Source organism: Sphaerodactylus townsendi, linkage group LG07 (assembly GCF_021028975.2).
Source record: "Sphaerodactylus townsendi isolate TG3544 linkage group LG07, MPM_Stown_v2.3, whole genome shotgun sequence".
Lineage (NCBI taxonomy): Eukaryota > Metazoa > Chordata > Lepidosauria > Squamata > Sphaerodactylidae > Sphaerodactylus > Sphaerodactylus townsendi.
The window spans coordinates 21666223-21938153 of NC_059431.1; the positions used below are offsets into that span (position 1 = coordinate 21666223).

A 271931-nucleotide genomic window follows, 5' to 3' on the forward strand; every position below is an offset into this window, starting at 1 on the left:
GTGCTGACCTTTAAAGCTGTATATGGTTTGGGACCAATGTGCCTGAAGAACTGCCTGGCCCCTTACAGAACTACCTGATCACTAAGGTCCTCTTCTGAGACCCTGCTTTGGGTGTTCTCACCTATTGAGATCAGTTGTGGAGGGGGAGGGAACAACCCAGAAGAGAGCCTCCTCAGTTGTAGCTCCAAACTCTGGAATTCTTTCCCCAGGGAGACAAAACTGTCCCTTTCTGCTGCCATCTTCTGCTAGTGCATTGGTTTCATACTCGCAGCCCTCCAGATGTTATGGACTACAGCTCCCATCATCCCCTGCCAGCGTGATGCTGGCTGGGGATGGTGGGAACTGTAGTCCATAACATCTGGAGGGCCGTGAATTTGACACTTGTGTGCTAGTGGGTGAAGACTTGTTTTTGTTTGGTGTTACCTCCATGATTCCTTTTTTTGCTCAGTTTTTCGTTGCTGCTTTTATGTTTTGTGTGTGCATTTTAGCTTGGGTTTTCATTATTTTAATGGTGTGACTTTTGAGGTTTAATTGTTTTTAAGATGTGGTTTTGTTATGTACGGTTGTTACTTTGTTCGCTTTTGAGGGCCGAAAAGACAGGGTACAAATTTTGTAAAATAACAATAAATAACAGTTGAATTATTATTGTAGTGCAGTAATAGTTGCACTACTACAATACTATACTACTATAGTAATTCATAACTGATTTTTCCTGTGTAGACTAGCCAAATTGATTCCAAATGACGGCTGTAATGTAGCAATAGCAGAATATCCAATTATGTGAGGGTACAACCCCTTTCAAAATCCGAGGTCAATTTAGCTATAGGTATTTTACAGTTAAACCTTGCTAACTGTACTGTCTCTGTACTCCCTCCGTCTCCTAATGGGGTCTTCAGTTTGAGAAGCCATAATTGTTCCCATAATTTGCATTTGTCAACCACCCACGAGTGCCGACCTGACGCTGTGTTAATTTAACGATGCTAACTACAGTAATAAATAAATAACAATGTTAAAGTCAATATTATTCAACTGAAATGTTCACAGTGACAGTCGTTGTTTTAGCATGAGCCATTTGTCCTTTTTAATTTGGGGGAGGAAGATATATGACGGTATGTAATATTGATTATCCTTCCTCCTGTGAAAACCTGCGAATAGCCTACCAAGATTAAAATTTTATTAAAACACAGTTTATGAGCTGTTTTTTAAGTTAACCGTTACTTTACTGTGAATTAAATGTTTGGAATTATAATTAAATGTTAATGAAATGTTTGGAATTATTATTTTGGCCACATGTGACATGATTTGCTTAGGATCCTGCTTCAGTTACTGCATCAAGAGCGTCTCTTGCCAAACTGACCTAGATAATAAGGTACCTTTGAATTGCCTCTTAGAATATTTCATACAGCAACAGAAACTGCATTGCTGTGCCTTACATTGTAATCCTGTACTATATGAACCAGAGAACCAGTGTGGTGTAGTGGTTATAGTGTCTGACTAGGACCTGGGAAACACAGGTTCAAATCCCCATTTGTACCAAGGAGCTTGCTGGGTGACCTTGAGCCAATCACACACTCTCAGCCCCCCAACCCTAGCTAGCATTTGGATGAGAGACCTCTAAGGAATACCAGGGTTGTGACACAGAGGAAGGCAATGGCAAACCACCTGCAAAGGTGCCTTGGAAATCCTAAGAGGTTGCCATGTCAGCTGTGATTTGATAGCAAAAAAAAAAGGATTGTAACTGCCCAAAAAGCTCTTCTTTGTGGAGAGTGAACTGACCAATTGGCTCTGAAGAAAATGGCTGCTTTGCAGGGCAGACTCTATGGCAGGGGTCTGCAACCTGTGGCTCTCCAGGTGTTCATGGACTACAACTCCCACCAATTGGCCATGCTGGCAGGGGATGATGGGAATTGTAGTCCATGATCATCTGGAGAGCCACAGGTTGCAGACCCCTGCTCTATGGCGTCACAGCTCTCCCGTCTAATCCCTCCCCCCTCCTCAACCTCCAAGAACCCAGTCTCCATCCCAGATAGTGAGAAAACTCACGTACCTGTTAGTCTAGAACAGGAGGCTGAATTCTACCAGGTAAGGTCTCTGTAATCCTGGTCACAAATTACAATCAATGCATGTGCAATCAGCGTACACTGTATCCCTGATTTTTCATTATGAGTGCACTGAATAATTCTCATGTTACCATCAACGCATGTACAACTGCACGCGTGATTGAAATACCACATGTATTCAGCAACTGTGGGCTCTTGGTTATAAACAAATGCATGCCTGCACAGGTAGGAAGTACATATGTTCACAGCAACATGCGAATGAGGCTACTGCATACTTGTGGTGGGAAAAGCTGGTGAAGTTGTCCTGTGTGCGCAATTCTTAAATGTATAGATGCCTTTTCAGAGTTGGTAATGCACAAATTAAAGGAGTTTTTTTAGTTTTTATTATTATCAGTGCCATCCTAAGCAAAGTAATACCCTTCTTTTTTTAAAACATATTTTTATTGTATTTTGTAAATGACATATAATCATGTACATATTATGAAATTCTATATCTTTCCCGCCCTTTGTAACTGATCATAACCCTCGAATATAAGCATTATAATTATAAACAATGTATACAATAAGTATATACAATAATACTATTGGAAGAGTTCAACATACTGCTATTCAAAAATAAAAAATATATTAATAACATATAAACATTGACATACAGAAGAAAGTCGTATCTTTTTTGAGAAGACTGATTATGACGTTAGGAAAAATAAGAACTAACTAATTTATAATAAGCTGTATAAATTATATGCATGGCTATTTGTTACGTTGAAAATATCTATTTTAAACATGTTAATGTGTTCAATGTCAATAAACACACACACACACATATATACATATACATACATACACACACAAATTGGTGTATGGGTGGGATAATATTTGTGCCATATGATTCAATTCAACAATACAGGGTTACAAAACAAATAAAAGAATTCCAAATATAACTATGCACTAATAAATATAGGCTATGTAGCTAGTATAAGAGATCTGTTCTGGGGATCAGAGTTTTCCAAGTATTTTAGTAAAGGATCCCAAACTTTGTCATAAGAATCAAGACATTTTTTAATGAATAAGTGTTGTCAGCTTGTCTGCCGTTCTCAAGTCCTGGACTTTTTGTAGCCATTCATCTGCTGTTGGCAGACCTTGTGCTTTCCAATATCTGGCTGCCACCACTCTTGCTGCTGTTGTTAAGTAATAAAGCAGTGTTTTGTGTTTTTGTAGAATGGTGTCACTAGGATCCCAGAGTGATAGAAGATATCACTCTGGTTGCTTCTCAAATCTGTAATTTATTATGTCTTCTATAACGCTATGTACTGTGTTCCAATACTGTCCAATTTCCCTACAAGTCCACCAACAGTGGAAGAAGGCGCCATCCCTGTCTGCACCCTTCTAAGCCTATTGCCTTCTTGACGTCGCTGCAGATTTTTTGTTTAAACTTTTTTTGTGTGTTTGTGATGAAATTTAGAATGTATTACTTTTAAACCTGCGTCCCCACTGGCATACTTATTTATTTTTAAAAAAAAACGTAATTTACAATCTGTTGGAATTTCCAGCCTTGCTTTGCATGCAGCAGCAGCAAGAGCAGCAGAGAATTCTGGGAAAGCTGCACGAACATTCTAAAAGTGACAGTTAAAATCCGTTGGTGTGTTCTGTTCCCTCACCACACTAGAGAGACTCCCTGACTAACTAAAAGAAAGATGCTCTATATACTGCTCTGTAAACCAAATGATATAGAAATGTGCTCTGACTATAACTAATAAGATATTGTAACGCAACCAAAACTGTAACAAACCAAGAGCTGTGCATGTAACCATTATTAGGTGATACTGTGTATATAATGTAAATATCTCTCTCAGGTTAAGTAAAGTTCTGCTTACGTTTTAATGAACTTCTGAGGTAAACCGGCTGGTCTTTTGACAGATAACTATTCTAATTTGACGTGCCGCACGATCCACATTTCCGCCTGCAATTTTGCTTGACAGGATTATATATACCAAATATACCTGTTGCCCTTCACAATCAACCTTTCTTGCTGAGACTCAAGGCAAATTATACAATTAAAAACAATGGAATAAAGCAGTATAAAACTTATAAAATCAGTGCAAAAAACTATGTTTCCCAAAGAAACCCTGGATTACAGAATTAGAGAATGCTTAAAAAAATATGTAACATATAAAATAAAGTAGGATAATAAATGCAAGTGGCGAACAATGCAAGAATAATGCATGCAATTAACTGTACATGCATTAGTTTGGCCACCAGTATGCTTTTGATCTGAGTGGTTTCTCTCCCTTGTTCCTGAAGAAGAAACTTATGCTCCCAACATATTAGGAACTTCTATTACTGACTTGTACCATCTTTTTAGTAGCTGAACAAAGGCCCCTTTATGGCTCACCACAATGTTCTCTATCACTATGAGTCAGAGCTACAGAGAAATGCAGGGCTTAAACAATTTTTAAAACTTTGTATAATAAAACACACCCTGAAAATCAAAGATACCTGGAAACATGGAAGAGTTTCTAAATGCCACAGACTACAAAAAGGGCAGTAAAGTTATAATCCCAGGTATCCAATTTTATTTCCTTATCTCCATTTTATCCCTTAGAATGTCGACTGTAACTTGCTTGGCACTTCTGCTAGGCTTCCATCTGAGAACTGGCCAGGTCTATCATCTTGGTTTCAGCCTTTTGTTATCATCAGATGCACCTTTACTATTAGTTGAAGCAGTTCCAAACTCAAACTATTCATTGTGGGATCCAAAAATTTTAGTAACAGGTTCCCACATGAGTGAAGATGGGATTCAAACTTGTAAGGCGTAAGCGCCAGTATTGGGACTGGGCGGAAGAGAGACACGACAGAGGCATTATTTGTGGCGGGCATTCGAGGCGGGGCATTCGAGGCGGAGGCTGTGGCGAAAGGATGCAGCCAGCTGCCCGATCGCTTGGTGGGGAAGCGAATGCACACAGCGCGGCAGGCTGCCACCTGCGCCTTGAGGTGCACCTCCTGCTAGACTGCTTCAAGTTCTGCGCGCTACTGCTGAGAGGAGGGGCGTAACTAAGGCAAAAATCATGTGGCAAAATCACCAATTAGTAACCCCCTCTCAGCACACACAAATAATTAGTAACCTACTCTCGGGAACCTGTGAGAACCTGCTGGATCCCACCTCTGAGTTGCACATTGGTAACAAACATTAAGGTCCATGCATATTAGATAGTTTCCACTGTGCATGGTGCACCATGCTTTCTCTTGACCTAACATTTCCACAAGATCAGTGGTTTTCAATTACCCCTATAAAACAGAAGGTTGTAGTGAAAGAAATAGTGCACTTCACAGCAGAAACTAGCACCCAGGGGGCAGGGCTGATGAGCCATTATGATGGGATGATGACCTCCTGCCCAATGTGAGCTAAGCCAGTTCAGTGGAAGGAATGACTTGGGACCAACCTCCATCCACCCAGCATCATGCTGCAAAGGGGAGACTAAGCCCAGCTGGCCTGATTCCTGAACAGTCCATGTGAGGCTGGTCCCATCCCTGAGCCTCGTCTGGAGAGAAGCATCCAGCTTGCCTACCATGTGAACAGAGGTGCAGGTGTAACCCCCATGCTCAGAATGGGTTGACCCAGAAAGGGGTGGAGACTCAAAGCAGCAGGAGGCTGCAGAGCTCATGTAGTTTGGAGGAGACAAGGCTACCAGACTCGGACCTTGATTTGTATAAGCCCTTAACACCCTTGTATAAAGAGTAACTGCAATGTTGTTGGGAACTAGTGGGAAGGTAGTTGTTTATTTTTGCTATGTTGTAGATGTTGGAGTTTATTGTTTCAGGAGTTTTTTTGTGTTTGAAATGGGTGAGAGTTCTCCTGGAAACCTTCATCATGTTGAATCCTGTTCACCAAGCCCTTGGAGTCTTCAGGAGCCAACCCACTTGCAGGAAGAATTGGACTTGGCAATATCAGTAGACTGTAACTAGAATGACTTGAAATGAAACCTGAACAGGACCTTGAAGTGTGATGTTAAATGTTGATGTTTGATGTTACATGTTGAGAAAGTAAACCATTTTGTTTTAAAAATTTGTTGTTGCAAACTCATTCCAAGTTCTGCCCCACAGAACCCACAGATAGAGCCTACACAGGCATGATGGGCAGGTAGGTTGCCTCTTCCTCTCTCCCTCCTTTGATGGAATGAGGCTGGGGCAGGGTGAGATCCTATGGGGCAGACAGGCTCTCCTTCTATGGTTGCAAGGCTAGCAGGAGACCAGGTGATGGGGACATGGAGGTCACTGACCATCGGTGAGAGTATGACATAACTTGTATATTTCCCCCTAAAGTAACTTCATTCCTGTTGAGAAATTGCCAGTAATTCCATAGCAAAACATCAATTTATGGCAGTTGCTACAGGTGACTGATGTCACATCTGTGGGAAACCTGGAAAAGATGCCCAGCAGCCAAAATTTCTCCTGGCAGCACAAAATGAGAGGCAGGAGCTCCCCTGCTAGAAGATTGGTGATCCTATTTCCTCTCTCTGGTGGTGGTGGGGGCACTGCTCTTTTTTAGAGCAATTTTTCCCAGTGGACGCTGTTAGAACGCATGGAACATGTGTATAGGATGGTAGCCAAACAAAAAACAAACAAAAGCCACAACAACACTACATTCACTGTCTTGAATTATTCCATCAGTGTGCAACTTTTATAAAAAGGAAGAATTTGGATTTGTACTCTGCCTTTCTCTCCTGTAAGGAGATTCAAAGCAACTGACAAACTCTTTGCCCCTTTCCTCTCCCCACAGCAGACACCTTGTGAGGCAGGAGGGGCTGAGAGAATTCTGAGAATTCCCAAGGTCACCCAGAAGGCTTCATGTGGAGGAGCAGGACAAGAAATCCAGATAAGAGTCTGCCACTCATATGGAGAAGTGCAGGATCAAACCTGGTACTCCAGATTAGAGTCCACACTTAATCACTATATCACACTGGCTTTCTTATGAATGATAAGCAACTCTACACGATACATGTGGCGTTTCCCCTAGTTGCCCGGGCCCCGCAAGTGGCTGTACCGACCCACCTTTCCTGAACTGGGGGTTGGACTACCCAGACGATGTTATCTTAGCCTGGCCCTGAGGGCCAAGGAACAGTCTTGCCCACAGGGCGCCTTGCGTTAGGCCACGCCTTGTACCCTCCTCCTGTACCCTGGCCTGGGGTCCCAGCGCTGTTTGCCAGAATACGCGACTTGCCCTGACCCCTCTCCCTCTCGCTCTCTCTGTTGCCTCACAGAAGAGAGCCCTCTGATTGCTTCTCCCCTTTCCCAGCTTCCTTGCCCCACCCTGTTATGCTTCACAGGAGTGGGGTGGGTGAGCAGCCGGTGTGAAGCCCGGGGCTCACCAGCCTGTTTCCCCACAGCGCTGGGCAGCCACCCCTTCTAAGCTCCTTGTCCCTCTACCACTCCTTTCCCCTGCCAGTACCGCACCCTCCCCAGTCCCTGCTGCAGCGGCAGCTCCAGAGGCCCATTTCCCTTCTCCTTTTATCTACTCCTCCTCTTGGCCCAGCTGCAGCTCATCACTCTCTCTCACAGCCGGTTCAGCTGTGAGAGGCCCCTCCCTGCCAACGCTCACTCTGCTGGCTTTTACTCTGTCTGCTGTTATCCTGCTGTCTCTCCCTTTGCCAGTCCTTGCCCTGCCTTATTAGCTGTTGCTGGAGTCGAGGGCGCGCTGAGGGACAGGGACGCCAGAACAATACATTTGCAGCAAAGGAACCCTTTTCTCCCTCATGCCACCTGCGCATGTCTCTTGCCTCGCAGTGCTGCCAGCCATTTGTGGAGGAATATAACATTATTATAGGGTAAGTCCATGGAAATCTCATCCTTTCCAGCATGGTGTAGTGGTTAAGAGCACTCTAATCTGGAGAACTGAGTCTGATTCCCCACTCTGCCACTTGAGCTGTGGAGGCTTCTCTGGTGAATCAGATTAGCTTGTGCACTCCAACACATGCCAACTGGGTGACCTTGGGCTAGTCACAGTTCTTCGGAGCTCTCTCAGCCCCACCCACCTCACAGGGTGTTTGTTATGGAAGTGGGGGAGGGAAAGGAGATTGTAAATTCCTTTGAGTCTCCTTACAAGAGAGAAAGGGGGGATATAAATCCAAACTCTTCTTTTTCAGAGAAACTGAAGTGCAAACTTAGGGCCTTTCCCCACTTACCTTAAGCCCCGCGCTACTCTCCTCAAGTAGCGCAAGGTCCCCTGGCACTCCCCACGACAGGGGCAGCTGTCGCGCCCCCTCAGTCCACGGCATCCCTGGCGCTGGAGAAAACAGTGCCTTTTGATGACTCCAGAGTGGGGAAACGCCCTTAGCCTATGTGCACTGAATGGATTTTGTTTAAAAATTTACTATTCTACCTTCCTATGAACATCCAGTGGTGCAGGTGTGTCAGATGGACAGAGAAGTGAGGCACACTCGCACCCTCTTCCCCACTGTCCACCATCTACAGTTAAGATTACCAATTCTGTGTTGGCAATTAGCTGAGGATTTTAGGAGCGGCGTGTGAGGAGGGGGAGGCTTGGGGAAAGGAGACTCCTCAGATGCTGTACTAGAGTCCGTTCTCCAAACCAGCCTTTTTCTCCAGGGGAACTGAGCTTGGACATCTGGAGAACATTTGCAATAGCAGGAGATCCCCAGGTTCTACCTGGAGGGTGGCAATGACAATTTACAGACTTGTGTATAATGCAGCTCAGTCGATTTCTGAAAAAAAATATGTTCATGGCCACCCACGTATCTTAATGTCTCTGTTGAGAAACAGTTTTACAGTCTATCTGCCCTAATCTAAAGTAGTGTTTGCTAGGAGAATAATAATGACGGCTGTTTATGAATACTTTTACAAGGCTTTTAAAAAGAGCCCTTGGTATTGCACATGCCTTATTTTTTACAGAGCTGTTTCTGAATAAATAAAAATTACTGGTAAAGGAAATCACTACAGGGCTATTACCGTTGAAGGTTCTATTGTTGACACTTTATTAGCTTCTTGCGACAGACATCCCTGATCCTTAGAAGAATAAGAAGTATAATCAAGAACTGCTATTAATCACAATGTCCTTGTTATAAAGAAAGATCAGTCATTCAAAACAATAAATGTACTGCTGGCTTACTACTTGAATTCCACAGTATAGAGAGAGGATAATTTTAAAAGCATGATAGAACTCTGCTGCTTTTCAGTGCTGAAACGTTTAATCTGATTCATAGAGGATCAGATTCTAAATTACCTGGCAATGGGGCAGGGATAATATGAATTCTCCAAACATTAAGGAAATAGTATCTGCTATCGTTCAGTGGATCTGCTAAATGCACTGCAGCTTTCTAGTGGTTTCCCTTTGTGGCATTCAGTGTTGTGTATGTAGATTCACGTTCATTGTGCAGACTTCTGGTGACCCCTTTTGGAGAACATGATATTCACAACTTTTAAGAAGTGAACATATCAGTTTCCCCAGCAGCCCCCCAGACCATTTTAGATCAGGAAGATGATGAGGGGGAAGGGGGGGGCTGAAGCCCCTTCTTCACACATGCCACACGGTGACAATATGAATTGGGTACCACGTGCACAGGAATATATGAATTGGGTACCACGTGCACATGTGAATATAACAAATGCTATAGGGCGACAGCCCAACCTGAGTACTCTGTAATGTGTAAAGAGCAGCAAACCTGGGTCTTACAAGGGTCTTCTGAAAATGAAATGGGATAAACCCAGGTAGATTTCCCAGAGCTACAAATAAAATTGTGCAAATCCCATGGAATGAATTATGCTTCTTGAAGAGAATTATAAATTGTATGACATGGGCCCTTTCCGCACACGCAAAATAATGCATTTTCAAACTACTTTCACAACTGTTTGCAAGTGGATTTTGCCATTCTGCACAGCCTCAAAGAGCACTGAAAGCAGTTTGAAAGTGCATTATTCTGCATGTGCGGAATGAGCTATGATGTCTTTTTAGGGACTGCTTTTACCTGTTACAACATCAGCCCAAGGAAGAACTCAGAGAAACTCTAAAGTTTCGTCACTGTTTTGTGATTCTAACACACTGGTGTAATCTTGCATTTGTGTTCCTGTTAAAGGTGATTCCATCCTCAATAGAGAAGAAGTCACATTGACTTAAAATAATACACTGTGTTAAAAGTGACATTTCCAGATACATGGTTCACTAATCAGAGTGTAAGGCTAGATGACGCATGCAAGAGAATGAGGTACCAGGGTTCTGAGGTGGTAGAATACATCACACCATTTCAGACAGAGACTGGAGGATCATATTTTAGAGGACCCCCATGTGTTTAAAAAATGGCTGCTGGAGAACCTTTACTCTGGTGGCTTTTCATCTAAGGGGGCTTTTTACACAAAGGGATAGTGTGGAAATCTGTACCCACAGTCTGAGGTTGATATTCTACCCCCTCATAGGCCCATGCAAAGCTGGTAATAGATGGGAAACGTAGGCCCCATTTCAAACTGCTCACAAAGTCCCACAAAACTGATCTGGGGAAAAAAGCTGGTTTCACTGATCTGCACTTATTTATCTGTATTTTATCTGTGTTAATATTTTATGTGTTTGAATATTCATTAAAATATTAAAATTTTGTGCTAAAGGATCCCTTTTGACTCTTTTTTTCTATATCAGTATTTTTTACCAAACAGTCCCTTTTGCCTCTTCCTGAGGGAGTAGGCCCCCTCAACATTGTAGGCCGATGCCAACCCCCCCTCCCCCGCCCCGTTCCACCTCTTTAATGGCCTGTAACTATCAGCTGCCCATCTTGCTTTGGAGTGAGCTCCCGTTAAACTCAATGAGACTTCTCCTCAACATGTGGAGGATCTGAATGTAAGTCTTGAAATGAATGGTTTGCTTAACAGATTTTTAAAACTCTGTTTTCATAATTTTCCCTTATAGGAACTGAATCTTGGTTAATGGAAGATAAATACTTTTTCATAAGGAAAATGGGTCCCGGTGGTGATATTACATTAAAAGCATGAAAAATGCTTTTGGAGAAACAAGAGTGCATAAAGCATTAATGATAATTAATTTTGAAAGTGTATAAATTATGTGAAAAAAAAGTTTATATGCTTGTAAGCTGTAAAATACCTTTCATCTAATATTCCTAGGCCTCATCAAGAAGGGTAACTAAAGGTATTTCATCATCATGTGCAAGGTAAAAATAAATCCTTCCCCCCCTCCTCAGTCTCTGAGTGTTCTGTACTGGAATGCATTATATGTAAATTTCAGCACCCTACCCTGTATCACAACCCAAACTCAATGGGGGATCTGGGCCTGGTCATTCTCTCTCAGCCTAACCTACCTCGTGGTGTTGTGAGGATAAAATGGGATGAGGAGACCCTTGTATGCCTCTTAGAGCTCCTTGGAGGAAGGATAGAATAACACACACTAGATAGAAAAGGAGACAGACAACATATAAAAATGTAGTCAGAATACATCCTTCAAGAGAACAAACCAAGGCACAAACTATGCATCAATCGTATGCGTTTTACAGTCATGGATTTAAGCATGTAAACTATCTAACCATTTTACAGCTCAGAAACCCTAAGACTGAGGCTAATTCCACTAGTGAATCTATGCTAAAGAACAAAAACACAAGCACCAATTTTTTAACTGTGAGTCCCCTTTTAGAGAAAAGAAGCATTCATACCCACATACACAAATAAAACCAAATTGTCATGCACAAAGGCAGACACATATATACCATTAGACATGATGGTGTAGATAAATTACAGAGTTTATAAACATAGACACCCACTCCTCAAGTACATAGACAGAATGTGTATATAGGCACGCACTGCATCAGTGGTAGACACACAATAAACTTCACATCCATGCTGCTGTCCACATAAATGCAGACAGCCAGGGATGGATAAGAATTGGCCCAAACAATCCACCCATATCCTCCAATTTTGAGTTTCGTAGTCCACTTATCAGCTACTTCCACCAGCACTCCCTATATAGCCTAAGTATGGATGTGAATTCCACACTGGCGTAATGCCCATTGGGCAAGGTGGGCAGCTGCCCAGGGCATCACCTTGTGGGGGGCATCAAAATGCTGGGTTCGTTTTTGGGTATTTTTGTGGTTTTCCATTTTTGGCCTGCAGAGGGTGCAGTTTTGGGGCTAGCGGCACCACAATTTCAAACGATATGCATCAGCCCAGACTGTCTCATTATAGCTACCCCCCAAGTTTGGTGAGGTTTGGTTCAGGGAGTCCAAAGTTATGGACTCCCAAAGGGGGTGCCCCTATCCCCCATTGTTTCCAATGGGAGCTAATAGGAGATGGGGCTACAGTTTTGAGGGTCCATAACTTTGGCCCCCCTGAACCAAACTGCACCAAACTTGGGGGTATCATTAGGGCACTCCCCTGAAAGTTTTGAGACTGTACCTTCAGAAATGTGCCCCCCACAGCCTGCAACCCCCATTGACAGCAATGCAGAAAACTCAATGCAGAACAAAGATTCTTGGGCAAATTTCTAGGATGTTCCTGCAGGGGGTGCATTTTTTGATGTATCGGCACCAAAATTTCAGGGTATCATCTGGAGATGATGGCACCCACCAAGTTTGGTTCAGTGGGGCCAAAGTTATGGACCCTCAAAACTGTAGCCCCCATCTCCTATTAGCTCTCATTGGAAACAATGGGGGATGGGGCACCCCCTTTGGGAGTCCATAACTTTGGACTCCTTGAACCAAACCTCACCAAACTTGGGGAGTAGCATAAGGACAGTCTCCTGAAGATATGCTGAGATTTTGGTGCTGATATGTCTACAAATGCACCCCTTGCAGGCACCAATGTCCAGGTGCAAAAAAAATTTGGGTCATGGTGGAGTGGCCGCCCATGGGGGGGGGGGGCATCCAACTCAGGTTTTGCCCAGGGCTACAGTTTGCCCAGGGCTGCCTCGTTACGCCCCTGGAATTCCACCATGGCTCCCTGCTCAGATGAAAAGTCATGGAAACTGCCAGTGTGAAGACCAGTCAGGAGGGAGAGGACTTGAAAGGAGTATAAAATCATAGAGCTGGAAGAGACCACAAGGGCCATCAAATCCAATCCCCTGCCATGCAGGAATACACAATCAAAGCACTCCTGACAGATGGCCACCCAGCCTCTCTTTAAAAACATCCAAAGAAGGAGACTCCACCACACTCTGAGGCAGAGTATTCCACCCTTACCGTCAGGAAATTCTTCTTTTAAGTGAAATGTTTAAGTGGAATCTCTTTTCCTCTACCTTGAATCCATTACTCCTTGCCCTAGTAGTCCCTGAATCAGCAGAAAACAAGCTTGTTCCCACCAATAGGAAGTTTGTCATTGCGACATTCCATTTCTTTAGCCACTTATTGTTTAGGATTTGTTTTGCTTCGTTAAGAGTTCAAGTTTATCTTGTTTATTTCCCATGCTCTGTGCATTATGGTAGCCCATGGTTCATTCCCCCGGGGTGATTATTTAAGAGTTTTTTTGCCTCCCACTGTTGGGTTCTTGAAGTATTCGCTTAGTTCTGTCTGTAACCTTTGGACTATTATCTCTAGCACTTGATAAAACTCCTGCCTGATTGAATACTGTCTCCCTCCCCCACATAACTCAGTTAAAACCCTCCTGATTAGGTTTGTGACCCTCCTAGCAAAAATGTTCCTCCCTACAACAGTGAAGTGCAACCCATCCCTTGCCAGAAGTCTATCTTCATGAAACCGCAGACCGTGGTCCAAGAAGTCAACACCTTCCTGGTGGCACCACCTGTAAAGCCAATTGTTTACCTCCACTATTCTACTTTCCCTCCCTGGGCCATTTCCTCCAGCCAGGTGTAGAGATGAAATGACAACCTGTGCATCCAGGTAGATCCTTCAGCTTCCTTCGAGCCCACAGCAAAATCCCTTGTGATGTTTCAAAAGCTATGTCTTGCAGTGACATTTGTTCCCATGAGGGTAACAATAGAAAGGGATAATGGTCAGTGGGCTTGACCAGTCTTGTCAGTCTCTCTGTGACATCATGGATTTTTGCCTCAGGGAGACAGCCCTCCTCTCCAGACATCTCGTCAGGCCTGCAAATCAGAGCTTCTGTTCCCCTCAGCAGGGAGACCCCTGCCACCACCACACGTCTCCTCTGAGGTTTTGCAGGGGCCATTCCATAGGCAGAACCTTCTGTTACATACACATTCTCAAGTGCTGACTGTTGCCTCTGCGCCTGTTCCTTACCTTCGTTGACAAGGGAGAGAATTTAAAATCGATTCTGTAGATTCAAACACACAAAATGCTCCCTGTTCCCTCTACGTTTCACATTCCACCAATTGCCCAGTTCCTGTGTTTGAGAGCTGCCATTTTCTTCAGAGAAATCCCCGCTCTGTTCCCTACCCAGTACCACCTGCTCCACTCTGTCCAGGAGTGCTCTCTGCTCCCTTCCAGAGATTATGACATGTGCCACTACCTCTCAGAGAGTGCTCAAAAGAGCTGGGTGGCAGCTAAATGCAGCTTACCCTGTCCACATTCCTGGTGCTTATTTAGGGAGGGGTCCTGCCCCTGGTGGTTCAGGCTAGTTCAGGGGTCTGCAACCTATGGCTCTCCAGATGTTCATGGACTACAATTCCCATCAGCCCCTGCCACCATGGTCAATTGGCCATTGTGGCAGGGGCTGATGGGAATTGTAGTCCATGAACGTCTGGAGAGCCGCAGGTTGCAGACCTCTGGGCTAGTTGATCTCATCAGAACTTAGAAGCTAAGCAGGGTCAGTCCTGGCTATACTTTGATGTGAGTCCACCAAGGTCACTATGAAGAGGAAGGCAATTGCAAACCTCTGAGTCCCTTGCCTTGAAAACTCAGCTGGATTGTAATAAATAGGCTGCAACTTGATGGCTCTTTACGCAAAGAAGTTCTGGGAAAGAAAAGTAGCAAAGGCATTGTTCCTCCCATTCCACCTATGGGCTGCTGGTTCCAAAAAGAATTGCAAGCCTTTTCCCTCCTTGCTCCCTTTAATCCTTTATAGGCAGCACTGAGTGGCCACTCAAAGCGCAGCTTATGTCAGGGAGCACCGGCATTCATCCCCAAAATCTGGTGTGTGAGCAGTCAGCCACAAGTTGTCCTCCCTCCAGAGGAGCGCAGCAGTAAATCCTTGCTCCAGAACTCCAGCTTCTTCCCATATTGGAGAGCCAGCCTTCTTACTCAGATTTAAAACTATGCAAACACTGGTAAATAGAGCTAACCGCTTTTTGTTTTAGACCAAGGGAAATACAATTTTACATTGCTACAAAATAACTCCATAAATTGAGGAAGTTCTTCCTTCTGCTACCTCTGAGGAAAATGTAAATGGAACAGTAAGTGTCTCTTTGGGACTTCATATCCCCCCCTCCCCTCATATCTCTCGCCAGTTGTATTTGCACAGCAAAATCCCAACATGGAAAAAACACATCTCAGCTAATAAACATCTTAATGTTTCAAAGATGTTTATGCATTTGTATCCTTAAAGCCAATAATTAAAAAATAATCTCCAATTAAGTGTGGCTTTATTGTCTGTCTAAAACAGTAGCTCCCTGTGCAGTGTTACAACAGAAGAAACAAGGAATCACTTAGCTCAGTGCTACTGAAACATTACTAGACTGTTCCACTAGCCAAGCAGAACAGGAGAGCACTTCTTGCTATCAATTGATTTGCATGTTTTAACAACATTGCAAATTAATTCACTGTAGCCTTGAAAACATAATAAGGGATACATCTATGAAAGAAAAGAAGTAAAACTTTTCAGGACAAATGTGTATTCTTCCTTGTCAGAAGGAGTTTAGTGCACAAGTCAGCGTAGTGCAGTGGCTAGGCAGTCAGAAATCTGAGAATCACCTGTTCAAACCCCTGCTCTGTTCTGCCGTTCACTGAGTCAGTCACTGTTTCTCAGCCTAGCCTACCTCACCGAAAAAAAGGTGAGTGTATTTATTAAAACATATCTTGCCTTTCCTCTTGGATTATGTTATGCTGCTCTAAAGTCTTTGGAAGGAAGGTGAGAACAAGAGAGAGAGAAAGAGAGGCACACAACACAAGCCTTTATTGGCATAAAAAAACGGGACAAAGTTTTAAAACAAAACACGGTTAAGAAATACAGTGAAAATTGCTAAAATTACTAATTTCCAGTATAAAATTTGCAACAGTTTCACAAAACAGCACATCAGAGCTGTTCAGGAGATTGGGTATCTTATAACACTCATGCCACTGAGAACATTTCAAGAAAATGGAATTCATGTATTTCATGCGTATCTTATTGTATTTAGGGCATAGAAACAAAGAATGGTCAAGTGTTTCAACTGTAGTCCTATCACATGAACAAACTCTTTTAGAACGTTCCATATTCTTAAATCTTTCCTCCAGCAGAGCTGATGGCAGCACATTACATCTTGCAGTAGCCAAGGCTCTCCTCTGGGTGGGATTTATCAGCAGACGAAGATATGCTGCGAGAGAGAGAGGCCGTTTCCGCACGGGCAATGAATGGCGACCTGGAGACGGTAAAAACGCCGTCTCCAGGTCGCCATTCACACGGGGGGCGCAGCTGCAACGCAGCCGCGCCGCCCACCCGGCCTGAAGCCGGCGTTTCCCCAGAGCGCTTCCCAGCGCTCTTTTTGGGGAAACGCCGCCGTGAAGCCGCTGCCGGTAGCCAATAACGGCGAAAGCAGCTTTCACGCCGCCCCCCACCCGGCACTCCACCTTGTCCCCGGGCCTCTGAAGCGCATCGCCCGCAGGAGCCTCCTGGGGACATCGCCCTGCCTCCTGCTTGAGCGGCGCAGGAGCCAGAGGCGTTATCCCCAGTTCCTCGCGTAGCGCGAAGGCCCGGGACATGGCAACTGGCAGCCCGGGAGCTGTTCTTGTGACCATGTCCATGCGGATGATCGTCTCGTTGCCGCGTCGGGTCGGCGTAATAAACGCCGACCCGGCCATTTCCGCCTTCGTGCAGAAACGGCCAGAGAGAGTTCTGGAACCTGCATGATCAGTAGGGAGTTTTTAAAATCCAGGATCAAATTGGCAGTTGCCCAGGACATGATAACTAGCTTCACTTGGTATTAAGCATCTTACATACTAGGAATATTTTAATATCTGTTGGGGCCCCTTTTGACATAGCTATCACTATTTTATACACATCATAACAACTGTTTTCAGAAGAAACTTCCTTCTGCATGACAACAAAATTAATAAGTGACACATCTGACAGCTTTTTATTTATTACATATAATTAATGATTTTGGATATTTAAAATGAAAGATTATGCATTAACATGACATAATACCGCAGTTATCAGTGGATACACTATGCTTTTGAGCAAGGAGTGTTGGGAAAGAGAGACGCTTTTAAAAATATACCAAAGAAATACATACAGTTGCTTGAGCAAAGCTTTTTCTACAAAGACACCTTGATACTCAAGTGCTACGGAGCTGTGCAGTGCATTCCTAAAATAATGTTTTCAAAAGTGAACCTAGGCAGTCCACACTGTGCAAACGCTGTGTTATTACTGACCCATGGAGTGATATCACATCACAACATTTACTAGCAGACTTAGTTTACAGGTGGTCTGCCATTGCTTTCCCCAGTCATCTACACTTTTCCTACAGCAAGCTGCGTACTCATTTTACCAACCTCAGAAGGATGGAAGGCTGAGTCAGCCTTGAGCCAGATATCTGAAACCAACTTCCGTTGGGATTGAACTCCAGTCAAGAACAGAGCTTTGACTGTATTATTGCAGTTTACCACTCTGTGCCACAGGGCTCTTTAAGCAGAGCTACACCCTTCTAAATCCAGTGCTGGATTAACCTATAGGCTTGAAGCCTAGGGCCTCAAAATCTAGGGGGCCTCTGGCCAAGGTGTATAATAGTTTTGACACTGACACAGATCTTTCAAGTGCATGCTCTAAACTCATTATGCATTTTTCCCCAGTCACTATGGTATTTAACAATAACACCTTATGTCTTTAATGGAGGCATTGTGAATTGCAGGATTTTGAACACCAGTCAACACCTGGTTGTGGTGGTTTTTCTGGGCTGTAGATCTTGTTCCTAGTGTTTTGCCTGCATCTGTGGCTGGCATCTTCAGAGGTGTATCACAAAGAAAAGTCTGTTTCCCACTGTGTCTAGTGAGAAGGGAAAGTTTAGTGGGGTACATTGTCCATGTCCCAGAGGGTGGGAACCAATCAATAAGTTTGGGTGGAACTTGCTATGCAAAGGTGTGGTTGAGTGCATTGTATTGTGGGTGGGGTTATCAGTCCATTTTTTAAGTACTGGTAGCCAAGCTTTGCTAATTTTCTACACAGGAACCACAAAACGCAGCATTCAGACTCGCATTAAGGAGCACGAAAGACACTGTCAGCTTAACCATCCTGAAAAATCTGCATTTGGAGAACATGTGTTAAACAAAACTGGACATACCATTTTATTTGGAGAAACACTCAGCCTCTAATACTCAGGGAAGGAGTTGAAGTATCTTAGACTGGGTAATAGGAGGCCATTGAAATTCACAAACACTAAGACAACTTCAATAAGAAAGAAGAGACTCTGAAAATTAGCAAAGCTTGGCTACCAATACTTAAAAAATGGACTGATAACCCCACCCACAATACAATGCACTCAACCACACCTTTGCATAGCAAGTTCCACCCACACACTTACTGATTTGTTCTCCACCCTGAGACATGGACAATATGCCCCACTAAACTTTCCCTTCTCACTAGACACACTAGACACACATGCAACCAGACTTTTCTTTGTGATACACCTCTGAAGATGCCAGCCACAGATGCGGGCGAAACATTAGGAACAAGATCTACCAAACCATGGCCATACAGCCTGGAAAACCCACCAGAACCAGTTGAAACTGGTCGTGAAAGCCTTTGATAATACATTTTCCTTATCTTTCCTCAATTTTATTTAAAACAATCTTCCATCTTCCTCTAGTTGTGAGGGTGGGGGATCAGGAGGGGCCTCACAAGTGGAATAGCCTAGGGCCTCTTCATCTTAATTCGGCACTGTCTAACTCTAAATCCATTAAGATTAATGCACTAGATGGGTGTAACTGTTTAGGATTGCATTGTAAATCCTCTGAAATTAAAAAGCTCTGTTCTTACTCTGAGGAGAAACGCATCTTGATATGTGATTCCCACCAACTGCTCAGAGAGGCAGGACCAGCTTTAACAACTTCCTGTCTCCTGAGTGGGAGTCACTGCATGATCTTAGTGAAAGAAGTGGTCAAAACTGAGACTGGCCAGCTGATATCTCTCACACACCTTCAGGGCTAATTATCACCAGCATATGGATAGTTCTGTGGGCCCGCTTTCACGCCAGACCACTTCAGTGCTTTCTCCAGCTATATCAAACTTGCAAAAAGCAACAAATCTCTAATGCTGTACCTGAGCAGAGCATGGTCTGATGGACTAACCCCAACCAACTCAGACAGGGTCAATCCTAGCTCCCCAATTACACCATGCATTTCTTTATGGTCTACCTTTGATCTTCTCTAGTTTTCTAGGCACCTTAAGGGTTGTGGCTGGGTAATTCATATGGTTTGACCACTGATGTGCCTTCACTATGTGCTTCTGGAAAAATCAAGCTGAGCCACTTCTCTTCTGATTAATTATATCAATGCATTCATCATTCATCAATAGACTGCAATCTGGTTTTAATGTGGTTAACAACAACTAAAAACTATGGCTGATTCCGCATGGGCCAAAAACAGCAGTGTGAAAACAGTATAAACCCTTTTACACCGTTTTAAACCCTTTTACACCATTTTCACACTGCTGTTTTTGGCCCATGCGGAATTAGCCTATGGGATTTAACACTCTTGAACAACCCATCTCTATATGGGCCAAATTAGTGCCAGCGTCATTCTAACTTTTTTTTGTCTCTAGATAAAATTGCTAGCTTTCCTGTTTTTGAGCAAAACCAGTTACCTTTGTTCAGGAGCCATTAGTCTCATCAGCAGACAGTAAACAGAGAATCACATTTTGTCTAAAGATTCTCTTATGGAAAAAAGGCTAGATGTGCTAAAGCTTCTCTCTGACATTTTATACATTCTACTTTGGCCAGGAAGGAGCCGTAAAAACAGCAATTCCCAGCTGCAGTCCATTGACCTGCCATGAGTCCTGCGGGGATAGGGCGGGATGCAAATAAAATAATAAATAAATAAATGAACAAACAAACAAATCTGACTACTTCAAGATTTTATTTCATTTTGCTGTATGCCAGACCTTAGAAAATCAACAGAACTGAAAAATCATAATAGGCAAAATTTTCAGCTGTTATTCAGGCCAACTACAGAGAACACATCTTGCTGAACCAGAAACAGCAGAGGTATGCTTTTGGACAAGGAAGTCTTTTATCAACTTTAAAAAGACTCAACAAATAAAACCCTATTCAGCAATCACCTATTTACTTGGACTGTAAATCAAGTCCTTTCCTTTAAAGAGGAAACCATAGTTTAAAAGTCTGGCAAAAATAAAATTTGCACTGTATCTATGGGATCTTGGGCGCTTTGTAAATAACAACTCGGAAATATGATTGGAATTGCAATAAGAATTTTAGACCAGGATTCTAATAGCATGAGCAAATAAATAAGAATGGGCAAACATTTACTTTTCTTTTACTATTACTGGGCAACTTCTGCAATCTTTTCATATACTTCTTGTGAAAGCTGATTGGGCATGTGACTCCCAGGAAGTTCCAGGTTATGGTGGTTCAGCTAGTAATACTTTCATTTACTTTATAGCCCATTTTGTCTCACCAATGAGGACCCAAAGGGATTTACATTACTCTGTCCCATTTTATCTTCACAACAAGCCTGTGAGGTAGATTAGGTTGAATGTGTGTGATTGACTCAAGTCACACAGCAATCTTCATGGAAGACTGGGGATTCAAGCCTGGATCTTCTAGATCAGTGGTGGCGAATCTATGGCACAGGTGCCAGAGGTGGCACTCAGAGCCCTCTCTGTGGGCACATGCAGAGTTGCCCCCCCACACAAACACATCTAGGCTGGTCTGGGCTGCTGGGCTCAATTATTAGCATTAAACCTAAGACCTAGTTTTGGGGAAGCAGTGTAGGTAACCCTATTAAGTGCTGTTAAACCTCACTGATTTTCAAGTGAAGAACTAAAGCTGGGAAGAACTTAACTGGGAGTAAGCTTGGTTGATAGCAATGGGGCTTGTTCTGAGTAAACGCTCCTAGGGTTGTGATTCACCCATTGGAAGAGTAGCACGGTTGCTTCAAAGCAAAGCCACCGACTACCACCAAGCTTACTCCCGAGTAACACATGTCTCGGAGCCAACCGTTTTTTCTAAACTAAAACCTCAGTATTCAGGTTAAATTGCCATGTTGGCACTTTGCGATAAATAAGTGAGTTTTGGGTTGCAATTTGGGCACTCGGTCTTGAAAAGATTCGCCATCACTGTTCTAGATCCTAGTCTAAGCTTCATGTTTCATAAGTAGCTACTCCCACTGGCCAAATAGCTCATCAGTTGTGAGCATATTTACTTGGAAATAACTTCCAAGACCCCTAATTGTATTTACTGTACTTACTTCCACACCAACATGCTCAGAATTGGGCCGCTTGTTCCAACAGGCATAAAATGGAAGTCTTAAGTTCTTGTAAAGCTATGTTTTTAATCTTCAAAAAGTATTAATGAATCTTCCTTGTTATTTTTCAACTACAACATGTAAACATTACAAAGTAAGAAAAAGAAAACCAATTTTATAAATTGCATGAATACTGGTTTTGTTGTATCCACCTAAAGTATTAGGATAACGAAAACACATTTACTGAGGGCAATAATGGACTGCCCTTAGTTTATACAAATGCAAATTAATCACCTTCAGCTCTAAAATGTAGAATTCATTCCACTCTGAAAGGTAGTCACTTGCCTATGCGTGAGGCAAGTAAAGCAAGTCTGTGATGACTGCATTTCCATTCCAAAACCCTGATTATCAGATACACAATTGTGCATAGATTAGTCAGCCCCAATTTGCCACAGTTGGTGCTTAAGAAAAACCTAAATGTGTTTTACTTGTTACAATTGTATTCAAGGAGCTGAGTGCAGCCTGAGAATAACTTTGTGAGGGTTGGTTTGGCTGTGATAACTTACCCAAGGGCTGCCTCCATTTGCAGTCTTTTTTTTTGTATTGTAGTATACTTTTCACATCTTAGGGCAACAGTAATTTAAATGGTAAACATTTTATAATGCAATGCATTATATAAAAATTATAAAATGAGTAATACATTGTAGTGCAACAAGCATACCAGCAGTTATTCTACATTATTCACGGACACAGTATGAACAAAACAGACAACTTTGTAAATGAGCTGCGCTATGACAGTCATTGATCTGACGCCCAGAATTAGTTAAGGTGTCTATCTATGGTGCGAGTGGTGATTTCTGTATTCTCTGCATTTCATCATGTTAACAAAAAGATACTTCTGCATTTGAATATGATGCAGATTGGGTAAAATGAGGAAATTACATTCATTTCCCTACTCCGAAGTAGCTCAAATTGAAATAAGAGTTTTCTGGACTTTTTGTGTTTTTCCACAGGAGGGCACAATTTGGCTCTTTACATTTATACTTGCCTTGAACAATTTACACACGCACACAAATTCCCGACTATACAAAATATATCTAAGCAACTTTTAGATTGGTCAAAGATACCAGAGGAAATTTTAGTTAGTAGATTGCAGTCTCATAAAACATGAAGCCGTTTAAATAAAAAATACTTTATTTCACATCCTTCTTATGTGTTTTGATAGTTCTGTTTGAATTGCAGAAGAGCATGCTGGGTGGTGTCAAGTGTCCTAGAACGTGATCTAAAAGTCTTTGGAATACTAAAACGATCAAAGTCAATACACTGACATTTTATATATTAAATTTATATATAATCAACAAATCAAAGTGAACATTAATTCAAGCTTTTTGCAACAATTTTAAACTATCAGTAATCATGCTGCTATTTGCCCAGTTTTTCTCAAAATACATTTTATAGCAATTTTACATATGACAAACATGCTGCTTTAAAAAACCAGGATGCAAACATGGAGTCAGAAATATAGAACAGTTGACTACACTTAGGCAATGGAGTAAATATAGTCTCTCTAAGTTTCCATTCAAATGCCAACAGCTTGCAAATAGTGTCATTGACTTGGTGTCAAATATTTGACCTTAGAAAGTCTATCTATTTGACCTTAGAAAGTCTTTTAAAAAGTGAGAATAACCTACATATTAAACAAAGTGTTTGTCACTCTTTTATTAACAGGGTCATCTTCAAGATGAAGGTGACAAGTATATTTTGACCCCACAGGAATTATGCTAGTCATGACTATGTCCCAGCCAAACCAGCTCCAGCCAGATTACTTTCTTTAGAGTGCTCAAAACAATCTAATGCATATTGCTGTGAAAACAAGTTAATCTAGCTTCAAAAGGGCATTCTCAGATAAATCCACAGGTTTGCAACCTTAGCCTTGTGGCTGGATTGAGTGAAGCGCTTTATGCAGGAATACCTTCTGAGATTAAAAGAGTTGCCATTAGCACTGAATTCTGCAATTTGATTAAAATCAGTTCCATCCAGTGACTGATGTAAATAACAACAATTCTGCTGTACACATGGTAAATCTAACCACACACACTCTTTGTGGAATCAAATTATCAATGGTTAGCTACTTTTGGTCCAGGCTAGTAGATTTTAGTGGAAAAGTCTGTTAGACTATTTGAGGAAACCTGCCAACCACCACATCAGTTTCTCAGTTAACCAGCCTTTACCTCAACATCCGATCCCTTCCCTGTCTACTACTTCGAAAGATATCCAATTTTAAAAAGGCACCACTCTCTGAAAACTGCTCAGCCCAGAATTTTCAGCACCAATCTCTTCGGATTCAACACCATCCTTAGGAGCACCACCTTATAAGAAAAATACACAAACAAGCAGCCACACGGTGTTTAACAATAACACAACACCAAGTGTCAGCAGGATCAAGCTTAAAGTATCCCTCCAGGTAGAAAAATGGGCTTGATTTCTTAAGAAGACTTAATTTCTCCTCCTTGGAACCTCTCACTGTCTTCAATATGCAATTCTGGAATATGCAATTCTATCTTCGATATGAAATTCTGGAACATGCAATTCTATTTTCAATATGCAATTCTGAAACATGCAATTCTATCTTCAATATGCAATTCTGGAACATGCAATTCTGCCTTCAAAATGCCATTCTGTTGGGAGAGAGAGAAGAGTACAAGTATTTTGAAAAGAGAAAAGCTTCTGAGAAGGTCATTGCGCGTCTTGACAGTCGGCGGGCTTTTCCTCCCTTAATCCTTACAACGCTCCGCTCTTCAAAACTCCAGGTTATCTAAAATCCGAAGGAACGAGGAACAAACATGACAAACTGTGGGACCGAAACTGGACGACCCAGCGAAGCGGCGACTGGAAGGGAAGCGTCGCTCCCAGGCTGAGGCAGCCGGCCGCCAGGCAAGAAGGGGAGGAAAGGAAGGCTCGCTAGCGAAAGGCTGAGGCAGCCGCCCCAGCAGGCGCAGGCAGAGAAAGGAGAGGCTGTTGGCGTTTGGCGCCGGTGGAGGGAGTCGTTCCCACAGCTGCACTTCCGGTCGGCATTTTGTTCTGTGAGGGAGCGAGAGCGACACTCCACATTCACGCAGGCTTCGCCCCCCCTCCCTCCCCGCCCGGTCCCTCTCCGCTCTTTTTCGTCGTCGTCGTCGTCGCCGCCGCCGCCGCCTTCCTCCCCTCCCCTCCTCCGTCCCTCCGTCGCCCGAGCTATCCCCGCCCCGCCCGGGCCGCGTCCACAGAGGAGGCGGAGAAGGAGGCGGTGACGGGCCGAGAAGGAACAAGCCGCCGTCGAGGAGACCCCCCTCCCTCCCCTCGCAGCCCCGCCAGCACCGCCGCCGTCCTCCTCCTCCTCCTCCTCCTCCGCTCCCTTTCCTCCCTCCCCTCGTTGGCCGCTCGCTCGCTCGCTCGCTCGCTCGGTGCGTGAGGTGTTTATCGGATCCGGTTCGGCCCGGCCTGCGCGTGGATGTGGCTGCGAATCAGGCGAGAAGGGCGACGACGGCGGCCAGGCGGAGGAGAGAAGCAGCGGCCGCTGACTAGAGGGAATCGTTCTCTCGCTCTCCGCCCCCCCTCTACATGTCCGCTGCACTGAGGAGGAGGCGGAAGAGGAGCCAGCCCCCCTCCCGGCCCGGATTATTGTTGTTATATTACCTCCCCTCCTCCTCTCGCTCCGCGGCGGCCCAGCGGCGGATCCTCTGAGGAGGGAGGGGGGCGGATTTTTTTCCCCCTCCCGCTCCGATCCCCCCCCCGACTGCCCCCCCCCCGGCTCTCCTCGCTCGGATTCAGACGGCGTTTGGGATCAGGTAAAATAAAATCGTACCCCCCACCCGGTCGTCCTCCCCCCTTCCTGGCGAGGAAAAGCGAGCGAGGCTTCGCGCTGGGCCTGCTCTGAGGCGAGGCGGCCCAGTCAGGGATTAGCCTTTTCGACGGGCTCGTGCGAGGGGGGGGGGAGGAATAATGAGGGAGGAGGGAGGGACGGGCGGCGCGCGCGGGGGGGGGTGTTTGTTTCTCGTCCCTCTCCCCCCCTCTCGGGGTTTGGCGGAGGAGGGGGGAGAGAGGATGGTTCCTCCCGAGCTCGCCGGAGACGCTCAGGCCCGGAGGAGGGCGCAGGCCCAGCGGCCGGCGCTTCCACTCCAGCTCGGGGATTAGAGAGGCGGAGCGGCTTCTCGGTGACAGGCCTCGGCGCCCGCGAGCGAGCGAGTCGGAGCGGGAGGAGGGAACAATACAGTTCAAGCAGCGGCTGGGCCTCGAACCTGGGCCGTATTTACAACTTCGCCGTGGGGAGAGAGGCTGGGAAGAGGAGGGGGAGGTCCCAGCCTCCCAGATCTGGCGGGGGATGAGAGAGAAAGAGTTGGGTTGTATAGAAGTACATTATAGGTACACTTTGGTGTGTATAATCAGCAGGCTGCATCTTTTAAAATCTTTCCTTGCACAACCTCAGCTTCCAGATGAGCGAATGTATATATTGCTGGGAAGGCTCGCTTTTGGGGGAATAGAGATCTCTTTGAATCGGGTCCATTGGTTAGAAGAAAAGCACTGGTTCTTACTGATTGACAGGGACTTGGAACACCTGCACAACTAGTAAACATGTCTAAAGGTTGGCTGTGTACCACCATTATCTTCCCGTAGAGGAGAAAGATACATATGAAGCAATTATGTCACACGATGGCCCAGAATGTTTATACTTACTAACAATTTACTGAGGAACAGGAAGGGGTAGTGTCAGCAGTTTGACATTTGAAAGGAGAAAATGAAAGCTGGGATTTCTTTTCTGAAATTGTGGTGTTTAAAGTTGCAATCTTGGATCCGGTGCAGGAGTAAGACCTAGTAAAATCGAAGGTTCAAGTAGGAAACGTGGTTAGGGTCAGACTGAGAATCGGTAAAAATTGAACGGAATTTGACTTTCATATCCATATTTCCTGTAGAAGTGGATGAGTTTAAAATCTAGGAAGCATTGGTGGTCCGTGCTATTTGTGTACTTGTGTGATATTTTTACAAATCAAATGAAATTCATTAATCTTTAAGAATTGTTAATGGAACTTAATTTTTTTAAAGCATGTATCGGGTCTTAGAGTTAGTAAATGTTTCATTCTCTAATAAACCAGTAACTGTGAAAAGCAATGCTATTCAGACGAGTCCATATAACTAGTTACCAGCCATGTCTCCCATAGAAATATTTCATCATGCATAGCCATCTTTATGATGATGTAGTTCAGGAAGGAAGCTGCTCCTGTTTCGCAGATCTCACCAGCAAAGTAACTTTTTGTTGTTGTTCCAGTTCTTATTGCTATTCAGAAAGTACTATTCTGCCTTTGTGGCCCCTGATATGTGTTTTAAAGGGTCAAGTTAATATAGCTGTCATGTAGAAGGCGTGTTTTAATGCTGTAAATCCGTGTAGTAGTCAGTAGCGTGTCCGTGATTTGTATTGGTCAGGCAGCAGTTTGAATTTTAAAAAGCCTGAAGATCCTGCTGAGCCCCAAACCCGGCCTCTCTCCCTCCCACTAATCTGCCATTCCTGTCTTTGTGCTGCCTGGGCCTGTTAGACACTGTTTGCACCAGGGCCTCAGGCCTATGTGCAAGGGAGAGGAACCATTTTCAGTTTGAAAAAGCAGCTTTTATTTTTTGTTGTTGAACTTTGTGAAATACAGCTTGAACCAGGAGTAGTTCTAATTGGGCCTCGGTGTACATAACTAAATTTTCGTATCCCTTTAAAGCTGTGGTGTTAAAGCCAGTTGTAGCTCTGGTTTACAGGAAAGAAAGGACTGTGCCGAAAATAGTTGTACTTGAGTGTTTTTCATTGTCAGAAAACGACACAAGAGCTGATGATTCTTTTGTTGTTGAATTTATGCAAGCATGGGTTGCTTAAACACCAGTGAGGTTGTTCATGGTCATATTCTGTGTACATTTTCAGTACGTTATTTATTTTAATCCCAGATTTGATTAAGAACTAATTTCCTGGTTTGTATTCTCTTTAGTGCTCTTATCTACATTTTTAATGTTGGCCATTTTATACATATGTTATACATACATGGAAAATTCTGCACCTTAAATCCTACTTTTTCCTAATTGTACATTGTGATCTTGTTTAGTAATTTTTTTAAATACCTGTTAAGATAGTTGTATCAGTGTCATTTTTAATATCAACCTGTGTGTTTGTGTGTGTGTGTGTGTGGGGGGGTTGTTGTTAAGGAGTTACTGGTAGATCTCAATATACTGCTTAAGGCCAATACACAATGATTTTGTTTTCCTTCTGTTGTTTTACATATATTTGGGCTTTAAGTTTAGTGACTCTTGAACATCAACATCCTATAGAAAAAGGAAGCTGAATGTAAGAGGGTATGTTAACGAAGTACAATAAAACTTTTCTAATATTGCAGTTCTGGTTATTATTAGATTGAAACTGATTCCCTCATATTGAGATTAATGGGAATAATATGGTCTGAAGTATTTAGGTTGTAGATTGGATTTGGTAAGCACTGTGTTTTTTATTTGAAAGGGAGAGCCCCCCCCCCCCCCGATTTCTGTAGGCATTTGGGAATAGTGAATGAGTGGTGCTTTTACAAATAGTTAAGTGTAGGAAAATATTTTAAATGGACAAATCATGGTTTTCCCTACATTTGATGTAAAACCTAAAACAGTTTAAAAAGTAATGGAGTTTAAGGTATCTGTTTAGCCAGCATGTTGAACTACCATTTAATTATTTTAATTTAAGAAAATGAAAGTTCACAAAGTGGGCTAAAAGTGGTAGTGCTTAACCACAATCACACACATTCTGTAGCACTTCATTTATTTTAGTGAGGTAGGCCATGGTATACATTAATGGTATAAAGTAAGTGTGGAGTTGGGGTCCCTACATGCAATCAATCTAGGTCAAGGACAATGCCCCTTTCATGTATCTGGTACCTAGGACAAAACTTCTCTAAATAGGACCACTAGCACTGCTGCTTCATAAACATTGACAGTACTAGTTATTGCAGAGGATGATAGAATTAACTTCGAATGGGATAAACAATTTAAGCCCTTTAACGTACTGTAGTGTTTTGATATTCATCAGTTAACACCATACTTGATAATGCAGAATTCTTGGTGTTTATTATTTATATTGCAGTTTGTTTAATGAAACCCATGAAAGGTGAACAAAATTAGTGAAAGTGATCAGTATGTTCTTTAAAAGAGTGAATTAAAGATTTTTAGCTGGATAAGTCTTTTGCAGATTAGTGAATGTCCAGAAAGCGCGGGGCGTGGTCTGTAATCCTAAACATGTTATTTACAAATAAGTTCAATTGGAATTCAAATGACTTCTCTGTGTTTAGGTAAAGATTGGAATTCTCCATTGCATGATACTTCTTACATATACATGTAGTAGCATTGGGCAAGGCTGAAAAAATCCCATGTGGCTTGTGCCTAGGAATTTGAAGTATTTGTTCACCCTAGCAGAACTCTGGTGCTTAAAATTTTTATGTTGGCTGCTGAACATTTACTGTTCAGAATAATAGTAATTCTGCTGTGACTTTTCACTGTTATTTGTTTGAGTGTACTACTACAAAATACTAGGTTTTTAATCAACTCTGAAAAATAACTAATTTAAAAAATTACTAGCCCACATGCCTATGAAGTATTTATGGCAAACTGATGCCTTAAGAGCAGATTTTTGTGTTATAGAAGGAGAAGAGTTTGGATTTATACCCTGATTTTTTCAACCATAAGATGTCACAAGGTGGCTTACAAATGCTTTTTCCCTTCCTCTCCCCACAACAGACACCCTGTGAGGTGAGGTAGGTGGGGCTCAGAGAATTCTGAGATAACTGTGACTGGCCCAAGGTCACCCAGCAGGTTTCTTGTGGAGGAACAGGGAAAACAAGCCCAGGTTCACCAGATAAGACTCTGCCACTTATGTGGAAGAGCGAAAATTAAACCCAGTTCTCCAGGTTAGAGTCTACTTGGTCTTAACCACTATACCACACTGGCCATAAAGCTTCCCTTCCTGATCACGGAATCTTTGTGTTTTATTTATTTTATCTGTGTGTTTTATTTATATATGTGTATGTATATACATTTAAAATTCCTTAGTCAACCTAAATTCTAAAGGATCAGGTTCCTTTCTGCATTAAATTATCGTGAAAGTTCAGTTCACTTTTTAATGTTGTCTCTTATAAATGCTACTAATTTTCTTGTTCAGACCAAATCAGAATTTAACCTGGCGATATGATCAGCTGTGTGTGTATGAAGTGCTGTTCAAATCATTTATGACTCATGGCGATCCTATGAATCATGTCCTGTCGTAAACTGCCTTGTTCAGGTCTTGCCAACTGAAGGCTGTGGCTTCCTTTATACAGTCAATTCGTCTCATGTTGCCTTCAACTTTTCCCAGCATTATTGTCTTTTCCAGTGACCCTGGTCTTTTCATAATGGGACCAAAGTATGATAGCCTCAGTTCAGTAATTTTATGACCAGCTTCCAAAGAGTAATTGCCTCTATATTTTCTGTCTTGTAACACAAAGAGCCAGTATGACATTAAATACTTCAGAAAGAGGAAGCATCCTGTAGATGCAATCTCTGTTGTATGGCTCTGTGTTTAACACAAGGCTAGGCATCTTTTTCTTCCTTCTAGTAATAAGGAATCTAACTATTGAGATTGGCTACAGAAGATGCGGTCATTGGCCTTTTATGGCAGAGTTTGCCCCCAGGTGTTTCCTTGAGCAACACTTGGCATCAGGTTAGTTGATAATTGCATGACTGCCATAAATACTTGTGAGAATTGTGGTACAGTTTTAGGTGATGGATGTGTGAGTAAATAGTAGACTGGACTTACAAATGGCTACTTACTTGTGGTTAGTAGTTGCCCTGACCTGAATGGCATACTAACCGAGCGCATTGTGGAAGCCCAATGCTCTTTCTTTGCATTCTGGACCAAGAAGGTACAGAAAACTTCACTGCAGTGACCTGGTTTTGTTGGGTTGAAACCCACAGTAGTTGCTGATCTGTAAGACCGCAGGAGGTGAAGTTGCTGAAAACTTTTCCATAGCAAATACTGATGTATGGAAAAATGAACCCCAACTTCTGTGTCTGTGCTGATTTTGTGGCGTGAAAGTAAAAACTGCTGCTAGGTAGGAAGTAGTTGATGTCAATTTGTACGTGTTTTGCTGTGGCATGCTGAGTTCCTCTGAGGAAAAATGCAGCCTTAAAATAAAAGCCCAAATGAATAAATAAAATCCATCCTAGTAGATCATTTGGCCAGCCACTGTGAAACATTTTGTAGGTTCTTTGCTGATAAAATCTCTCTTATCTGGACTGATCACTAAATTCAATACAGAACTTATGCTAGTGGTATCAGGAGCATCCTCTTTATCAGAATTATGGGCATAGCAATAGATTTGGATTTCTCTTCCTGACCGAAGTGGACAGGGTTTTTGGAATTATTAATGTCACCACCTGCAATAAAGATTCGTGTCCTTTTGGGCTACTTAATTTCTTTCTGAGAAATGTAGGATGATTCCTGCATTATTGATAGAGGGAAATTTGCTTAAATGTTTTCAGGGAGGCCACTGTTAAAGAAGGTCCTCCCCTGACCAAGTAGTAGACTAATTTTAAGCCACCTATTTTTGGGGTAAGATGACCAAGTGGTTTCCAGAATGTCTCTAGGTATACTGGAATTGTACCTCTGCTCTTGACTGTGTTAATTTTGGTGGAAGGCATGCTTATGGAACAAGAAAGTTTGGTCATGCTCCTGAGTAATTATGGGCAAAAGGAGAAGTGTTTTTCTCATTGCCTAGCTGTGAGGTCTATCTGCATTTTTTGGTATGCTACATATCAACTGGAAAAGCATTTGAGTTTCAGTACTGTTGTTAGTTTCGGGTCTCTTCTTCACTCTCCCTTATTTTTTTTAACACACACATGATGCTGGTCATTCGACATTCAGAGTTAATGGGTCAGTGTGCATTTGACAGACACCCAGCTTGGGTTTTTGTTAATGAAGCCTCAAGATGTGATTGTTTCTGTCGTAAACTACATAAATTCTCTACTCAGATGAATTGGAGAGTACAAGCTTTAGTCAGACACAGTTGCGATGATGCTGATTGGTAGAATTGATATGTTCATGGGATGAGGGATGATTTGTTTACTCTTGATAGTTAGCTATCATTATCTAATCATATAAAAATGGTTGTTTTAGAACTTGCCCCGTTTCTTGAAAACAAGTTGGAGTTGTAGCAAAGAATGATTTCTTCTGGTTATATATTATTCAGAAGTTATCATGTCTTTCAACATGGGTGGTCCAGGCTAGATCATCAGATCTTGGAAACTGAGTGTTGGTCCTAATTAGTACTTGAATGTGTGACTACTCAGATACGAGGGTTGCCATGTAGAGACAGGCAAAGGCAAACCTCCTCTGTTGGTTTCTTACCTTGAAAACTGTCTGAGGTCACCATAAGTGAACTGCACCACCATTGTGTCTTCTAGATTCAGCAAGGCAACCTGTGCAGGTTCATGCTAAAGTCCTGTGCCAGATTAAACCTTCTTATACTGTTTTTTACCTAAAAATGACAGAGGTTTGTAAATTAATTTCCTGGACTGTCTTTGCTTTAAAATTCTCCATTTGGGTCCTAGTGCGTGTCCTGTCCCCAAGGTACTAGGACCCAAGCAGAGCAGTCTAGAACAAAGAAGGTCCAGGAAATGCAGATTAATCCTCAAATCTCCTGTCATCTTTTGGTGAGAAAGAGTGTAGCAAGTTCTTTTGTTTGCCTTTTCAATCAGGGGGTAGTACTTTTGGCAACAAGAAGGAATCAAGGTTTTTCTGTTGCCACTTGTCTTTTATGGAACCGTCTTTCGAAGGAGATTCATAAAGCCTTGAAGGTAATAGGGAAGGCCTGCAAAACAAGACTTTTTGCTAATGGTTAATTTTTTACTTCATCAAGCGGATGGACATTTCTTTGCCTTCTATTTGATTTGGACAAAGTTAGTGTTTTTGGACACATCTTTTGTAATTTGTTACTAAAGTGTTGCAGTTTTTAATATATTGACTATTTTAGTAGATGAGTACTGTAACCTACCTTGGGAACAAATTGAAAATGTGTGGTATACCATTTTTCAAAATAAATCACCATACAGCTGTCTTTCGAGAATGCTGCTATTCATTGCTGTTTACTACATGATAGCTGTTTCATAACCACCAGAACGGTTTCTTGTGGTAGTGCTGGTAATGTAAGTGTTGTGTGAAAGCTCTCAACACAGTAGTGGAGATTATTGACTGTGGTAAGGAAGCTTGGGTATTGGAGTAGGATGTAGACGACCCAGGTTTGAATTCAACATTGCCATGGAACCTTACTGTGAGACCATAGTCTGCGAGCGACTGAGCCAAGCTACCTCACATGGTGGTTGTTACATGAATATCTTAAGACAATTCAGATATTTTTTAAAAAATCTAACAAAAAATTAGTTTAGTTGCTGTTTACTTAGATACATAGTTGCCATTTGGATTTTGTTCAATCCTAAGACTAAAGAATCACACTAAAGAATTTCCTAGTAAGTTGTTTCTACAACTTTGAACCACTTCAGATACACAATAGAATATCAATTTTGAACTGTTTGTTGGCCCAAAAGCTGTTCCTCTAAGAAATTTTTAGATGGGGGGGGGGATGTTCTGGATAAGCATCTAATTCATTCAGTGGGGGGCTACAGTTGGACAGGAAGGCTGAAATACTTGTCTGTGTCTATGCCAATAAAGGCTTGCTTGCTTACTTGTCTGTGAATAAAATTGTCTAGGTGTATAAAGATAACCTTTGGATCCGGTGTATCCCACAGAGTTCTATCAGTCATACTTAATTGTCTGAGATGACAACATGAATTTATGTTGTGAAGATGCTCTTTCTGTGATTATTTGCACATGAGGAGTAGCAGCACACTTTTAGGTATTAGGTACATTTCAGGTCTCCTTTTTTCCCTCTTCTGTGTCCTAATGTTTTCACTTAATTTTTTTAAAAAAACTAAGTTTATTAAGATAACTGAGACTGGCTTTACTTTGACCAAGCATTACTTGCTTTATGGACTTCACTGTCTTTAAAATGATTATATATAATAATGGGATATTGGTTAAAAATTGGTCCGGTCAACTAATTACTTTCAAATTAGCTAATATACTAGTTTCATGCTAACTTTGTCCTTGTCTGTGAGAAGCAGTTTGTATGTGAGATTACGGTAAATGAAATACATCTGCTACCCATCTTGGAGCCTTCTCTTCCTTTCTTCTTTGATAGCTTTTCTTCCTTTGGTAAAAACAGTTTGACTTTATTGGGAGAAAAGGTAGTAAACTGGTGGTGGGTTTAATGTGGCTTCCTGGTTCTAGCACATCACAGTCACTGCGTGGAGCAGCTGCCATATGAGAGTCTGCCTAAAAGCACTCTGTGACGGCTGTAGCATAAGAATTAACTGTGAATAGCAAAGCCTTGATTGATTGACATGCAGCCTGATCCTGCGCATGCTTATTTTGAAGCAGCTCCCATGAAGTTCACTCTGTGTAGACCTGGAGCTTGAGTCTGGGATGATGAGTGCGCTCACACAGAACAATGCCAACCTACTACCTAGCAACACTTCTTGTTTCCTTTCAACCTGCATCTTTATTGCAGTTCCATCAGATTGCAGAGGAGCTGAATAACTTGGGAACCTTTCAAGCGGCTTTGTCTGGGGGGGAGGGGGGAATCTGTTGGGCCACAAATAATTTATATGGTAGTTGGAGTTGTCCAAAGAACATATGTACGCTCCTTATAATAGCACAATACTATGGTAATCAGAATTTATATCCCAGTTTTGAAGACCAAGTTGAGCTTTGAGAATGAGAGAATGAATGGCTTTTCTGAGACAATCTGATACGTTCACAGTTAAAAACCAAAGGGTTGAGCAAAGCTGAGGAGGTGGCCAATGCAGTATGCCAGAGGAAATGGGAATACTGGCTTGCAGTAAAACAGTTTGTAAAATTATTATTTTTAATGATTTAAAAATAATTTTTGCAAGAAATCAAGAATTTTTCTGTTCCCTGACGTTTTACAGGTTTACAGTCTGTTGATTATTTAGCTTTGGATTTGAGCAGGGTTAGATCATAATGATAGACTTAAATATTCTTGTGTTGTCTTATCCCCAAATATGGTAGGAGAAATATAAACTATAAGGGCTATTAGAATCTTATCCAGAAATGAGCACTGCCAGACTGAAAATGAGCCTGCATCTAATTGAATGTGTTTATTTGTACGACTTGTGCTTAATTTTGCATTTCATTTTAGTAAACAATGTGAATGTGACAAGGGACATGCTGTTGTGGGTTTTCCAGGCTGTGGTCTGACAGTTTTTGCAATCATGGCCACATAGTCCAGGAGACCCACAACTGCCACTTGATTCTGGTCATGAAAGCCTTTAACAATACATTGACAAGGGACTGTACTTTATTTGGATTTTTTTAATGAAACGTTTCAGAACCTGGGCTATAAATCTTACAATCTGAGAAAAGCTGATACTTACATGCCGCTTCTCTATTTTTCTTTGATAATGTTATAGGGCTATGGGAGAAAATGTTTGAGTATATTGCTGGAGGTCACCTAACAAGTAAGTCCCTGTGGCAAGTCAGAATGGAGTCAGGGAGACCAAAATGTCTTTCACTATTTCCTGTATCAAGTTTTGAGTTTACCTCTTCAACTGTTGGGCTCTGACACACTTAAATACTTTTTTTCAAAAGTGACCTAGATAGTGCAGTTGAATTCTGATTGGATGAGGTAGACTGAAAATGTTGACTTTGTGATATTGTTTATGAAAACTAATGTTTCCAGATTGATTTTTCTGTGTACTGCTTGTGCTACAATTTGGATACACTGAAATGTGGGTGCTTGAGAGCTCTTCTTTTGCAAGAATTGCTCGTTGTAAATATGTGTCGCACTAGTCATGTTCAGAAGATACAAATTTAATATTGCTGGAAAAGCCTTTATTATATGCAGTGGCGTAGTGGCTAAGAGCAATGGCTAAGAGCAGGTGCACTCTAATCTGGAGGAACCGGGTTTGATTCCCAGCTCTGCCACTTGAGTTGTGGAGGCTTATCTGGGGAATTCAGATTAGCCTGTACACTCCCACACATGCCTGCTGGGTGACCTTGGGCTAGTCACAGCTTTTCGGAGCTCTCTCAGCCTCACCCACCTCACAGGGTGTTTGTTGTGAGGGGGGAAGGGAAAGGACATTGTAAGCCCCTTTGAGTCTCCTATAGGAGAGAAAGGGGGGATATAAATCCAAACTCTTCTTCTTCTTCCTTTCGTATTATTTTGTTAAGCTGGATTTGCTTTCATTATACTAAAAAAAATTACTGGTGGAACTTGGTATAAATAATTATTCAGCAATGTCTGTTATTGAATGTAAATAAAGTTTGAGGTGACTTCCTACACAATTAAACAGATGTGGCTCAAGGTCAGATGCAAATCTTGTTCTATCCCATCTTGCAAAATATACAGGTATATCAGATCATAACTGTAAGATATAAAGGATGGGCAACTGAGGATGAAGGGCTTTATTGGAGGAGGAGGAGGAGGGGGGATATAAATCCTCCCCCTTTCTCTCCTGCAGGAGACTCAAAAGGGCTTACAATCTCCTTGCCCTTCTCCCCTCACAACAAACACCCTGTGAGGTGGGTGGGGCTGAGAGAGCTCCGAGAAGCTGTGACTAGCCCAAGGTCACCCAGCTGGCGTGTGTGGGAGTGTACAGGCTAATCTGAATTCCCCAGATAAGCCTCCACAACTCAGGCGGCAGAGCTGGGAATCAAACCCGGTTCCTCCACATTAGATACACGAGCTCTTAACCTCCTACTCCACTGCTGCTCACAATAATTGCTAATCTGAAGAATAATTGCTTTGTTTTAATTGTATATACATAACTGTATGTGTAAATGTAGGGTATGTGGTATAATATGTTAAATCCCCATCGAGTTTAGATTGAGGATCTTCCTTTACTTCCATATTGCAGCATGAGACCCACTTCAATTGGTTACTGTATTTGCTGGACTCCATTCTTTAGAATGGCTGAATGCTAAGAAGGGCAGGGTTTCCATATTTTTAAAGTTGGTACAAGTGGTAATTTTTGCACATGCAGTTTATGATGCAGGGGTTGAAAAGCACCCAACTCCCAAAATAACCCATCTACACAGATATTAAAGACAAAGGAGTTCTTCTCTTGGAGGCGAAAGGCATTTTGATGGGTGCTTTCCACCCCAGCTCAGGGAGGCAGGAAAAGGAATTTCGTCACTTCCTGTCGAGGCTTGGACCCCGCCTTTTGCCAGTATTCTTTCCTGCCTTGCCAGGGAGTGCACGAAATTCTTGGTCTCTGCACCAGAATCCTGCTTGAGTGTCTTTTCTCCTAACTACCCGTCCTCCTGTCTGTAACTTTTGTCTGGTGTTTGTCTTCTGTTGGTGGATGCGTGAGTAGAGGGTTTCATTTGGTGGATTTGGGTGGATTGGTTAGAACTAGTGTAGGCCTCAGGCTTAGGCCCTATCATTCCCCCCTCCACCTTCCCTCACACTCCTTCCCGCCCAAACTACGTGCCATCTGCAATGGCCGATCAGCGTTTTTCGCCCCCCAGGGGCTACTTCCATCAATCGGCTGCGGAGGCAACCTGGTCCTCCCGAAAACGCCCTGCCCCTGCTTTTACAGAAGAGCCTCTTGGCTCAACATCGAAAGCGGCCGTTTCGACTCACAGCCATCCTGAGGGGATTGCGGGCCAGCGAAGCTGACTTCCAAGAAGCGCCCCGCCACCTCCGCCTCTTCAGGAAAATGGGGAAAAACAAGCAGAGCGAGCTGCCAAACACCCCCTCCAGGGGACAGATGGATGAAGCTCCCCCCTCCCCTCAGCCTGACCGATCGCTTCTACACTCCCTAGACGGGAGCGTAGCCTCTCTAAGCGGCAGCATTGCTTCCCCTACAGTTCCTTCTCCTAGCAGACAGCATGAGGATGGCGAAGGAAGGGCAGACGTGGATTTAGAGGAGGGGGTCAACTTGGTTGATGCTGAAGCCCCATTTGACTGGCAATCTCTCACTCCCTCTGATTTTGCCAGCTTTCTAAACAAGGCAATTGAGGAAAAGTTGCAGCAGTTCCACCGGGCTGGGGGTCTTCCTCTTCCATCCAAACTGCTATAGGGGCAACACAAGCATCCGCGTATGGGTCTAGGGGATACCCTTGCTCCCCACCGCTGGGTCCAGCAGAATCATCTCAAAGATCTAACAAGAAACATCATAGATCTTCCCAACGGGACCCTCCCCCTCCTCACGGGAATGTAAGAGTCTGCCCTAGATCTCCCTCGCCAGCACCTGATTTCTCCAGGGAGCATACTAGGAGCTCATCCACAAATCCATTGCATTTTCCTGGGGATGATGAAGAGAGTACCGATGAGGATGACCCTGATGCTGGCAGGGGATGATGGGAAATGTAGTCCATAACATCTGGAGGGCCGCGAGTTTGACACCTATGCTTCAGGGGAACGTTTTTCCGACTCTGAAGAAATTCCTTCTGTACCCAATAACTCCCACAAGTGTTTCAAGGACAAGGAATTAGCTTTCCTCATCACCAAAACTGTATCTGCTCAGCTCCCCTTATCAGATTCCAGTTACCCCGGATCTTCTCCATCAGGGCCCTCTACTCCATCCCAATCCAGAGTGGCTCAAGCTGACCGTCTGGCTGTTAAGTGGAGAAAATTGACCACTAAGGGCTACTCGAAGAAGGTGACTGCTACCCTTATGGCTTCCAGACGCTCCTCCACTCTCAGAATCTAAAACTACACATGGAAGAAATTTGTTAGCTGGGCCTGGGCCAGACGCAAGACGAATATCCGGAGAGAATCCTCTTCTATCATTTGTTTTAGAATTCCTCTCCAAGAAGGATTATTAGAATCTGGTCTCTGTAGTAACACACTGAGGAGACAAGTTGCCCTGTCTACCATATGGCATCATTTTCAAGGTTTCCCGGCTACACAACATCACCAAAACTGTATCTGCTCAGCTCCCCTTATCAGATTCCAGTTACCCCGGATCTTCTCCATCAGGGCCCTCTACTCCATCCCAATCCAGAGTGGCTAGAGGCCCCTGATTCGGACCCCGAAGGGGACGGCCTGGATGACGACTACGATGAGAACGGAGAAGAAGGTGAGGAGGAGGATGAGGAGGACGAGGAGGAACTGGATGAAGATGTCGTAGATGATGAAGAGGACTATGGTAGAACCTGGACGGAGAAGAGGAAGCATGGGGTAGAAGACAGAGGAGGAAGAAGAAGATGAGGGAGGGAGAAGACCTAAGATGACGGCGACAGATTTAGATGAAACCTGGCAGGGGCTGGTAGAAACGGAAACGAGAGCTTGAAGACGCAGGGAGAAGAGATCCGGGAGTACGAGGATCTGGTGGAAGACGCCTGGACTCCTCCTCCCCTCCCTCGCAGTTTCACCAGTTTTGAGGACTGTGACTTTTCTCACCCTGGCCTCCACTGTTGTGTGTCCCACGTGAGACTGTAACGCACTCCTCCCCTCGTCATCTCCGCAGAACGGCATCTCTGCCCCCCCTCTCCCCCCCCACACCCCTCTTTGTATGTGGCTGCAACTGCACAGTATATATTTTTAAAACGTAGAAGAAGCAACAGTGCCGTGCGTATTTTGGAAAAGTGTTCCTCCCCTCCACACAGTGAATGCCTACTTCTTGTGCGTAGGACACCCCCCCCCCCCGCCACCACTTCCTGTTTATATTTCAGACTAAAGGCATTACTTCCCCTTGTGTGATTTGTAGGGCAACTCCCCGCTTCCCCTCCCACCGGCAATATATATTTCTTTTCCTCCTTATCCCCAGTTTTCTTGGGTTTGGCCTTGTCGACTCAAACCCGCCTCTTGTTTCCTTTGGGTAACGGGCCAATCCACATTGCTTCTGGCTTCTGCTACGACGTGATCCCACCTCGCCGCTGCCCCCTTTCCTCAGACAGGGCATTCTGGGAGTGTCATGGGATTTCCTGCCAAACCCAAACTCCGGGCTGGCGCGGGCGCTTTGGATGTTTCTTAGCCTGTTGAAAGGGTTGCTGGATGTGAGCACGCGAGGGGGCTACGGGTTCACCCAAGCCGTTGGCTTTGCCTCTACCGAACCCGTGGCCCACGGAAGAGGAGATCCTCAACAAAGTTCACCTTTAAACTGGATTATTGCTCCTCCACTCTCAGAATCTAAAACTACACATGGAAGAAATTTGTTAGCTGGGCCTGGGCCAGACGCATCGATCCGGAGAATCCTCTTCTATCATCTGTTTTAGAATTCCTCCAAGAAGGATTAGAATCTGGTCTCTGTAGTAACACACTGAGGAGACAAGTTGCCCTGTCTACCATATGGCATCATTTTCAAGGTTTCCCGGCTACACAACATCCGGATGTACTGAGGTTCCTTAAAGGGGTTCAACAATCTCAACCTTCAGTTTGCCATCGTTTCCCATCCTGGAGACAACACACCGTGCTCTCGGCCCTCACCAAGTCTCCTTTTGAGCCAATTCAGACTATCAACCTACGGTGGCTCAGGATGAAAACCCTGTTCCTGACAGCTATCACCTCAGCAAGAAGGGTATCGGAACTCAGAGCCCTCTCCATCAATCCTAATCTGTGTGTGTTCCATGATGACAGAGTGGTCCTTCGCATGGATCCCACTTTCAGACCCAAAGCTGCATCCGCCTTTCATTTGCAACAGGAGATTGTATTACCTTCCTCCCATCCTAAAGAAAGTTCTTGGCACACCCTAGACGTTAGGAGGGCAATTAAAGCATTTATTATTAGAACGGAATCAATCAGGTAGTCACAAACCCTATTCATTAGGAGGAGGAGGAGTAGTTTGGATTTGGTGACCCTTTCTCTCCTGCAGTATTCTCTGTGCTGTAATCTCCTTGCCCTTCCCCCCTCACAACAAACACCCTGTGAGGTAGGTGGGACTGAGAGAGTCTGCCGGTGAAGCTTTTCGTAGATCAGCCCACCCAAAGTCACCCAGCTGGTGCGTGTGTTATGCGGCCAAGGCTAACCTGAATTCTTCAGATAAGCCTCCACAGCTCTCAGGGCGGCAGAGCTGGGAATCAAACCCGGTTCCTCCAGACAGATATTGGATGAGCTCTTTAACCCCCCCACGCCACCAAATAAGCTGCTCCTGACCCTTTCAATCCCACTCCAGGGGCCTCCTCTATGTCGACATAGCCTTCCATCAGTTCCGCAACCTTAGGGGATCTGTGGCTGTGGAGGCTTGCGAGCTCCTCAAGCTTGGCCAGTGCCAGAAGGCATTACTGCTCACTCCACCGTGATCAGCTTCTACCAATGCTGCTCTTCCCAACATAACGCATTCGTAGAACAGATTTGTAGGGAAGTTATCTGGTCAACCCCCTCAACCTTTTGTTAAGCTATTATAGGCTACTCAGGGGGGGGGCTGCCGGCTACCGCGGTTTTGGTCAGAGAGTCTTGGAACACATTTGTAGCAGCTGCAATAAATGCGCCTGGTTTTGGGATAATAATACCGTTGTGTCGCATCAAGATGCCTTTCGTCTTCAAGAGAATCGTCTATTAGGTCATTCTCCTCTCCCCTTTCAGCACCCCGTCTTTCGCGGCAGCAGCGACGCATCTTGGCCCTTTCTGTGCATCGTTCGCTATACCACGCGTAAGGTCTCCAACAAATCCTCCTATCAACCCTCTTTTAATATTCAAGGCATATGTGTTGCAGTTGGCCATCACTTGCTAGAGTTTACAGGCTGTTTGCTTAGGCCTTTCTGTCTGTTCTACTGTAAAGGCCTGTGTCACACTTGTTCTTGTGTATATGTTCTTTCTCCTTTTGTGAGATGTGGTTCCTAAGTTACTTTTCGAATGGCTCGGTCAGTTGAATACTGGCAAAAGGCAGGGTCCAACCCTCAACAGGAAGTGACGAAATTCATTTTCCTTCCTCCCTGAGCTGAGCTGGGGTGGAAAGCACCCATCAAGATGCCTTTCTGCCGTCCAAGAGAAGGCCCCTTCACGGTAAGTGACCCAATGAACCGTTCCTTCCTTTGCATCTGGTTGCCTTTCTTGCTTTGCCTCTCTCCATTTTTAAAGTAACTGAAACAAAGGAAATAGTGGTAGTTTCAGTGTGTAATCTACCATGGGAAGAGATATAACTCATAAATGAATCCTCACCAACCATTAATACATCAGGTGGATTGCTGGAATAGCTGGATTCAAGGTCTCCTCAACCATGAAGTTCTCCTGGAGGTGGGGGCCATCTTGCTGGGTGGTTTCCCAACCCCTTCCTCAGGGAGGCAGAAACTCAGATTCTGTCACTTCCTGTGGTAGGCTTGGGTAGCCATTTTGTCCTCCAGTATTTTTCTTGCTTCAGCAGGGAGAGCAGATACAAAGATCCAAAGGACAAATGTTCAGACGCACTCCTGAAGAGAACGCACAAGGGTCTGGCTTACACAATGAAAGCATTGGCCCCTTCTTCCACAGTGGCCAGAGCTCATGATCCCACCTGAGGAGCAGGGCATTAAGGAAGGGGTAGAGAGAGTTATGCTTGCAGTTTCCTTTTTAGCAGACTCAACTTTTGATGCACTCATGATGGCTGCAAGGTCTATGGCCTCTGTGGCAGTGGTCAGAAGAATGCCTGGCTATGTCTGTGGCCTGCAGATTTCCACTCCAAACAAGTGGTGGCAGGTTACAACTTTCATGGCCATATGCTTTTTGGAAAGGAATTAGAGCAGGTCCTAATAGAATCAAAAGATAAGAAAAAAGCCATGCCAAAATTCATTAGGTCTGACACTTCACATTCCCAGTTCAGACCACAGTCCACCTTCAGATCACACCGCACTCTTCCATGGGCTTCCAGAAAGGGCAGGCGCTGGCAAGCTCAATAATCCTTTTGCTGCCTCAACAACAACAGTAACAATTCCTTTCATCCCCCCGGAAAACCAGGGAAGAGTTTCCAGACAGACCCAACCGCTCCTGACTCTCCATCCATCCTAGTTGGTGGCCACCTGCAACATTATCAACACTTCTGGCAGGGCAGCCATATCAACCAATGGACAAAAGAGGTCATCGTGTCTGGTTACCTCATAGAATTCTTCAGAATGCCAAAGCCACACTTCCTGTCATTTCCCAGACACCCTTGGCTGGACAAGGCACAAAGAACAGATGCGGCCATCAATCATCTCCTCAACATCCATGCAGTAGAGCCGGTCCCTGCATGGGAGAGGTCCTTCGGGGTGTACTCGCACTTCTTTACCGTTCCCAAGCAGAACGGAGATTGGCGTGCGATCCTGAACCTACGTTACATCAACAGCACATCAGCTACAAAGATTCAGGATGGAAATCCTTCAGTCCATCGTGGAGGGTCTACACCTTGGGGCTCCTTGGCATAATTGGACCAGTCATAAACATACCTGCATGTCCCAATCAACCTGCTTCACAAGAGATTTCTACAGTTTGCGATAGAAACCGACCATTATCAATTCAGGGCACTACCTTTCGGCCTGGCGACAGCATCCAGGGTATTTTCCAAGGTCCTGATACCCCCCATCACCCTGCTGTGGGAACAGGGGATCGGTCCCACCCATAACTCTCATGAGAGGGAAAAAGCATATGTTGTGTTACATATACATGCATTCTGGCAAAATGTACATATTATAGGAGGATGAGAGCGCTAAGATAACCACACACCTGGTAAACGTTACACAGATTTCATTAGATGGGTTGTTTGGACTGGTGAAGGATATGTAGTGCTCTGCATTGTATCAAGGCCTTTCCCCAAGGTCTTGCCATGTGCACTAAGGGAGTCTAGGAGACTGTGGCACCTAACAGTTCCTTGATTTTGCTTGAGCTTGCTTTGGTTAGAGCAGCGGTTCTCAACCTGTGGGTTGCGACCCCTTTGGGGGTCGAACGACCCTTTCACAGGGGTCGCCTAAGACCATTGGAAAACAGTAGCAAAATTACAGTTATGAAGTAGCAGCAAAAATAATTTTTGGTTGGGGGTCAGTACAACATGAGGAACTGTATTAAAGGGTCACGGCATTAGGAAGGTTGAGAATTATTGGTTTAGAGATTATTAGTAACTTTCCTCTCTCTAGCTAGCCAAACAGTACCTGGACCCTTATAAGAGTTCTGATCTTGGAAAAGCTGCACAGCATGAGAACACTTTCACTTTTAGGAAAACCATTAGAGGGAGAGGGTGCATAGTGGGGTTAGAGGGAGAGGGAGTATACCTGTTTGCTTACACTGGTGCAATAAATCGATTTCAGTGAACCTGAGTCTGGTTTTTGGGAGGAGGAGGATGGGCACGACATATTGCTGGATCTAACATTGTTTGAGATCATTCTTACGTGGCTATCATGGCTGATGAAAGGGACACTAATAGAGGAAACCCTGAGAAAAGAAGCAGGGAACAGAGTACCTCAGCAAGTGAACCTGTCCCTCGCCAGTAGGATGAGCCACCTCGGAGGATCCGGTGGATGGGACTAGGAGTGATGTCTTCTTTCATGGCCTCCCCCGTGTTGTTCAGGAAAAAGAAGAATTGAATGTTGGTGACTGTGCACTCATGCTAATTCCATGACAAATACCTGCCTGCTACTGCTAATCATGAGCATATTGGCTTGTTTAAAGGAAAGATTTTTTACGAAACTGGATCTGAAAGAAGCCTATTATCGAGTGAGAATCAAAGAGTGTCTAGTGTAAGAAGGGAGGGAGGACCATAGAGCATGTAAGTCTGATTTACAGCTAGTTATGATAGCAGACTGTGGTTTATTGTTAAATCTGATGTATGTTCTGTTCATCTGTGCAGACTGCTGTGATAACAGGATAATTGTGCATCTGTGCCATAAAATTATTAATTATCTTTATTCTCAAGCAAAGAAACCCCCAAACACTGTAGTTTTTTCTTTGACAATTAAAATCAGATTTTATCTTGGTAAATAATATTGAGAATGATACAGGTGAAAAGTGCACCATGTACTTTAACAATAATATAGAACTTCTTAAATAATATACCATATATACTCAAGTATAAGCCAACCCAAATATAAGCTGAGGCACCTAATTTTACCACAAAAAACTGGGAGACTTATTGACTTGAGTATAAGCCTTCGAACTTTACTTGGTAGCAGCTAAAAACAGAAGATTTGGGAGCAAGATGAGATAGAGTTGCTTAACAGAGTTTGCATTAGGGATGAGCAGCTTTCCAGCACTCTAGGAACACAAATGAACCACTGTTTTCCTCCAAATGTAGAATAATTCTGGGATTCATAGCCATGCCAGCCTAAACTTTGCTCCAAAGAAAGTCTTTGTCTTCAGCAACATCAGTATTTGCCAGTAAAGTACTGTATGAAGAATTGTATTCATCTAGAATGCAACGCCCCAATAACCCTTAGGAGAGAAATGCCTGTTTTCTTTTAACACACATACACAACCTAGTTGTACTGCTATGCAGGTTGTCCTTACAGCTTGTTTTTACGGCTCTCTGGTGAGTTGGAAAAAAAAGCAGCAACGTGCTTACCGGATCCCCCAGCAGCCCCAGCTCCAGCTGCCATCTTGGAATTACCATATTTACTTGAGTGTAAGCCGAGCGGGGGCTTTTTCAGCATAAAAATGTGCTGAAAAAGTCATCTTATACTCAAGTATATATGGTAGGTGGCCAGTATCAAATTCTGCATTTATTAGTGATCTGAAAATGTAAAAATAAGAGTTTATATATGTTGCAAGTGTGGCACAAAGAACGTTGATAGAGTTTTAGGACCTCTCTTCCATAGTAGTCTATGTTTAGGTATGTATGTATATCTTATGACTAAAGTGAATGGGACCTCTGAGTTTTTGAGCACTTTAATACAATAGATATGCTAATTTCAGTGAAACATTGAACCTTCTTTTATGACAATTCTTTGCAATTTTGTACAAGGTCAGAATGATGTGATGATATAGTTTGTAGCAAAACCAATGATTACCATTATGACATTTTAACGAGTAACAGTCTTTTTGGGGTGTACTCTTTCATTTGTTAGAGCCCATTTCATAAGATGTATTCAGTGACTTCTCAGTAGTATATTTATGCATAGTGAATAGTGTGATTAAAGGGTAAAGGACTACCAGGGGTGTATTGCGGAGGCAGGCAATGAAAGGCAAACCACCTCTAAATGTCTCTTGTCTTTTAACCCCTACAGGATCGCCATAAGTCAGTGGTGACTTGCTGCCCCCTCCCGCCCCCCAAAAAGGTGATGTAGGAGCTTCCTATACAGAGCCAGCACAAATATGTATGACAGACACAGGCAGTGAATCCACTGACTAAAAAAAATGTGTGGGGTTTTATAATCTCACTACCACCTATTTTGTTCTCTTTTGGGAAGTGTCAGACAGATAAAATAGGTATTTAAACATGAAATAAAAAGAACGTCTGATTACTGTTGTACGATCTACTGCTCTCATTTTCTTCAAGTGTTGCATTTAACAGCCGTAGTGGATTTGTTATGTTACTACGTCACAGACCCCATCCATGTCTATTTGTCATCTTTTAATGAAAGGAATCAAATCAAATCAAAATTTCTTCAAGGCTGTAATCCCATGCAGTTACCTTGAATTGGCTTCATTGAGCAAGGTGAACCTTTCTTCAAAGTATAGTGCCAAACTACATGATTAATCTTTGCACCAGCCACTTCATTTCCAGAGACAGAAATAATATTACAGTATATTAACTGTGGATTGGAGTTTATAGAATCATGTGGGAAACATTTATTGCTTCCCCCTTCCTGCTGCTGTCTTTTCATCCCCCCCCCCCTTCGATCCTGAGGATTGGGACACCCCTGAGAATGGTGTAGGATGCTTTTAAAAGACAGCTTACCCGAAATCTACTTTCATGACTTAGAATAGTTACTTCAGTCTTGGTTTCTTTTGATCCAAGGTCCTCAACATCCGTCCAGGTGAGTTGAGCTGATATTGTTTATATCAGGGAAGCAAGTGTATGCGAGTTTACAAATAATTTCAAGTTAGTCAAAAGATGCAGCTGCCTGTCAAATTCCGTTGTGTTAGAAATAGGGTCTCACTTTGCGTACTTGGAATCAATTAATGGGTATCTTTGAAATTTGGTAGGCCGACTGCCAATAGCTGGATCTTGACAGTTGTGAATATTTATTGGTGTTAAAGGGGGCACAAGAGATAGGGCTAACGGTGAAACAGTTGTTGCTAACCTAAGTTTCCAATCTCTTCCACATAGATTAAAGTTGTTTTAAATTAATGGATTTGTAATATTTCCCAGACAATGTAATACATGTAGGCAGTAGTTGGTTCATTCTGTGGCAGCTTCTGTATCAAAGCCCTTCTTGTAATGTATGACACAATTCAGGTTGAAATGCCTCAATATGGTGAAATTGTGACTATAGATGGTTTAGCCTCCATTCTTGCCATTTTTATATTGAATGCTGTCACTGGGACAGTGCTGAACTCTTCTTTCCTTCTGTTTAATATGACTGAAGAAAGAATAACTTGTAGAGCTTGGAAGTACACTGCCTGTGCTTGTCCACTGACTGATCTCCTTTCTGATGGATGTCACTAGAGATTTATAACCATGCAAGCAGTAAGGGAGCATATTCTTGTATCTGTTTAAAATATGGGAACACATTTTCCCTCCTTCCCTCCCTCCTACTTAGGGGTTCCTTTATTAGAGATAACGCAACTTGATGAGGTGAATAATATATCTTCCGGAGAATTCTAAAATGGGATTTTTTAAACATTTTTGTTGCAAGTTTCTCTCTCAAATAGAACCAGCTGAAAGTGAAGTGTGAACTTAATGCAAACACGTGACCTGGTATTATATAATCTTGTTTATGACAAAATTAAGGGCACTTGTGTCTTGTGGGGGCGTCATTTCTTCTTGTTCCTTCTACTGCCGGTCCCATTTTACCTGTTGTACTGTTAGGGTTAGAAGGTTGTGATTTAGTCACATTTCTTTTTATCCTTGCTCATTCTGTTATTAAACTTTTCAATATTTTCAGTGTGGTTAGTCTGATCTTTGGGACCCACGTTAAATCACCTGTACATGCCATATTTACCAAGCACAGAAAGCCGGGAGTGGGGGGGGGGGAGGTAATCCTACTGTTCTGAAGGGCACCAGTAAGCATGTTAGTCTCCTATAAGCAAGTGTGAAGAGAGAGGAGCAAAGCCTTTAATTGCGAAGTAGCAGATGGTGCCTGAGCTCAAGCCCTCAGGTTCACTATACCCTAAAAATTGACAGTAGTGATACCCAGAGAAAGAAAATTACTGAGTGGAGAAAAAGAAACCTCGCTGGGCTTACAATCTGGGAAGGCTATGTAACTTCCCCATTCCCATAAGGGCTGAAAGAAATGCTTATGAGACTCGTTTTTCCAAGCCATCATTTTTTACAAATGAATTTGAGCAGCTTATAAAAGGCTTCTCATCTTAGTGAAAGAACTGTGAATAAAATATTTATTTGTTTAACTATTTGTATTCTGCATTTCTCCCAGTGTGGACCCAGTGCAGCTTACAACATCACTTTCATCTCCTCTGTTTTATCCTTATGACCACCACCACCACCTGTTGAATAGGTTAGAAGAAGAAGAGGATTTATATCCCCCCTTTCTCTCCTGCAGGAGACTCAAAGGGACTGACAATGTCCTTTCCCTTCCCCCCTCACAACAAACACCCTGTGAGGTAGGTGGGGCTGAGAGAGCTCCGAGAAGTTGTGATTAGCCCAAGGTCACCTAGCTGGCGTGTGTGGGAGTGTACAGGCTAATCTGAATTCCTCAGATAAGCCTCCACAGCTCAGGCGGCAGACTTGGGAATCAAACCCGGTTCCTCCAGATTAGATACACGAGCTCTTAACCTCCTATGCCACTGCTGGACATGGCTATCACAATGGAGCACTTTCCACTGTCGTTCTTGCATTCTTTGACTAAAGGTTCCATCTTGTAATATTGAAGGAAAATCAACACTGAGGCAGATTTATCCTAATATCAGGGCATTCATATTTAGCTTATAGGAAAATGGGAAACAGGCTTGGTGATTAATACTGTGTCACCTAGTGGGATTTATAATAAAGTAAATATGGTAGAAAGAAATGTTTTTTACTGAGCTGGAGCAGTGGTCACTTTAGTATTAATACTCGACAGGTGTATTTTAGGCTTTACTTTGTGAAGAAATTAAGTGCTGAAACCTGAAGTGTTTGTAAAGTCTTTTTCTCCTTCCAGAATGATTCATGAGTGAAACATTTAAAAAATATTGTGACTTCTTCCTTGTCATTCAGATACTTCATAATTATGATCCATTTTCTGTTCTCCATGGAAAAATTGTGTTCATTTCCCTGGCACAAATGCAGGTCTCTGTATGCGGGAGGGAACGTTGATGGCAGCAGGAGAATCCCGTGTGTAAAGTATCTCATAAGGGGCAGGAAGGCAAATAATAGAAAAGTGGGTCATTCCCATAAAAATAAATATAGAGATGATGAAGGGAAACTTTAGTACTGCAAATGCATTTGAAAGAGCTGAAAAGTTTGGTTCACATAGTAAATATTTTTCAGTTTTAAAAAATCCATAAAACTAAATGAAATATTGACCAACAGGATGTGTCAAGACATCTCTGCCTCTCCAAAGCAATCAATTTTTACAGATTTTTTTTGTTTACTGGATCTGGAAAATTTAGGGTTCTGATTCCCCTGAATTATATCTTGAACTTCTTACTGTTCAGGTCAGCTGCTTCTGTTTCTGAATCATTTACAACTTCTATCCCCAAAAGTACCTTTTTGTGGTACTCAGGACTGGTATCTACTGTTTTCAGTAGGTTTATATTTTTTTCAGTTTGTCAGTTGAGTTGGCAGAAAGATGTTCAGACCTGTTAGGCTGTAGCACTGCATAGGTCACTGAATATGATTATATTTCATTTGAATTAAAAATCATGAATGCTTTAAATATATCACTGTATGAGTTATGAACTGTTGTGCATTTCATATTCTGACGGTAACGTTTGTTTTCTGGAATTCAGGAGGAGTCTGTAGTGTCACCTTTCCGTATCCACTTGGACTCAGAAATATATGTCCACTCAAGTTTCCCAGGGTTAGCTCTGGAGCAAAACCTAGATTTTGAAAAATTCCTGTTATTGATCATGGGCTCTTTAAAGTGGAAAGCATAATATCTGCCATTAAGTTGTGGCTGTTTCTTGAATTTGCATCTGTTCGCATTTAATTGCTACCGAGTATGGCATTCTAAATAACCAATTTTCAGGATGTTACTGAAGGACTGGGATACTGTATGTTGACTCTTATTATCCCAAATAGTAACTAAATAGTAACTCTAGGCTAGAAAGAATGTAACAGAAGCTTTTCTTAGGTGCTGAAGTTATACAACAGCATCTGAAACCTGCTGTGGACTGAGTATGTGATGCAGCCACTATAATATTTTGTTAACTCTAGTGCTCTCGTCTAGTGTTCATGCCTGTGAGATGGTGTGGTTTCTATGTTATGTTATTTAATTTATTTTATATCCTGCCACGCCCTTGTGGGCTTTGGGCAGCTACCAACATTTAAAATTCCATTTTACAATAAAACATGACACCACACCAACTTTAAACAACTTTAAACAACTTTTGAACAGCTTTCAAAATGGCATCAAGATGGCAATAATACAAAACCAATCACGAAGGGAAAAGAGTGAGGATCAGATGGTAAGGGGAGGTTAGGGTGGTAACTGTAGCTGCCTCAACCATATGCCTGGTGGAACAGCTCTGTAGGCCATGACGAATGTGTCCTCCTTCCTTCCTTCAGCAGTCATAGCAAAAAGTAAAGCCCAGCATACATGCAGATCAACGGCCAGCCCTATTAAAATATGACTTTTGAAGATTCCCATGCTGTCCTCAACATCCTCAGTCTCTGCGTAACCTTTGATACAGTTGAGGATCCCTGACATCCTCCATGTATTAGGTCTCCATGTCTCTGTTCTCAGCAGCAAGTGACCTTCCTTAAATGCTCAAATGTTTGTTCATTGTTTCCACAGGGCAACATTCGTCCTCTGCTTCTCCCCTTCATCAGGATTTTATTCTTGACCTCCTGTCTACACACTGGTAGGATCTATTCATAGTTTGATATTGTACCATTATAATGGTACATTCATTCAGAGAGGAAAATCCAGACATGAATGATTATAATAGGGGTTATTTCTCTGCAAACTTGGGGCACTGCTCAGAGGTGCAGAAAAATACATTTTTTTTAAAAAAAATCTGGCATTCTCCCTCTGAGCTAAAAGACATATTTGGGTAATTCCCACCGCTTGTGGGAGGCTGGGACAAAAATTCTTATCTATCCTGTTTACTGTGGGAATTGCCCCATTTAGTTTTTTTCCTGCCTGCAGGGAGAGCAGACATCTTTGTGTCCATGTTGTCTGTCCTTTTTCCATTTCTTTTACTCTGCGCATGATTGTTCGTTCTTCTACCAGCCTTCATTCCTTCATGCAAGAGAACAGTCAACTACAGAAGTTTCTTTCTTGTTACTACCATCCCAAGGTGGAAGCAACAGATGCGTTGACAATAGGCTGGCCCCTGGGCCTGATGTATTCCTTTCCTTCCCAGTATTACCCAAGCTACTCCACAAAGTTCAGGAACAGAAGGCAGAGATTCTGATGGTTTCACACTGACCTCATCATACACCACCATCCAACAGCTTCTTTTGGCCCTGTGGTTTCCATTACCTTGCATTCTGGATCTACTTTCACAGGGACCTCTGGATCTACTTTCACAGGCACCTTGAGCAGGAAAGACTCCAGAATTTAAGGCTCAGCCAGAACATCATTCACACCATACAGGAGGCAAAACATCCTTCTACCAACTGCATCTACAAAGCAGTGCAGATGAAAGAAAACTGATCCTCTTTGACCATCAATTCCTAACATATTGGTTTTTCTCCAAAACAACATCAAAGGCAGCATCAGCACAGGTATGAGATCTTCTTTCCTGAGGAGGTGGGTTGCAGCTCTGGCTACCGTTGTCTCCAGTACAGAGGGTTGCAAGCTATTGAACCATTATCAGCTTCCTAAAAGGAGCAAAGCCTACAAACTTTTCTCAACTGCCCAGATTTCCTACATGGAGGCTTCATACTATATTACATGCTCTCATGTTGCCTCCTTTCGAGCCCATTGCAGATATCCCATTGAAATTCCTTTGTATGAAGACTGTTTTTCTGGTGGCGATCACTTTGGCTCCCAAAGTATCTGAACCTGGAGCTCTATCCGTCAATTCCAGTCTCTGCATCTCTATCCGTCAATTCCAGTCTCTGCATCTCAGAACTGACCCTACCTTTGTTCCTAAGGTCAACTCTTCCTTCCGTTGTCAGCAGGAAATGTTTACCTACCTTCTGTCTTCAACCAAAGCATCCTAAGGATGTCTGATAGCACACCCTGGATATTACATAGGCTCACAGCGTCAGAAAATTAGAGGCCATATTCTTAGTGATCTCACTTCCTAACCTTGACCAGAAGATTTTGGCTGCTACAATCAGCAAATGTCTAAAACACTATCGCCAAAACCCACAGAGCACAGAAGTTGACCCCTCCAGAGGGGATCACAGCCCATTTTATCCGTAGCTCAGCAACCAATGCAGCAAGAGCCAAGGATGCCATTGAGGAAATATATAAAGCATCCACATGGTCATTGGCATCAGCTTTCATATGAGATCAACATTTATTGTTTGGCAGATGCTGCCTTTGGGCATAAAGTTCTTCACCATGTTCTAGAGTCAGATGATGTTCCTCTGAAATTTTAGAGAGACTGCTATTGGAAGTCCCGAAGGTGTCTTCCTCCTCAGCAGAAAAATTGGTACTTGGAACCAATTTTGGAAAATTGAAAGGTCTTTTTCAGATGAGTCAGGGAAGACATCTTGTCCTCCCATGTTATCACTCTTAAAGCGTTGTTCATAGTTTAGTCGTCATGATAAGTAGCTGTTATCTGTTTACCTATTATGGCCTTGTTTCTGTATCTTCTGTTGTCATCTGTCCTTTCCTCTGGTCATAAGTGATTTGATTATTTAACTACTAAGGGGAGTACCAGAACTGAGGAAAAAGGAGCAAATCCTGCAGGAAACAGGAAGAAGAAAGCCTTGTTCTCCTGGAGGCAATTGAGGGCATCTTGTATGGGCAACCCATTCTCAGGGAGGCAGGAACTAAATGTTACTAATTCCTGTAGAAGGCTAGGGCATCTCCTGCCTCAGCAGGGAGAGCAGGGCTTGGTTTGAGCTCCAAGCAAATTAGTCAGTAGTTCTTTCTCGTTTTCTTCCTTCGTTGTCCTTTGGTTATAGTAAGTGTTCTATTTGTCTTCGTTCATCCTCGTGCTCCCCGGTTGTGTTGTGATCGTCTTCCTCTCTGTTTTGTTTTTCCCGCCAGAACCAGGCCGCCACAAAATGGCTGCCTCGCGTTCCTTCTCCCCACCGCCTGAGACCTTTGGAAGGTCTGCGGCCAAGGGGACCAGGGCAGCAACCCGTAAGGGATCACGGGAGCCTGAATGTTCGGATTCCTGTTTGGTATAGCTCCTGCTTCCCCCAAACAGTCCTAGGTCTGGGACAGCGGCCGTTCTACTTCCAGCCCCAGTGGGGCTGATGTAATGGGGGAAGTCAAAGCAATAGAGGAGGAGGAAGGCTCCCGTGGCTCGGTCACCGTCACCAGTGGTGCCAGACCCAGTTCGTCGGCAGTGAAGGGGAGCTAGGGGATTCTTCAGAACACTTTTCAGAAGTGGATGAAGATCCCATTGAAACAAATGAGCAATGCATTCATTTTTCCAAAAAGAGAACCTGGCCTTGATGATGGCAACAACTATTTCAGCTCTGGATCTACAGGACTCCGCAGATGCGGAAGACCCCTCTACCTTATCTGTTTCCAAAAAGCCAGTCAAGGGCTGCCCAAATGGGAAGAAGGATTTAAGCAGAGGGGGGATGCCCAAACCTTCTACAGGAAGTAGCAACGTTTAGCTCCTGCCTCCCTGAGAATGGGTTGGGAAATCACCCATAGAAGATGCCCTCGTCGCCCACCAGGAGAAGGCCCCTTCAGGGTAAGGATACCAATGGACTGTTCCTACCCCCCTGGCAAATGGCAGGAATCACCCAAAGATGTCCCCCTTGACTCAGCTGAAAAAGACCTTTCACAGGTAAGGACCAATGGTCGTTCCCTGCCACCTCTGAAACCCAAGCAGACCTCAAGAGACGACAAGGCAGCCAGGAGAACTGCATGCAGGCGTCGGTTAAGCTAGTCCCAGCCGGCAGCTCTCCCCCACTGCCTCTGAAACCCACTTGGGCTTTTTTCAGCTTTTTAGAAAATTTCTGGATCTTTTAAAGCTGAACCTGAAAAATACTGGAGGAAAAATGGTGTGAACCCCTCCTGACCTCATAGGACAGTGGCGGTGAACCTTTGGCACTCCAGATGTTATGGACTACAATTCCCATCAACCCCTGCCAGGATGGCCAATTGGCCATGCTGGAAGGGGCTGATGGGAATTTGTAGTCCATAACATCTGGAGTGCCAAAGGTTCTCCACCACGGTCATAGGAGAACAGTGGAGCTTATTTTGAGTTGGCTATTCATGAAATTATAGTCATGCCATGTTCACTAGTGAGATGCTTTTTTTACTGTGTTCAGTTCTGGTCGCCACATCTCAAAAAGGATATCGAAGAGATAGAAAAAGTGCAGAGAAGGGCAACGAGGATGATTGAAGGATTGGAGCACCTTCCTTATGAGGAGAGGCTGCAGCGTTTGGGACTCTTTAGTTTGGAGAGGAGACGTCTGAGGGGGGATATGATTGAAGTCTATAAAATTATGCATGGGGTAGAAAATGTTGACAGAGAGAATTTTTCTCTCTTTCTCACAATACTAGAACCAGGGGGCATTCATTGAAAATGCTGGGGGGAAGAATTAGGACTAATAAAAGGAAACACTTCTTCACGCAACGTGTGATTGGTGCTTGGAATATGCTGCCACAGGAGGTGGTGATGGCCACTAACCTGGATAGCTTTAAAAGGGGCTTGGACAGATTTATGGAGGAGAAGTCAATCTATGGCTACCAATCTTGATCCTCCTTGATCTCAGATTGCAAATGCCTTAGCAGACCAGGTGCTCAGCAGCAGCAGCAGCAGCAGCAGGCCATTGCTTTCACCTCCTGCATGTGAGCTCCCAAAGGCACCTGGTGGGCCACTGCGAGTAGCAGAATGCTGGACTAGATGGACTCTGGTCTGATCCAGCAGGCTAGTTCTTATGTTGTTATGCTATTGAAACTTTAATGGAGGTATAAAGGTTAACTGAATGGGAAAACTTATTGATATTCTCTAGCAGGGTGGATTTGATTTGAATTAAATTGATTTAAATCATGATTTAAGTCATTAGTCATTAAGACTAGATTTGAATCATGATTTTCTACATAAATAATAATTTGCTGGTATAATCTCAATATTTACAGCCAGGTGAAGGTTTTATTTTTAGAAGAATCACTTTTTGAATTAGTTTTACAGTTACATCATAATTGCCAATTTGGTTATACTATTAGAAACACCTGGCTAGATAATTGTGAAATTATTGTGAGGTAAACTATCTCCAGTTTCTTTTGGGCCACTAGGCCTTCCATTTATCTGTTGCAATGCTTGTGTTTTGCATGTTTGCTTGACTTACCCATTGGTAGAGGAACTTCGTTATTCCCAAACTGGGTCTCCTTTACGGCCTGCTCCCATTATAGATTTTTTTCTTCCAGGGAGAAAATAATGTGATTATCCTCAGGTTTGTGAAATATTCTGCTCAAAAAGGTTTCAGTTTCATTTTACTGCTTGCTTCTCCCTCCTCACACTTAGCTTGTTATAAAGATCAATTTCACCCCAAACAATCTGCTATTCATTGAACTTCTTGAAACTTTGTACTTAAAAGGTAAGAGGTGGATTTTGTGTACATAGATTTGCAAAGGAACAGCGGGATTAAGATCTTTTTCTCAGCTTTGATGTGTATTTTATAACATTTTTACAGTGGAGAAGAGGCATGTTATCTCTGTAAACACAAACTTAGTTTTGAGAACGGCAAATTCAAGCACGTGTGACAATAATCTCCTAAATGGAAAACTTGCCTGAAATAATCTTAACTGGTGGCATTGTGAATGCATTATGGAATATCTCTCTCTCTCTCTCTCTCTCTCTCTCTCTCTCTCTCTCTCTCTCTCTCACACACACACACACACACACACACACACACACACACACACACACACACACACACACACATGCTGCCTAATTAAAAACTAATCCTTATTACATGATGAAGTGGAAAATTATTTAAATTGATTTTTCCTCAAAAAGCATTTTATTTAAAAACCCCTATTTAAATTAAAAATTTGATTTCAATAAAAATCTGATTTTTTATTTTTACAAATTTGTCAATTTTATCCAACTTGTTTCCTAATTATATTTTTTCTTCTGAGCGTTTTTTGTTATAAAAGGTGAAGATTTGCCTTCTTTTGCTTGGTGGGGTTGAGTATACCTACCATCCAGATCCTATGAGCTACTTTACATTTTTGCAGTATGTTAGGTGAACCTATTTTTTTTCTGGTCACGTAGCTGGCCTACATGCCACATCAGAAACTGCTTTTAAAATTCCCCTCAAAAAAGGTTTGCCTTGAGGCTGAACCCCGGGCAGGGGGAGGGGTGTCTGCTTGCAGAATTTGGTTGCATTGTTGTTTCAAATTTTATTGAAGGCATTCACTTGTCAGTGAAATTTTGAAAAACTAAGATCATAGAGTAATCTCTTGCAGTAATTTTTCTAAGAGTTAAACTGCTAGGGAATTGTTACATGGTAAGAAATTTTGATTCTTGCTGGGTACATAATCCAGTCAGCTGGAAATGTGCTTCCATTTTGTGGGCAAGGGACGAGTCAGAAGTGTCCAGATAACATAACAGCTTCACAGCTAGAGAAATTGGTCTGGCCCAGCTCAGTGACTTGGGACCAGTTCTGATCTTTCTGTAATTCACTCATCAAGGACAAGGTTTGAAGTTACAATATATGCAGTTCTTAAGGTTTTAATATGTAAAATAAAAATTCCACCTGGATTGCCAAGGAACATTAACAGGTATCATGTACTAAATAGTCGTATAATTCGCTGCATGCAACAATATCTTTTTAACATCGTGGCAAGTGACCATTTCTCAAATTTCTCTTGACAGCTTTTTTTTACTGTCACTTTCAGCAGTGTGTGTATAATTTTTTTCTTCATCATTAAGTGGATACCTTTCAGTGTTCTTGTTTCAGTATTGCACATTCATGTTGGAGAATGTGTTTGCTGTACAGAACATTCTTTAACTGATTTTGTATGACGACGGATAGCCTCAAGTCACTTATCCTCCTAATTTTAATTGTGAGCTGAGTTTTTCCAAAATAACACCTTGATCTTTTCCATGTTGACACAGAATTGTAGCATACATATAGTCCTTCGTTCGTATTAAGGAAGCATTTACAGCAAGTATTAGTATTTTGTAAGTTATAGAAAAGGTTTCTTGCATCATTTGGCGTGATTCTCATGTTCCTAGCTAGTGTAGGGTGACATAGGTGAATGAAAGAGATCCTTCTCACTTAGAGGCGTGAGGAGTGAATCTTGCCAATCAGGGAGGCAGGACTAAACTTACTACTTCCTGCTCCCAGGCAAGATACTCCTGAGCTCAGTTTAGTTTCTACCTTGCAAAGGGAAAGCAGCTGGGAAATAGCTGTCTGCGGCAGCTATTCTGTCTACTCAATTTCTGTCCATTTTCTTCCTCTTTCTGGTGCCAGAATGACCTTAAGCCCCAGCTTAAATCTCTCTCATGCTTCTTTTTTCTTGCTCCTCTCCTCTGCTTGTTACTTCTCCCTCCTCCACTCTCCCCATAGAAAATGTTGAGGCTTGGAAGAAGTGAGTGCAGATGGGTTTCCTTTTGACAAGGACACAGACCCATGGCTGCTTTCCTCTTTGACAGTGGGAGGCAGCCTAAGAATAGGTGAAGAAGAGTGAGAAGGGGCAAAAGAGCCCTCAGCACCAAAACAAAAATGACAAACCATGCCACAGTAAAATGGCACAAAAAGGGAGAAAATGGCCCCAGTGGCTGACTGTTTGGCCCTGAGTGACAATGATGGCAGGTCTAACCCCACAGATGATATCTCCCCACCACCACTGGCAAAAGCTTAGAAGCCTGGCAAAAGTCTACTTCGTATTCCTCACTGTACCCAAGAAAAATGGAGACTGGCGGGACATTCTTGATCTCAGATACACTAACGGGTTTGTGACACAAAATAATTCTGCTTGGAGACCTATGCTCAGCCACTGAAGGTCTCATTCCAGGAGCCTTCATGATATCCATCGATCTCACAGAAGCATATCTACACATCCCTATTTATGAGAGCCACCACAGGTTTTTCAGATTTTACTTTACTAAGATCAACTTTACCAATTCAGAGTGCTATCCTTCAGTCTGGCCTCAGCTCCTTGAGTATTGTCTAAGGCAGGGGTCTGCAACCTGCAGCTCTCCAGATGTTCATGGACTACAATTCCCATCAGCCCCTGCCAGCATGACAGTGTATTCCACTGTCGAACAGGCCTAACTGTCAGGAAGTTCTTCCTAACATTTAGATGTAATCTCTTTTCTTGCACCTTGAACTCATTACTCCTTGTCCTAATCTCTGGAGCAGCAGAAAACAAGCTTGCTCCCTCTTCAACATGACATCCCTTCAAATATTTAAATATGGCTATCATGTCACCCCTTAACCTTCCCTTTGCCAAACTAAATATACCCAGCTCCCTAAATCTCTCCTCATAGGGCATGGATTCCAGACTTTTACCATTTTGGTCACACTTCTCTGGACTCATTCCAGCTTGTCAGTATCCTTCTTGAATTGCAGTGCCCAGAACTGAACACAGTATTCAAGGTGACATCTGACCAGTGCAGAATAGAGAGGTACTATTACATCCTTTGACATAGAGTCTAGACACTATACTCCTATTGATGCATCCCAGAATTGCATTGGCTTTCTTGGCTGCTGCATCACACTGCTGACTCACGTTCAGCTTGTGGTCTACTAAGACTTCCAGATCCCTTTCACATATTTGTTGTCAAGCTAGATGTCACCCATCCTATATCTGTGCATTTCATTTTTTTCTGCCTAAGTGGAGTATCTTACATTTATCTCTGTTGAGTGTCTGGAGCCTCTACCCCGTGTCCAGATTCTAACTCACCTTCTGTTGTCACCCAATATTGCTGCTTATTGACAAAAAAACTGCTTGCACCGCTTGGCGCACACCTCTACCTCAATGAGAAATTTTGCCTCCCTCAGTCAAACAAAGCATAATTTGGTGGATTAAGCCAAACTACGTGAGGTGAGGACAATTGTGCATCCAAAATAATCCAGTGCAGATCTTCACAGATGCCAGTGTGGTCAGTTGGGGAGCCTCCATACAAAGACAGCCAGCCCAAGGCTTCTGGACAAGGAGGAGAAGAAGCTGAACATCAGCATTGTAGAGCTCAGGGCTATCAAGATGACACTTCCAGCATTCCAGTCAACAATCATGGGTCAGCATGTCTTCATCAGAACTGACAACATCTCTACCAAGGCTCATATCAACAATATCAACATATCAACAAGGAGGGAGGTCCAGATCATCTGTTTTACACTGAGAAGCCAAGAGCATTCCCTTGTAGGCAGAAATCCACCTATTGTCAATATGTGCAGAACACAACCCTGAAGGTGCAAGCTGACTGACAAAGCAGAGAGACCATGTAGGAGAACAAACGGTCCCTTAAAAGGACCTTCCAATAAATTATGGACAGACTGGGTATACTGATGGTGGATCTTTTAATCTTGGCCTCCATTATCTAGTTCCACCATTCTTTTCCAGGTAACATCATGCACAGGTGGAGCAAGTGGATTCACTAACCTCTTTTTGGCCCTAAGAATTATGGCCCTAAGAACTGGTAGTTTCTGCCACTACCAGTAATCTCAAAGGCACTGAAGAAGGTATGCCAGGAGTGGACCTTAGTTATCTTTGTGGCACCTGAGTTGCCTTGTAGATATGGTTCCCATCGCTAGCGGAATTACCAGTGCAAGTGCCTTGGCGTATTTTTGAGAGCCGCATCATGCTGCAAAAAAACCCCCTGGTCTGGCACCTGGACCTAAAATGCTGGGCACGACTCTCTTTTGCCTGGTGGAATTCTTTTCAGCTAATTTCCATTTCTGTAACAATGAGTTTCATAAGTTAGCTGCGCTTACAATGAAAAACAATTTGCTTATTAACTAAACACCTTAGTTCCTTTATGTAGAAAAAGAAGAGTGTGGATTTATACCCCATTTTCCTATCCAGTAAAGGACTCAAAGCGGCCTACAAAATCTCTCCCCACAACAGAGACCTTGTGAGGTAGGTGAAGCTAAACAAGTTCTGAACAAACTGTGACCAGCCCAAAGTCACCCAGCAGAAATGTGAAAATGGGGAAACAAATCTGGTTCACCTCTCATGTTGAGGTAGAGTGGGGAATCATGCGGAAGAGTGGGGAATCATGTCTTGTTCAACAGATTAGAGTTCACTTCTCTTGACCACTACACCACGCTGGCTGTCATGCACACTGGCTCTCTTGCTTCATGGAGTCCCTCCATTCAGTCATAATGGCTGAAAGTTTGCTTGTTCTAAATAAAAATAAAGTACTTTTCTCTTCTTCCCAAATAGGACCTAAAGTATCTGACATTGTTCTCCTCCTCCATTTTTCTTCACAAGAAGCATATGAGATATGTTAGGTTGAGAGTGTGCAGTTGGTCCAAGGGCACCTGTTACGGTTTGGGGATTTGAACCCAGGTCTCCCAGATCCTAGTCCACTGAGGAATCATGTTTTAGGTAAAGCAGGGAAGTGTGTAGTGGTGGAGAGCAGCGGACTCTGGAGAATTAGGTTCGATTTCCCGCTCCTCTACGTGAGGCTCTCTGAGTGAAATCGGACCAGTTGCTGTTCCCTCAGAACTCTCTCAGTTCAGGCAGTGGCAAACCACCTTTGAAGATCTCTTGCCTTGAAAATCCTACAGGACTATCGTAAGTCAGCTGTGACTTGACGGTACTTTCCACCACAGGGCAAGTGTTCTGAATAACTCTCTGTATTATTTATTCTTGATCATTTTCTCCTGCATTTCCTGAAGTCCAAAAGCAGTTGAGTTGTGAGGATACTTAATGGTTGGAGATTTGAGAGAATACTTAGAGCAACTGAATGACTCTTCAAAAATAAATATAGTTACATCAAAATTATTTTTCCAGAAGACAAAGACACATTTGTTTCAAAATAGCGAAAACACTGTGTTGAGGACTTTAAAGGTTAAATGCTGAATAAAGGGGTGGGGAAATTGGTTGGAACTTCACTATGTAAACACTTCTGATATAACAAACCTCCCAGGGAGAAGGCAGTATTGCATTAAATTAGTGAAACATTTGTTAGTTTTTGCTTTTTCCAAAAGTAAAAGTGCTAAGCAGGCAATCAGTGATAACATTTTAATTGCAAGCTCATAGACAGGGGTCTGTTTCTTGCTTACATTACTATTTAAATTGCCATGTAGACTAATGGAGCTCTATAAATACTGATGTTATCTAATTGGAAATAGCATTCCTTTATTTGGAAAACTTTTATAATTATCCTAAAAATATATATTTTTGCTGTCTAATTTTAAATGCTCTTTGGAGGGGGGATGTGAAAAAAGTTGCTTCTTTTAATAGGTACAAGAGTGGTAGCATTTCAAGAGGAAAATATTATCCAGACAGCAGAAACTATAGAAGAAGAGTAGGAATTTGCATTTATATGCCCCCTATCTAGTTCCCTAGATAAGCCTCCACAGCTCAAATGGCAGAGCAGGGAATTAAACCTGGTCCTCCAGGTTAGACTGCACCTGATCTTAATCACTACACCATAGCTGTATAGTAGATCATTCTCTTCTTTCCTCCCTGCCCCACTATTATTTTGTCAAAAATATAGAATGTGTATTTTTCTGTAGGTTTTTTTGGCTGCAATGCACAGAAGTCGTCTCTGCCTACTGTTGGTTAGTGATGTATAATATTTGACTAATTAAAGTTTTCAATGGAAGGCGGCCAGACTGCTGCAATAATATCGGCATAACATTTGGTACCCAGAGTGGGTCCAGTTATAAAACTAGACGGTTGGCCTTAGGCAAATTGTAATCACTCAGCCAAGCCTACCAGGATGGGCTGTTGTGATGTAAATGTGATTTAAAACATGGTTATGCTCTTTGTAAATAGGAAAATAGTGGGGCCCGAGCCTTAAATTGCCATCTTTAGTAAAACGGAAAGTTGAAAGGCAAGAAATGTGTGACTGCAGAGGGCTGTTCAAATAGTAGTTGCATTGAAGACTGTTTTCTAGAAATCCTTGAAAATAAAGTTAGCACTCTCTGTCTTCAGGTCATATAATATTGAAGCCTTTGCTTTTTTAACGTTGGCTTTCTTCATTGCTAGAAATACTGTTGGAAAGACAGCCTTCACAGATTGATTCCAGTGATCCTAAAGAACAGCATGCTTTTGGAATTGAGGTACTAAAGAGGCACAAACTCTGTTTTCTGTTAGTTAAGATGCCTATTGTGTCCTAGCTCAGTTGACAGTGGTGAGACACATTTTCATGGTAAGAGTGTTCTTTAGAAAGCTCATTGGAATGTGAACAGTGGGAGACTGGTGTCAGCCCCTTTCCTGTTGTCTTGTTGGTAATCTTTTCTGAGAAGATGTGGTGTTAACAGCACAAAAGAGTTTTGTGATACTTGTTAGACTTGGTCCAGAGCTAGTCTTTCTCCCTCTGGGTTCTTTGGAAGCAAATAAGGATAGTTGCTTTAAATCAATCCTTGGTCAAATCTCCTTCAAGAAGTGAAAAGTGACACATTTGTATCTTTATTACATTCAATTCATTTTTGCTATTCAACAAGTTGGTTTTTCTGAAGTCCATATGGTTGGCTTGTGTGTACTCCACGATAAAACAATTGAAATGAATAACCAAAGAGTTGGATCCAGACTAAATTTTTGGCAGAATGGACCTATTCTGCCTTTTCTTTTCCCCTGCACTATTTGATTTCCAAAAATGCTGCTCCAAAGTAATAGTAGACTCCAAAGAGTGACATGAGAGGGACCTGCAGGAAGAAGGGGGTGTTGGTGAAAATTGCCCATTTAGCACAAATTCAACAATCTGTATAAATCATGCAGAATGAATAAAATTGAATAATGTTGCTGAATTCTTCAATCTTTTGCATAATCCTGCTGGAATCAGATACATCTCAGGGATATTACAAACAGCCCACCTTGGTTGCAGGTTTGATTTCCCACTCCTGCACATGAAGCCTGCTGGGTGATTTCAAGCTAGTCCAAGTTCTCTTCAAACTCTGTCAGCCTCGCCTTCCTCACAAGGTGCCTGTTATGGAGGAGAAGTGTGTGATTCTAAGCAACTTTGAGACTCCTTCAGTAGAGAAAAGTGGGGTATAAAAACCAACTCTTCTTTTTCATGAAGGGCATAAAAATGGTGGTTTAAGGAGATGAAACAGTACTCTGTAAAACCCTTAATCCAGGAGGTTCTTTATATGTATAAAATATTCAGTTAATTGTAAATATTATACAGTGGTGTAAGAGGATGAAACTGGTCATTGTTCTCCCTCTGAGGCAGACGGACATCTGGCTTGGGTGATTCCCACCCCTTTCTTCAGAGAGGCAGGAACAAATTCTTTCCCCTCCTCTGAGAGAAAATGACCAGGTGACCATTTTGGGTAGCAAAGGTGGTAAACCAAACACTGTTTTTTTTTTTTAAACAAACACTGCACTAAGAGAAAAAACGAACAAAGACACACACTATGACAGAGATAACAAGGACAGACAGATTTAGAACAATTAGAGGCAGAGGCCAAGCTAAGGAGTCTGTACTGAGTCTGTGCCCTCCCTTGTGAGGCAGGAACAATACTGAGGCAAATGGATAGAAAGTGATATAAAAGTTGTTCCTGCCTCTCTAAGGATGGGGTTGGAAACACCCACACAAGATGGCCTCCGCCACCAGGAGAACAAATTCTTTCTACTTCCTGACTCCTGTAGTGGGAGACACCATTCCTCAGTTCAGATAATTTCAATAGCAACTTGATTCAGCAACTTGATTAGAACTAGCTGTAACTGGTGTAAAACTAGAAAAATAACATCTCAGAGACAAGAAGCAGAAAACTTGAAGAATACCCGGATGCTGACTTGGGGTGTGGGGTGTGTGTGTGTGTGTGTGTGTTATTTACAGCAAGTGTTTTGTTGTCCCATTTTGTATATCATATAGTGCTGTGGTGTGGATGACTAAAGAACATCAGGTTCTACCTCTCTAGACAAAGAATCTCAGGTAACCAGGTTAGGAAAAATCTGACTAGCACCTTGGGACAGGTACTCCCTGCTAAAGGACTCGACAGCACTGGGCTAGATCTATCAGTAGTCTGACTCCGTATAAGGCAATTTCTTATGTTCTTAAGAAAATCGAGCATTTCAAGAAGTGATCTATACCACTAATGAAAGCCTTCATTCGCTTTGAAGTCTGATCAACATGCAATGTGGCTCGGCAACTAGCAGCAATTAGGCAAATTTCCAAAGAAAAGCACTAACTGAAGCAAAAACCTTGTTTAACCCAGAACAAATCACTACTTAAAAGCAGTATTGACAACTGTTCTACTGGAGGCGGAGGACAACTTGATGGGCGTTTCACAACCCGTTCTCAGGGAAGCAGGAACTTGAAACTTGTCACTTCCTGGGAACTGCTTGGGTGCCCATTTTGGACTCCAGTTTAATTCCTGCCTCATCAGGGAGAGCAGTTCCTTATCTAGGCTCTGCTACGTTGCTCTTAACTTATCTTTTTTCCTTACCTTACCTCATCTGAATTAACTCCTCCCCCCTCTCCCCCACTACCATCCTCTCCTCTCCTCCTCTTCACTTCCCTCCCCTCTGTAGCAGATTTACCCAGCGGGGGCTTCAGGACCTAAGCAGCCTCAAATGGCTGCCAAATCCTTCTCACCGGACAAGGAAGCATTCATCCGCTCGCTGGCGGAACGCACACTGGCGGTTCACACTACTCATATTATTCAACTCTTTTCTCCTTTTTATGCCATTGCTTGGCCCCTGTGATCTCCACCCTTTTTAACCTCTTCTAGAGTCTCTGAGAAGAAGGGTCTAAAGATGGAACTTAATATGGATTCCAGCCAGCATCACCTCTATTCAGTCTGACATTCTACATAGGATGCAGACAAAGGTCTTTAAGGTCAGGGTATGAAACATCTCATTATTCCCCCCCCCCACACACACACACACCTCTGAGCAATAGCTGTGGCGGAATTTGAAAGCTTATATGCTGTTTTGCATTATTTTGGGAATGATCCTAAAAAGCATTACATGAATTTTGTATCTAGATTTTTCTTTGGACTAATGAGGTGCCTTGCAGCTCCTGCTCTCTTCAGTTACTTTGAGGACTTCTGCTACTTCCATCCTTTCTTCTATGATTCTTCTATCCACGTGAGGCACAGTTGTTTTCTCCCTTGGTCTTCATCTCACTTCCACCGCCTTTTGCAAGAAGGCTCTAGGGATTACTTGGTCTCCTGTTCAGTCTTACAAAGCACATACTTTGTGAGGAAGGAAGTATATCATACATTAGTCTAGGAAAATTGTTGTTACCCAGAAAGTGAGGGAGGATGATCCTATCATTTTCCAAAAATTAGTAGCATTTGGTCTTCTGGGGTGATGTCTAGGTTAGAGCAGCATATGGAGTAGCAAGAGAAGAACAGATCTGAATATCAGTATCTTTAATTGAGATACAAGTTTTAAAAATGCTGATTACTCAAGCAGAGAATTTGGAGTGGGGAGTTGGGAGGGGTTGTGTGTGTGTTCAGAGGGAGGCATCTATTGTTCCCAACAGGAGCACCTGTCATTATCTAAAGGAAGAAACAAAAAAACAAGCAGGCACAATGCCTTACAGATGTACAACATTCAATTGATACCTTACAACAGGGAGCTTTATTTGGTTATAAAACTGTAAAAGCATAACTATTTTGCACTTTTTAGGCACTTATTTTCACACAACTAGGGTATTTGTTCTTTTCATTTCCTGAAGAAGAAATGTAAATTAACTCAAAATATATTTCACATTGGGTTTTGATGGCAGTATGAAGTTTGATCTGCATCTGTGGCTGTGAGCTTTCATTCAAGGGTTGGATCCCACTGGGAGACATGATTTGCTCAGATTGACTGAAAAAGAAGAGATTGTAAGACTCCAGTTATTATGGTTCATAATAGGGTGTCAAATAGTTGCAATGCTGTTTAAAGGAAAGGAAGAAATTGTCTGGGACATGGAATCTATCATGTTTAAGTGTACGTTTATCTGTTGGAAATGAAAACAATGCAAGATAAATCAGTGATCAATATAGAGGCAATTCCTCTTGCTAAAATAGTATAAAATAGGGCAGGTGAGGGTGATGTGGTCCCTGATCAAACTGTGGAGCTCATTTCAACAACATGAGGTAACAGCTCAGTTTGGGTTGGATTGTTAGTGCCGAATTTTGGGTCTTGAATCCTGCGATGATTTGGCAAGTTTTGTTTTTGTTCTGCGGGAAACTGGGGGGTGGGGGTAGAATAACTTAAGTGCTAGGTCATGATTCTTTCATCAGTTTAAGCTTTGGTTCTGATAGTGTACCTTCATTGTTCCTGAGGTTCTGGCAGGGACTCAGGGAGGGGTGCTGAACAGAGTCCACACATGCGATTCTGGATCTGATTGTTGCCCTGAATTTTGCTGTGGGAGAGAAAGCAGGAGGTTTTTTCCTGGAAGCTCTGAGGTGCAGGGAGCCTAGTGTCTAGTAGGGACTATCAGAACGGGTTCTTCAGCCTTTTTTCCAAATTGAGAGTAGTCCGAAGTGGGTTTTGACATCTAGGAGTTTATCATTTCATACATATGAGAAAGCATTCCATAATAATGTTAAGAGTGTTTCATGTGATGCTGCATAGAAACTTTTCTTTGCAACTCAGTTACTATATCTTGTAGTGAAGTAGATTGTCCCTATGTGGCTAATGAAAGCAGCACAAGGGAGGCTACCCACAGATAAATTTGAGGTTTCTCCTTACTTGAGGGACTCCTCAGGTGCAGAAAAACACACATAAGAACATAAGAACAAGCCAACTGGATCAGACCAGAGTCCATCTAGTCCAGCTCTCTGCTACTCGCAGTGGCCCACACATTGCGTTGATAGCCGCTGAGTATCATTTAAAGTGGGAAGTCAGATCAAAAATGTATTTATTTAAAATGTTTTATAAAATAAATGCACTCAAACCCCTGAAAGTTAAAACATTGTGGGAGGGGGTTAGGAGGCGTGGTAGGATTTCCAAGTGTCCCCTCCTTCCAGTATTTTTCATATTCCTCCAGCTTTTAAGATGTCTAAAAGTAGAACTTTCAGAACTGTTTTGGGTAGATCACTTTTCCTTTAAGGACAGAGGCCATTGTCAAAGCTGAAATTTGTATGTCAGTTCTCTTGGTCCCTAGATCCTTTCCACTTAATGAAAATGTTCCACATAAGAGTTCATGGTAAGACCTTGCACTTTTACAGGGATTACCTCTTTTCAAAGTCAGTAATTGCATTAGCTATGCTTCAGTTGCCAAGAAAAATGTTTTATTTTAATTTTATTAAAGTTTTCCCATTGATTCAAGTTGGTAAAGGAGTTAACAGTCAGACTAGAGCAGCCTTTCTCATTTTGATGAGGAGGACGGCATCTTGGAATGGCAATTCCCACCAGATGCTCAAGGAACAATTTCTTCAACTTTCTTTCTTGTCAGTGGGGGTTGCCCAGGCTTACTTTTACTTCCTGCTTTGATAGGGAGTGCAGCTTCTGAGCGGGCTCTTCGTCTTTGTCTTCAGATTGACCTCAAACTGGAAAGACTTCTGTCTTCTTCCAGCCTGTTCTTTTTCCTTCTGCACACATACCTCAGTAAAGGCCCCTTGGGAAATTGCAGTGTGACCAGATTGGTTGCCAGATGGTACCTGGGCCACAAATGGCTCCATCTGACCAGGTGACTCTTAAGAAGAATTGGCTTCTGAACCAAGGCTACTCCTTAGAGGTTGTAGAGACCATCATGGCTTCCAGGAAGGTCTCCACAAGGTGAATCTATACCAAATGGAAAGTCCTCATCACATGATGCCAATGCAGGAACGGTAACCTCCTCAACCCTGACCAGGACCTTCTATTGGCCTTCCTTCAAGAGGGCATATGTCAAAAGCTTAAAGTGTCCACCCTTGATTTCCAGGTATATTCTGTCATATGTAGCTGGCACCCCTATATGCATATATTCTCATATTGTTTACTTTCTTAAAGGAGTTACGCAGATCAACCCTCTGACTGTCTAGAGCAGGGGTGGGCAACTATGGCCCGCCAGATGTTTGCGGACTATAATTCCCATCAGCCCCTGCCAGCATGGCCAATTGGCTATTCTGGCAGGGGCTGATGGGAATTGTAGTCCACAAACATCTGGAGGGCCATAGTTGCCCACCCCTGGTCTAGAGAATACCTTTATGGAGGCTGCATACAGTCCTTTCAACTCTCACTAAGCCTCTGAGTCTGTGTAATTTCCAAAAGGAGAAGATAGCATTTGATCCAATATCACCTTCATTCACAGGGTGCTTCCAGCCTTTCATAGGAGTCAAGCACTGCACCTCACAATCTTTTGTCTACCTTCTAGTACCTCAAGGAGAGAAAGTAGCACTCTTTAGATTTCTGGAGAGCCCTCAGAATCTACCAATGGTGCTTTGAGTCCATCAGGAAGACAAATGCCCCGAATAAAGGGAAGAAGCTTTGCAAACTCACTATTTGCCAGTTCATTTCCCATGGCTACAAGACAGATAGCATACCCTTTCTAGAAGGATCATGGCCCATTCTGTGAAAAGTGCAGCCACTAATGCAGCTTTGGAGCATCAGACCTCAGTGGAAGAAATGTGCAAGGTGACCACATAGTCTTTGATCTTGACCTTTGTTTGGCACTAGAAACTTTACTCCTGTTTGGCTGATGCTGCCTTCAGATGTAGAGTACTACAACATTTGGTTAAAGAGACTTAATTCTTACCCATCACTTGGAATACTGCTTTTGGAAGTCCCAGTCCAAGATTACCACCTCCTCAGCATGAGAATGAAATGTTGACTTATTGTGAGGGATCTTTCTGCTCTGAAGGTAGAAGGGCATCTCTCCCCCTTCCTCCAGAAGAAACGACCTTTTATGAACAGTGGAGCCATGAGTCTGATCAACTCTACACGATCAAGTTGCAGTGGGAAGATGCTTGCTTGTTCTGACCATCCGTTACTCCTGCTCATATTGCTTCTCTGGTTATTTCATGTTCATGTTATTTCTAACCATGACTTACCTGTTTGTGTCGTGATCTTTTTTCTGTTCTGTTCTTTCCTGCTCTTGGGTTCATTAACTTGTGAAGTAACCAAACTGAGCCTGTGAAACTCCCACCCAGGAGACAGGGAGCTGAAGAAATTGTTCCTTCCTCCCTGAACAATTAGTGGGGCTCACCCATTTCAAGATGCTCTTCTGAACTCAAGAGGAAGGAACCCTCACAGTGTAGCTGAGGTTCCATTCCAATATGCACCCCTTACATGGCCCTTAAATCTCTTTGCACACCAGTTCAATTTTAGCAAAATTGTGTGGATAATAAGAAGGCAATTAACTAAGCAAAAATATCTTAACTATGTCTTAATTCATGATACAATCCATACACATTCAGATGCGGGAAAGATAACTTGTCTTGGTTTCTGTCTATGTCTGACTTAGATCTGATTAATGAGATGCATTTCTTTTTTTCTTTTTTTGCTGAATGAAAAATTATATCATTCCATTCTGTCTAGAAACAATTGACAGTACTTGCAGTTAACACATTTCCTGTTTGAGTTGTTTGGTCCGAGGGCATCTATGGCACTGGAATTTTCTTTATTAATAGAAATTCTTGAAAGTGTTACAAAACATTCTTCCCTTTGCCGGAAGGACTGGAATCTGTGGTTTATTTATAGCATATATGATCTGTTAAGTGCAGCATTTCCTCAATATCTTAATATAAAATATTATATAACGTTGGGTAAATTTGAAGCGTTTGCTAAAAAGAAAGTTAAACTTAGTGATGGGGATCTATGATGGGCACTTTAGATTTGTAGAATTTTGAATCAGCTCCTTGTGCTTTAAGAGTCTTGTGACTATTTTGTAGACCGTTAGTGAGAAAGTTTATATCTCTGAAAACTGAATGAATAAGTGCTTAATAGAATTATCCTAGTCAGAGACCTTTAATTTTTGAATTTAATCCTGGCTACTTGACAAGCAGGGAACTTTTGCAACCACTGGAGTTCAAGTGTGATGATTCTTTGAAAGATGGCTCATAAAACAGCACCTCTTCATCACAATACTGTTTAATTAGACAGCTAGTTGCTGTGTTTTTGTGTTGATGAATCCTGGAAGCTTTATTTGTGTTGTTAATCTATCTTTTTGATGCAGCCTGATCCGAGGCTTATATTCACTTAGATGCACATCCCACTGAATTGGATGGGACTTCCTTTTAGATAATTTTCACTAGAATGGCTACTTTAAGATTAAACGTTTTAGGCCTGTTACTCATAGCACTAGTAGCTGCCCTTTACAGAGACAGACCATTGGTCCATCAGTGTCAGTATTGCCTCCTCTGACTAGCAATGACTCTCCATGGTCTCATGTAGAGGTCTTCTAACTAGAGATGCCTAAAATTGAATCATGAAGCTGATGAACTTTTCCCTGGTGCTGCCTACCCACAACAGGCATTTTATTGGCATAAAGCCACTGAAAATTAATTTAGGTGTATAAGACTTCCCTCCTCAAATTTTAGTGATTGCATTCCATGGTGAGGAGTTGTTGGTGCTGGACTGACTGAGGGTGAATAAATTAAAATAGAAACCTGACAAGATGAAGGTACTGTGTGTGCTGGGTCCCAAGATCCAGGAGATTTAGGGGTGGTCTTGGCAGGGTGGTTTACCCCAGAAAGATAGGGTGCAGGACCTGGGGATTATTGTTGATCTACCATTGTCACTAGAATCCCATGTGTCAGTGGTGGCAAGGAGGACCTACCAGGTTCTCTGGCTAGTTTGCCAGATTCACCATTACCTGGACTGAGTGACCTAGTTGCAAACGCGTATGTCATCCACACAATGGTAATCTACCTGTTATACTCTTGTAATACGCTCTGTGTGAGGCTGTCATTGAAGACAGTCCAGAAGCAAGAGCTGGTGCAGAATTCAGGAGCTCAGCTGCTGATTGCAGATATCTCTGGGTGTCAGCATACCTATCCTGAGGGAACTACAATGGCTCCCTGTTCACTACCAGGCCCCATTCAAGGTGCTGGTCCTGACATACAAAGCCCTACATGGTCTGAAGCCTATATATCTGAAGGAATGCCTCCTCCCATGTAGACCTGCCGAAGCACTGTCAGCTGGGGAGGGACTTCCTGGCGGCTCCAGTGTCTTCCAAGTTTCAGGGGTTGGGGGCTGTCCAGAGGACCTTCTCTGTGGTGGCCTTGGCACTTTGGAACCCACCCCTCCAGAAGTCCCTTGGGCAGCAGCTCTGCAGGCGTTCAGGGGTCTGGCCTAGACCACTTTCTGTTCTCAGACATATGGGTGATCCCTTCTGGTGGTCCCTCCCCCCTTCCCCCCATCCTTTTTTGGTAGCTGCTGTTGCCTGCACCAGCTCTTTTTGGGATTCAACCCTATCCCAATTTTTAAAATTTGCTGAGGCGGGTTTTCTGTGAGGTGGATGACTGTATAGTTTAAGGAGGGTGGGTTAGGGTGGGAGATGAGGATGGTTTAGAAGGGAATTTTTAAGATACTTTTATGATTGTATTTTTATGGTGTTTTATGGTGATAAGACGGGTAATAAATAAATTTCCAAGGTCAAAAATACAATAACAAAAATAAATAAAACAAGACAGTGACTTACAAGTAATATTTTTTTAAAAATGAGGAAGAAATTGTAGTTGCTGTTGACTTTTTTCCCTTAGCAGATTAACATGTAGAAATGCATTTCAAAAGTCCATCTTCATATGTTGTAATGTAATATGTTTGCAGCACTTTAAATATTAACAGTCCCCAAGGTTAGCAAAGACCTCCTTACCTCTGCAGGAGTCTATGGCATACCAGGCAGCTGTGTTCAAGTACACGCACAGAGACTATAAAACACATAATTCTGACAAGAATTAAAGAACACGAAAGACACTGCTGACTAATCCAACTTGAGAAATGAGCAGTAGCTAAACATGCTCTACCCCAAGCCAGATATAGGATCCTATTGGAACACTCCAAATTCTTGACAACTCTGACAGCTACTTTGTCAGACTACAAAGGGAAGCCATTGAAATCCCCAGATACCGGGACAGTTTCAACAAGAAAGGAAACAGTGTGAAAATCAACAAAACCTGGCTACAAGTTCTAAAAAACACCAAAAACGAAAACCAGAGACATTCAGATGCAGCTGAAAATGAACTCCACTCAGACCTATGCTATTTAAGTTGCAAACGCAGTTGCAAATGAATTCCACCTGGACACATGCAAATGCACCTCACTCACACCACACAATCACTCCACACTGCCATGGAGAGAAACACATCTTCTACTGGTGCGAGTAATGTTAGGGAATCTCTTCTTCATACCTTCAGTGTTGCTCCAGCTTCATCCCAGGCAGCATCCTAGGCCAGGGGCTCAGTAAGAAACAGTTTTCCCTGACTTCCTTATGCCCTCGCTGTTGCACCCTAGGATAAACAGTTTTCCCAGGGTTACTTTTGTCCATGTTATTCTCTCCTGGTAAATCACATTTCCCATGGTTCCTAGTTTCAGGAACTCTTCCGGAGAACTGTTCAACTCAGGAGATGTGGGGAGATCTCTCCTTCCTACAGCCTTCATTGTGGGGATTGAGGGAGGGATTTGGGATTGACTGTTGTACTTCTGAAGGCATTGGAACCACAACACAGTAGCCATATTTTGAAATTGGATTTAGGGGAAGAGAATTCTTTTTGTGTTAAAGGGTTGGTTGTGTTCAGTTTTAGTTCAAAGCAACATATCTGCTCTCAATGCTGACACATCCAAGAAATATTTATAAATGGCATGCCCATGTTTTAACATACACGTTCACATTACATATTGTTTCTCTTCTACTGCTTCCATCTTATGTAATCCTCTTTTGTTTTCCTTTTCATCGCGCTACTCTCTCATTCATACTTTTGCCAAAAGTACATACTTGATCTGTGTGAGTTCTCTTCTCTCCTCTCCTTTCCTTTCCTTTCCTTTCCTCCTCCCCCTCCCCCTCTTTAATCTCAGCAGACTGGCTTCCTCTTCCACAAGAGGGCAGGATTCTTTTAATCTAAAAGAGCATGGTGAACAGCTTCTGCTGTTTTGAATTGTGAAGATGTCCCACCTGCTCAGGAAATAGGCTGGTATTCATGACTGAATTGAGCATTGGAATCAGGCTAGAACTCCTATGAGAGTGTTGATTATGTAGGGATCAAATATAAGATACACTCTTGCTCGTCTGTGCCATCTTATGATAGCCATGCCATGTGCTCATCAACCTTGGTTCTAGGAAAAGATTGTGTGGGTGCCACAGTAGTATACTTAAATTGTATTATGCCTCTGATGAAGTATTGGTTTCTTCTTGTCCAGTTGATCAGACCTTAGGTAAATAGTGAGTTGAACTACCCTGTTAATCCTAAACTGAGATCGCGATTTATGTTCTATCAGTGTGTGTTTGTACATGAATGCCCACTTTCAAGCATCACAGGGTTGGTCTACAGGCACAGCAAAAAATAAACCAAGCGAAGTAATCTGAAACAGATCTTTTGCTTGCATGCTATTTTAAGTGATGGCCAAGATCCAAAGGCCTGTATGAATGGGTTCACTGGAATCATGGGGAACTGTGGACTTGAATTTCTTGAACAGCAACTTCTTGTAATGCATGGCAGATCTCTTGTGTGTATGTGTGTGGGGAACCTCTGAACATGTGTGTGGGGAACCTCTGAACATATACAAATTGACTGTATCTTACAGGCATTCAAAAATATCTCACTTATTTACCTTTCTAAACAGGATTTATCCATGTGGATTTACTCTTGGACTGTCCAAATCGTATTTGAGAGAGGTTTCAATTTATCAGTTATGGGTCAGAAGTGAAAATTATCAGCAAAGCTAGAAGGGAAAAAATACAGAGACAGTTGTTATATAATGGTTAATGTAGCTTTTGTAGTTGCCCACTTTGTGAAAGCCAGCAGACTCTAATCTGGAGAATGGGATTCAATCAGCCATGGAGCTACTAGGGGGCAGGGGGGTGCGCCACACAACAGGCGCACAGCTTTGGATCACGTGGGAGGCGGAAAATTCCCCCTGTCCCCTCCTCCTTCCCCTCCCCCCCACCAATGGGAGGGGAAGGGGAGCTGAATCCAGCCCCTTGTGAGAACTTACCAGGTCTACGAGCCAGCTGAGACAGCCCCTGCCCCCGCACCAAAAGTGGGCTGTCAAGCACACTGTGGGCTTAGCAGTCCAAACACCCACTCTACCCCACTGTTGGCTCACCAGTCCAGGCACCCATCCGCTGCTCCTGTTCTGGCCTGGCTAGCCTCTTGAGGGTTGGCCAGTCTGGGCACACACCCCACCCTGCTCCCCATCTGTTAAACCACCCCTCCCCCACTATGCCAATATGGGCTAGTGCAGGGGTCTGCAACCTGCGGCTCTCCAGATGTTCATGGACTACAAATCCCATCAGCCCCTGCCATCATGACCAATTGGCCATGCCAGCAGGGGCTGATGGGAATTGTAGTCCATGAACATCTGGAGAGCCACAGGTTGCAGACCCCTGGGCTAGTGAGACTGCTGTGAGCTCGCAGGCTGAGGCATCCACCCTTCCCACAGTGCTGATCTGGCCTGGCGAACCCTAGCTGAGCCGGTCACCCCCCCCATGCCAACAACTACTCTCATGTTGATCTGGGCTGGTGAACCTCCTGGGGGTACACCAGCTGAGGCAGCTCCCCCAGTGCTGACCACCTCCCCGCACCTCCCTTCTGGGTTGGTGAGCCTGCTGCAGCTTCACTAGCCAAAGCAGTCACTACCCATCCTCCTGGCCTGGCCAAATCACATTTATGCCCTATCCAGCCTTTGTAACACATGAATTGACACCCCTGCTCTACGAGGTCACAATACCACCACTTTGAGTTGTTTTTCCCTGTTCGACTCCATAATGCTTTTCTAACCAGTTGTTACCATTTTGCTTCTAGAGCAATTTCAGACTAAATATTCCATGTTTGACAACAGAGCAGTAAATTGTCGAAGCGTTTAGCTGTGTTTAGAGTGGCCTGGAAAATATTTGCATTACACATTGCAGACAGAAAATAATTTTTGAAGTTGATCCTTGTAATCAAACATTTTGTTGCAGACGAGGCCAATAGCATGCTTTAATCAGTGTCAAATGAATTATGCAGATGTACTTCACCCACTGTATTTTTAGGTAACATCAGTGTTTTACACGTGTACATAATAACCTCTGTTAAGGATATGACCAACCTGTTTGAAAGAGCATGGTGTCATAGAGAAAGATGGTACTAGAGAATAAGGATTGACCACAACTCAAATCAGTTCAGCACATATTTGTCACAGTGTAATCTGCGAAGCGGCCCTTTGCAACAAAAGCTTTTTGCAATGTAATACTTTCCATTTGTGTCCCTGTTGCCTCTGTAAATTATCACATTTGCCATAAAGAGAAACCACTATTCATTTTGCAATATTTTCCAGAATTTAGTATTGGATGTACCGATTTTGCAATAAAACATGTAGGAAACTTATCCAGGAAAAGAAAGTACAGTTCCAATGGGACTGAATCAAATATGAACCTGGGCTTAGGAGAAAGGAGAAAATTTTGAGACTGGGTAGCACGTGGGTTGCAGGTGCTGAAATATTAATTTGATGCTGGTACTCATCTGTTCAAAGGGTATCATGCAGAAATATTTAACGATTCAGTGTTTAAAGGTCTGAGAAACTTACACTTTACTGGTAGAAGTTGCAAACACACCTTGACTGACCTCCTGCTACAGAAAATGAATGATATGTTTTTCTAATGGCAAGACTCCTGTACCTTATGATATAAGCTTATCTGCAATAGTAAGTCTTAATGTGGGGTCAAATTATTTTACAAAAATTAGCAAAACTGGCAGATTCAAAGACTGGATAGTACTACATCAAATAGTAATAATAGCAAATGAGCAAGCAGACTACTAGGAGGGAAAAATATTGTTTTGCATGGTGGTTTTACTCAGAGGATTGAAGCATCCTTCAGCTGCCGCTTCAGAACGCTGGGTGTACAGTTTGTGCGCAAGCCCGGTTGCCGGAGAGCTCTGTACCTTCAAGGAGTGGAATGTGATAGGTTTCTAGTGCAGAACCACAAAATCCAGTTTACTCACCTCAGACTCTCAGACAGAAGAGAGACCTGATGCCAGGCAAGGTATGTATTGTGACATCCGGGAGCCCCTGGGAGCATTCTAGCAGTAAATGAACAATGGTGACACAGTCTCCCAATTGTCACAAATACTCTCACCCAAAGCACAGGAGTCTTCATGGCTGTGACTCATAGTTTAAAGGAACTGTTGCAACTGTTTTGTACTCCAGGAGACTGCAGCCTGTGTTCTACCAGAGCAAAGAAAGGTGCACAAATAAAAATGCCTCTTGATCAGTCATCCTTCCTCTCACAAGATTTAAAAAAACCCAAGCTCCTCGTCCTTCAGGAGCTATTCCTTCATACTCTTCGTCAGCCAAAGTAGCCAGAAGAAGATAAATATTATTGAGTCCAAATATTTTGAATGCATGCAAGGAATAAGTTGGGCCGGGCAGGTCAGAGGCACCAGCCCTCCCAGCGCTTTCCAAGCCAGCCAGCCCCCAACAACTCACTGCTTCCCCCCCCCCCCCCGCTCATAGTTCTTCGGGGCTAAGTTTCTACTGTGGAAGCTTATTGACTTCACTTTTATCTTTTGTGAGACAGAGTATAGTACAATGTCACCCAGAAGGCTTCATGTATAGGAGGGGGGAAATAAACCTGGTTCACCAGAGAGTCTGCTGCTGATGTGGCGGAGGAGTGAGGAATCAAACCCAGTTATTCAGCTTAGAGTCCACTGCTCTTAACTGTTACACCACACTGCACACTCTTTGCACTGGTTAAAGTTACACAATCTTAACCACTTGTCGGAGGAGTTTGTTCAAAAGAACTGGACTAAACAATGAGACAGCTTTATATAACAAAACTATATATGCAAAAATATTAAATATCACAGACCCAGGGACATCACACAGTGGGGTTTTGGTGGAGTCACCAAGTCAGATATAGAAATCTTTCAGCACATCTGGTTCTATTAATGCTGGGTTTTTTCAAGGTAGAACACATACAATGTGGGCATCCTAAAGAACACTGCTCAGTGCGGAAACCTTTGTGCTTTCCGATAATACTATTAGCATATTTGGATGGTAGATGCAATACATCTCAGTAAACCAGCATTTGAAATTTGTTTCCTTATATCCCATACTGCCATTTGTATAATAATCTCAGAGAGAGACCAGGTGGAAAATGCAATTTTACTTTAAGTTCTTTCAGGACTTAATGCACTACTGAAGGTGGAATAAAGACTGTTTGCAAACTCTGCTAATACTTTTAGGTCTGGTTTTTAATCTTGTAATACTGCATGAAAAATTCTTCCTGAAATGTTGGGTGAATTACTTCATATTGCAACAGGCTGTTGCCCACTACAAACAAAACTACATTGAGCATCATCAGAAGCATATTTGAGAAGTAAGACTTCCTTTACTTTTATTTCCCAGTAACTGTGTAAAAGAAATCAGTTTGCAGTAACAGTGTTGATTAAAAAAACTTGTATGGCACAACTACAGTTGCTGGTTTATGCTAATAGGTTTGGCAACAAATCTCTCATCTTAAAACCTTTTGGAGAATGAAGAGCAGATGTATAGAAAGCCATTGGAACCATTTTTTCTTCACGTTTCCTCTTCGTCCAGTACGAAGGCCAGAGCCTTAACCTGTTTCTGAGAAATGCATTTTGTGTGCTTGAAAGAGGTTTCTTTGCTTGGACAGTTAGGTTTCTACATTAAATGGAGAAAACTCTTTCAGTTACATAGTGTTTAAATGTTGAGTTTTCAATCAAAATATTTCTAAAGTGAGCATTGTATTGCGTGTGTTTCTGCTGGTTCACATAAGAAATGCTTTATATAATTTCTTCAGAGTTCTCATTATTTTTTACAATAAAATTCCTGTGGTGTGTTTAGTTGGTCATGACATTATACATGATGCATTTAGTAGGGAGAGTTAGAATTTGATAGCTGTGCAAAGGTGACCAAAGAGAAGCTGCTACTTGTTGTCACCAGCAAATTAATATTGTATATGTGATTAGGAAATTTGTGTGTTCTAATTTCCTCCATGGATCTCCTATCATTTGTTATAGAAGAAAAAATCGCATAGTAATTTGTTGATGAATATAAAGTCTGCAATGCATGAAGAAAACAGTCTAACTTGGAAAATGAAATTTGTAGAAGAGAATCACTGAGCTGTGAGGATATCCTGATGTCTTCATGTTTCGGCTGCAGCAGTACTACTACTGCTCTGACCCTTTTAAAAATAGGGAATTTAAAATACAAAACAAAATATATGATTGATCAAGTGTACCCTTGTATTTATAGTTGTTTGTCATTGGCATTCTGAATTTTCTTACAGTTGAAAATATTTCAAATGCTTGGATTCTTTTTCTACATAATTACAGTACTAAAGTAATGGACCTTTTAACAAACACTTATTAGGAAACTTGTCTGTTCTTAAAATACACGCAACATGATCCAGTAAACCACTTGTTTAAAATTCTCAATGTTTCTGGAAAGCGTTTATTTTGGCATGAATGGAGAGTTGATAAGGCATTGTGAGGAAGACAGAGCGGGGTGTGTGTGTTTACCCAGTACATTTTAACACTTTTCAAGTGATGTAGTTAGGGTTACCAACAGCCCTGGAGAAAAAGGTCCCTTTTAATTGAGGTTTCATTTTGCTTTTGTATTGAAATTGTGGCTTGTACGTAGGATTGCAAACTAGCTGATCCAAACCATGGTTTCTGGTCCAGTAAGTGAGAGGGCACATATGCCTCTTTTCTGTGCTGCCTTGCCATGCAGGAAAAACATTGCCCCTCAGTGCAGCTTGATAAGATGGGGAAGGCAACCCAGTGTTGACTTGTACTGGGTGACCGTAATGACCCTTCTGTTTGCCAACAGAAGGGTGCTGGAGAGACATAAAAAATTGGCTGCTCATTTCATATGCTAACAACAGCACCTCTTCTCCAAATACCAAGAGTTAAATACTGAAATTTTGCATGAGAAGTGCCTTGCTGTATTTTATTCATTGACAGCCTGGATGATTTCCTGGTTATTTGTGTAGAAAACACCTCTTGAAAACCCTGCATAAGTCAGCTGTGACTTGATGGGAAAAAAGCAATGTATACTCTCAAACCTAATTTAATGTTTTCACAACATAAAATGCTTCATTTATAATTTATTTAGCATATGTTTTGACATTTATAGAATTTAAAAGTTATTATAAATATATTCTGTATTTGAGAGAAAACTACAAGTTGATGCACACATGTACCTAATTTTTTGTTATTTGATTAGGAAGAGCTAAGTTTCAATGAAACTTTTAGAGTTTTCCAGTTAGGTTTTGATTTGACCATTAGCCTATGAACTGTTCTCACACATTCTAAAGGAGGCATTAGTGTAACTCATTTTGATCTCATTTTGCATTTTTAAACAACCTTGTTAAATAATACTTTGTATTTTTTAAAACTTGCTACAGTATTATCTTTGATATTTCCTGAATATTTGAAATGTATATTTACTCTTATAGTTTTAGACTTGTCAGTTTTACTTCTGAACCAACATGTTCTTGGTTGCTCTTTTGAAAGTGAAAGTCTCTGCCTGCCAAAAATAATTTGCATTGTAGACATGTGTTACCATGTTATGTCAGAAATGATGCTGTAGTATGTATTTTAGTCTGTTTACTGGGTAGTTTGCAACCTCCTTACTAAAAGATGCTTCCAGCGTTTACTCTGGTCATACTTTCTTTTTGTATCCTCAGACTTCTGATTTTTGCTATTATGACTTACCTCTTTCTGAGGAAAAAAGGATAATTTTTATATGCTCTTTCTATTTTTGGAGGCTGTCAGTTGACTGATCTCCTTTTGAAAGGGCTTGAAAACTATTGGGACCCAATAGCTGCTGGAAGATATGGTTTGTATGGATAAGTAGAAGAGCAGTGTATTGTGTTGGGTTTCCTAACTGCCTGGTATAATATGGGCTACAGATCCTTCAATCCTATAACTACTAACCCTCAAAATGTGGAACATGAAATGTATCCCTGTAATTTTGCACCAACTAGTAGCCAAATATATTCACGTGGGTCAGGGATCTGCAACCTGCGGCTCTCCAGATGTCCATGGACTACAACTCCCATCAGCCCCTGCCAGCATGGCTAATTGGCCATGCTGGCAGGGGCTGATGGGAGTTGTAGTCCATGGACATCTGGAGAGCCGCAGGTTGCAGACCTCGGACATAGGTGAACAACCAGGTTGGTAGAGAAGTATCATAAGAGCCATTTTTATGTATAATACCCATCATAGCTGCAGGACAACATAAAAGTTGGCTGAGGGAAATGTTTTTATTTAATTCAGCTGGATCAGCCCAAAATGAGAGGGTTTGAGGTTTGCAATGGCAGTCCTGGAGAATGCTTTCTGAATGCATAGTACATTTGCTACCATTGAGCTAAAAACTGGCTGGTGTTAAGTGGGACAAAGAAGACATTTATAGTCTGTCTCAGAATAGGATGTTAGTGGGACTGTATATTCCTCCACCACAGAACTCAGTATGCTGGACCTTCTTTCTTGTAGAACCCTCTGTCTGGGTCTTAGTGCCTACCTTGCCCTTCTTCCTTTCCATCCATTTGGAAGTTTTAAAGTAAAAATGCATTTTGGCATTCAGTTGTTCAATGAACTTTAAATGCTCATGTATCAAAGTACCATGTTCAGTAATTCACAAAATAATGGTTTTGACAAAGGGAGTGCATAAGAACGAAAAACATATTTGTTTGGGACTATATTCCTATGCAGAAGCATATGGTTTTCTGGACGGTTACACCTTAGGTGACCATACTAAGTTCTTTTTCTTAGACAGAGTATAGTGGATAGAAGTAGAGATTTGTATTATTCACTGCTTTGGGGGTCCTAAGTGTGATAAAAAGGCATCTTCGTTTTTTTAAGTCTTAGAGTAGACTGAATTTCCACAGTAGTGTAAATCAATAGCACTGAAACAGTTTATCATCAAGATGGTTCCCAAGTTCACGCACTTGCGCACTCAACGTATGCTTGGGTTTTAAAGGAAAAAGGTATGAGTATTCAAGGATTTTTGAAAGGGAAGGACAACATGTAATAATCAAACCTCTTTTAGGCATTTCTGTTTCCCACCAGATGTTAATAGCATAAATAGCCTTCTAGGCTTGGGTATTATTAACTGAGAATGATCATGGTATTCATCGGGAATTATCAGAATGTTGAGCATTAATTGCAGTGGTTCATGTTTCTAATGTCTGCACTGTAATAACTGTTGAAATTGAGTGTTTTGTTCCTTGACAGTGTGATTGAGAATCTTGAGACTAGTTAACAGCTGCAAACTTGAAAATGAGTTGTAGAAGCAAGTGAGTATGAGGTGTACCTTGGACTTCCACTGTTTTGGAGACCAACATGAACACATTTTAACTGGTCGTATTCATGATTTTAAACTTTGAAAATGGAGTCATTAAAGTGTTATTTCATATTTTGCCTCATTCATTTTATTTGAAAGGGCATTCCAACATTATTGTTTGAATTAGTTAATATTTAACTAATCCAGATATTCAACATAAAAGAAATTTAAAATAAAATCCTATCCTTTAAGAATATTTTGCATCCTTAAACAAATGAGGTAGTGAGTTCAATTCTGGTTCCGCATGCATAGTTTCATTGGCATGTGTGATGAACTGCACAAAATATGTGATACTGTCAGATGATGAAGGCTGCTTGAAGATTTTTCTTCTGCACGTTTTTTGTGTGCCATGGAAAGATACCACAGACCACTACAAAATTTAGACGAGTACATAAGAAAAAAGTCTGAAACTTTGTGTTTGGATTATTTTATATTCCTGTTTTTTAATACTTTAACCTCACTCTAAAATTTCACACCAGGTTTGTTCCTAATGAGCTTGTTAAATTTATGGATTTTTGTTTGAGCTACATAGGTTGGTAACTTTATTAAATATTAGTGGGGAAGTCCTTTCCTTCCCTTGTGTGTTTTAACTGATCCCTTGGCATACATTTACTGAGGCCCTTTCCTGTGCATTCTTGGATCTTCTCTCTGAGTGACCACCAGAGGGCGTAGCTGAACATACTGGATTAGCATTTAACTGTGATCTAGCAGTAGTTCTTGTAGCTGTGATTTGTTCCCAAACCCATGCGGCAAAAGGAAGTTGTTGCTTGCTGAGCAAAAGTGAGGAATAGGAGATTGGTTGATGGATACCAGTAAAATATTTCATATAATTCTGTATAAGGCTCAGTAAGGCTGCATCTACAGGGATGCTTCACATGGAGGGATTTCAAATGTTTTAGGTGATTTTATGTGTCAAGTTACTTGAGAGGTTGACTTGTATGTATTTGTTAATGACCAGTCTTGATGACTGTGATACAGAATTTATGTTCAATTCATCAAAGTGCTGTACAAACTCATTTTGCTTCCTTCTCTACCCGTCTTCACAAACTGTACTGCTTCATATAGTGGTAGGTTAGTACATCTCTTTCTTATGAAATTATCTTTTATAAGTCTCAGTATCATTGTAAAGCATGTTATGACTTTCCACAACTTGTCCACAGCTAGCTTTCTACTTTCTCGCTCTGAGGAAGAAGGCATCTTGAATCTGGGTTATTCCTGCCAATAGCTCATCTGTGCAGAAAAACCTAGAGCTCAGTTTGTTTCCTGCCTAGGTAGGGAGTGCATGGAGAAAGAGCTCTCCTGAGCAGCTATTCTTAATTTCTCACTCATCTATGCAATCCTTAGCTTGGTCTAAATGTTTCCTATAGTTTAAGGGAAGTCTCCTCTCACTCCTTTTCAGCCCTCAAAGCCTTTTGTCTTTTCAGGGCACTTTCACACCTTTACTGTTACTCCCCCCACCCTTCTTTTTCCATGGAAGACTTTGAAGCTCAGGAGGAACTTAACAGCAATGGGTTCCTTTCAGAAGAGGATACAGACATAATACTGCTGTTCTCTGCAGTTAGTAGGGAACAAGCAGAGTACCAAGAAGACAGATAGGAGAGCGAGCTACAGGGAAGAGCAGTGGTGCTAAAACAAAAATGGGTATTCATCATGAGACTACAATATTGGGCAGAGTATAAATCAAATGAATCAATGAATGATCGCTATCAGAACTAAAAGGTAAATTCATCACCATAATGGACAGGAAGAATTCGACTTACTGCAGAACCTTGGATAGCTCCAAGTTTGTCAAGTTGGTCCAATGGCTGATAGAGCTAAGTATTGAAATGGATTCCGATCCAGCCAGGTACTATATTCTAGAGTAGTGGCTCTCAACCTTCCTAATGCCACAACCCTTTAATACAGTTCCCCATGTTGTGGTGACCCCCAACCCTAACATTTATCCATTTTACAGATGGAGAACACTGATGCAGAGAGTCTTAGGCGACCCCTGTGAAAGGGTCGTTCGACCCCCAAAGGGGTCACGACCCCCAGGTTGAGAACCACTGTTCTAGAGGTAAGGAGTGTTTCTTAAAGGGCTCCTTCTTGCCTTTATGTCTGGCACTTTGCAGTCTCTTAGTGGTATCTTTGAAATCTCCAGAAAGTGAGGCTTGGCCATGATGACGTACAGGACTGTTAGTAGGAGAGTCAGGGCTGTGTGCAGGGGGTGGATACTAGCATTGGGCTTCCTGCTTTTTTTTTAGACCCTTTTCCATGAATATGGTTGCTGGCTTGACCAAGCTATGTGGACCTATATCATGGGCTGGGCAATTATATTTGATGCAGTTAGCATTATTGGGAAAATGTGAGGCAGATCTTTCTTTCCAGCTGCTCTAGGAATTCTCCTGCAGTTCCTGTCCTCTGAGGTGGAGGACATATTAGACTGCTTTCTTCCACTCCTGGTTAATCTATTAGTTTTCAAATGGTACTGGAGTAATTTTCTCCAGATGCGACTGATACTTGTTTTGGTGTCTTAGTTATTTTCTGGAATATTGAGATGGCACCTTCAGTAAGGCAGTCGCTTCTAGGCATCCTTTCCTGCTGATACATCAGATTGGCTCCCTGGTTTTTGCAGAGAGCTTGGGACAATAAAGCAGTTGGGGTAATGACTGGAATGCCAAGGAAAACTAGGAACAAGTGTATTTGAATGCTGACTAGAGCCCATTTGAAGGTTTGTTCAATGGTGGTGCTGAAGAATGCTTACACCTTTACCTCTATTATATCTGTGTCACCAAGCAGACTTTTCCTAAGTAGTAAGGGCTTCCTCCTTTTTTCTGATCCCTAAGACTATCATATCATCCATGGCAGAAAATGCATTGTGATTAAAATCACTTTAGTATTTGGGTACTGAATAGATGCACAGTGTTCTATAGCTCAGTCTGCATGAGATGTAATGCCTATATGCTTGTTTATATTCGCTAATAATGTCTGATTGATAAGGTGCAATCTGTTGATTCTGGAGCGAAGTATTTGTCACTTTGTGGGCAAGAGACAGTTGTAAGGTTCCTCCTGGGATCTAAAGTACTTTCTGCAGTTTTTTTTTATGGGTACAGTTCTTTCGTTTGTGTTTTTGAATTGGTTTTAGTGGCTTCTCTATACATTCTCGGTTGATAATCATTTTCTGGGCTTGTGTCAATCCCGTTTCCATCCCAGTTTTGGTGCTGAAATGGGTTGGTGGCTTTGAATAACCTATACTGAGAAGGTGACAGGATTAGTGCATCCCTTTTACTGCTTGTTATCCTTTCAGGATGTTGTGAAAGACCCCCTTGAGTCCCAGGCTACATCCCTAGAGCCCCCCCATCTCCCCCCAAAAACACACATGGACACGCACCGTGGATTGCCTGCCCCCGCCTGATGCTTGTACTATGCTATGCCATTTCCCCTCCTGGCTTTAGCTTTAGGTTTGGACGCCATCGATAGTAATTAGTATGGGTTTTCTGATGTTGCTGCTGTGTTTTAAGGGTTTTAATGTTGCTTTCAGATTTTGATATTTATTATGTATTGTTTTTGTTGTTTTTTGTTGTACACCGGCCAAAGCCCTTTGGGGGTGGGCGGTTAAATAATAATAATAATAATAATAATAATAATGATGATGATGATGATGATGATGATGATGATGATGATGATGATGATGATGATGATGGTGGTCTACTGGAAATTCAAAAAATCTAACATTGTGAACACACATATGTATTTCACAAATAAAACATGACCTAATAAAAGAAAATCTATTTATTGAACTGTTTTAGCAATATGAAAGGGTATGTTTGCATCCCACTATTAGGCTAATGGCAGTGACTTGAGAATTTTTATACTGTGTGACTTTATTAAGTTCACATCGTCACGCTAGTCATTCTTACTTAGCCTAACAGTTTGGCAGGACTTTCTTGGGGCAGCAAAGAGGACAGATTTGACCTTTTTGAAATCAGATTCAACCACAAACCTGGAATTAGGTATAACTTGTGGCAAACTAGATACATAATTTTGAATGAAACCGCGTGTGTTTGCATTCTAATGGTGAGATGACACACATGACATTTCAGTAGAAAAATAAATAGTACCGTTTTCGGTGGAAACATTAACATTTGGTTGTGATAAAACTTGCCAAATCACTTCAGATCTGTGAATCTATAAATGTTTTATATTGTAATTAAAATTGTAGGAATGGTTGTCTTTTAATATGAAGTTATGGATTGCAAGGAGTGGATTTCTGACATTTAGGAGAAGCTAATTATATGATGGAATAGAAATCAGTCATTAAACATTTTTCTGTAAATACATGACAGTGGCAAATTCCTAAAGCTCAGAACATGTATGTGTTTTGTCATCTTTTTATCTATGGTTTTAAGTTGTAAACTGTCCAGAGCCATTTGGGGGTGGGCAGTATAACAAATATGAAGTACAAAATAAATAAATAAATAAATATGTATCAATAAAAGGAAGTGCTAGAGAAAACAGGTTGAGTACTTTGTGAAAGTAAAGCGCTACCAAGTTGCAGCCAACTTACCACAATCCCAGCAAGGATCTTTCAGGGAATGTGAGAAGCAGAGGTGGTTTACCATTGCCTTCCTGCAGAATCTTCCTTGTGGATCTCCCTTCCAAGTACTGACCCTGTTTAGCTTCCTAGATCTGACAAGTTTGGGCTGTCTCATGCTGCCTTCCTTGGCAGATTATTTTAGTTGGTCTACATTTGAAAAATATTTCTGTTACTCTCTTGAATTTTAGGTAGTTGTATCCTTCATTGTTTAAATGTAAAATTGAAACTCTCACATTTCATGTTTGAGCAAGTGATTTTGTTAACAAAATCAACCATTTTGCGCTTGTAGCTCCAGTATGTCATGGCTTATATGGTACAAGGTGTTGAATAAATGTTCTTGGCTGATATAAACACTCTTTTTGTTTACAGATATGTCATAATTTATGTAATCTCCAAATTGGTATTTACTTTTAGGAAGTGCATGAAGTTAAACAGCTGGGGAAATTAGTCTGAATTCATGAGTCAATTTTGTGTTTGTTCTTGGCAATATAGATGTATGCACGAAAGATTGTTTATGTTATTTACAACTGAATTAGTGCTTCTATTCGCCACTTTCTTGCTTGCATGTTAACCAGGGTATTTTCTTGTGTTACCTGTTGCATTCAGAATCTTACATAAACAAAAGTAATAACAAGAATTGTTATGGAAGAACAATTTTGTTACGAGATTATGCTACACGCCCTCTTGTGGGCAAGTATAGCTTTGTGTGTGGGAAATCAGAAAGAGCCTTCTACATGCGTACAGACCGTTACATTGTGTATCTGCATGATATGATAGAATAGAAATCAGTCATTAAACATTTTTCTGTAAAATTGGTACGTGAGTGGAAAGTAAAATATCTTCCAGCTTCTTATGTTGGAAAACTTTTGCTCCAAAACTTGCTAAGAAATTACCCCAGTGAGTGCATTCATTTGTACTAAATAATATTGTTAGTATTGTTATGTATAAAACACATACTCTCACACCATCCAGTAATTTTTCCTGCTTGAGGTTTATATTAGGAACTGTACAGGACAGCACTGTTATATTGCCTTTAACACTAAAACATGCATCTTGTTTAACTTCACATTCTACTTACTTCCTCCCTCATCACACTGATAATTCACAGCCAATGTATACATAATTTATCAAGGAACATCTGGTCTTGCATATTAATAAATTAATCTAGAGACCTTGTGGTGGGCTTACTAGTGGCATGGAGATTTATTCTATATCTTTCTACTTTTCAGATACATGGAAATAATTTATCAGCTGACAAAACTTATAGTTTTCCACATATCACAGTACGGTGTTAGTGGTGGTCTTTGCATCAGATACATTTCTACAGAATGGAAGCTGCCTTGTCACCTGGTGTAGTTAGAGCATTTATGTCTTAGCCTGAATATATTAATTGGGTTTTTTCTCTTGGAGGCGAAAGGCATCTTGGTGGGTGTTTTCCACTCCACCTCAGGGAGGCAGGAAAAGGAATTTCATCACTTCCTGTCGAGGCTCGGAATCCATTTTAGCCAGTATTTTTTCCTGCCTCACAGGGAGTGCATGAAATTCTTGGTCCTCTGTACCAGAATCTTTCCTAGAGAGTTTTTTTCAACTAATACGTCCTCCTGTCTGTGAATATATTTTTTTCTAGTTGGATCCCAACTTTTTACAAGGTCACCCTAACTACCGTGTTTCCCCGAAAATAAGACAGGGTCTTATATTAATTTTTGCTGCACACAGTTTGCATGTGCCCACAGAGAGGGCTCTGAGTGCCACCTGTGGCACGCATGCCATAGGTTCGTCACCACTGGTGTAGGTTATGCTGAAAGCTTGTGGCTGGCCTAAGGTCACCCAGTGAGCTTCCACAGCTGGCTGGGGATTTGAACCTGGGTCTCCTAGGTCCTAGGACAACAATATAACCACTATACTGGCTGTCTTTGAGCTGCAGCTACTGGCAGTGATTCAGGATCAGTTTGGATGGGAAACCTTTTCGTTGAAGATGCTGATGTGAAATTTAGCTTCGTTGTTGGCAGGGATGTTAATGCAGCAGTGTCCTTTGTGCATAAGTGTTTATTAATTTTTGGAAGGTTCTGATTGATGGTCTGGTAGCTAGGCAGGAGGAAGAGGTTGATTCCTGTTTGAGGCTGCCTTTTTTCCTAGTTAATCTGACTTTAAGTTGGATGTTTGCCTGATTCAACTGCTGGCCTTCAGCCTCTGTTTTGAAGATGACTTGAAACAGGTTTTCAGGCCTCATGTGACTGGCAGGGAAGAGCTGGTGTTGGCATTTTATGGAGGGGGAAGAGAGAGGCCATCAAAATGGAGGCTTTGATGGCAGCGACCTGGCTATTCATGTGCCTTCATAACATCTGAAATGGGTTATCGTAGTGAACTCTGTATTGTGCCGCCTTTGAAGACTTTTGGATCAAAATTCAGCAGCCAGAATGCGAACTACAGCTTGTCACCGTGGATATGTCAAATGAATTATATTGGCTACCACAGTCTATTTTCAGGCCAGTCAATTCCCAGGCCCATCTCAAAGTATCAGTTTTAATCTTTCAGGCTCCTAACAGCCTTGGTCCAAAATACCTGAAGGGCTTTCTCCACTCATAAGTTTCTGCTGATAATGTTAATTTTGCCCTGGGGGACTCTGAAGGAACCTGAACTGTCACACATTTGTTTGCTGGGGACCTATGCAAAGGACTTTTATCGGCTGCTCCTAATCAGTTTGTTAAGCACCCCCTAGTTGCAAGCGTTACAACATTAACTGAAGACCAGTTTATTCCAAACTGTGTTTCAGTAGTAAATTCATCCGTAGCTTTTAACTAAAAATGTTTTATTTAATTATAACAATGGTGGTTATATACTTATCCTTAAGCTTACATGAGCTCCTTATTTGGCATGGAAATGTACCATATAATTATATAAATTAGCCATGTCAAATTCTGCCAGTTTTCTCTGGTGTTGACAAACTTAATATTCCCATACTTAGTTTCACCATGCTGTTACCTTTCTGTGTTACCTTGGGGTTTTTGAATTGTACTGGTTCGTTTTTACATACATGCCAGTTGTGCTGCCCTGTGCCAATGGAATCTCTCTTTGTATCATTGCAGTGCTTAGGAGATGGGAAGAAATGATAGCTGGCACCTGAACTAAAATCTGCGTGTAGGCACTACCATCCCAGCACTTCAGGATGAATGGGGATATGCCTCATGTTCCCATCACTACTCTTGCAGGGATTGCTAGTCTCACAGACCGTAAGTACCTCCTTGTTTCTCTCAGTTCGCTAGCATTACATTTTGAATACACAGTTTTACTCAAAGCATTAAAAAAAACCCTCCTGTCATAAAGAGGATGGAAAACCTTACTGGCACTTCCTAGTTCCAAGAAAAGTGGCTCTGTTTTTTTTTTTTTTTGCTGTACTTTGTTTAAATGTTGATTTAAGCAGAAGCAACTAAATTTTTATGTAGAGAATGATATGACAAGAAAGTCAACTGACATACATTTTAATGTATCAGTTACAATAACAGAAACCAGTAAATACAGTTTGGAATAAAATCTAGCTACATAGAATGAAAACTGTGGTGTTACTGCCAGCATTTTCAAGTTCTTTGGGATCTGTTGAAATAAAAACTTGAAACTTAAAAAAACCCCTCCCATTATTTTAATATGCCCTGAAGCATTTTATGTGTATCTCTGGGATGTTAGAAGACAGAATTATTAGAAAGATACGTGTCTCATTCTTGGATCTTATGGAATGTGGTTGCTGAAAGAAGAACTGATGCCTGAATTGTGTAGAAAGTTAGAAATGTCCATACTGAACACTTTAATGCGTGGTGCAACATGACTTAGATTCTGCTACGACTTCAAAACTTAAAATTCAGATTTTTTTTTGGATGAAAGATGGGATCAATTTTTCAGTTGTTCCTGTGTCTTGGATTGAGGAAAAGTAGCAGCATATTAGTGGGACTCCTGTCTGAGTGTATTCATACATATCATAGACCTCCTTCAGGATTTTCATATCACTATATCAAGGCTCCTCGGGGAATGTTTCAGATCAGGGAGTATTTTGTTTGATGGAACTCTATCACTTTTGTGTCCCTGTTACCAAAAAACACGCATTTCACCATATTCAAGGCAAGTGTGCTCAGAGGGATGAGAAAAGTGTGAAGCATGCCCTAAAGCTAGTGGGACATGGATAAAGAGGATTGGCATGCCCTTAAGGGCCAGGTTTGTTCCAACACCTGATGGGGGGAAATAAGTTAGGAAAATAAATGTTTTAATCATCATGGGCATAGGAGTTGGTGGAGGGACTTTGTGTTGCTAGTCACTAATGATGTGATGGAAACATTTTCCTGGGCACTTGCTCAATAATAGCTCATGCAACTTCAAGACATCATCATCAATTTGATTTCTACACTGCCCCTCCCCTTTCAGGCTCAGGGCAGCTCACATAATAACATAGTATAAAACATCTAAAACAATATAAATCTTAACAATAAAATCAACAGCAATAAATACATATATAGTAATCACTAGGTGGCAACTTGCAAACATTCTTCCCTCTGAGGGTTAATGGTGAAAAAATGGTGGAAAGAGGGAGGGGAGGAAAGAAAGGAGGAGGCCAGATGGTATCATGGCTGCCTCAACCATATGGGAAAACAGTTCTGTCTTGCAGACCCTTCAGAACTACCTAGACAGGCTGGAGGGGGGCTGGAGGTGGCAGTATGAGAATTACACAGTGGAATAACTAGAATATTTTACCCTTTTAAAAACAGTTTTGAACCAGCTGCCTCTTCCATCGCCTTTACCTGCTACAACTACAAAAAGCCTGCTTTTTAATGGACGAATTGCAGAAGAGGTGAACTGTCTTTTGGCCTGTAGAGATGAAAATCTGGTTTCACAACTTGTACACAGCCTCAACCAGGTGTCAACAGATCACATGTATGTACTTTTTGATACTTTGTACTTTTTGCTACTTTGCATGTGAGTACCAAAATAGTTGGTTGCGTTACATTATAAGGCAGAATGTATACGGTTCTGTATCTTTCAGCAGTTGGTAAACATTAGCTTATGCTAAATGTTTTTTACTTGAAACCATGGTTTAGGCTTTGTGTTTCAGAACCTCTACTCAAAGAAGCAAAAAAAAGTTTTGCTCAGATCTGAACTTTTTAAAATTGTAATAGATCTTAGGATCTTACCATCTGTTACAAAAACTCTTCTTGTAACAGAAGTAGGGGGATGGGGTCTGTGTGGATCTATGGGAGGTTCCTTCCATAGGCTGAAGGTAATTTATTATCGGTTACATTTTGGTTACATTTATTATAGGTGTTTCTGTTTTGTTTACATCCTGTATTTTAGAAGCCTGCTAACTATTTCCTCATATACTTGTCTTTTTGATACCAGAGAACTGAAAGACAACCTTGGCAGCGATGATCCAGAAGGAGATATCCCAGTCTTGCTGCAGGCTGTCTTGGCAAGGAATCCTAATGTTTTCAGGGAGAAAAGCATGCAAAACAGATATGGGGTACAAAGTGGTGAGAGTTCTTTTTAAATTCATTTTTCTATGATTCATACGTAAGAACTAGATTGCATTCTATTGTTCATTACTGCATAAATGGGATGAACTGAAATAAACTCTTTTTATACTTTGCTTTATGACGGGAAAGTAACCCTGTGTATCCTAGACCATGTTATAGGACATGAAACCAAATCAGATTAAACTATGCAAATGGCTACTGCTTCTCAAACAAGCTTACATTTCAGTTGCTGGCAGAAGGTTCTTTTCATGGAGATGGATTATTTAGTCACAGGGATTATGAAACCTACATGGGCAGGTTACACAATTGTAAGTTTGGGAGGTTGTAGTGGGGAGGAGAAAAGAAATAAAACTGGCCCCTTCTTCCTTATGTTTCAGCAGAGGTGTGCTGATGGAAGAGACAGAAAGGGGATTCCTGTAGGTTCCTGACATTTGTGGTGGTTAGTCCATGCAAGTTCTGTGATCCTGGGAATAAAGTTTCCCAAGGTTAGAAAATAAAGGAAATGAACAAGGAAAAGGCCTCAAGAGTCAAGGTCTTTCACTGATGGTTTGTGGGATCCAGCCTGTATGTTTTTTTACTTAGTGCTTAGCAAAATGTTGACACTAAATGTTAAGCAGTAGTAAATAGAGCTGCCTGAGGTTAATCCCAAGCCAGAGCTTTTATTTAGAACTCTCAGGCAGCTATTGAAGCTTATGGACATGGTTTTTTATCCAAATTTTTCTGGATAATGTCTATGTTTGTAAATACTGCACCATAGAAATGACAATTTGGGATACTAGCAAAACCAAGAATTAAATTAACAATGAGAAAATATATGTGTGTGACTTATACAACTTTCTCTTTGCTAGGATTGATGATGCCACAGTACAAACTTTCTCAGAATTCCATGCACGGTAGTCCTGCATCTTCCAATTATCAGCAAACCACTATCTCTCATAGCCCTTCCAGGTAACTTGTCACATGGAGTTTAAATCTTGTTTGGAATTTTTTTCCTGTATGTTTCAAATGTCGATCTAAGTGCTAAGCTTATAATAAACAGTTATAAATAGTTATCATTGTAACTTGAAAAGTGATTTGAGAATGTTTGGTATCATCAGTTATTAGAGTTTGCTAAGACAGACATGTACAGGAGCATTAGCTGAATGGTATCTGTGGGATTGACATTAGCTGGCTGTGACTTGAGGTCATTTTCCACTGCGAATTGCTTGCCTGTACTCAACAGTGAATGATTCTCATTGAAATGCCTTAGGTTAGTCATTTGCAACTATAGGAAACTCTCTTGACAGGAAGCCATAGCACTGAAGTGCCACCCCATTGCTGAGACTTCCCAGCAGTATGGGGAGCCTTGCAAAGTGAAAAAGTCCCCCTACCGTCAAGATGCCTCTATGGGCCTCAATAGACTTACATCACCTTTTCAGTGACTTAGGTCGGAAATATGGCCCTTAATGCCAGTAAAGACCAGGAGGAATCTGGCTAATGTAGGCTCCTCCTCTGGCCAAGCCCCTTGCAGGGCCCTGAAACACTGTTGTGGTGTCCAGCACTGTGACCCAGCGTGGCCGGGGGGTGGGGGGTGGGCTGCGGTGGCTGCACAGGGGCGAAATCGCCCCTCTGCCTGGGCAAGTACTTTGAGGAGGAGAAATCCACTGATACGGCCACACGCACCTTGAAAGGGGCTCTTCATTTGGATATTATGCAAATTGGTGTAGTCTTACCAAAAACAGAGAAAACAATAGCTATTTTTTATGCTCAATTACTAATTTTATGACCAGTTGTAATTCTAATAACATCAGGAGTACAGTGAAGTTTGTATCTCCCTAATCTCTGGGAGGCCACTGAAACTCCACTGTTGTTCACCTTCCCCTAGTTAAGTATATGTGTCAGATATCTATCTAACTTTCCCCTCCCTTCCTGTGTCCATACTATGCATTTGGGTATCATGGAGGACGGAGTTTCTGCAAAGCTCCTTCCACCTGGGCCTTTGCTGATGCATCCTTCAAGGACTCACAAAGAGGGAGAGGCCTCCAGGGAAAGGCGAGACCTTGCTCTTGGCCGCCATTTTAGTTTGGGAGAAAGGAAAGAAATATGGGCAGGGAACCAAGATTGCCATGGGCTATAATGGTAACTTTGCACTTAGGACAACAGGCCACCAAAATTTACATTCTGACCCTAGAAATTATGAAATTCAGTATCACCATTGTTGTCAACCTAACCTACTTCCCTGGGTTTTTCTGAAAATAAAATGGATAACTGCTGCCATGGTGTCCTTAGAAGGGGACAGGATGGGACATACATATTATTTTAAAAACTACGATTTGTGATGATATGTTTAATTACAACCCCCAAACAAAAAGAAATATAAAAATGTTAAAATAACAACAATGGTGGCAAGTCTGCTAATAAGCATCTATAAAAGGTTTCCGAACAGTTAAAAATATATATGTGCACAATTGTCCATATGTCATATGTTCAAATGTTGGTAAGGTTGTATAGTCATCAGTCCATTGGATTATGGGATGTGGGGTTTTTTTATCCCCTCCTTCTTGCTCAGTTTCTTTCCTGCCTCTGAGGGAGAAGCCGTCCTGTAGCTACTAACTTTGTCTTTTATTCTCCTTACTATCTCCCCCCCCCCCGCTTTTTCTTCTATCTAGTTAGTTAGCCAGCCCCCCCCCCTCCCCAATTTACCCACGGCTTTTTTAGCCTCACTGGCTCAACAGCTTGATCTTGGCAGTAGCCAAGGAACATTTCTGGTAGGCTTTCAGTGACAGGGTACAGCAGGCATGGCATGCGGCTCTGAGGAAGAGCCTGGGACATCCAAAACACCCACGGAGCCGCATCTTAAAGCCAGGGAGAGCACGTCCCCAGAGAGGGCTGCTCAAGCCCTGGAAAGCCACAAGGTGGTGGCCATTACACGTACCACAGGTAAGCCTGCAAAAAAGGCTCACAAGGGCAGGAAGGCTCCCCAAATGCCGGCGGCCACAGCAGAAGCCCTGTTGCCGTGAAAACGGGCCGGAGGCCCCAGATCAACTCCCACAGGCAGCGGAAAGCCCCCGCCCAAAGCCAATAGTGCACATTAACCCACCCTGCAAGTGGAATCAATCCTTCCGTTATTACCATATCAAATCATTTCAGATCGTTCTTGTAACTGTTGGGAAACAATACTTATATTTGTTTTAATAATCCTATTTGGATTTCATTTTCAGTCGCTTCGTGCCACCACAGTCAAGTTCTGGTAACAGGTTCATGGCACCACAAAACAGCCCAGTGCCTAGTCCATATGCTCCTCAAAGCCCTGCAGGATACTTGCCATATTCACATCCTCCAAGTTACACACCGCACCCACAGATGCAGCAAGGTAAATATCATCTGTTTGGTCTTCAATGTGTACGTTAAGTTAGTCTGTATTGATATTTGATACTCTGTAATACAATTGTGGTCGCTTCTCATAGCGTAGCATCACAGTTTGATAAGGGAAAAAAACTGAAGAAAATATACAAGCATTATTGCCAGCTAGTTGAGCTTTTTTAGAAACTGATCGGCCTGATGATTACAGCTTCCTTTCATGGAAATTACAAAATGTGAGAGAAAGACACTCTTACTTTTTCTGTGATAAAATGATTGATTGCTGTTTGTTTGTTCGCAATTTGCTATGTGCTTACATACAAATCTTTCTGGCTATTAAACCAGCATGTTCATATATTCAAACCCATCTCATTAAAGAATTGGCTCCTTTCTTCATAATGAATGCATATATTTTGCGTGTTCTTTAAAATAAGTTTAATTTTAATAACACAAAACCATTATAAACTGTGGCTGTTTTCAGATGCGACTATAAACTGTAGTTTGAGTTGCCCAAAATGTAGGGTTCCAAACATACTGTGGTTTGTTAGATTCTAAGTAGTTTGTCCCCTAACTTGTTCCCTGTTGTAAGTACCAACTGTGATTTTTCATTGTGGCTGGGAAATGCAAGGGAGCTTAGAATGTCAACCATGATTTCTTCTTGGAGGTGGGAAGGGAGGTAAGCAGTAAAGTTAACTGGGATTTACAGTCAAACTGTGGTCTAAATCAGACTGGTTTAAAACTGTTTTGGTGACATCTGAATAGAACCGATGAGTTGAAATTTATCATACCATTCTAGTTTCCAACTATCTCTATCGATTTCATAATATAGAACCAAAGTGAAGAAAATATAGTTATTGTTACATAAATAGATTGTTTAAGGCACTTATTTTATCTATGTTTTGATTGATAGCATCAGCTAATACAAATGCTGTGACAAAGTATAGATTCATTTCTTTTCAACTTCATAAACAAAACAAAACAAGAATTCTCCCTTCCCTGGTCCATACACACACTTTATATTTACAGATTTCTGATTGCTTTCTGCATGCTGTTCTTACTTTCTGCTCAGGTTCCAAGCATCACATTCATCATATAGGAAAGAGGTTTAAAGGAGATTCAGTAGTGTTTTAAAATCCAGGGCTTTCCCCTGTTTAAATAATAGTGTATCTGCTTTGTTTTGGTGTCACTTTTGTTACGTTCATTGCGGTGTGCAAGGAGAGGAGCGCATGAGTCTAGAGTTCAGACCTGATGGCCAAATATGGACCACTGTGGGCAAGGTTGTGGTTTTTGTGTATACTTCATGCAGTGCATAAAATGGCCATGGGATAATTTGCTCCTGAAGAGCCCCATGGCACAAAATAGTAAGCTGTAGTACTGCAGTCAAAGCTCTGCTCATAATCTGAGTTTGCTCCTGATGGAAGTCGGGTTCAGGTAGCCTACTCAACCCTTCCGTCCTCCCAAGGCTGGTAAAATGAGCTTCCTGAAGATAAAGTGTAGACGACAGGGAAGGTAATGGCAACCCACCCCATGAACAGTCTGCCTAGTAAACATTGTGATGTGATGTCACCCCATGGGTCAGTCATGACACAGTTCTTGCACACGAAACTACCTTTACCTTTTTTTAAAAAAAACCACACAGCTGTTAAGTTCTAATTGTATAAGGACATCTTCTAAAAATAAAACTAGTCTTCTCAATAGCACTTCTCAGATATTTTTCCCTTATTTGCTTTGTGGATTGGTTCAGCTCTTGCTTCTGGATTGTAATTGTGCAATCCAAAATTACCAGCAGTAAAAACCAACCAACCAATCTTAGAGTACGTTTGGGGCTGTATCTGTGATTCTACACACACGCGCACACACACACACACAGTCTGTTTTTATAAGCAGTGATTACTCATGTGAATACTTTCTTGAAGCTTATAAGAACCCCTGGAGCTGTTCCTCATGATAATTTACCAATGTGGAAGCGTGGGGAAAACCCAAAGATAATATGATGTATGAATGGGGTCGTTTTTGCATCTTTTACCACGCATATAGGCTTCCACCCCCTGTGTCCTAAAGTGTATAGTTGAATAAATGCATTGCAGTGTTCATGCTGCAATGCAAAAAGCAGTTTCCTACATAAGTGAAAATAAACGACTCCTCAGCAAAGTCTGATGTCAAGGCCTGGGAGCTTAGTGTAGAAAATCTCATGCTAATTAATTAGTCCAAATCAATGTGGGTATAACAGCTGCACAGAACAATCCATGAGCTATGCTAGTCAGCATCTATAAGCTTGCCTTTCCCCTTGATAACTATTATTCCAGTTGATTTCAACTGACTTAGACTGGAATAATCCTCATAGGTTTGCACTGTACTGAGCATGTTGGCTGGACCCCATAAATCCATTGTTGTAATTAGCAAGATGGAGTTTCCAGAACAAATATTGGAGGATTGTATTAAATAGGAGAGAACACAAAATGTTCGACAGTGCTTAGGTTTTGAGTTTTAGTCCAGTTGAAAAGACACTGGTTTTATCAACTGTACAACTACTTGAAGCATTTCCATTTTTGCTTTCCTTGCCGTGCATAATCAGCCTTTGAAGACTTCATCCGGCTTCAGTGGCTCTTCCCTGAAGAACAAAGAATAAATGAAATAAAATAAGTAAAGTAAAATATTTATTTAAAATGCTTATTAACTGCCTTTCTTCCTTGCAGAACTCAAGGTGGCTTATAGTACAAATAAGATGATTATGAAAACACAATAAAATAATATAAATAAAGTAAAAGTTGTAAAAACATTAAAACGACCCATTGGATACTCACCGTGAAGGGGTCTTCTCTTGGGTGGTGAAGGCCATCTTGTTGGGTTGTTCTTCACTACTTGCTAGTGAGGCAGGAAGTGCTTTTTGGTCATATCCTGTTGGCGCCAAAATGACCCAGTATCTGACCAGCCGAGCGATTGAAAGCAGGAATACTCGAAGAAGGAGGAAACAGCTGAACACGCTGTAATAAACCCTAGTAAAATTTGGCAAAAAACTGTAAATCCAACAGGTAAAAAACCAAAAAGCTGATATAAGTATAGAACAGAGTCTATCAGGCAGAAGGAGAAGGAGCATATTATCAAAGGAGAACGAGAACAGGGAGGGCCAAGATGGCCTTCACCACCCAAGAGAAGACCCCTTCACTGGTGAGTATCCAATGGGTCGTTCTCTAGGGTGGTTTGACCATCTTGTTGGGACTCCCCAAGCAGTACCCCAAATAGGGTGGAGTTCCATTAATCTCCAATAATATGCTCCAGGACCCTTCTGCCGAAGGATGCCTAGAGCCGGGCGATCCATGGATGTCAGTCGGTAGTGTCTGACAAAAGAAGAAGGGGAAGCCCATGTGTGGCAGCCCTGCACAGATCCTTTCGATCTAACGGGACATGCACTAACCAGGGCAGCACTGGATGCTCGCGCTCCTGGTAGGAAGTGGGCCGTGAATTCCAGTAGGAACTGGCAAATTAATTTGCCTTGTGCCAATAGCCTCTAAGCAGGCTCTCTGATGTGTTGGAACCGATGGCCGCGAGAGGACATAACCTTCCAGCCGGGGAGGCACTACATTAACAAAAAAGGAGTCTCTAGACTTTCTGAGCTGTTCGAAGTACGTATGAGGAACGGCTTTAAGCCGCACGGACGTACATCCAGACAGTGCCAGAGTCACTCCCCGAGGGTGTGATGGCTTGGGACTGCAAAAATTTGGGAGGACGACCTCCCTGTCTTGTAGATGATGGAACCCTGAAGCCACCTGTAGGCTGAAAGGACGGAGTCAAGCTTCAGCACTACTCTATCTGGGAAAGAATTGACAATAAGGTTGGGGATTCACTTCGAAAGAGGCCCTAATTTCAGACACTCCTACGCCTAAGCGGAGGTGATATCCACCAAAAAATAAAGCTTCATCATGACCAACAGAGATGGATTGACCTGGACCCGGCTCGAATGAAGTGACTTGGTGATGCGCGTCCAAGAGCTGCAATACGAAGCTGCCAAGAAGGAAACCGGTGGGAGACAAGGGCGGCTGGGACCACTGGAACTCCCTTTCCAGGAACCGGAGGGCTGCTTAGGGATGCCTGGAGGCAGGGGACTTTTCCAACCGCTGGAAAGGGCCGGTGGATTAAAACAGCCAGCTTCTGCAGCCGAAAAGTGGAACAACTTGAAGACCTTGTAGCAAAACCATCCCCTGTAGGAAAAGGCCAGAATAGATGAGACAGATGGTGACTCCTGTATCGGGATGTGTTTTCTCCTGCACCATCTGGACGAAAAGCCTTCCAAGAAAGGAGCTATAGATACCAATGAGCTCGATTTTCACCCTGGCCGCTACCGTGAGAGTATCTTAACGACTGCCTCCAGAGATAGCCCTTTACTGGAGTTTGACCTCCTCCTCGCTCAAGAGCCACTTGTAGCTGGTCAGCCTCGAGCCAACCTGGATCCGGATGGAGCAAGGGGCCCTGGAACAGCCGGATCCTGGGAGACCGGCAGGTGGAGATGTGGTTCTGCTATGGAGAGCTGCTGGAGAATGGAGTACCGCGATGCGCCTGGAGGCCAGCTTCGGGGAGCCACACCAGGATGACCTGGCCTCTTCTCCTCCTGTATCCTCTGCCGGAGCAACCTGTGAAGAAGAGAGGCGGAGGCATAAAGGCGAGACTCCTGGCGAAGCCATGAATTGCTGACAGAACATCGGCATTACATCAGCCTGAGGGTGGAAAGCATAGCGTGTCAAGAATCCTGAGTGGTTTTGAGTGTTGAACAGGTCTATCACCCGGCTCCCCTAAGCTTGGCGTGATGCAGATGGAAGACCTGAGAGCTTCAATTTCCATTCTGCATCGCGAGATGCACAGATGGTGCGCGCTGAGCCAGATTTGCCCCGCACCGGTGTTCAGGCAGTCCTCTCCGTGTTCTTGCTCTCCAGGGAAGCCAGGTTGTCTCTGCCTCCAGGTGGAGAACTCCGGAGAAAGCCTCCCTGTGCAGTTGGGAAGGACCCGAGATCCCCCGATGAGATTCAAGGGATAACACTTGCCGGAGACATTTGTCGGTGTGGACCATGACACATGTTGCTGAAGAATCCGGCTCCCTGAGAGGCTCAGAGAGCTCAGGAGAAGGAAAGCCCGGACCGCGAGGACGTTGATGGGAAGGGTGGCCTGGGTGGACGTCCAGAGACCCTGAGCAAAGTGCTCGTACAACTTGGCCCCCCACCCTCTGAGGCTGGCATCCGAGAAAGAAAAAAAAGGAGGTGGATCTGGGACTACGAGCTGCAAAGACCTTCCCCAGCTCAGATTGTTGGTGGAGGTCCCCACTCATCAGAAGGCTGCAACCGTACCCGAGGAAAGGAAAGGTGAAGTGCTTTGAAAGAGGATGCGCATGAGACCTGCCCCATCGGGATGAGATCTTATGGTAGACAAGAGGAGACCTAGCTTAGACTTCGCAACTAGTTGTAGCAGGGGAGGTGGAGGCGTGCCTGTAGTAACTTGTGAAAGCTTGAACCTCCTGGATCTTCTTTTATCTTTGTTGGTGGAACAAAACAAGCGATGCAGGATGTGGTGTCGATCAGGGGCACTGCAAAGGTGCTCCATCCTCTGGAAGTAGAAGGCAGATGGAACTCTTTGTCCAGATTGATGGCCATGAAGCCGTGTGCGGCAGTGTTGTCTGTACTGAGCAGACATCCTGGGCCTTCCTGCTCCCTGGACCTGGATTGATCAGTGAGATGCGGTCCAGATTGGATGCCTTGGCCTGCAGGAGGAGAGCAATCGGGCCACAGGGCAGCCAAGAACCTTACATAAAGACAGGGGCCTGTAGCCAGATCAGAGAGGAGGGCTACATATTGAAAAGAGCCGAAGTTTCCCAAGCGCAAAACGCACTTGGGAAGCCCCAGTGGTGGGCAGAGATTGGTGGGAATATGCAGGTGCATAGCCATCCCTCAGGTCCCGAGGGATGAGAGGAAGTAAGCCCTGTTGGATGGCTCGCGACCCGTCACGACCTGGCAGAGATTCCATTCTGAAGTGGGAATTTGGCGCAGGAGGCCGATTCACATGGCGAAGGTTGACGATGAGCCTCTGGTGTCCTCCGTTCTTTTCGGGAGCAGTGAAGAAATCGAGAGAAAAAAACTCCCAGAGCTCCACTTGTTCCGTTGGCACCGGGTTCGGATTGCCTACCTTGATGGGCCATCACTGCGGTGCTTGCCGATAGCCATCCTCAACCTTGCTTCTTTTTTTCACTTTGAACTGATGGGGTGAAGGGAGAAAACGGTCCCTTGGCAAACAGAAGCGGAACTCTAAGGAGTAGCCGGAAGAAGCGATCTCCTAGGATCCAGTGAGTGCGGCAAAGGAGGTAGCCACTGATGTTGAAACTTGGCAACAGAAGCTGTAACCTCCGGATCAGCTACTTGTCGAGAGTAGTCAGGGCCTGTTTCCCTAGGAGGGTCAGGATGAAAGGAATTTTTTTCCTCCTCCTAGAAGCTGCATCCTCCGAAGTCCTGCTACTTCCGAAAGGAATTATGGCGGCCTGCCAGGCAAGGCTTCTCGGTCTGATCTCCCCGCTGGAGACAGAAAGAGGAAGAAATCCGAAAGGACTTAAGAATAGGGCCTGTGGGAGAACCTAGGTTTTGCAGTCTGGTCTGACAGACCGGGGCATGGCCTTCTTGTGGTCTTTGGTCCTCGGTCCAGGATCTTTTCCGAAGTGCAGAGACGAAGGGGTGCCGCCTGGTAGTCGTGAGCTGGCGACCACTGTCTTGGACCCAGGGTGTCCGCCTGCCATGGTGCGTGAGCCAGAGGGAGGCTGGCCCGATTCACGGCGGCTGCTGCCATGATGCTTGGGATGATGTCAGAGAAAAAAGCGTCGAGCTTGGAGTCCCCCAGCAATTAGCGAAACTGCCATAATGACTCTTTCCACCCCCTCCCTAACTCCCTGGTCTTGGGGGGGGGATAATGGTGAGAAGGCGTTGGGAGCCAGACCAAGGCCGCCTCTGGCCACCACGTGAGCTGCAAGGGGCTAAAATTCTGATAGGCCATGGCAGAACCCTCATGGGCCCTACGTAGGCTGGATTCCGCCTTCCTGTCTATGGGATCGCCTTAATGTTGCCTTCACGGTCTCTATGGACCAGCCCCCCAGGATGAAGAAGGCGGAGAGCGGGGACCATCCACTGCAGAGGGTCTTAATGAGGCTGTGGAAGGTGGTCAGGGGCCAGAAGATGAGAAAAAGAAAAAAAACCCTTGTTGGTGAAGCCGGGATTGGCCCGTTCATGGCGCTTGGAAACATAGGAGTTCAAAAGAAACTCCAGATGAGGCAGGGGGAAAAAACTGAGAAACCTCCTCCTCTGTCGGGAAGGTGGAAGGGAGCCCCCTTGGGCCAGCCCTTGATGGGCTTGGGGGGGGGAGGGGGGAGTTGGGGTCCTCTGCCTCCTCAGAATCGTGCAGAGGCTGGCTAAAGAGGCGGAGATAGTTCTGGCTAGGAGAACTGGGAGCTGCCTCCATCCTGGAAGGCCTATTGCTTTCGTGGTAAGGAATCCTCCCGGGAATGGGAGTGTCATTGTCAGAGAAATGAGGTCTGAGACTCGGGGACCTAACTGCCCCCTCACTGGTGTGGCTGATGTCAGAACCCGCCTTATGGAGAAACACCAGCCGATCCCTATCTGGCCACCTATGGGATCTAGGGATCTGGATCTGGACCCCTAACTCTGCGTCTAGGTGCTGTCTCTGCTATGGGAATTTGCTGAGAGACTTCCCTCCCTAATGGAGGATGGCATAAAGCGCCCACGCAGGCTGGTGAGGGGAAAGCGACTCCGATTAGTTAGAATGGCCTCCCTGCAGGCCGGAGCCGGGCCTGGAACTGCCAACCAACTCCTGGTCTTGGCCGACAGGGAAGGGCCTCTCACTGCATTGCGCCGTTTCCTGGGCGCCGGAGGTAGCCGACAGCCCGATCCGCCCGGCGATGCGGCCCTCTGCGCAGCGGAGTCAAAGCGCCGCGCTTCGCTTCGGCGGGCCCCTTCTTTCCCCGCTCTTCTCTCTCTCTGCCGCGAGCTGGTCGGCAGGGAGTTCTCGGCGCCGTGCATCGGGCCGGCTGGAACCAGCGCCTCCCTCCTGCAGCTCTCCCGGTGACCGGGAGAGGTTCCTGTGGCGTGGGTCCCGATGGCCGGCCGAGGGAGCGCTGGGCTGCTCTCCGCCCACTGAAATCCCCCCGGAAACAGCGAGGCGGAGCTGTGGATGCCCTGGCCCGCAGCTCTGGCGCCCGCTCCTGTTTTTTCCTGCCGGCGGAAAGATACAAAATCCCTCCTTAATGGGTGGGAGAAAGGGGGCCGTGGCCATGCCCCTGAGAGTCGCCAGAAAGGTGTAGTGGGGAAAGCGGTGATGAAAACTACACAGGGGAAATCGACTCACGACTGACTGGGATCAAAGGGTAGATCAAAAGGGACGATGATCCGTCGCTGAGGAAAAAACTCTTGAAGAGCTAGTCGAAGTTGCTGCGCTCACTAGCGAGGCAGGAAGATACTGGGTCATTTTGGCGCCAACAGGATATGACCAAAAAGCACTTCCTGCCTCACTAGCAAGTAGTGAAGAACAACCCAACAAGATGGCCGAAACCACCCTAGAGAAGAACACAATTTAAAAGCTCCAATTAAGACTACCGATAAATAAAAACTAAATCATTCAAATGCAACCCAAAATAAAACTATTGATGGGGTGGCCAGGCACACCAGGAATAAAAGTGCAGTTTTGGGAACAGACTCATTTAGTCATTTGATTGTAGGAGTACTTCTCCTGGAGGCGGAGGCCATCTTGGTGGGGTGATTTCATACCCCAGTCTCTGGGAGGCAGGAACTTGAAATTTTAACTTCCTGTCTTGTCCTTGCTCGCCATTTTGAGCCAGTATTTTTCCTCCCTCACAAGGGAGAGCAAGGTCCTTCAGCCGCTCCTTGTAATTAGGTGGTTTGGAACCTCTGTCTTGTCCAGTGGTGTTTTGTCTGCAATATCTTTCGTTTGTCTGAGTCTTCCCTTGTCCAGTGTCTTTCTCCCTTCCCAGTGGGTGTGCGTGCTAGACTGCAGGAAGGGCTGCGGCCTTTTAGGTGCCAAAACTCCAAGCTGAGATGGCGGGCCGAGCATTCTCTCCCCCGAGGTAGACCTTTATGTCCACTGCTGCAGAAGGCACCAGAGCAGCAGCTGCGTGTGGGAATGCCTCCCCCTCGGGCAGTGCTACAATTCCATTTTTAAAAGAAGTTGTCAATGCGTGAATAAAGAAATTAAACTTCAGTGCTGAAATATTTGCTTGTTTAGGCTAAAAGACAAAAGTGGGTATTCTCAACACTTTATCTTATTTCAGCTTCGGTATCCAGTCCCATCGTCTCCAGCGGGATGAGGAATATACATGAAAACAAGGTTACGAGTCAGTTGTCCGGAAGTTCAGCCAATCATCATACTGATAATTCTAGACATGGCTCAAGTGAAGACTACCTGCAGATGGTGCACAGAATAAGCAGTGAAGTATGTACCACTATTTAATGCCCTCTTTTCATTTTTTCAAATACTTCAGCAGAAGTTAGTGCTTTTCCACATTTTTTTTTACCATTGAGGTATAGTTCAGTGATAAGAGTTAAAAGTTTCTGGATTGAGGTGCTTGTGTCATGTGCGAATTTTAGAGAGGAAGATTCATTACATGTTGTGAAAACTTTAAACTTTGGTGTTGTCCCAAATCTCAGTTTTATAAATTTGACTGAATGATACAGGAGCTGCAGAGCCTTTGGTTTAAGATGCATCTGTTCAGTACCATGAACAAACTTAAGATCTGAAATAGGAACACATCTTAGTCTAGGGTCACATCAATTGCATATTATATTTGGCGAAAATAGATCTGCGTGAATCTGACGGAATCTTTCAAGGCTTTTTGAAACAACACCGATCACTGCTAAACATTCTTCTCAGTTGACAAATGGCACACTACTCATTGAGAAACATCTTTGTCCTTAATTGTAGATTTCAGTGACAAAATCTAGTCATCCTCTGTTTCTAGTTCTTATGTAGACGAATTGTGCAGCCATCCGGTTAGGCTTTTCAAAATGCCAAGTAAAACAGAGTTCTGAGGATTGTTAATTCCTTGCATGAAAGACAAAAGAAACTATTAGGAATCCCTGAGATCACTTGCTAGAAGAGAAAAATCCAAAGTAATCGCAGAAGGGCTCATTTCTAACTATTGGCTAATATGATTCTAGGATGGAGATTCTTCGATAAGGAACGCTGCATCATTTTCCTTGAGGTCTCCACAATCAGTGTGCTCTCCTGCTGGAAGTGATGGAACACCTAAAGGTATTTTTGTACCTCTGTCATACACTTCTAGAGCTCTAGACAAAAGCTAATAGTTCAGGACAGGTTGATAATTTAAGGTGAAACCAGAAAACTCTCTTGCGTAACTAGAACTTTGGTCTCCTAAATGAAAACCCATTCAGCATTTAAAGCGATACATTTAGAATTGCTAATCTGGATATCTTTAAAGCGTATTGTCCATGTGAAAGGTTAAATGGAATTAGCTGCACATTTGAATATTTAAGCATAATTTAAGTGGACAATTACATCTTAGTCATCTAAAGTACCTAATGATGAAATGATGTTGCATTATTTAATAATAGTTATTATTAATAATAATAATTCTAACCCTCCCTCGGTCTGGTTTAGTGCAGCTAACAACTGTAGAAATACACAGCTATAGGAAATGGTAAAGGTGATCCCCTGTTCTAGCCCTAAGTCATTACTGACCAGTGGGTTGACATTGCATCACAGTGTTTACATTGCATCACAGTGTTTACTTGGCAGACTGTGTTTATGGGATGGTTCTCCATTGTCATCAACACTTTACCTCAAGCAAGCTGGGTACTCATTTTATCAACCTCTGAAGGATGAAAGGCTACCTGAATCCAAATTCTGTCGGGATCTGACTCAGGTCCTGAGCAGAGCTTTGACTGCATTACTGAAGCTTACCATTCTGCCCCATAGGGCTCCTAGTACAGCCTACGGTAATAAATATCAAACGTAATTAAAACAACAATCAAAATTTGAGAACTTGCAGATGGTGCCAAGACGGTAATCACTTTTATCCTATAGGTGAAACAACAGGGCATGTGATAACATAACAGGGGCATAAACCTTAAGTGGGTCCACCAGAAGAAGGCCAATTGGTGTAGAACTGCTGCTGTCCTCAACCATAGGCCTGGTGGAACAACTCTGTCTTACAGGCCCTATGGAGCTGAAATAAATCCTGCAGAGAGTTCCACCAGGCCAGGGCCAGGGCTCTGATTGAGAAAAACAAGATATGTTTTGGGCCAGGAATCACCAGTGAGTGCAGTGCTTTGGGGGGGGGGGGGGGGTTGGGGTTATATTTGGAGAGGGTATAATTGGGGTATAGTGGAATCTGGCAAGCTCTTCTGTTGGCACAAGAATAAGGTGGATCTCACTCCTTCTCCCCCCCCCCCCACCTCTCACAGTCTCAATTCACAGGTCCCTTGATCCCTGCATATCCATTTCTGTGGTGAAAAGGTATCCCTTATACTATCAGAAAAACTGGCATGATCCATCCTGTTAGCTCTTAAACTTTTGTAATCCGTGAAGTAAAATGCAGATCACAGATAATGTGTTGCATCCTGCCACATGTTTGATGTTTTGTAGTCCTAGGCAGACAGTTCAAACAGGAGATTTTTTGATGTCCTGGTGGGCTTGCTTGATGGCTGGTACCTGCTTTTCAAGACTGTTGCATGGAGTTTAGTAATGTGGAAACCCTATGCTGCAGTTCCTCCAAAACTTACCAGTGACTTTAAACTACTGCCCTCCCAAAGAGTGATTTCTAGCTCCATCAGCACGGCCTGAGTTCTGATGTCACTGAACATCATATGTTTGAAAAGCATTTCTAAAGAGAGATTTTTTTGAAAAGCATTTTCTTGCCCTTATGCTGCAAAATCAATAAGTAGGCCAACAGCTAGAAACATTTGATTTTTCCCCCCTTTGAAACAGCATAAATTCTTCAATCACAGCTGTGAAAAAGAAATGTATTTCTGACCGCTTACAAAATTTGGGATGAATAGGCTGCTTGGCAGCTTCTATTATATGCTGTCAGTGTGAAAAAGTTGTAAGATTCTCAAGTCTTCAGTTGAGCCAAACCATTTTGTAAAAAATTGTACATGTAACTTATGCTATCCATAGTAATGAGTGAGAATGTAAGGCAAGTTGGTGTCAAATATTTGCTGAGGCATTACTGTTCTTCTACATGAAGACACTAGTTAATTCTTACAATCAGAGCTTTAATCTCCTTTCTGGACGTATTGAGATTTTTGAGCTTTGTAAACAAGAATAAAAAATTATCAGCCTTGTTATCTGAGGTAGGTGGTGGCAACCATTTAAATGAAATGTTTTTGTTATAAATTAAAAAAAACCTTGATCATCTTTGGCCACAAAATTGTTGTCCATTGAAAAAGGATTTGCCTTGTGGAATCCAGACAAGTGTGGATGTTGAGCCTTTGAAGAGTGTTTTGTGCTTGGGGAGCCGATACCAAGTATATTTCTCTCCTTGCCCCCTTTGTTATATGTGGTATATTGGGGAGCCATTAAGAGACTGCTGTAAGCTGACCAGAGAAATGAAGGGCAGAAAGAGCAACATGAATGAAGGCAGTTCCTAATGTATGCCAATCAGTCCTACGTGGTATACAGAGAAATAAGCTTTGCATGGTTTATGATCATCTCCATATTTTTCTCAAGCTCTTACCAAACATTTGATGCCAGAGTCTCTATAATGAAAACTCCGTGGATTTTCAGCCACACTCAATAACTTGGACCTGATGTTGATACTTTGGTAGCCGTTTTGCTATTTAAAAGGCAGATTGTTTTGACATCCAAGACTAAATAAACAGAAAGTTATATAACTAAGAATTCAAGGTGACTAATACCATGGAAGTATGACTCTTACACTTGTATAGTTAGTGTGTGTCATTTTCAACTTTCTGCCTTTAGAGTGCCTGAAAATCCTATTCAGAACACAAATTAATACAATTTGACTCTGGTAATGTAACTGGATAACAGTGTGATCTACCACATTTCAAAAACATCTGCTTTTGAATGGCTGAGTTACAGATAATTTAAAATATACTTAATCTGGAAGGTGCACAGAATTGTGCACCTAAAATACACTTTCAGTTTTTCCTTTTCAAATTTGCATTCTGTCAAAAAGCACAAATGTTCCAGAGTTGCGCCATAATTCGTTTGGTGCCATGGGTTCAACATTTCTATTGAAAACACTGACTGAATTTAAGCGTATGAACATATGCAACGGGGCGCGGGATGACTTGGATTAGCCTAAAGAATAACACTGTCAACCACATTCAAAAGTGGTTAAAATACCCTAGTTGCTAGTAAGGATTGGTTATCAGGTGAGAGATAAAATGGAGTGAAGGAAAAAGTTGATTCAGCTGATGCATTATTTTGGAAAGTGGTATGTGTTGCACTGTTGAGGGATGCTTCAGCATATTTGAGCCATGAGCCATTTATTTTGTAACTGTCGATGCAGGAAAAATAAGGTTTGGTGTTCAAGTTCTATATCAGCGGTTCTCAACCGCTTTCACAGGGGTCACCTAAGACTCTCTGCATCAGTGTTCTCCATCTGTAAAATGGATAAATGTTAGGGTTGGGAGTCACCACAACATGAGGAACTGTGTTAAAGGGTTGCGGCATTAGGAAGGTTGAGAACCACTGTTCTATATGGTCTTTAATGTGCAGTTGAAGCTGGATCGTCTGTGTGAGGTTTGTACATTGCAAAACTACTGATCTTTTATGATTTCTAGAATAATGTATAGTATACTATATAGGGACTGCACTTTTTCACGAGCTAGAATCAATAACTGTTGATGAAGGTGAAGAATGGCCAGGGTTTTTTCTCACAATAAAGAGTAAGGGAGGCTGTATTTGGAGGCTGAACTTAAGCCCAAGGCCTGGATTGTCGTTTATCACATTTTCTATAACTGATAAATCCCTACCCAATAAACCTTGTGGATTTTTTTCCTGTATCCACTTAAACTTTGTCACTAGATATTCCTCTTACATATATGTAAGAAATTCTCATTAGTACAAAGTATTTTGTTACACTTTACCTTCATGGTATTCAAGAAAGAGTTGATAGTTCTGTGATTCAAGAAGGTAATAAAATAGCTAGCAGCTATATAGCTAAATAATGCAGGGACTATCCATGCTGGTTTTTGGACAACATATCCCTTGGAACATCTTGGTAACAAAACAAGCTCATGTGATGAATTATTCCTCAAAGCAAACTCAACATAGACTAAAGACCTGTTCATGCAGAAAATTTTTTGATGAGTTTTGGACTCTAGTATACAATTGATGAAAACTCACTATCTTGGATTCATTTCTGGATGCTAGGTGAGGGCTTCATGGGTCCCTTCCAGGTGAGAACCATTCCCCGGCTAAAGGGGGAAAGAAAAATGAAAGACTATCCAAAGTGAACCATTTCTTCAGTTGGTGGAAATAGCTCATGTAGTGGCGAGACTGACATTCTTAGGATCTCAAGTCATGTACCATGTTGCCAATCTGTTATGGATGAGGAAGGGAACCAGGCAACACCATGAAGTTGAATTCAACAGTAGAGGCTGCACAGTGACTCAGAGATGAAGGAGCATCATCTTAAGAGAAGATAATGTTAGTGCTTGCATACCTGTTGGGACAGGGTAGGGAAAAGAAGTCTATATGTCAAAGTGCTGTAGAACACATACTTGACTAGTGGAACGCCTATTGATGAAGCAGTAAATCTTTTCAACTTTGAATTGTTCCTGTACATGAAAGTTGCTGATACCAAACCAGGTGAAACTCCCCATAGTTGGATGTGTTGAGTGGCTAGCCATGAAGGTGAGGCCCAAGAAGCAAGCCAGAGTTGATAAGAAAATGTTCCTACTCACAAGAGAGTCAGATTCTGTGTGAAATACCTAGCTAAGGATAAATCCATCATAGAAATTTTCAGGTATATCATCATACCTGGTGAAATATCTGGAAAAAGAGACTCCTGCTTCTGTCTAAAGCACACTTATAAATTAGCTGAAGCCTGCTCACAAACTCAACCTTGCCAAAAGCTACAGTCATCTGCAAAAGAAGAAGAAACGACCAATAATCATCCCAGGCAGAGTTTAATTGTGCTTTTTTTTAATGGAAGGGAAGTAGTACCCTACACTACTAACCCTTTTCTAACCTCTTCTAAATGGAACCCAAGCAGACTGTGTTACCGATCATCCTTTCTAGACAGGTTAACTGTATTGAAAACATTTATTACCTTGTCTTTGAAAAATTCTGAGGAAGGGAATACCTTGATTTCAGCTTGTTCATTTGGTGAACTGCTCCTACCTCAAAGAGGCACAGTGATGAGGATCCCACACTCCCATATGATCCTGCCCAGGAATTAAGATCGTGGGGAGATGCCCTCCTGACTATTCCTCCAATTAAAGATATTCATTTGTTGGCTATACAAAAGATGGCCTTTTGCATGGCAGCCCTAAAATTATGGAACAGCCTCCTCAGGGAGGGGCACCCGGCCTCCTCATTGTCCACCTTCGAGGGGCAGTTGAAGACATTTTTATTTAGGACTTCATTTTGATTGATTTAGCTTTGATTATTGGCAGTCCTGATTGGAGTATTTTAAACTGTGACCGTATGGGTTCTACAATTGTTGTTTTTATTGTGTTTTTATTATGTTTTATTTATGTTGTAAGCCACCTTGAGTTCTGCAAGTGAGAAAGGCAGCTAATAAATGTTTTAAGCAAACAAATTAATCAAATCCCTAATAATTATTTCCTGATAATTAATTCACATGTCATTTGATTGCTGTTATTTTATGTGCTTCCCCTATACCTTTTGCTAAATGTACCAGTCTATCTAGTCACGACCCCAGTGTATTTAAAAACAAGCAAACGCCAAAGATGCAGGGTATAAACAAAATCTAACTGTTGATTCATAAATGTTAGCAGGATAGCATTTCCTCTTGTTACCCGATGCCAGTCCAAAATTAACTTTGGGCAGTTTAGTCTGAGAAGCCAAAGACATTTTGACATAATGCTTAAGTCAGAGTCAGATAGTATTTGTTTGGAATGAGTGAACAGTGTGGATACAATATACTACTACAGTATACTACTCTGAAATACTGAGTCTTTGAAGAGGGTGTCAGGAATTGCCCTTTTTCTGAGGTGGTGTGTCAGGAAGCAAACACACCTCCATGCTTAAAAGCTTTGAGAATTCTGGCATTGTGTAAGAATCAGAACGATAGTGCTTCAGATGCGACAGACGTTCATATTTCATGCAGGACCAAACTGTTGTAGTGTCACAGAGATGCAGGCTGAAGGATAATGAAAAGGCAACAAAGTTAAGACATCTGACAATGTAAAAAGCAAGACGAATGAGTGGGGAAGGACCCTTTGAGAATTTGATTTCTGATCTTATCACAGTTCTCCTTTTGATATTTTCTTGAAGAAATTTCAGTTCCAGAATGATTTCTGTTAGTTTATTTTCTGTATGGTTAAGCTGTTGATGAATACAGTTGCATTTGGATGTCATGATAAACTTTCTCATGCTTCTAATGCAAATTCTCTATTGCTGTACTTGGTTGTTGTTGTTGTTGTTGTTGTTGTTGTTGTTATTATTGTTGTTGTTATTATTATTATTATTATTATTATTAATTATATTTATAAACCGCCCTCCCCCGAAGGGCTCAGCTGAAAATACAGTAGCATATTGTTAGCTGAAAATACAGTAGCATATTGTGAGACTACGCATTCTCACCTCTCTTCTTCAGTGGAAGAGCTTGCTTTTTGTTGTTGGGTGTCTTCCAGACACTTGTTCAGATACAAGTGTGACTAGTGCTCAGTTAAAAAGTCACAGACGGTTCATGATAGCACAAACCTGATCAGTTCAGGACTCATGCGCTCACTCCCTACTCAGTAAAAAGTTGCATTATGTTAGTGGCAGGATGTAATAACAAACTCTCTGCCTATTTGTGTGAAAGGTATTGACATAATATTCTGTATTTAGATTGGAAGTATTCTAAACAATAGTATAAGTGTAATGATGTTACAAAAATTACTTCCAGCTGCTTGTAATTAGAAAAGAATGCTTCCAGTTGTAGAAATTATACAGGATTCACAATTAATCTATGTAAGGACCTGGAAACTAATGGAAGCAAATGAACTTACTTGATATCTCTGAAAGAACAAGAGCACTTTCTTCTTGCACATGAAGTATACCTGAATTGATTTGTGTTTTGACTTTTTGTAAATTTCAGAATAGGGTGCTTCTGTGATTCTGTGTGAGTGTGTGTTGTAGCACATTTTGCCTGTCTTCTGCTCACTGTTTTGGGGCTTTATCTCTAGAATCTAGTGAACTCTCAATATGACCTAGCATTGATGGGCTTTTAATTAATTGATAGCTTTTACTAGTTGAAGCCCTGGCCTGTTGTAGATGCACGGTGCCAAAATAGTTTCCATCTTCTTAAAAAGAGTGAGACCTTTCTTGCTAGATAGAGATTGCCACATTGATAAGAGGTAGAGGCAGCTTCTGCTGCAGTTACTATGGCTTTGTATAAATGAAGGTTATAAGTTATCCCTCTGAACTTAATTTTTTCTGCTATGTATGTGAAAATATCTGTAAAAAACCCCAATGATGAATAAAGATTATTTTTAGTGTGCTTCTATAAACATGTGAACCAACATAACTGTTCAGTTTTTCTAAATTATTGTTCTAGGATCAAGACCACCATTAATACTTCAGTCTCAGCCTCCACCTTACTCATCACCTAGAGATGTTCCCCCAGACATATTATTAGATTCTCCAGAAAGAAAGCAAAAGAAACAAAAGAAAATGAAGTTAGGCAAGGATGAAAAAGACCAGAATGAAAAGGCTGCAATGTACGATATCATTAGCTCTCCATCCAAGGACTCTACTAAACTCACATTAAGACTCACTCGTGTAAGATCTTCAGATATGGACCAGCAGGACGATATACTTTCTCTGGAAAACAGTAATGTTTCAGAAGGGGATATATCTTTTAATGTTCAGTATCCAGGACAAACTTCTAAAACACCCGTTACTCCACAGGATATTAATCGCCCGCTAAATGCTGCTCAGTGTTTGCCGCAGCATGAACAAACCGCATTCCTCCAGGCACAACAAGTGCCTGTTTTACAACCGAACACTTCAGTTTCTGCAAAACAACCTCAAAATCCTTTGGTACAGACGCATCAACAGGTTTCGCAACATGGAACTATAACGCCATACGATGAAGTAGAATTGGATGCATTGGCTGAAATTGAACGGATAGAACGTGAATCAGCTATTGAAAGGGAACGATTTTCAAAAGAAGTGCAAGACAAAGGTAAAAATATTGCATACGTGTGCTAATATACATTTTTCTCAAAGGTTTCCTTGAAAGTGAGCCTTTTATTGCATCCTCTTAGTATAGTACAAGTTCACAACGTGTAGTTTTTAAAATTCTACAGAATAAAACTAGTGTGGCTGACTGCTTTTGGATAGGAGAGGACTGATAGAAATGCTAGTTACTAAAGATTTTAACTGCAAGACGAGAAATAGTTGAATATTTAAAATTGTGGTATTGCAGTAGTGATTGCTGTTTACAGTATGCACTGTGTAATGCTTCAGAAAATAGATTTGCTTCTTTAGTACCTGAGTATTTTTGTAGGCTAGTTATATTTTATTGATGAAGTGCTTTCAACAGCATTTATGTATCCTCTGTTTTATAGATATAGAAAAAGATAATTCAGATTAATGAGCTATAAATACACAAAAAGTATTTTGGACATTAATATCATTATAAAAAGACATCTGAATGACTGATGGTATAAAGGCATGCTTCTCTGAAAAGCTCTTTGAACCTCACGTTCTTCACTGAAGGCCCCTTAAGGGAACCACTGTTGTTTTTCCAGTTTGTGTATTTTATAAACAACTGAGCAGTTCATTTTCTCAGCTCAATCTGTAAGTAAATAGTAATAACACAGCATAGCTGCTGTCTCCAAACACAAGTCAAACCTGGCTTCATATATTAGAAAAGACGGCGTTATCTCTTCTCCCTGTAGGACAGTTTGATAAAACTTCATTTTGGGTTCAGCTCAAATGTATCTTGTGTTTTTCTGCCTAGACTGGATCCTGTTTGTATTGCTCTCATTGCTACCAAACTATAACAGGTGTCACCCTCCAGGCCATGCATCAGGAGTTGGCATGATTGATTGACTACTGGGGCCCATTGACTTAAGTTCATTGCTTCTGACTGGATACTGAAACCCTTGAGGAGCTGTGGGGCCAGTGGGAGAGAGCAAGTGGGTGAATCAGATGCTGTGATAGGGATCAGTGGTTGGCCTGGAGTAAGGTGGTGATAGGGCAGGCTTGGGTGCCTTAGGCAGCAGAGAAATCTGTAGAACCGCTATGTATCAGCTGTTGGGAAAACAGGTGCCTTGGTGTTCCTTGAAGGCCAGGCTCGGTCCGTTGAACAGCATCAAATCTTCTGCTGGAAATGATGAGCGGCCCATGCATATGTTCCGGTATAGCTTAGATGTGCTGGCAACCCCAACACCTTCTGCTGTGGTTTTAATATTTCTACTAAAGAACAGTACTCAAAGGTGTTCTTTGTAATGTTTATACTTGGATATATCACACTTTCTGTTGTATGTTTTTAGAAATCAATCTGTATCTTAGCAACACAGCATATGAAATAGTGGTGCATTCTTACCCCTGCTTGTGGGAGCAACAACTTCAGTTTGAGTGAAGGAGGGTGTCTGTGACTTTTGTGGAGTTCCTCCATAGCTTCAGCCCCCTATATTGCAAACCACTTTAGACCTGAAGGATTTTTTTTTCTGTAGGAAAATCTTTTGCTACAATACAACTGGACAAAGGAGAATCCCCTTTTCTGCAAGCATGACACTGCTTGTGATTGCATAGATCCCACTCACTCTGTTAGCTCTTTGCTAATAATGGTTAAGTACAGGAACACTTATCTTCTAAATAGAAAATTTTGCTTTTTGGGGAAGCAAGTGATTTTATTCTCTGTTCCTTTGAGGGACTGTTGTTTTAGAATGTGTGGCCAAAGGGATCTTTTGTAACTTTTTAATTGAGCTTTTAGAGGTAATTTAAAAGTCCATAAAGGAATCTTAGCATTGAGCATGGTGTTATGAAGTACAAATAATGCCAGACCTTATTAGTCACAAAAAAACCCTGTAGTGGCCTTAAACTTTAATATTTCTGCATGGCGGGAGGGGGAGAGGGAGAGAGGGGGGGGTAAATATGCATTAGAAGAAGGTACTATAAGATAGTTGATTGAAAAATTGTGTCCAAAAGAAGTGGGTGTGTCAACATCAAACTGGACAACTATGAGCATTCTCTATGTATTTATTGATCACCTCAATCAAGGGGTAGACAGCAGATTTAGCAAATTTGGGAGTGAACAAAAGGCTAAAACAGGGTTCAGCAACCTCCAGCTCTCCAGATGTTCATGGACTATAATTCCCATTTGCCCAGCTGGCAGGGGATGATGGGAATTGTAGTCCATGAACATCTGGAGAGCCACTGTTTCAAAGACCCATGGGCTAGAAGGACATTCTGAACTTCCAGCAATAGGTTGACATTCAAAATTATCTCAAATGAAATAAAGCACCTCTGAAAGTACATGTGGGAGAACAATATGAATTTATGCTGGAAACTGAATAGGCAGTATCATCACTGCACTATAAGACTGAGGTTGTAGACTGAGGCTGAATCACTGTGGATAAAACTATAACACCATTTTTGGATTTATTAACACTAACAAAGTTCCGAGGTGCTGGATGTACATGCTGTGTTGTTTACAACACTAGACTTCAATGATTCCACATTCACTGAGGTTAAGAGAAACATTGACCTTAGCAAAATGTACTTTTAAATTCAACACCCGGAATAGCTAAAAATACTATTCAGAAATGACAAGCACTGTTTCATGCAAAAAGGTAAAAGCTTGAAGTGTGCTCAAGCTTTTCCCACAAAGTGTTAATTCCAGATTGCTGCAGTGGTTGCTGCGTTCTCTGCAAGTACCAAATTCTATTCAAGGTTCCAAATGCATGAAGTTACTAAAGATTTCCAGTCTGCCCTAATTCTTGTTGTGCAGTGTGAATATATCTAAGTGAATAAAAGAGATTAGCTATGTTATTTTCATTTGTGTTATAATGTCCATGTTATTTTTGCCATGTTATTTTTGTCCATGTTATTTTCTTTAAATATGGGGAATTCCAAAGACTTTCATTTCCCCAGCTATGTATGTATGATGTACGATTGATTCAATCATACAGCATCATTTGTGGTTCAAAGAGAACTGCTAGATGATTTCTGTATTATTCTGTCTCTTGATAAGGACATAAGCTTATTATGTGCACTTAAAGACTGGCATCCTTTCCAGTTCAATCACTTAACTGTATTTCAGAATATAGTTGTGTAAGGTGGTGTCAACATGTTTACTAAAGTATGCTTCATTAGCTTACTGACATCAAATGTTTCCTTATGGTCAGATTTGGTATGGAATACTGATATATAGGGACTATTGCTAGTACAACTTTTTGCCATTTGGGAATCCAAACACATATATGCTGCCAAGCATGAATGCTTGCCATCTCAGTTAACATTGTGACCCATTAAGATAAATGCATGCTATCAGCAGATTTTTGCCTGTAAGGGCACTGTTTCTCAACCTGTGGGTTTTGTACGCAAAAGTGGATTTCCAAAGTCTCTGAAAGTGTGTCATAGGCTAGTCTTCCCTTTCTTTACCATTGCTCTCTTTTGTGTTTTGGAAACCAAGATCTTGCGTTTTGGAAACCTTGTGTCTTCCATGTCATATATTAGTTGGCATTTGATCAAGTAAAATGTGTCCTGATGGCTACTAGAGTGAGTCGCTTAGAATCATAGGAGGAATTGCATGAGAGGAAGACGGTAGCCAGAGGCTAAAATATAACCTCCATAAAGGCTGTGTTTGCTGGAATGACACTTGCTTGGAATTCATAGTGGAGTCAACTGCACCCTGTGTTTGTTGGTTCTCAAAAACATCTGGTTAGCCATTGTAGAAAATGACATGCTGACCTAGATGGAAGCCAAGGTTATAGTTGACCTAGGGTGCAAAAAAAACCCTTTTGGCTGGCCTTAAATGGGTCACCATACCAAGTAAATCTGGATTTATGGGTCATCACACCAAAAAGGTTAGGAACAACTGCTGTAAGGAACTGCAAGAACCAGAGGCTGTGTGTGTGTGTTTGGGGGTGGTGGTGAATACTTGGCAGGCCACAATACAGACTTTAGGTTCAATTCAGGTTCGTGGATTATCAGTTGTGTGTCCTGTTATATATACAAGCTTTTAACAGTCAGTGATAAATATTACAAATTAATATTAAACAATTATTTTTCTTATACTGAACGTACATCTAAATCAGTGTGTATTATATATTTACATTCAACGTAATATGCATTCCTGGCTTGAAATCAGATTTGTTTCTTTCATATACCACAAGCTAACTTGTTGAAAACCATTATTGATCACAGTTAGTTATCAGCTATTATTGATTATGCAGGGGATTGGGAAAGCATTAATTATCAGGCCTTTGCATTCGACCGTGTGAGTAGGAGAGGGCAGTGCAAGGTTGCTGTAGACCAGTGCACTTTCTTCCCCTCACCCCTTCAGTAAACAAATTTGGTTTTTCTCTCTTCTTAAATCTCTGTAATGTTCAGAGCCAGCTTTTGCACATTTGGATGTTGCTGCTGTTTCCTGGCTTGTATTCATCAAATGGTCTTTACCTCTCCATTCCTATCTTTTTAAATCTGTTGAAACTCAATTGCGTGGCTTGTTCTTCCTGTTCCCCAGTAACTGTTTGAAGATTCATCTGGCCAGCTGCTGTTGGATACAGTAGGCTGGTCTAGATGGACCTTCAGTCTGATCCACAAAGGCAACTGTTAAACTGAAAGGATTGTCTCTTCTCGGCTCCCTTTAAGCTTTTTGTTGGTTTGCAGTTCATGAATGGGACTCAATTCCTGATGCTGCTAGTTAACTAACCTTTTCATACTCTCCTCTTATTTGGGATTTACAAGATTGCCTCAACTATAGGCATGCTGTATTAAAATTTACTCCTATAAAGTAAGGCTATTTGGAAACTGGATTATAGCAGGGGACTGTTTCCCCTATTCCTCACCTTTGGTTCGTCCTGCACACTATATAGAGCAGAGTTTCAGTTATGTTTTGAACTGGAGCATTGCAACCTCGGCTAGTTCTTTATCATTCTGTTCACAAATAGTAGAACTGCAATTATAACCACATTGTATTAATATTGGATTTATTTATTTGTTTATTTATTGTTTAGTTTTCTATACCGCCCTATTCACGAGGGGCTTTTTTTTTTGTTCAGTCTTGCCCAGTTCTCTATAATCTCTGTTCAACAGGGGTTTTATCAATTCAGGTTCCATGATCCGCATTGTGGGTGGTCGCTGGTCCCCTTCTCACTTTTCAATAAGAGGACAATTGCTTGGATCTAGCCCATTACAGTTACAGAAATTGACCAACATGAAGCTATGGCATTCAGATCCAGAAAAGCGGACAGATACTGAAATTTTTGATGCAATAAATACACAGAATTGTAAGGCGAAATATTTCTAAAGAACACATACTGAAAGAACATTGAGAAATGCTTGCTGGTTCTCCCTTGTCTGTAGAAGGCTCACAGCAGAATACTTTCCGTGCACAGTTGCTATATCCAGTGTAACAACTGTAGTGTTGTATTTTGCCTGTACATTAGCAATGCCTTCTGAATTATTGTGTGAACCCACTAAAATGCCGGTATTTTTTTAATGTATGGTGTTATGTTAATTCACCTACATGATGCACGCTTTTAACGTATTCTCCCTTTGATCTGCAGATAAGCCTTTGAAGAAAAGAAAACAAGATTCCTATCCTCAGGAGGCTGGAGGTGCTACTGGAGGAAACAAACCAGCTTCTCAGGAGACAGGTTCTGTGGGAAATGGGTCAAGGCCAGCCTTGATGGTTAGTATTGATCTTCAGCAAGCAGGACGGGCAGACTCTCAGGCAGCTGTAACTCAGGATTCAGACATCATCAAAAAGCCTGAAGAGATAAAGCAGTGCAATGATGGTTCTGTGTTTGTTTCCCAAGAGGATGTCGGAGTGCTCAAACTAAAATCTGAGAACCATCCTGAAACTCCTAGGAAAAAATCAGATGCCGAAAGTGTGAAGGTGGAAATACAACACAATGAGAACAAACCAGCGGAAGTGCAGCAAATCGAGAGTAAACGGACAGAAACGAAACTCATTGAAAGCAAACAGACAGAAATTAAACACGAAAGCAAAAACGAAAGTCGGCCAACTGATGTGAAACAAAACGAAGGCAAGCAAAATAACGGCAAACAGGATGTAAGACAAAGACCCGAGACTCCAAAACAGAAAAATGAAGTGAGGCCGGATACTCCAAAACAGAAAAATGAAGGCAGACCAGAAACCCCAAAGCAGAAGAATGAAGGCAGGCCAGAAACCCCAAAACACAGGCATGAAAACAGGCGGGATTCTGGTAAATCCTCTTCAGAAAAGAAGCCTGATTTATCGAAACACAAAATGGACATAAAATCTGATCCGTCCAGGGTGAAATCTGAAAGGCCTGATACAGTAAAACAGAGGCCAGATGGGCGGTCTGTTTCTGACTCATTAAGGCGTGATCATGATAACCTTAAACAAAAATCTGAGGACCGGGGTGACTCTGAGAAATATAGAGGAGACTCGTCAAAGTTAAGAAGACCTGAGTATTTGAGGTCTTCCAGTAAGACTGAGCATGACTCTAAACATAGCATTAAGTCCGATAACACAAAGGCTGAAAAACTAGACAGAAAACACCGGCATGAGTCTGGGGATTCCCGGGACAGGCTGTCTTCTGGGGATCAGAGATCAAGACCTGACAGCCCTCGCATTAAACAGGAAAGTAAAAGTGATATTAGTAAATTAAGATCGGACAGACCAGGTTTCAAATCACCCAACAATAAAGATGAACGAAGGACAGATGGGAATAAGAGCAGGTTGGATAGTAACAAAGCACATACTGACAGTAAAGCTGGATTTCCCAGTTATTTGTTGGGGGGAAGATCTGGGGCTTTGAAACACTTTATCATTCCAAAAATAAAGCGGGATAAGGATGGCAACGTCATGCACGATGCCAGGAAATCGGAAATTAAGGGCGAACCAAAGGATAAAGTAGAGAAGATTGGCCTAGTGGAGGATCTAAACAAAGGAGCCAAACCGGTTGTCGTTCTGCAGAAGCTTTCTTTGGATGATGTACAAAAATTTATTAAGGACAGAGAAGACAAATCTAGGAGCTCTTGTTTCAAATCTAACAAGAACAAGTCATCCAGACCAAACAAAGGTAAGACTTGCTCAAACTTTTTATCCATTATGTTAGCTTGTCAAAGTGACTGATGGTCCTTCTAACTTGTATAGAAAAGAGGGAACAACTTCTTTTTTGTTGCAAACTTCAGCTTTGTTCTGTTGGTACTAGATGATTATGACAATCAAAATAACTTGTATGTTTCAAATGATCTAGGACTTGTCTGCATTAGAAAGTTTGTGCTCTTGGTATGTAAAAGGATTTTGAATCTGAGTTCATTCCTCATGGCCACCATGGCAGATGTTCTTTCTTCTACTAGCAAGCGTGACAAACTTCTGAGATTGAGAGAAACATGCTGGCTCATCAACGCAGGTATCAGATCCTGCCATCTTTTGGAGCTTGGGAGGTGGTTTGTCCCTCCCCTTGCACCAGGCTTTGGAGGTGCTTTGGGTTCATCCACAGGGAAGAGTGACTTAGAGGCTGATCCTGACCCCTTTCTCAATTTGGGGCTCTGAAAGAGGGATGGGGGCTTGCTCTTGATCTCTCATACCTTGGAGATGTTGAGTGGCTTTGAAGCTCTTTCTACAATCACAGGGAATGCTCCTTCCCATAGTTGGTGAAGGGGCAGGGTGTGCACACTGCAAATTTAGAATGACTGTATCTCAATATAAGATGTGTACAAAAGATATATGTACTTAATTAGTTGTATTTGTCAGTTGTTGTATTTAGCTGAAATTGTCATGATGCACATAATTGCAAAGTGGGCTTTGCTTGAAGACATCAGTTCTATTTTATGAATGACTACTGTAGTCTTCATATTACACTGTATGCCTTAACTAACTATGTAATATATATGAGTGTTTTGTTCTACTGCAGAATAGGGCCTATGTTCAGAGATCTGTGATCTGGGAACTTAAATGCTTGCACTCATCCAGTGGCATATCGTACACTTCTTAGATGTGTACCACCTCAATAGACAGATGCTATGACCTGCTTTTTAAACTGCTGGCTGTGCAGTTATGTATGTGGACTGCTGTTTTGAGAAACAGAACTCTGAAGAAGTGAATCTGATCTCTGGATTCCAAAGAATTATTTCAATTGTGTAAATTCATTTGACCTAATTTCAGCAGTGTTGAAACTGTTTCTGAGTCAGTTTCAGATAGTTTTTTGGTTTGGGAATTTTGGTACCCCAGAATCACAAACTTTTTTGGGGGGGAAATGCTTCAAGAGCCAGCAGGAGCAAAGAAAGCGAGAGAGAATGCATGCCGGCCCCCAGGCGATCTGCAGTGCAAGTAACATTAGAGGGCTGTTATGGTCAATGGGTAGGCCTCATCTCTGAAATCTGGAGACCAGATCTACCCTTGTTCAAAGTTTTGGTCTGTTATAGTTTGAAAAGTAGGCTGCTGAGGATTTGATTGGCCTAGTTGGATGAGAGCTGATGTGAAAAAAAGTTTTGCATGAAAGAAATGAAGGCAACCGGGGTCTGGACTGTGACTTTGATTACTTAATGATGTCAGAATGTACAATATAATTGCAATGGTGTCTTGGATGTGTTGAGTTGGATCTGCTTCCTGTAGCCTTCTGAAGGTCCTACAAGCCTTAGCTCCTTCCTCAGTGTGAGTGAAAAAAGGTTGGGAACCACTGTTCTAATAGATTCAATGATGTCTTCAGAAATGTATCATTTGATCTAAGTTTGTGATATCTTAATGTTCTTGGAAGGAAAGGAATTCTGATATTTGTCCACATTGTAGAAATCAGGCAGGCTATTGTTTTTAAACAACTGGAGCTAAATCTGTCTTTCACTCTGTGAAGTTCAGTGCATATGGATTGGTTTACTGTATTATTTATTCTTACTATTTAAATATATGTATTAACAACCTAGAAATGTAAATGATGCACAGACACAGGAATGTCTTTTAATCTTCGTTTTTCTGTTTTTTTTCTTGGTTTTGAAGTGATTGTTATTTAGACATGTTTTCTCATGTGTGGGCTCAGCAATCATTTTCTCAGTTGACTGCCTTGCAGGGCAGTGGGATAGCATAAATGTGTGACTTTTAACCTAATTTGTTTTTTAAATGTATTTATTTTTCAAAGCACATTGTTAGAATGTCACTTTGTGTTGTAATGATCCATAAAATACAAGCTAAATGTGGCTAATTTGTAAATCTACTGATTTCCATCTATGTTGATTTGAAAAATGGTTATACTGGCAATAATTAAGTAGAAAAGCATTTATTGTATAATCACTGGTGCTGTGCCTGTAGATAACTGTATTTACAGAATGATTGTGCCTTATTCCTTGGTCAAAACAGAGTTTGAAAAACGAGGCAACTCATTTTACCAATAAACTTAAGCAGGAGTCAATAATTTACCTAGCAAATAAGTATAGTACTGAAGTCAGATAAAATTTTATTTAAACGGTTCTCAATCTTCAATTCATAATTGGAACCCAGCCTTGGAAAACAAATTTTAGAATATAAGCAATTCCTTATCTCATGACAACCCAGTTGGCATGTTTCAATAGTTAAACTGTCTACTTTTCAAGTAGGTGGATGTAGGCATCAGGTAGTGAAAGGCTAAGAAGAATCTAATCAGGAAAGATTCTTTCTCCAGACAAACAATATCTTGTATCTCTTCATTTATATATTACTAGACTAGATGAGAAGGAAGATGGATAGTCCTTCCCGTGATTGAAGCTTGCTCGGCTGGCGTTTCTCATGTGTGGAAAAAGCCCCTTGTGATGTATTTCCACTCACTGTGTATAAATGTAACCCTTGAAGTGTACAGATTGGCAGAGGAACCTCAAATGATTTGTTCTGCATGGTGACAAATGTGTAATGTCATTTAATTGCAACAGTAAAGCTGTGTTCTTGTCTGCTTTTGTGGGGAGGGCAGGACAGTTATAAAAGTTGCTTGTTGGTAGGGGCAAATAAGGACATGCTTTCTGATATAGGCAGAGCGTGTGAATCTTGTCAGAATAACTGACTTCTGTAAATGGGATAATGATTTCCAACGTGGCTCCATCTGCTGGCAAGCACAGAAAATGGTTTTGCATTTGTGCACAATGAAGAATTGGGAAGCTGTGGAAGAAATGCTGTATTGTGTGCTTGTGAAGATCAACTGGAGCAATCACCTTCCGATTTAGGATGATCAGCTATTTGATAAAAAGCTGATTTTATACTGGGCTTATTTTGCAGTTAACTTTTGTCTTTTAGAGTGAAAATTTGTGTTTACGGACCATGGACATCATTTCAAAAGTTTTTATATTTTGTAAATCATCCTGAATGTGAAAAGCAGGACAAAAATGTTAAATTCATGTATGCGATATATTGATATGTCCTTAGGTCTGTATTCACTTACAGTTTACTCTTCATTGATAGGTAGCATAGATCAGTCAGTGTTAAAGGAATTGCCTCCTGAACTGCTAGCAGAAATTGAATCCACCATGCCTCTTTGCGAGCGAGTGAAAATGAACAAACGTAAACGTAGCACTGTAAACGAGAAACCAAAATATGCTGAAATCAGTTCCGATGAAGACAATGACAGTGAAGAGGCTTTTGAAAGTGAGTAGCATGAACATTTCTCATTTTGATCATGGTGACGAAGTACCAGTGATGTATGAGTAGTTCCTCTCTAATAGTGCTTCCAAAAACAGAAGGATGAGTTCTCTTGGGCCAGACTAGAATGGCATGCTGCGGCGCAATAGGACAGGAATGCGTGTCTCCAGCATTATATTAATTTGGAAGGGATGGGGCTCTTCAGAAGCCTTCATCGTGGCTCAGTAAAGAACTGTGCTTTGGGACTCACTACATCAGAGCACTGCTAGGGGGAACACAGCAAGGCAGAAGCCAAATGGTGTCGCTGGAACAGCTAGAGCTTCAGGCAAAGCTTTTCCTGTTCCTTCCTCCTTTCAAGCCTGATGTGTGCCTTGTCCATGGCTTCTGAAAACTTTCATACATGTATAAAATACCCTTAGGGTGAGAGCAAAGCAAAGTTCTTAACTCAATAGGCTGATATGAGGGACGCTGGTAGTGAAAATCCATCCCCCCCCCCACCAAAGAAGTTGCCGTGCTCCTACTGAGTCATTGTCCTGTTCTTGCCAACACTAAAGCCAGGTGCCTCAGATTTTTGGCTTGGCTGTGAGGCAGATCTAAGAAGGGAGGGGGTGGTATTCAGGGCATGGTTGCGGAGGGAGGAGGGGAGCTGTCCAGTCAGAGCAAGAAGCAGGTTCATAGCAAGATTGCTAAAGCAGCAGAGGAGCTGTCCAGCTAGGTAATGTTGGCTGGGCAGACCCAAAAGGTACTGTTCTGGAGAGAGGCTATTGCAACAGCCAGAGCAAACCAATCAAAGTGGCTCTACTGATTCCCTCTACTGGTAATTCTTAACTGTGATCTCCTCTCACACGAGGGGGGCTTTCCCTCCTGGCATGAACATCTGCTTGGGCCCGTCTCTTTTCCTGGTGTATAAACAGTGATTATAGGATCTATTAAGTGTTTTACAGTTTATGACAGTGAAGGTACTGGGCTGCAAAATGCACTTTTCTGACTGATACATGTATTCTTACAATTATTATTGCTTGATAATCAAGACTGAGAAGGGGACATGAGGGAAAAGTAGCTACAAATGTATTGGTAAATGTTATTAAGTATATATTTATTCTGTCTAGGAAAAGAAAGAGGATGGAGAAGTTTAATAGGAAACCAGGCTTTTTAGGTTTAGAGTGAGTGGGTCATATGAATGAGAAGTCCTTATTTGGAGGGGAAATAGGGGACCTGACTTTTGAGAGCTTGGAATGTAAACCAACAAGTAAACTGAAAGTGTAAAGTGAATACACAGGGAGATTGAGAGCCAGTGATAAGGACAGTAGAGAAGAGGCAAAATGCCCATTTGTGTGAGGGAGATTAATGTTATAAGCAGGGGAGTTCCTGTACAGAAGGCTTGGGTACAAATCTAATAAAGAGCTGAGCTGCTGTTGCTTTGTTGTTTTTAAAAAGACTCCTATTTAAGCAACAGTGGGAACTTCTTCAGCAAAAATAGCACAAGAGGTCAGACTGTGCACATATTTATAACTGCTTGGACTACGGCCCAAAGGTTGTGAGAGCAAAGACAGAATGCAAATTGCAGCAATACTTGCAGTGCTTAGGACAAGAAATAAGTTGGCCGAACAAGCATGTAATAATAGAAAAGGTTGATTTTAGCAGTGCTGAACAGAATATTCTGCTTTGAGATGAAAAAAATCTTTTAGGGGTGTGAATTTGCTATTCCCCCTTCCGTCCTTTTTTCTCCCCACCTAAGAACTGTTGCCATGCTGTGGCTGCAGGGTAGGTACCTAACAAGTACATCTGTCTTTCTCCCCTCGTTTTCCACCCCTTTGCATCTCCTTCTGGTCCCTTGGGAGAATAAGCTACATTCAGACATCAGATGTGACCACAGTTAAGGGAAAAAATGTACTTGCCAGGGCTGCATGTACTCTTTCTCTTTTCATTCTTGTGAGAATTATGGTACTAAAAACAGTTGTTTATGGTGGACCATTCTATGTTCATGGATCCACTAAAGTTCATCTCTCTCCCAGCCCAATAGTCAGGATTGTAAACCTGGATAAAACCAGCAGTGGAGTGAGGAACTAACTTTTGGTTAATCCATGCACGTATATTCATATGTCATGGACAACTACATAGTTAATATTAATCTAACCACAATGTTGGTGGTAGCGGGTACATGTATACAAGCAACTTTCCCCATGTTTTTCCTCAACATGTGTAATGTCTAAGTTTTAGCCCTAGTGTCAAGAATATATTTGGACTGTATTTCCCAGGGAAGACTAAGATGGTTGAGAGGCACCGGTAGGAAGAGAACTCATGCCTCTTGGCTGACCTGCACACTTCTGGAAGCTTTTAGTAGGCTTGAGCAAATTCTATCTTTTATACATTTGTCTTCCAAGTTCCAAGGTACCAGTTGAAGTGTGTGTTTTGTATTTTTCATAGCTGGCAATGTGTGGAGCTACTTTGAAACTGGATTTAGCTCTCATAATACTCTGTTCACCTCCTAGCTTCTCGTAAAAGGCATAAGAAAGACAGAAATGAAGATAAAGCTTGGGAATATGTAGAGCATGACAGACGAGGTTCTGGAGATCATAAAAGGAGTAGCCATTTTCATGAAGGAAGGAGGAGCTCTGGAAGCAGTCGATATCGCAACCGCAGTCCCGAGGACTCAGACATGGATGACTATTCCCCTCCTCCTAGCCTCAGCGAAGGTGATCATCACTTCTCTCACTTGTGTTCTTAATCTCAATTTTGTTTAAAACTGTTCCTTTCTGAGTAAGGTACATAAGCCTGGCTAGGGGGGGAAATGGTTTCAAATGCTTGTGTGTGGTTAAAGCATGTTGATACAGAGAAAAGCATTTTCGGCAGAGATTTCATGTTACACTTTCTTGTTTTTGTTTTTAAGTGGCTAGAAAAATGAAGAAGAAAGAAAAACAGAAGAAGAGGAAAGCTTATGAACCAAAGCTAACACCGGAAGGTACATGTTAGGCTTGAGCAAAACAAAACAAAATTCAGGTCTGGGGTAAGGGCAGGTGACAATCCAGCTGTCACCTTAAGCAATGCAGGAGGGGTTTTTTTTAGCCAGCCCTGAATCTACCAGTAAGCCCATCAGAGACTCAGCCAAGGTAAGTTGGGGGAGAGGATCTAACTTTTAAAAGGAGGTTTCTGGGGGCTACATGCAGGAAACAGACCCTTTAAACTTTAAATAGTCAAAACCCGATAATTTGAATACCTATTTGGGTTATTGGATTTTTCACTATTCGGCTTGGAGTTTTTCCTACATTTTGGTATTCATTCCACCCCCACCCACCCCCCTGGAAAAAGCCAAATATAGCTTGTGGGGGTGGGGGGTGATTTTGGTTGACTAAATCAAGAAATATAGGTGGTGTTGCTTCTTTTAATGTTCTTGCCATAAATTGTTTGTAATGTGTTGTACATTGATCTAATGTATTTCATTTTCTTTTTTTTTTAAATCAGAAATGATGGATTCTTCTACATTTAAGCGGTTCACTGCTTCTGTAGAAAATATTTTGGATAACTTGGAAGACATGGATTTTACTGCATTTGGTAAAAAGAACAGTCTTTATGCATTCTCTTCAATGTTATTACTCAAATACTTTTAAGTCTCTGGTGCCCCATTCACAAGCCAGGCACTTTGGCTGTGCCCGCCCCCCCCCCCCAAAAAAAAGATGCTTCCTGGCAATGTGGGGAGGACAAAAAGTCTCCCCACTGCTGAGAAGCCCCAGTGAACTGCACCACACTTACACCAGCCAAAAGGCTGTCTTAAATGCAGACTGCAGCTCACTGGCGTACTGGCAGCAATGACAGGGAGGTGGTGGCGGGGTGCTGGCATGGCATTCAGCACCATGTTCCAGTACTGGGGAGGGAGGGGGCTGCAAGCTGGCAGGATCATCCCTTCACTGAGGTAAGGGCCCCCGGGAGGATGAATCTGCCAACATGGCCAGCATGCTGCTCATGAAGAGGACCCCCCCCCCCCCCCCGCCATTTTGGGTAGGGCTTTTAGTCTAATGAATTATTTTCTATTGTAGCCTGCTCTGCTTGTCTTAACATTTTCTATTCAGTATCCTTAGGCTCTGACTCTTAGAAAGTCTTCCATTTTCCTTTAATGATTAATGACCTCAAACCCTAGAAAGAATGGATACGAATCAATAAGTGATTCCATTTGAGACTGAACAGGACAGTTGAGGTACCTTCGTGAAAGCCCAGACCAGCCTGGTACAAAAGACTGCCAAGAATTTAGAGTTATTTACGATCTCTGGCAAGCAACCATAATCTGTGCTGCAATCAGACTTTGATGTATTTTTTGTTAGTGTGCAGATAGTAGTATACATGGTGCGGACATTAGTGTCAAGGTTTGACTCTAAAAGGCTGTTGAGCTTTGAATCTGTGCTGGCGTCATCTTTCTGTCATGCTGCAATAGTTTTTGCACAGTTTATTTTTTTTAACTAGCCTGTTGCACCTGATTGTAATACACTTGCATAATACACTTAAAACACTAATAGAAACATTTTCAGAACAGATAGAAAAGGTAATTTAAAATCATCATTGGGTTATACATTCCCAGTGATGGTTGCAGAGACTTGATATAGGGGACATCTCAGCTTTCTTCTCAGGGTACACATTTTGTCACCTGTGTGCTCTTAAGAAGGCTTGCATTCCCCCCCTCCCCCTCCCCCCACACACATACACACACAAAAAACCCTCCTGGAAGGTCAGCACCTGCTAGCTTAAGCATTATGTTTGCTTTTAATACTTTAAATATACTTTTAATACTTTAAAGTCACTTTAAGGCTAGAATCTTTTGGACAGAAATCTTGAGGTTGCTATCTACAGATGACAATAACAGAGTACAATTTATTGCATAAGTTTTATTTTAAGCTGTTGCAAGATTGCTGTAGATACAAGTAGTTTGTGAGGAGCTTCTGTTATCAGTTAAATGAGGAGAGAAATAGAATTCTAGAATGTATTAATGCAGACTTTACCGATGTTTATTCTTGAAAATTTTATGTTATATTATGTTTATTGTTGTACACCGCCCGGAGCCCCTCGGGGATAGAGCGGTATAAAAATCTAATAAATAAATAAATAAATAAATAAAAATCATGAATACATATAGTGAAGTTACATTGAAAATATTTCTTTTTCTCCCTTTAGGTGATGATGATGAAATGCCTCAAGAGTTATTACTGGGAAAACATCAGTTGAGTGAATTGGGTAGTGAATCTGCGAAAATCAAAGCAATGGGCATTATGGACAGGGTAGGTGATTTAAGTCTTTCAAATGAACTGGTTCTGGTGGGTTTTCTGGGCTGTGTGGCCGTGGTCTTACAAATTAAGTCTGTAACAGAGAATTGTTCAAGAAGGGCAAATGTGGTAGGTCTCGAGGAGTTCTGGGCCCGAGAAGTTGTGGATCTTTGAGAGGACTTGGTGTTAGCAGAAAAGGACAAATGTATGCGCACCATCAGTGAAGACATTTCTCCTTCTTGTTTGACATTTGGTAGTCTTTCTGGCTACTTTTATTTCCTTATTCAAGTCACAGCTTGACCTGTGGCGACCCCTGGTGGAATTTTCAAGATGGGAGATGTTCAGATGTAGTTTGTTATTGCCTGCCTCTGCCTAGCAGCCCTGATGTATTCCTCGTTGGTCACCTGTCTGAATACTGACCAAGTCTGATCCTGCTTGGCTTCCAATATCTGGCAAGATCAGACTAGCGTGGGCTATCAGAGCCAGCATGGTGTAGTGGTTAAGAGCAGGTGGATTCTAATCAGGAGAACCGGGTTTGATTCCCCGCACCTTCACTTGAGTGGCAGAGGCTTATTTGGTGAACCAGATGTGTTTCCGCACTCCTACATTCCTGCTTGGGCTAGTCACAGTTCTTTGGAACTTTTCTCAGCCCCACCTACTTCACAAGGTGTTTGTTCTGGGGAGAGGAAGCGAAAGGAGTTTGTAAGCCACCTTGAGTCTCCTTTCAGGAGAGAAAGGTGGGGCATAAATCCAAACTCTTCTTCATCATCAAGGTCAGAACTGCTAGCACCCAGGAAGCCGATTTTTCAAAGAAAATTTGGACTAGAATCTAGGAGGCATCTTATTTAAAGCAGTTTCTTCTGTGCTTTGGAAACAGACTGTAAATTTCAGGCACAATCTGTATTAGCATCAGTTTTCATTCCACACCAAATCTTTAAAGATTGTCTTACCCATTTGTGTGAATTGTTTTCTTTTCAGCTTTCAACGGAAAAAACAGTGAAAGTCTTAAACATTTTGGAGAAGAATATTCAAGATGGTTCAAAGCTTTCCACACTTCTCAACCATGTGAGTTGTTAAAAGTAGTTATTTTAATTTACTGGTTTTAATTTTCTATCTGTTGGAAATGTCATAAATATTTCTCCTTTGCTATGGAGAGGATGTAGATGAGTTCAACACGTTTCAAGTGAATGGTTATATTAGTTTTAGTAGTATATAAAGTATATCTTTTTTTTAGTTTGTGAAATAATAAAGGCCACTAAGGCATGCCTATATTCCTATATCAGTAAGCTGAAAAAGAAAATAATCGCTTTGCTATGAATTAATAACTTTATCGAAACTAATATGTGTTTGTTCTGTTTGAAAGTTCTGAGTACTTTTCATTGTCTTACATAAGCTCAGTGTTGCCATCCTGTGGCTGTTCATAGTAATCGAATTTAGTGTACTGAATTGGCAACAATAATTGAGAAATTCTCTGTAATAGTTAACATTTGTTAAAGAAAACAGAAGTCTGAACCCGGGTTCAGTTAGGAATACCTACAAACGGACCACCCCATTATCAGTAATGAACGACAGAACATTTTTGGCTCATTGTGCATATGCAGAAGGGAACTCGCTGTTATCTCACACAAGATTGCTTGGAACTGTGCCTCTGTTTTAGTCACTGTGTACCTTCTTACTTGGAATCTTTTGTCTGGAAGGTGTATAAATTTAACCCTGCAGCTTGTAAAATACAAATTTGTCTAAAGCTCTTGACTTAATCAAGATGTGAGCTGGAAGACCTGGCCTCTCTTTAAATTCTGTTTGGCTGGTTGGCCAGTTACATAGTCTGCCAAGAGCTACAGACTGGGAAGTTTGCGAGCCAAGGTCCAGATGTGAGTGGGGGAAGAAGGCACAGGGGCAGCCTGAGAGCAAAGCAAGATGAGATGTTTGTGCCTAGCTACATTTGAGTAATACCAACAGAGACATAGCTTGGGGGGGGAGGGGTGCAACGCACCGGGTGCCCCCTCGGTGAGGGTGTGGTGAGGGCATGGTAAGGGCAGAGGATGCACCAGTACACCAGGAGCTTCCCCCCCATGCTACGCCTCTGAATGCCAGTTCCACTTTGTAGCAGTCTACCATGCCAAAAACTGAGGTTGTCACACAGGGAGATGGGACTTTAACAGAGTAATGTAATTTGTGGTAGACTGGCTCACTAAATACCAATTCCTAGCACATCCTTGTGTTACATAAAGATGGAAGTGCTTCTTATTCAGATGTGTGCAACTCTTAAGGCCAGTTTTACTCATGGTAACTGCAAAAAAAAGTATTTTTATTGGTTTTAATTAAAGAGAAGTCCGCTTTTTCCCTGTTCTCTGTACCCCAATAGTCTTGTTTCTTCTCCATCTTTTTCTGCCCCACCACAGACTTTTCTGAGCCTTTCTCTGTCAACTCTGGCCTCTGTGTCTGCACACATTCGCTTGTTCTCGGGCTCTCTTTGCCCGGTTGCTTTTCTCCCCCTCTTCTGCATCTCTTTCACCTTTTTCTCAATGCTCTCCCCAGTACTTTTTATTGCTGCATATTTGTTACCTCCATTTTTCTCTCCTCTCCCCAGAAGCTCTCTCTATTAATTTAAGTATTGAATACATATTCACAGAAGTATTGGCTACCAAAAAAAACCCCAGAAGCCCACTCAGATCAGAAATCATCCAATCCTTGCAATAGAGCCTATAATATTTGTTTTAAAATGCTCATTATTAAACCACTGTAAAGGAAACATTGTCTACAGGAGGAATCTCTGTCATTTTCCTTCTCTGTTATCACAGTAGGCCCCTGCGGGGTACTATTAGTCCCTGGTGGAAGGAAGAATCAGTAGAAATATTTGTCTTACCTTTGACCTTTTCAAGGGGAGGAAGAGGTTGCATTGGAGGAAAGATGGGGGGTGGTGGTTCTGCACCCACCTGTTGCCCACAAAGTTTATTGTTAACTGACTCATTCTGAAGAACCATCAAATTAAAAAAAAAACCTTGTCAGCTGAATTGGATATTTAAGGAGCAAGGTGTCACTCTTCTACCAGGTGTATTTGGTAACAAAGCTGTCTGTCTACATCTTCATTTGGGCTAGCTGCCATCTTTCATTTTTCAAAGAGGGAGTTTGGCCCTCTGCTAGCCTCCTAGCATGGTATCCAATTGACCTCTTCACATTCAGCCTGGACCTCCTACTAGTCATCATCAATTCTTGTAGCATAATGTGCTGGTTGGATTTGGGGCTGAGCCAGCTGCAGTTACCTTTCAGAGGGACCAAATACTACACATGCTATGGCATTAATTGTGCACGTATCACCCACTTGTGTAAATACAGAGATCACTTTGGGATATGGTTGCCAGCCAACCATAAGAGAAATCCCTGTCGACATCTGCAGAACTCAAATGACCCACAGGTAAACATGCTAATGTTGACATCACAAAGGAGATGAGCAGGGCCGGTAAACAAGCAGTAAACGTTAAACGTAGATGAGCAAGTTGTGGTGGGCTTTCTGGGCTCTGTAGCCTTGGTTTGTTAGATCTTGTCCCTAACAACGACACAGTGTGTAACAGACTTCTCTCTATGATACACCTCTGAAGACGGCAGCCACAGATGCAAGTGAAACGTTAGGAGCAAGATCCTCCAGACCATGGCCACACAGCCTGGAAAGTCCACCTCAACCAGTTGAGTCCAGCCGTAAAAGCCTTCGACATTAGCTGAGCAGGACCCTAACCCAAACAAAAATGGGCAGCTGAACTTTGACTAGATTTGTCTGAAAGAGTGGCATGGGATGGAAAGCAGCAGAGAAAGATTATCCTGGCTTGCATTTGTTTATTGAAGCCTTTATATTAACAGGGGAATGCGTATTTTTATAGCAAATACTGTTTTGCACTCTGTTATCCAGAAATTTAGTTGCTTGGGTTTTTGTGTGTGTGTGAATGTATTTTATGTGTATTCTTAGTTAGTGCTCTGAATTTCTTTGCAGAATAATGACACTGAAGATGAGGAAAAATTGTGGAGAGACTTGATTATGGAGAGAGTCACAAAATCTGCAGATGCCTGCCTTACAGCCATCAACATCATGACATCCCCCAATATGCCCAAGGCTGTGTATATTGAAGATGTAATAGAAAGAGTTATTCAGTACACTAAATTTCACTTGCAGAATACTCTGTATCCTCAGTATGATCCTGTATATCGGTTGGATCCTCATGGTGGTTAGTATGAAAATTATTAAACGTATTGTTAACTTTTCTGTAATTGTATTCAGCCATAGAAGTTGTACCGACAGGTCCCTTATCTATCAAAGTCCACTTTGCTTGGAACATACCTGCCCATTCTATCTCTGCGTCTGCGCTTTATGCCGGACTTCCTTAGTCCTCAAAAAATTTAAGAAGGGAATGTAAACAAAATAAATAAAAATGTAAAGTGTACTTTACTGTACTTGGGTATAAATAAAGAAGAGAGAGTTTGGATTTATATCCCACCTTTCTCTCCTGTAAGGAGACTCAAGGTGGCTTACAAGCTCCTTTCCCTTCCTCTCCCCACAACAGACACCTTGTGAGGTAGGTGGTCTGAGGGAGTTCCGAAGAACTGTGACTAGCCCAAGGTCACCCAGCAGGAATGTAGGAGTGTGGAAACGCATTTGGTTCACCAGATAAGCCTCTGCCACTCAAGTGAAGGAGTGGGGAATCAAACCCTAGTTCTCCAGATTAGAATTAGAAAACAATTGAATTAAAAATACATTTATATAAATTGTCACAGAGAGATCAAGCAGTGGACTGTGCCTCATGTTACTATCAGCATCATGGAAAGAAAGCTCATCATGTATAGCGATGGCTACAAGTTACTTCCTGTGATGGTACCACTGCTCCAAAAAGGCTAGTGATGCTTCCCCAGTAAGAAATCAGATCATTAAGTCTGCCCACGTGAACTCATTAACTGTCTTTTACTCTGTCAGACCATTGTTCTGAAAGTAAAGATCATCTTCTCTATCTGGCTGTGGTTCTCCCAAGGTCTCAAGCAGAGGTGTTTTGTGTTAATTGCACCCTAAAAATTGTAGCTGGAGATGCTGGGGGTGGAATCTGTGTACCATACAGATGGTGTCCATTAAGCCACAGCTATTCCACAAGTCACTTTCTTCTGAATTAGGCCCTTCATTTCCTTTCAGTTACTAATCCATCTTCATGTTGTTGTTCCCAAGTTTTCATTGCCTTCCGTTTCTGACTTAATGATGCCCTCCAGTCAAGCTTGCACAAGCTGTACATCACTGGTACAGCTGCCAAAGTTGACTTTATGGAAGCTGGTTCTTGGAAATCGCTTGCCATCTTCATTTTTCCCACAGGTTACCCTGTCATAGCTTATCATTCTCTTTCGTTGACCTTCAGTTTTTTGGACAGCACCTTTTCGTGTCTTTTGTCCTCACTTTCCAATCCCCCTTTGCCTGCTTCATGTCTGCTTTTATTGCAATCCAGAGCCTTGTATTTGAGAAGACTCCCATTGCCAGCTATGATAACTCCTCAAGTGCACAGTAAATTTGCCCTGCCAGTTCTGACAACAGGAGAGTCCTATTTTGGTTGGTAATACCTGTAGACTTTGTGGGATCCCGGGATCTTTTGATGCAATAATACATATAAAGCTGTAAAAGCAACATTTAAGGCCTACTTCAGATGCATTCCAGCCTTTCCTTCATATATGGTGATTGGTTAATGTATTTCTTTTTATGATCCATATTCAGTTTTTAAGGACTTGTGTATTGTATGTTCGCTATGTAAAATAATAACTTCTAAAATAATAACTTTGTTTAAAACTTTCTAGGTGGTGTGCTAAGTTCAAAAGCAAAGCGTGCCAAGTGTTCCACCCATAAACAGAGGGTAATAGTGATGCTGTACAACAAAGTTTGTGATATCGTTAGCAGTTTGGCCGAATTGTTGGAGATCCAGCTTCTTACTGACACCACTATTCTTCAGGTAAAATCTGTTGAATCTCAGTACTATTTTGCATGTGTTTCTAAAGTTCTTGTGGTTATTTTAAGTGATCAGAACAGTGTTTTCTGTAGTGAATTATTCATATTTGAACCTGCTAAATATTTTAAAACCTTGTTCTGCAAAGAGTATAGCACAGAAGATATACATGATTCCAAGTATCAGTAGCTCTGCAAGTTGTTTACAGAGTAGTCCAATACAATTACTCTACGTTAAAACCCAGTGGAGTCAGTGAGCATAAACTAGAGGAGCAGCAGTTTATAGGCGTAGGAGGTTAAGGTGTAGGAGGCATAGGCGTAGGAGGTTAAGAGCTCATGTATCTAATCTGGAGGAACCGGGTTTGATTCCCAGCTTTGCCACCTGAGCTGTGGAGGCTTATCTAGGGAATTCAGATTAGCCTGTACACTCCCACACATGCCAGCTGGGTGACCTTGGGCTAGTCACAGCTTTTCAGAGCTCTCTCAGCCCCACCTACCTCACAGGGTGTTTGTTGTGAGGGGGGAAGGGCAAGGAGAATGTAAGCCCCTTTGAGTCTCCTGCAGGAGAGAAAGGGGGGATATAAATCCAAACTCTTCTTCTTCTTAACCCCAGATTTGCATGTCATCCAACTTGCTTGCCCTGTGTATGGTCTTTTGAACATCTGTAATTTTTCAGCATTAATCTCCTTAAGATAATTGCACACTGTTTTAAGAATGCCATGACATCACATCATTAATTTGTGTTTCATCTGAAGGTAGTGAAAATTCCAGAGAGAAGAGAAGAGGGTGTTTTTGTTGGCCTGAACCTTAGTTTTCATCCCAAATAATTTCAATTGCTGTTGCAACTGATTTGGGTCAGAGGTTGGTCACCACAGTGAAATAACATGTTAGTCAGAGGACCTGTTCATTCATAGGTTTCATTCATAGGTTTCATTCATACTTGCCAAGAATATTTAGCATTCACAGTTGCTTATTTTTTCATTGGCAGGTTTCATCAATGGGGATTACACCTTTTTTCGTAGAAAATGTCAGTGAACTTCAGTTGTGTGCAATCAAGCTAGTCACTGCAGTAAGTGCACCCTTTTAACCAATATTGAATGTTTAAAAATGGATGACAGGAGCTTATGTAAAAAGTCGGAATTAAAGAGGAGTTTTTTCATTCTCTTTTTACCAGTAACATTGCATTTTAACTTGTTCCAAGGAAACATGCCATTTAAGAAAATCTCTTTGGAATGTACTTATAAATAAGAATTTTCCTTCAACAGCAGTATTTTGGTCAGGAACATTATATAGGTAGTAATATCGTGAATAGAACAGCTTAGTAGAACTATGTATAATGTTACAGCTAATATGACTAAATAATTCCTTGAAAATAATTGTGATGTATGCTGTTCAGTCAGAATTGTATATGCTCATTCGTTGCTTGTTAAGTGTCACGTGAATACAAAGCAACAAGTACATTGTCATTACCAGACAGCCAAATTAATGATGCTTATTGCAACATGGCTGCCTTCAAATACACTCAGTTTGATTTTCTAAATGACCAATGAAGGGCCATCCATATTCAAAACAGACCTCTGTGTGCATATCGCTCCTTCAACAGTGAGAAGAGGTTGCTGGCAGTGGGTGGAATTGTCAGCACCTCTGATTTCATCCTGTGCCCCCATATCAAGGTTGGAGAAAGCTTATCCCTCCCATAGTTCATATGTGTGGTATGGGGAAGTCAGAGGAAATGTCAGTGCTACTGCATTTGTAGATTTTAGAGTTGGGATGCAATTTATCCCAATTCTGAGTTTCAGTAATTTTAAACTTCTGTTTTTCTTAAAGTTGACCATTTGGTCTGTGCAAAGGTATCTAAATAAAATAAGCCTATTCTGGAGGAGTGATTGTTTCCTTGCAAAAAACTAGTCAGTGTTCTAAACTATTTAAACAACTTCACTAACAGGTCTTCTCAAGATATGAAAAGCATAGACAATTGATACTAGAAGAAATTTTCACATCACTTGCAAGATTACCAACCAGCAAAAGAAGTCTGAGGAATTTTAGGTGACGTACAGCTCAAACTGTGCTTATTTTAGATTATGTTGTGTCTTAACAGATATCTGGGGGGGAAATAGGAAAAAAAACCCTTTTGCAAAATCTGTGCTTTAGTACCTCTTGTTGAATTGAGAAGGACTTAGGCATGTTACCTGTTCTTTTGAGTATCTGTATCAGTTTCAGATTTCTGACAAGATTAAAACAGAGTTGTCGCTCTAGGATTTCAGGACATCTTCCAAGGCTACGGGAAAAGTATAGATATTGTGACCTCCCCCCCCCCCAAAAAAAAACCTTAAAAGGGAAAATTAGTGTCATATTATTATGCTCAGTACCCATCATAATTATGTTCTGTCTCTCTGCAAAGCTTTGAGATTAGTTTACCCATCAAAGGGATAACAGGCATTTTTGGAACAGTAGTATGTTATAAGAGAGTTTTTTGGCAGAAATGCTTGCATTATGTTGTGATTCACTGTAATTGCAGCTTTTGTTGGACCCAGCCTCCCTTCCAGAAATAATCTGCATATTTTGTATAGAAGTCTTTTCCTAGTTATAAAAGCAGTGAAAATTCTCTGTATTGTAGAGGTGTGCTAACAGTTGAAGCCCGTTGACAATTTCAGTGTTGTGTTTGCTATTGTGTTGACATTCGAGGATAGTAAATAACTTGTTCTCTCAACAGATTGAACAGCAGTGATACTGATGGAGAACCTATGTATATTCAGATGGTGACTGCACTGGTGCTACAACTTATTCAGTGTGTTGTACATCTGCCATCAGGAGAGAAGGACTCACACTCTGAAGAGGAATCAAATAAGAAGGTAAGATGTGCCGTAAGTGTTTGAAAGTGTACATATTTAGCTTGTATGCTCTTTCGCAGAGATCACAGTATGCCTTCAGTAAACCAGTTCTTTGTCCATTTTTAGGTGGATCAAGATGTCCTGATTACAAATTCATATGAAACAGCCATGAGAACAGCACAAAACTTCCTTTCAATTTTTCTTAAGAAGTGAGTAGAACTCAACTGCTTACATGTTGTAGGTTTTGTCTTATGAGACTGTAAAGTGGCCATTGCAGATTCGGGCTTGAAACTGTAGATTCGGGCTTGAAACTGATAGCGCGTGCTTCTTCAGACAGTGTAGACATGGAACCCAGTCTACTGAAAGATCAATATTAGATGTCCCAAGATTTTTTTAAATGCAGTGTTAGACTGTAGATATTTCTTCAGTGTTCATTAAGAGTTCTTAAAGACAAGAGCTTCTCTGTTAGATCCGGCTGTGTACTTGTCATAGCATACTTCTTTTTGGGGTTTAGAGTTGTGATCTGCCATGCTGTGTCAGGGAGCTGAAAGGCTTGCCTAGCACAAGGGATTTGTATTTCCTGTTGTTCATGTGGGCTTCAAGATCCCATGGGTCAAAACTGCTTCTCTGATCAAAATTTCTGATATTGATGAGGCTTTAGAAGATAGGCTGTTAGTAAGCGAAGAATGTGGATGTGGCCCTTTCTGAAAAGCTTAGTTGAGCTGTTGCTTTGTATAAGCTTTTTTTTTTTCAATCGTAGTAACACAAGTTACTGGTTGTCCTGCTGAAGCAGAAGCAGTTAACTGAGTAAACCAGTGTGTGCGAAACACCATAGATAATGCTTCCAAAAATATGTTAATTTAAGGCTGCAAATGGTCCAACTTGTAGCACATGCTTGAATTACATGTGAACAAGAAAGCCATACTAATTGGGATGGTGCCCTTATCTTTTAGAAGGCTACTGTGGAATCATAGTTGGGCAATAAATTTTAAAGGCCCCTCCCACCTCACCCATTCTTCCCCTGGCAGTAATTTGAAGACTAATCTAACATTCTTGAAACCAGAAATCCATATTTGGTCATCTTATCTGCCTAGCTGAAAACTGGAATAGTCAATGCAGTTTCTGACCACATTCTCAGCCCATCTGTTGAACATACCCCATTTTCTGCTGTCACAATCTGCAGCTATCCAAAACCTGTTGGTTCATAACTTCATTGAATGCTGTAGTCCAGATATTACATGCTTTTACACTTTGGATTCACACTTGAGGTTCAGAGAGATTTGAGACTGGAATTCTAAGTAGTCTTGTCGTGAAATAAGTTGCGTTAAACAGACACACAATTGAGAGACAATGGAAGTGTCCTGTTAGCCACACCCCACGTAGAATCCCATAGGCATGGGGGGACACACATTTTTTACCGAACTCCAACCCCCCATAGGCAACTTGTAATCCTTCCTTCAGCTTTTTTCTAGAGAATCCCTCTCATGAGCAGAATATTGGAGACATTTGTGGTCATTGCACAAGAGGGTAACTAATGAAAACCACAACCTGTGCCTGTGGAAATCTAGGTGGGCTCCGAATAAATGAACACATGTTTTTTGGAGATTTTAATTCAGTATTCTGTTTTTGAAACACAGGAATAGTTTGGTTTTTGTCTGTAATACTATACGTTTTGTGATCTGGGTTTGATGTCCTTTTTTCCAATTTTTCCTTGTGTTTCAACTAGGTGTGGTAGCAAACAAGGTGAAGAGGATTATAGGCCATTGTTTGAGAACTTTGTTCAAGATCTTCTTTCCACGGTCAACAAACCAGAATGGCCAGCTGCAGAGCTACTTCTTAGTTTATTGGGAAGATTGTTGGTAAGACACTGTTTTTTCCTCCAAAACAATAAATCTGCCTCCCTTTAATCATGACTTGACCATATCATTAGAGTAATAAGTGTTCGCAGTTTCTTGCATAGCGTTCAGGCCAGTACAGACATAATTAATTATAGTCTCCTAAGGCTAATCTAGTCTTAAGGCTTCTTTATAGAAACACCATCCATACCTTCAAATCCTGTTGCTGGGTAGATTTGTCACTTTTTTGTCAGCCTTGTTTCTTTTCATAGCAAGAAAAGATGGCTGATCCTTCTAAGTATTTTCAGGCAAAATCTCTGAATCTTTGGTTCGTCTCCAGCAGATATTAAGATGGTCTGTTTAAGCCACAAGACTTCCAGTGCAGGGAAGAGAATACTTCTTTCTACATGCTCCCCATGCCTTTCTCCAGATCCTTGAAATGCTCCTGAAAGATCTTTGCTTTCTCCCCGCAGTGTTGGTATTTAGGCACCTGCTTTATTCCCTTCTGTTTCTATTTATTTATTTATCTATTATATTGCTATCCCAAAGGGACTCAAGGTGGCTTACATATATGCACATAAACTAAAAACTGTATTAAGATATGAACATTAAAACCGTTCTTAGTTTGTAGCCTACTTGCAACCTGACTTTGTTCTTGTTGGCTCTTACTACTGTTCTTGTAATAGTTGCACTGATTTGTATCACTTTGTTTTTTAGTCACATAGTAAACATTGTCCATCAGAGGAGGAACAGTTGTCTTGTTTGTATTGAGCCCTTTTCCATGGGGGATATTCCTCCACTGCTATAGGCACTTCTGCACACGTGAAATCAGTATTGCAAAGTGCCTGGCACTGGAGTAATGCACTCTGCTATGGAAGGCAGCCCCTGCACTGGGCACAGTGCGATTCAAGTGGATCCAAGACTGTGTTTGACCCAAATTACTGTTCTTAACTTCATGGATATTGTTTATTGGCAAATAATTTGAAAGCCACACCCCTAATATCCACATATCTACTAGGTAATATAAGCTATCTACCTTGTCTTAATCTGCATTGAGACACTAAATATAATGGCAGTTGAGAGAAAGTGTGCGCAAGCCCAGCTTGTTGCCAGACGTGTGCATGGCTCCTCCTATCTCCGCACCCCCCACCCCCTAAATGTTCACCCAGAGAATCACGGGAAAGTATCAGTGCGTGGGATGTCTGTAGCATTTATGGTCATAACAATTAAATGGGGACTTCCGAAGATATTGTAAATAATCAGGTTTCTATTCCTGCAACTCATATTCCAACCAGAAAAGATGCAGTCTTTACTACCACATAGTTTTATGGGGTTCCAAGAAGGTGACATGCTATTGATACCAAGTCCTGTTAAATATACTATTCTATACTAACTCTTGAGTATTATGGCTTGCCTTAAGGTTTTGGGTTTCAAAGGTCTAGAATTGAAACAAAGATAGGACAAAAATAATGTGCCTCCTTATAACAACAGTAATTGGGGTAGTTATTTGTGGAAGTGTTGGAGAGACAAAAATTAATTCTTAACTTGGTGTTGCTGCTGTTGTTGCCAGGTCCACCAATTTAGCAACAAATCTACAGAGATGGCTCTGAGAGTGGCATCGCTTGACTATCTTGGGACTGTGGCTGCACGACTGAGGAAGGATGCCGTCACTAGCAAAATGGATCAGGGATCTATAGCCCGAATATTGAAACAGGTTTTAATGAAACTTTTTTCCTCTCCAGTCCGCTAAGCACCGCTCAATAATAGCAACAGAGATTAGTATTCTTCAAAAGTTTGCAGCATCCTTTTCTAAACATCTGTGTAAAAATGGCATCTTGAGACCTGGTCTCTGAATCTGCTAAGAACAAAATGTTCTCCTTTTCTATGCTTCCCTTGGGGTTAGAGCCACTGACCCGTAAACATGGTGTTTGCAGATCTGATCTGCGTCCTTCTGTAGCGAATCTCAAAGTGCCTTGCAAACTCCTTCCCTTTCTCTCCCCACAACAGAAACCTTTGACTAACTCAGGGTCACCCAGCAGGTTTCCTGTGTAGGAGTTGGGAAAACAAACCTGGTTCCCCAGATTAGAGTCCACTGCTCATGTGGAGGGATGGAGAATCAAACCCAGTTCACCAGATTAGAGTTCATCACTCTTAAACACTATACCACTTAGTCAGGTAGCAGTGATGAGCAGAGAGGACTGTGTTAGAGCTCTGACCATCAGTATCTTTCACCGTCAAATTGCTGGATCCAGCCATGATTTGTTCTTGGATATGATGACCCTTGCCCAATTACAACTACAAGGTGTCATGATCTGCCAAGTTCTGGTTTGAACCTGCCATGTCTCCCTGCTGGGGACATGGGATCCTTTGCCCCCCTCCCTCTTATGTATCTGCTGTTGCTGTAGTTTCATTTTATTCTGTCGATTCTTTATCAGCTCGTTAATCACCTACTAGCAATTGCTTTGTTCGGCTGGGAAATGTGGGTTGTTTTGACCTTAATGAAGGCCGTGCTGACTTTGGATCATGGGACTGAAGGGGTGCCAAACTCCCGTGGGAACCAGGGTTCAGGGGCAGTGCTGTGTGGTGGGGAGGGAGATGATGAGGGGTGTCATGGAGGGTGCTTTGCCGTGTAAACTTCAGTTCTGGCCGTAGAAGTGTAAATGTTTTTTCCTGATGCTGTTTCATAATAAAGAAACCATCCGAATACAGAGTGTTCTTTTTGAACCGTCCAGGGGCACAGCACAAGGTGCAGTTTTCTCAAGGTCACCTGGAGGTACCATTTGTATGAGCTGGTGCCTCCATATGGCTAGTTGTACGTGGCTGCCCTCGTCCCCTGGTGCCGGAAGGCTTGAGAAAGATATTCAAAACTTAAAGGTGTTGGATGCATATTGATTTCTCTGCATTCATAACAGAGCTAAATGACCACCAAAATATCTTGGTGTTCTGTAATTAAATTGAGTCATGGGTACGAGTGTGTGCCACCTAACAGTCTGTGTCGCATGTTCCTCTATGTAGCGTAATTTAAGCATATTTAGAATACAAAGCGACGAGAGTTTGTTTTTTCTGATGTTGGCAAGATGGGCTTTACAGTTCATGGGTGTTCGTTACAGGTCTCAGGAGGGGACGATGAAATACAACAGCTGCAAAAGGCGTTGCTAGATTATTTGGATGAAAATACGGAGACTGATGCATCATTAGTGGTATGTCTCAGTTATTAGAATACAATTTGTGTAACATGCATTTCATTAGGAAGATCGTGCAGATATTGCACTACAATAATTTTACTAGGCTAACTGTCCAACATTGAACAAATTCAAAAGAAATCGAGCTTTATTTAAAAGAAATTGAGATATTAGATGTCAGTGATTGATTCTTCCTCTCTCCATGCTGTTGGCATTTAACAAGGGCGCGGAGGGTGTGGATGCACATTTCTCCAGTGCCGCGCCAGCTGTCATTTCTATTTGTATGAGTGCAGTATTTCCTATGGAACAGAAGACTTGTAACACCACTTTCTGGTCGTCACATCGATGACTGGGTACTTCTCTAAATATTTGGAGAAGATGCAAGTAACCAGCATTCTCATTTTCTGATGAGACTGTAAAGCATGAGGATCAGAAATGTGGGCTGTTCTTCTTTGCACATGTTATGGTTGCTTAATCTTAGTATTTTTACACTTCATTTGCCTGCACATAAAGGAACAGCATTAGATACTTCTGTAAAGCTATTCAAAAGAGCAGAACGTCTGTACTTGGTCAGGTTTGAAACAACAACAGGCATAATTTCTCTTTCCTGCTCTTGCTTAATGGAATTCTTGTGAAGACGCATCCAAGTTCTTCTTGGCTCTGCTTCTGACAGCGCAAGCGGACTTACTCTGCAGGTGGAGCCTCTCAAGGAAAGGTGAAAGTATCTGCTAATCTAACAAGCGAAGCACGCATCCTTAAAAACTGGACAAAGTTTCTTACTTTGAACGTTCTCTTAGTATGCTCAATCCAGTTCTAGAGCATTCATTAAACAAAAAAATTTTTTTTTGTGTGAATGTAATGTTTATGAAAATCCAGCCTGGCTGCTTTCAATTTGGAATACAATTGGAATACAATTTGGAATACAAACGCAGCATATGTAGCTGCCCCTGTCCATCAGTTTAGTTTAGTTTGATTAAGCTTATTTGGTTTCTAGGCTGCCCTTCCCCAACCAGGCGGAGGACAGCAGACAACATTGTTGAAACAATAATAAGATCAACAACATTCCACAATTATAACCAGCCGCTCCACTAAAGGATCACAATTACAATTAAACTATCCTGATTAGCGTTTGCTCATGGAGGTATTTCACATCATCTACCGCCTGATCCCTTTAACTGGAGATGCTGGGGATTGAACCTGGGACCTTCTGTATGAACCATGGCTCTGACCCAAAGTTGTCATTGACTTTCTATTCAATAAACCCATTGGGTTAGTGCACAGGCGGCCCTCCAGATGTTATGGACTACAGTTCCCATCATCTCCTGCCAGTATCATGCTCTGAGCATAATTTCTGTGCATCATGCTGGCAGGGGATGATGGGAACTGTAGTCCATAACATCTGGAGGGCCGCGAGTTTGTCACCTATGGGTTAATGTACATTGCAAAACTCTGTTATTAGTAACCCTGGAACTTGGTGTGACTTTTCTGAACTGTCTCTGACTTCTTCCTCTGTTTCTTGTTATGTTTTGATTTGTCGTTTTCCCCACCTCATCCTCGCCTACCCCTCTAGTTTTCTCGGAAATTTTACATAGCTCAGTGGTTTCGGGACACTACAATGGAGACCGAGAAAGCAATGAAGTCTCAAAAAGATGAGGATTCGTCTGAAGGAACCCACCACGCGAAAGAAGTCGAGACAACGGGACAAATTATGCACAGAGCAGAAAGTCGCAAAAAATTTCTTCGTAAAATCATTAAAATTTTACCCTCTCAGTTCAGTACGTTAAAGTGAGTTCACCCAGCTGTTCTTGTGATATTTGACTTTTGCTTATTGGCATGTTTGTTGAGGAGCTTATACTCTAGATCTGTAGCACAGTTTTGCCTTTTGGTAAACAAATTTAGAAAATCAGGAAGATAGAGGACTTCCTGTGCTATTAAGTGCTATGATATCGACAACTCTTTTTATCCAGCTGTATTTAAAAGCCGCTGGGAAGTTCTATTTTAAATTTTTCTATTATTGTTTTATGCTGTCTGTTGACCGCAAATAAATGTTTATTGCTGTAACTATTCCTAAAATAATGTTCTACTGCTTTATTACAGGATGAATTCTGATACTGTGGACTATGAAGATGCTTGCTTGATTGTTCGTTACTTGGCCTCTATGAGGCCGTTTGCCCAGAGCTTCGATATTTATTTGACACAGGTAAACTGTGCCAGAAGTCTTAGTGAAATACAGTTGGTTTCCTGGTTCCAAACGCTTATGGGGTAGTGTGCAATATCTGTTCATTGTTGAGCGCAGGTATTTAATAGGTCATAACACTGCCACATGCTTCCATACTTCTGTGTCGGTTACATAAACATTTTTCTTTATCCTGCATGCATCACACTCCTACTTTAAGTAGATTTCATCTATGTCCTTTTTTTTGGTATAACAGATAAATGAAAAAAAAGATAATGATAGCGACCTTCTAATGGGCTTTGCATGTGTTCATCTGCGTTCCTACTACGGCTTCATTAACTTATCTTCGTTAGTCACTGTAGAGCCCCTTAATGGCTCTAAACTGAAAACCATTTCAGTGGTTTGCTTGGCAGTGAATAGCTTTGCCATGAAGATAGCCATAATTCACTAGGTGGTTTTTGTATTTTCAGGGGGACATGAGCAAATATGTGCAAATGGGGCTGAGACTCCAGAAATATCTGTGTTCCTACTTAATGCATTTGGATCTGGTCCAGAATGAGTGGGAAAAGGGGGCCCAAAATAATGGGATGTTTGGAGTTTTCCTCTGGCTTATCTTCCAGTCATGGCATACAAGAACCCATTGCTTAGGCATCGGATACATGTATTACTTCGCTTTGAATACAATTCACCTGGCACTGCTATTGCACACTCTCTGATCATTTCAGAGGCTAGACCAGCTCCTCAAATCTGTTTCAAAGGTCAGGTGCCCCTGTTCCTTTAGCCAGCCATGGGAAAGACATCTTGGGCCAGGCCTTGCCTCTTTGGTTTCTGCCTTGCCCCATTCGAAATTAGGATCCAAGAATTACTATAACAAACACTGCCATAAAGTTACTTTGTGAAGGCACATAGCTATCTGACTATAGGAGGAATGAATCAGCCAGCTTTCCAGGTCTCTGGCTCCCTCTGTACTCACAATGCAGACCTTCTGCTCTTATGCCCTGAGCTTTGCAGCCATACAAGGTACTGCCTGTGCTGAAGTGTGTGAGGGAGCCTATATTCTTGGTAATTGTCATGGGGAATGGACACATCTACTTTCCCAAAGTTCTGTGCCTAGCACAAGTACTAGAACTGGCAATAACATACTGCTTCCTTGGAGTTTTGGGGCAACAGAACAGAAGATCCCTGCCTGTCCACCGTGATTTATCTGTGTGAGCCAGAGGACTCTCAAGGGGTAAGGGTTGGTGACTGCCACAGGTAATGAATGGGGGGCTGCTTAGTGAAGCCAAGATTTGTTGACCTATAATGGGACTTGAATGGTGGTGGTGGTGCAACAGCCCTGCCAGGTGGATGGCTCTCATTTGTACAGTTCTGTTAGATAGCTGGTTTTTCATTTTATCTGCTTATAGCATGTGTCCCCCTCCCCCCCACTTCATTTTTGTTGGTTAAACATTGTCTGAACTTTTCCAAATGCAATAAAACGCGATTTGTTTTTGTTTTTATCAGATTCTGCGTGTGCTTGGTGAAAATGCAATTGCTGTTCGAACAAAAGCCATGAAGTGTTTGTCTGAGGTTGTTGCTGTAGACCCCAGCATTCTAGCCAGGGTAAAGAAAGAAAATAGTTTGTTAACCAAACATACATAAATACATTCCTTTGTTCTCATAAGCACCTTTTCTGGCTCTTTCTTACTTTGCTTTTGTATTTCCCTGTTGCTTGTAGCTGGATATGCAACGTGGAGTTCATGGGCGGTTGATGGATAATTCCACTAGTGTACGAGAAGCAGCTGTTGAATTGCTTGGACGGTTTGTGCTTTGTCGACCACAGCTGGCTGAACAGTATTACGACATGCTGATTGAGCGAATACTGGTATGGTTACGCTTAAATTTTAGTGCTTATCAAATTGTTTTTATATAGATCTTTATGGATACAGTAAAATGAAGGTGCTCTGTTTTAGGATAATAGGATCCGGTGAAATGAACTTATGCTGGAATAAATTTTGCTAGTCTTTAAGATTCTTTAAGAACTTCTGTTTGACTTTATCAGGAGAGTTTTGTTCATATATACATTATGATAAGCTCTTGGTTCAGTTTATTAATATATTCCTAAATGGCATCAAAATGTGCTGTCCATTGCTAATAAATCACACTATTGCTAAGAAATGTTAAAAGTTAACTTCCTTTTTCTTCTTGCAGGATACCGGTATTAGTGTCAGAAAGAGAGTGATAAAGATTCTTCGGGATATCTGCATTGAACAACCCACATTTCCCAAAATTACAGAAATGTGTGTAAAAATGATTCGCAGAGTCAACGATGAGGAAGGCATTAAGGTACGGCAATTTTTTCACTGTTTCTGGCAAACCTTCCTGTAACGCAGGGATTCTGCCTCACTGAATCCCCTTACTTTTGAAGTGGACTTCCTCCTCAAATGCTTGTAGAAGACTGAATTAATTCAGATCCAGAGAGTTATTTTGTGTTTGGTTATTTAAATATATTGCAAGCTGACTTAGCCGTTGATCAGTTATCCCTTTTTTCTCTCCAGAAACTGGTAAATGAAACATTCCAGAAGCTGTGGTTTACACCTACACCTCATAATGACAAAGAAGCAATGACCAGAAAGATACTGAACATCACTGATGTGGTACGGAGTGAAAGTGTAATATTCTTTATCAGGTGGCACAAGAGAGGGTGCTAGAGGGTGCTGCGTCTGATGTGGTTATGGCGTAGTTCAGATCTGTGGCATCACATGCCAGGGCAGCAGGTGTTCCTGGGATGGAACTGGCTTTCATTGGCTTCTACCTGAGCTTTGGTACCGGGGACCCTTTGGGTAGTGCAACTCCATTTCGGGCAATGGAGGGCTGTTCAGGCTGCTGGGGAATTTTTCTTTTTCCCTGCCTCCCCGCTCTGCCTGAAAGCCCTCTGGAGGCCGTGTGGTGGTAGTGGCCCTGTCCCTGGCCAGTGGAGCCTTTTGGGTGGGGCCGTTAGTTTGCTATTAATGTTTCAGTTGCACTTTTTAAAAGTATTCTCAAATATGTATTTATGCTTTTTTAGGTTGCAGCTTGTAGAGATACAGGGTATGACTGGTTTGAGCAGCTCCTTCAGAACGTAAGTAATACTGTTGACATTTCAAACTTTCCAGTGGAGGTGGCAAGCTTTTTGATAGTTACTTCACAAATTTGTATATTCAGGCTTTCTGCTCTGCTCTGTCATATGTTTCCAAGGCACCTTACAAGGCAGCCATAACCCCAGGACAATAACGAAACATAATAAAATACATTAAAAGGAAGCAATAGTATTAAATTAGCTCAGTCCCAAGAAACAGCAAATTAAAGCAATGGAGCAGTTGATTTAAACAATATAAGCAATTGCAGTAAGTAAAATCAAATTACTATCATCTAGAGAAAGAATAATTGCCTGAGAGATTCAGAGCAGCTACCCGACAATGTTTAATTCCCTGACCTTTCTATTCCCCCCACCCCCAAACTTGATCTTAAAGCTTGTGATGATCCGGTTCAGCGTAACTGGACTTGAAGCAGTATGTTGCGTTAAGAGCCTTTGCAAAGTGGATACTTCATGATTTACACCCATCAGATATATGTGAAAAATAGACAAATGATTAAATACCTTCCTAGTTGATTCTTTTTTTAAAAAAAATCCATCTTGGTTTTTTAGACACACTGACAAAATTTGCATCCCTTCGGCTCAGAGTAAAAGGCTCTAAAAAATGAAATGAGCTTCCCAGCTTCCCAGAATCCTTTGTAGCTGAAATTTAAGAAAGAGTACAGTTTCTCCCCCCAACCCCTGCCATCCCCTCTCAGTTTATCTGCCCCTCTTATGGGGAACAGTGTGATGGCAGCAGGCAGGTTTTTGAAAGAGCAAAGGTTGTTACGGTGACATTCTTCTTTTGTTTTTTTCATTCTTCCATTTGTTTCCCCCTTTCCAAAATGTCTTCTGAGAATTGTAGTGTACAGAATGCCTGACCTAAACTCTCAGGGTTTCTGGGTTTATGCTTTAGGCAGAAGGAAGAAAGGGGAAGAAAAAGAGATTGGGGGCCGGGTGGGTGGGGGGACAGATGCAAAGAATTTCCTTCTTTTGTTGCCGCTACCCCATTGCGTAGGAGATTAAGAGCTTATGTATCTAATCTGGAGGAACCGGGTTTGATTCCCAGCTCTGCCGCCTGAGCTGTGGAGGCTTATCTGGGGAATTCAGATTAGCCTGTGCACTCCCACACAGGCCAGCTGGGTGACCTTGGGCTAGTCACAGCTTCTCGGAGCTCTCTCAGTCCCACCCACCTCACAGGGTGTTTGTTGTGAGGGGGGAAGGGCAAGGAGATTGTAAGCCCCTTTGAGTCTCCTACAGGAGAGAAATGGGGGATATAAATCCAAACTCCTCCTCCTCCTCCTTCTCCTCTTCCTCTTCCTCTTCCTCTTCCTCTTCCTCTTCCTCTTCCTCTTCCTCTTCCTCTTCCTCCTCCTCCTCCTCCTCCTCCATGGCACTCTTAGCAACACCCTCAGGTGAGCCACGTAGTGAAGACCTGAGAACTCATATTCTGAATCAAATAAAATGAGATTTTTGACAGTTCATTCTCAAGTAGCTTGGTTATCCTCCAGTCGCTCAATCTGAGGTGAGCGGGTAGAAGTTCACCACCCATCATCGGAAGCATGGAAATGCTTTGAAGTGTAACTGAGGTTCAATTTAATGGGTATATGAAAAATAGGGATATATTTTCAGATGATGTACAGGCTGTTCTTTTGGTGTGTTCTAAAATTTTGTGTGCTATCACTTGGGCAGATAAACCAAAACATTTCCTCCACTTGTAAGCTTCCTTTAATGAAGTCTTGGTTCTTGAAAAACCGATAAAATGCCTGTAGAAAACCCAGCAAGGAAATACTTTGAGCTTCTTTCCAAATGTGGTCAGTCATGGGCACAGAGCTTGTGCCTGGACCCTTACTGTGTGCACAGGTGCTGTGTTCAGTGAGTCAGCCATCGCATGGAGATGGGGGAGGCAGCGTGCCCATTCATTCAGTCAGTGCACAGATTCAGGGCTTATGCGTGAGTTTGAAATGAAACATACCTGGACAAGAATCTAATCTGAAGCAAATGGAATACTAACTTGTCACTGGCTTTGTGCTTCATATTGATGAGAATTAGAGGCGGTTTTTGCAGCTATTGAATGGGCAGATCGTGCCGATACACGAGTGCCAGTTATTCATATTATCAGCTCGTTAAATCTTAATTGCGATTGTTCTGAATCAGCTTTTCATTGTCTTTGTGTTCTTTGAGAAAAAGACAGCTTGTCCATTCTTGGATTTAGCCATCAATATCAAATTTGCCTATTTTGTATATCGTTGCAGTTGCTAAAATCTGAAGAAGACGCTTCCTATAAGCCTGTGAAGAAGGCCTGTACTCAGCTGGTGGATAATTTGGTTGAACACATTCTAAAATATGAAGAATCTCTAGCAGGTAAAATTGTGACTTGGATTTTCATTCTTTGCCACTTAGGAGTATCTTTTTTGTATTAGAGACCCTTATGGAGTTAAGCATTTGATGCATGCAGTTGGTGGAAATGGTTTTAGAAGTGACAGAGGTCCATACTATCATATAGCTGAGAGGAAGGAGTGGACCTGGTTCTCGGGGGGGGGGGGGGGCAGCAAAATGGCCTCATGATCCACCCGTCAGTCTTATCCTCACTGCAGCAAGTAGAACTGTTGTGCCTGTTTTATTAACTGAAGCCAAGTGGGATTAATTTGGGACACCCAGAATTGAATTCACAGTGACATGATAGTCAGAGCACTGCATAACAAGGATCAGTGATGGTTCTTCCAGTCTCATAACATCTTGATCCAGCATGGGGTAGTGGTTCAGTGTGGTGGACTCCAATCTAGTAAGCCGGGTTTGTTTCCCCACTCCTCCACATGAAGCCTGCTGGGTGACCTTGGACCAGTCACAATTATCTGGGAACTCTCTCTTCCACAGCTACCTCACAAGATGTCTGTTGGTCCTGGCCACTGTAATCCATGCCATGGTCAACTCCAGACTGGATTATTGTAAAATGCTCTACGCTGGCCTACCTTTGTCTGTGAACCAGAAATTGAAACCCATACTCATGGAGCAGCCAGGCTCCTTACTGGAGCATCATATAGGGATTGGATTACTCTGGTCCTGCATCATCTGCAATGGCTGCCAGTCGAGTACCGGATCATGTTCAAAGTTCTGGTTCTGACCTTCAAGGCAGTGAGCGGTCTTGGACCTGCATACCTGCGGAGCCACCGCTCCTCATATTGCCCCTTAAGATTCCTCTGCTCGTTAGAGGGAAATCTGCTGGTGGTCTCTGGCCCAAAAGATAGCTGGGTGGCCACCATGAGGGCCAGGACCTTTACAGTCTTGGCCCCTACCTGGTGGAACAAGCTCCCCAACGAGGTCAGCGCCCTGCAGGACTTGAATAGTTTCCGCAGAGCCTGTAAAACGGAGCTGTTCCGCCAGGCTTTTATATCTGGTCAGCCGGGTCTGAACTGAATCAACTTCTTGTTTGTGGCCTCCCAGGGATGTATTAAGGGTATGGGATGGCACCATCTATGGTTATTGTTTTAAACTGTTTTATGCTTTTATGATTATTCTGTTGCATTGTTTTAGTATTATTGTTGTTCAGCGCCCTGAGCCCTGCGGGAAAGGGCAGGTTATAAATCGAAATATAAAAATACATTTAAAAAATAAATAAAATTTGGTATGTAATTTTCCTTTTATACTGCCTAACGTCTTACCTGACCAACTTATATCCAGAGTTCAGATATCACAGCCGGCGCTGCCCACTATAATCGCTGTGTGCTCTGATACTTTGCTGATGCAAAAGTAGCTCATCATCTCTGTTTCCCCCTTTGTTTTTCAGATTCAGACAACAAAGGTGTGAACTCAAGTCGGTTGGTTGCTTGCATAACCACTTTGTTCTTGTTCAGCAAAATCAGGCCCCAGCTAATGGTCAAACATGCTATGACCATGCAGCCGTACCTTACCACTAAGTGCAGCGTAAGTATGGCTTCTACTTGGCTTCTAGAGTGTTGGCTTCTTGGCTTCTAGTATGTTGGTATAGAAATGGTGGTTGAAAACATTATGACATATTTATTGTAACAAGGAATAATTGTGGCTTTAGGTTACTAGCCCTCTCTTTTCACCTGTGAATAGAGGGTCCAGTGTTTACCCACCTGTGTGTGTTTTCAGAAACCTGAAAGTTTCCTTTGTTCTTTCAACTCTGGCTCCAACATTTACATAGCAGTTGCATTGACACATACACCAATGTTCTCCATGGCAAATATGTAAAGTGTGAACTTTTTTGTAGCTGTGTTTCTGCATCTCTGGGTTTCCTGATTGGTTGAACCTCTCTAAACACATTGTCCCTGTGTGTGTTTGCTATGGTAGCATCCTCTAAAGGAGCGAAGAATCTGTTGTCAGTTGGGTACTACTCATGGCCCACACTATCTTTGGAACTTTTATTCTTGGATATAACTGTCACCAACTTGTTCTTTGATTCCCCAAATAAATTAATATTAGATCTCTTTGAAGGAGGAGGATAATGACTTGAAAATATCACAGCAATTGTAGAATTTTGCACTAAAAATCCCATACTTGCTGTTACCACAAAATGCGTATACATGTGTTTTTGTGGAATAGGAGAGAATTTAGTGAAGGTGAAGACAACATATATTTGTTTATTGAAAACATTTCCTCTCTGTCCACTCAAGGCAACAAACATTGAAACTCTTCAGCATTAAAGCTGCATTTAAAATGAAGCATATGTGAAATGATTTGATAAAAACGTGAATACGGAAACAACGCCACAACCAGAGAGGAGGGCCAATAACAGTTATTGGGGATATACAAACAAGTTTTCACCCATCAGCAGAAGGGAGGCAGACTAATCTCTCCTGGGAAGGACTTCTAAGGTTTTGCACTTAGACTGAGAAGGCCGTTTCTCAGGTTGTCACCCAGATAACCTCAGATGACGGTCCTCTGAAGATGACCAAAATGGCATCTAGGCTCATATGAGAGAAAGTGGTATTTTTTTACCATGTGGAGTGGCTGCATTAGAGAAATGACACCTCCAGCTGAAATCACTTCTAGAATGTTCCTGTTCCTCATGTGGTGTTGGGTGCCACTCAGCAAGGTAGCAATTGAGTGGCTCCTTCTGAATCCCATCCTTGTAGAGGTGTACTGCTTTGATGTGGCCCACCTTACGGAGTGACTCCTGAGAGAACCCCAGAATGACAACTTACAAGCGGGTGAGCATTCAGTTCATTGTCTTCGAGAGGGTCTCCGTTGCCACTCCCTAAGATGAACCATCATATCAAATTCACCTTTAATGGCATATCATTAAATACAGGAAAAGTAACATACATTAGAACAGAATTAGAAAGCACAGTCAGTATCATGCACAGAACACTTGCCACAATATCAGGATGGTTTAACAGACTTTACATTTAAAATCTCTATGTCAGAAACTTTGCCATCAAGACAGTAATTCTGGGATCATGATCATTCATTAAATATTGGATTGCCTGCTCCTTATTAAACAACTCGTTTGACAAACTCACCAAGAGGTCTCTCGTGTAAATAACAACCAAGAATAATATGATATAATGAATCTGGCAAGGCTCTCCCGTGTGGACAGAGTCTGTCCTGATAGGGGACACAACAGAATCTTCCTGCTAGTACCCTTGATGGGAAAGCATTCATTTGTGCCAGTGGAAAAGATGAGCCATGCCATAACTGTGTAGCTGAAAAAACCACACTGTAAGAAAGAGCTGAGTAAGATTCCGTGATGCTGTTTTGTCTAATTTTTTGCCTGCAGACAAGGTCACTCTAAGCATAAACTTGCTTTCCAGTTTTTTTGCGCAGATTGGAGACCGTTAAATGAAGGCTTCAAGCCTCTGAACTCCTCGTTAGAAATGCTGTGTTTACACTCCATAGCTTGGTGGCAGCAGGGTGGATAGGTAGAGCTGACTGAGCACACAGCACACATTTCTTTAAGACAATGCAACTTTTCTTCAGGCTGTGCAGATTGGTCAGTCAATATGCACTACTGAGCCACATTTTACTTTCTAGGACATAAATTGTATCCTGGTGGTGTTGCCTTTCATGTTTTTACTAGTCTGTGGACCAGTCTGTCTATATTCTGTGCCAAGCTTTTGTAAACTTCTTTAATTTCAGCAGCACATGCATTCTTTACATCAAGGGTGTCCGACTCTGGCACTACAGATGCTCATGGACTACAATTCCCATCACCTCCTGCTGGAATGCCAGCAGGAGCTGATGGAAAGTGCAGTCCATGAACATCTGAAGCGCCAGAGTTGGACACCTCTGCTTTACATGTTATATAACAAACTGATGAATTTTATCATTTCTTCATTCCTGAGACAATAATGAAAGCACAGCGAAGATCTTAAACAGTTTTAAATGTGTAAATGCTTTCCTACAGACTCAGAACGACTTCATGGTGATCTGCAATGTTGCGAAGATTTTAGAATTGGTAGTGCCACTGATGGAACATCCAAGTGAGACCTTCCTTGCTACTATGGAAGAAGATCTAATGAAGCTCATAATCAAATATGGCATGACAGTAAGGTTTAATTTCTTCTCCAAGCTGGTCTTTTTATTTTAATTGTGTGATTAGGTTGTTTTTAAAGCAATGTCTCTGCTTGTTGCCATATGCGAAGTAATTACGTAAGATGGTCGTGTTGATTTAATCATATGACTTGTCATTTGGCTCAGCTGAACTTTTATATATGATACAATAACACTCTATTGCAGAGCTCCCCTGCCTTTTTTGAGCCTGGGATAGGGTTTTGGAAATTCTGATAGCATCTGGTGGGCACAACCACGAAATGGCTGCCACAAAATTGTTACCACAGCATACCTTCACTCACACAATAAAGATCCTTGTGCTGTGGTTGCAGCTGCTGCCAAAGCACCACATTTAAAAATCTGCAGAGCCAATCAGATCTCCAGTGATCAGTCATTTGTCTTGCTGAGCAAAAACCCCGCCCACTTTCTAAACTAAGAACTTTAGAATGTCATAGATATTGTTCCTGAGGAAATCGTAACATTGTCTATTTTGTTTCCAGGTAGTACAGCACTGCGTTAGTTGTCTTGGAGCTGTTGTGAATAAGGTTACTCAGAATTATAAATTTGTGTGGGCCTGCTTTAATAGATACTATGGTGAGTTAAATATTAAAAGGTCTGGATAACAATAGTTAAATGCCAAACATTTCATGTGAGACCCAGTTGTGAAAACAGTTGTCCTTTCTTCAGGTGCACTTTCAAAGTTAAAAAGTCAACATCAAGAAGATCCAAACAGCACTATACTTACAGCAAATAAGCCAGCACTCCTTAGATCCCTTTTCACTGTCGGAGCCTTGTGTCGGCATTTTGATTTCGATCAGGAAGATTTTAAAGGCAACAGCAAGGTAAACGTGCTGTATTTATTTGCTTACTGTTGCGTGTTTGAGAGTAAGTTCGGATGGACTGAAACCCATGGAATAAATGACAGCTAAACTTTTTAGGTATGTGTTTGAGTATTAGTGGTTATTTTTAAAAAGAACTGACACGTTTCCAGTTTTCCCACCTTAACTAGCCATACTTTTTTCCTATAACTAGGTTAACATTAAGGACAAAGTACTTGAACTGCTGATGTATTTTACCAAACATTCAGATGAGGAGGTACAAACAAAAGCCATTATTGGTCTAGGTAAGAACTTACAAATGCTTGCGGTTTTATTTTGCTTCTGGTATGAATACTTAGTATGTCGCTGGTAGGGGGTTTGGCCAGTGCAGCATTCTTCGGGAATTTTGTCAGCTAGATTAATACACATCACAGTTTTCCATATCGCTGGTGGAAAGTTGCCACCCAACACAACCCCGGAGCTGGAGGTCTGGGGTAGGGTAGGTCTGGGGTAGGGGTGCTGGCAGGAGCTGACGGAGGCAGGCACTATGCAGAGCAGCGGCCTTGAAGGGCCAGAGGGAGGAAGGAACAGCCCGGCTGGAAGTGGGGGAAATTTTATGTTGTTTTGCATATTGCAGGGGGCGCTGCACTCCTAACCCCTGCCATGCGGGAGGGACAACTGTATGCAGAGGAAGGCAATGGGGGAAATCACCTCTGTCCATCTCTTTCCGTGAAACCCCCTCAAGGAGTTACCATAAGCTGGCTGCAATTGGACAGCCCTTTCCACCACCATCAGTGTAGTAGTTTGGAACTTCATAGGGAAACTGATGCATTTTAAGTGTGATGTTATTATTTTTAGTGTAGATATAGAAGTACACTTTGCTTCTTTATCTTATGGTTTTGTAGATTATTTTACTTTACAGCTTTCTTTATCTTATGGTTTTATAGATTATTTGGACAAAATTAATTTGCCCTTAAATATGCATGTTGCTTATGGGTTGTGCTATATTTTAAAGCAGTCAGCTGTCTTCAGCAAGATTTATTAATCTCGCCTTATATTTTTTCTCGCCTTTTTTTCCTCGCCTTATATTTTTTCAGGGTTTGCATTTATACAACACCCGGGTCTAATGTTCGAACAGGAGGTGAAAACACTGTACAACAGCATCCTTTCTGATAAAAACTGTTCAGTAAATTTAAAAATTCAGGTGTTAAAAAACCTCCAAACCTACCTTCAAGAGGAAGACACGCGAATGCAGCAGGCAGACAGAGAATGTGAGTGATGGGCATTACTGTATTGAGTGAGGAGTATGAATACATTGAGTAACCATGCTCTCTTTTTAGGTCCATCTCTATATACACAGAGATTAATTACTAATCCAAAGCTTTGCAAGTAAATGGGTTGCAAAGGGATTTACACATGCAGTAGAATGTAGAATGTTAAAAGTAGTAGACAGGACAGTACTACTTTGATACTGGGTATATAGGATCACATTTTAATGTAACCATCAAGTGATAAACACAGAGACTGGAAGGAGAAGGGTTGGAGCATTTCCAATTTTTTTTTCTTGAGGTTAGGGTGAGAAATCTTGAAAGGGAGTTTTAAAAAAGAGTTCTTGAAGGGAACTTTTACATGAGGGAACATTGGGGGAAACCATCTTCTGTGGTCTGAAAAGCACTCTTCTGTTCTGTGATTCTATATCCTTGTCCTACTGCATGTATAAAGGGAGAAGCTATGGGGGCTTTCAGAGAAGGGAAAGAGGAAATCGTGGGGGAGTGGAAAATGAGATACCTTGGCAAGTCCTCTGCTTGTATTGCACTTGTGAGCTCCCATAGGCACTTGTGAGTTATTGCACTTGTGAGCTCCCAAAGGCACCTGGTGGGCCACTGCGAGTAGCAGAGAGCTGGACTAGATGGACTTTGGTCTGATCCAGCTGGCTTGTTCTTATGTTCTTATGTTCTTATGTTGTACATGCATAAATCTAGATCAGACACTTGGTCAGGAAGGTGTTTATATCTACTACAAGTGCTTACATCGGTCCACACCTGACTTTAGGAACACATGTTCAGTACACTACAAACATACAGTGGAAATGTTGATCAGTGGTAAAGTTTGGTTTCTGTCTTTTGTAGGGAAAAAGGTGGCAAAGCAGGAAGATCTGAAAGAGATGGGTGACATTTCCTCAGGGATGAGCAGCTCAATCATGCAGCTCTATCTGAAGCAGGTCCTTGAGGCTTTCTTTCACACGCAGTCCAGCGTGCGTCACTTTGCTCTCAATGTTATTGCACTGACGCTAAACCAGGGTCTTATCCATCCCGTTCAGGTACACAGTCACATATGTGTGCTTTTTTGTTGTATTTTCGTATCCCGTTCTGAGGCCTCAGGATATTCAGTAGAACTATAATAGTGACGTAACAGAACGATGCGTCTATGCTGGAGACTAATAATTCTTTAAAGCTACTAATGTAATCTTGGGAAATGCTATCTTGGGAAAAGCCATTTTCCTGAAATCTTTATCCCACAGAGATCCTTATCCCAACTACGTATCCCAGCAATCTTTGGCTTCACTTTCTGTGTATGATATTCACCTCCCCTGTAAAGGCCATTGCATCTGTTCCCTGTGTGTAGCTGTTTCTTGTGACATGGTGTGTGAGCACCAGCAGACCTAATGGTTCTAGTTACTGGGCACATTCCAGCAAAATAAACATTCTAGTTCAAAATTATAGAAAGGGAGGGAAAGGCATTGCTAGTCAGAGTAGATTATACTGGACTAGACAGATCAGTGGTTCAACTTGGCTTGATTTAGTTTGAATATTTGTCAAGCAAGTCTCTACATTGTATATACCACCCATGCAAGAATTTTTAATATGAGACAAGACATTTTCTATACTGAAGTTAATATAACTTTAACCCAAGACCTAAGAGGACATCTCGTATAAGGTGGCAGAACTGAAATAGTCTTCAGAATTCTGTAGACAACTATCCCAAACCCCAAGGATAAAACTGATTGTTTGTGAAACTCAAGGATCTTTCTTTCTTTCACCTACCAGGCTGAGCAGTAGTTCTGAATCTTCTGCCAGTATTGTTGGATAATTACATTTTTTTATTGCGAGGTGCTATCTGCATAGAATTTTACTTGTATTATTTTCATAACACTATCATTGGCAGATCTGCGTCCAAAATTAAATCAATTTCAGAATTGTATGATGCATTCATTTTTGGATATAAATAAAATGCATGCAACATAAGGTTCCTAAAGTTTGGAAAATGTAGTCGAGACATGAATTCGTCTGTAGTGCTAAGTTCTCAAGGTAATAGTGTATTATCTATTTAGAATTATGTGGTTCACTTTTAATACAATAAACGTTGCTTTTAGCTCTATAGACGATAATGCTAACCACTTGTGCTCAGCCTCAGAATCTTTCGTTGCTAACATAAAACCAAAAAAAAGTTATTTTTGCCTGAATTCCAGCACACTTGTTATGGTGTCATTATTCAATTTACCAAGTGGCCTCTGTCAGTTATATTTTAATATAGTTTCTATTGGAAATCAAACATTAAATTACAAGTCCTTCACCCTGTAGTTCTGTTGAATTCCACTTGCCTCCTGTGGACTTCCTTTGCATGGCCTGCAGGCTTATAATGCATGCTTGCAATTTGTCAACCACGGAAGAAAAATACAGATGCGCACAGGCACATGCAGAGATCTTACAGTAACATTTTTGTTTTTCAGTGTGTGCCATATTTAATAGCTATGGGCACAGATCCAGAGCCATCTATGAGGAACAAAGCAGACCAGCAGCTGGTGGAGATAGACAAAAAATACACTGGATTTATTCATGTATGTACACTTCTATTTACTTTCCTCACTACTGAACACTCATTACTGAACATTCTGATGGATATACAAATGCACACATCTTTGAAGTGCCAGGCAAGGAACATAATTGTGATCATTTAGTAATACCCTTTATTTAGGATATGGAAGGAAAGCCTGCCATAGTTTCTGCATCTAAAATGATTGAGGCAGACAATCACTATGTACCCCTGAACCCCTAGAGGTGCACATACCCCTGGTTGGAAACCACTGCTCTAGGGGGAAATCTGGCAAGAAATGTTATGTAAGTTTCTTAGAATACATTCAACTGGCAAGTAAGGATGCGTGTCTGATATAGTAAGGTCCTTTTGTGGTACGCCTCAATTTCTGCCTCTTCAGTTTCATCCCTCTCATCATGATAAAATGGGTACCAGTTTTTCCTCCTGATGTAGCCAGTTGGTCATGCTGCACTGCTCATCTGTGCGCAAGACTCCATCAGTGTATGCTGTGCTGAGAGACTGAAAGCCTTTGGTTCTTCTTTGGCAAAGAGGATTCAAATTGAGCCTGGAGAAAAGATGAAAGAGAAGGAAAATAGGAAAAGGTAGTTGCAGAAAATCCTGTGGGATGAAGTCATTGAAGAACTTACAGGATGCAGAGAAAAATGATTTGCAGAGTGCAGAGCACAAGGGGGATGAGAACATGTAGCCTGGGGGTAGAGAGCGAGCATGGAAACTTCAGGTGGGTTCATAATAATGTAGGAAAGGGGGAAGGAGGAAAATGCTAATAGAGAATTGGCTAAAAGACAATTGTGACAAAAATTATTTTCTGCAAAGGGCATGAATTTAACCATAATATGGGCTAGATTGTCTTTGGCGTTTTCCCCACGGCCAATATGTCCCGGGGGAAAACCTGGATCATACTTACCAGGATGTTTCTATCTCAGTTTCTCCCTCCACACGGCAGCCCATCAGCGCATTCAGGCCGGGAGGAGAACTTGCACGACATTGCCACACATGCACAAACTGTCCAGTTCTTTCTGATTGGTTGCAGGCGGCGAGGCGGGAAAAATAAACCGATCCATCTCCCATGGTGTTTGCATTTTATCGTTTTTTGAAAGATAGGGGATAAGGGAAATCTCATGGGGAGGGCCCAAGTTAGACCCGGAAGCCATGCGGAAGTCATGGCCGAACTGGGATGTTTCACCTCCTTATCCCAGGATATATTGGCCATGGGGAAAATGGCTGTGTTGAGCTAGGATCTAGGAGACCCAGGTTCAAAACCCCACTCTGCTATGAACCTTTGGCCAGGCACACGTTTGCGGCCCAACCTCATAGGGGTGACTGTATGGATAAAACGGAGAAGGGAATGACATTAGCCCACTTTGGATTCTCATTGAGCAACAAGGCAGGGTATAAATGAAGGAAGTAAACAATTTTATATAAACCCTTTATCAGCAAAATCTGAAATGGACATTTTAATTGTTCTAATTATTAATTCAAGTTATTTTGAATCCATCTATAATATCAGCATGTAAAAATTGTGCACAATTTGTCATTGATTCTGCTAGAAGATGACTGATATTTTTTTAAAAAATCCATCCTACTGAAACCTGTTGAAGATGGAAATGAAACAGTGCCACTGACTCCCCAAAAGTCTGCATTACACAGCTCTTTCCACTTGTGTTAAGCAAACCTGAGTTTCAATTAAGTCCCCTTCTGATTTCAGATGAAAGCGGTGGCTGGTATGAAGATGTCCTACCAGGTTCAGCAGGCCATCAACACCTGTGCGAAGGATCCCGTGAGGGGCTTTAGGCATGATGAATCCAGCAGTGCTTTGTGCTCACACCTTTACTCCATGATCCGAGGGAATAGACAGCACCGGCGAGCCTTTCTCATTTCCTTACTCAACCTCTTTGATGACACAGCTGTAAGTCTTAACACCAGCCTTCGGCACTCTTTTCTATTGCGCTTTCAATGGTTCAGGGTGGCTTAAATTGCACATGTTACAATGGCTTGGCTTACCACGTATGTTGCGTTATATAGTAGTAAATATATGCTCCCACTTCTCTGTTTTGGATGGGCTACAATGTGTGCCAACTAATTTTGGCTTTGGAGTTAAGGTAAAGTCTGAATTCCTCCTCACATACACACACGCCCAAAGTCCATAGGGCCTCAAATGCAGGCTTCCTTAAGGAAGAGTCTTTTTTAGGTCTGGCCAAGTGATCTGTGGCTGGGCTTCTTTCCTGGTCTCCCTCAACGAGACAGGTGAGGTGGGAGGCATTAGTCCCCCCACCCCCCCGAAACTTTTTTATTCTCTCTGGTCCCACATAATTTCCATCCTATCCAATCCCCTTTTCTGGTTTGGCCCAGGCTTTACTTCAGTACCGGGCAATATGGCCAGAGGCATCAGTGGAAAGAATGCTTGCTTTTCTGGCACATTTTTCATTGGCTGAAAGTTCCAACAGTTGTGCCTGTTCAGAGTTTGAATGGACATTTTATATTCAATGAAGAGGACTGGCGTCCTGCCTTCCGAGCATAGCAATGAAGGTTACAATATATTATGTTTTTTTTTACTTTCACAGAAAACAGAGGTGAATATGCTCTTGTATATAGCAGACAATCTAGCTTGTTTTCCTTACCAAACCCAGGAGGAGCCGCTTTTTATAATGCACCATATAGACATTACATTATCGGTTTCTGGTAGTAATCTTCTCCAGTCATTTAAAGAGGTAAGTGGAGTTGCATTTTAATCTCTCATTCTTGGGCAGTAATCCCCCCCTCCCCTACACTCCCTTCCTAGTGCCCAAGATGGGTCTTCAGTAATACAGAAATTACAGTATCTTTTAATACAGTAATACAGAAAATACAGTATCTTTTATCTGGAAGCATTTGATGTTTCTAGACTTGACCCAGTAACACCTCTCCTGCAGTAACTAAATATCTAACTAAATTGGCATGATTTTGTACCACTTATACACTGTCAGAATGTGGAGAAAGGTTAATTTGAGACCTGAAGTGGTTTCTTGTGGGCATGGAATAATAGAACTCCAAAGCTGTGTATTTATGGCACTCAATGGAGTGCTAGAGGATGCCTAGAGATATTTCACCTATGGAGTCACCTCTTTCCAAGTTCATGAAAGGATTTGTGTAAGCAGTTTGTGTCATTTGTTGTGCTATTTGTGAGAGCCGCTAGTCAGTAAACAGGAGGGGTATTTCATTTTGTTGCTTGTAATTGCATTGGGAGGACCTGAATAGATAGAAAGGCAGGATACAAATTGGCTAAATACCGGTATGTAAAATACACAGTGAACTTGAAGCTGCTTTGGACCAGGGAGCAGCGTTCATCTGTTCACATAAATTATTGATTGGTACCAGATGTCTACATTTTTGCAGGAAAGTTGTAGAGTACTTGGTAGCTTTATTCATTCCAGGATCGTAATATTTTAATGCACACTGTTCAGTGCATACATCATTAAGAGTTATCCTCACAAATGTTTTTCGAAGCGCTGAAGCACTTCTGAAACATTGTTTGGATTATTAAACATCAAACCATGGAGAGGCATCGCTATAGCTATAATGCTTTGTCGAAGGCTTTCATGGCCAGAATCACTAGGGTGTTGTGGATTTTCTAGGTTGTATGGCCGTGTCCCAGTAACATTTTCTCCTGATGTTTTGCCTGCATCTGTGGCTGGCATCTTCAGAGGATCATGATCCTCTGAAGATGCCAGCCAGAGATGCAGGCAGAACGTCAGGAGAAAATGCTACTGGAACCCACAACACCTTAGCTATAGTGCTGTTTTAGAGAGCCATGTTTTATATGTGCCCTTCAAACAAGCTCTAGGAGTTCAGGGCCTGTTTCTACACGGGGGAGCTCCATGTTGCAAGGATGTCTGTGTGAATCACATAGCCACAAGAATGTTCCCAATAGAGTGCCACCTGGCAGGACTGACCAATGGGCTTTTCAGGCCACATTTTACTTAGAAAATGCATTTAGAAAAATCTCAGTGCCATCTGTCCAGAGATGATTTGGATTGTACCAGAGAAGTGAATCCTGTGTTGCTGGGAGTGTGTGTGGTCTGATTTTTATCAAGTGAAGCCGTTTGTCTATCATAGGGTTCAGTAGAATTCTTTGTTGGTTTTTCAGAAAAATATTTACATTACGACTAACTGGATGATGCATGAAACTGGGCTTTTGAGGCCAGAAGCTTTCACAGATAGCCATGTAAAAGTAGCTATATTTACTGAACTTAAATGCTGCAAGGGATTGCCAATAATGAAACTTTATGGACACATTCAGTAGAATTAATTAAAAAAATTAATACTGTATGAACTTCAATATGCATGCTAGGGTCTCTCCTGAATGTTTATGTTTGAATTTCTCAGAATCAAGGCCTTGCTACTTCACAATTTGAGAACCATTAAGCTGTACACTGACCTTTGAACAGTTTAAAAGAAAAGATGTATAACGGCTTTGGCCACTCTCTTTCAGTCTATGGTGAAGTATAAAAAGGAACGGAAGCCTTCGTCTGACGAAGAAAGCGAAAGTGAAAGTAACAGTGAGAGCGAGAGTGAGGAGGAAATTCACAGGCCCCGGAAGTTACGGAAACGTGCAAATTCCGAGTCCGATTCTGATGAAGAGAATGATATAAATGCGGTCATGAAGTGTTTGCCAGACAATTCAGCCCCTCTAATTGAATTTGCAAATGTCTCCCAGGGTATATTGTTGCTTTTGATGTTAAAGCAGCATTTGAAAAACCTCTGTGGATTTTCCGACAGGTAAGTTTTGTTTATTCCGTGTACAGGCTCATCTGTAATCTGTGTTCCTGAAATTCTTGTTTCAGGAGGAGGAAATTAGTTCCTGAACTAATTCTACGTAATGCTGATATATATAGTAAGCTTAACTTGTATTTCTGAAATACTAGCAATTTGGGAATTCAACTGTGTAGGCTTTCTCAAGGATGCAGGTTAGCTTTCTTAACTTCTGACTATTGTTTTTTCCCCCCATATTAGTAAAATTCAGAAATACTCCCCCTCTGAATCAGCAAAAGTGTATGACAAAGCGATAAATAGAAAGACAAGCGTTCACTTCCATCCCAAACAGACGCTGGACTTCCTTCGAAGTGATATGGCGAATTCCAAGCTCACAGAAGAAGTGAAGAGGAGTATAGTTAAACAGTACTTAGATGTAAGTTATGAGAATTTCAGCTTTGACAAACGATGAGTTTTCATTATTTGGAAGGTTGCAGAGGAGGCTTAACAACTAATGTGCTGAGATTGGCTTTGTTTTGGGGCAAGGAAGAAAAACTTTTAACCTCTTTCCACTGCAGATTGTTGTCTCCGATGTCTCTTGATGAAGTATGCATAAGACAAGGGGGAAAGCAGACTGTTCGATTCATTGTTGACTTGTTTATCTTTCTGGTACCACTTTCATAAGACTCTCTAATAGTTAAACTGTAAGAACATAGGAGTCCTCCTGTATCAATCAAGATCCATGTAGTTTGACATCGTGTTTCCTATAGTGGCCACCCAGATACCACTTAGGTGGCCCACCATCAGAGTACAGTGGTCACACACCCCTTTTTCTGCAATTGCTATCCTGCAACAGGTATTTGTAGATGTGCCTTTGATGATGGTGGTTCCATTTTAAAGTAGAACCTGAGAAATTAATGCTGTAGTTTCTGTGTGGCAATTAATTAATACAGTGTGTGTGTGTGTGTGAGAGAGAGAGAGAGAGAGAGAGAGAGAGAGAGATTGAAGTGCCAGTAATTCACTTCCAACTGAATATGTCCTCATGAATCAGTGTCCTCCCAAACTTCTTGTTATTAACAGCCGTGCTCTGGTCCTTCAAACTGAAGGCTGCAGCTTCCTTTATGGAATCAATCTGTCTCGTGTTGGGTCTTCCTGTTTTTCTGCTGCCTTCAACTTTTCTTAGCATTGTTGTCTTTTTCAAGGCCCTAATGTATCCTCTTAAAACCTTTTAAAAGGGGAGGTTGTGGTTCTGATTTGGAATCGTTCTCTTTGTGGGAGAAACTGGCTGTTAATCTACTGGATGTTACTTTAATCACCAGTTCTTTAAGCACTTCCGTTTCCTCTGGAAGATTGGGCTCCTGCTTAACTGAATTTGTTGTGTAATATTTTTTTGGATTAAGGAATTACTTTGAATTGAGCAGAAAGCCAGTAGAAAACTAAAAGTAGTGGACCATTTATTTTTCACTACTTTTTTAGGGAGCAAATTTTGAATTTAGTGGCATCTTAAAGACAACAAAATTTCCAGCTTGTTGTCCTGAAGTCCTGAAGAGAGCATGGACCAGAGGCGTAGCTGGGCCAAACTTCGCCCGGTGCTCAGTCTATACCGCCCCCCCCGCAGCACCCCCCCTCTTCCCCCCTTCCCACACTTACCTTAGTTCCTTTCCTTTTCCTAGAACTTTTTCAGGCTGAAAAAAACGCCTATTCACACTTCAGGCTTAAAAACGGCCTGATGGGAACTATACTTCCCAGGAGACCTTGTGAGCCCCAAGGTCTCCTGGGAACTGTAGTTCCTAAGGCCGTTTTTACCCTGTACTGTGAACAGGCCTTTATTTCATGGCGCACCCCCATCCCCTTGTAGCTCCGCCACTGGCATGAACTCTTGAAAGCTTATAATGTGGAAATCTTGTTTGTCTTCAAGGTGCTTCGGGGCCCAACCTTTGCTCTTCCACTGTAGACCAACATAGCTGTCCACCTTCAGTTCGTTTTATAGGGAAGCGTTCTAATCCACCTGAGCAAAATAAGATTCTGGGATCTTTCTGTTCTGTGATAAAGGGTTGACTGATCTTCTCCTATCCCCCCCTCAGTTCAAGCTTCTGATGGAGCACTTGGATCCTGACGAAGAAGAAGAAGATGGCGAAGTGTCAGCTAGCACGAACGCTCGCAACAAAGCTATTACCTCGCTGCTCGGAGGAGGCAGCCCTAAAAACAATGCGGCTGAGACAGAGGATGATGAAAGTGATGGGGAGGATAGAGGAGGAGGAGGAGGAGGAGGAGGAGGAGGAGGAGGCACTTCAGGGGTGAGGCGGAGGAGGAGTCAACGTATTTCGCAGCGTATTACGTAAAATGATTTTTATGTGCTTCTAAATGTCAGTCTATAATGAAATGTGTACACTGAGTAATGTAATCCATATGAAAAAATTGTAGATAGAAAATTCTTAAACCGTTTATACGACTTTTTTGTAGAAAGTTTTAACAGAAAACACAATAAAAAAATACCCCTAGAAGAAGAGATTTTATTTAGCATAAAAAAAAGTTTTAATTTTCCTTTGGAATGTATTGTGTGTATCCTTTTTATTGTTGCCAAGTTTTTATGTAGCTTTATGATTCATTTGTACATATAATTTTATATATCAATAAGAGTTAAAAGACACGGGTACAAATTAAAAATATGTGAGTCTTTTTTTTTTTTTTTTGGCAAGGATATGTTAACCCCTTGGCGCTGGCGGTCGCGGTGCGTCTCATTGCCGGCAATGGAATGTGTGCCGGGAAATCCCAACTCCCGGCGTCAAGGGATTAAAAGCAATAAAGCAATAATTTCACTCAAGTTCTTTTGTGTAACACTTGGTCTTTTTTCCCCTCCCAATGTTTTAGTCATTGAGAAGGTCAAAACGAAATTCAGACTCTACGGAGTTGGCAGCACAGATGAATGAAAGTGTTGATGTCATGGATGTCATCGCTATTTGCTGTCCAAAGTACAAAGATCGGCCGCAAATTGCAAGAGTAGTACAGAAAACCAGCAATGGCTTCAGTGTTCAGTGGATGGCAGGCTCCTACAGTGGCTCCTGGACTGAGGCTAAGCGCCGTGACGGTCGCAAACTGGTGCCTTGGGTAGACACTATTAAAGAGTCAGACATTATTTACAAAAAAATTGCTCTAACGAGTGCTAATAAGCTGACTAATAAAGTGGTTCAGACTTTACGATCGCTGTATGCCGCCAAGGATGGAACTTCCAGCTAATGCATTTGTACATGCAGCCAAATTTTACAGGAAATGAAATAACAGAAAAAAAAAACTTGAAATACCAACTTTCTGGCAAAAAAAATCAGTTTAATGAAGAGTAAGAATGACACCTGGGATGCAGGAAACGGAAGGAAAATGTTTGGTAAACATTTTTGTGGGAGCTCCCTTCGCTGTTGTGCAGCAGAAACTTCTCAGTTCATTTTTACTCCCACTGTATAATAGTTTAACAAAAATTGTTTATATCTTGAAAAAAAAACCTTTCTGTTTAAAAAAAAATAAACAAGTGAATGTTGGAAATTAGTCTGTTAATGTTCTTAATAAAGTGTTCTTGGAGTTTAACCTAGCAGCGGATGGCTTTCTTTAGCTTAGCCCAGTTTTCCAGGGAAGCTTTGTTTTTCCAGGCTGTACAATGGCAGAATCTCCTGGATATATAATTTATTCTGTTGGGGGGAAAAAAAGCATGCAGTATCTATGACCTACCTGCAGGAGGAGTTTTTGTAAATGTAGATTTTGATGTATTAGGTCACCCTGAATAATACAAGAAAAGGGATCCCCAGCAAATCTGGTGGAACGAATACTGCAATAAATTTTTTTACTTCTCTTTGTTACTTGTCTGTTTCCATTTGAATTTCTTATTGTAAAGATCTGTTTAAATCCATTTATATTATTTTGCAGTCTTTTATGTAAAATTTACTATATCGGTGGTTTTCAAAGCAAGACATAAATATTGTTTATACAGTTTGTATAGGCTGACTTCTGAATAATTGGTATCTTTTATTTTTATCCCTTAAAAGGGTGTAAACACAAGTTAACTCCAGGGTTTTATTGTATCCTGCAATATTTAGTATTAACTATATATGATTTAGCACTGTGCCAAACACATTTTCAAGAGTACATTTTGATATAAAAAGAAACTATAGTTTATGCCTTGTATGCTTCAATTTCTTTCTAATGCTGTCCATATGGCAACTGGGGAAGGCGGGGTGAGAGGGAGAATAACCATCACTCTTGAGTAAGTAGATTCACTTGGTTAGGTCACCAGAGTTTCACGAGGGGCAACGAACTGTGATCCGGAGTACCTCCTGTGCACCCAGATCCCACGGGCCGTAGTTTCTATAGCTGACAACCAAAAAAAACACACCTTAGCTGCACTTAACGGTACTTCACTGCTGCGATTGTTCGAAAAGTGAATATGGATTTGTAACTGATCAGTCCTCCTTCGTAAATGGTTTTTTAAACGTTGGGTGGGGAACACTTGGTTGTGCAGTAGAGTTTTAATTACTTGAAATCTTTTCCCACTTTTTATACACTGAAAATGCTTAAAATATCTCTGAAGCGCTTGCTTCAATTTGTGTAGTCAGAAGCCATTCATAAGCAGTTCTCTGGATAGCTGAAAGTTGATTTTTTTTGTATAGTGACAGAAGCAGAAGAAACTAGTTGCATCGACAAAAATAGAAGAGGACTATTTTAAAGCCTTTTGTGTGTTTAAACTTATTTAAAGGCAGGTGTTAAGATTTGGGTGCATTTATTTTCCTTCTATAAGATTTTAATATATGATGGGGTGTGGTTTTTTATTACATCAGTTTACGGAACTTGTGTGTTACTTGATCCTGTGAAGTATAGTAACACAACTATATTCAAAGTTTTCTTGTACAAAAATCAAAAATTAAACTGACATGACTAATAATTTGTCAACATCTATTTAATAATTACTGTATGGAAAGTTTTTTTCATTTCTTTGTGCTCTTTGTTTTAACCAGAGGGTGGTGGATATTCTTCTGGAGCAAAGCCAGTCACTTTTAAGACAGGAAAACACAAGCCATGCACTCAGAATCCCTGAACAGGTATTTTTACCTGTTCCATGCACAAGCTCATATTAGTCACATCTTTTGCTTTAATGTTGGCGAGCTGGTGCTGTTTATTTTAATCTCTTCCTAGGTAGAATTAAGGGCATTCTGCATTAAAATATTTCCTACTACCAAGGAATTTCAGTATTTTTTTTGCTTTGGACAGGTACTTAAAAGTGTTTGAAATATATTGGTCTATATGCTCATGGTTATGTCTGTCTTGGTCCAGGATGTGTAGTACAGAAGCATGGATGTTCACAGAGACATATTGTACAATTTAGTCCGTTTCTACTAGATCTCAAAGAGCTAGAAGTTGGTGCTGTTAAGGTGTTTATTAATCATTTCCTTGGAACCTTGCTTCTGGAAATCTCATTTCTTCAATCTCCTCCAAGTTCTATGCAAGAGGTTGTACATGCCTCTAACCATGTGTCATCTATATTTTGGTTAACTATGCTTTTTGCATTCAATTTCATGTGTCTTGCTGCTTACTCAAATGCTGGGTATGCAGTCAAAGAATAATTATGGTGATCACACCCTACGTATTCACCACTATTAAATTTGCTTTGAATATTTAGATCAGAGACAAGTTGTACAGGCTTTACCTGTATTTAATGAGAAAAAAATAAGTCCATTCTTTCCAGTTCAGATCTGGTAAACCTTTACTGTCTCTTGCAAACCCTGAGCTAGATCATTATCAGGAGAGACTGTCCTTGCTAAATACTTGTCTCCTAGTACAGAATGTGGCTGCATCAAAGCCTGAAATGTTATCCATTCCCTTTATAGCCTTCTGAATGCAGTAACTGGCTAGTCCTTGTTATCCAATTTTCAGTGATCACAAAGGCCTTGGACCTGGCTTAAAGTGATTAAGCTTGAAAACCAGACCAACTACATTGTTTTTAACTGGGCAGCAACTTCCTCCCAAGTGTTACAACTAGTCTGAAATAATGAGATGCTCATATATTCTAATTACTTAATCTGAACAAAGGCCATGACGATAGGGGTCTCGTGGGCTTCCAGAAATGGCAAATCCACTTCAAAATGTAAAAACCTGATGTATCCTTTGTTTCAAATGTTTGATTAATAGCTGTTCTGGAGGTCAAGATCTTCCCCATTTACAAAGGTAGGCCAATGTAATTTGGCATCTGTTATCCATCAAGACACCACGACAGTCACTAATATCTTTAAATTCCATACATTTTGCTTGGCCAATGAAGGAGACTTCTGTTTCACAAGCTACACTGGTTTGAACTTTTGTAAACTATGTAAATAAATTTCATTGGTCTGATAGCATGTAATCTGTGTATTTGTGGGTTAATTGCCAAATCTTACCTTGATAATGTCCTCTATATGAATTGACTTCTTTGTATCTTTGACCATGTGTTATATTTTGTCTCATCTTTCTGATCACTAGCAAACTCTGTCTGGGAAACAGTGTGCAGGCTGGGTTGCATGGATTGTACAGAGGAACAGAAGACCCATCATAATCTGTCCTGTTTGACTTTATATAATATGCGTTGAGAGAGAAATATGGGGACCATCAATAGGTTTTTGCCCTCACACAAAGGAGTTGATCTGGAATTGTGAAACTTGCACTGTGTATTGTCCCATGAATTGCCAACGTATTTTCCAATTTTTGTCTTTTTTGTGTTGAAGCATTTGTGAATTAGACCTTTCAGAATGACCAAAGGTGGTACACTACCAAAACTTGAATACAGAGCAGTAATCAAGTTTATCCATTTAAAAGACAAAGGAGGCACCGAGATCTGTGAGGAAATAAAATGTATTTATGGGAAACAATGTCCATCCCTAAGAACTGTAAAAACATGGAAAAGACATCTGAAATGTGGGCGCACAAGGCTGGAAGAGGAGCCCAGAGAATTAGGACCCTACTCTGCCGTTGACACGGTGAAGCAAGTAGAAAGACTGTTCATGGAGGACAGATGAATTACCATCCTTTCCATTGTGGCTAAAGCGGGCATTAGTTAAGGGTTAGTGTCCCCCATATTACAAGACTGCCTTCACCTTTTTAAGGGATCAGCTGGATGGTGCCACAATTGTTCACCCCTTTTCTGAAGCAACAATGGCTGAATTGTGCTTCCACGTGTCAGTCTAATCAAGATGATTTTTAAAAATCTTCTGGTGACTGTAGATTTGACCCAGACACTAAGACCGTGAGTCAAGTGTGGAAGCACAGTTTCTCACCACCCCCTGAAAAGGCCCATATGCAACCCACTGCAAAAAAGGTCATGTCTGTTTTCTGGGATCTAATGATGTTATCCTCACTGATTACCTGACCTATGGCCATAGCATTACTTTGGGATGCTCTGCAGGAGAAATGCCATGGCAAACTGACCAAAGATGTTTTGCTGTGGACAGGCAATGTGGACACACAAAGTGTGAGGAGACACACGTGAGCTCTTTTATTTCACCTGATCTGGCACCTTATAACGTCTTTCTCTTTCAAAAACTAAGGCATCATTGTGGAGTCAGCATTTTTCTGATGAGGTCACTTCAGCTGTGGAACAGTAGTTTGAAAATCAGGGGGAGATGTTCTACAGAGTTGGGCTGTGAAAGCTGGCATATGGGTTGGAGAACTGTGACTCTACAGGGTGACTGTGTAGAAAAGGGCCAAGAGACTTTCATGATTCCTGTTCAACTCCTTCTATGGGAAGCCAAAAACTGGTTGATAGGCCCTTGTAGGATCTGATGAGAGGTCAGTCAAAAGAAAAACCCAAGGTTACAGCTACTTCTATTGATCCATGCAAATGTTTTGTAAGAATCAAATCAATTCACTAGGACTTCCTTCTCATATTGAAGGTTCTTACTTTTCTATCAAACTTATCTGTATTTCTGCATATCGAAGGTTCTTGCTTGTCTGTCAAACTTCTCTGATCGTCCAAGGTTTGTAAACATTTTATAGTTTCTCTACCACCTCCATCATATCCTGTCATCTTACCTCCATTTGGGTTCTCAGTTTCCCTCTTAAGATTCCAGGTTCCTTTACTCATATCCACATCCAGTATTCTATTGGATGGTTGCACCGGAATAAAGCACTCTTACAGCTATAGGTATTATAAAAAGAATAAATCCTATGTTGCTCCTAATTTTCATTTTTTTAAGAAGATCTTTTCAGAGAGTTGGGATAGAAGCCAAACTGCTAGAGAGCTATTTAGTTCCTTGATATCCTGAGTCTGGAGTTTTCTTGTGGCCATGTCCGATCTTTATTGCTTGTGATTAGTGGCTCCATTTCAAGACGTGATAACCAAAGCACATTGCTTGTACAGTTTGACTCCTGGTTCTGTGGATAGTCTTTAATTATGATGCCAGCTACTGGCAGTCAGTATGGACTATGGAGCTGGAGAGAGAGATCATTAAACATTAAAAAGGATAGCAATGACAGTTTGAAGAAATGCATGATTCAGTTCAACCTCTGGCGAGCACCACTCGTATTTGGTTCTGTCTCATTTGGCCCAGGAAGTAGATTATGTGGTCTGTGACGGGACTGTTAGGCCTGCCAAGAAGTGAAGGTGTTTTGCTCTTCAAATCTGCTTAAGCACTATCTGCCACAGAAGCGTCATGTACAAAGATGGACCATGTGGGTCACAAGAATGGAAACAAGTAGATCTCAACCACGGAGTTTGCAATCTCATTGTGCAGCAGTTCAGAGACAGAGTGGGAGAGTGGGAAAAGCCATCTTGCAACAGTCACAAGGACCCTTTGTCTCAGAATTGACCCAAAGGTTATTGTTAATACTTTGAGGACAAGAAAGAAGCAGAGGGAGTCTGTCTACAGAAGAAGATGAATATACGCTTGGACTGGAGTGATCTCAGATCTACTGGCATGTTACCGTAATCCATACATTCTGAAAATGCTTCTGAGAATGTATGAAGATTTGGGGCTCCAGGAATATCTTGTGTACAAAGGTGGTAGTGTCAGTGGAATTTGCAGGGATGGCATCATACCAACATTATCCATCTTAGATTTTCTTTATGAGGAACTGAATAAATGACTCAAGCTTAAAATTCCTAAAGAAGAACAATCTATTTTGTCACTGTGCCATCCTTTAATCCATAGTACAAGGTCTCGTGCATGTACACATTCCATTCTGGAGGGCAAGTGTTTTCTCTCAAGTGAACTGCAAGATCCCCACATGAACCTTAAATGTGGTTTAAAAATGCTCAGAAGGGCATTTCTTTGAACGTTATGCAGTTTCTTAGCTGCTAGATTTGTAACTCTAGAGGGATAGCTGTGGAAGGATATGTCCATATAACAATCTTACTCTTTGGCTTATCACCAAGCATTCATTTTGCAATGCTTTTAGGCTATCCAGAAAAAAAGTAAATCAAATTTCTCTGTGCACCAAGTCTGACAGCACCTTCAGCTTCAGGAGAACATTGAGAAAAGAGTTTGAAGTTTTTGCAAGGTGCACTTGGCCATGCTGGATAACTGTGATATTACTCCCCTTAACTGAGACAGCACTGGTCATAGAATATTCCAAATTGTTGGTAATTACCCCCTATGCAATGGGAAGATTTCAGTGGGTTGTGATTCTTTTTAGAAATAAAAGCCATCAAGCTAATGGCCTCTTGGGAGCAGACACTAGTACTGCACTCCTATTCTTTTGAGAGTTTACTTGTGATATTTGAAGACGTGGATAATACGCACTGCACCTGTTTAATTATTACTACTACTATCATATCTCCTTCCGGTCACCGCAACAAAATTGTTCAAAGAGTCTTTAAATTACAACTTGCCACAGAGGAGGAGTCTCTAATTCTGGAAACATTAGCGTATAGTGTCAACTAGATCTAGCAAATGAAAAAATACCCGACTTCTTGCATGAAACTTGCAGGGTCGGCGGCTGCTGCTGGCTGGTCCTCTGTAATAGCCTGCTTTCACTTAAATACACTGTCCACATTGTGGCACAGCCAATCGTATGTGATTAGCTTTATGTGAAAAGTACAGTGAATCTGGGTATGCAGAGTTGTGATGAAGAGGCAGCAAGGAACCATGCTGAATATATTTTGTCAGTTCAGTAAAGAATCCTTACCTGTTGCTCTGCATTAAATTTACTGTGATGAACAACTTTGAGAAGATTTTGTCAGATTAGAACAGATACAAAGTGGAAGTATTTGCAGTTGTGGCACAAAATAGCAAGCAAGCACTTAAAAGCAAACCTATGATGGCATGAAGAGATATTAAGAGATTGCTGATATTAGGTATTTACGCTGACATAGTAGCTGTTTCATGGTGATATAATTTTAAGGAATAAAGCAAGTATGCTGACAAGGTATGTAGTGAAATGTGCATGATTTTGGAACTGAGTTGAAGAGCCATAGTGAGAAACCTGCCAGTTACGCTTTTAACCCCAGGCTTCACAGTGAACTGCTTGAATCAGCAACATGTAAAGGGCATAGGAACAGTCACGCTGCAGATCAAAGGCCCATCTAGGCTGGCATTCTGTTCACACAGTGGCCAACTGGCTACCTCTAGGAATCCCACAAGCAATCACGTTTTGCCTGTGCTCTCCAGCAACTGCATTAAAGAGGCACGCTATCTCCGGTACTGGAGGGAGCAGATACCCATCCTGATTAGAAACTATGGATAGCTCAGTCCCCCATGAACTTGTCCACTTCCTTTATAAAGCCTTCCAACTTGGGAGCCATGACCGGAAAAACTGCTCACAATTATCAGAAAACACTTTATTAAAAGCAAGTCCTTAATAATTATAAAACATAATGAAGAATCATAAAATATAATTCAGAATCATTAATTACATTTGTAGTCTTGACATTCATGCACAATCATTTTAAATGCTCCGTTACTTTCAGAAATGACAGGAACGGATTCTTGTCTGCTAAGTTTATTTCACATCTGCATGTTCCAAGAGGCCTACATGGTATTGTGTCATCCTGCATAATTCCACAAGTCCATTTCATACATGGATCCCAAATTACTGATTTTAAGGGCTCGGATTCCATCACTTATGATTTTCTTGTAAGAATGTTTTGGGCAGGATTTGCTCTGTAGCATCCCCAATATGAACACAGTGGTGCATTTCCCCTAAAATTCAATGAGTTACCTTCCCAAACAGTTATGCATCCCAATGTCCTTTACAGTGGCTTCATTTTTCTTCCAGATTTGCTACCATGGCCTCTACTGCATTCCAGTCAAGTTTGCTCAGGATGCTGCTGGTGCTTTCAGACACGCTGTCCAGGTTATTAATGCTGGCCATGGAGAAACTATCTTTGGGACGCAAAAGACCCTACGGAGGCAATCGGAGAATAAATGAGTGGAGGCTCTAGCCAAACTCTCTGAAGGGTGCTCACCCTGTAACTGTTCTGCAATGCTGTATTCCCCTGCATGGTGGATTCTGGTCCCTGTCCCCCTCCCCAACCTTGTATATGCTTTATCCAAATTATTGGAATGGTGGTTGAACTTGCTACCACAACCCCCAAAGTGTGATAGCTTTCTGTACAGCTACACAGAGCTTTCCGTAGATTTCTACAACTGTGTTTTTTCAGAGTAAACTGCCATCTGAAGTGACGCTACAGTGAAAAAGCAGTGGAAGGGATCCATTGATGACAATGCATACTAAAAAAAAGACTGGAGTGAAGATCTTGGGCTGCTTCTTTTCATACAGGCACCGGGAGAAGCTCTTTGCAAATCCAAGTGTTCTGCACCGGGAGGAGCAGCAGTGGCATAAAAGGTTAAGAGCTCGTGTATCTAATCTGGAGGAACCGGGTTTGATTCCCAGCTCCGCCGCCTGAGTTGTGGAGGCTTATCTGGGGAATTCAGATTAGCCTGTGCACTCCCACACACGCCAGCTGGGTGACCTTGGGCTAGTCACAGTTCTTTGAAGCTCTCTCAGCCCCCCCTACCTCACAGGGTGTGTGTTGTGAGGGGGGAAGGTCAAGGAGATTGTAAGCCCCTTTGAGTCTCCTGCAGGAGAGAAAGGGGGGATATAAATCCAAACTACTACTCCTCCTTCTCCTACTTGACGTGCATTACACGTAGCACTTCTGTTTATTTTCTGTGATTAATGGCAGTAACATATATTATCTTGAATATTCTCCCAAGGAAAAATAATTGTCAAATCTTTTGGAGGGTAGTAGTGAAATGGAAAGTTTGTGGCTCCTGGGCTAGCTCCAAGCTAAATTTTAATTATAAAAGTTCTGAAGGGCATCATGATAGTTTTCATTAACGGCCAGGAAAAGTGTTATTTTCTAGACACGCTGTATTGGGGAACATTTTCATTGTAATAAAATTGGCCTAATACCCCCAGTTCAGTGAAAATGACAATCAGGCCCACTCTCAACTTACCAAAGGAAATTGAAATGATAATATTTGAAGTGCCCCCTCCTGAGGCAGCCAGGAGTGGGGTGGAAAGGCATTAGCCCTTCAAAGGGCCATTATTCACAGTGAGGGTAGACCTGGCCTAACTGAAATGAATAGCCCTTTGAAATTTAAAGGGTCAATGGACCATCGACTACTGTCAACAGCAACTCTCAACCTGATTCCAGATGTTTCTGATGCTTACGGGGAGAAAAATATTGGGAATTTATCAGGAGAACCTTTCATGCTGTTAAATATTGCCAATTCCCGCCCTAGACAGGTCATATTGGACATTGTATTGGGTTGGCAATATGTCATTGCATGCCCCTAGTTGATATAATACTCTGCCACAGGCTTTGTCTGGACAAACTCTGCTCTCAGAGAATCCAGTTCATTTCCTTCTGGAACTATTTGAGCTGGCACTTCACACTGTATGGAAAAAGGAGTATATGGGAACACAATGGGTTAAACATATGAAGCTGCCGAAGACTTTCACGGCCGGATTTAACTGGTTGTGGTGGGATTTCCGGGCTGTATGGCCGTGGGTCTGGTAGATCTTGTTTCTAACGTTTTGCATGCATCTGTGCTGGCATCTTCAGAGGTGTATCACAGAGAGAAGTCTGTTGAAGTTGTTCACAAACAACAAGACAACTTCAACAAGGAAGAACACAAGAAAGAAGAACACTTTCTTGTTCACAAACACAAGACAACTTCAATAAGAAAGAAGAGACTCTGAGAATTAACAAAGCTTAGCTCCCACTACTTAAAAACATCAGAATCAAAGGCCAAGGGCATGCTAAGTTCATGGACAATGGACCACCCAGACACAGGATTCACATTCACCAATACTGTTGCTGCTGCAGGGAATGCAAATGCGACTACAAATGTAAATGGACAATCACACCTTTGCATAGCAAGTTGCACCCAAACACTTACCGATTGGTTCCCCACCCAGGGACATGGACAATATATACCCCAGTAAACATTCCCTTCTCACTATACACAGTGTGAAACAGACTTCCCTCTGTGATACACCTCTGAAGATGCCAGCCACAAATGCAGGCAAAACATTAGGAACAAGATCTACCAGACCACGGCCACACAGCCCGGAAAACCCACCACAACCATGCAGATGCCTTACTGGTTTTTCAAGAGGTCACTGTTGTCAACTCTGACTGGCAGCTGCTTCATGAGGCCCCCAAATGGCGTCTTTGCCCATCAATCTCTCACTTGATCCTTTTAACTAGAGATACTTGGGATTTAACTGGGGGGCTTCTGAACACAAAGCTGGTGTTTGATCTTTCAGGCTATTAGAAAACATCGGGCTGTGCTACCGCATGATTTCCAACTCTTACCTCTAAATGAGAAGTGGAACTGCTATGCAATATCCGCTGGATCTCATCGGGGATGCTCCAGCTGCTCATTTCCTCTTCACTCTCCTCGGTTGCCTGAGTTGCTCTGCTGGTAGATGGGATCCTTCTCTGATTGGAAGCTGTAGGGGGGAGGGGCATGTGAATGAATGTTGCTATTGCGGAGTCTGGTTTCACATGCACTTATTCCAACCCGTTGTTTCTAGTTATTAATAATTCCAAATTTAAAGGCTATTCTAGTGATTCTCTCCTCCATTTTATTCTCAAATGTGTGACTGATCCAACATCAGCCAGTCAGCTTTCTGGGTCAATGGTGAGTTGAACTGGATCTCTTGGTTCCTAATCCAACTGTCTCAGCATTCTAGCTCTGCAGCCACAACTTCCACAACTTAGATTATCAATCAATCAATTAATTAATTAATTAAGAAAGACTTGGGTTTTGTATACCGCCCTACCCCCGAAGGGCTCATATTTTATATGAAATATACCATATGCATTAGTTGTACTAATTGTCCTACATGCCATGGTTTTCCTGGGAGAGGTCTACCATTCTTGTGATTGTAAGTGAATGGGGATTAACAGGAGATATCTCTCCAGTGCAGAAGATGATATATGCCATCCTCAGGCTGATCCTCAAAATAGCATCCAAAACAAGCGTTGTCACTATAGCAGATTTAACTGAGTGTACACATTCAAAGACCCCAATCCAAAGTTCAAGGGTACACAGTACAAGGCTCTATGCCCATTGCTATTCTCACACAGATCTCTCCAAATGATGCTCAGAACTGTCAGGGGTTCTTGGTGAAGATCACCCATCTGGTCAGTGGAGGGGTGGATACTGCAACTGAGCCCAACTGATCAGCTCGTCAGGAGTTTTTGTCTCCCATCTGGTAGCAGATCAGCTGACTATATGGCTGGAAATCTGCTCCTCTGGAGCTGGGGAATATTTTAAAAAAACGACCAATTGTATTCTCCGGGCACATCTGGAGCAATCAGATCCATGCCGTGGATCAAGCTATGTGTTAAAAGCCATCGAGCTGCTTCTGACTCATGGCAAAGCAAGCATAAATATTCCAACAAAATGTATAAAAGTATTTGTTCAACATTTGTCCAAGCATCTGCACACTACAAAGGAACAGGAGCCTCCTTCCAGTCACAGACCTTGACTTCCCAAGTCCAACCTGCTTCTCTGGCTTCTGCTTTTCCACCACAACTCCCTTTGCAAGGTGTCTGAGGCTGTTCTTCTGTAAGGTGCTCGGGATGATAGGCCTGGAGCAGCAAGGACAGATATGAGACTTACAACTGCGCCTTTTACGCGATGGATGAGGAAAGGGAACACATTTCCCTGCCAGCATGCCTATGATAGGTTTACGTTTCCAGAAAATCTGTATGTCATTTCTCCGACAACAGAACCATGAAAACAAGATGAAGCCATAGAAAATAAGGCAGAAAACAAGCACAGTACGCACCCTCACATGAAGCATCTTAAACTGCTAAAACAGTCCTCTGGCCAGAAAACAGCTAGAAGAGCTAGAGGTCTGGGTAAAAAGGGAATGTTTTAGCCAGGCACCTAAAAGAAGAGTTTGGATTTATACCCCACCTTTCTTTCAGGAGACTCAAGGTGGCCTACAAGCTCCTTTCCCTTCCTCTCCCTATAACAGACACCTTGTGAGGTAGGTGGGGCTGAGAGAGAACTGTGGCTAGCCCAGGGTCACCCAGCAGTAATGTAGGAGTGTGGAAACACATTTGGTTCACCAGACAAGCCTCTGTCACTCAGGTAGAGGAGTCGGGAACCAAACTCGGTTATCCAGATTAGAACCCACCTGCTCTTAACCACTACACCATGCTGGCTCTGGAGAAAGTAAGGTAGTAAGAAAGTAAGGCCTTGCAGAGGCAAGGTGCCACCACTGAAAAAGCTCTTTCTCTGGTCGCCATGAGTCTTTGTAGGCAGAGGCATAAAGAGCAGTGTCTGAAGAAGCTCTTAACTGATGGGCAGGACACCCGAAGTGGAGGGATTTCTTCAAGATGCCTCACCCACCCTAGCAGTGCTGTCTAATGGAGTTAGCAATAAGAATATATGTTGTCAGAGTATCCTCTAATTGAGCACTTCTCATCCTCATGGGACACAGACTCCTCCCACTGTATCAAAGCTCCCAGCATGGAAACATTTGAATAGCAGACTGTGATGTTAGTCTCCAACCTAATGATGCAAACTGCAAAATTAGGACTTGGGAGTTCTCACCTTTTCTTTGAGTTGTGTCACAGCGTAGACTGGAAGAGGATCTTGTCTCACCCAGCCCAGTTCTGGAAGTGGTGCTGTTCCTTGCAGCTTGGTAGCGACTAAAAGAGACACACCATGTTGCTATCATTGCACAACACAAATAATGCACAAAGTCCACCAAAATTGCTTCTCAGAATGCTAAAAAATATGCATTTTAGGGAACTGATAACAGTGCAAATTCAGAGCCACTAATTTTGTAACGAATTATTTACAGTCCATCTTTCTCACTGAAGACTCAAGGAGGATGACATAGTGTAAGTTAATACAATCAGCAGGATAAGGAGATGTCTACTAAGAAAACTAATAGTACTAGAATGCAGAAATCTGAAACAAAGCAGGAATATTAAATGTGCCCTTTAAAATAATGTAAAAATGGTATTAGATAAGTAAAAATATAGTGCCGCAAATGAAAGGTGAAAACATGCAGCAGCTGATAATACACGTTAGTAGTACAGTCCCATTCCCACTCTGGCAGGCACGGGATGCAAGCTGTGTCTGGTGCTCTGGGGCTACAATCTTTTACTGTTCATCTTGGGGAGTCTCAGACTTTGCCAAATTGCAACAGTAGACTCCTCTGTGCTACTCTAGCAAGCCTGATGGCAACAATTCTTTTAGACAAGATTTACTTAGAGGTTTTACTACTACTGCCTAACAGTGCAGAAGACCCCACCAACTCCTGCAGCAAGACCTGACACTACCCTAGAATGAGTAGTTTTGACAATTGTAGCCCCTGGCATTATGCACTGATGTGGAAAAAAGTTGCACTGATCTGTAATTGTTGTTCGTAGAGTGTCTCCTGTGTAGGTAAGAATGGGACTGTGCAGGCCGGCTGCAGAGGACTGTCTAGAAAGCTTCCAGACTGCCACCCTATGCCTGTGCACTCCCACGGGGGACTGCACTGAAGATACGATTATGAATACTCATATCTCCAATGAAAGAGAGATTGCTCAGAAACAGTTCTTGATAGATAGCCAGTGTGTTCTAGTTTAGAACAACTAGGAAGCCATTCTAGTCCATTAATTTCTGCCTGCCATGAGAAATAAGCAATTCAGGACCATATTATCCAGTCAGGGCCTGCTCTGTAGTGGCCCCGCTGTCAGGGAAAGCCTTCCCCAGAGATAGGCACGCTGTCAGGAAAAGCCTTCCCCAGAGATAGGCACTCAGTGTTTCTATTCCAGCTTTGAGTTCTGCTTCTTTTTTGTAATTTGGTACTCCCTTAGCATCTAGTGGGTCCTGATCGTTTGGGTTTTAACCTTCGTTCATTCTGTTTGTAGCTATTTCAATAATTTATTGTGGGCGGTGGGTTTTTGTCATTGTCAAGACAGTCACTTTAACTGAAGATTCATTGATAATTTCAAATTAATATTGTAAGCTTCCACTCCAAAAAAACCCCAACCCTTATAGACTCCAAGGTGGGATACACCACTGAAGAGAGAGAGAGAGAGAGAGAGAGAGAGACAGAGACAGAGAGACTGCTAGCCTTAGCTGAAGAAGACCAGATGCTCACCCTTCTCCCCCACATACTTGAGACTGAAAAAATCTCTCCCGTGCAAGGAAAAGACTGTGTTCTGCTTGAATGGAGGAGACGTGTTATGTGAGAGATTTTAGTGCTGCTGTGCTGTAGAATTTGTTTACTGTGACTTGTGTTCCATTTTGCAAGAGACAGGCAGGGTAAAAACCTTCCAGCAATAAAAATGTAGAAAGTACTGATGAGTTGTCTCAATCACCCTGCCATGGATCACAGACCCTGCAGCAAACAACATCCAGTTCTCGCTGTGCCAATCTGAAGTAGAATTTGGACCCCAGAAGGTGGTGGAGAATTTAAATACTTTACCTTCCATAAGGAGAGACACGTGGCCGCTTGACATCTTGCGGCAGCCTTGCTTTAGACAACGATCCAGGCTGCACTGTGTCTGATAACAGCTCGTCCATCAGGCTGAGGGCTTGGGAGACTCTAAGATTATGGTGCTCCGACAATAAGAGTCTTAAGGGGAAAGAGAAGGGAAAAAATGCACATTAAGCTGTTACGTATCCATTAAACGAATAATGTAATCCAAAGCATTTTTAGTGACATACTCGGTCAGTTAGCTGAAGAAACCTTTGACCAATGGACTTACTTCCTTTTTCAGTCAAAGAACAATCTCAGACTTTCCATAGTAAAAGCCAACGTACGTTTGAGATAAAGACCCACAACATTTTATTAGGAGTATGCTTTTACAGATGTGGCATTTAGCCCTCAGACAAAGCCACTGACAGCATCTAGGGTCCTCCGCTCTCACTCACCCCAACCCCCTGCCCCTCCCCCCAATCTACATCTCTCTGGAGACAGATTTCCAGGCATGAAAAACAGAAGAAATGCATCTACATTGTCCTACTCTGGGTGCCAGGGACCTCCCAACCTACTGAAAGCTGCTCATCTTTTCTATCAGTGTTGCTACAAATACCAGCTAGAAAAACACAAGCGCGGTCTTGGACACACCTGCTCCCACCCTTCTCTTGACATGTGACATGAATTATTCCTGGAAGAATGGCTGCATGGTTACTATGGCAGTGGGAAAGCACCTGTGGTCAGTAAAATCAGAATATAATTCTGATAGGTCAAAAAGGCTGCAGAGAATGGCAAGACTGAGTCTATGATCACCTTCATTTAATAGCAAGAGAATCCCAAGGAGAGATTTCATACTATCCAGTTAAAAAAAAAAAGGATCCATTTCAGTTCCATAATCTAAGAAACAGTCCTAATCTCATAATGACAAACCCTGGGATTAAGAAGGCGCCTGTTTTTGAACTCCTATTAATCATTCTTTTCTCTTTGCTCCACCCCAGGCCTCTCTATAACTTGAGTGATTAACCTTCCCCCTCTCCTCTTTCCTACCCCCCACGTAGCTCCATACTTCCCATCTATTAGTTCCCCCTTTCCCCCCTTTCTCTGATCTCTCTCTCGGTTTTCTGCTGTTTCTGTACCTGATTTCCTCTTTGATGAATTGGACAACTGCACTTTACGGTTTCCCTCTCCCAACAAGTCACACAGTAAGGGAATCTCACAGGCAGGTGGACAACGCAGGTTGGCTTCCACTCTGTCACACACTTTCTAATTTAGGGAAAGGAGCTATGCAGAAAAGCAACACGGGCATATCCTCATGCTTTTGACAAGTTCGGGCATAAAATAATAAGAAAAAAGGCCACAAAGCCAAGCCACTGGGAATTCTCCCAAGAAACTGCACATAGGTGGATCCTGTACAGCATGTATATATCAACTGCAACTCATTATAAATATGCTGTGCAGAATCCACTAAAGCTGTGTGCATGTGTGTGTGCTGCAACTGACCCACAATCCTTATGCTGAACAGGTCTGGTCTGCATATTTTACCCACAAGAAGGGAGCAGGCAGCACCAATCCAGTGGGCAGGTCCTTCAGATGTGCTGTCCTTTCTTGGCTCAGAGCATCTTTATCTTTCATGGCTCAGAGCATCTTTATTTCGTTTTGCTATCTCCATTGTCACTCACATGCTACACTTCATTGTTACTCTCTTGCCAGGCCACTCCTATTCAGATGCCCTCACCTATTGACCTTTACTCACAGGTATATATACTCCACTTGCTTTCCTTTCCTACTATCAGATCCTCTGAAGATGCCAGCCACAGATGCAGGTGAAACGTCAGGAGAGAATGCTGCTAGAACACGGCCATACAGCCCGGAAACAACACAGAACCCCTATCTTTATACACTTTCTTGCCATCATTCCTGCTAATAAAATAAGCTCTGTGGTCCTGCATCTAGTGGAGCAGTCATTTTACATATTTAGAGCCCCTCATGAACAGGGCACAGTGAACCCAGAGCATGCTCATTTTATTCCCAGAGACACAGAACGTTGAGATGGTTGAGTCTCAGTCGAAGGAACAAAAGGCAAGGGAAAGTAACAGGATGAATTTGGCTTGCTTGTGCCTCTGGCAGCTTGTAGAATCTACGTAAAGAGCAGTTAGGGTCAGGAGACCTATATGCCATGAAGGCTACCAGTTTTTCCCTTACCCCCACCCCAAGATTCATAAGAATAATAAACTTTGAAGGATTCCAATCACACATAAGTTAAAAATATTCCCTTGACGGGAAGGTTAATTATGCTTGGAGGAGTTGATGTCACAGTGCTGGCAAGGCAGAGCTGTGTGTTCATTTGTTTTCCTCTCTGTGAGCATTTCTGCCCCATACTTGTCTTCCAGCCAACCTCCAGGGTTGGAACTTCCATTCATACTCTGGGAAGACGGGCCCAACTTGAAGGAAACCGTTCATTCCATTATCCGTCAGTTACTGGAGAGGCACTGAAAGGTTCACAGCAGAATACAAAGAATTTGCATCTTAATGTTCCTTGTTTGTAGGAACAAATTAGAAAACAACAACCAGAGAAAGACAGAACAGATGGAAAAAAGAAACCTACGTACTTATCTTTTTCCTCTTTCTTTTTTTGCTGCAATTTGATTTCCCGTGATGTATATCCAAGCTGCTGGGGGTGGGTGGGGGGGGGGGAATAAAAACAGCAAATAGGTATTATCATTGCCTTTATTCAGGCAGCTTTTCAGGACCAGGATTTTGGAACTGGGTAGAACAGAAGCCCATTGGTGCAGCCAGCCACTGGCTAATAAAAACTTTGACAAGAGTGGCCTCTGAGATTATCATGGCTGGAACTGTGCTTTTCACCAAAAACAGTCAAAATCAATTAGCTATTTCTCTCACTCAGCTATTTCACCCACATAGCTGCGCAATGGTTTGCTAAGCTACTATACCATCATTACAGTCCAGCAGAACTTTAGGGACCAGCAAGATTTCCAGGATATAAACTTTCAAGCGTAAAAACTCATACCCTGAAAATCTGGTAGGTCTCTAAGGTGTTCCTGACCTCTAATCTAGCTGTTCTACAGCAGTCCAACCAGGTCACCCTCTGAAATGACCATGCTGCCATCACTTCTAGCAAGCGCTCTGAGCACTTAATACTGTATTCACCACACTGAAGATACGGGCTGCCTCCCTTCTCAATATCAACAGTTGCCCAAAATAATTGTGTGTGTAAGACAGCCATTTTCCACATTGTTAACATTTATGGATGTGCTAAATGACCAGTACTAAAGGTCCCAACCAGTTGTGGCTGGTTATTTTGGCTCAATATGGTACTGTGGAGCGAGTGTCACCGCAGGATCTAAGAGATCCAGGTTTGAATCTCCACCCTGCCTGGAAGCTTGGTGGGGAAGCTTAGTCCAGTCACACAAACTCTCAACCTAACCCACATCGCAGAGTTGCTGTGAGGCTAAAATGGAGGAGAGGAGAATGATGTGAGCTGCTTTGGGTGTTCTCTGAGAAGAAAGAATGAACAACAAAAACTAGCTACTTCCACTTCCAGCACAAAGGGTTCAAACAGATGATTAACACACTACAATAGCACCACTTCTAATTTAAACAAAGAGCTAACTGCATCTTTACAGCTGGCTGCCGAAAATCAGTACCCCCCCCCCAAAAGAGACTTTGTATTGGTCAGTTCTGAGGAAAGTCCATCGTAGTGGTGTGGTGTCTTCAGAAGGAGAAGGGGCTTACAACCTCCTTTCCCTCCCTCTCCTTACACCTTGTGAGGTAGGTGGGGCTAAGAGAGTTCTGAATGAACTGTGACTAGTCCAAGGTCACCCAGCAGAAACGGGGAGAAGCCAGGAAACTATCTAGTTCACCACATAAGAGTCTGCAGTTCATGTGGAGGAATGGGGAATCAAACCCAGCTCTCTAGATCAGAGTTCACCTGCTCTTAACCACTACACCACTCTAGCTCTCTTAGGGCTCATACAGATGTAATCATGTGAGTTAAAGGATTGGGCTTTTGAGGACTGCCCCCCTCCGTGACAGTCACAACATAATCCAGCCACAATCATTACACTGGCTTTTGCTAAACAGATTCTTCTCAATTCAGGCTATGGTAATGTGGGAAAATGAAATATGTAGGGCCAATAATGTATGTAAATAATAATAGTTTCCTGCGAACTTTAAGTTAAAATACAGCTATTTATATGTGCATTTTATTACAGTAAGAGAGAAATCCTAAGCAGGTCTACTCAGACTCTGAGTAAGATCTATTCAAAAGGTCTGACTCCCAGGCAATTGCTTTTAGGATTGCACCATAAAATAAGCAGTTAAAAGCAAGCAAACTTACTGAGTTGTTTCTCAAAGGAAATGGATCATGTTCTTTTTCTCTTTGTTCAGCCAGCTGTTGCAGATACTCCTCTTGTCTCTCCCTTCGCTTTCTTTTCATCCAGGCTTGTAACTCTTTTTTCTCCCGTTCTGATCGACGTGGACGTCTGCTCACGGCACTGGAGCATCTAAAATGGGACACAAAATAAAACAGCTCAGACCTTTATTCTCCTTGCCGGGGCTATTAATGCCCTTGAGAAAAAGTATGTAAAGTGTTGTTATTAGTGTCTGCTCTGCTTCCAGCACATTTGTGATGTGAAAACGATGACTACCTCAGAGAGAGAGACCAGTTAGATACTATGAGTGGCATACATACAGCTTGTTCAATGCTACTGCTTATAAATATAAATGAAGGACAAGACCAATGTGATTTGGGGGTACCCCACATATAACAGCTTCTTGCATCCCAAGTGAATTACAAGAGGTGTTGCTGTGGAGAACTGCAACTCAGTCTCAGTACCTGGAGATCTTTTTGGCCTGTGTATGGGTGAGGCCCAGTTCTGCAGCTGAAATGGCACCTTCCGTTATGAGGTCAGTTATGATGTCGGTAACACCACTCAAGCCAGTAATATTCAAGGGATCTTCTGAGAAACTGGAAAAAAGTAAACACACGGTTGGGACTCAAAAAAAGAAAAGAAAAAAGAACCAACTAATCAACTCAGGCCATGTGCAGTTCGCTTCTTAAACACTGCTGAGTTCACTAGGATCAGGACAGCCCAACAGCTCGTGGCGTTGTGTCCCATGTGATACTGACACTATGTTTGACTGTATCTGCTTTTGTTTTTAGATTGCAGTATTGCTATTTGTGTTATTGCTGGGGGGAGAGGGGAATAGAATCAGTCTTAGCTACCACAAGCTATTGCCAGTTAACCCCCAACTTAATTCCAACTGATTGGATTCCCACGGTGTTTTTAATAATATTATCAGAAGTCAGGCATCCTGACCACTTCTCTGCTGCTGCTGAGCTGTGCAGGTCTGCGGATGCAAGCAATGGGCCAGTTGGCTGGCAAGGAAAAACAGGGTCTCCTTCCTTTCCTCCCCACCTACTGAATACTTCAAAAATCAATCTACCCGGTGCTCTCTGGGAACTGTAGCTCCTTGAACACAAGACATTAGAAGCTGGACATCCTGGGATTTCCCAGAGTATTCCGAGTGATGTTGAACTACTGTGCTGGGGAAGAGACTTTAAAATCTCCTTGCATGCCCACCTCAGCCAAGCAGAAACTAGTGAAGTGGAAGGGAGACGTAGGGGGAAGAGGAATTCTTCTATGCCTTGGTTGTACTGTCAGAACCAAAGAATGGTTTGGGTGCTGAAATGATTGCCTTACACAGATAAAGAAAAACCTTATTCTTAAACATCTCACTACCCTACAAATCTGTCCAAGTTTTCCATTAGTGATGACACTACATTGGAATATGGTCCAATATTTGCCAATTCATCAGTGAAGAACAAGTGATAAATGCACTGATACACGGGAAGGGAGAGCAGAATGTGACAATATTGAATGTCATATATATTTGTATGTAAATTGTGCGGAGGATGGGGAAGGGACCAGTTGATCAAACTCACTTCTGGCGTTAAATATTTTCCAATACACACCTTTCATCCAGTTCTCCAAGTCTGGTATAAATATCTAAAGAAAACAACAGAAAAAGATTCTATCAAGGAAATATATAGTGGGAAAGAATTATATGACATTAGAAGATGATGATTTTGGATTTATACTCTGCCTTTCTCTCTTGCAAGGAGACTCGAAGTGGCTTATAAACTCCTTTCCCCTTCCTCTTCCCATAACAGACACCTTGTAAAGTAGATGGGGCGGAGAGAGTTCTGAGAGAACTGTGACATGCCCGAGGTCACCCCAGCAGGCTTCATGTGTAGGAGTGGGGAACAAATCCAGTTTGCCAAATAAGAGTCTGCCGCTCATGTGGAGGAATGGGAAATCAAACCTGGTTCTCCAGATTAGTGTCCACTGTTCTTAACCACTGGCTCTCGTTAGGCAAACTGCTGCCCATTAAAGTCTATGGCAAAGTTTCCCTAGGAGGCAACTTAGTCACTATCTCGGTGCATCATCTAGAACAACTAATGTTACTGCTGAGGTGGTAATATTTTTTTTTAATTGTCCAACTTTCTATTTTAGAAAGTTTTAGATGCAACTTTCTGCCACTTAGAAATATTACTTAACCACTACTGATAGGACAAGTTAACACCTTAGAGGCCAATGAGATTTTCAGGGTATGAGCATTCGAGACTCAAAGTTTCCCTTGTCAGACACAAGTTGGAATGGAGATCTGAGTGTTTTTGCATATTGTAATCAGCTTGCTCAGAACAGACGGGAAATGCTTAAGGCAGAAAATTACCATCTGAAGTACAATAAGAATCCTATGTCCTTATTAAACCTGGGGTGTGGGAACTGTGAACTTGAACTTGAGTTCAAGTTCAGAAATCTCGCACTGCAATCTCCCCTTGGAATTTCTGTGTCTGAGGACGGTCATTCTTAGGTCAGCCATGGAATGACCTGGAGGATTAAAATATTCTCTCACTTCTTTTGGAGTGTTGTCATTTTTAATGTTGGATTAATGTCCATTTATTCTTTTGTGTCAGGACTGATGTGTTTATCCAATGTAGAGAGTGGAAGGGTACTGCGGCCTCCTCCTCAGCCAGATCCAGATGGGAGTGGTGACTCTCCCGCACTGGCAGGTCCACGCTGCTCATCTTTCATTGACCAGCAGCACTCTGGGGAGGTATACATTGTTGTGGTTTTTAAAAGCTGAATTGCCTTTATGCATTTATTTAAAAGATGGGTGCCAGATGCTTGTGGCGGGGGATGGGGGCGCAAAATCAGTTCTTGCCCCAGGCTCCATTTTCTGTAGATATACCACTGCCCAGGGGCACCCAGGAATATTCCTGGTTGCAAGGTCATTTGAACCTACTCCATCCACTATAACACACTGGTTTGCAATGTTCTGGGTTTTCCTGAAATGTGTATTAATGAAATAGTCATGTTGGAAGTGCCACGGAAAGACACTTTCACCAGATGTAGGCTAGTCCCTATAGAAATACACCTACTATGCAGTATAGAGACTGATGTTTGCTAGAAACCTTTACATGGAATCACCAAAAGTAAAAAAAGAAAAACAGATGCAGAATGGTACCTGAAGATGACTTTTTGACACTGGTTAGATCAGCTGCTGATGCTGAATGAGAAATGGAGGGAGTTTGGAAGGCAGTATAACTGTTTTGAGGAGATTCTGGTTTTATATAGTCTTCCTCCTCTGCGAAATCCTCCACAATCACACGGGCTGAATAACGTTCTGTTTCAACAGAAGGGCAAGAAAACCAAATATGTTAATTTAGAAGAAAAATAATGTAGACACATTTTACTCTAACTTTAGCTGCAATTCAGAAAATTCAAGACATCTTGCAAATTTAATTCATATGGATTTTATGAAGGGGAAAAATTGCTCTTGATGTATTGTCAAAGGCTTTCACGGCCAGATTCAACTGGTTGTTGTGGGTTTTCCAGGTTGTGTGGCTGTGGCCCGGTGGATCTTGTTCCTAACGTTTCGCCTGCATCTGTGGCTGGTATCTTCAGAGGTGTATCATAGAGAGAAGTCTGCAGTACAATAAGAATCCTATGTCCCTTTTAAACCTGGGGTGTGGACTTCTCTCTTTGATACACCTCTGAAGATGCCAACCACAGATCTGGCGAAACGTTAGGAACAAGATCTACCAAACCACGGCCACACAGCCCAGAAAACCCACAACCACCAAATGCTCTTGACTTCTATGTTCCGTATTGATATATTTTGGACAAAGCTCATATGAGGTAGGGGCATGCAAAATGTCTTTTTGTTTGAGCCAGGCAAGGTCTTCCCACATCCACTCCCACTGCACGCTCCTTCTTATGATCAATTTTCCATAGCTCAACAAGGAAGCTCAGCACCACCTACCTTCTCTGGAGACTTTAACACCTGGTGCATAGTAGGAAACTTCATCGTCTCCTGGATCGGTTTCACCTAGTGGGGATTTTACCAGCTGGGAAAAAAGATATCACTCTTTTAGCAGAGATGTTTAAATATTTAAATGCCAGCATTTCCTTACGAAAGCCAAACGTGCAAAAGTGGTGTCTCCTTCACACCCACCTGCTCCAGTCACACCTCCTGCTTTTCTGCCCTGACTGCCATCAAAACCATTTTCCCATCAAAAATGTTTCACTTGAAATAATGAACCTATTCTAAATAGTAATGCTTTTAAATTTCTGACCAAGTGGAGTCTATGAATCTAGAATCATGATTATGCATGCCAAAAGACAAAAGAATGACCTCTGAGAGGAAAAAGCAAAAAGCTTAAACGTACCAGTTTAGTATTTCTGAATTCTTGCTCCATTTTTTCCGCCATGTTCTGTATGGCTGATAGCTGCTTATCCATTTCTTGTAGTCTGGCACAGAAACGCTCTCTGCTGATTTGTTTAGCTAACAGTCCTGGAGGGAAGTTAGTGCTGAAATGTTCTTGCAGTAGACCCAATGTGAGAGGATCACCAGCGATTTCCGCCTCCAGATTCTCCGGTGGTGCTCGCAATGGTTCCGTTTGAACCCCATGCCCTTTAAATTATATGTAAATGGTCAGCCTTCATTCATACTGGCATTTGAAACCATCTTAATGTTCACTACAGCACAAATCTGTCCCTTTACAAATTTTCTTGGTTACTTTTATGTAAAACATTCAAAGTGGCAAACAGAAGGCAAGATGGTCCCTCTTCTCTCACCAGAACAGCACTTCCATTCACACAAAAGTGGTAGCGCTGTTGCCCACTGCCCTCTTTTTATCACCCCTTCAACATTCCACATGTCATTCCCTAGGAACCCTCATGGCAGAGGCAGTTATGGGAAGAGAGAGAGAGAGAGAGAGAGAGAGAGAGAGGATGGAAAATACATTTGCTCTGGTTATGATTCTCTGGCTCCAAACAATACTATTTCTGATAAGAACAGAGAATCTGGAAAGACTTCTCAGCAGAAAACTCACTTAAAGGAATGAATTTCAAAATGAAGATTTCACAAAACAAGACTTATGGACTTTCACCTTCATTCTCAAATTCTTCGGGTGGAATTGAATTGGTAACAGATGCTGCCATGTGATGTAGTTTTGCAGAAGATGTGACTTCAGGCTTCTCAGACTGCAGGATAAGGCCCTTCGCTGCAGGCTCTGATATCTCTGGCAAGTTTTTCAGAAGGTCGTCATCTTCTATATCAATCACGTTGATATACTTCCGTTCACCCTAATCCATATACAAAGAACAATATTAGGACAATCAACCACACGAAATGAATGTCGCTACTTATTTATCTAAACAAGTTACAGAACGGAAACTCTTTCCCTAAAGCTGGCTTGTGCAGACACACATGCACATCTGTTGCATTATGAGCAAATATTTCTCATTACTGACCAAATCAAATGTAGTCCTAGATAAGGAGGATGGCAGGGGCCTCTCTGAGGCTTCAGTGGGGAATCTCAGATTGAAGTACAGGTCTGGTGGTAACATTTCAGGAACACACGAAGGCGATAATTCTGGGAGACAAGAAGGAAAAACGGTCAAAGTCGCCACATGTAGTCGCCACCATGGCATGCTAGAAAACCTAACTGAAACAATAACAACAGCATTGATAAGAATACAGAAATATTGGATATATTGTCACTCTCATTTTCACCTGATCTAAAGCTCCACAGAGCTGACCTATTTTCTTTCATGCTTACAAGGGCTCTGCACAGGTATGGGGCATTCCCTAACTGCAGGAACCTGTATTAGCAAACAGAGAATACCCACTAGATATGGAATCCTAGACATACTGGACCCCTTGGGGACAAACCACAAGGGGTTCAAGTTGTAAGTGCTGGTGAGTATGTAGTATCGTTGAAGGCTTTCATGGCTGGAATCAATTGGCTGTTGTGGGTTTTCTGGGCTGTGCTGCCATGGTCTGGTAGTTTATGGAGAGAAACACATTTACTGTGACATGTCTCTAAGGATGCCAGCCATAGATGTTGGTGAAACATTAGAAGCAAAAATTATCAGACTAGGCCTTACACAAAGCTGGTATGTGGCCTTCCCCTAGACACAACAGGCAGTCTTTATGGCATGGCCATAATTTCTGGCCATTTCCCCCCCACATTTGGCACATTGTTTAAAAAATGCCACTGATTTCAACATCGTCTCAGGAAAAACTCTCAAGTTGAAACAGTACCACAATCAGGAGATGAAATTCTAAACAGTTTCTCTCAACGGTGGCATCAGGAGAGCTGAGGAAAGAGCCCTCCCCTTTTCACATAACCGTTGAGTGGGAAAGAGGGATCACAAGACAAAGCAGAGCTTTCTAGAAGATTGTGATTCCTCGGGTTGCAGTCCTGCACATGTGCAATCTCCAAACAAGCTTACATTGCTTTCCTACCTTTACATTTTAGAAACCCAAAATAAAACTACTAGAAAACTTTCTTTTCTAAGCTCAGTTGAGCAAATTTAGAGAACCTCAGCATGCCTGAAAAAGTGAACGGTCATATGGCAAACTTGTCTTTAGATTTACAGAAGTGAAATGTGGCTAGAATTTTCTGGAGGAAGATAATAGGTTGGATCCAACTAGCTTTTCCATTGGCTGAAGAGGACCCAGCTGACCACCCAAAATGGCACATGCAATTAACAGAAAGGCTGACAAAAAGCACACCTGATTCTGGAACAGAGATGATAGGTTGATTTTTATCAGTTTCAGAAACTACTTCTTCTGAGACAGTTTGCATGTCTTGATGCGATTTAAGAACTTGATTGGTAAGGAAAAAAATAAAGATAAATCAACAGAAGATCAAATGAATCTACTGCTTATAGAAGGAGAATTATTCAAGAGGTTAAAATTACAGAATCTGAAAACAAAACTGAATATTGTAAAAACATTCTGCCTGTCATTTTGCATTCAGCTATTAGAAAGTATTTTGAAGCAAGTTATCTTAGAGGAAAACAAATTACACGAGTTTCAGAAGCATAAACCAAGAGTGAAGCATCACTTCCTATCAGATTTTTACCGGGGTCTGTATTTGTACTAGCATCTTGAAGATCTATGGGCCTTTTTCGTACAGAAGCCAAGTAGTGTAGTCCTGCTGAAGAAATATCTGCTTCTGGGTCTAAAGAAGGGGGAAATATAATTATTATCCAAATCAAAGAAATTAATACAAAAATTATTCAACAACTCTTGCTAAATTATATTCCTTTAGCTGTACTTCAGGGATGCGGAATGGTATATTATAGCCTGATCTCATCAGATCTCGGTCAGTACTTAGATGGCAGACGACCAAGGAAGACTTCGCAGAGGAAGGCAATGGCAAACTGCTTCAGCTTAATAACTTGCCTTGAAAACCCTATGAGGTCATCAAAAGCCGACTACAACTTCATGGCCCCACTACATACATGGCTGCCCTTCTCTTTCAACCTCTACAATATTCAATAGGTAATTTGTCAGGTATTTGTCCAAACTGAGACCTTAATTTAAGATGTGCTACACATATTTATTTACTTCCTGTATAACCCACAACCCTGCGAGGTAGGTTAGGCTGAGAGTCTGTAATAAGCCCAATAAGCTTCCAGGCAGATCAAAGATTTGAATCTGGCACTCCCAGATCCTGGTCCGATACTCTAACAAGTATAACACACGGCTCAGATAATCTGATAGTGACTTAAACTAACAAAGCAAATAAGCCCTAAAAGCTAAGTTACGGATAAAAGAGAAAAAAAGTTGTTAAATGTTGGCAAGTATTCTAAGTAAACTGTTTAGGAGGTTACCATCAAAGCAAAGTTGCCCTGGTAGCAAATTCACTGACACTAAAGCAGATCTAGTTCCTGAACGCCTGGCTGTCTACTGTTGCTACACAAATTATAACTATGATTGGAACCCATTTAATTTGCAAAGCACTGAATCAATCTTAGTTCTCTTATTCTTGCAATAATCCTGCAAAATTGGTCAGTATATCTCCACTATACAAATAAGGAACTGAGGTTGAAACCAGCAATCTGCAACACAATCAGTCCAGGAAAGAGAACGGACTCCAAACTCACAGCTCCAATAATCTGGTTCATCACCTGCTATACTGGCTATAATTGGGACTAAAGATGATTTTAAAATTGCCTTAAACACAGACGATTTTTGAGGCAGTCTTGCTGAAATACTCACCTAGCAAGTAGTCACCATCTTTAAGATCACAGTTGGGCTCATCCTAATGTGAAAATAAATATGACTAAATAAATAGAGTTGATCATTAGTTCCTAATATAGTTGTAGTATTATTTCATTTAAGTATAATAAAGGTAAAAATAATCATACCACAGCTTTAAATAAATACGTACTTTAAACATATAATGTCCTTTAAAGAATTAATCCAAAAATGAGCACACGTTTCTAACAACATTTTTATCATCCACATTACTAAATTTAATTTGCTTCCTTGATTCTCATCATCATTTTGGGGGTAAGGACAGAGGTTTATCCTTATCAGTTTGCATTAGTTCGGCTATATGAACCGGCTCTTATGCTGGAAGATCCTGGAATAGACCTTAAAAGAAAAAGAAAAACAGCTGCAGGGGGGTTCAATCTGAATCAGAACTGATGGGGAAAGGTTAATCCATTTCCTCTTATAGCCATTTGGTTGATCAAAATTGATTGTTCTCCTCTTCCCCATTATTAGCCTTGGAAGGGGAAAAAAGACAGGCATCAACAGGGAGTGGGGGCCGTTTCGATCCACACAGCAATGCAGAGGAAGGGTCATGCCCGCATATGTTCTCCTGTCTAGCAGCCTCGAGCCAATTCAGTCTTTATGTACCTCTTTACTTTTTTTTCTATAGCTGGGGATATCCATTTATGGATGTTCTCATTGTCATATTTAGTTTGGCATACAGGTCAAGGAATAGCATCAAGGAATCTATCATTATGGCAGACTGCTGTATGAACTGGTTGTGCTGTCCTGTTCTCATGCCCTCCCTTGCCCCCTGAAGTTTCCCTCCAGGAGGTCAAGTCTACTGTGAAAAGCTACACTGGGCATAGTGATTGAGGACAGCTAAGAAGATGGCTAAGAAAAAGGCCTGTGAATGAATGCTGAAAGGAGAATATATGGCACGAGTTCTGGGAGACTGGAGATTGAAAAGGAATCTGTGGGAGGATAATGGCCTAGATGTTTCTGAAATCAGATGACAACCAACAAGATGATGATGAATGAGCATCTCCTTAGCACCATACCTTTGTTTTTTCTAGAATGCCAGGTGGGAGGGTGGGGTCAGTTTCTTGAAAAGTCACAGTCTTCCTTTCTTCTTTCTCCTTGATCTGCTTCTTGACACGCCTTCTCTGCCTACCAGGATATCAACATTTTAATGGCCTCTTGATTTAAAGAGCCTCTCTCTATTACATGGCTATGAAAATGCCCATTACTCTAACATGCAGGATGTGTAAAGGAGGGAGAGCCTCTCTATGCCCATAAGGGAGTTAGGAGGCTTCCACTGCATCTGGGGCCACAGCCTTGAGACTTTGGTAGGAACATGAAACTCAGTCACCACCATACCATCCCTGACAGGTGGGTCCAATCTTTGCTTTTCTGCACCCAAGCCAGGAAGAAGCCAAAGTAGTATCAGACCTGTCCGGAGGTCTTCCATCTGCCTCTTTTCACAAGAAGCAAGGGCATGTGCTCTTATACACACACACAGTACTTTTGTTGTACATATGTATGTTACCAGGGGGTGCTTAAAAGGATCTCTGCATATTGCTCCCTATGCACAACAGGTTATACATGTGTTCAAGATATGGTTGTGAGATTGGCTTGAACAGTTCTTACCCATGGGCTGACTGGCAACAGACCACAATTGGCACTGTTCTTGGACCGTTGCAACTGGTTGAGGAATGTTGTATTACTCTTCACTTTATAATCAGTGCCAAGTTATACATTATAAGTACAGTTTGGATTAGAATTGGGGTGTTGGGGGAAGATAAAAACAACAACACACCAATACCCACCATTGTCGTTCCAGGTTGCTGTTAGCCTCAGCAGAGGAAATGAACACTTTGCTCTCCCCTTTTCTCAGCCCCAATTCATAATCAACATTTTGTGGCTGCTTTTTAAAGCTAAATTACCCATCAGGCAATCCAAGAACAGATTTGCAGGACAACAAATCACTCCTAATATGGTGCAAAGTAATATGCAGTTTGGCCTTCAATTTACAGGCATGCCCCTTTTCTGACAGTGGCTAATGTACGGCAATTGACACTATGCAGCTTCTGCTTTTCAGTAGGCATAATCAAAGACTGCTGTTTGGCCTTACCTCATTTTATTATTCCTGTCTTCTCTTGCTTCAAAGGGTTTAATGTTGGCTTTTAGTAGCTGGATCTGTTCTGGATGGCCTTCATGTCCAATAAATGGGGCCTGGCTTTGCTCAGAGGCAATAAGTTTCTGAAGTGGGATGAGTTTTGGTGTTGGAAACTGTTAAGGAGAAGAAACCAAAATTACAGGATGATTGAGATAAGTGGAACAGATCTGGAAGGAGAAGGAATTCTAAGGGAAGGATTGAAAAGGATTGAGAAAGACAAAGGTGGAGTAGAGCAGGTAATCCATGATGTGCTCCCCATAGAGGCAGGAACTAAACCGAGGAAAATGAGGGCGGTCCCCGCCCAACGGGAAAAGGAAAAAAGTTTATTTCCTGCCTCCTTGATGGGACAGTTGGAGCCACCCACAAGATGTCCTCCAGCCCAGAGGAGAACTGCTTTTTTATGGGTTTTTAAAAAAGATCACAGCAAGGCCACAGTGGCTGATGTATCGCTGGGAAAGACCGGATCTGTCCCCATCCCACCCACATCAGTGTCATTTTCCTCACCTGTCGTTTCCTCATCCCACAGAGGCCACCCACATAGCACCTCTAGTAGGCTTTTGGGGGAGGATCAGGAATTGAGAAACTGGGGTAACCTTTTTCCTTTCAGATATATGCTTCTCCCCTCTTATATTCTGCAATGAAAGGGGCTAGTCTTCCTTTAAAAAAAAATTGAGGGCCTGGAAACCATAGCAACTTATAGATTGTTATAAAACTGTAGCAATTTGTCAATTAGCAATTTTATAAAAATCCTGAAAAAGTCCTCCAGTGGCATGGGAAGAAGGGAAAACCCACCACATGGAAGCCCAGTTGCCGCCAGATGCAACAGCAATAAAGATACCCTGCAGACCTGCTACCATATAGAAACCATCTAGGGATGGAGCCTTCTTTCAGCAAAGGCCGGAGCATATCTGCAGAAAATGGCACCCAGCGTAAGCACTACTGGCTCACCCCGACACCCGCAACTTCACGGGGAGTTTAGGGGCTTGCACACAGTTCAATGATGGGCTCAGCTTGGCTGGGTCCAGCTTTAAACTGCAGGCTTCAAGGCAGCAGTTTAAATCTTGTCCTAGTCAGGATGACCTGCTAGCTCTGTCCCCCAAGCTCCACCTCTGAAACTTACAAATACGTATTTAAAAATATATTATTCATGTCTAAAAAATGCATCACCTTGGCGAGTGGAGGTACGTTAGAATACAGTAATGGTATTCCTTTTTGCCACTGGGGGTTCCTGGATTCCGTGTCCTCTGATGTCAATTTCACAGGCCTTACAGGCAAAGGATATCCGGCCTGTGAACGAGGCTTCAGGCACAGTAGTGGAATTTGAACAAAATTTTTATATGTTTTATGCAAGGAAATGTCATGGTCCACCAGTGGTTTCTCTGCACTTAAACAAGCATGAAGATGTTCTGAAGGTGCCACGTTTTCCTTTTTTTCATATTCAGGCAGATGGAGATGTCTGGAAGGTCCCTCATTCATCACTTCTGAGTGTTTGTTCCCCTCCTCTTGTGCTTGCCTTAGAACTTCAGGATTATCGTCCAATTTTAGGTATCCTGTTGATTCTTTTTTGTACTGTGGTTCCTGTGAACCCGGAGGATTCTCCACTACAGGAGGTGGACCCCAGGCTTCTCGAGGTTGTGAGGTTGGTCCACTAAAATCTTGGTGAAGTTTTACTAGGCAGATATTTAGTGACTGGAACTTATAGCTTGGTTTAAGCTTAAGCAGAGGTAATCTATTTGCATTATCTGAGAGTCTCGCCAGTGGAATAAGTCTAGGGGTTTCTTGAACATTATGAGACGCTGACAGTAGAGGTAGCGGTCTGGGTGAAGCCTGATGAAGCAAGTCCTGAAAGGGTGGAATCATCCTTGTTCCAAATGATGTGCCCTCTCGTAACCCTGAAGCATCACCAACATTTGGAAGATTCTACATGAAAAAACAACAACGCTGTAACATTCCAATGAGACACATGATGAAGACATAATTATGTCTTTAAAAATCCACTATACCTAAAAAGGTGGCTGTCCACTTACCTGTATATTTTCACTGTCATTTTGTTCAGGTGGAACGTTCTCTTCCTGATGACAGGAGCTTTTTGTATTAGAATTTGAAGTGTTTTCTAGGGTGGGTTGTTTTCTTTTTGAAGGACCATCTGCTGAACGTCCTGGAGGACGCCTGTCAAAGTCAGCTCCTGCAGGATTTGAAACCTGGTTGCTCCCTAAGTGAGAAGGCTGCGACTGCTGCAAATGGTGTGGCACTTCTGGCAGGCTGGCAAAAGATGACCCCACCACTTGCATGAGGCTCATAAAGTTAATCTGCTGGAGCTACAACGTAAACAAAAAACAGACATGTGACGAAACGAGTCTTGGCTAAAATCCGTATGTACAGTGCTTGTGGTTTGTAAGTATCATAAAACTGGCAGCAACAGAAAGACTACCCTGCTCAATTGCCTGTCCTGTTTTAATGGGCTCTTTCTAGAAACCATCCCAAATGATTTCCTAAATAGTGAAATCATGCAAAACCCTCTTTGAAGCTTTAATAACTTCATTCGTTTACAATGGAATTAGTACGACGAATAACATCCTGCACTGTTGTAAGTATCGCTAACTTCATTTATAATAATTTCAAGAATACGGTTTTGGTATGTAGTGCAAGTTAAGAAAGCAATTGCAGATTCAGAATTGTTACCCGCTGATCAGCTTTTTTCTGAAGGCACGTAATGCACCAACAGTGAGATCCTAGGCATGTTTACCTAGAAATAAGATGCTTTGTTTTCAACGGGGTTTACAGTGTCTGACCTACAACCATGTCAATAAAAAATTATCAGGGAACCACTTGAAACCCATTTTGAAGAAAAGTGAGGGATAAGTGATAAATAAATAAAGAACAAAAAGTAAAGGAATTGCTACCAACAAACTGTTTTTCCTTTGGGGGCTCAGACATTTCAGCAGTTCCACTTATTTTAGTGAACTATTCTAGCAGGATCTACAATTCTCATATTTGTATTTATTTCATTTCATGCAGCATATTTACCTGAACCAGTTTAAACATTTCATCTTGAAGCATTTGTCTAACAGTATCTGAAATGTTTAATGGCTGTGGTGCTGGTTCTGTTGAAGCAACTTCTCCTTTCTTTGAACCAACAGGACTGCTAGAATGAACACTTGACACAACAGCCAAAGATGGCCGATCTCTTGCATCAGCTTCTTCTTTCTTTGAGCTAACAGGGCTGCTAGAATGAACGCTTGACACAACAGTCAAAGATGGCCGATCATCTGATACTGAGAGCTCTACGCTGCAGAAACAGGAAGACAAAGACTAATGACTAAATGTGAAAATTGCAAAAAAAAACCCCCAAAACCCACTTCTACATACCATTTCCAGCTTTTCTACTTATTTACAAAATTTATATCCCACTTGCCCTTCCAAGAGCCGCCAAAGTGGCCAAAAATTTAAAACACACATAAAAACACATTAAAATCAACCCTCTCCAAATATACATCACTAAAACATTTTCAAAAGTGTTAAAAACAGAATTAAAATCCACACAAGACAGTTAAAATACATATAATGCCCAAAAAAATTGGTTTGGAAGAAGGGATCATTGAGCAAATGCCAAAAGGATAAAAAACATCTTTGCCTACTGGTGAAAGATGGTGACAGAAAATATCAGACCACAGCCACACAACCGACAACAACCAGAACCTAATAAAACTGGACTGCACGCAGGAAAGAAAGCATGCATAAAATAGCATTTACAACATCAGTGCTAAAACATATATGCAGTTTCTCTCACCCATTTAGGTTGGCCATTTCTCCTTTCCCATCCAATGTTTCCATCAATGGCTCTTCCTGTAGGCATTCTTCACGCGAGGAAGAAAGTTGCTGCAATTTGAACAACAACAAAAACACACATTTAAGTGTATTCAACTGTTTGTCACCCATGTTGAGTCCCTATGTTAGGACGAAAAGAAGGCTTTAAAATAATTTAATAAATAAATAAATAAATAAATAAATAAATAAATAAATAAATAAATAAATAATTTAATTAAATAAATAATAAATAAATAAATAGGACAGACCATAAATTAAACTGAATGGATGCTTGTGGATGTTGTCTAGAACAACCTGAGCTATCCCTGCAGTGCTGAATTTCTGAAGTGACTCAGGGGACTGGGGCATACCTGACCTTTACTCTGTAAGTTAGTTACTCTCTGGATTAGCTTTTCCTTTTGCCTCTGAGGCAACGCGGGAAAAAACAAAGGGACTTTGGAAATGCAGAAAAAAGAATGGCTGATGCTTCACTGGGCTTTCAGATGTATCTTTGTTTAGCTTTGTGGCAGTTCTCCATTCAGTTTCCATTAAAACATCCTTAGACAGAGAAGGCATTGGACTAGGCTAGCCTTTGACCTAACATATGCATTTTAATGCTTCAAACATCTATTCTTGCGAAACTTGTACAAAGAAGACTGATCTGCCATGATAGCAGTCTCCTAAGTTAGAATGTTGACCCTAGTCTTTAGGTATTTATTTATGGGGAGACCTCTGCTATCAGATACTCATGTACCAATACTTCAGTAATCACTTTAGCCCAATCCCTTACTAGCTTAAGGCCAATCTGGGGAACCGGGTTTGATTCCCTACTCTGCCACTTGAGCTGTGGAGGCTTATCTGGGGAACTAGATTAGCTTGTGCACTCCCAACACATGCCAGCTGGGTGACCTTGAGCTAGTCACAGTTCTTCAGAGCTCTTTCAGCCCTACCTACCTCACAGGGTATTTGGTGTGAGAGGGGAAGGGATAGAAGTTTGTAAGCTCGGGAGCAACAGTAGCAGAAGGCCATTGTTTTCACATCCTGCATGTGAGCTCCCAAAGGCACCTGGTGGGCCACTGGGAGTAGTAGAGTGCTGGATTAGATGGACTCTGGTCTGATCCAGCAGGCTCTTTCTTATGTTCTTAAGCCCCTTTGAGTCTCCATGCATGAGAGAAAGGGGGGATATAAATCCTCCTCCTCCTCCTCCTCCTCCTCCTAGTTTCTCCAATGCACTGAATCCCTTGAGGGATCATCAGCAAATACAGAGTTCAGGGCTTTTTCACTAGGTTTTTCACTAATGGCACTGGGAAAAACTCCATGATATCTGACAATGTGTAAAGCTCTCTAATTATTTTTTTAAAGCTTTGGAACAAGTATGATTTACATCTCCCCATTCTTGACAATGTATCAGGAGATTCTGCCTCTTGAGGAGGCAGTCTCAGGCATTCCCTTCTCCTTTTCTGCCAGAGAGCTGCTGTCATCAGGAGAGATTTGCCAGAGAAAGCATGAAGTCCCCTGACTAGGAACAAGCATCTATGCTGCTCTCCTCCTTTTGATCAGTGTCATGCTGGAGGTTGACTTCAGATGTTGCACTCTTTGCTCGCAGAATGTCATCTTGGCAGCAACTTGCCTTTTTTGCTTGAACTGATTTAATGCTGACAGATATGGTGGGACTCCTTGAAGCTGCAAATGGTTCTTCAGAGAACTCTAAAAAGTTAAAAAAACATGTAATTAATGAGAGAAACTTTGTTTCTGAAGGGATGGACCCCTTCCCCATCTGCTCCCCTGCCGCTAGATGCTACATGTTCTCTAAAAGCATTTATTTAAGGTCAGAGACTCTTAAACTGTTATATTAAGAACCATATTCTGAGTTGACCTGCACTTTGCAGGCCTCCCAAGGTTTTTTCTCTCACATCTCAGAGGATGCCTGAAAAGCTTCCAAATTAAAATGCAACCATCATATTTGTCCTCTGTGGCTGCAGTCTAACAACAGCATGCGCACACCCACAGTAGAACAACGCATATATCTAGAATTTATTCGAAAACGTCCTTTCTGTTTGCATTGCTGAAAAGGCAAACGGCAACTAAGCAGCACAATGCTTTCTCAGAATATTGTAGGAGCTTCAAAATTTCCAGCTGTTCAGCATTTTTCTGCTTTCATCAAGCTTTCAATGACCACATAAAAGTGCACCAGATCAACCATTTAATAACAACTGGCTTTAGGATTTAATTAGGAGAAGCTAAATATAAAACTGGTAGTTGTGGGCTTTCCAAGCTGCGTGGCCGTGGTCTGGTAGATCTTGTTCCTAATGTTTCGCCTGCATCTGTGGCTGGCATCTTCAGAAGTGTATCACAGAGAGAAGTCAGACTTCTCTTTGTGATACACCTCTGAAGATGCCAGCCACAGGTGCAGGCGAAATGTTAGGAACAAGATCTACCAGACCACGGCCACGCAGCCCAAAAAACCCACAGCAACCAGTTGAATCCGGCTGTGAAAGCCTTCGACAATACATTAAATATAAAACCTCTGGGAAAACTGATTTGTGCGAGATTCCAGCACCAGTAACAGTTAAACAGCCATTTTTATCAGGAGGCCATGTTATTAAACTGAACATGCAAAAACTAATCTTAATTCAGTGTGTATCTGCACAGAGATTACTGACAATTTGCACTGTTTTATTTAATTTAAATAACCATTTTCAGACGACACATCTCCTTCATCTGGTGTGCATCCTCCCATTTCTATCAGACCTTCATCAAAATCTTCTCCACTCTTTGTGGCATGTATTACAGAATGATCCTTGAAATTATTTTCTTTCTTCTCAGGCTGCTCTTCATGCATAGTCCTGTACGTTATAAAAGATTACAACGATTACAGACTTCAAGTCTTTTTCCCCCACACAACTGCTAGCTTCTTCCCACTTTCCTCAACTCCTACACCAATGTGAGCACTCAGTAATTTACCTTGAAGTCCTTTCATAAGGTTCACAATAAGCATTTCCACCTTGGACACCAACTGGCGTTTTGACTGATGGAGAATAGCCTGTATCCACACTACTTTCTTTCTCTAATTTGGATGGAATACCCGAAGAACCGGTACTTGCACAAGGTTTCCTGGGGTTCTGAAACAATCGCATAAGGCTTGTGAAAACATAATCCACAATAAAAACATAATCCACAATAACACATCTTCTCTAAAATTGTTACACTATTGCCCTGCAGCATGTCAGCATCTGTTAACAACTGGATCCAAGCCAAGGGAGATTCTGTGCAGGCACCCAGTGCTCACCTGCATTTTGAGGGACATCTAGTGTCACTGGATGATGGTGATATCTTTAACATCAAATGTGATGGATTTGTTCTGATGAAATATTTAATCACACTACATCTTAAATAATTTCTCCTTGCTATTAGTATGGCAAATTCAACAAGTTCTTCTTTTCCAAGAATACTGCCTCTGGATGTATTAAATTTGTTTGGAAAACAAATGCAAATCATGGCTTGGACCCTGTTGAACATTTACTTTTACGCCTCGGTGGTCTTGGGGATAGGGATCCCCAAAAACAACAATGAGGGGTGAGTTGGAATTCTGTATCAGGAAGGCAAAAATGGCACCCTCTCCAGAAATGATCACTGGGATCCAATCCAGTAGCCAGATTTTTTAATCTGCTGGCCACTGCAATACCCAGACAACTTAAAAAGACTACTAGCAGAACAAGCAACAAAAAAAGAGGCTTCTCCCCATCCTCCTACACACTAGCAACAACATCAGGACACACTTAGCAAGATTACACCCCAAGACTTCTCCTAAATAAATACCACAAACCTAGTCTCTCTCACTGAAGTCTTCGGGAACATCAAAATGCTTCACAGAAAGAACTCCTGAATTCTTGGAATGTTTGTTATTTCCTAGCAACAGCTTTACAGGCAAGTTGATCATTTAACAGCCTATGTTTTCCTTGGCACTCAGCCACACAGTAAATACGCCAAACAAACAACAAAAACCTATGACTGCTTTTGCTACAAGCCATCTTGAATTAGTGTGTTACTCTACTAGGGCAGTCCCACCCCAAAAGCTGCACAATGGGACCACAGGCAAATAAGGCAGGAGTTTCTACATCGAGGGATTCCAAGGTATGCAGAAAAGTGTGATTTAGTAAAACTATCGCAAGAAAAAGAAACCCAAACCAGCCTGTTGGTGATGAAAATGGATTGAAGACCCACTTTTAGGGAGAGGCTGTGGCTCAACAACAGAACATCTGGTCAGCCAGAAGTTTCCAGGTTCTATCCCTGGCATCTCCATTTAAAAGGATCATGCAGTAGATCATGTGAAAGACATCTGCCTGAGATCCTGAAGAGACAATTGCCTATCTGAGCAGTCAGGACTGACCTTGATAGATGGAGGATCTGATTCAATATAGGGCAGCTTCATGTATTCAAGAAAAAGGGAGGAAGAGGGGATCAGCCTGTTTCAATTCTTGAGGCCTTGGAAGAAGAGATTTTGGTTGATGGGGTAAAATTTTTGTGTGTCCCCTGCTCCGACTCCTCATATGAACACACATATACATGAAGCTGTCTTATACCGAATCAGACCACTGGCCTATCAAGATCAGGAGTGTCATAAGAACATAAGAAAGAGACTACTGGATCAGGCCAGAGTCCATCTAGTCCAGCACTCTGCTACTTGCAGTGGCCTCCAGATGCCTTTAGGAGCTCACATACAGGATGTGAAAGCAATGGCCTTCTGCTGCTGCTCCCGAGCACCTGGTCTGCCAAGGCATTTGCAACCTCAGATCAAGGAGGATCAAGATTGGTAGCCATAGATCGACTTCTCCTCCATAAATCTGTCCAAGCCCCTTTTAAAGCTATCCAGGTTAGCGGCCATCACCACCTCCTGTGGCAGCATATTCCAAACACCAATCACGCGTTGCGTGAAGAAATGTTTCCTTAGTCCTGATAATAATACCACTCCTAATTAGTCCTAATAATAATACCAGTCAGCTCTGACTGATAGCTGCTCTCCAGAGTCTAAAGCTGAGGTCTTTCATACCACTTGCTACCTGATGCTTTCAACTGGAAATGATGGGGATAGAATCCAGGATCTTCTGCACGCCAAGCGGATGTTCAACCTCCAAGCCACGCTCCCTCCTCGCAATCCCCCAGCTTCTGCTTTTTTATTTCCAAATTCATGTATCCAGAAAACAACATAAAACGAAAGCACCATCACAAATTAACTTATCTGGCTTACCCAAAAGCGAGCGTGTTGATCTTGCGATTCGTTGATGCACCGTTGCTCCAAAAGCTGGAATGATGCAAGGACGGCAGATGCGGATGTTTTTACGTGCATCATTGGTCGGCGCTCCTGAGGTGGGTCTGCTGAGAACCAATCATAAAGCAGCTGTCTATCAGACCACCTGATCATCCATTCAAGCAAGCGGGCAACATGATCAAATGCATTCTTCATTTCTGGAGCAGATTCCTCTCTCTGTACATCATTGGTCACCTCAATGGCTTTGTAGATATATTTCTGAACTGGAGGTATTTGGAGGACAGAAGAAGCATGGTCAGGTGGACACTGAGTTAATACTGGTGAAAGTGTTGTCCCTTTCCTGGAATTGGCTGCATAAACTGACAGTGGGATTGGACCAAATAATCCTCTTTTTGAGCCGAGTTTCCTCACAGAGTCATGGCCAGGAGGCTCGGTTGGTTGTTGAACGGAGACAGGTAGCGAGTGTTTTTTAAATTCTTTCTTCTCTTCATCACACAAAGAAGATGGCTGAGAATTACTAGGGTTCAAAATAAGAGCATAGGAAGAGCCAGCCCTAAAAACAGTTTGGCTTTTAGTTCTATTCTGTCGACGTTTCAGTGTCGTGTGAACATCAAAAAGGAGGGAGTTCAGTTCGTGTTCCCTAAGGAGGGCTGAAAAGCTCTTCAGGAAAGGCACTGCCGAGTCCCCGTGACTGATGTGATCTCTTTCAAGCACGTAAGTCAAAAACAGGTCTAAGAACTTCACGTATTCATCATCATCACGTTCAAATTCCCATTCACCGACTACAGGCAAAACACAACGATCAGAGAGGGCTTTGTTGGTTTTGCTTTTGCTGTTTGTTTCTTTCATGCTGAAGTCTTTTAACTTTTCAGGTGCGCTCTTATATCCTGTCAAATCCACTGCATGGTTAAAGATTTCCCTACAATATAGAAATCAAAACAAAGGAGGCTGCTCTAATACAAACAATGGGATGGAAGGCAGAACTACATTGAAATGTTACAGACTTTTACCTGTCGTCTTCTTGCATCTGTGAAGGAGTTCTCCTTCTGGTTTCCTCCATCAGCAAGGCTTCAGAGACAGAGTCTCCTGTTTCTGCATCACTGTAAACCTGAGGGTTCCCCAGATCAGAGACTGTGCTTCTGCTCAGGCTCGTTCCCAAAGAGAATCCATCATAGCAGCAAGTTCCAAGATCTTGGGACTCCTCTTCAGGCGGCTCCCAGATATTTCTTTGATGGGGCCCTATGTTCCTTATCACACGCTTTAATGTTTTCAGATTCACTTTGTGAGCAGCCTCTATAACTGCAGACATCATATTTTCACCACTGGGCCCTAGCCGTGAAGACACACAGAGGATTTGTTGTCATTATTTTTGCAGAGTTTATTTTAATTAAACATCATATCTGACTGCGTGATGAGAAGTGTCACTGGAAAAAACAATAATGCTAGGAAAGGCAGCAGGAAAAGAGGAAGACACAACATGAGATGGACTGACTCTATAAAGAAAGCCACGGCCCTCAGTTTGAAGGCCCTGAGCAAGTCCGTTAATGACAGTATGTTTTGGAGGACATTGATTCATAGTGTTGCCATCAGTCAGAGGTGACCTGACAGCACTTAACACACACACCTGACTGCACGGTAACAATCTAAGCCTCAGTTTCAGATGTATAATGCCATCCCACGTGTGCTTATTGACTTAATTTATATTCCCCTTTCAGACCAAGAAAATATATTCCATCACATCCAGATTTTAAATTTGAACCAAGTATACAAAAAGTTTCTTCCTCAATATTTTAGAAGAAGGAGTTTGGATTTATACCCACAAGCTCCTTTCCCCTTCTCTCCCCACAACAGACACCTTGTGAGGTAGGTGGCGTTGAGAGCGTTCCGAAGAACTGTGACTGGCTCAAGGTCAAAATATATATATAGTGAGCCAGAGACAGTATCTTGTTTAAACTAGTCCAAGGTCATCCAGCAGGAACGTAGGAGTGTGGAAACTCATCTGGTTCACCAGATAAGCCTCTGCCACTCCGGTGGAGGAGTGGAAAATCAAACCCAGTTCTCCGGATTAGAATCCACCTGCTCTTAACCACCACACCACACTGGCTCTTTTAGAAGCAAACACTACAACTTTGTCAGTACTGCATACTTCCGCTTGCCAAGGAAAGCTGATTTTTTTTTGAAAATGCTAGACTGTCAGTCCAAGCTGTGTTTGGACTGACAGTCTAGCAGCAGTCTAGGAGCAGTTTAGGAGCAGTTTAGGAGCAGCAGTGGCGTAGCGGCTAAGAGCAGGTGCACTCTGATCTGGAGGAACTGGGTTTGATTCCCAGCTCTGCCGCTTGAGTTGTGGAGGCTTATCTGGGGAATTCACACACACCAGCTGGGTGACCTTGGGCTAGTCACAGTTTTTCGGGGCTCTCTCAGCCCCACCCACCTCACAGGGTGTTTGTTGTGAGGGGGGAAGGGCAAGGAGATTGTAAGCTCCTTTGAGTCTCCTACAGGAGAGAAAGGGGGGATATAAATCCAAACTCTTCTTCTTCTTTTTCTGTTACTTTTAGTATCATGTATGTTACCTTTGACTACACAATGTCTAAGTCGCTGGTGCAGACCATTATATTTATCTCTTAATGGGACTCTTACATCTTCGCGGTTAGGAAACGCTTTCACCCAAATTTCTGCCACCTGTACAAAAACATAAATTTTGAGATCACTTTACAGTATTTCTGGAGAAATTATTTTAATAAAAATGATTATTCATGTGAAAAGGAAAAGATAAGGCAGATAAATTGTAACGCTCTTTACCTTCTGACTCAACAGACTTACCTTTTGGACTGGTGGCAATTCCCCAATAAGACTCAGAATGATGTCCTGGACAAGTTCTTCGACATTCATGAACCTAGCAAAAGGAAGCATTCGGCAAGCCCATTCCAGTGCTTTCAGGCAATGCTCGACTACACAGGCATCAAATTCAGTTGTTGTAATTTCCTAAAAAAGACAAGGCACCAAGTAAATTGTCTCAAGATTTGATCTGAACCCTTACAGCGTAATACAATTCAGAATTACCTCAGTTAGGAGTATCTCTCCATGGGATTATTCTGTAAATCTCAAAACATACATCAAAGTAGAACCACATGTTTAAAACGGGGTTTGCCCAATTAAGTATAAAATGGAGGGTGGGGTGCTCAACCTTAGAGCAAAAGGAGTATATGGATGAGGAAGTCTGAATTCTCTCCCCATCATCAGCTGCCATGGCTTACTTTCCTACAGTTCATTCCCAAGATGGCCTCCAATACTGGAAGTCAGACCAACTAGGAGAGAAATGCCGGGGGTGTGGGTAGGAGGAACACTCCCTTTCAGTCATCCCTTATGCTCTAAGAGCCAGTCTCCACTTTCCATACATGTCTGAGGCATAAATGGTTCAGCCATCGCCATGTACTGTTTGAATTTTGGTATTCACTAGTATTTTGAGATGAGCAAGGAGCTGAAATATTGTATGAGATTTATGGGATTAAAATTTTTACCCCAAATAAACTCAAAAATACACACATTGCACTCTGGCTGTGTCCAATCTTATATATTGATCTTACATATAATTAAACAACTTAACACTTCTATTTGTATTCACATTTCCTTATTTCTCTGACAAAGTTCTTAAAGATACAGCATAAGTCTTCCAACTCTTATAACTAAACATAAATAATCACTTAGTCCATTCAATTCTTTGTTCAGAAACAAAGCTTCAGTTCCACATAGTCCATATTCCAATTCTGTAGGTTCTACATAAAAACGTCTCGCGCGTATACCTATTTATGTTTAGTTATAAGTTGGAAGACTTATGCTGTATCTTTAAGAACTTTGTCAGAGAAATAAGGAAATGTAAATACAAATAGAAGTGTTAAGTTGCTTAATTATATGTAAGATCAATATATAAGATTGGACACAGCCAGAGTGCAACGTGTGTATTTTTGAGTTTATTTGGGCTAACGTTGACATTGCACTCTTAAAGATAGTGGTGATTATTAAAAATTTTACACCATTATAATTACTTTCTGAATTCCTGAATTCTCTCTTGCAGCTTGGTACCGCCTGCAACTGTCCGACAACCTTTCACGAACGTGAAGCATCCAACATAATGCACATAATTCCCTGAAGCACTCTGTAAAGGAAAGGCAGACACATAAAAATTTCATCAAGCGAGTAAACAGAAATGCAAATTTCAGCTGTAAATAGCAGCATTTAAAAGAAAAATAACAATATTTAAATAACAGTATTTAAAAGAAAAATTCAACTATGGGTTCTAACGAATGGCATTGGCTTATCCAAATCCTGATGGTAGTATGCTTCATCAAGAAATCTCAAATAGGGTTGAATTGTTAAGAAAATATATTAATAACCTTATTTAACAAACTACAGATTTTCTCACAACAAAACAGGATTAGTACACAGAAAACAGTGAAGTAGATCACAGAAACAAAGAGTTCGAAGGTACCTCCTGTGGTCATCTAGCCCAACCCCCTGCACAACTACCTCTGCTGCCACAACCCAAGTGACCCCTGCTCCAAGTCCAGAAAATGGCAAAAAAACCCTTCTAAATTTCTGGCCAATCTGACCAAGAGGAAGTGATTAACAATGCAATCCTTAGCAATCCCTACAATGAATAAAACAATTTGAGACAATAACTTCTGGCTGAAGTGACTTTCACTTCACATAAATCTACACTCTTACTCTCTTATATTCTGTATGACTGTATTAGGATTTGATTTCATTTCTGGTTTCCAAATGTCTTCTATGTATATTCTACCTATTTCTTTTGTATTTTATATCACTGCTTTCTAGGCTGTTAACATCACACTGTTCTGTTTATTTTAGCCCCTTCTAACTGTGTTTCCCCAAATGACTGACACGATCTCTCCCTCTAGAGAGGAGCAGCAGTGGCATAATGGCTAAGAGCAGGTGTACTCTAATCCGGAGGAAGTGCGTTTGATTCCGCACTCTGCCGCTTGAGCTGTGGGGGCTGATCTGGGGAATTCTGATTAGCCTGTGCATTCCAGCTGGGTGACCTTGCGCTAGTCATAGTTCTTCTGAGCTCTCTCAGCCCCACCCACCTCACAGGGTGTTGTTGTGAGGGGGGAAGGGCAAGGAGTTTGTAAACCCCTTTGAGTCTCCTATATGAGAGAAAGGGGGGGACATAAATCCAACTCTTCTTCTTCTTCTAAACCCCCCCACTTCACTACTTCTTTCAAGTGCCAACCAATCACCTCGCTCTCTCATCCCGCTCTCCCCCAACCCCCGCTTCCTCCTGCAAATTACCTCTCATTTTAAGAAACACAGACACAACATTTTAAATCATTACAGACACTTCCTCGGGAGCAGCAAGGGATAATCTTCTTGTCAAAATTTATGCTGATCTGATTATATTCACTTTATATGGGTCTCTTTATAGCTGCAGTGAATGCTCATGATATCTGAAAACACCCATCCATTATTTGAAAGGCTCTAAACAGAAAGAACTCAGGCTAAGAACCTGATCATTCATTTGCATAGTCTTCTTAGCAAAAGAAACAACACACAACTTTTCATAGTAAAATATGCAGTAAAACAACCATAAGTCACAGGAAATAGACAGTTCTCTGCAAGATGCCATCAGTGGCTAGGCTAGCAGATGTAGCCTTAGAATGAAATTTCACACATGACATTATGAGAAAGATTTCATCCGTCCAACTTGATTTCTTTATTCACTTAAGCAGATACAAACCTATTGTCCTACATGAAATATCATCAAATCCGCTGTCTCCAGATGACATAGGTCTAAAGAATACTGAATGAGATTTAGAATAATTAAGCAAATTTTCAGGAAGACTATTTAACAAGGGAAGACTTCCTTTCTTGCGAATCTGGAAGTATGGAAGGAAAAAGAAAAGGTAAAGAGGACAACTTAGTTCATGATGTTAGAACATCTATTCCTAGGTATTTTTTACTTGAGAGCCCACCCTCTTTCTTTTCACAGTGCAGTCCCAAAGCAGAGTTATACCCTTCCAAATCAACTGTGCAATCAAAATTATTGAAATACAACATCAGCAAATTGTTTTGAGTGGTGGCGAGTACTCACTTCTGCTCCAGCTATACATACAGTATAATATACATTTCTGACTATCAAAATGTTGCTTTGAGTAAGTTGGCGTCAACATGGGTGAAATTAAGAGCAGTTTTATTAACATACCTTTTGCATTATTTTTCTTGCCCACTTCAGTTGCATGATATACCACTGAGCAGCAGGAAAAGAACAATGAGCAGCCTGGAAAAGCAGCAGAATTCGCTGAACCACCCCGGAAACCTTCTGCCGACATTCCCTTTCTATTCTTAGTGGCAGATCAGTGCATTCTTCCTGAATATTTTGAACGATAGAAGAATATGACAGTTCAGCAAAATAAATATACACTACGCAAATTCTTCACTGCATTTTGCATACAATGATATGCCCCTTGTCTTCTGCGTAAATTGGTGTCACAATTAATTTCAACCTGCCAAACTATGCTAGACCAGGGGTCTGCAACCTGCAGCTCTCCAGATGTTCATGGACTATAAATCCCATCAGCCCCTGCCAGCATGGCCAATTGGCATGCTGGCAGGGGCTGATGGGAATTGAAGTCCATGAACATCTGGAGAGCCACAGGTTACAGACCCCTGTGCTAGACAGACACAGGCACCGTCCACGGCATAAGCCCATCTGAGCTCCTCTGCTGGATCACAGCATCCCTCTGAAGCCGCACGGGCACCAGAGCAAGCACACAAAACATTCAATGCATGGATTCATCATGGTACTTCTCATATTACTGAAATGAACAACTAGAGATATTTCTGAAAGAAAATAAACATAAAATGATTGGAAAATAAGCAACATGCAAAATGTTTTGTGTACTAATTTTGCTCGTAGCTTTTAAAAATGCACCCCTCTTTAAACACTATTCTGAAGACATTAATCAGCATTCATATAATTCAGGTTAAATTAAAAAGCTTGGCCCTTTAGCAGTGAGCTCTGTGTTCAGAAAAATTAAAATATTCTCTATTGGGGAAAATAAAAGATAACTACACCAATTAGCAACATCAGTGTTTGCAATTCCTTCTATGCAAATAAATGCATAAAGAGTTCTTTCTGGCCTTTAATTCATTCTCTCAATCAAACGTGATTTGATTGCGAATTCCGAAGTGTGCAGTACTGCGGGGGTAAATAATATAAAATATTCTTTCTCTCAGTATCTTTGACTTTCAATTGCCTGGTTAAGATTTTAATTTCCTTTTTTGTTTTGCTTGTAAAAATCACTTAAAATTCAGAGGTGAACAATTTAAAACAAACATTTTTTTTCTCAAGTAAAAGCATCAGTGTAACATTTCAAGCAAAAGAATTTATTCTGAAGGAGGTGTATCTTAACCAGTTTAAAGTGTCTAAAAACCAAATTACTTTTAAAAGTTAATGTCTAAACTGGAACTGAATCCAAAATTTTAAAATCTCAGCTTTCTGCCTCCAACTCCTAAAATCACTTACTTCACTCAGAAATGCTGGCTGAGGACAGTATAAGGGTGGTGCGGGAAGATATAAGCTCTCAGGCACCAAACTGTAGAACTTTCTGCAAAGGTCCTTCACACAGTCCATTAAGAGCTGCAATATCTCCGAAAGAATGTCTGCGTCTGCCATAACAGCTGCTTTCAGTATTTCTTCAACTGATTTAAAAAGCACATTTGCATCTTCCTCCTCAATAGGATCTGAAGAAAAGACAAGTAATAAAGCAAATGCTTTAATTAGCGTTCCTTATCAAACTGCACTGCTAAACTGAACAAGTCATTTGTCACAGCAAAGATGCATTTTTGCTGAATTCTTTCTGAATGTATTTTGCTGTCCAGTAATCAAGAGTCCACATGTGACCCAAAATAGCCCTTTATAAATTTGGATCCCCAACATTTATCTCAGGAGACGCACTGAGAGACTTTATTTGGAATGGCTCTGACGGTTTCAACACATGGAAGAGATTTTAGGTCAATCACTGGCAAATGAGAAAGACAACAACAAAAATATTCTTCGCTTCAGTTCCTCAAAGCTATGAGTACACGTAGGGAACAATCTCTGGTTCCATTTGTTTTCTTTTTCCTGCCTACACATAGGTTTGTAGAATTTCAGCCTAAATAGGTACATAATATCATACATACCCAGATCTTAAAAGAAGAGACAGAGTTATATTTGGATTGTACTCAAAGGATTGTACTATAGGGTGCATGCCCACATGTACTACTATAGTACAATTTGGATTGTACTACAGGGTGCATGCCCATGTGGCCACAGTATTGGTGCCATGTAGTTAATGTGCTGCCTGGCAGGGAGAGCTCTCCCGGGCGGTTCAGTTCAATGCAGATTTTGAAGATCCACGCACAACTACAGACTATTGATTGTGTACTGCTTCAGAATGCAAGTGAAGGCTTCCGTGATCATATAGTCTTGTACATAAAAAAGTTCCCTGCACAGAGAATACCATTAAAAAACCCACTCCCATCACTTGATCCCCCATCTTCTGTCTGCCTGAGTCAGAATGAAGTCAGCTTCCTAGTGATAGGACTGTATGGCAGCAGAAACCTTAAAATCGCTACAAAACGGAAGGCATTATTGAACCTGGCCAACCCTAACTTTGGAAAAGGACAAACATTTGTAAACACTTTTTCTTAACTGTTTGCATAACTATATAAAATAGAATCAATGTAAAACAAATCGAGAAGTAGAGACCACAAACCTGTAAACTGTTTGTATTTCATTTCTCCTTCACTTGAAGTTTCCATACCAGTAGGCTGGCCCATAAAAGACTTTAATTTTTCTTGAAAAATGTGTGTTGGAGTCAAGTACAGTGGCAAATATAGATCTACCGTTTGTGACCTGAAAGTATACCAAGCAAAGTATGTTGCTCTCTGAATGACCTTTACAGCATATGGCATCTGTGTACACAGTTGCAATCAGAAACATTTATAAGGTACAGAGCGGTTGCACTATCTTGTAAATAGGCACTGGATCTTAGGAGGGAGGTTAGTTCTTTCCCACTCAGAACCCTATGCTACTGACACAAATACTTGTCGATTCACCACTTTCAAAGGCAAGCAGCTTCCACGCACAGCTGTGTACTGGGTTTACATGTGGAAGACCATGGGATGGTGAGGAGAAAGTGAATCTTTACAAAACAACATGATTTCCGTCTATTTGCTCTCTTTCACTCTGTTCCAGGCTTAAGGCCTGTACTGCCAATTCCCAAGGAATTCACCTGAGCTTTAGTGCAGCACAGCCAAGGATAACATGGAAGGTGGTAAATAGCCTGTCTGGGAAAAGCTTTCTCACAATTAGGCTTCAGCAACTTTAAGAAGCTAGGCAAGTCTTGAGATCTTGGGAACTTACTGGCTGATGGGATATGGTGCAAATATGTGACCACCAATTTGCCCGTCAAGAGGACTACTGGGGATCCCAATCTTTAGGGAGCAATGCAGAAAAAATATCTTGGCTAGATTTTGTTATAATACCTTATTAAACATTCATAACCACCATCTGAATCACAAGAAATTTTTCCTCTTTTTGAGTATCCTGAGAACTTAAAAGCAGAATATGGAAGATCCTGACTCTAAAGTTAGCCTTGTAGAGATCACTATTGTGATTAGAGTATGACATCTTGTCTTGATCACTCCACTATTTTCTGACACTGTGCTTCTTGGAATGTGTTGTCAATTCACACACAATAATTAGGATGAGGGAGCAAGTCAATGGAGATAGTCCCATATTCTGCTCCAGATTAATGATACCCAACCTCTACCTCAATAATGTCAGAACTCTTCAGGGTCACTGGGCAACTTGTTGGGAACATCTCAAGGTATCAACATTTCTGAGACTGGTAAACATGACTAAGTTCACCACTTGTTTGGTGGATTTGGGCCCTCTTGGCACAAGGAATGTATTGATCTCTCTGGGCATGAAGTTCTGCCAAGTTGCAGCCAACTTATGACGACCCCACAGGATTTTCTAGGCAACTGTCTAAGTAAAGGTGGCTTGCCACTGCCTACCTCTATAAGCCTTCCTTGAACCAACCCTACTTAGCTTCTAAGAACTAATGAGATCAGGCTATCCTCCACCATTCTGCATCCCTCAGTTTATTGTTAGCTGGAGCCTTTCCTTGATAAGCATGATGCAGCCACAACTACTCATGCTCTGATCACATCCCGACTGGACTACGGTTGGGGACATAATGAGGGGAGGGCACTCCTTGGGATGGGACGCAGGCAGAGCCTCCCACCCTGACCGGAATCTAGTGCCCCAGCACTGAGGAGCCAGACTCTCAGAGTGGCAATCTTCAGGCTCTTGAGGATTTCGCTGCCCGGAATCCAGCACCCGTGCAAAAAAGATTGGAAAATCCCTGTCTCAGTAGCCTCAACCCAAGGAGTGGGTGACCTGGAGGAGACAGACAGTGAGTGGAAATGAGGAGATGAGAGATAGATAGAGCAAGTCTAGGATGAGATCAGAAGAAAAAAAACAACAGAAAGTAAAACAGATGGCCAGAGTCAGGCTCTGAGGCTGCTCTCCCTATCTGAGGCAGAAAAAGAACCGAGGAGGGTGACTCCCACACAGGAACGGGAAGTTTAAGAAAAAATTCTTCCTGCCTCCCTATTGGGAGCCATCTGCAAGATGCCCTCCTGTCTCAGTGGAGAAGGTTCAGTTAGTGCAAAATGACCACCTCTAGCTATTAAGAACATATCCTGCTGGTGGTAGTAGTAGATGAGTTGTCTCAGCTGTCTTCTAAGCAGCTAAGTGTCCTGGCTGTTATGTTTCAAACCCCAAATAGTTCCAGGCTATGAACCACGTATTCTAAAATGATTTGTGGAAGTCCTTTACTGTGTGCCCCAACCTCGGAGTAGTGGCTAAGAGGGAAAGGGCCTTTTCTGCAGTGGCACTTTGTATATGGAACTCTATTTCAATAGCCCCAACCTGGAGTGAAGGTAACTCTTGGAAAGAACGAAATGCATAACCATATAACCAACTTTGCGAAACAAGGGAATAAATGAGAAACTAAGGTGTTCCTGTACTGTGTGTTCCTGCATTGCAGGGGGTTGGACCTGATGGCCCTTGGGGTCTCTTCCAACTCTATAATTCTAAGGCACAAATTGCTCAAGATGCTTCTCTGTTGTTATTCTCTGTTGAACAGGAAAGTATGTGCAGAGCTTCTCAGCTGATCTTCATACAGAAGGGGTTGTGCTAACTGAAACACGAGTGCTCAAACTCTAGAAGTCCATTCCCTGTGTTTCACCACATTGGATGGAGGGCACAAAGGAGAACTATTCAGAAAATTCCAGCTAAAAAATGAATAAAATACATTCTTTTGCAAGGATTGAATGAAAAATCTTAGGCCGTTTCCGCACGGCCATCGAGGCGCCTCCACGCCGGCAAGAATTCTGCCAGCGTGGAGGCAGAGGCCGTTCGCATGCAGGCATGCGGACGGCCTCTGGAGAGGCCGGCAGACAGCGGAGCCGCCTCTTCCCCCCTTCCCTGTCCCACGTACCTCTCGTGTCGCCGTCCTGCGGGCCTCCTCAGCCCCGCCCACGCTGCCCTCCGACCTCCAGGGGTCGGAGGACAGCGAGGGAGGGACTTAGGAGGCCAGCAGGACGGCGACACGAGAGGTACATGGGAAAGGGAAGGGGAAACAGCGTGTTCCCGGCGGTGCGGTTCACACCGCGCCGCCGGGAAGACGCTTTCCCCTCAACAACAACCCTTTAAAGGGTTGTTGTTTAGGGCGGCCTGACGCTGCCCTGGGGGAGGGGGAGCGCAGTCAGGTCGGCGCTGCTGCGAAGCATCTTGCTGCGTTGTAGCAGCGCCGCCTGTGCGAATGGCGGCCTGGGGGCGGCGTTTTTACTGCCCCCAGGCCGTCGTTTTTGGCCCGTGCGGAAAGGGCCTTACATTTAGAGGCTTGATAAATCTATAATGAGGCAGAAAATAAAATAATACAGCACATTCATTTCATTGTTTATAAGAAAATGACTTACCTTGAAAAGCTGTTGTTGCTTTGGCAATACTGATTAAAAGCCACTCCAATTGAAACAGACATCTTCCAGTCTCCAAGCTTATGTACCAGCCACATAGCTTCTGGAACTAGCCCACCGATCAGAAACAAGTCAAGACAGTATTCAGCTGTCCAGACATAAGAAAGACCTTGATCCGTAATTGCTGTGGTGATTCTGGAATGCTGCAATGGTGTAATACGAGGATACCTGTCTAGGGTTAAAAAAAAGAAATCAGCCCAAGTGCAAAGTGAAATTGTTGGATAACTGATCTAGAGGACCAAGTGCAAAGCGAAATCTCCCATCGTTTTCAAACAAAAAATTACCATGAACCTTCACAGCTGTAAGATTAGCTGTTCTTCTTGGAACTCCTGAAACAATCACCATCTAGTGCCCCAGCATCTACAAGTCTGTAGTTCTCTGTACTTAGTAGTGCTGAAATCCAGTGGAGCTGCCTTATGATAGTAAATTGTAAAACTGACAGAATACCTGGCTTGATGTGAAGTGAAGGTAACACGTCAATGTTATGCGGAAGAAGCACAAAAAGCGGCTCATTAGTGAAGTAGGCCGCCATGAATCGTGCCAAGGACTGAACTACTGCCAGGATAGCCTCAGTATGAACAGATCTTATCATGAGTTCAGCATCTGAAATGAAAAAGTATATAGCATAATGGCCGTTATATAAGTCAAAGTCATTAAGAATTCAACATAGCACAGAATTACGTCCTTCTAAGTCTACTCAGAACTCTTCCCACTATACAAAAGATAAACAGCATTCATTCTGAAAACAGCCCTTTAAAAGACAATAATAGTATTACCATTTCTAACAGTGGTATAAATGACAATCAATAGTTTGTTTTACTAAACTGTGATATTCTAAACTGCGACATACCTGGGACATTGTCCTTCTCGCTTACGGAAATATTAGTCCGCTTTAGGAGCTCATACACGAGATGATCACACAGACCTTGAGCCTTGCTAAGATTGTAGTAATACAGATGACAATATAATATAGCAAGGCAGTATCGAGTTTGAAGAAAAGGTATTCTCTTTCCTCCTATGTTAAACAGAATTTTCCAAAATTAAAACATAACCCTGGACATTTAGCAGAAAACAGACACATGTTTATGAATGTTAAGCTCTGCTCACCCTGACCTGGATAGTCCAGGCTAGCCCAATCTCCTCAGGTCTCGGAAGCTAAGTAGGGTCAACCTTGGGAGACCACCAAGGAATACCAGGGTTATGACACCAAGCCAAGCAATGGCAAACAACTTCTCAACTCTTGCCTTGAAAACTCTCAAGGACTCCAAACTGTGCACCAATAGTTCAGTGTTCTATTGAACTTGCTTAGAAGTCAGGTTTATAGGAGATATCTGCTAATGCAAATTAAAACCATTACATTTTCCCAGATGATGCCTAGACATTGAATATTTCTACCACCTTACCTTTTCCTATGGTTTCCTGAAGAGCTTTCTCCCATATCTCCACAGATTCTCTATAAGACCCTGTCAGAAATTGTTCTTCACCTTTAAAAAAGAAGACAAAGCACTAAAATCCAGCACTTAGATCTTCTTTGGCTGAAAAACCTACTATATTAGTCAGATATTGGAATAGGTAAGCTTTAAGTTGAGCGAAAGACAGACAATGTGATTCATTTGAAAATTATTTCAAACTGTCCTAAAAGTTAAACAATATCCTGTCTTCTTCAAAAACACAAATTCAATAAAAAGGGCACAACATGGGGGCAGATGAGCCCTCTCCTCAGTTCCCCAGATAATCCTGCAACCACCATTGCTGCTGATGTTCCAGAAAGATAGCATCAATAGTATCCAGTTTTCAGTGATGGTGTAGGTTGAGATACCACAGATGGATCAAATTCTCTCACCAGCTCTCTTACTAATCTAGCAGCCTGGGCAACACCCCTCCCCCTTCAAAGGGCTTTCCAGCAGTGCAGGAAGCCCTAAAGATAAAAAACAAAAAACAAAAAAACCCTGCCGAGAATTCCCGATAGGGGAAAGCAGAGATATGCCGCAGAAATCTTGCTGTATCTCACAGGCCGGCTCCACTGGCACAAGGGGACTGGATGGGCAATGGAAGCCAACTAAGGTCAGCTCCAACCCTTGGCCTGTCCCCCTGCAATGTGGCCCCAGAGGGAAGTGGCAGCTTCCGGGTTGGGTGCTGCAGAGCCACATGGACACTGTCCACTGGGGAAGTGACCCCCCCACCAGCGCATTTGCCCCTTGCTGAGGCATGATGGGCACCCACATCAGTACAAGGTTGTGCCAGCTCCAGAGGGAATCCCCCCCCCCCCCCCGGATTGGGCTGTTAATGCCATATGAGGTCTCTAGCAGTGGCTATTGAAAAATAGCTCATCTCTCCCAGGAGCCTGTCAGGCCACTATCCTATAACTGGAATTTTTTTTTACTACGTGGAAACACAACTTCCTCTCAATAGCGGTACTGACAAATGCTCAGCAGAAAGTGACGACAGTCCTCTTGAAGTCGTCTCCCCAGTCCTGCCACATCCCCTGCTTCTGGTCTATTGTAGGGGAATATGTATACTTGAGACATTTAAGACTTAATAGTGATGAAGACTTTTCAAAGGTGAACACTTAGCAAGAATTAACTAAAGGCATTTTTGGGACATGAGGAAATTAGAATAAGTGAAAGCCTCATGCTAATTTACTTAACATACTAAAATAACTATGTCTTTTGACCAACTATGTCTTATGTACAAGGCCTCAGGGACAAGATACATCAATCGGTCCTGAACATCAACAGAGTGTAATTTCATGCAAAAACTGACCAGCCACAGAGTTCAGCTTCAGTGTTTTCTCCAGTTTCTCCCCTGAAGACTGCAGGATGGCCTGTATGTGACTCGCCAGAGCTTCAATCATTGGTTCTTTGTGTACATTTTGTATTTCAGATTGTGGTTTACTTGAGATCAGCATTTTCCTGCTTGGCTGCGCCCGATACCAAAGGACATGCTGATAGAGAAACTGCCACAGTACAGTTAACCTGAAATTCAAAAAGTATTCAAGACCAGTATCATAAGTCAGTTTAGCCAAAGATTAGCAATGGATGCTGCAACAGATTATGTAGCATATTATATGGAACAGGAAGGAATGCCGTAAAACAATACCGTATTTACTCAAAAGAAAAACTAGCCTGAATGTAAAATGACCCCTTTAAAAATGTTATCCCCCACCCTCCACAGTTATTACTGGACATAACTATAACTTGTATGTGACTGTAAGATGACTCCTTCTTTTTTGATGGCACACTGGGGACGGGGGAATCTGGTCTTGCATTTGAGTCTAAATTGTACTTGCAACTTGATTTAAAAACTCCAAGTCTGCAAAAAAAAATTCTTAGTTTGAAAAAAATACCCAGTTTTGGTGCACTTCCCCCAAGCTAATACAGTCACCTGCATGTATCCAGGGCAAAGAGGAAGAAGCAGTAAAAGGGGTGGAGAAGGGGTCTGTAGAGCAAGCCAGACCGAGCAGTTGAGGGGAAGCAGAAAATGTGATTTCCCGTCCTGTGTGAGTTCTCACGGATGCCCTCTTGTCTTTATATATATTGCAACCCTCACTTTATGAGACAAAACACAAATGGGCAGATGCCAAAGAACCACATAGTTAAAGTTGCAAGTCTTGCTTTATTTGCTGCATAATAGGCACCAATGTATTGAGGGAAGTCCCAAAACCAATTTCTGTTACAACAGGCAGCTTGATGTTGGAAGAACCCCTTGCCCCATCTTGCCTAAGATAGTTCTTTGGAATCCATGCCATCACATTTAACAGGCTTTATTCAGAATATGTTAAACTGATAAACCCACAATTATCCTATGCAACCCCACCCCCCACCCCATGTTAAAAGAACACTTCATGCAGATTAGGAAACAATCCTACCTCTTTTCTGAATTCCTTCCCAGCTTTACTGCTGGAACAGAGTTTTTAAGTACGGAATTCACTGCACAACAATTTTGATGGCAGCTCCAGTCCTTAGCTTGAAATGCAAGCGTAGCTAAAGAGTCCAGTTTTACACTGCTGTTGACATCCAGGATTGCTGGAAGCATCTCATATTGAGGCACTTTTTTGTCATTTAGGCAACAGGAAACCATTTTCAGCAAAGAGAAGCCTCCCAAAAGATTACTAGGAAACAGACGACCATGCTGTTCAGCAAGAATTAGTTTTAGGGTACGCAACGTCAGCTTTAGCAGATGTCCCAGTGTCTGGCCGTGCATAGCATCCCAACTCAGGAGAGTCAGAAACTGCTGAAAACAGTTTAAGACACTCTGTATCCATGGATTATCCTTGAAAGAGTGACTTAAGTTTGCAAAGTTAAGCTTTCCATACTGTAAAACACTGAAAAAGTGTACAATGCAACTGGTAGTGCAACTTAGCAATTTATCTCTTTCTTGTACACTTCTTGAAATGCCTACTCTCCAAGCTGCAAGTAGATTTTTTTGAATATAGTTCAGTTCTAAAGTTCTGCCATCTTTCTCTTCAGTTCTGTCCACCGCATGAATGGTGTCGAACATGGATGCAAATTCCAACCTGCCCTCGTTGCTTAAAGAGGTATCGGCATTTTGGCTCCCAAAAACAAATGAACTGCTTTGAAACTGCTTGTCTTCATCAGAATCTTCAGCGTCATTCTAAATTAAGAAGAAACAGTATCCTTTATCAGAAAGCTATCTTTTGCAGACGTCTACACGTACAGAAAATACGGGCGAGTTCCCGAACAAAAAAGAGCTATTCTGAAGAACTCTGACGCTGTAGCAACTGCAGTTAGAGAAATATGAAATGGAGAGGGCAACTCAAGAATATTCAACGAGCAGATTTCTTGCAGGGCAGAGGAGCTATGAGTCCTGACCTGGATAGCCCAGGCTAGCCTAATCTCATCAGATCTCAGAAGTTAAGCAGGGTCACTCTAGTGAGTATTTGGAAGGAAGACCTCCAAGGAATATCAGCATCATGATGTGGAGGTAGGCAATGGAAAACCACTTCTGAAAGTCTTTTGTTTTGAACACCCCACCAATGGGATACAATACATCAGATGTGACTTGACGGCAAAGAAAAGGTGGGGGAACAATGAATTGAACCTTATCAATAATTTAAAAGGCCACCAACAAAACAGAGTAAAAGTAGTACCTTCTAATCTTGGAATTGAGTGGAGTGACCAGCTCGTTGGCTGCATATTACAACTGATCACTATTCTTTATTTTATTCAAGGACGTCTACATAGCACATAGGCTTTGTGACAAAAGAATATAACAACAGAAAGACATGGAAAGGAACATTCAGCACTTTGGAAAAAGGTAAATATTGAATACATGATTTAAAGTAATGAATAACTGAACATTCTCATGGCTTAATGGACTGTTATAAATGAGTCACTGGAGAGGTGTACAGTTTTTTTGCCAGACCATTTCTCCATTCAATGGTTGATTTTCTGAAAGACTTTAACTTGGATCCTGCCTAGAACTTCCTGAAGCAAAAAGAAGAGTGCCCATTTCCACCAATACCTCCCGCCCCACGTGTCATTCCAAAATGTCCCCTGAAATGCTACTTCTGAGGGACAGGTGACCTGTAGAGATAGGTTGGGGAGAAATCAGAGCTAACGTGGGAGGACGGAACAGGCAAAAATGACCACCCACCCCAACCTCCTGCATCTGCAGAAATTCTAGGCAGGATCCAAGTTTGTCGTCAGAGAAAAGAGAAAATATTGTATCTTGCTATGCAGAAGACCAAATAATGGCTGTCACATACTAGGATCCTATATTATACATATATCAACAGACTAGTTTAAAAACAAATACCTGAAAGCCTATTACTTTCCTATTTTGTTCTGTCCCTTCGTCATCTTGCAGAAATTTTGGAATTGCAGAGACAAACGAACTCTGGTGTTGATGATTCTGTAATATACTAACTCTTAAGGAGGACAGCGATCGCAGTGGCAGACGTTTTTCTCTAGGCTGAAAATGACAACACAGCCATATGATTGTTAGTTTGTCCCTTCTGAATAAAAGATGAATGTGAATACTATGTTCTGGCTGACATCCTGATAAGATCACAAGAAATATTGCCAATAATATACAGGGAGGGACATAGTTATCATGACTTGCTAAACATTACAAGGACCAAAAATAAAAATGGAAAGCAAAGTTAGGCCGTTTCCGCATGGGCCAAAAACGGCGGTCTGGGGGCGGTAAAAACGCCGCCCCCAGGCTGCCGGTTAAGCTTTACAAGCTTGGCCGCTTGCTGAAACGCGAGCAGCGCCTTAACCCGGCTTCCCTTCCCCTCCCACTCAGGTGATAAATCAGGCAGCCTAAAAAAACAACCTTTAAAGGGTTGTTTTTGAGGGGACAGCGTCTTCACGGGCGGCGCGGTCGCGCTTAACAAGCACCCCGCTGGGAGCGATTGCCAGCTTCCCTCTCCCACTTCCCTGCGTCCCTGTCGTTCGTCCTGCTGGCCTCCTAAGTCCCTCCCTGCGCTGTCCTCCGACCCCTGGAGTGGTCGGAGGGGCAGCGCATGGGCGGGGCTGAAGAGGCCAGCAGTGACCTAATGATACAGGGACGAGGGAAGTGGGAGAGGGAAGAAGGAAGAGGCGGGCTCCAGGCGGAGCCGCTACTCTCCCTGCGGCGAAACAATGCTGGGCCCGGCTCGCGACCGCTATGCACTTGCTAGACGACGGGCCTCCACCCCCACGCCGGCAGAATTCTTGCCGGCGTGGGGGCGCTTAGAGGCCATGCGGAAACGGCCTTAGTATCTGTGGCAATCCGACTTGTAGAAAGAACAACTAAACTATTGTTAATTATATTTTAGATGCAAACTAGGCTGCAATTTCATGCAAGCTTTATTCTGTTCCATTAAAATAACTGAGGTAAATTTCTTAGTACATATGCATAGGTTGAAATGACAGGACTAGGGATAAAAATTTTTGTGATAATTGAAATATTATCAGGACACCTGGTTAATACTTTAGACATGCTACAAACTCGAGAAGGATGTGCTAGGAAATGCACAGTGCAATCCTACTGATTTCAATGAACTTGTAGGATTGCACCGATAATATATTAAAATAAATATGTCACTCCATAAGTATTTACTCTGAAAGATCCCAGAGAACAAAAAAGAATCTTAGAATTTATAAGCCTAGTACATATTTTATTCTAGCCTGTAAACTGGAAACTAAAATATTTGAATACTTTCTTCCACACAGAAACCTGTTTAACCAGAAAATAAACATTTTATAAGAAACTAACAGTGCAAAGTTACATACATCTAAAGTCACTTATTTCAACAGCAGTACAACGCTGTTTAGGACTCCAGTTAAATTATGTAAACTAGGTCGATCCAAGCCCATAAGCTGTATCAGTACCTGTCTTAGGGCACTATAATGCAAGAAAGCTCTGGTTACTCTGAAAACCTTCCAGTGGAAAAGCAAGAGCAATTCCACTGCTCCAGGTTATATGAGGCAGATGTGTTTCCTTACTGTATTTTTCCAGCTGCTGCCCATTCTCCTGACTATTCACCAATAGAGCAGGGGAAAGGGTCTGTCATCCAGAAAACTAACTGTTCTCACCCACCTCCTGAACAGCATAAACTGCTGAGAGAAGAGGTGACAAAAACTTCTTTTTGCCAATTGATGCAATGTAGTTTGAGCCTATGTTTAAATGTATGGAGCCAGCAGCCCACCGGCTGGCTATGAGGTTCTTCAGAATACTTGCTTAAAAGAAAATCCCTCAAGGTTGAACAGGGAAATTGGAATACGTAATGTGTCTCTTCCTCTTCCTCTTCCTCTTCCTCCCCCACCCCCACCAAACCTATTACATTTCTCTGCTCCATTCTTCTTGGCTTATGCTGTCCCTGTCACTCCCTAGTGAAACCTGACTCCACTCTGTCAAAAAGAAAAGACAGAATGAGAAGATGGTAACACAACTGATGTCTCACCTCCAAAGAATGGTGAGGAAAAGCAGCTAGCTGGATGAGGCAGGGATACTGCAAGTTAGGCTGCTTATCCCATCTCCCTTTAACCATGCCACAGCACCACTATGTTCCTCTACAAGTCACCATCTTCCCTATCTACTTTCACCAGCAGCCATTCAATTCTGTATAAGAGTAAGGTCCTTTCCGCACTGCGGAAAGGGCGCTCCTCCACCGGCAGGAATTCTGCCGGGGGAGGAGTGAGGGCCGTTCGCACAGGAGCGTGCGAGCGGCCCCTGCAGAGGCTGGCGTGGGAGAGGCGGCTCCGCACAGAGCCGCCTCTTCCCCGTCCCTCTCCCACTCACCTTGTCGCCTTCGTCGCCCTGCTGGACTCCTAAGACCCACCCACGCTGCCCTCCGACCTCCAGGGGCCGGAGGACAGCGAGGGAGGGTCTCAGCAGTCCAGTAGAGCGACGAAGGCGACGAGGTGAGTGGGAGAGGGACGGGGAAAACAACGTGTTCCCGGCAGTGCCGTTTGCACCGCGCCGGCGGGAACGCACTGTTTTCCAGGAGGGAGGTTTTTGGAGGCGGCCTGACGCCGCCCTGGGGGTGGTGGAGGGGAGCCAGGTCGGCGCTGCTGCGTTTTAGCAGCACCACCTGTGCGAATGGCTCCCTGGGGACGGCATTTTTGCCGTCCCCAGGGAGCCGTATATGGCCCATGCAGAAAGGCCTAAGAGACTGTAGGAAGGGCAGAGCACAAGGCTCAGGGGATGTAGTCTTGCTCTGTGCTGCAAGACATTCACACAAGTGGATACCATTTCCAGGCAAGGATCTGGACACTTTAATTATAACCTCCCATAATAGTCAGAAGCCAAAAAAGCAACAGTACCTTAGATGCAGTCAGACTGTGGTGTAGTTTTTCAAGTCTCTGGGCTGAGTCAAGCAGTAATGATCTCAAAAATGCTGATGGTGAAAAATTGCTGCAAAATCTAAGAACCGTTATGTTGTACCCATCAGAGACAATGAGGTAAGGTAACCTTGGATGGGATGTTACAGAAAACATCTGCCTCATATGATCTCCTTCAGAGGCTGATGAATTATGGGAGTGATTTGAATCTTGAAACAGAGCGAGGTGTGATCTGGCAAATAAAAAAAACCATTATCAGGAAATGCAATCAGCAAATATAGTCTATCCTACCATGCAAACACACCCATGCAAACCTCCTCCAGATCCATTTCTGCCCCTGTAGAAGGGAAGTCTCTAGTGATAATTTAAACCTTGTGATTTTTCATGGAAACATATATACCACAACATGCGAACCAAAAAAGCACAATGGAAATAATGAAAGCAATGAAACATGCGAAGGGACCTGCAGGATATATTCTCAACAGCAAAAAGGATATTTACATGTCTCTTGCACTAGCTGTTTTCTGTTGGTTTGATAGAAATTTCAAAACTGCATCATTAACATTTTGCCATAAAGTTTTCTCAGATAAGTCTCTTTTTTAATCAGAATAAGCTTGCAACCAGGCAGATATTCTAGTGTGCAAATATCTTCAATCTCTTTTTTGAACTGTAATAATATAGCTTTACTTCTTTCAGGATCCTGACATGATCTTTATGGATACATTAGATCAGTGTTTCTCAATCTTTTCAACGTTGCGGTACCCTTGACCTCACTCTTCATATCTCAGGGTACCCTTGAGGTTCGTTTGATTTTATTTTTATTATTTTTTTGCATTTTTTAGGGTTTTTTCCATTTTTGGCCTGTAGGTGGGGGGAGTGGCAAGCAGGGGGAGGGGAGGGGAGGGGAGGGGAAAGAAAGCAGCGTTGACAGCAGCGTCATTTGTTTGCCTAAATTCGGCATGGATTGGGGGGATTTAAAGGGAGAGCTCCTTTTAAATCTACCCCCCCCCCCCAATCCATGCCAAATTTAGGCAAATAAAACAATGCTGTTTTTCAATGTTGTTTAAATCTCCCCCTTCAAAATCCATTTGATTCCGGTGGGGGGGGGGGGAGGCGGTAGCATTGTCATGGTACCCCTGGGACGTGCTCATGGCACCCCAGGGTACCATGGAACCCTGGTTGGGAATCACTGAATTAGATACATACAAAGAAATGATTTTCACTCTAGTAGTGCAGGATATTTTAGTGCAATGCAGTATAGGATACCAATACTGAGTCTGAGTTGCAGGGCATAGCCGCACATTTGCAGATTTCTATGTAACAATATTTAATGTAATCTCTGTTTCCTAATGCTTCAGGTCTCTTGCTACACTTAATTTAACTCTTAATATTAAGAAATTAAATGAATGCTAAGTTGTGAACTAGTATTTTATTCATGCCAAACCCATCTATCAGAAGTCCTATATCTACCAAAAATACCTCTATATAGCATTGTGGCTGCAATTTTAGAAATCCCGCATTTTGAATACTTATTTCACAAAATTTAATTTCATTATTTGAAAAGAATCACTGAGTTAATGCTTTTGAAGTTCTACAGAATTATATAGTGGTTTTTTAAATCAGAATTTTATTTCATTCCTCATTTTGCTGTTGTGTTAAGATGACTGTTACTAATGACAGCCTCTTAAGACAATATAAAAACATCTGGTCCTAATATGTATTTAAATAATACTTAAATGATGAATATGTTATTTGCTTAGCAAAGCCATTTAGAAATAGAAGAGAACTATGAATGAGACACAAATATTGAGAAGACACAGAAAGAGGAAAATAATTAATTGGACAACCAGACATTTAAAATAGAAAAAAGGATTGGAAAGGAAGATATGATCAAATGATTTTTTTAAAAACAAACCTCCTAAAATTTTTGATTTTTCTCACCTGTATGTTATTAGTGGATGCAGAGGAATAAATTCTGCTGGGCCAAACTCTACAGAGCAACCAAAAGTAACCAAAGTCAGTAATTCACCCAAACACGTCATTAAGACCAATGACCCACGTTTTAACATGCAGGCCAAGAAAAGGTTATTGGGAGTCCAGCTCATGCTAGCAATCCAATAGGACCTGTGAACAGAACAACAAATGACACTTTCAGGAATAAGCATTCACAGTACAGGGTTTTAAAAATATTTTCTGAGGGGAAAAGTTTACTTTTTGAATAGATACTGACCTTATAAACTTTGATGGAACCTTCCGATTCTTGCTACCACAGCCCTTAACACTTCCAGAAACAGTAACGAAATTCATGGTGCTCATAAACAAAATCTGAGTTGCCTGAAATTTTTTTTAAAAGACACATTTATAGCGAAAGACAGAATAGTCAAACTGCATGAAACATACCACCATAAAATCTGAAGGTTTGTCTCTTATTTGAGGATGTTCCTAGCTCTTATCACAAATCAATACAGTTTATATTAACACTTGCTAAATATAAACATTGATGCAATGTACGTAATATAAAATACACATTTGCAAACTCATGACACACTTTTACTACTATTCCTTTACTAAAGTCTTTGTCAGATGTAATTCTACAGAGGTTTACAGTCCCACCATCAATAGCCTAAAAAGTACAAACAAGACAATTTTGTCATGCTACTATGTTCATACCTGTGGATCTTTCTGATTGACAGCTATTGCCAGTACAAGCCCATCATTTGAAAATGAAGTCAGCAAAGCACCTCTTGATTTCACTGACTCACAACAAGGAATCAGATTAGGCAGAGAGCATGTTTGCTGTGCCCAATGTATCTGAGAAGGAGAAGAACTACGCAGAAGAAAGACAGATGAAAAACACAAAAGGAAACATTAGATATGGATGGATTTCTGTGGCCATGGTCAGCTATTTTTACTGATGTGAAACAAAAAAATGAAATTCACTGTTCTATAAACTGAATTTTAAAATCAGAATTACAGACATTAACATTAACCGTGCAATCCAAAGGGAGGGGGGTTTGTGTGGCAAAGTTGCACTGAAAGTGGTGTGACTCCTGGGCCACCGTCATTGCCACTTGCATTGGCCAAGGGGCGTGGATGCCAATAAAGGGGTAATTACATTGGCGGCTGGATACCACATGGCTCTGCAGCAGCCAGATGTGGAGGTTTGTCTCTGCACTGCTGGAGGGAATGCCAGTGTGGATGGAGGCATTCCAGAGGTGTTCCTGGGGGCGGGCCAACTTTAATCAACTTTCAGAGCCCTTTTGGCCTATGAATGCCCCCTCTTCTGAGTACAGACTTATACCACCAAAAAGGGAGGCATAAGCCACCACCTTGAATGGGGTTTTTCATGAATAGAAGGGTTTTCCTTTGTTTTCCTGGCAGCCATGCTGCCAAATGCCTCTTTGGAGACAGCATGACTGCTCTGTTCCTGCCTGCTGCGTGCGCGCGCAGACACAAAGCCTTTGGATTGGGCTGTAAATGTTAGGATACACAGCATGCATGTGAAAATATGCAGATTGATTAAATAATCACATAGTCAGCTAGCAATTCAATCTATTCATGCAAATATGAGTACATTTGACCATGTTTACAAAAGAATTTTCACTTATAAAAGTAGCTGTATATTATTCAAAACATGTCATAATACATTTCCAAATTTTAATATCAGGCTTCAAAAAATTGTGTTCTAATTTAATAATTTTTTGAAAACATACCCGGGACTTCTAAAACTGTTCTCCTGCCACCGAATTTCTAAAAATGTTAGCATCAAATGCTCCTCAGAACAAAATGCAAAACAACACAAACAGCAGTCACCCAGCATCTGCCAACAAATCAAAATAATGTTTAATAACAATTACTGGAGGGAGAGATCTATAACCAAAGTTCAAATTGCATAAAACCATTCCTGAAGCACACTGGGAGAACAAAACTGAATACTATGAAAATTTATATGACTTAAACTTGACAGTTAAAGCTGCAAATATAATGAGCTCACGCAAGTATAGAAAAGTGTAAAATACTATGGCAGAATCCTAGCCAGGCAAAAATACATATGAAAGGCCATGTTTATCGCTGCCCAAGCACCAATCACAGCAGATCCCCTGGCACAAGTGGTTAGGATTATAGAGTGTGCTTATTCATCTCCTCGCTTATCACCCAAGGACTTTTCTGCTTGCCCCACCTCATTTCTGCTATCAGAGCTGGGCAGGAAGGTAAAGACAGTGGATGGTTCAGCTCCCCCAGTATGTTCCTATCTCTGGAAATCACACCAGTTTTATAGTATGAATGGACACCAACACATGATTAGACACATATCCACTCTCAATTTACACATTGTAGCATATACATGATTAAACAATCATGATTGCTCCTGTCGCATCGTGTTCGGCACATTATGACTAAGGCTGCTTCATTTTGTCTTCAACGTGCACTCAGACAGAGGCCCTCTTGCATAGGCGAAATACGGTTCCCCTCAGTCTAAGAGGCAGCTGCTGAATTTGCAGCAAGGAGGGGAGGAACTAATGGGCAGCCAGCTTAAAATTTTAACTTAACTGATGCTTGAGCTAGGAGAAAACAGACCTACTATATAGTGTGGATTTGTCTTGCAGCATTACAAAGACAGACAAAGCGGTCAGATCAGCTATACTGAGGGCCAGTAGCATCTTAGAGGCTCAACAGAGGATATTCGATTTACAGAAAACTTTAGAGAGTCTGAAGTTTCGCTTCATGCAGGTGCGACTCGCAGAAACGCCTGAAAAGCTTAGTGAAACTCGAGACGCCATTTGAACCTAGAAAGCAGCCAGATTGAGTCAGCGGCATGACCTGGAGGACAGCCTGGTCTGGCTGCTGTTGACCGCAGTTTGAGACTGAGAAGACCCCAAACAAACAAACAAAACAAATGAGACAATTTTCTTCAATCATATTTATTCTTCCCAATATTTTATCCTTCAGTCCATCATATCAGAGCTGCCCCTGAACAAGACTCACCAGGTGCTATGAAGTTTTAAGCAAACATCTATTTACCCTGGTTTTTCTTCGAAAATTTTGTGTGTTTTATTTTACAACTCTTCCTAGGTGGTAGGGGTCTGGGAAGGCTAGAAATTTAATGTAGAGCCAACAGCATACCATGCACAAATGACACGATTTCTGTCATGTTCTTTTTAAAAGACAGCTAATAGCAAATATACAACACATTTAGACCATGCTCATGACTACAGGGCTGATACCAGAAGACTTATTGTACAAGCCACAAAGACCATTCCCAATTAAGATCATAAGAACGAGTGTTTACCTCATTTCTGATGAATTCAGCACTCACTGCAGCTTCTTTCTCTTCAACAGATGGCAATGAAACTGAAGCTTCAGGAATAATTTGTGACCACTGTCCCATTAAACAATGCTTAGACGATGTATTTTCACATTCTGTGTTCTCCCACAGAAAGACACAGACCGAAGTAGCAAGGAGCAGTTTTTTTCCATCATCAGAAACATAAAGATATAGCTTCAAAGAACATTCTAGAAAATAATATTGCATGTCAGAACAGCTTCTCTCTTATTATCCGCATAATATATATTCTCTGTATGAAATATATTGTTAACATACTAGCTGTTGCTAAATGCTATTAAAAATAACTATGTAAAGTGTTTCTTGACTTCCAAGGAGCAAAAACATTAACCGTTCAATCCAAATGGCGCTGGGAGTGCAAGGCAGCCGAGGATGGCTGCACAGCAGCACAGCTCCGCTGCCCGCAAAGGGGTTACAGGTAGGGCTGAAAAGCTGAAAATGGAAGAAAAGTCTTGCTGCCTGGAAACATCATTGAAGCAACAGAGTTTCAACATGTTTTTTCTTGTCATATGTCTACCGCCAGCATGGGAGGGGATGCGAGGGAAGTGTTCCCAAGCTGAAAGTCCTTTGGAAGCTGACTACAGTCGGTTCTGCCTCTGGGAACATTCCTGGACCGCCCCCCAGCCCCACCGGTGTGAGATTTTGCACCCAACAGATGCCATCGAAGCCCAGACTTTCACAGTGCCCCACTGCCTTGTATTCGCCCACCCTGCCGGCGTATTTGCCCTTTATGCTGGTGAAGTGGGCACCCATGTCAGTACAACCCTGCATTGATTCCATAATGGATTCACACAGATACACACCCCAGATTGTGCTGTAAATCTATAGCACTCGCTATACATAGAATACATTGTACTACAGATCTAGCATCCCATCCCCATAAGAATATTATCCACACTAAAATAAATTAAGGATTGTTAGGAAGCCTTCTTTCTATACATAACTATTATTATAGTTTGTGTTTATTAATACATCAATTGTGTTTATTAATACATCAATAAAATCATAAGCAAAACCAAAACCTTAAAAATATATTACATGAATATTCCTACCTTGTGCTGCTATGACTGCTTTCATAGACTCCTCAACTGCCGAGACGGTTTTTAGATCATCTTGATCTTTGTTCCAAAGAAAGATCTCTCCTGTTTTAAGCAACCCTGCCAGCCATGCTCCTTTCAAATAAGAAAAAAAACACCTTTAAAGTAATGCAACAATTTTGGAACGTTTTCCATTTCCGCTTCTATCATAACTTTCAGTTTTCATAAACATACTTAATTTTAGTTAAATGAACGTAAATATATTATAAAACAAACTTTTAGTACTAATACTTAACCATTCCTTGATGCTGTTAAGACTACAACATTTTTCAGCAAGGGATGTAATAGAGGGATTTTCTTTTTTGTCTTTCCTGAAAGCAGGTTAATTTCATTTAGGTTTCTCGCATCCAGAAGAAACACAGCCTCTTTTTCCTATTGTTATAAAAAATAACAATACAGTCAAGTCTTTTCTACAGGTATCTGTGCTCTAGTTTTACCTGAATAAATACAATGTAGTCCAAAGCGTCTCCCTTTTTTTTTGTTAAGAATAAGATGTTTGATTAAATTTTGTTGATTGTGTGATTTTATTTCTGCAGGCCTAAAAGGAAATGTCCCACAGACATACATGAAAATTCCCTTGGTCACAGAGAAGATGTTAAAGCCCAGATTAACTGACAATGTAATGGAACTGGGACATCATGGTTGATGCCTTTTAATCACATGATGACATTCTTCTTAGGGTGACTCTGGAAGAACACCACGAATACAGAACTGGCATACACACATGCAATAGATAGGCCAGCAGTTGAACTAAGTGATAGTAGCAGCAATAATGAAGAAGAGGAGTTTGGATTTATATTCCCCCTTTCTCTCCTGCAGGAAACTCAAAGGGGCTTACAATCTCCTTGCCCTTCCCCCCTCACAACAAACACCCTGTGAGGTAGATGGGGCTGAGAGAGCTCCGAAAAACTGTGACTAGCCCAAGATCACCCAGCTGGCATGTGTGGGAGTGCACAGGCTAATCTGAATTCCCCAGATAAGCCTCCACAGCTCAGGCGGCAGAGCGGAGAATCAAACCCGGTTCCTCCAGATTAGATACACGAGCTCTTAACCTCCTTCGCCACAATATCATGCCATCTGATCTCCTAAATAATCTATAACTTTGTTCCAATTCTCAACATAATGAATTCTACGCTACATAGTCAGACTTAGTGCACAGTCTAGTTCAAGTAAACACTTTTGCCCCATTAATTTCAATGGCAAAGAGTTACATACGCAACACAGAAATAAATGAAACATAAAAGATATCTACTCCGGTAGAACCAAGCCCCTTACTGTATGTCATGTAAAATGAAGTGAATTATTACCTGGCCCAGCCAAATGATTCGAGGCCAGGGCTTCCTTTGCTTGATGCATGTTGAAGCTACAACTTCTAATTTAATTTCCATCACTGATATTTAGGACAGCCATAAGAGTTTCAAGATGAAAAAGTTCTGGATGGAAAACCGTCAACATGCCTAGAAAAGTGTGGAATGTATTTCATTTTTGAAATGAAAACCCAAAGAACAATTTCATATAATTACAGAAAATAATTGTCTGAAATGTTATTTGAAAATAAAAATGTGATGGCTGGCATTATCATCGTAGCTGAAACTGATCCAGTCTGTACATGCAGGAGCTGTTAGTGAGAGACTGAGGCCCATTCCGCACAGCGGGTTGCAGTTGGGATAAAACAACCCTTTTTCCTGTTTTTGCATTCGCATGTATCCGTGCAAGCAGTGATTGGAGCTCGCAGAAACAATATGGGTTGCTGTCGTGCCTTCACATGGAGGCATGTCTATTTTTTTAAATTTACCTCCCACAGATGCGTAGGCATGCACAAATGAACCCCCACAGCCATGCTGATGTCTCACGATCCCACGATACAACCATCTACACCTGAGTGACTATGCAGATGTAAGCCATTAAATTTTTTAAAGGAAAATGGAGGCAAATAAAGCACCTCCTGCCCCGCTGTTAGCTTGCAAGCGACTACAACCCAGGATTTTTTAAGACTCGTGAATAGCGCAATTCTCAAAAAACCCAGTTTGAGAGAAATAACACGAGGCAGACTTGCTTTAGGGGCAGGATCTGTGTGAAGTGCCCCCACCCCCCCACATGGGGTTTTTACTGTTCTAAACCCGTGTTTGTTGGCCCGTGTGGAGTGGGCCTGAGTGACAGTACCCATTCCAAGCCAGAACAGATTCTTCATGGACTGAAGAATTACTTGTCACCGTTTCTCCCCGCTCCACCTTTCTTAGTACACCAAGAACTGGATTGGTATGCTGAGGCTATCCTGAATCCAGCCATCCATGGAACTCAGATATGCAACCCCACAGCTCCAATGATTTACAATGACAGCTTTGCTTATCTGACCAGGGTCTTTTGAAGGTGCCATCCTGCAAACAGGCAAAATCAGCTACCGGGTGGTGCCTTCTACAAGGTATAGTGATCGAAGGGACTCAGGCAGTATACTGGTATGGAAATAAAGATCTTAGAAATGTATACCCGTTTAAATGTGTGGAATTCTAGAAGCTATGAGATTTCCTGTTTTCGCCTCTGAAATGTCATCTCCTTTTCTGCTTTTTTTCCAAACCAAAAAGGGTTTTTTCCTTCTTCAGATTCTTGGGTGAAATGTCATTGTTCTGCAGTCTGGTTCTGGTGGGTTTTCCAGGCTGCAGTCTCTTTATCAATGGTTTAAGCCAGGCCAACATGCAACAGGGGGCTAGGCACCATCTGGTACCTTAGTGCTCATGCACAGACATGGCGACACAAGATACATCTGCCCATTGAGTCAGCAGTTTAAAACTTCTACAGAACCTGGAGGGAAGAGAGTGAATAAATTGAATGGCAAAAGACAACACTAGCAACAGATCCTTGCGAACACAAATTTCAAACAGCATTTATAATCAACAGAAACTGAGATCGACCAGTTTGCAGGGAGGCGTATTCCAGAAAACACAAACTCTCCCTGGTAAACAAGGGGGCCACCTGCCAAGATTTGCAATGCTCTGATACCATCGATCCCCAGGATTTGCAGCGCTCTGGTACCATCGATCCCCATATCGGAGTGCAATCCCGAAATGAAAGCATGCCTATTGCAACAAACCAACCCAAACAAGCAGGACTCTAGGAGCATCTGGGCATTTTTTTATTCAGGCACACATCAGTCCATCGAAGGTTACGCTGGCAAGAATTAAAATGCGTGTAGGGCGAGGAAAAAGCTTTGCTTGTTTCTTCTGTGAGATGGTGGGAATAAAGAAGCCACAACCTTGGTCGCCTCCGGAAAGGGAGGAAGTGAGGCGACCCGCTTTCTCTGCCTGCCTCCATCCTTGGGGACCAAATACCCCCTCATCCCCCATGAAAGCAGGAAGGAAGCTAAACAATTAAGGGGGATTGCAAAGGGGCTGAGGGGGTCCTTCGTCGCTCCCTTCCGCTGCCCGTTGAGGCGAGGTCTCCCTCCCCCGCGCGCCCGACCCACCGTGCGCGTGGCCGTCCCCTCCGCATCAACGGCTACTTCTCTTTGCGGCCTCAGCGCCTCCTGGGCTACCAGTTGGTAGGTGGAGCGCCGACGGCACGAGCGACTGCGCATGCGTGCTCAGGCTCCGCTCCCTTCCAAAGCAAGAGGCGGGAGCGTCGGTTTTCCCCTCTTGCTCTTAATCGCGTTTTTCCTGAGGGTTGAGAGCATCCTGTGTCATTATTCCTTTTTGCCCCATTGAAATCAGTGAGGAGACTGGAGGCACTCCGTATAGGATTAAATAGCACTCTAGTGGCACCTGAAAGTTAAGTTTCTGCCAAGCACAAACTTTAGTTGAGGCAGGAATGGGACATAAGCTGTTTCACAAAAACTTATGGAGGAGCAAATTTTAAAATTTTGGTTTATTTTTGCAACAGGTGAACAAGGCTGCCCTTTCTGATGTTATCTAAGATAGTAAAACACCAATGCAGTTCTCTTGCAAAGCTGAGCAACTTTTTCCTCAGTATTGCAAATTAATAATGTTCAGCTTCATCTGTCATATTTATTAGCATCATTACTACACAGAGCAGGGTAATGCAAACCAACAGGTTCCTGGGAGCTTACACTCCAAATTTTGGCAGATGGCAAGAGCAAATAGAAGGTAAAAATGCTGTTTTTTAAAGGCTTCTGTAGGAAGTACAAGTCTGAAGGTTGTTTGCATTGCTCTATATTTTGGGAGCCTTGCACTTCCTTACAAGCCCAAGCAGTTGCCGGAGAAATGTCCTTGCTGTTGTGATCCACTTCAGTGAAACGGATTTCCAGGCCTGTGTAGGATTTATTTGCACAAAAACCTCAATGCAGCTTTCTCCTCGAGCACAAAAACAGCTTTCGTTGGTGAATTACAAGTGATGGGGAGCCTCAAAGGTTAAGTTGAAAACTGTAAATCTAAAACAAAATTATATTTATTATAGAGTGTACACAAAAAAATTGGTTAAAATGTTCACTGTATTTTAGTCTTGTAGTTGAGTGGTGCTATGATTATTGATGTTTTGCTGTTTATGCTGCTGTGATGCGGATTATGGATGTTTTGCTGTTTATGCTGCTATTATTGTGATGATACAATTATTGATGTTTGCTGTTTATGCTGTTGTTCACTGCCCTGAGCCCTACAGGGGAAGGTGGGATATAAATAGAAAAATAAAATAAAAACTCATGGTGTGAAATGCAGGCCACACCTTAAAAATCAGTATGAACTGTTACACAGAGCTTTAACGCTGCTGTTAAAAGGGAGCGGGTAAAACGAGGATTCACAGGGATTGTCCTGATTTCATATGATTTTCCCCCCCCCCACCCCCCCCCCCCCCTCCTCACCTCCCCCCCCCCCCCCCCGCGCCCCCCCTCGCCCTCCCCCCCCCCCCCCCGCCCGGCCCCCCTCCCCCCCCCCCCCCCCCGGGGGCCCCACCCCTCCCACCCCCCCCCGGGGGGCCCCCCCCCCCGCCCCCCCCCCCCCCCCCCCCCCCCCCCCCCCCCCCCCCCCCCCCCCCCCCCGCGGGGGGGGCCCTGGCCCGGCGGCCGCCCCCCCCCCCCCTTCCCCCGCCCCCCCCCCCCCCCCCCCTCCCCCCCACCCCCCCCCCCCCCCACCCCCCCCCCCCCCCACCCCCCCCCCCCCCCACCCCCCCCCCCCCCCACCCCCCCCCCCCCCCACCCCCCCCCCCCCCCACCCCCCCCCCCCCCCACCCCCCCCCCCCCCCACCCCCCCCCCCCCCCACCCCCCCCCCCCCCCACCCCCCCCCCCCCCCACCCCCCCCCCCCCCCACCCCCCCCCCCCCCCACCCCCCCCCCCCCCCACCCCCCCCCCCCCCCACCCCCCCCCCCCCCCACCCCCCCCCCCCCCCACCCCCCCCCCCCCCCACCCCCCCCCCCCCCCACCCCCCCCCCCCCCCACCCCCCCCCCCCCCCACCCCCCCCCCCCCCCACCCCCCCCCCCCCCCACCCCCCCCCCCCCCCACCCCCCCCCCCCCCCACCCCCCCCCCCCCCCACCCCCCCCCCCCCCCACCCCCCCCCCCCCCCACCCCCCCCCCCCCCCACCCCCCCCCCCCCCCACCCCCCCCCCCCCCCACCCCCCCCCCCCCCCACCCCCCCCCCCCCCCACCCCCCCCCCCCCCCACCCCCCCCCCCCCCCACCCCCCCCCCCCCCCACCCCCCCCCCCCCCCACCCCCCCCCCCCCCCACCCCCCCCCCCCCCCACCCCCCCCCCCCCCCACCCCCCCCCCCCCCCACCCCCCCCCCCCCCCACCCCCCCCCCCCCCCACCCCCCCCCCCCCCCACCCCCCCCCCCCCCCACCCCCCCCCCCCCCCACCCCCCCCCCCCCCCACCCCCCCCCCCCCCCACCCCCCCCCCCCCCCACCCCCCCCCCCCCCCACCCCCCCCCCCCCCCACCCCCCCCCCCCCCCACCCCCCCCCCCCCCCACCCCCCCCCCCCCCCACCCCCCCCCCCCCCCACCCCCCCCCCCCCCCACCCCCCCCCCCCCCCACCCCCCCCCCCCCCCACCCCCCCCCCCCCCCACCCCCCCCCCCCCCCACCCCCCCCCCCCCCCACCCCCCCCCCCCCCCACCCCCCCCCCCCCCCACCCCCCCCCCCCCCCACCCCCCCCCCCCCCCACCCCCCCCCCCCCCCACCCCCCCCCCCCCCCACCCCCCCCCCCCCCCACCCCCCCCCCCCCCCACCCCCCCCCCCCCCCACCCCCCCCCCCCCCCACCCCCCCCCCCCCCCACCCCCCCCCCCCCCCACCCCCCCCCCCCCCCACCCCCCCCCCCCCCCACCCCCCCCCCCCCCCACCCCCCCCCCCCCCCACCCCCCCCCCCCCCCACCCCCCCCCCCCCCCACCCCCCCCCCCCCCCACCCCCCCCCCCCCCCACCCCCCCCCCCCCCCACCCCCCCCCCCCCCCACCCCCCCCCCCCCCCACCCCCCCCCCCCCCCACCCCCCCCCCCCCCCACCCCCCCCCCCCCCCACCCCCCCCCCCCCCCACCCCCCCCCCCCCCCACCCCCCCCCCCCCCCACCCCCCCCCCCCCCCACCCCCCCCCCCCCCCACCCCCCCCCCCCCCCACCCCCCCCCCCCCCCACCCCCCCCCCCCCCCACCCCCCCCCCCCCCCACCCCCCCCCCCCCCCACCCCCCCCCCCCCCCACCCCCCCCCCCCCCCACCCCCCCCCCCCCCCACCCCCCCCCCCCCCCACCCCCCCCCCCCCCCACCCCCCCCCCCCCCCACCCCCCCCCCCCCCCACCCCCCCCCCCCCCCACCCCCCCCCCCCCCCACCCCCCCCCCCCCCCACCCCCCCCCCCCCCCACCCCCCCCCCCCCCCACCCCCCCCCCCCCCCACCCCCCCCCCCCCCCACCCCCCCCCCCCCCCACCCCCCCCCCCCCCCACCCCCCCCCCCCCCCACCCCCCCCCCCCCCCACCCCCCCCCCCCCCCACCCCCCCCCCCCCCCACCCCCCCCCCCCCCCACCCCCCCCCCCCCCCACCCCCCCCCCCCCCCACCCCCCCCCCCCCCCACCCCCCCCCCCCCCCACCCCCCCCCCCCCCCACCCCCCCCCCCCCCCACCCCCCCCCCCCCCCACCCCCCCCCCCCCCCACCCCCCCCCCCCCCCACCCCCCCCCCCCCCCACCCCCCCCCCCCCCCACCCCCCCCCCCCCCCACCCCCCCCCCCCCCCACCCCCCCCCCCCCCCACCCCCCCCCCCCCCCACCCCCCCCCCCCCCCACCCCCCCCCCCCCCCACCCCCCCCCCCCCCCACCCCCCCCCCCCCCCACCCCCCCCCCCCCCCACCCCCCCCCCCCCCCACCCCCCCCCCCCCCCACCCCCCCCCCCCCCCACCCCCCCCCCCCCCCACCCCCCCCCCCCCCCACCCCCCCCCCCCCCCACCCCCCCCCCCCCCCACCCCCCCCCCCCCCCACCCCCCCCCCCCCCCACCCCCCCCCCCCCCCACCCCCCCCCCCCCCCACCCCCCCCCCCCCCCACCCCCCCCCCCCCCCACCCCCCCCCCCCCCCACCCCCCCCCCCCCCCACCCCCCCCCCCCCCCACCCCCCCCCCCCCCCACCCCCCCCCCCCCCCACCCCCCCCCCCCCCCACCCCCCCCCCCCCCCACCCCCCCCCCCCCCCACCCCCCCCCCCCCCCACCCCCCCCCCCCCCCACCCCCCCCCCCCCCCACCCCCCCCCCCCCCCACCCCCCCCCCCCCCCACCCCCCCCCCCCCCCACCCCCCCCCCCCCCCACCCCCCCCCCCCCCCACCCCCCCCCCCCCCCACCCCCCCCCCCCCCCACCCCCCCCCCCCCCCACCCCCCCCCCCCCCCACCCCCCCCCCCCCCCACCCCCCCCCCCCCCCACCCCCCCCCCCCCCCACCCCCCCCCCCCCCCACCCCCCCCCCCCCCCACCCCCCCCCCCCCCCACCCCCCCCCCCCCCCACCCCCCCCCCCCCCCACCCCCCCCCCCCCCCACCCCCCCCCCCCCCCACCCCCCCCCCCCCCCACCCCCCCCCCCCCCCACCCCCCCCCCCCCCCACCCCCCCCCCCCCCCACCCCCCCCCCCCCCCACCCCCCCCCCCCCCCACCCCCCCCCCCCCCCACCCCCCCCCCCCCCCACCCCCCCCCCCCCCCACCCCCCCCCCCCCCCACCCCCCCCCCCCCCCACCCCCCCCCCCCCCCACCCCCCCCCCCCCCCACCCCCCCCCCCCCCCACCCCCCCCCCCCCCCACCCCCCCCCCCCCCCACCCCCCCCCCCCCCCACCCCCCCCCCCCCCCACCCCCCCCCCCCCCCACCCCCCCCCCCCCCCACCCCCCCCCCCCCCCACCCCCCCCCCCCCCCACCCCCCCCCCCCCCCACCCCCCCCCCCCCCCACCCCCCCCCCCCCCCACCCCCCCCCCCCCCCACCCCCCCCCCCCCCCACCCCCCCCCCCCCCCACCCCCCCCCCCCCCCACCCCCCCCCCCCCCCACCCCCCCCCCCCCCCACCCCCCCCCCCCCCCACCCCCCCCCCCCCCCACCCCCCCCCCCCCCCACCCCCCCCCCCCCCCACCCCCCCCCCCCCCCACCCCCCCCCCCCCCCACCCCCCCCCCCCCCCACCCCCCCCCCCCCCCACCCCCCCCCCCCCCCACCCCCCCCCCCCCCCACCCCCCCCCCCCCCCACCCCCCCCCCCCCCCACCCCCCCCCCCCCCCACCCCCCCCCCCCCCCACCCCCCCCCCCCCCCACCCCCCCCCCCCCCCACCCCCCCCCCCCCCCACCCCCCCCCCCCCCCACCCCCCCCCCCCCCCACCCCCCCCCCCCCCCACCCCCCCCCCCCCCCACCCCCCCCCCCCCCCACCCCCCCCCCCCCCCACCCCCCCCCCCCCCCACCCCCCCCCCCCCCCACCCCCCCCCCCCCCCACCCCCCCCCCCCCCCACCCCCCCCCCCCCCCACCCCCCCCCCCCCCCACCCCCCCCCCCCCCCACCCCCCCCCCCCCCCACCCCCCCCCCCCCCCACCCCCCCCCCCCCCCACCCCCCCCCCCCCCCACCCCCCCCCCCCCCCACCCCCCCCCCCCCCCACCCCCCCCCCCCCCCACCCCCCCCCCCCCCCACCCCCCCCCCCCCCCACCCCCCCCCCCCCCCACCCCCCCCCCCCCCCACCCCCCCCCCCCCCCACCCCCCCCCCCCCCCACCCCCCCCCCCCCCCACCCCCCCCCCCCCCCACCCCCCCCCCCCCCCACCCCCCCCCCCCCCCACCCCCCCCCCCCCCCACCCCCCCCCCCCCCCACCCCCCCCCCCCCCCACCCCCCCCCCCCCCCACCCCCCCCCCCCCCCACCCCCCCCCCCCCCCACCCCCCCCCCCCCCCACCCCCCCCCCCCCCCACCCCCCCCCCCCCCCACCCCCCCCCCCCCCCACCCCCCCCCCCCCCCACCCCCCCCCCCCCCCACCCCCCCCCCCCCCCACCCCCCCCCCCCCCCACCCCCCCCCCCCCCCACCCCCCCCCCCCCCCACCCCCCCCCCCCCCCACCCCCCCCCCCCCCCACCCCCCCCCCCCCCCACCCCCCCCCCCCCCCACCCCCCCCCCCCCCCACCCCCCCCCCCCCCCACCCCCCCCCCCCCCCACCCCCCCCCCCCCCCACCCCCCCCCCCCCCCACCCCCCCCCCCCCCCACCCCCCCCCCCCCCCACCCCCCCCCCCCCCCACCCCCCCCCCCCCCCACCCCCCCCCCCCCCCACCCCCCCCCCCCCCCACCCCCCCCCCCCCCCACCCCCCCCCCCCCCCACCCCCCCCCCCCCCCACCCCCCCCCCCCCCCACCCCCCCCCCCCCCCACCCCCCCCCCCCCCCACCCCCCCCCCCCCCCACCCCCCCCCCCCCCCACCCCCCCCCCCCCCCACCCCCCCCCCCCCCCACCCCCCCCCCCCCCCACCCCCCCCCCCCCCCACCCCCCCCCCCCCCCACCCCCCCCCCCCCCCACCCCCCCCCCCCCCCACCCCCCCCCCCCCCCACCCCCCCCCCCCCCCACCCCCCCCCCCCCCCACCCCCCCCCCCCCCCACCCCCCCCCCCCCCCACCCCCCCCCCCCCCCACCCCCCCCCCCCCCCACCCCCCCCCCCCCCCACCCCCCCCCCCCCCCACCCCCCCCCCCCCCCACCCCCCCCCCCCCCCACCCCCCCCCCCCCCCACCCCCCCCCCCCCCCACCCCCCCCCCCCCCCACCCCCCCCCCCCCCCACCCCCCCCCCCCCCCACCCCCCCCCCCCCCCACCCCCCCCCCCCCCCACCCCCCCCCCCCCCCACCCCCCCCCCCCCCCACCCCCCCCCCCCCCCACCCCCCCCCCCCCCCACCCCCCCCCCCCCCCACCCCCCCCCCCCCCCACCCCCCCCCCCCCCCACCCCCCCCCCCCCCCACCCCCCCCCCCCCCCACCCCCCCCCCCCCCCACCCCCCCCCCCCCCCACCCCCCCCCCCCCCCACCCCCCCCCCCCCCCACCCCCCCCCCCCCCCACCCCCCCCCCCCCCCACCCCCCCCCCCCCCCACCCCCCCCCCCCCCCACCCCCCCCCCCCCCCACCCCCCCCCCCCCCCACCCCCCCCCCCCCCCACCCCCCCCCCCCCCCACCCCCCCCCCCCCCCACCCCCCCCCCCCCCCACCCCCCCCCCCCCCCACCCCCCCCCCCCCCCACCCCCCCCCCCCCCCACCCCCCCCCCCCCCCACCCCCCCCCCCCCCCACCCCCCCCCCCCCCCACCCCCCCCCCCCCCCACCCCCCCCCCCCCCCACCCCCCCCCCCCCCCACCCCCCCCCCCCCCCACCCCCCCCCCCCCCCACCCCCCCCCCCCCCCACCCCCCCCCCCCCCCACCCCCCCCCCCCCCCACCCCCCCCCCCCCCCACCCCCCCCCCCCCCCACCCCCCCCCCCCCCCACCCCCCCCCCCCCCCACCCCCCCCCCCCCCCACCCCCCCCCCCCCCCACCCCCCCCCCCCCCCACCCCCCCCCCCCCCCACCCCCCCCCCCCCCCACCCCCCCCCCCCCCCACCCCCCCCCCCCCCCACCCCCCCCCCCCCCCACCCCCCCCCCCCCCCACCCCCCCCCCCCCCCACCCCCCCCCCCCCCCACCCCCCCCCCCCCCCACCCCCCCCCCCCCCCACCCCCCCCCCCCCCCACCCCCCCCCCCCCCCACCCCCCCCCCCCCCCACCCCCCCCCCCCCCCACCCCCCCCCCCCCCCACCCCCCCCCCCCCCCACCCCCCCCCCCCCCCACCCCCCCCCCCCCCCACCCCCCCCCCCCCCCACCCCCCCCCCCCCCCACCCCCCCCCCCCCCCACCCCCCCCCCCCCCCACCCCCCCCCCCCCCCACCCCCCCCCCCCCCCACCCCCCCCCCCCCCCACCCCCCCCCCCCCCCACCCCCCCCCCCCCCCACCCCCCCCCCCCCCCACCCCCCCCCCCCCCCACCCCCCCCCCCCCCCACCCCCCCCCCCCCCCACCCCCCCCCCCCCCCACCCCCCCCCCCCCCCACCCCCCCCCCCCCCCACCCCCCCCCCCCCCCACCCCCCCCCCCCCCCACCCCCCCCCCCCCCCACCCCCCCCCCCCCCCACCCCCCCCCCCCCCCACCCCCCCCCCCCCCCACCCCCCCCCCCCCCCACCCCCCCCCCCCCCCACCCCCCCCCCCCCCCACCCCCCCCCCCCCCCACCCCCCCCCCCCCCCACCCCCCCCCCCCCCCACCCCCCCCCCCCCCCACCCCCCCCCCCCCCCACCCCCCCCCCCCCCCACCCCCCCCCCCCCCCACCCCCCCCCCCCCCCACCCCCCCCCCCCCCCACCCCCCCCCCCCCCCACCCCCCCCCCCCCCCACCCCCCCCCCCCCCCACCCCCCCCCCCCCCCACCCCCCCCCCCCCCCACCCCCCCCCCCCCCCACCCCCCCCCCCCCCCACCCCCCCCCCCCCCCACCCCCCCCCCCCCCCACCCCCCCCCCCCCCCACCCCCCCCCCCCCCCACCCCCCCCCCCCCCCACCCCCCCCCCCCCCCACCCCCCCCCCCCCCCACCCCCCCCCCCCCCCACCCCCCCCCCCCCCCACCCCCCCCCCCCCCCACCCCCCCCCCCCCCCACCCCCCCCCCCCCCCACCCCCCCCCCCCCCCACCCCCCCCCCCCCCCACCCCCCCCCCCCCCCACCCCCCCCCCCCCCCACCCCCCCCCCCCCCCACCCCCCCCCCCCCCCACCCCCCCCCCCCCCCACCCCCCCCCCCCCCCACCCCCCCCCCCCCCCACCCCCCCCCCCCCCCACCCCCCCCCCCCCCCACCCCCCCCCCCCCCCACCCCCCCCCCCCCCCACCCCCCCCCCCCCCCACCCCCCCCCCCCCCCACCCCCCCCCCCCCCCACCCCCCCCCCCCCCCACCCCCCCCCCCCCCCACCCCCCCCCCCCCCCACCCCCCCCCCCCCCCACCCCCCCCCCCCCCCACCCCCCCCCCCCCCCACCCCCCCCCCCCCCCACCCCCCCCCCCCCCCACCCCCCCCCCCCCCCACCCCCCCCCCCCCCCACCCCCCCCCCCCCCCACCCCCCCCCCCCCCCACCCCCCCCCCCCCCCACCCCCCCCCCCCCCCACCCCCCCCCCCCCCCACCCCCCCCCCCCCCCACCCCCCCCCCCCCCCACCCCCCCCCCCCCCCACCCCCCCCCCCCCCCACCCCCCCCCCCCCCCACCCCCCCCCCCCCCCACCCCCCCCCCCCCCCACCCCCCCCCCCCCCCACCCCCCCCCCCCCCCACCCCCCCCCCCCCCCACCCCCCCCCCCCCCCACCCCCCCCCCCCCCCACCCCCCCCCCCCCCCACCCCCCCCCCCCCCCACCCCCCCCCCCCCCCACCCCCCCCCCCCCCCACCCCCCCCCCCCCCCACCCCCCCCCCCCCCCACCCCCCCCCCCCCCCACCCCCCCCCCCCCCCACCCCCCCCCCCCCCCACCCCCCCCCCCCCCCACCCCCCCCCCCCCCCACCCCCCCCCCCCCCCACCCCCCCCCCCCCCCACCCCCCCCCCCCCCCACCCCCCCCCCCCCCCACCCCCCCCCCCCCCCACCCCCCCCCCCCCCCACCCCCCCCCCCCCCCACCCCCCCCCCCCCCCACCCCCCCCCCCCCCCACCCCCCCCCCCCCCCACCCCCCCCCCCCCCCACCCCCCCCCCCCCCCACCCCCCCCCCCCCCCACCCCCCCCCCCCCCCACCCCCCCCCCCCCCCACCCCCCCCCCCCCCCACCCCCCCCCCCCCCCACCCCCCCCCCCCCCCACCCCCCCCCCCCCCCACCCCCCCCCCCCCCCACCCCCCCCCCCCCCCACCCCCCCCCCCCCCCACCCCCCCCCCCCCCCACCCCCCCCCCCCCCCACCCCCCCCCCCCCCCACCCCCCCCCCCCCCCACCCCCCCCCCCCCCCACCCCCCCCCCCCCCCACCCCCCCCCCCCCCCACCCCCCCCCCCCCCCACCCCCCCCCCCCCCCACCCCCCCCCCCCCCCACCCCCCCCCCCCCCCACCCCCCCCCCCCCCCACCCCCCCCCCCCCCCACCCCCCCCCCCCCCCACCCCCCCCCCCCCCCACCCCCCCCCCCCCCCACCCCCCCCCCCCCCCACCCCCCCCCCCCCCCACCCCCCCCCCCCCCCACCCCCCCCCCCCCCCACCCCCCCCCCCCCCCACCCCCCCCCCCCCCCACCCCCCCCCCCCCCCACCCCCCCCCCCCCCCACCCCCCCCCCCCCCCACCCCCCCCCCCCCCCACCCCCCCCCCCCCCCACCCCCCCCCCCCCCCACCCCCCCCCCCCCCCACCCCCCCCCCCCCCCACCCCCCCCCCCCCCCACCCCCCCCCCCCCCCACCCCCCCCCCCCCCCACCCCCCCCCCCCCCCACCCCCCCCCCCCCCCACCCCCCCCCCCCCCCACCCCCCCCCCCCCCCACCCCCCCCCCCCCCCACCCCCCCCCCCCCCCACCCCCCCCCCCCCCCACCCCCCCCCCCCCCCACCCCCCCCCCCCCCCACCCCCCCCCCCCCCCACCCCCCCCCCCCCCCACCCCCCCCCCCCCCCACCCCCCCCCCCCCCCACCCCCCCCCCCCCCCACCCCCCCCCCCCCCCACCCCCCCCCCCCCCCACCCCCCCCCCCCCCCACCCCCCCCCCCCCCCACCCCCCCCCCCCCCCACCCCCCCCCCCCCCCACCCCCCCCCCCCCCCACCCCCCCCCCCCCCCACCCCCCCCCCCCCCCACCCCCCCCCCCCCCCACCCCCCCCCCCCCCCACCCCCCCCCCCCCCCACCCCCCCCCCCCCCCACCCCCCCCCCCCCCCACCCCCCCCCCCCCCCACCCCCCCCCCCCCCCACCCCCCCCCCCCCCCACCCCCCCCCCCCCCCACCCCCCCCCCCCCCCACCCCCCCCCCCCCCCACCCCCCCCCCCCCCCACCCCCCCCCCCCCCCACCCCCCCCCCCCCCCACCCCCCCCCCCCCCCACCCCCCCCCCCCCCCACCCCCCCCCCCCCCCACCCCCCCCCCCCCCCACCCCCCCCCCCCCCCACCCCCCCCCCCCCCCACCCCCCCCCCCCCCCACCCCCCCCCCCCCCCACCCCCCCCCCCCCCCACCCCCCCCCCCCCCCACCCCCCCCCCCCCCCACCCCCCCCCCCCCCCACCCCCCCCCCCCCCCACCCCCCCCCCCCCCCACCCCCCCCCCCCCCCACCCCCCCCCCCCCCCACCCCCCCCCCCCCCCACCCCCCCCCCCCCCCACCCCCCCCCCCCCCCACCCCCCCCCCCCCCCACCCCCCCCCCCCCCCACCCCCCCCCCCCCCCACCCCCCCCCCCCCCCACCCCCCCCCCCCCCCACCCCCCCCCCCCCCCACCCCCCCCCCCCCCCACCCCCCCCCCCCCCCACCCCCCCCCCCCCCCACCCCCCCCCCCCCCCACCCCCCCCCCCCCCCACCCCCCCCCCCCCCCACCCCCCCCCCCCCCCACCCCCCCCCCCCCCCACCCCCCCCCCCCCCCACCCCCCCCCCCCCCCACCCCCCCCCCCCCCCACCCCCCCCCCCCCCCACCCCCCCCCCCCCCCACCCCCCCCCCCCCCCACCCCCCCCCCCCCCCACCCCCCCCCCCCCCCACCCCCCCCCCCCCCCACCCCCCCCCCCCCCCACCCCCCCCCCCCCCCACCCCCCCCCCCCCCCACCCCCCCCCCCCCCCACCCCCCCCCCCCCCCACCCCCCCCCCCCCCCACCCCCCCCCCCCCCCACCCCCCCCCCCCCCCACCCCCCCCCCCCCCCACCCCCCCCCCCCCCCACCCCCCCCCCCCCCCACCCCCCCCCCCCCCCACCCCCCCCCCCCCCCACCCCCCCCCCCCCCCACCCCCCCCCCCCCCCACCCCCCCCCCCCCCCACCCCCCCCCCCCCCCACCCCCCCCCCCCCCCACCCCCCCCCCCCCCCACCCCCCCCCCCCCCCACCCCCCCCCCCCCCCACCCCCCCCCCCCCCCACCCCCCCCCCCCCCCACCCCCCCCCCCCCCCACCCCCCCCCCCCCCCACCCCCCCCCCCCCCCACCCCCCCCCCCCCCCACCCCCCCCCCCCCCCACCCCCCCCCCCCCCCACCCCCCCCCCCCCCCACCCCCCCCCCCCCCCACCCCCCCCCCCCCCCACCCCCCCCCCCCCCCACCCCCCCCCCCCCCCACCCCCCCCCCCCCCCACCCCCCCCCCCCCCCACCCCCCCCCCCCCCCACCCCCCCCCCCCCCCACCCCCCCCCCCCCCCACCCCCCCCCCCCCCCACCCCCCCCCCCCCCCACCCCCCCCCCCCCCCACCCCCCCCCCCCCCCACCCCCCCCCCCCCCCACCCCCCCCCCCCCCCACCCCCCCCCCCCCCCACCCCCCCCCCCCCCCACCCCCCCCCCCCCCCACCCCCCCCCCCCCCCACCCCCCCCCCCCCCCACCCCCCCCCCCCCCCACCCCCCCCCCCCCCCACCCCCCCCCCCCCCCACCCCCCCCCCCCCCCACCCCCCCCCCCCCCCACCCCCCCCCCCCCCCACCCCCCCCCCCCCCCACCCCCCCCCCCCCCCACCCCCCCCCCCCCCCACCCCCCCCCCCCCCCACCCCCCCCCCCCCCCACCCCCCCCCCCCCCCACCCCCCCCCCCCCCCACCCCCCCCCCCCCCCACCCCCCCCCCCCCCCACCCCCCCCCCCCCCCACCCCCCCCCCCCCCCACCCCCCCCCCCCCCCACCCCCCCCCCCCCCCACCCCCCCCCCCCCCCACCCCCCCCCCCCCCCACCCCCCCCCCCCCCCACCCCCCCCCCCCCCCACCCCCCCCCCCCCCCACCCCCCCCCCCCCCCACCCCCCCCCCCCCCCACCCCCCCCCCCCCCCACCCCCCCCCCCCCCCACCCCCCCCCCCCCCCACCCCCCCCCCCCCCCACCCCCCCCCCCCCCCACCCCCCCCCCCCCCCACCCCCCCCCCCCCCCACCCCCCCCCCCCCCCACCCCCCCCCCCCCCCACCCCCCCCCCCCCCCACCCCCCCCCCCCCCCACCCCCCCCCCCCCCCACCCCCCCCCCCCCCCACCCCCCCCCCCCCCCACCCCCCCCCCCCCCCACCCCCCCCCCCCCCCACCCCCCCCCCCCCCCACCCCCCCCCCCCCCCACCCCCCCCCCCCCCCACCCCCCCCCCCCCCCACCCCCCCCCCCCCCCACCCCCCCCCCCCCCCACCCCCCCCCCCCCCCACCCCCCCCCCCCCCCACCCCCCCCCCCCCCCACCCCCCCCCCCCCCCACCCCCCCCCCCCCCCACCCCCCCCCCCCCCCACCCCCCCCCCCCCCCACCCCCCCCCCCCCCCACCCCCCCCCCCCCCCACCCCCCCCCCCCCCCACCCCCCCCCCCCCCCACCCCCCCCCCCCCCCACCCCCCCCCCCCCCCACCCCCCCCCCCCCCCACCCCCCCCCCCCCCCACCCCCCCCCCCCCCCACCCCCCCCCCCCCCCACCCCCCCCCCCCCCCACCCCCCCCCCCCCCCACCCCCCCCCCCCCCCACCCCCCCCCCCCCCCACCCCCCCCCCCCCCCACCCCCCCCCCCCCCCACCCCCCCCCCCCCCCACCCCCCCCCCCCCCCACCCCCCCCCCCCCCCACCCCCCCCCCCCCCCACCCCCCCCCCCCCCCACCCCCCCCCCCCCCCACCCCCCCCCCCCCCCACCCCCCCCCCCCCCCACCCCCCCCCCCCCCCACCCCCCCCCCCCCCCACCCCCCCCCCCCCCCACCCCCCCCCCCCCCCACCCCCCCCCCCCCCCACCCCCCCCCCCCCCCACCCCCCCCCCCCCCCACCCCCCCCCCCCCCCACCCCCCCCCCCCCCCACCCCCCCCCCCCCCCACCCCCCCCCCCCCCCACCCCCCCCCCCCCCCACCCCCCCCCCCCCCCACCCCCCCCCCCCCCCACCCCCCCCCCCCCCCACCCCCCCCCCCCCCCACCCCCCCCCCCCCCCACCCCCCCCCCCCCCCACCCCCCCCCCCCCCCACCCCCCCCCCCCCCCACCCCCCCCCCCCCCCACCCCCCCCCCCCCCCACCCCCCCCCCCCCCCACCCCCCCCCCCCCCCACCCCCCCCCCCCCCCACCCCCCCCCCCCCCCACCCCCCCCCCCCCCCACCCCCCCCCCCCCCCACCCCCCCCCCCCCCCACCCCCCCCCCCCCCCACCCCCCCCCCCCCCCACCCCCCCCCCCCCCCACCCCCCCCCCCCCCCACCCCCCCCCCCCCCCACCCCCCCCCCCCCCCACCCCCCCCCCCCCCCACCCCCCCCCCCCCCCACCCCCCCCCCCCCCCACCCCCCCCCCCCCCCACCCCCCCCCCCCCCCACCCCCCCCCCCCCCCACCCCCCCCCCCCCCCACCCCCCCCCCCCCCCACCCCCCCCCCCCCCCACCCCCCCCCCCCCCCACCCCCCCCCCCCCCCACCCCCCCCCCCCCCCACCCCCCCCCCCCCCCACCCCCCCCCCCCCCCACCCCCCCCCCCCCCCACCCCCCCCCCCCCCCACCCCCCCCCCCCCCCACCCCCCCCCCCCCCCACCCCCCCCCCCCCCCACCCCCCCCCCCCCCCACCCCCCCCCCCCCCCACCCCCCCCCCCCCCCACCCCCCCCCCCCCCCACCCCCCCCCCCCCCCACCCCCCCCCCCCCCCACCCCCCCCCCCCCCCACCCCCCCCCCCCCCCACCCCCCCCCCCCCCCACCCCCCCCCCCCCCCACCCCCCCCCCCCCCCACCCCCCCCCCCCCCCACCCCCCCCCCCCCCCACCCCCCCCCCCCCCCACCCCCCCCCCCCCCCACCCCCCCCCCCCCCCACCCCCCCCCCCCCCCACCCCCCCCCCCCCCCACCCCCCCCCCCCCCCACCCCCCCCCCCCCCCACCCCCCCCCCCCCCCACCCCCCCCCCCCCCCACCCCCCCCCCCCCCCACCCCCCCCCCCCCCCACCCCCCCCCCCCCCCACCCCCCCCCCCCCCCACCCCCCCCCCCCCCCACCCCCCCCCCCCCCCACCCCCCCCCCCCCCCACCCCCCCCCCCCCCCACCCCCCCCCCCCCCCACCCCCCCCCCCCCCCACCCCCCCCCCCCCCCACCCCCCCCCCCCCCCACCCCCCCCCCCCCCCACCCCCCCCCCCCCCCACCCCCCCCCCCCCCCACCCCCCCCCCCCCCCACCCCCCCCCCCCCCCACCCCCCCCCCCCCCCACCCCCCCCCCCCCCCACCCCCCCCCCCCCCCACCCCCCCCCCCCCCCACCCCCCCCCCCCCCCACCCCCCCCCCCCCCCACCCCCCCCCCCCCCCACCCCCCCCCCCCCCCACCCCCCCCCCCCCCCACCCCCCCCCCCCCCCACCCCCCCCCCCCCCCACCCCCCCCCCCCCCCACCCCCCCCCCCCCCCACCCCCCCCCCCCCCCACCCCCCCCCCCCCCCACCCCCCCCCCCCCCCACCCCCCCCCCCCCCCACCCCCCCCCCCCCCCACCCCCCCCCCCCCCCACCCCCCCCCCCCCCCACCCCCCCCCCCCCCCACCCCCCCCCCCCCCCACCCCCCCCCCCCCCCACCCCCCCCCCCCCCCACCCCCCCCCCCCCCCACCCCCCCCCCCCCCCACCCCCCCCCCCCCCCACCCCCCCCCCCCCCCACCCCCCCCCCCCCCCACCCCCCCCCCCCCCCACCCCCCCCCCCCCCCACCCCCCCCCCCCCCCACCCCCCCCCCCCCCCACCCCCCCCCCCCCCCACCCCCCCCCCCCCCCACCCCCCCCCCCCCCCACCCCCCCCCCCCCCCACCCCCCCCCCCCCCCACCCCCCCCCCCCCCCACCCCCCCCCCCCCCCACCCCCCCCCCCCCCCACCCCCCCCCCCCCCCACCCCCCCCCCCCCCCACCCCCCCCCCCCCCCACCCCCCCCCCCCCCCACCCCCCCCCCCCCCCACCCCCCCCCCCCCCCACCCCCCCCCCCCCCCACCCCCCCCCCCCCCCACCCCCCCCCCCCCCCACCCCCCCCCCCCCCCACCCCCCCCCCCCCCCACCCCCCCCCCCCCCCACCCCCCCCCCCCCCCACCCCCCCCCCCCCCCACCCCCCCCCCCCCCCACCCCCCCCCCCCCCCACCCCCCCCCCCCCCCACCCCCCCCCCCCCCCACCCCCCCCCCCCCCCACCCCCCCCCCCCCCCACCCCCCCCCCCCCCCACCCCCCCCCCCCCCCACCCCCCCCCCCCCCCACCCCCCCCCCCCCCCACCCCCCCCCCCCCCCACCCCCCCCCCCCCCCACCCCCCCCCCCCCCCACCCCCCCCCCCCCCCACCCCCCCCCCCCCCCACCCCCCCCCCCCCCCACCCCCCCCCCCCCCCACCCCCCCCCCCCCCCACCCCCCCCCCCCCCCACCCCCCCCCCCCCCCACCCCCCCCCCCCCCCACCCCCCCCCCCCCCCACCCCCCCCCCCCCCCACCCCCCCCCCCCCCCACCCCCCCCCCCCCCCACCCCCCCCCCCCCCCACCCCCCCCCCCCCCCACCCCCCCCCCCCCCCACCCCCCCCCCCCCCCACCCCCCCCCCCCCCCACCCCCCCCCCCCCCCACCCCCCCCCCCCCCCACCCCCCCCCCCCCCCACCCCCCCCCCCCCCCACCCCCCCCCCCCCCCACCCCCCCCCCCCCCCACCCCCCCCCCCCCCCACCCCCCCCCCCCCCCACCCCCCCCCCCCCCCACCCCCCCCCCCCCCCACCCCCCCCCCCCCCCACCCCCCCCCCCCCCCACCCCCCCCCCCCCCCACCCCCCCCCCCCCCCACCCCCCCCCCCCCCCACCCCCCCCCCCCCCCACCCCCCCCCCCCCCCACCCCCCCCCCCCCCCACCCCCCCCCCCCCCCACCCCCCCCCCCCCCCACCCCCCCCCCCCCCCACCCCCCCCCCCCCCCACCCCCCCCCCCCCCCACCCCCCCCCCCCCCCACCCCCCCCCCCCCCCACCCCCCCCCCCCCCCACCCCCCCCCCCCCCCACCCCCCCCCCCCCCCACCCCCCCCCCCCCCCACCCCCCCCCCCCCCCACCCCCCCCCCCCCCCACCCCCCCCCCCCCCCACCCCCCCCCCCCCCCACCCCCCCCCCCCCCCACCCCCCCCCCCCCCCACCCCCCCCCCCCCCCACCCCCCCCCCCCCCCACCCCCCCCCCCCCCCACCCCCCCCCCCCCCCACCCCCCCCCCCCCCCACCCCCCCCCCCCCCCACCCCCCCCCCCCCCCACCCCCCCCCCCCCCCACCCCCCCCCCCCCCCACCCCCCCCCCCCCCCACCCCCCCCCCCCCCCACCCCCCCCCCCCCCCACCCCCCCCCCCCCCCACCCCCCCCCCCCCCCACCCCCCCCCCCCCCCACCCCCCCCCCCCCCCACCCCCCCCCCCCCCCACCCCCCCCCCCCCCCACCCCCCCCCCCCCCCACCCCCCCCCCCCCCCACCCCCCCCCCCCCCCACCCCCCCCCCCCCCCACCCCCCCCCCCCCCCACCCCCCCCCCCCCCCACCCCCCCCCCCCCCCACCCCCCCCCCCCCCCACCCCCCCCCCCCCCCACCCCCCCCCCCCCCCACCCCCCCCCCCCCCCACCCCCCCCCCCCCCCACCCCCCCCCCCCCCCACCCCCCCCCCCCCCCACCCCCCCCCCCCCCCACCCCCCCCCCCCCCCACCCCCCCCCCCCCCCACCCCCCCCCCCCCCCACCCCCCCCCCCCCCCACCCCCCCCCCCCCCCACCCCCCCCCCCCCCCACCCCCCCCCCCCCCCACCCCCCCCCCCCCCCACCCCCCCCCCCCCCCACCCCCCCCCCCCCCCACCCCCCCCCCCCCCCACCCCCCCCCCCCCCCACCCCCCCCCCCCCCCACCCCCCCCCCCCCCCACCCCCCCCCCCCCCCACCCCCCCCCCCCCCCACCCCCCCCCCCCCCCACCCCCCCCCCCCCCCACCCCCCCCCCCCCCCACCCCCCCCCCCCCCCACCCCCCCCCCCCCCCACCCCCCCCCCCCCCCACCCCCCCCCCCCCCCACCCCCCCCCCCCCCCACCCCCCCCCCCCCCCACCCCCCCCCCCCCCCACCCCCCCCCCCCCCCACCCCCCCCCCCCCCCACCCCCCCCCCCCCCCACCCCCCCCCCCCCCCACCCCCCCCCCCCCCCACCCCCCCCCCCCCCCACCCCCCCCCCCCCCCACCCCCCCCCCCCCCCACCCCCCCCCCCCCCCACCCCCCCCCCCCCCCACCCCCCCCCCCCCCCACCCCCCCCCCCCCCCACCCCCCCCCCCCCCCACCCCCCCCCCCCCCCACCCCCCCCCCCCCCCACCCCCCCCCCCCCCCACCCCCCCCCCCCCCCACCCCCCCCCCCCCCCACCCCCCCCCCCCCCCACCCCCCCCCCCCCCCACCCCCCCCCCCCCCCACCCCCCCCCCCCCCCACCCCCCCCCCCCCCCACCCCCCCCCCCCCCCACCCCCCCCCCCCCCCACCCCCCCCCCCCCCCACCCCCCCCCCCCCCCACCCCCCCCCCCCCCCACCCCCCCCCCCCCCCACCCCCCCCCCCCCCCACCCCCCCCCCCCCCCACCCCCCCCCCCCCCCACCCCCCCCCCCCCCCACCCCCCCCCCCCCCCACCCCCCCCCCCCCCCACCCCCCCCCCCCCCCACCCCCCCCCCCCCCCACCCCCCCCCCCCCCCACCCCCCCCCCCCCCCACCCCCCCCCCCCCCCACCCCCCCCCCCCCCCACCCCCCCCCCCCCCCACCCCCCCCCCCCCCCACCCCCCCCCCCCCCCACCCCCCCCCCCCCCCACCCCCCCCCCCCCCCACCCCCCCCCCCCCCCACCCCCCCCCCCCCCCACCCCCCCCCCCCCCCACCCCCCCCCCCCCCCACCCCCCCCCCCCCCCACCCCCCCCCCCCCCCACCCCCCCCCCCCCCCACCCCCCCCCCCCCCCACCCCCCCCCCCCCCCACCCCCCCCCCCCCCCACCCCCCCCCCCCCCCACCCCCCCCCCCCCCCACCCCCCCCCCCCCCCACCCCCCCCCCCCCCCACCCCCCCCCCCCCCCACCCCCCCCCCCCCCCACCCCCCCCCCCCCCCACCCCCCCCCCCCCCCACCCCCCCCCCCCCCCACCCCCCCCCCCCCCCACCCCCCCCCCCCCCCACCCCCCCCCCCCCCCACCCCCCCCCCCCCCCACCCCCCCCCCCCCCCACCCCCCCCCCCCCCCACCCCCCCCCCCCCCCACCCCCCCCCCCCCCCACCCCCCCCCCCCCCCACCCCCCCCCCCCCCCACCCCCCCCCCCCCCCACCCCCCCCCCCCCCCACCCCCCCCCCCCCCCACCCCCCCCCCCCCCCACCCCCCCCCCCCCCCACCCCCCCCCCCCCCCACCCCCCCCCCCCCCCACCCCCCCCCCCCCCCACCCCCCCCCCCCCCCACCCCCCCCCCCCCCCACCCCCCCCCCCCCCCACCCCCCCCCCCCCCCACCCCCCCCCCCCCCCACCCCCCCCCCCCCCCACCCCCCCCCCCCCCCACCCCCCCCCCCCCCCACCCCCCCCCCCCCCCACCCCCCCCCCCCCCCACCCCCCCCCCCCCCCACCCCCCCCCCCCCCCACCCCCCCCCCCCCCCACCCCCCCCCCCCCCCACCCCCCCCCCCCCCCACCCCCCCCCCCCCCCACCCCCCCCCCCCCCCACCCCCCCCCCCCCCCACCCCCCCCCCCCCCCACCCCCCCCCCCCCCCACCCCCCCCCCCCCCCACCCCCCCCCCCCCCCACCCCCCCCCCCCCCCACCCCCCCCCCCCCCCACCCCCCCCCCCCCCCACCCCCCCCCCCCCCCACCCCCCCCCCCCCCCACCCCCCCCCCCCCCCACCCCCCCCCCCCCCCACCCCCCCCCCCCCCCACCCCCCCCCCCCCCCACCCCCCCCCCCCCCCACCCCCCCCCCCCCCCACCCCCCCCCCCCCCCACCCCCCCCCCCCCCCACCCCCCCCCCCCCCCACCCCCCCCCCCCCCCACCCCCCCCCCCCCCCACCCCCCCCCCCCCCCACCCCCCCCCCCCCCCACCCCCCCCCCCCCCCACCCCCCCCCCCCCCCACCCCCCCCCCCCCCCACCCCCCCCCCCCCCCACCCCCCCCCCCCCCCACCCCCCCCCCCCCCCACCCCCCCCCCCCCCCACCCCCCCCCCCCCCCACCCCCCCCCCCCCCCACCCCCCCCCCCCCCCACCCCCCCCCCCCCCCACCCCCCCCCCCCCCCACCCCCCCCCCCCCCCACCCCCCCCCCCCCCCACCCCCCCCCCCCCCCACCCCCCCCCCCCCCCACCCCCCCCCCCCCCCACCCCCCCCCCCCCCCACCCCCCCCCCCCCCCACCCCCCCCCCCCCCCACCCCCCCCCCCCCCCACCCCCCCCCCCCCCCACCCCCCCCCCCCCCCACCCCCCCCCCCCCCCACCCCCCCCCCCCCCCACCCCCCCCCCCCCCCACCCCCCCCCCCCCCCACCCCCCCCCCCCCCCACCCCCCCCCCCCCCCACCCCCCCCCCCCCCCACCCCCCCCCCCCCCCACCCCCCCCCCCCCCCACCCCCCCCCCCCCCCACCCCCCCCCCCCCCCACCCCCCCCCCCCCCCACCCCCCCCCCCCCCCACCCCCCCCCCCCCCCACCCCCCCCCCCCCCCACCCCCCCCCCCCCCCACCCCCCCCCCCCCCCACCCCCCCCCCCCCCCACCCCCCCCCCCCCCCACCCCCCCCCCCCCCCACCCCCCCCCCCCCCCACCCCCCCCCCCCCCCACCCCCCCCCCCCCCCACCCCCCCCCCCCCCCACCCCCCCCCCCCCCCACCCCCCCCCCCCCCCACCCCCCCCCCCCCCCACCCCCCCCCCCCCCCACCCCCCCCCCCCCCCACCCCCCCCCCCCCCCACCCCCCCCCCCCCCCACCCCCCCCCCCCCCCACCCCCCCCCCCCCCCACCCCCCCCCCCCCCCACCCCCCCCCCCCCCCACCCCCCCCCCCCCCCACCCCCCCCCCCCCCCACCCCCCCCCCCCCCCACCCCCCCCCCCCCCCACCCCCCCCCCCCCCCACCCCCCCCCCCCCCCACCCCCCCCCCCCCCCACCCCCCCCCCCCCCCACCCCCCCCCCCCCCCACCCCCCCCCCCCCCCACCCCCCCCCCCCCCCACCCCCCCCCCCCCCCACCCCCCCCCCCCCCCACCCCCCCCCCCCCCCACCCCCCCCCCCCCCCACCCCCCCCCCCCCCCACCCCCCCCCCCCCCCACCCCCCCCCCCCCCCACCCCCCCCCCCCCCCACCCCCCCCCCCCCCCACCCCCCCCCCCCCCCACCCCCCCCCCCCCCCACCCCCCCCCCCCCCCACCCCCCCCCCCCCCCACCCCCCCCCCCCCCCACCCCCCCCCCCCCCCACCCCCCCCCCCCCCCACCCCCCCCCCCCCCCACCCCCCCCCCCCCCCACCCCCCCCCCCCCCCACCCCCCCCCCCCCCCACCCCCCCCCCCCCCCACCCCCCCCCCCCCCCACCCCCCCCCCCCCCCACCCCCCCCCCCCCCCACCCCCCCCCCCCCCCACCCCCCCCCCCCCCCACCCCCCCCCCCCCCCACCCCCCCCCCCCCCCACCCCCCCCCCCCCCCACCCCCCCCCCCCCCCACCCCCCCCCCCCCCCACCCCCCCCCCCCCCCACCCCCCCCCCCCCCCACCCCCCCCCCCCCCCACCCCCCCCCCCCCCCACCCCCCCCCCCCCCCACCCCCCCCCCCCCCCACCCCCCCCCCCCCCCACCCCCCCCCCCCCCCACCCCCCCCCCCCCCCACCCCCCCCCCCCCCCACCCCCCCCCCCCCCCACCCCCCCCCCCCCCCACCCCCCCCCCCCCCCACCCCCCCCCCCCCCCACCCCCCCCCCCCCCCACCCCCCCCCCCCCCCACCCCCCCCCCCCCCCACCCCCCCCCCCCCCCACCCCCCCCCCCCCCCACCCCCCCCCCCCCCCACCCCCCCCCCCCCCCACCCCCCCCCCCCCCCACCCCCCCCCCCCCCCACCCCCCCCCCCCCCCACCCCCCCCCCCCCCCACCCCCCCCCCCCCCCACCCCCCCCCCCCCCCACCCCCCCCCCCCCCCACCCCCCCCCCCCCCCACCCCCCCCCCCCCCCACCCCCCCCCCCCCCCACCCCCCCCCCCCCCCACCCCCCCCCCCCCCCACCCCCCCCCCCCCCCACCCCCCCCCCCCCCCACCCCCCCCCCCCCCCACCCCCCCCCCCCCCCACCCCCCCCCCCCCCCACCCCCCCCCCCCCCCACCCCCCCCCCCCCCCACCCCCCCCCCCCCCCACCCCCCCCCCCCCCCACCCCCCCCCCCCCCCACCCCCCCCCCCCCCCACCCCCCCCCCCCCCCACCCCCCCCCCCCCCCACCCCCCCCCCCCCCCACCCCCCCCCCCCCCCACCCCCCCCCCCCCCCACCCCCCCCCCCCCCCACCCCCCCCCCCCCCCACCCCCCCCCCCCCCCACCCCCCCCCCCCCCCACCCCCCCCCCCCCCCACCCCCCCCCCCCCCCACCCCCCCCCCCCCCCACCCCCCCCCCCCCCCACCCCCCCCCCCCCCCACCCCCCCCCCCCCCCACCCCCCCCCCCCCCCACCCCCCCCCCCCCCCACCCCCCCCCCCCCCCACCCCCCCCCCCCCCCACCCCCCCCCCCCCCCACCCCCCCCCCCCCCCACCCCCCCCCCCCCCCACCCCCCCCCCCCCCCACCCCCCCCCCCCCCCACCCCCCCCCCCCCCCACCCCCCCCCCCCCCCACCCCCCCCCCCCCCCACCCCCCCCCCCCCCCACCCCCCCCCCCCCCCACCCCCCCCCCCCCCCACCCCCCCCCCCCCCCACCCCCCCCCCCCCCCACCCCCCCCCCCCCCCACCCCCCCCCCCCCCCACCCCCCCCCCCCCCCACCCCCCCCCCCCCCCACCCCCCCCCCCCCCCACCCCCCCCCCCCCCCACCCCCCCCCCCCCCCACCCCCCCCCCCCCCCACCCCCCCCCCCCCCCACCCCCCCCCCCCCCCACCCCCCCCCCCCCCCACCCCCCCCCCCCCCCACCCCCCCCCCCCCCCACCCCCCCCCCCCCCCACCCCCCCCCCCCCCCACCCCCCCCCCCCCCCACCCCCCCCCCCCCCCACCCCCCCCCCCCCCCACCCCCCCCCCCCCCCACCCCCCCCCCCCCCCACCCCCCCCCCCCCCCACCCCCCCCCCCCCCCACCCCCCCCCCCCCCCACCCCCCCCCCCCCCCACCCCCCCCCCCCCCCACCCCCCCCCCCCCCCACCCCCCCCCCCCCCCACCCCCCCCCCCCCCCACCCCCCCCCCCCCCCACCCCCCCCCCCCCCCACCCCCCCCCCCCCCCACCCCCCCCCCCCCCCACCCCCCCCCCCCCCCACCCCCCCCCCCCCCCACCCCCCCCCCCCCCCACCCCCCCCCCCCCCCACCCCCCCCCCCCCCCACCCCCCCCCCCCCCCACCCCCCCCCCCCCCCACCCCCCCCCCCCCCCACCCCCCCCCCCCCCCACCCCCCCCCCCCCCCACCCCCCCCCCCCCCCACCCCCCCCCCCCCCCACCCCCCCCCCCCCCCACCCCCCCCCCCCCCCACCCCCCCCCCCCCCCACCCCCCCCCCCCCCCACCCCCCCCCCCCCCCACCCCCCCCCCCCCCCACCCCCCCCCCCCCCCACCCCCCCCCCCCCCCACCCCCCCCCCCCCCCACCCCCCCCCCCCCCCACCCCCCCCCCCCCCCACCCCCCCCCCCCCCCACCCCCCCCCCCCCCCACCCCCCCCCCCCCCCACCCCCCCCCCCCCCCACCCCCCCCCCCCCCCACCCCCCCCCCCCCCCACCCCCCCCCCCCCCCACCCCCCCCCCCCCCCACCCCCCCCCCCCCCCACCCCCCCCCCCCCCCACCCCCCCCCCCCCCCACCCCCCCCCCCCCCCACCCCCCCCCCCCCCCACCCCCCCCCCCCCCCACCCCCCCCCCCCCCCACCCCCCCCCCCCCCCACCCCCCCCCCCCCCCACCCCCCCCCCCCCCCACCCCCCCCCCCCCCCACCCCCCCCCCCCCCCACCCCCCCCCCCCCCCACCCCCCCCCCCCCCCACCCCCCCCCCCCCCCACCCCCCCCCCCCCCCACCCCCCCCCCCCCCCACCCCCCCCCCCCCCCACCCCCCCCCCCCCCCACCCCCCCCCCCCCCCACCCCCCCCCCCCCCCACCCCCCCCCCCCCCCACCCCCCCCCCCCCCCACCCCCCCCCCCCCCCACCCCCCCCCCCCCCCACCCCCCCCCCCCCCCACCCCCCCCCCCCCCCACCCCCCCCCCCCCCCACCCCCCCCCCCCCCCACCCCCCCCCCCCCCCACCCCCCCCCCCCCCCACCCCCCCCCCCCCCCACCCCCCCCCCCCCCCACCCCCCCCCCCCCCCACCCCCCCCCCCCCCCACCCCCCCCCCCCCCCACCCCCCCCCCCCCCCACCCCCCCCCCCCCCCACCCCCCCCCCCCCCCACCCCCCCCCCCCCCCACCCCCCCCCCCCCCCACCCCCCCCCCCCCCCACCCCCCCCCCCCCCCACCCCCCCCCCCCCCCACCCCCCCCCCCCCCCACCCCCCCCCCCCCCCACCCCCCCCCCCCCCCACCCCCCCCCCCCCCCACCCCCCCCCCCCCCCACCCCCCCCCCCCCCCACCCCCCCCCCCCCCCACCCCCCCCCCCCCCCACCCCCCCCCCCCCCCACCCCCCCCCCCCCCCACCCCCCCCCCCCCCCACCCCCCCCCCCCCCCACCCCCCCCCCCCCCCACCCCCCCCCCCCCCCACCCCCCCCCCCCCCCACCCCCCCCCCCCCCCACCCCCCCCCCCCCCCACCCCCCCCCCCCCCCACCCCCCCCCCCCCCCACCCCCCCCCCCCCCCACCCCCCCCCCCCCCCACCCCCCCCCCCCCCCACCCCCCCCCCCCCCCACCCCCCCCCCCCCCCACCCCCCCCCCCCCCCACCCCCCCCCCCCCCCACCCCCCCCCCCCCCCACCCCCCCCCCCCCCCACCCCCCCCCCCCCCCACCCCCCCCCCCCCCCACCCCCCCCCCCCCCCACCCCCCCCCCCCCCCACCCCCCCCCCCCCCCACCCCCCCCCCCCCCCACCCCCCCCCCCCCCCACCCCCCCCCCCCCCCACCCCCCCCCCCCCCCACCCCCCCCCCCCCCCACCCCCCCCCCCCCCCACCCCCCCCCCCCCCCACCCCCCCCCCCCCCCACCCCCCCCCCCCCCCACCCCCCCCCCCCCCCACCCCCCCCCCCCCCCACCCCCCCCCCCCCCCACCCCCCCCCCCCCCCACCCCCCCCCCCCCCCACCCCCCCCCCCCCCCACCCCCCCCCCCCCCCACCCCCCCCCCCCCCCACCCCCCCCCCCCCCCACCCCCCCCCCCCCCCACCCCCCCCCCCCCCCACCCCCCCCCCCCCCCACCCCCCCCCCCCCCCACCCCCCCCCCCCCCCACCCCCCCCCCCCCCCACCCCCCCCCCCCCCCACCCCCCCCCCCCCCCACCCCCCCCCCCCCCCACCCCCCCCCCCCCCCACCCCCCCCCCCCCCCACCCCCCCCCCCCCCCACCCCCCCCCCCCCCCACCCCCCCCCCCCCCCACCCCCCCCCCCCCCCACCCCCCCCCCCCCCCACCCCCCCCCCCCCCCACCCCCCCCCCCCCCCACCCCCCCCCCCCCCCACCCCCCCCCCCCCCCACCCCCCCCCCCCCCCACCCCCCCCCCCCCCCACCCCCCCCCCCCCCCACCCCCCCCCCCCCCCACCCCCCCCCCCCCCCACCCCCCCCCCCCCCCACCCCCCCCCCCCCCCACCCCCCCCCCCCCCCACCCCCCCCCCCCCCCACCCCCCCCCCCCCCCACCCCCCCCCCCCCCCACCCCCCCCCCCCCCCACCCCCCCCCCCCCCCACCCCCCCCCCCCCCCACCCCCCCCCCCCCCCACCCCCCCCCCCCCCCACCCCCCCCCCCCCCCACCCCCCCCCCCCCCCACCCCCCCCCCCCCCCACCCCCCCCCCCCCCCACCCCCCCCCCCCCCCACCCCCCCCCCCCCCCACCCCCCCCCCCCCCCACCCCCCCCCCCCCCCACCCCCCCCCCCCCCCACCCCCCCCCCCCCCCACCCCCCCCCCCCCCCACCCCCCCCCCCCCCCACCCCCCCCCCCCCCCACCCCCCCCCCCCCCCACCCCCCCCCCCCCCCACCCCCCCCCCCCCCCACCCCCCCCCCCCCCCACCCCCCCCCCCCCCCACCCCCCCCCCCCCCCACCCCCCCCCCCCCCCACCCCCCCCCCCCCCCACCCCCCCCCCCCCCCACCCCCCCCCCCCCCCACCCCCCCCCCCCCCCACCCCCCCCCCCCCCCACCCCCCCCCCCCCCCACCCCCCCCCCCCCCCACCCCCCCCCCCCCCCACCCCCCCCCCCCCCCACCCCCCCCCCCCCCCACCCCCCCCCCCCCCCACCCCCCCCCCCCCCCACCCCCCCCCCCCCCCACCCCCCCCCCCCCCCACCCCCCCCCCCCCCCACCCCCCCCCCCCCCCACCCCCCCCCCCCCCCACCCCCCCCCCCCCCCACCCCCCCCCCCCCCCACCCCCCCCCCCCCCCACCCCCCCCCCCCCCCACCCCCCCCCCCCCCCACCCCCCCCCCCCCCCACCCCCCCCCCCCCCCACCCCCCCCCCCCCCCACCCCCCCCCCCCCCCACCCCCCCCCCCCCCCACCCCCCCCCCCCCCCACCCCCCCCCCCCCCCACCCCCCCCCCCCCCCACCCCCCCCCCCCCCCACCCCCCCCCCCCCCCACCCCCCCCCCCCCCCACCCCCCCCCCCCCCCACCCCCCCCCCCCCCCACCCCCCCCCCCCCCCACCCCCCCCCCCCCCCACCCCCCCCCCCCCCCACCCCCCCCCCCCCCCACCCCCCCCCCCCCCCACCCCCCCCCCCCCCCACCCCCCCCCCCCCCCACCCCCCCCCCCCCCCACCCCCCCCCCCCCCCACCCCCCCCCCCCCCCACCCCCCCCCCCCCCCACCCCCCCCCCCCCCCACCCCCCCCCCCCCCCACCCCCCCCCCCCCCCACCCCCCCCCCCCCCCACCCCCCCCCCCCCCCACCCCCCCCCCCCCCCACCCCCCCCCCCCCCCACCCCCCCCCCCCCCCACCCCCCCCCCCCCCCACCCCCCCCCCCCCCCACCCCCCCCCCCCCCCACCCCCCCCCCCCCCCACCCCCCCCCCCCCCCACCCCCCCCCCCCCCCACCCCCCCCCCCCCCCACCCCCCCCCCCCCCCACCCCCCCCCCCCCCCACCCCCCCCCCCCCCCACCCCCCCCCCCCCCCACCCCCCCCCCCCCCCACCCCCCCCCCCCCCCACCCCCCCCCCCCCCCACCCCCCCCCCCCCCCACCCCCCCCCCCCCCCACCCCCCCCCCCCCCCACCCCCCCCCCCCCCCACCCCCCCCCCCCCCCACCCCCCCCCCCCCCCACCCCCCCCCCCCCCCACCCCCCCCCCCCCCCACCCCCCCCCCCCCCCACCCCCCCCCCCCCCCACCCCCCCCCCCCCCCACCCCCCCCCCCCCCCACCCCCCCCCCCCCCCACCCCCCCCCCCCCCCACCCCCCCCCCCCCCCACCCCCCCCCCCCCCCACCCCCCCCCCCCCCCACCCCCCCCCCCCCCCACCCCCCCCCCCCCCCACCCCCCCCCCCCCCCACCCCCCCCCCCCCCCACCCCCCCCCCCCCCCACCCCCCCCCCCCCCCACCCCCCCCCCCCCCCACCCCCCCCCCCCCCCACCCCCCCCCCCCCCCACCCCCCCCCCCCCCCACCCCCCCCCCCCCCCACCCCCCCCCCCCCCCACCCCCCCCCCCCCCCACCCCCCCCCCCCCCCACCCCCCCCCCCCCCCACCCCCCCCCCCCCCCACCCCCCCCCCCCCCCACCCCCCCCCCCCCCCACCCCCCCCCCCCCCCACCCCCCCCCCCCCCCACCCCCCCCCCCCCCCACCCCCCCCCCCCCCCACCCCCCCCCCCCCCCACCCCCCCCCCCCCCCACCCCCCCCCCCCCCCACCCCCCCCCCCCCCCACCCCCCCCCCCCCCCACCCCCCCCCCCCCCCACCCCCCCCCCCCCCCACCCCCCCCCCCCCCCACCCCCCCCCCCCCCCACCCCCCCCCCCCCCCACCCCCCCCCCCCCCCACCCCCCCCCCCCCCCACCCCCCCCCCCCCCCACCCCCCCCCCCCCCCACCCCCCCCCCCCCCCACCCCCCCCCCCCCCCACCCCCCCCCCCCCCCACCCCCCCCCCCCCCCACCCCCCCCCCCCCCCACCCCCCCCCCCCCCCACCCCCCCCCCCCCCCACCCCCCCCCCCCCCCACCCCCCCCCCCCCCCACCCCCCCCCCCCCCCACCCCCCCCCCCCCCCACCCCCCCCCCCCCCCACCCCCCCCCCCCCCCACCCCCCCCCCCCCCCACCCCCCCCCCCCCCCACCCCCCCCCCCCCCCACCCCCCCCCCCCCCCACCCCCCCCCCCCCCCACCCCCCCCCCCCCCCACCCCCCCCCCCCCCCACCCCCCCCCCCCCCCACCCCCCCCCCCCCCCACCCCCCCCCCCCCCCACCCCCCCCCCCCCCCACCCCCCCCCCCCCCCACCCCCCCCCCCCCCCACCCCCCCCCCCCCCCACCCCCCCCCCCCCCCACCCCCCCCCCCCCCCACCCCCCCCCCCCCCCACCCCCCCCCCCCCCCACCCCCCCCCCCCCCCACCCCCCCCCCCCCCCACCCCCCCCCCCCCCCACCCCCCCCCCCCCCCACCCCCCCCCCCCCCCACCCCCCCCCCCCCCCACCCCCCCCCCCCCCCACCCCCCCCCCCCCCCACCCCCCCCCCCCCCCACCCCCCCCCCCCCCCACCCCCCCCCCCCCCCACCCCCCCCCCCCCCCACCCCCCCCCCCCCCCACCCCCCCCCCCCCCCACCCCCCCCCCCCCCCACCCCCCCCCCCCCCCACCCCCCCCCCCCCCCACCCCCCCCCCCCCCCACCCCCCCCCCCCCCCACCCCCCCCCCCCCCCACCCCCCCCCCCCCCCACCCCCCCCCCCCCCCACCCCCCCCCCCCCCCACCCCCCCCCCCCCCCACCCCCCCCCCCCCCCACCCCCCCCCCCCCCCACCCCCCCCCCCCCCCACCCCCCCCCCCCCCCACCCCCCCCCCCCCCCACCCCCCCCCCCCCCCACCCCCCCCCCCCCCCACCCCCCCCCCCCCCCACCCCCCCCCCCCCCCACCCCCCCCCCCCCCCACCCCCCCCCCCCCCCACCCCCCCCCCCCCCCACCCCCCCCCCCCCCCACCCCCCCCCCCCCCCACCCCCCCCCCCCCCCACCCCCCCCCCCCCCCACCCCCCCCCCCCCCCACCCCCCCCCCCCCCCACCCCCCCCCCCCCCCACCCCCCCCCCCCCCCACCCCCCCCCCCCCCCACCCCCCCCCCCCCCCACCCCCCCCCCCCCCCACCCCCCCCCCCCCCCACCCCCCCCCCCCCCCACCCCCCCCCCCCCCCACCCCCCCCCCCCCCCACCCCCCCCCCCCCCCACCCCCCCCCCCCCCCACCCCCCCCCCCCCCCACCCCCCCCCCCCCCCACCCCCCCCCCCCCCCACCCCCCCCCCCCCCCACCCCCCCCCCCCCCCACCCCCCCCCCCCCCCACCCCCCCCCCCCCCCACCCCCCCCCCCCCCCACCCCCCCCCCCCCCCACCCCCCCCCCCCCCCACCCCCCCCCCCCCCCACCCCCCCCCCCCCCCACCCCCCCCCCCCCCCACCCCCCCCCCCCCCCACCCCCCCCCCCCCCCACCCCCCCCCCCCCCCACCCCCCCCCCCCCCCACCCCCCCCCCCCCCCACCCCCCCCCCCCCCCACCCCCCCCCCCCCCCACCCCCCCCCCCCCCCACCCCCCCCCCCCCCCACCCCCCCCCCCCCCCACCCCCCCCCCCCCCCACCCCCCCCCCCCCCCACCCCCCCCCCCCCCCACCCCCCCCCCCCCCCACCCCCCCCCCCCCCCACCCCCCCCCCCCCCCACCCCCCCCCCCCCCCACCCCCCCCCCCCCCCACCCCCCCCCCCCCCCACCCCCCCCCCCCCCCACCCCCCCCCCCCCCCACCCCCCCCCCCCCCCACCCCCCCCCCCCCCCACCCCCCCCCCCCCCCACCCCCCCCCCCCCCCACCCCCCCCCCCCCCCACCCCCCCCCCCCCCCACCCCCCCCCCCCCCCACCCCCCCCCCCCCCCACCCCCCCCCCCCCCCACCCCCCCCCCCCCCCACCCCCCCCCCCCCCCACCCCCCCCCCCCCCCACCCCCCCCCCCCCCCACCCCCCCCCCCCCCCACCCCCCCCCCCCCCCACCCCCCCCCCCCCCCACCCCCCCCCCCCCCCACCCCCCCCCCCCCCCACCCCCCCCCCCCCCCACCCCCCCCCCCCCCCACCCCCCCCCCCCCCCACCCCCCCCCCCCCCCACCCCCCCCCCCCCCCACCCCCCCCCCCCCCCACCCCCCCCCCCCCCCACCCCCCCCCCCCCCCACCCCCCCCCCCCCCCACCCCCCCCCCCCCCCACCCCCCCCCCCCCCCACCCCCCCCCCCCCCCACCCCCCCCCCCCCCCACCCCCCCCCCCCCCCACCCCCCCCCCCCCCCACCCCCCCCCCCCCCCACCCCCCCCCCCCCCCACCCCCCCCCCCCCCCACCCCCCCCCCCCCCCACCCCCCCCCCCCCCCACCCCCCCCCCCCCCCACCCCCCCCCCCCCCCACCCCCCCCCCCCCCCACCCCCCCCCCCCCCCACCCCCCCCCCCCCCCACCCCCCCCCCCCCCCACCCCCCCCCCCCCCCACCCCCCCCCCCCCCCACCCCCCCCCCCCCCCACCCCCCCCCCCCCCCACCCCCCCCCCCCCCCACCCCCCCCCCCCCCCACCCCCCCCCCCCCCCACCCCCCCCCCCCCCCACCCCCCCCCCCCCCCACCCCCCCCCCCCCCCACCCCCCCCCCCCCCCACCCCCCCCCCCCCCCACCCCCCCCCCCCCCCACCCCCCCCCCCCCCCACCCCCCCCCCCCCCCACCCCCCCCCCCCCCCACCCCCCCCCCCCCCCACCCCCCCCCCCCCCCACCCCCCCCCCCCCCCACCCCCCCCCCCCCCCACCCCCCCCCCCCCCCACCCCCCCCCCCCCCCACCCCCCCCCCCCCCCACCCCCCCCCCCCCCCACCCCCCCCCCCCCCCACCCCCCCCCCCCCCCACCCCCCCCCCCCCCCACCCCCCCCCCCCCCCACCCCCCCCCCCCCCCACCCCCCCCCCCCCCCACCCCCCCCCCCCCCCACCCCCCCCCCCCCCCACCCCCCCCCCCCCCCACCCCCCCCCCCCCCCACCCCCCCCCCCCCCCACCCCCCCCCCCCCCCACCCCCCCCCCCCCCCACCCCCCCCCCCCCCCACCCCCCCCCCCCCCCACCCCCCCCCCCCCCCACCCCCCCCCCCCCCCACCCCCCCCCCCCCCCACCCCCCCCCCCCCCCACCCCCCCCCCCCCCCACCCCCCCCCCCCCCCACCCCCCCCCCCCCCCACCCCCCCCCCCCCCCACCCCCCCCCCCCCCCACCCCCCCCCCCCCCCACCCCCCCCCCCCCCCACCCCCCCCCCCCCCCACCCCCCCCCCCCCCCACCCCCCCCCCCCCCCACCCCCCCCCCCCCCCACCCCCCCCCCCCCCCACCCCCCCCCCCCCCCACCCCCCCCCCCCCCCACCCCCCCCCCCCCCCACCCCCCCCCCCCCCCACCCCCCCCCCCCCCCACCCCCCCCCCCCCCCACCCCCCCCCCCCCCCACCCCCCCCCCCCCCCACCCCCCCCCCCCCCCACCCCCCCCCCCCCCCACCCCCCCCCCCCCCCACCCCCCCCCCCCCCCACCCCCCCCCCCCCCCACCCCCCCCCCCCCCCACCCCCCCCCCCCCCCACCCCCCCCCCCCCCCACCCCCCCCCCCCCCCACCCCCCCCCCCCCCCACCCCCCCCCCCCCCCACCCCCCCCCCCCCCCACCCCCCCCCCCCCCCACCCCCCCCCCCCCCCACCCCCCCCCCCCCCCACCCCCCCCCCCCCCCACCCCCCCCCCCCCCCACCCCCCCCCCCCCCCACCCCCCCCCCCCCCCACCCCCCCCCCCCCCCACCCCCCCCCCCCCCCACCCCCCCCCCCCCCCACCCCCCCCCCCCCCCACCCCCCCCCCCCCCCACCCCCCCCCCCCCCCACCCCCCCCCCCCCCCACCCCCCCCCCCCCCCACCCCCCCCCCCCCCCACCCCCCCCCCCCCCCACCCCCCCCCCCCCCCACCCCCCCCCCCCCCCACCCCCCCCCCCCCCCACCCCCCCCCCCCCCCACCCCCCCCCCCCCCCACCCCCCCCCCCCCCCACCCCCCCCCCCCCCCACCCCCCCCCCCCCCCACCCCCCCCCCCCCCCACCCCCCCCCCCCCCCACCCCCCCCCCCCCCCACCCCCCCCCCCCCCCACCCCCCCCCCCCCCCACCCCCCCCCCCCCCCACCCCCCCCCCCCCCCACCCCCCCCCCCCCCCACCCCCCCCCCCCCCCACCCCCCCCCCCCCCCACCCCCCCCCCCCCCCACCCCCCCCCCCCCCCACCCCCCCCCCCCCCCACCCCCCCCCCCCCCCACCCCCCCCCCCCCCCACCCCCCCCCCCCCCCACCCCCCCCCCCCCCCACCCCCCCCCCCCCCCACCCCCCCCCCCCCCCACCCCCCCCCCCCCCCACCCCCCCCCCCCCCCACCCCCCCCCCCCCCCACCCCCCCCCCCCCCCACCCCCCCCCCCCCCCACCCCCCCCCCCCCCCACCCCCCCCCCCCCCCACCCCCCCCCCCCCCCACCCCCCCCCCCCCCCACCCCCCCCCCCCCCCACCCCCCCCCCCCCCCACCCCCCCCCCCCCCCACCCCCCCCCCCCCCCACCCCCCCCCCCCCCCACCCCCCCCCCCCCCCACCCCCCCCCCCCCCCACCCCCCCCCCCCCCCACCCCCCCCCCCCCCCACCCCCCCCCCCCCCCACCCCCCCCCCCCCCCACCCCCCCCCCCCCCCACCCCCCCCCCCCCCCACCCCCCCCCCCCCCCACCCCCCCCCCCCCCCACCCCCCCCCCCCCCCACCCCCCCCCCCCCCCACCCCCCCCCCCCCCCACCCCCCCCCCCCCCCACCCCCCCCCCCCCCCACCCCCCCCCCCCCCCACCCCCCCCCCCCCCCACCCCCCCCCCCCCCCACCCCCCCCCCCCCCCACCCCCCCCCCCCCCCACCCCCCCCCCCCCCCACCCCCCCCCCCCCCCACCCCCCCCCCCCCCCACCCCCCCCCCCCCCCACCCCCCCCCCCCCCCACCCCCCCCCCCCCCCACCCCCCCCCCCCCCCACCCCCCCCCCCCCCCACCCCCCCCCCCCCCCACCCCCCCCCCCCCCCACCCCCCCCCCCCCCCACCCCCCCCCCCCCCCACCCCCCCCCCCCCCCACCCCCCCCCCCCCCCACCCCCCCCCCCCCCCACCCCCCCCCCCCCCCACCCCCCCCCCCCCCCACCCCCCCCCCCCCCCACCCCCCCCCCCCCCCACCCCCCCCCCCCCCCACCCCCCCCCCCCCCCACCCCCCCCCCCCCCCACCCCCCCCCCCCCCCACCCCCCCCCCCCCCCACCCCCCCCCCCCCCCACCCCCCCCCCCCCCCACCCCCCCCCCCCCCCACCCCCCCCCCCCCCCACCCCCCCCCCCCCCCACCCCCCCCCCCCCCCACCCCCCCCCCCCCCCACCCCCCCCCCCCCCCACCCCCCCCCCCCCCCACCCCCCCCCCCCCCCACCCCCCCCCCCCCCCACCCCCCCCCCCCCCCACCCCCCCCCCCCCCCACCCCCCCCCCCCCCCACCCCCCCCCCCCCCCACCCCCCCCCCCCCCCACCCCCCCCCCCCCCCACCCCCCCCCCCCCCCACCCCCCCCCCCCCCCACCCCCCCCCCCCCCCACCCCCCCCCCCCCCCACCCCCCCCCCCCCCCACCCCCCCCCCCCCCCACCCCCCCCCCCCCCCACCCCCCCCCCCCCCCACCCCCCCCCCCCCCCACCCCCCCCCCCCCCCACCCCCCCCCCCCCCCACCCCCCCCCCCCCCCACCCCCCCCCCCCCCCACCCCCCCCCCCCCCCACCCCCCCCCCCCCCCACCCCCCCCCCCCCCCACCCCCCCCCCCCCCCACCCCCCCCCCCCCCCACCCCCCCCCCCCCCCACCCCCCCCCCCCCCCACCCCCCCCCCCCCCCACCCCCCCCCCCCCCCACCCCCCCCCCCCCCCACCCCCCCCCCCCCCCACCCCCCCCCCCCCCCACCCCCCCCCCCCCCCACCCCCCCCCCCCCCCACCCCCCCCCCCCCCCACCCCCCCCCCCCCCCACCCCCCCCCCCCCCCACCCCCCCCCCCCCCCACCCCCCCCCCCCCCCACCCCCCCCCCCCCCCACCCCCCCCCCCCCCCACCCCCCCCCCCCCCCACCCCCCCCCCCCCCCACCCCCCCCCCCCCCCACCCCCCCCCCCCCCCACCCCCCCCCCCCCCCACCCCCCCCCCCCCCCACCCCCCCCCCCCCCCACCCCCCCCCCCCCCCACCCCCCCCCCCCCCCACCCCCCCCCCCCCCCACCCCCCCCCCCCCCCACCCCCCCCCCCCCCCACCCCCCCCCCCCCCCACCCCCCCCCCCCCCCACCCCCCCCCCCCCCCACCCCCCCCCCCCCCCACCCCCCCCCCCCCCCACCCCCCCCCCCCCCCACCCCCCCCCCCCCCCACCCCCCCCCCCCCCCACCCCCCCCCCCCCCCACCCCCCCCCCCCCCCACCCCCCCCCCCCCCCACCCCCCCCCCCCCCCACCCCCCCCCCCCCCCACCCCCCCCCCCCCCCACCCCCCCCCCCCCCCACCCCCCCCCCCCCCCACCCCCCCCCCCCCCCACCCCCCCCCCCCCCCACCCCCCCCCCCCCCCACCCCCCCCCCCCCCCACCCCCCCCCCCCCCCACCCCCCCCCCCCCCCACCCCCCCCCCCCCCCACCCCCCCCCCCCCCCACCCCCCCCCCCCCCCACCCCCCCCCCCCCCCACCCCCCCCCCCCCCCACCCCCCCCCCCCCCCACCCCCCCCCCCCCCCACCCCCCCCCCCCCCCACCCCCCCCCCCCCCCACCCCCCCCCCCCCCCACCCCCCCCCCCCCCCACCCCCCCCCCCCCCCACCCCCCCCCCCCCCCACCCCCCCCCCCCCCCACCCCCCCCCCCCCCCACCCCCCCCCCCCCCCACCCCCCCCCCCCCCCACCCCCCCCCCCCCCCACCCC

At 48.5% G+C, this 271931-nt stretch overlaps 2 protein-coding genes across 9 annotated transcripts; one reads left to right on the top strand and one right to left on the bottom strand.

Annotated features, from left to right (window-relative positions):
* The first annotated feature begins 24688 nt into the window (after window positions 1-24688).
* Window positions 24689-168286, top strand: NIPBL (NIPBL cohesin loading factor). 3 transcript variants are annotated; one of them, XM_048504309.1, is made up of 47 exons: window positions 24689-25419; window positions 89148-89291; window positions 90813-90978; window positions 91441-91571; window positions 92423-92522; window positions 94775-94926; window positions 104242-104402; window positions 105128-105221; window positions 112687-113316; window positions 118874-120379; window positions 123721-123903; window positions 126390-126593; window positions 126788-126859; window positions 127360-127449; window positions 129058-129161; window positions 130125-130211; window positions 133132-133363; window positions 134964-135115; window positions 136097-136177; window positions 137054-137154; window positions 137822-137960; window positions 138066-138148; window positions 139666-139798; window positions 141345-141488; window positions 142885-142974; window positions 144527-144741; window positions 145054-145156; window positions 146636-146734; window positions 146850-146996; window positions 147323-147457; window positions 147670-147768; window positions 148179-148232; window positions 150482-150590; window positions 152014-152150; window positions 154597-154737; window positions 155243-155336; window positions 155430-155584; window positions 155775-155865; window positions 156658-156831; window positions 157690-157880; window positions 159291-159398; window positions 161100-161300; window positions 161956-162102; window positions 163863-164149; window positions 164384-164558; window positions 166207-166460; window positions 166994-167124. In XM_048504309.1, the coding sequence occupies exons 2-47, from the start codon at window positions 89228-89230 to the stop codon at window positions 166998-167000; spliced, it is 8022 nt and encodes a 2673-aa protein (XP_048360266.1). In that variant the 5' UTR covers window positions 24689-25419; window positions 89148-89227; the 3' UTR covers window positions 167001-167124. The 3 variants fall into 3 exon arrangements, with proteins under 3 accessions (XP_048360266.1, XP_048360265.1, XP_048360267.1); XM_048504308.1 differs by having other exon boundaries at window positions 24692-25419; window positions 166207-166419; window positions 166994-168286; XM_048504310.1 differs by lacking the exon at window positions 112687-113316 and having other exon boundaries at window positions 24693-25419; window positions 166207-166419; window positions 166994-168286.
* Window positions 168287-174896: 6610 nt separating this feature from the next.
* CPLANE1 (ciliogenesis and planar polarity effector complex subunit 1) lies at window positions 174897-236769 on the bottom strand. Of its 6 annotated transcripts, none has more exons than XM_048503539.1 (53): window positions 236680-236769; window positions 235707-236018; window positions 234527-234676; window positions 233456-233591; window positions 233175-233294; window positions 232069-232292; window positions 230492-230598; window positions 229449-229605; window positions 229009-229112; window positions 228720-228902; window positions 226761-227010; window positions 223765-223920; window positions 221855-222600; window positions 220750-220961; window positions 219390-219470; window positions 218837-219001; window positions 218434-218589; window positions 217930-218158; window positions 214653-214792; window positions 213419-213636; window positions 212096-212260; window positions 211631-211769; window positions 209922-210031; window positions 208699-208860; window positions 208449-208557; window positions 206889-207207; window positions 205858-206797; window positions 203574-203731; window positions 203304-203455; window positions 202240-202316; window positions 200593-200681; window positions 199830-200091; window positions 198830-199120; window positions 197970-198722; window positions 196758-196915; window positions 195685-195793; window positions 194627-194669; window positions 193485-193583; window positions 193133-193225; window positions 191866-191987; window positions 191502-191697; window positions 190779-191023; window positions 190373-190457; window positions 189575-189733; window positions 188019-188052; window positions 186879-187010; window positions 186381-186546; window positions 184633-184691; window positions 182030-182179; window positions 180157-180254; window positions 179076-179183; window positions 177900-178036; window positions 174897-175474 (listed from the first exon to the last, which is right to left on the bottom strand). In XM_048503539.1, the coding sequence occupies exons 3-53, from the start codon at window positions 234605-234607 to the stop codon at window positions 175334-175336; spliced, it is 9525 nt and encodes a 3174-aa protein (XP_048359496.1). In that variant the 5' UTR covers window positions 234608-234676; window positions 235707-236018; window positions 236680-236769; the 3' UTR covers window positions 174897-175333. The 6 variants fall into 6 exon arrangements, with proteins under 6 accessions (XP_048359496.1, XP_048359495.1, XP_048359500.1 ...); XM_048503538.1 differs by having other exon boundaries at window positions 184633-184694; XM_048503543.1 differs by lacking the exon at window positions 193133-193225.
* Between the last annotated feature and the right edge of the window lie 35162 nt (window positions 236770-271931).

Excerpts from the sequence above, each read along its gene's own strand:
- NIPBL (XM_048504308.1), top strand. The coding sequence starts at position 89,228 with ATGAATGGGGATATGCCTCATGTTCCCATCACTACTCTTGCAGGGATT. Across the intron at positions 138,149-139,665 it reads CTTTCAATTTTTCTTAAGAA|GTGTGGTAGCAAACAAGGTG; the intron begins GTGAGTAGAACT and ends TGTTTCAACTAG. Across the intron at positions 147,458-147,669 it reads ACGATGAGGAAGGCATTAAG|AAACTGGTAAATGAAACATT; the intron begins GTACGGCAATTT and ends TTTTCTCTCCAG.
- CPLANE1 (XM_048503538.1), bottom strand. The coding sequence starts at position 234,607 with ATGGAAATTAAATTAGAAGTTGTAGCTTCAACATGCATCAAGCAAAGG. Across the intron at positions 233,592-234,526 it reads GAATCATTTGGCTGGGCCAG|GAAAAAGAGGCTGTGTTTCT; the intron begins GTAATAATTCAC and ends TTATAACAATAG. Across the intron at positions 189,734-190,372 it reads TGTTAAAGTCTCCAGAGAAG|AACGTTATTCAGCCCGTGTG; the intron begins GTAGGTGGTGCT and ends CTGTTGAAACAG.